Source organism: Cavia porcellus, unplaced genomic scaffold (genome assembly GCF_034190915.1).
Source record: "Cavia porcellus strain 051 isolate PalLab524CR breed Dunkin Hartley unplaced genomic scaffold, mCavPor4.1 scaffold_3, whole genome shotgun sequence".
Classification (NCBI taxonomy): Eukaryota; Metazoa; Chordata; class Mammalia; order Rodentia; family Caviidae; genus Cavia; species Cavia porcellus.
In genome coordinates, this window is record NW_026947486.1 from 59844983 (window position 1) to 60086955 (window position 241973).

The following is a 241973-nucleotide window of genomic DNA, read 5'->3' on the forward strand; positions in this document are numbered from 1 at the left end:
ATTCACACTTCCAAGAGAAGAAATACAAATGGCAAATAAATATATGAAAAATTTTCAGCATATCAGGAAATCAACCAATAAATGTTGGAGGGAAATTTTGTGGGAAAAGGAACTTTTTTCCATTGTTGGTGGGAAATCAAACTGGTGCCACTATTATGGAAATCAGTTTGAGATTTCTCAAATATCTAGGATTTGAGGTCTTATTTAACCCAGGTATAGCTATTTTGGTTTTTTTTTTCCCCTGAAGAATAAAAAATATCATACCATAGTGATATATGTCCACTCATGTTTATAGCAGTACAATTTGTAGTAGCTAAATCTTGGAAAAAAAACCTTAATTCTTATCAACCAAGGAATAGATTAAAATGTTGTGGTATTTTTATATAACGGAGTAAAAATCAGCTATAAGGACCAACTCGAGGCTTTTGTAAGTAAATGCATGCAACGAGAGACCATATTCAGAAGTGAAATAAATCAAATACAGGTGTGAACTCATTGTTTTGTCTCCCTAATAAGAAATTAAAAGAGTAATCAAGATAAAATATCTACAATAGATATTGAGAAAGGGAAAGAAACTCCTCACAAAAAAAGAACTAGGAAGGCAAAAAGAGGAAATGAAGGAGGAAAAGAAAAAAAATTTATGTATACAGGATAGCTAATTTAATTATACTACTAATTTCTTTTATTTCATCGAAAGGACTAATTGATGCTTATATTAATTGATTAATTTTATGCCTCTCCTTTGTAATCTGAACTACCCTGAAGACAACAGTATGCAATATATCAACCATCATGACTTTCTTATTATTCTGTTTTGAAACTCTGTATTTTTATTTTTGTTTACTTTTCCCTCTTTAAAATATAAAAGAAGATAGAGAAATGACTAAACAGTATATAAAAGAAGAACAATATCGCTAATCATCAGTTAATTGCAGTTAAAGCCACTATGACAATACTTTATACTGTTTACGTGGCTATTATCAAATAGTCAAGAGAGAACAAATGTTGGCTAGGGTATTCAGTAAAGAAAACCTTTGTCCAGTATGTACAGTATTGTCTCATATATATATATATATATATATATATATATATATATATACTCATTACAAAACAGTATGGAGATTTTAAGAAAGTTAAAGGTATGTCTACCATATGATCTTGCAACCCTACTATTGTGTATATAAGCAAATGAAATCAATATGTCTAAGGAACATCTGCATTCTCACTTTTACTGAAACACTATAATACCTGAGAAGTGCAAACAATTTAAGTGTCTGTCTTTGTTACTTTTCCCTGGTTATGACAATACCCAAAGTCAAAGGAGGAAATATTTACTGTATCTTATAGTTTGTAGATATTTCAGTTCATACTTGGCTGGTTTCTAGGCAGGGTGGCATAACAAAGGCACATGTCAGAGGAGAAGGAGTCCATAACAAGCAGAAAATAGCAAGACAGCAAAGGAGCAAAAGCAGCAGCAGACTGCCCCTTCCTTTTATCACTTCCAGGCTATCCACACTTTAGATGGTGCCACTCACACCCTGAGTGAGCCATCCCATTATCCACACCCAGATCTATGACTAACCAATCAGTGGACTAATTTAGTAATCATACATTTTTAATCCCAGTATTATATACTTAATCTGAGCACCACCAACCTTAGCTCCAGCCACCTATAAAAAGTCCCACTTACGATCATGTGATGCTTGGGGCAAACATCCAGAAACAAGCCACCACAGTGTCCATCAATGAATAAGTGAAGAAAAGATATATATTATTTAGTCTTTACAAAGAAGATCTTGCCACTTTCCACAACTTGAAAAGCTTTATAGTAAATGAAATGCTTAAACACAGGAAAAAGAATATTGCATGATCCAACTTAGATATATAGAATCTTTTTAAGAAGTCAAATATGCAGAGAGAATAAAACGCTGGTTACTAGAACCAGAATGTGTTAACAGAATGGAGAGGATATAGGTGAGAGTTATACAAAATGAATAAATCCAGAGGTTTATAATTAATAAAATTGTAACATTCAGGACTCCTGCTACGTAAGTAAATTTTAATTGGTCTTGACAAAAGAATAAAAATTAGTAACTTTGATATTACAGAAATATTAATTTGTTTGACTTTAGTATGTATCATGTAATATCATATGCTATACCTTAAACAGACAAAGTAAAAGTTATTTTAAAAAATAATGTATATTCATGTTGATTATAGCTTGGTCTTGGATAAATGCCTTAATGTTGTGACTCTCTGTTTTTTCTTATCAAATTGTCAATCTACTTACTCTTCTTGTGGATTATTTCAGGGATTAATAACACAAGTGAAAAGCACACAACACATAGTTGTCACTCCGTTAAATCTTCCTTCTTTAAATGGCATACTAAATGAGGTTTGAAAAGATAAATTAGGGTCTGCCATGTTCTGGTTCACATAAACTCCATAATAGTAAAGATCTTTATTTTTTTACTGATATTTACATTAGGACCTCAAAGAAGTTATGGGTAAAATAAACAATATTTGATGGAGATAACCTTATCCCTTCTATGAGTCTCATTCCTTCCCATTGTCCCAAAACGTCCAGGAAAAATTTAAAAATGAAGTAAAGGTTAGAGAAAGCTGTTTCTGGGGATTTAGCTCAGTGACACAAGCACTTACCTGGCAACCACAAGGTTATGAGTTCGACTCCTGATACAAAAAAGAAAAGAAAAGAGAGATGTTGTACATAACCATAATAAACACAGTTCATACATGTATGTGTTCTCTATATTTGAGAACAATCATGTTGATTGAAATCTTATACTAGCAGCATAGTACAATAAATTATTGATATTAAGTGTGGAAAACAGACAAATGCTGTAGAAGTTAATGAGGTAAGCCTTGTGCCAAAAGTGAGATTAGGCTTTTTTCTTAAAATAAGGGCAGAATTTCAAAGAAAGGCAGTATAATTTGCAGATGAGCAGTTTGGAAAGGGATCTTTAAGGTTAATTCACCTTCCCACACAACGCAGAAATTCTCTCCACTACACCCCTGACAGTTTGGCATCTCATTTCTGTTTAAACACTTTCAGAGACACAAAGATCATTATCTGAATAGTTAGCCCATCCTTTCTGAGAAGCTCTGATTGTGATGAATCTCTAATGCTAACCCAAGGTCAGCCTTTTTATTCCTTCTGATTAATAGCCTTAGATTTGCTCCCTGGAACTCAAAGTGATGTCTACTTACTTTTGCGTATAGTGAGCTCCAGATCTCAGAAGCCAAGTCTCCAGTCTTCCCAGATCAGGCTTCAGTAAGGAAGATATTCTTTCCTTACATTCATGTACAATATGCTCATACCCAGTAGACTCAGAAACATCCCTGTCCCGGTGCAAAGCAAACCATTCAAAAGATAAAGCATTTCTGCAAAAATAAAGATAGATAGAAGTCTGATGAAACATTCACTGCTTAAAAAAAAAAAAAAGTAACTTGCTGGACGACCTCCAATTCACAATAACAACCCGCCAACATACATGTGTTCAGGGGATGTATTGGGAAAATGAATCCATTTTCTTATCAGCAACTACTCTTCCAGAAATTGAATAATTTCTTACCCTATTTCATATTATGTACTAGTTATTCCCTGATGCTGAGGCCAATGGAGACTCTTTAATTAAAAAAAATTTAAGACAGCAAAATTCCCTCCCACCTATCACCTCATTTCCATTGCCTTGGAAGAGGGTTTATTTATTCTTCAAATCTAGGGAAAAATTGAAATGTCTTCAGACAGGATAAGATGTAAATATGTGTTTTCTTGAGACGACAAAGGGAATAATTGCACTTGCAGAATTTCACAGCAAATCCCAAGAAAATGTTGAGAATGTGAAGGATTTTACAAGAAATATTAACATTGTACAAAGTAGCAGAGTTTTGTGAAATCTTCCAAAATTCATCCACATATATCTCAGAAGAAAATTGGTCATAACCTCATGGAGCAGACTTTAATTTCTTACTCTATTTATGCAGCTTTCATTTAAAGTTTAACAGCTTTAATGTAGAGTTCATACTGCATGCCTTTCCCGAACAGACTCATTTTCTAGATGAATTTTAGCAATTATTTTTCTACATAAATCACCTGCAGCCTACTTTTCCAATTGTAGCTATCATTCTACTCTCTCAGATATTGGCCTACTGGCCATTTTCACAAAATATTCAGTGCCTGTCTTTTATGATTTTTGCCTCAGTGTTATTTTTGCTAGAGAAGTCTTATTCCCTTGTTTCACTACCCATATACCAAAATCCTGTTTCTCTCAAGGTCTGGTTTAAACTATTCTTCATCCACAAGCCTCCCATATTCTCCCTCTCCCACCTCCTCCTCTAAATTCTCAAAGTAATCTCTCTGTTAGACTAGTACTAAAGCCTACTTTAGTATTGGTGGGAGAGGGGAAAGATGGTGCTAAATCTAAACAGGGAGGAAAATTTAAACATCCAAACCAAACAAACAATCTAAATGGGGAGGAAAACTTAAACATCAAGACCACAACAAAATCTTGTAACAAACTTAAAACACTACAGTTATAATTAATTAATAGCATATATTTATTCAACAAGTATGTATAGCGTACTCAATTAGTGTCACATACATTGAGCAATACAGTAGTTCAGTATAAAAAAGGGAGGAGGACATGACACCCAAGCAAGTCAGAGATTAATCAAATAATCACATAAATATAGCCCACATACAGACCTTTTGCTTGAGCAACTAATTTCATACAGATGGTAGTGCTATTTCCTGAGATAAAGAAAACTTGGAGAGGTACAGGTTGGGGGAAGGCACTGGGGACTCAAGAGAAAAATCTGGGAAATATCCAATTAAAAAATTCATGCAGAAAAAATAAAAAAGTTCAAGCAGGCTATTGTTTAAATAAGTCAAAGACTCAAAACAGAAACCAGGTATAGAAATGAGAGGGAAAATGAAAATCAACAGCCAGGAAGTCAAGACAGAGTTGAAAGCAAGGGAAATTATAGCAACCTGCAACTTATTTTGTAAATGTTGAGAAATTCAAGCAAAGGTACTTCTTTCTATATTGATGACAGCCTTTGCCAGGTCAGGATAGGGCTCTTAAAAGAGTCAAGTTGTACTTTTATAAGATTTAGTTTTTCTTACATACTGTTATATATGGACTTGTCTTGTACCTCCTATTAGACAAATTGAATATGGTAAGGAGACCAAATAAATGATATTCCTGAGTCAGTTGCATAAAGGACAAAGTCAAACTAGTAGAAATATGTGATCTTTGTTAACCCAAAGCCTAGAAGTCATAGAACTAGCTTACATGTTTTCTTAATTATGAACTCTAGAATTTGGAAGACTTAACCACTAAGTCATAAGTGACTCTGGTGCCCAGCAGGCCACTCCTCACATAGTGGCCTGTACCTAAAAAACATAAGGCATTCAGGAAAAAAACCAGAATGTGTGTTTCCTTAAAAGCAGGTAGCTCTCAAATGGAAATAATAGGGCATAATGACCATCTCCTGCCAGTGACTTCTCTCAAACTTTCCAGTCAAGGAAATGATTGATTCTTCTTTAAGAGAAGGAGGCAAGAGTGTTATTTGGTGGGATGTTACTACGTAACAACAGGAGTGAGGAATAAGTGAACCTACTTAACAGACGTAAAGCTACTGAGAAAAGAAAATACTAGCCCTTTGCACCCCACTTAGCCCTCAATGAACCTTGCATATTGCTATGCTATGCACATACCAAGTAAATATTTATTGAATAAAAAATGGCACTACTTGTATGTGTTATTAAGCTCCTCCATTTTTAAACTTCTTTTTAGGGAAGCCTTTTCTTACTAACCTTTCCTTACTATGATTGTTTCTTCATTCTGGATTCCTACAGCCGCCTCCTTAATCTAGTTACTTACTGCATATTAACTTTTACTCATTGTGTACTGTTTTATTATTTTATATTATTTTAAGCTATTTGCTATCCCTAAAAATACTGTTGGTCACTATGTAATGCTCAGGTGTTTTGTCCTTTCCCCGTAACTGTGTGGCTAGAGAGTGGTGGGCACAAAATGTGAGCTGGGATAGTATTCTTCTTTTGGTTTGTTAATTGTTGAGGTTGTCAGACTCCCTTCCAGGAGCACAATGCAGTGATTTCTTAGATCAAAGAATTTTTGCCAAGGCTCTTCTATACCAGAAAAATTTCACAATGCCCTTCCGTCCTAGACTCTCAGAATAAGATTCCTTGCCTACTGTCTTTTTCTATCACAAAGGAGTTCATAAAAAATGACAGGCTCCAAACAGACTGAGCATCTTCCCGCCCCTTTATACTGGAGGAACACTCCACAGTGACAGGCTTTTAAAGAAGATGACAGAAAGAAGCTCCAAAGTGAAAGCTGATGATTTGGAGATTCCTTTGCATGCAATTGGTCTTACTGTAATTCTCTGTGAGTTGGGTTATAAAGTTATAACAGTACATACAAATTAATAATGCACTTGCTAAAGTACTAAAAAAAACACATGAAAAAAATTCTAGAATAGGATTTCTCTGTAATCTAATTCATAGAATAAGGAACTAGCCCAGTAGATCTTAAGTGAAATGACAATTTTAAAACTGTGAGACTTTTAGTTCCTAGTATAATCTGGACCTTACCTGCTACACAATGATTTGTCATACACAGTGGCAAACTAAAAATAATTTCCACAAAAAAGTAGAAGTTCAACACGAGCTCGACCTAAAAATATTTAGTGGGCTCAAAGTTCATGTCTTAGCTTGACTATGTGTCACACTGCCTGCACATGGTATGTGTGCATGTTAAATGAGATAATAGGGATAGTATTCAAGAGGAGATTTTATGATTATGAATAATTATCTTGGTTTGGAAATATAAAAATATGAGTGGTATAAAGCCCTTCAGCAAACATCAAGTTCAAAACCTTTATCCTAAAAACAAAGGACATAAATCAAGAAATGGAGTGTTTTAATTCTCAAACAGACCTTTGAGCCTTAATGTGTGTCTCTTGGTTTTCTGTAGAATGACAACTTTTAAAGGATTATGGTACATAACATAATAGCTCTCAGCTTTATCACATAAATTGTAGTAATGCTATCTTTTGAAAGATTGTACCTCCATGTGACTCTATGGCTGCTCTCTACCCTATTAGTTGTCATGGTGCTTAACACTAAACAGCAAGTTTCATCATGCCATTCTGCATGTGGTCCTGCTAGGGGATAGTCATACGCTATTTTCCAAATTCACAGAACTCATTTTAAGCTCCAGTATTCCACCCTTACTGCATAAGTTACTTAAAAAATTAAACTTTACGTCAAATTTTAAGTCAACAGTACTGTACCCCAAACATGATATGTGTTTTCTTCACACTATGTATTGAGTCATACAATTTCATTGCCTCTAAGCCTATCCACTCGCATCATGGTCTGACTGTCATTCACAGCACAAATCAAAACAGTATTACCTCTTCTATAATTCTGTCTCTTATGTTCAGCTTACAAAATGTGGACTTTCTTCTCTGAAGCTACAAAGCTCTTAAGTTTATACCTCCCTGAATGACAAGTCACATTCTCCATTTTATCATGGCCACATGTTGCAGCAAACACTGTTGGTCAGTGTTATGGCTTATGTCTAAATGTCCCATCAAAGCTTCATGCAGTCATAGGTTGCGATTTTCAGGACTGTCTGGATCTAGAGTGTGTAATACTCAGATTAAGAGTGTGATTACTAAATTAGTCACTGACTGCTTTGGCTTAGATCAGAGTATTAACAATTGGATAGGCCCACCCAGAGTGTGAGTGCTATCTCCTCTAAGGACATGTAACCTGGATAGACTCTTTTTTACTACTTCACTGCTTGCTGCTTTGCTGAATTTCTGCCTCACATGAACTCTTTCCCCTCTGTCATGCCATCTTGCCTCAGTGTGCTGTGATAAACCCTTCCTTTTTAACTTTGGGTGTCAGGAAGTTTGTCTCAACAATGAAAAAAGTAAGGCATTCACCTACTCAACAATTTCCTCCACTTGCTTGCTGAACCTTTGAACTTTGAACCAGAAACCTTGGTTGAAGGAGCAATATGCCTAGTCAAAGGGAATTAAAGTTTTTCTAAGTCAAATATGGTTATTTCATTTCCACTGCCCTGTAATCTCTATATCACATTCACTCACAGCTAGGGTAGATCATGGAAAAAGTATTTGGCCAATGAGACTGAAGAATTGTGAAGGGGCTGATATCTTACACGACTTGCAGGCTAACAAGTTAGATCTTCATCATGATACGGAAACTGGCACAACTCCAAGAACAAAAAAGCAGTGACCAAAGTTTCAGCAATTTTTAAGATGTTTACCAGTCCCTGCTTCTCATAGCTTGACACAAAGAGAGCCACATGATACCTGTCTGTCCAGTGGATTACAACACAGGAGAGGAACTCCGAGTATGCTGTGTGTTTTATGATGGAAATCCAAATTTTTGTACTAGACAATAAGCATTCCTATCGTAAAAGAAGACATTATCTCTATCTTCCAAGGCTATTTATTATAAATACATCCTTGAAAAAATAGTCCAACATAAAAGCATCATTGTCTCTGTTCACAAGACCTGTTGAAATACAAGTGATCACTGAAGGAGTTGTCTCTTAATGGAGACATAAGAAGAAATCGGCTATACAAGCTTTAGCTCTTACTATGGTGGCAGTAGTAACACTGAGAATTGAACCCAGAGCTTTACACATGCTAGGCAAGCACTTCGGTACTGAACTATATCCCCTGCCTTGCTATAAAGGGCTTTTTAGATTTTTCAACATAATAAAAAAATATTGCAAAATTAAAGCTGATCTCCTTCTTCCTGATTAGGATGTCTGCATGTAAGAACATGATATTTTATACTTCTTCAGCCATCTTGAAAATATGAGGTAAAGAGCAAAAAGTTCCAGGGACAGCTACTCAGTGCTCAGGGATCAAAGAGTTTTTAAAAATCATCTAGAATCACCTACTTCTGGGCTTATTAGTAAGTAACAATAGATTCACCTGGTGACATAAACCACTAAAGAGACAATTTTGGGACCTTCAAGCAAAAGTGTCATAGTATTCATATACTTACTGAAAGAAAGTAGCTGTGAAATGTAATAATTAGGATAGGCATTATTTTGTACTCTTAGTCCACTGCTGACAAGATGTACATTTTAGATTGTTACCTAACTTCCCTAAACCTGTTTACATGTTTTTAAAATGGGTACAATAACAGCATAATTTATCTCAAGGTATATTTGAGAGGATTAAATTAAATAACCATAACAAATTCTTTGCCAAATTCTCAGTATTTGGTAAGCACTAAATAAAAGAAAAATATTTTTCTTTCTTACATATTGGGCCTAGGATAGAGCCACATATAGAGTGGGGAAATATGGAAAACATGATGCCCAGGGTCACATTGACATAACTATTTCTCAATTCCCAGGAATAAAAAGGAATGGGAAGAAAATAGCTAAATTAAACCTTAATTTAATTAATTATCAAATTAATTTTTCAATATTTTCTAATTCTGATCACACTCTGCACTTAATAGTTCTAAATAAAATTTTGTAAATTATGAGTGTAGTGAATACTCAGTGTAGAAAATTTGAAAACTTTAAAATTCAGAAAAAATAGTCATAGAACCATCACCTAAACTCAACAAATTTTAGTATTCAGTGTTATTTCATTCCACCCTTTTTGCTCATACATACTTTAATCTGATTGTTTTTGCTTTCCATAAAGGCTTACAGTATTTTTCTTCAATAACATTACAATACAAATACTTTCCCATATAATTAAAAGTTTTGTAAATTCATTTTAATGACTGCCTAGTAATGTTTTATATGCATATGCCATAACGTACTTAAATGTATTCCCATACTCTCATATATACTGCTTTTCTCTGATATTTGCCTAAATGAACAGAATCACAATGAGTATATTTTTAATGTTTCTTAGTGGATACAATTCTGTGAAGATGTATAAATTACTAGAAGGTAAATTACCACATCAAAAGTTATCAACACTGCTAAATAATCTTTTCCAAAATGTTGCACCAAATTATAGTGCAACTACAAATATGAGTGTGAATATTTTATTATTCCTTCTTCAACTCTAAGTTTTTTTTTTCATTTTTCCTCTTTCACTGTTTGATAAAGGGAAAAACAATTCAATATTCTAATTCCATGTCTAATTATCAATAAAGCTAAAGATATTTTCCATACATTCCCACAAAACATGTTGACGAAAGACACTAACATGTTAGTTTAATGATTTATGCTTCCCTTATTTCTAGTTTGGAAGCAATTCTCAGAAAAAGGAGGATGCCCAAACATACCTAGGAAAAGCTTCAGAAGTACAAGCTTTCTCCTAAATAAGTTGATATAATTGTCCAAATAGTTGGCTAGAAGTTCTCCTTCTCACAGTGTTCCTTGCCTCCAGGTCTGTTTCCCATAAACATTCCAGTTACTGACTAAGCTGCATTTGAGATGCTAAAGAAGTAATGTATTTTCCCACAACCTGTGGGTTTTATAAACATAATCTATAAGTGGTTGATTAAAGAGCACATAAGAAATGCCTACCATGAAAACCTCAGCTTAGAAAATCTTGTGTAATAGACACTTAAATCAGTCATCATATTTGCTTTTAACTTTCTCTGCCATTAAGAGGCTTCTTGGTTTACAAAGAGTACAGGGCATTCTGTACGTCTTGTGCATCAAGATTTCACATATTTCTCACATTTGCCTCTCACTTCACCTTGCTCACACCCACACAGCTGTCAGTTGCATGTCCAGAGGTGTTATTTACATTGGCTCACCACTCAATGTGGAAATATCATGGGGGAAGGGAAAATATGAAATTTCTCTTGGGTGAGTGTCTGGGCCTTGAGAGCCAGGAAAAGGTACTGGATGATCTCTCCATCTGTTCCCATCTATATAGAATAAGAAATACCTTAGTGATTCATAAGAAGTTTTAGATGCATACTCGCCACATTTATCCCAGTGGCTGCCAGAACCAACCACACACTTTCTAGAATTAAAGAGATGACTTTGCCTCAGATGTCTCTTGCGTTATGGGGTGTCTGAATTCTGATAATCAGTTTGAGGGAAAAGAAGTCTTGATACATGCAAATTCACTTTTGCTTGGTCTGGAATCCTTTTGTTTGTGTTCTAATGTTTAATTGTGTCTAACAACCAGCTAACATTATTTTCGCAAGCAAGACCACTGTTGTGTTACTCAAATAACACAGTACATAACATGATAGGAAAAACCATCAAAGGTGTCTTAAGATTCTAGTCCATTTGCACTTACCCAATTAGACATAAAATTGCCTCTCTTTTAAAATATAATGGGCATTCTGTTAAGAATCTGAAGCTTGTAGGAATCTTCAGCCCACATCATTTTCAGAAATAAGTCCCTATAATAGAGACTTGCTCTGAGCCCAAATGTATCGCCATACTATCTTATTCTGAGTGCCATGTCCCCACCTACATCTCTCAGCAGCCCTCTTATCCACTGATGACATGTCAGACAAGGCAAAGCCAGTAAATTATACACTCACTCTCCTGGGAACATGTCATAGTTTGATTCAAACAGATGTTGAATTCCAACCAGAAATTCCTTTTTCATCCACAGTTGATAACCTTAACTGCTTTTTGTCTTTTTTTTTATTGTCTTTATATTTAAAAGTACCACTTTCTTGTATTGTAAGAGTAGAATAATTGCCTTGGGTGTCATTGTCATGTCACAGAAGTAGTACTCTTTTTGTTTAATGTACATACTTAACACCAGTTCTAATAGTCTGGCATTTCCTTAACAAACGAAAAATGTTGAACTGAGTTGAATTTAACTGAAACATGTGCAATAAAATGGAATTAAATAGAATTCAGTTGCTATTCAGTGAAATGGAATTAAATAGAATTCAGATAATATATAATTAATAAATCAAAACCAATTGATATATATCATATATATATATATATATATATATATCAATTTTCCAAATGTCCTTTTAAACTTTCTCAACTTGAGAATAATCAATACAATATAGGATGTATGAAAAAGAATGGTAGAACCAGAATTTTATCTTTATAATGATACCATGTAATTAAAAGAGAAGACTTATTATGTAGTTGACACAGAAAACCATGAGTCTAATGCAATGTTTGCTTTAAGAACACTATGAACAGGAAAATGCTTGTCTTCAAAACCACTGACTTCTCCATTGTAAGCTCTGTTCTGATCCTCTAACTTTCACAACTTCGCTAAGTTTCTGGTAACTTCAGAGATTCTCTTCTATATATTCCTCAAAAAAAATCCACTTTCAATAAAGGCTGAACTACAGAGACTAAAAAGTACATTATCAGAAATTATTGGAAGTATTAGACCTCACAGGGATGCCTGCATGTTATATGAAGATTTAAAATCTTCTGCTAAAAGTAATGAGGTTGTATACATCAGCAGTTAGAAGTTAGGGAGAAACATTGAGGCTCAAGCCCCAAATTCTACCATGCCAATGAGAAGTAATTCTCCCTCAGAATGTCACTTAATCTTATTACAAATTGGGAGGTTTTTATTTTTTGTTTTGTTTTCTGCTTTTTTATTAAGCCAATGGCTTAACCCTTGTTGTCTTCCACTTCTGTATAACAGAAGAAAAAAAGGAGCAAAAAGTCAAGTAACTATTCTTAGAGATTCTTCTAGTTAAGAATCAAAAACTCAGTCAAGCCATGCATGGTGGCACACATCTATAATGTAGCACTTGAGAAGCTGAAGCAGGAGGATCGCCAAGAATTTGAGGTAAGCCTGGAATACTATGGAAAACAAAATATCCTCCAACCAATATATACTCCAATTGCCTCATTTTCTTCCCCAAGGGAAAATCTAAAGTGTACTCTTGGAAATTCCTCACAGTAAACTGATTACTCTGACCAACCCCAAAAGGCTCTGGTTCCGTTCAGACTAGCTAGAATGAACACTTTGCATAACCAGTGTGGAAGTAGAAAAGTTTAGGATAACTGTACTCTTAAATAGAATGAGTAAAAAATGTGAAAAACATGAGAATTTTTTCATAAAATAAGTGTAAGAGAAAAATCAGTCTTTGGGTTTTTAAGGGTCACTATATAGATAAAGGAGAAAAGACAATCTCATATTTACAGAAGGATAAGCACATAGGTCTAGAGAATTAAGTAGACTCCAAGTAAATAAACATTTTAACTGATTTTTGACAAAAATACAAAAAGAAGTTAAAGGAGGAAGGATGGTCTTTCAATAAAGTGTTGTAGTGATTGTTGTAATAATTACATGAAGTTATATATGCTATATAGTTGCATAGAACTATACACATAGTAAGATCTATGAATGAGGGCATCTGAATAATCTCTGTGGACTTTGTACCAATGTCAATTTCATGGTTTTATTAATATATTATGGTTGTATAAGATGAAAACATTGGGGAAAAGGGGGTAAGTGGTGAATTGGATTTTCCTATACCTTTTTGGAAACTTCTTGTGATTCTATAATTGTTTCAAAATAAAAAAATACAAAATGAAATTTGAAACACAACTTGATGTACTACTGCTTTTCACTGTGGCCTCCTGCCTGCTATTATCTAGGAACAAGAGAGTTGACGATACAGGCATTACACAGGCAATTCACTTTGTAGAGATCTGACTTTGGAGTCTCCCTATCACTGGACCCTAGCAGCAGCAGCAATCTCTAGCCTTGAACTTCAAAATTGCCTCTGCTAATCCTTTGGATAAGGACCGGATGCAATCAAACAGATGGGCTTAGACTGATTCCGTTGGAGTCCTTTAAAAAGGCAATTGGCAGAGAAAGTCAAAAATAGTAGCTCTCCGAAGCTAACACAAGGGGTAAAAGACTGCACTGGAAATAGTTCTTGATGGAAGACATCAGGAAATTTCGCGGCAGAACACATTGACCCCTTTTTAATAGACCAGTCAAAATAAGAAAAGGAGAAGCTGCAGCCTATCTTACTAAATTTCTTCTAAACTGAAATTTTGTGTCTGGCTGTTCTACTTGCTACTTTCTGGTGCTGTAATGTGAAGAGAGAACCACTTTTTGCTTCACTGAAGATTCTAAGTTATGTCCTTAAGGTACTACATGTTAACGAAATGTTGACAAATTGGCCAACATTTTTAAGTGCTTCTTTTTATTTTGACTATGCTTTTAAAGCAGAAAATATTGCTAGCAGCACCTTCAATGTTCATTTCATCAAAGAACTCTCTAAACATCTTGTATATTTATTGCATCTTTGGGAGTAATAATTTTCTTCTCAGCTTTCAAATTCCTACATATTTGTTACTGCACCACTGAGGGAGGAGATCATTTGTTATTAGTTCCTTGTCTGATATGAAACATTTAATTTGAACTGTAACCACGGCACAAGAAAATAAACAGTGTATTTCATACTCAAAGTGTCTACTTCCATCACTGGGAGACAGTGGGAATCATTTTGAGCATATGGTGGGTGTTTATCACCAGATTACTCAGGAGAATCTCTGCTGCCTGTCTCCTTTTTCCCCCTTAGACCTGCATACTGGCTCTCTTTCAAAGAAGCCAGAGCTTGTAAATTCTGGAAGTTCAGCAGAGTTCTCTGAGGATTATTGATTTCAATACCAATACCCAGGCCACATCATTTTGTCAATGGAACGCTCTAATTAATGGGACAGTTTAATTAAATGATTATTTTCTTACAAAAACAGACTGTTTAGATATGATGCCCAGGTTTGTCTCTTAAGTATATCAATTAGGGTACAAGTTATTTAATATCTCTGAGCCTCATTTCTTTTAAATGCAAAAATGAGGATAATACCTAAATCAGAAGACTATGATGAGGACTCAGTATATAAAATATTAAAGCAAAGTTTGGGCATAGTACATACCCGATAACATCAACTATTATTGTTCTTTTCTCTCATAAGCCCCTTCCATTCTTAACATCGAATAAGAAAGTTAGATCAGTGACACATTGCTGATCAAGAGGCCCGAAAACAGCACAGCAGCTTTCCTCTAACAGCGGATTTTTCATAGAAAGAGAAGAGACAGAATGAGAGAAAGCCAGCGGTTATTCTCTGACCATTTCTAGCACACTGTTTTTCCTCAACCATTGCTGATTAAATCACATTTTGTGCATACACATATGCCCCACCCCAACACACACATACACACTCTACAAGCATGGGGGAAAGCCCAGACTAGTTTCAAAGCAGAATCAATAAAAAGTAGATTAGATTTAGATTCTGCTTGAAATCAAAAATGTCAAAAATGCTAGTAAAAATTATATATATATATATATATATATATATATATATATAATATCAAATTTCTGATGCATTCTGTTTGAAAATTTTTAATATTAAATACATACAGGTGAACAATGCCAAAATAATTCAATGTTCCAAATTTTATGTCTAAATATTTTTTACCATCGATATATTCCTAAAACATATGCAAAATTGAGGAATATCTATCATCCAAATGATTAAAACACATACTGCATTTTGGATTTCTTCTAGTCCTGATGTCTATTAGGTGAGTTAAATTCAAGGTAGTGCTACTACCTTTAAACAAATATATGCACTATTGCATGGCTCTCTAGAGTAAAATCTTCTCGCGTTAAGCAGCTCCTTTGGTATGTACTGGAATTTCAGATGAACTCATGTTGATGAATATCCAAAAATATAAAATGCAAAGAGGGTTGAGAAACAGGACTCTGGGATCTCTCGATTTAATAGTAAGTTTTGGTCTTTCCATGTCACTTAATACAGTTTTTGCATAGAGTAGATGGACAATCAAGATTTTTGTGATTGCTGAATATGTGCTGGATATCTCCAGGAGAATTTATACACATTTAAGGTTCAGTGTACAATACTACTGCCAATGACTTTCTTTTAATTGCTATTACTTAAAAATAAAATAAATCTGAAATCTCTGGAGAATCAAAATAGAGATTGATGAAGACTCTTTCAGTAACTTTTGGATTTCTTTTTGTTTATTCCTTAGTTTTTTCCTACCACTTGTATTTATCTTTTACTGATGCTTAACTACAAATCATAGTTCAAGGTTTATTATGTGTATTTCATAACCCTGAATGGAATATTATTTGATAAATATGCATAAATCACCAGCCACTCATATCTTAATCTAGCATGCCACATATGTCTCAGGTACATTAGCCCATCAACCATGGGTACTTAGCCAAACATATTTAATATATTGACTTTTCCTGTTAGAGATAAGAATGATACACTTCAGCACAAAGTATAAGAGCCCTCAAATTACATTTTTACTGCCTTTTTCCAAGCATAAATATATTGTGTTAAATTTAACCCTCAAAATACACCTACCAACCTTTGAGTCTCTTAGTAATTCTGGATTTATTGCTTGAATACACTGCTTTTCTTTTTCATTTCAGGCCACCATAGTTAATATCATCAAAAGTTACTAACACACTTAGTGTTAGCCTATCATATTACAATAAGATTTTACTTTTAGACCCTTTAACAATTGAGCATAGTATGATTTCATTATCTTATGAGAACCAGTGATGAAAAATAGATGGAAAGAAGAAAGAAAAGATATTGCAATCAGGAAGCAAATGACCTTATGTAGAAGGAAAATTTGCAAAGGCTCTTCCTTTACACTGAAACTGGCTAAAGGTCATATGGATTGTTGAGAGAACAATGCCTCCATAGTTAGGAAGAAGTAAATTAATTGGCCTGGTAGGTTCTTTCACTATCAGAGAGTCATCATTTTATCATTCAATTCATACTAATGTATCTACAGACAAATGGACTCTAATCTTTTCATGTACACAGGGCAGGGAAACATAAAACTCTCTGAGACCTGTTAATCTCAACATTAGTTTAATTTTGAAATTGACACCTAGACCTTTTTACTCAGACAATGTGTACCCACGTGGCATTTACAGGTATAAAGCTGCTAGACAAGAAGCTATCCAGGAAGCAATCTGGTAAAGTGACAAACTTCAGTCTCCAGTTCTCTGTGAATTTTTAGCCCATACCACTTACATCTGCTAAAAATATAGCAGCCTCAGTTATAGCCCTATACTCCATATTGAGAACAGATGTTCTCTCTGGAAATAGGTTTTTCTTTTAAAGATGAACCATCAGACTCCATTATAATCTTCTCTCCTGTCATTTGCTTTGTTACAATTTTTGTGCCAATAGATTGCGAGGCGCCAAACATTTTAAGTGAAGCTCTGTAAAATTGTTAACATACATAATAAAAATTAATACTCAAATGTTATATGATAACTACAGGTGAATGTATAATTGGTTAATGTTTGATAATAAGTGACAAATCATTGTTTAATTTCACTTCAACAAATGTGGTTAACAGTGTATCTGTATCACTAGGCTATATATGAAATATAATTTTATGTATAATTCTCTTATATAGCAATTTCTAAAGAAAAATTACAAAGAACTGATGACTAGAATATTTTAATATTGTAATCAATTGAGCTGATCAGACTGGCAATAGATTATGTCCATTCTTTTACATTCACAGGCCTGCACACACACACATACGTATAATGACACAGTTACACACACTACTTAATAAAATAAGTAGTTCACTTAATGTTTTTTCAATACAGAATTTCTAATTATCTAATACCCTTTAGAAAGTGTGGTTTTAGCTGTGGGTGTTGGTGCACACTTGTAATGTCAGCACTCTGGAAAGCTGAAGTATGAGGACCAAAAGTTCATGCTCAACCTGGGTAACTTAGCTGCTCTGTGAGGCTCTGCCTGAAAACAAAAAATGAAAAAGACCTGGGGATGTAACACAGTTCAAATGCCTTGGGTTCAAATCCTAGTTCCAATACTAGGCTGGGGGGGGGTCTCAGTGCTATGAAACTAAAGTTCAGAAGTTCAATTACTTACCAAAGATCACTCAGTTGAAAAGAATTAGCAGGCTAGATTTGAAATTTGAACTATGTAAGTCTAAAGATGACAAGTTTAGCCCTACTGCTTTTTTTTAACCTGTTACAGAGTACAATTTTTTAAAATGCCCTACAAAACATTACAAAGGCATCTTGTACCACCAGAACAAAGCAACTAGACCTAAATATTTCAAACTAGTAATATTTCTGAAAATTAGAAACTGATTTATGCAAATATTAATGGCTTCGCAGCAAAGCACAGAAATCAAATAGCACGGACACAGTACCAGATTCAGAAACAATGGGAGTAGCTTGGAAATAAGTGAAAATAAGGATTGTCCACGGGATATTATGACTTTGTTGCTCTGTGTAATGGCTTGAATCTACATGTCCCCTAAATCCTCATGTGGTCATAGATGGGGCCAGAGATGGCTACATCTAGAGTGTGCAATACTGGTATTAAGAGTGTGATGCTGGAGTCAGAGGTGTGTGATTACTAACTGATTGGTTTTGCATAGTTTTGGGAGTGAATAATGGAAATAACCTCCCTAGTTAGACCATAAAGAATAGAAAGAGTTCTCTGGGGTTGCTTGTTTCTTACTGATTGCTGCCTTGCTGTCTTCTATCTTCTGCCTGTGATGCCTCTCTCCATGTCACCTTGCCTTGGAGCCAGCCAACTATGAATTTAAAACTCAAAATATGAGTCAATTAAGACATTTCTTCCTTAACTTTGAATATAAATTATTTTTTCTCAGCAGTAAAAAATGTAACTCAGACAGTAAGATATACAATGTTTTCATGTATATGGTTAACATATTTTGAATACTTCTTTGAAAAGCACAACATGCAATGATTAAAGACATAGAATGTGGTATCCAACAGTTATTTCATCTGTAAAGGGGGGATTGTAATACAGTCTGTCCATTAGAGTTGTTAATAGGATGAAATGAAAGAAATCTTATCAAACTCCACATAATGACAGGAACTCAATAAGTGTGCAATTAGTGCCAGCTTCTGTTAATTTTTATTTTTTATAATGCTTGATTTCTTGCCCATCTCCATAAATATTCTGTGAGTCCATTGTGTGTAAAGACTGATTCTCTTTAACAGGCTGTAGTAGAACACAATGGTTAAACTATGTCTCTAGAAAATTTTGCCTAGGCTAAAGAATGGCTCTCTCATTTACCATTAGTGAGATCTTGTCACTTTGTCTTCATTTCCTCATCTACATAACTAATATAATGTTAGAACCTAACTCATAACTGCATTACAAAGAGTAGAGTATAAGCTTCATGAGGATGTGCTTTGTCTATTTTGTTCAACAATGCAATTCCAGTACCCATAGCATACCTGTCACACAAATGTTCCAAACAAACGTGCCAAATGTTTATACATAAAATATTTAGAAGAGATCTTAGTAAAATCTTAGCTATTTTGAAAAAGTTATATATTGTTATAATTTCTACCACTACAGTATAATGCTCAGCACAGTTTAGGTCTTCAAGAAATGAATGCATGAAAGTCTTTCCTTTAGTGTGAACTACCTCTCCCTCATGAAAAATTGTGAAGTTACTGAAGTTGATTCTATCATGCCTAGGATCTCCTTCATCAACATAAGATACTACATTAAATCCTTAGTAATTAAAACAATTTCTTTGTATTAACTGAAATACAATGACAGACATGTATAGAATCTTATAGATCCATAATTCAAACCTCTCCCATTTTGCTCTTTTACTATACATTCATTCAATAATTTTTATTCACCAGCTTCTGTAGGTTTAACTTTAGGATTAGTAGGGAAACATGCAATGGTAAGCAAAATGGTAATAATCCCTGATCTCATAAAGATATGGATCCTACAATAATCATTTCTCCTTTGTAAAGTTCACTTTCCTTACCTGTAAAACTAGACTAGAATGATCTCTAAAGTTCCTTGAAGCTTGAATTAAAAAAATAACATGACCAAAAATCATGGGTTTTTCCACACTGAGATTTCATCTCATTCAAGAAAGAATGGCCAGGATAAAGAAAACTACCACCAACAAATGCTGGAGAGGCTGTGGGGAAAAAGGAACTCTCCTGCACTGCTGGTGGGAGTGTAGACTAGTGCAACCACTGGGGAAACCAGTCTAAAGGTCCCTCAAAAAGCTGGGATTGGAAGTCCCGTTTGACCCAGTATTCCACTTCTGGGCATATTCATGGAAGAACTGAAAACATCATACCACAGTGATATATGTGCACCCATGTTTATAGAAGCACAATTTGTAATACCCAGATTTTGGAAACAAGCTAAATGTCCATCAACTAAGGAATGGATAAAAAAGATGTGATATTTTTATACAGTGGAGTACTACCCAGCTCTAAAGAATGATCACATTGAGATATTTATAAGTAAATGGATGTGACAAGATCGTACTCATAAGTGAAATAAGTCAAATCCACACGAGTAAAAGTTGTATTGTCTCCTTAGTGTAAGAAATGGTAGTAATACATAAGATACAAAATCCTCAACAAGTACAATGAAAGGGTAAGAATCTGCACAAAGGGGGAAAATAATCTCAGGGAAAAGGAGGAAAAAGAAAAATGGAGTGAAAACACAAAACAAATTTGTAAAATACATTTAGGATAGCTAAGATGATTGTGCTACAATTTTTATAAGTTCGTAGAACAAAGCAGTTAATATTCACAGGATTCGAACAATTTTACATGTTTGTGTCAGGTGACGTGAGGAACTCTTGAAGATCAGTATGTAAAATGTCGACCTTAGTTTTGTTCCTACCACTGTGTGTTGAAAGCGTGTATCGTCATTGTTTTGAGATCTTTGCTATTGTTATTTGTCTTTTTTGTTTCTTATTCTTCTAGTAATCTGTTTTTTGTTGTTGTTGTTTTCCCTCTAATGCAGAAAGGATAAGTATACATGTAAAGGCTTATACATGCCTAGACCTTCTGCTAAACAGTTTATGAGAATCGATTATATTATGCATGGAGAAATGAACAGCTACTTTGAAGAAAAGAGACACTATGGCATCCATTGCTGATTCTGTATCATCATGCTATGAAATCCAGAAATGCTTCTATTTTTGTTCAGAGTGTTTTTAGTCTGTTTTGTATTGTTTAATTTCAACATATATGAAAGTGTGAACTGTTATTTTAAAGAGAATATGCGACATTATGGAAGCCATTGTTGATTTTCCTATTGTCTGGTTTTGAAGGCCTGTAATGCCTTCATTACTCTGTTCTGATCAGCTTTATACTATTTCGTTTTGTGTGAATTCATTGAGTGTAAAGACAACTATTTAAAAGAAAACAAGAGATATTATGGTAATCATTATAGGTCCCCTGTTATCTTACTTTGAAATCTGTGTCACTTACATTCTTTTGTTTCTATCTGCTTTGTTCTGTTTTGTTATGTTTAGTTTTATTCTTTTTAAAATAAAAAAATATCATGGGTTTTTAAATCAGGCTCCTTATATTTGAATCCTATTTCTGTTAGTTTCCAGCTGTTGGAGACTGATTAAGTAAAAGTATCCAAACTTTACTTTCTTCTACAAAATTGAAGAAATGAAATAGCATCTTGCTATTACGCGATGTGGACTAATTTGGAATATGTATGTAGATATATACAAATGTATCACAGTTTGTATCTAGATATCCCACCAAAGCCTCATTAACTCATAGGATAGGCTTTGAAGATGTGATTGGATCATAGAGCTAAGAAACTCATCAGTGGATTAGTCTAGTTATGAGTTTATAGCTAAACAGGATGGTGGGTAATAAGATCTTGTAGGAGAAAGTGGTTCACTGGAGACATGGCCTAGCTCTATCTCTCCCTTCCTCCCCTGCTTGATCACTGTCTGCTTCCTGATACCATCCCATTTGCTATTTCCCTTCTGCCATGCTCTTCTACCTTGCTGCCGTGCCTTGGATCAAACCAACTATTGACTGGAAACTCTACAACCTTGAGCCAAAATAAACCATTCTTCTTAGGTTTGTGGTTGTTGAGTATTGGCTCAGTGACTAGAAAGTAATTTAGACAGATTTTAGTATTAGAGAAATGAGGTCATCACTGTGACACTACATGACTATGTGGTTTGGAAGTTTTTAGAACTGGGCTGCAGGAAGAGTTTGGCAAGGTTTAGAGATACTATCTGGAGAAGCAACACTACAAGGCTTAGAGTTGGGCCTGCTATGAAATTATAGTTGGGGCTCAGAAGATGCTGATGGTAATGTGTCCAGAAAAAGCGAAATTCAAGAGATTTCAGTTGAGAAAAAAGATTCCATGGCAGGTAGACTCCAAGCCACACATGTTAGTCTCTAGCATAAAGTTTGACTGCATTTTTCTTATGTCTACAGACATAATGGGAGGCTGAGATTAAGGATGGAACATTAATTAATCTGATGGAGGAAGTTTCAAAGCAGTCGCACATTCAAGCTGCAACTTGGGCACTACTGGGGTATTTTAGTCAATGCTACACTGAGAAGCAAGAACAAATGTCCCAGCTGAATAATTTTAAAAACTCTGAGTTTGAGCAGAAAGGAAGCTCTGATAATGTTGGGGCTAGCAAAATGGAACACAGGAGAGCTTGAATGCTGAAAAGATTAGCAATTAAAAAGAAGTCAACTACAGGACAATGGAAAAGAAAACTTGAGAGTATCACAGGCAGCAGGATTCCACTCTTCAAGGGCTCAAAATTGGGAAGGTGAAGCACTACTTTTAGAAGGGAGCCAGTGAAACGATTTCCCAGAATGTCAGCAATGTATGAAATGAGAATTGATTTTCCAGGATTCAGTTCACCAATCTCAATGATCTCGGCACGTAGAAGCTTCAGCAACCACCAGCAAGATACTAAGAAGTTACTGCTTACCAGATACTAAGCAGTTACCCAGTTACTGCTCCAGTTCATAATGGAATTTGGAACCATCCACATTGTGCTAGTTTAGGTGCATTCAAATGAAAGACTTATGAAGTCAGGGAGACTTCAATCCAAATTTCAGAAGAAGACCTGGGAGGCCAAGCAATGTGTTCGTGAGAGGTTGGTGTGTAAATTTGTGAATGGGAAATCATGAGTGTGAAGCCAAATATGCATTGGAGACTTCAGAAGGTTGGAGAAACCAGGAGCACAGATCATCTGAGGAAAACAAGAAGTGAGTAAAACTGGCTCAAGATGGAGACCATGAGGACTACAATCACCAACAATGCCACATGGCTAGGGTTCTCTAAGGGATGCTGTACATAAAATGAGATTTAATGTTTGCCTGATGGATTTTGGTTTTGCTCTGGTACCATTCCTTTTTATTCCCTATTTCTCACTTTAGGAATGGAAATATTTACTCTGTACTTTTGTATGTCATCAGTGTTTAAGTTTCTTTTAATTTTTGGCAGAGGCTCATAGCTAAGAGTTTGCCATAAATCTCTGAGACTTTGGACTTGGACTTTTCATTAATGTGGAAACTATTAGGACATTTGAAGCTTTTAGAGATGGGCTAAATGCATTTTTCGTAAAGGGATGCACACAAGTCTTCTGGAGCCTAGCATAAGAATATTTTGATCTGTATCTAAACGTACCCCCAAACCTCAGAGGTGGGACTTTAGGGAAGGGACTGGGTCATGGAGATGTAACGATTATCAGTGGGTTTTGTAGCTAAATATGATATTGGACAGTAAAGTCTTATGGGAAGAAGTAGATCACTAAGGCCTAGAAGGGTCCAACTCCATCACTCTTCCCTTGTTCTCTCTCTCTCTCTCTCTCTCTCTCTCTCTCTCTCTCTCTCTCTCTCTATTATTTCCACCATCCCATGACCTTCTTCCATGCCCTACTGTGTCATAGCCAGCCAACTGTGCAACTATGGTCTGAAACCTTTACAAACTGTGAGATGGAATAAATCTTTCCTCATTTAACTTGAGGATAATGGGTGTTTTGTCCCACCAATGAGAAAATAATCAAGACGGCATACATGCATGAGTGTTTGTGTGTGTGTGTGTGTGTGTGTGTGTGTGTGTGTGTGTGTGTATTTCACTTTGGGGATGCCTGGCACATAATATATGTTCAAAGCAATGGTTAATATTTAAGTCTTAGCATTTGCTTCTAGATTCAGGAGGTCAAGGGGCTAGAGGGTTACAGCTAGTGCATGTTATAATTTCATAAGGAGTAGCTGCCTCATTAATAGTATACAATAAGCATGTGACAAATTTACAATCATCCACCACCCAGGTTGTGCATTATCCTTGCATGTGCCCAGCTAATTGTCCCTACAAGCTCATTGCTAATAACAGTTAGTAGTCAACAGAATGGAAATATTTGTAGATATTCTCCCTTCTTACCCTCTTCAATAACCACTTAAATATCCTTCTTTCCTCATATACACACAACCACACTTAGTCATAGAGACACAGAGGCAAACATGCATGTAAACACATGCATACACAAACCCCTTATGTGTATCAGAGATAAGTGTAATGAAAATGGTGCAAAGCTAAATTTGACATCTATTTTATGAGGAAACAATGCAGAAAACTTGAAAGACTTTACATGTTTTAAGAAACATACAGTTTGAACTTTAAAAAGTCAATGCTGCAAAAAAGTGAGTAAAAGCAACTATTGCTGAAACAGATATCTCTTCTTGTGGATTTTAATGATGAAATATAACTCTGAATTAGTGTTTTCTCAAAAGGCAAAGAGAAATAGTCCCCTGTAGAATAAACTCAGGTGAAAACTTTGAGAAGAAAGAAGTTAGCTATGATATGCCAACTCTATAACCTCTGTGGCATTTTGCTTTACCAGCAGCTCAGTGTTCTACCCTGAGTAGAATTTGTTCAACCCTAAAATCTACCATTCCTCCTTCTGCATCCTCAAACACTCAATATGCAAAATTTGGAGTTATTTCTTATTTCTAGGCCACAATATACTCTGAGTTTTCTAATTGCAGAGAGTTCAAAGGTCCACTTCCCCTTTATTCTTTGTAAGTATTATCTGTACTTAAGGCTTTGTGATGGAAACATCAGATAATTGTATCACTTTCTCAAACAGATTTTATTTTCATTTTAATTGACATAATATTTGTGCATATTTATGAATACAGTGAAATTTTTATAATGAAATTAAACAGCTAAAAGTCCAAACTATTTCTAGATACTACTTACTTTGCTTCTAGTCTAACAGGAAGTAATTTTAAGTTGTCATCTACCAACAGATGTTCTTAAACCCCACAAGTGGTTACACATACTTGTTAATTGGCAAGCAAACAAGAGAGGGCATTTTACCTACATTCTGCTCAAGCAAAGAACAACACTCAAAAAAAAATGAATGGGGCTGTTCTGACCCATTAATTACTTTTCCCAAGACCAATTAGTATTTCCTTTTGCTTCAATTAGCTTGAAGTGTATGTACCGCTCTAACCTATACATATAAAAGAGAACAAGTGTAGCATTTCAGAAATCTAGAAATCAGTCATCTTACAAAGAATTAAACTAAAAAGCACTGTGATGGCCGACTCTATGTAATCCAAAACATTTGATGCTTGCAATGGGCTTAAAATCCCAGCTCATTTTTTTCTCTCCTACGTGGTCTTATTTTCATTTCCTTGAAAGTATTTTTCCTGCCCTTTCCATTACCTATTGTATTTTACACACTAGCACCTTAAACATCACCAGCATTTTATAATTTTTTATCATTTCTTTAGTCTTTATTTTCCTTTACTCTGTTTTTGGTTTTTAGGATTTGTTTGATTTTTTCTTTTAAAATAAAGTCTCATTATATTTCCCAGGCTAGTCTCAAACTTCTGGGCCCAAACAATCCTCCTATCTCAGGCTCCTGGATAGCTAGGACTATAAGCCCATGCCATCAAGCCTGGCATCCTATCTGTATCTTCTACTGTTATTAACATCAGCATTTGTAAACAGACAGTGAAAACATATCCACATTGGCAAACTTCCTGCCCTCTTCATAGGCACTGCCCACTATCCTTTTTAAACTGAATTATTGTAGTAGCCTCCTAAATGGTCTCTCTGATTCCTTCTTTAGTCAGATAACATTAAAATTTGTGTCAAAGTATATTGCTCTGCTCAAAACCTGTAGATACTCTTTAGTTCTAGGTCACATTCACACATGGTTACTACATCAGTTTCTTTATGTCCTCACTCAGAAATTGTCTTCTCAGTGAGGTCTTCTCTGAAACTCCTAACTTAAGTTTCAATAACCCTCTGAATAATTAATATTCACATTCAGTGCTTGCTTATTTTCTCTCCTTGACATTTATCACAATCTGACAAAATATATATTGCACTCATTTATCTTATTTATTGTCTGTCTTCCTAACTAAAATACAAAGAAGGGCAAAAATTTTGCTTATTTTGTTCATGATTTTATTATCAGCACAACTCACACTTCTTATCATATAGCAAGTGCTCAATTAATATTTTTGAATGAATCAATGAATCAGAAAACACAATAGCTATATATGTTGAGGTGTTAATGTGTGTGAATGCTCATGTGTGTGACAATTTGACAGCAAGTAAATGTTAAGATAGGAAATTGGAGGATGGCGATTTAGCTCAGCAGCACAAGCACCTGCCTTGCAAGCAGGCAGTCGTGAGTTTGATCCCCGGTACCAATAAAAAGATAAAAAAATAAGATAGGAAATTGAATTATAAGATCATTATGTTCTAATTAGATTATTATAAGTTGTTTCATTAACCAATCTTTTTATCTCTTTCTTCCTCCTTTTCCTCAAATTGCATCATGAAATCTATGAACTTTTCTTTCAACAACAGTGCCACTGTGCTAATTTAGATACTCACATATGTTGGAGAAAAAATTTTCCACTTCTTCTCCACAGTGTCCAGGTCACTTTCACATCCATTCTTCACAAAGTCTGACATTCAGCAAAATACCAGAAGTGAGGCTTTTCCAATCCCTTCAAAGCTCATGTCATATACAATGAGTCTTTTGCTGCATAGGTAAAGTTATAGGACATCAAGCTCAGAACAGGAGGCTGGGCAGTTAGAATTCTTGTGAGGGTCAGAGAGGGATTAATTCTTAAAGCTTGAAGAAAGTCAAGTTAAAGAATAAAGTAATCGGTCATATGTTGCAGACAAAATACTGCACATTCAAAAGAAAAAAAACAGGAAAGAAACTATAGACAAAAACTAGCTAAATGAAAAAATTCAAGCTGCAATATTCTCCCTTAGAATTAATAAAGTGTGGATAACATGAACTGAAAATTTCAAGTTAATATATGAAACAGGTATCGTTTTCCCTTCTTTAGACTTTTGAAAATATTAACTTGTGAAGCAAGGATATAAACTGAATTATTCCTAGTTGTATTTTGCTTATGTATATTTACTTATATACATACAAGTGAAAAGTACATATTTATAGAACAAAAGGAGTAAAACACAAGTTTGGTTATTCAATGATTTTTGTCCTCTTTAAGTGATAAGAAAAAATTTTTCCCAACTCAAGATTTCCTAATAAATACTAAATATGTCATTTAGACTTAAAGAGAAGGAAATATAGAAATCATATATTTACTATTTAAAGGGAATAGTAGTGTGGAATGATGCCAATCTGGTTTTGTAAGTAAGGCATTGTGTGATTCTGACACACTTCTAGGTTATTACATTTATTACCCAGGATGCAGGGTAAGATGCTTTATACTCTAACCCAAGGGTGTCTTCCTGAGATATATAAAAAGTCCCTGGGATTATCAAGGATTGTATCCGTGTGTGCTGCTTCAATGATGAAGTTTAGTATTTGCAACAGAAAGCATATATCCACAATTCTTAAAATATTTGCTATCTGGTCCTTTGCAGAAAAAGTTGATGCTTCACATTCAGAGTTCAGCCAAAAATCTCTGAATTCATTGCTTGTAAGCAGGAAAGTACCGTTAGTAAAATGTTTGTTTCAATTATCAAAATGTAATTCTGAACTGTGATGCAAAATGCATTTAGTACTACAGAAGGCAAACAGAAAAAAAAATGAAAATCATTCCTTAAGTCCATGTTAAAGAAATTAAATTTCATCTTAGTGAAAACAAGTGATAGGCTTTAAGCAAAGGTAATTTAATGGGAACAATATTCCAGCAAGATACTTTTGGCTACAGTGCAAAGAATGTGATTTTTAAAAAGCAAGGAGAATGAGCAGAGACAAGTTAGAAGAATATTTCAGTCATCTAAACAAAGGGTGCTGAGATATGGACGCTGCAGTACCAGTTGAAATGAATAAAGTTTATCAGACATTTTTGTAAAAGTTCATAAAACATAAATTACCTCTGAGGTCACCTCTGACACTATCTATATTTTTCTGCTAAAAGTAAATAAAAATAATTACAATAGCATTGCCAAAGTATTTCAGTGCTTAGCATTACATGTAACTCAGTTGTTCCAGTCAAAACTCAGAAACCTACATTCTAAACTGAGATAGGGTTGGGCCACCAATGCACACTGGATAAAAACACTTCAACACATGAATTTTAAAGTTTATTGATCTTTAATCTCTTTATATAATACATTTTGGAGAAGGCGTTCTATTCATTTCTAAAAACTTCATGCATGCCAGTGGAATCATTTCTTCCCCCTCCCACCCACTTGTCTTTGTCTAAACTCCATTCCTAATTTAGCTCCATGGCAGGGACCTTACTAACTTAAAAGAAAAGGCTCTTGCAGGCCTATAAACACATCTCTTCAACCCTACCTGAACTACAAGGCAGAATGGAAGGTAATTCCTAAGCCTCTGATGACCCAGTGCTCAACACTGATTCATGTATTTTACCCAGCTGATTCTTCCACTCCCTTATATCTTTCTTTGAAGAAATTTTACTTTATTTTTCAAAATGCTCCCCCTCCACACTCCTACTACCACCTTACTTTACCCTTCCCTCACCCTTAACCAACTTTCTACATCTGAAAAGGTACCCCAGGCCTGTTGTGAATATACACTGGGACTGATTCCAGCTGTGCTGACCTGTAACACACATGAATACACCCTTGACAGATTGCTTGAAACCCAGAGGGACAGATGAATATAGAGTTACCAGAATTTCATTTCAAGGGCTGTTGACTAGCGAGAGTGCATAGACTCTAAAAAGAACCACAGTCCTTCCATGCATGACTAATGCAACTTGAAAGGCTGCCACAGAGTAGACAAAGAGTAGGGAAATGTGTGGGAGACTTATCAAAAGCACCTGGCCTGAAAACCCTCAGCAGCAATCATTTCTTTGGGCCATGACATAGGGTCACCAAAGATTTCAGTTAAAATATCAATATGCTCTCCAAGATGAATAGATAGCTTATGACATTACCACCCACTACTTATATTTTAGCCAGGAAAAATTACAATACCTTAAAAAAATCTAAAAGAATAAAAGTTTCTAAGGAGACAGATATGAATTATGATCCTAGCTTTGCCTCATAGTAGTAATGTGACCTTAAGCAAGTTCCACTTAAGCACTCTAATTTTCAGTTTATCTGTGTATAAAATGGAGATGTTGTCATCTACTATATGAAGTTGCTATGAGAATAAATTGGCTTAATGATTACAAACTCCCTGCACATAGTAAACATTCAAGAAAAGTTGTGGTTCTCTCAACCCTAGCAGAAAAAAAAAAAAAACAGGAAGAGATGGGATATAGTTAAACCCTAGAGATATTTTAGAGTGAAAAGGGAAGTAGGGGAAATAGTTACAAGAGATGGGAGAGCCCTGGATGGAGAGAAAGGGCAAAAGTAGGGAACCTGTACAACTAAAGGAGGGAAAAGGGGCTTTAAACCTGAGTCAAGATGGGAGTCAAAATACTAAAACACAAAAAGAAAAGTAGGGAAGTATTTAGATCACTAACATATTTTTTCTGCTTTTCATTTTTAGACAGAAAAAAACAAATAAAGCTCTACTGACCCCTTACGGGACACTGATCACTGACAGGGAAGTGTTTACAGTTATAACTAGTGAGCCATGAATTGCAGGTTACTTGGAGAGCTTGTCTCAGGACTTCCATTCATCTTTTTTTTCTTCACACAAAAAAGTAGTACAAGGAAATGCCAGATATGTGCCAATGTATCAGAGGGGTAAGACTCTAAGAAACGACTGTCTCTATTCGCATCCTGGATAATTTTATTGCAAGACCCTATCTTCTTACAAACAGTGGCAAGGCATCCAAGACATACCTCTCTAAGTGGTGCCTGTATCTGTATTAGTAAGCTTTCTCTCGCTGAAACACAATACCCAATATCTATAGTTTAAAAGACAAGTTTAGGAACTGATTTTAATCTGGGGAACTGGGCTGCCAGAGGTGAGTTCCTGCAAACCAGCTAGGCCCTGGGAGAGTTTAACATCATTGCTCTCAGTGGTTAAGGACTCATCCAACTTCCAGCCACAGGAGACTGGGCTTTGCAGATTTTAGGGCCTGCCTGGGCCACGCCCAGTGAACTTCTCTCAATTCAGGGAACTGGGCTGCACAAGGTGAATTCCAGCATACCACCACAGGCCCTGAGAGAGTTTAAGATCATAAATCCCAGCAGGTAAGTGCCTGCCCAGCTTCCAGCCACACTAGACTAGGCTTGGGAGGTTTCGCAGCCTGACTAGACAATGCACAGTGATCTTCTTGAATCAGGGAGCTGAGGGCATGTGAAGTGAGTTCCAGCGCATTGGTTCTTGCCTGGGGGGAGCGTTGGACCATCACCCACAGTGGTTAGGTGCCTTCCCAGCTTCCTGAAACACTGGAGATGGCATGGGAGGTCCTATGGGCCTGACTGGACCATCCTTAGCAACCTCCACTCAGTCCCAGGAGCCAAGGACATAGGAAACGATTTCCAACACACCCAGGGGAAGCTTTGGAACATCACTTGAAACACAGAAATATAGGAAAATGACAAAATGAAACAGCAAAATGCAATCACAAACATCCAGACCATCCCAAGAAAGCGTAGGAGCCATGGACACAGAAGAAAATATATGACATACACCTGAAATACCTGAAATAATAGCAACTGAAATAAAGAAACAACTCTGGGAAGCTTTAAAGGAATTCAAATTAGAAATAATCTCCCAGGTAAAAGAAGAAATGATAAAAGTAATGAAAGAGATGCTGAACACATCTAAAGAAGACACAGTTAAAAAATTAGAGGAACAAAATAAAAAGATGCAATCACTGGGTGAACAACATATGAAACAAACAGAATACATGAAACAGATTCAAAGAGATATACAAGAAATCAAAAATTCCATTGAAAGTTGTAAAAACCACCTCAATGAAAGTGAAGATAGAATTTCAGGCCTTGAAGATAAGATTGCAGCCAGTGAACAGGAAAGGAAAGATCTTTTAAAAATAACAAGGAATCAGGAGATGACAATTCAAAAACTGCAAGATGATGCAAATGAAAGAAATATAGGATTGATAGGGATAGATAAAAAAGAAGGGGACAACACAAATGATATCGAGGCTACTTACTGAAATAAGAGCTGAAAAATTGCCAAACATGAGAATGGAAACTGACATCAGGATCACTGAAGCATATAGAACTCCAAATAGCCATAACCAAAATAAAACTATACCCAGACATATAATAATCACCATCACAGAAATCGAACAAAAGAATCGAATATTAAAAGCTGTTAGAGAGAAAAGACAGATCACCTATAAAGGAAAACCTATCAGAATCACAGCAGACTTCTCAACACAATGCAGTCAAGAAGAGCACAGAGTGAAGTATTTCAGATCCTAAAGGAAAATAACTTCCGATCTAGACTGATGAATCCTGCAAAACTGTCCTTCAAAATATATGGAGAAATAAGAACCTTTTGGAAAACTGGAATAGATGGTCTTTACCTCAGTATGATAAAGGTCATCTATGACAAACCAACAGCCAGCATTATATTTAATGTTCAAAAACTGAAGGCCTTTACCTTAAATCAGGCACAAGACAAGGATGTTTCTTATCACTGTTCCTATTCATCACAGTACTGGAAAAACTAGCCAGAACAATTAGACAAGAGAGAGAGAAATAAAAGGGGTAAAGATAGGAAAAGAGGAAGTTAAATTATCATTATTTGCAGATGACATGATACTCTATATAGAAGATCCCCAAAACTCCCTTGAAAGATTCCTAGATGTAATAAATAAATTGAGCAATGTAGCTGGATACAAAATCAATTCTCAAAAATCAATTGCATTCCTATACACTAACAACAAAATCACTGAGAGAGACATAAGAGAAGCCACACGTTTCACACTAGCATCCAAAAAAGTGAAATACTTAGAAATTAATCTCACGAAAGAAGTAAAAGAACTGTACATGGGAAATTATAATACACTGAAGATAGAATTTGAAGAGGATCTCAAAAAATGGAAAGATAACACTTGCTCATGGATAGGAAGAATAGCTATTGTGAAAATGGCCCTCTCTCAAAACTGTGATACAGATTCAACACAATCCCAATAAAAATACCATCAACATGCCTCATAGATCTACAGAAATCACTTCTAAAATTCATCTGGAACCAGAAGAGACCTAGAATAGCAAAGACAGTTCTAAGCAGCAAAGGCAAGGCAGGAGCCATCACAATCCCTGACTTGAAGTTATACTACAAAGCAACTGTGATAAAATCAACATGGTACTGGAATCAAAACAGATCTGAAGATCAATGGAATACATTAGAAGATACAATCACAACTACAAACACAGTAAACCACCTTATCTTTGATAAAAGGGCCAAAAATGTTAACTAGAAGAATGACAGTCTATTTACTAAATGGTGCTGGCTGCTGGGGATTTAGCTCAGTGGCAGAAGCACCTGCCTTATAAACAGGCAGTCCTGAGTTCGATCCCTAGTACCAATAAAAAGGAAAAAGACCAAAAACAAAAAATTAAAATAAATAAATAAATAAATAAATGGTGCTGGAAAAAGTGGCTCTCCATGTGCTGAAAACTAAAACTAGACCCATGCCTGTTACCACATACTAAATTAAAATCTAAACGGACCAAAGATCTGAATAGTAAAACAGAAACACTAAATCAGTTGGAAGACAAATTAGGTAAAAATTTTGAAGACATAGGGGTAAGTAGAGAGTTCATGAACAGGAATCAAACCGCACAGGAAATACTTCCCAGAATCAATAACTGGGATCACGTCTTATTTAAAAGATTTTGCATATGTCAAAAAAAAAAAATCTCCAGCATAGTGAAAAGAAAACTCACAGACTGGGAAAAAATCTTAGTGAACTTCCCCTCAGACAAAGGACTTCTGTCTAAAACATATAGTACAAAGCTACTACAGTAAAATCAATATGATACTGAAATAAAAATAGATCTGTTAAAAAATCAGACCCCCGAAACCCAAAGACCCAATCCAAGAATGGGCATCTGAGATGAATATACAGTTCTCAGACAAAGAAATACAAATGGCAAATACATACCTGAAAAAATGTTCATCATCATTAATCATTAGAGAAATGCAAATTAAAACCACACTGAGATTCCATCTCACTCCTGAAAGAATGGCCAGGATCAAGAAAACTACCAACAACAAATGCTGGAGAGGCTGTGGGGAAAAAGGAACTCTCTTACACTGTTGGTGGGAGTGTAGACTGGTGCAACCAGTGTGGAGGTCAGTCTGGAGATTTCTCAAAAGGCTGGGATTGGAAGTCCCATTTGATCCAGCTATTCCACTTCTGGGCATATTCCTGGAAGAACTGAAAGCATCATACCACAGTGATATATGTGCACCCATGTTTATTGCAGCACAATTTGTAATAGCCAGATCTTGGAAACAACCTAAGTGTCCATCAACTGAGGAATGGATAAAAAAGTTGTGGTCTTTTTATACAATGGAGTACTACTCAGCTATAAAGAATGATCACATTGAGATATTTATAAATGAATGGATGCAACTTGAGACCACACTCATAAGTGAAATAAATCAAACTCACATGTATAAATACCGTATCATCTCCCTAGTGTAAGAAATGGTAAGAGTACATAAGAGTTTATGGTAATCATGAATCCCCATTACATTGCTTTGAAGCCTTATAATGTTTTCATTCATTAGGTGGAATGGTTTTATCCTGGTTTGTTTTATTTTATTATCTGTGATGATATGATCAGCTATTTTGAAGAAAGCAAGACATTGTAATAGCCAGTGCTGATTTAATATCATCTTGCTTTGAAGTCCTACCATGCTTTGGTTCTACTGTTTCCATTGGTTTATTGTGTTATTGGATTTTATTATGTGTGATAGTATAAACAAATTTTTATGGAAAATGAGATTATTTAGTAGCCATTGTTCATTTTTGGTTATTTGGTTCTGAATGCCCTATAATACTTTCATTCTCTTGTATGATTTTGTACTATTTTGTGATGTTTGATACTATTGTATATGAAGCTATGCTCAACTATTTCAAAGAAAGAGACTTTATGGTAGCTACTATTATATAGGCTTTTCTTGTGGTGAAACTGTGTTGCTTAAATTGTTCTCCTCTGATCTGCTTTGTTATGTTCTCTTTTGTCTTAATCTCTTTTAAAAATTTTTAAAAGACAATTTTAATATCATTTATAGTTTCAGAGCGTTCAATTCATCCTCAACTGGCTCCAAAACAGAAACATCATGGTGGAAGGCCATGGAGGAGTAAAAATGCTATATTCCTCTTGGCCAAGAAGCAGAGCAGAACAAGCATGACAGCATGAAAAGAGCTAGGAACCATATATGGTACCCAAAATTCTGCCTCCCTGAACCACTCAGACATTCCAAGAAGGGTGCCTGGCTAATTCCCTAAGGTTAACCTCAATGTGTTTGTCTCTGGATAAACTGCCATGTGTTATGAGATAATATCCTCTTCTCTCCTTCTCCTTTCTTTTCTTTGTCTCTTTCTTTCTTTCTTTCTTTCTTTCTTTCTTTCTTTCTTTCTTTCCTTTTTTTTTTTTTGACAGAATCCAATTATGTAGTTCAACCTGGCCATGAACTCCCTGTGTAGTCCTGACTGGACTTGTATTCATCAATTCACAGCAATTTTTTTTTTTTTTTTGCCTCAGGCTTCTGGGTGTTAGTATGCCACACGTGTACCACCATATTCAGCTTCCCCACATGGTTTCATGACCCCACACATAACAAGCCAATGACAGACATGTAGTGTATCATAAGCTCTTTGTCACTAAAATGATATGGATATTTTTAGTAATATGCTTTGGCTGTTTTATAAGTTTGAGTATATTTGAATTTATGTGTATAATCTTGAGACTCTTCCACACTTACTCCCACTTACTGTTGATCTTGAATATGCCTCGGTTGCATATATGAATGCACTTCATGATATGGGAATAATTTCCTCTTGTTTGTTCTTGAAGGAAATTATTTTGTGAAGATGATACCATTGACTTTTTTTTTCTCCCAAATCTAGGGTAGATAGAAGAGGGTCAAAGAATGTATTTTCTTGATGTTTTTGTTATGGACTAACCCAGAAACACTTGCTTGTTTTTCTGTGGCTTAACTGACTCCACGCCAGTGACATACCAGCCTTCTTCCAATAAGACTTGAACATCTGTGAGATTCTGTGAACATCTGTACATACACTAGTGTATGTGATTGTGTGTGTCCCAGCAGATACGTTTGCATTATGAGGCAACATCTGTTAAGCTGCAGTACCAAATCATGGCTATTGTTGACCAAAATCACTGGCTATTGCTGAAGCCCTAGGGTTAATTCTGGTGAAGAAGATGTAATTTCAGTTTAATACAGTTGAGTAAGAATAACATGAAGTTGGAGATCTAGGGAGACAGTGGATATCCTTGACACCATTTTTAATTGTTTAGAGAGAATAGATCAAGCTAAATAATTTAGTCTTTACCCCCAAAGGCATTACTTAGAATAGTTTTCCATGTCCTCCTTTATTCTCTACTCTGATTTTTTTCATCCGCCATTTAAATTCAGAATGAATACTTATAGCCCAAATGCTAAGTCCCAGAGAATAACGGTTTACATAAAGAAAGTTATCAGAGCTTTATCTGCGGCTTTGTTATGTCCATAATGAGAGCCTTTCCCATTGCTTTGCTTTCATGCCTGAAGGCATCAAAGAGGCAGCCAGGTCACATTTGTTTTAAACTAACTTTTCCCCTATAACAGCTTCTACTATTTTCCACGTTTTAAAAGCAGTTCCATGTTGAAGTTGCCCCCAAAGTGATTTATTTTAAGGAATGATTTTTAACACTCTTGTTCAAAATTCCACCCTAGAAAGTCTTTGCCATTTTGAATGTGGATGAGACCCCCTCTTTCTCACACAAAGGTACCGATAGGAATGGCAGGGAGAGGGGGTACTCAGCAGTGACTGTGACTGGAGCCTGATTGGAGGAAGGGATTCCTCTCAGTTGGAGAGTGGGGAGTTGTGTGAAATGGAAAAGATCTGAACATCAATGACCACATCAAAGTCTGATTACCTTCTAGATCTAAGAATTATCCTTATTCCAAGCCAACAAATATGCTCTGAAACACACTTCACCAGACACTTGATAATTTTTCCATAATATCATTTAATATTAAAATGCATTAAATTTTGAAGCAGAGAAAACACATTTAAGGGGGAAACAGAGAACCACCAGATAAAAAGTAACAATGTGGCAGATAATACCATTTAAAACATAACTGTAATAATTTAATAAAGCTGCTTTATCATCTTCATAAAATAGAGCTGTGATTCTTTTTTGTCTTTTTTTACAATGATTCAATCACTGTGAAAATGTACATAAAATACAGATCAGCATATACAACAATTTCATCTTCATATAATCAGCAACAGAAACTGTTCAATGAAACATACTGTACTTGTATCCATCTAAATTTCCACCCTGGTTTGACAGGTAAACAATAATAGTATCATCAGACTCATTCCCCTCACTAGAAAAGTGAAGGTATAGTAAGCCTTTTGCAACTAATACCTTAGCATTCAGACGGCACAAGAGGTATTTGTTGCTGAATTTCTAGCTTAAGCTAGTCTGGCTCTTGGTCATTAAAGTCAGTATCCTAGCCTTCCTCAGCTGAACGCCAGCCAGTGCAAGTGAAAGTCTACCTAACCAGTGCTGTAATGTTGTTGGCTGGTTTGTTTACTAAAGGTCATAGCAACTTGCAGTTAGTAACAAGGTCATCTTTAATTGCCAACACAGCTGAAGCAACAGTCAGCATCATCTGTTTTCCCTAATGACCTAGAATGCTTTCCAATCAAGATCGGGTGTTTGTGGGTTGTTCTTTACCAAGAGCCTCTTGCAATGTATATCTCAGACAAGGTGGTTTATTTTCTTTGTTTTATGAAAGCAACATGATTGTTATTTGAAATTAATTCACTTTTGCACAACAAGTGACCCACAGGCCAATTCCAGCCTCACGAGAAAACAAAGAGAGCTGCAACAACTTCATTAGGACAATGTGTTTTGCTCTGGAATATTTCATTATCAATATAAAGCCACCCGGTCCCAGCCCCACCCCCACACATCCCCTTTGAATATTACTTTGTTACATACTTAAACTAAAGAACAATATCTCAATACACTTCAGTGTCAGCAGATACAATTTGACTCATGAAATGACATTCTTAAATGTAATTTTACCAAGAAGGCAAACACTAGAACTGTATACAATGGACTTAAGAGCTCATTTATGCCAGATTTTCAAAGTCCATAAGAGTCTTATTACCCTGGGTAAAGAGCCAAGTGGACCAGACTTGTTAGGATGCCGTGGGGAGCATTCAACACCAAAATGATCCCCATGAAGTGGAATGTTAGCCAGAACTACTATATACAATAATAATCATTTTTGTTGTTGTTTTTACTTTGGATACTCAAATGAGCTATCCTTTTTATCCCTGCCTTTCCCCAAACTGTCCTTTGTCTTTGCTGCTTCAAGTAAACAACATTTTTTGTTTGATTTTCATATGAAAGGGCACAGAAAAAGGTCAACCAAATTCCCCTCAATCAGTTAATCACATGCTGAAGTGAAACTTATTGGGAAGATATAGTCTGGGTGGTTCCAGATTTCAGAGGGTTGTGTTTTATATAATATTTTTCATTAATGATCAGTGAGTCACCATGTGAGAGAATTTGTTTAAATGGACAACTTGGGTACCACTAGTTCTATTAGGCAGGTTAATTCTGGAGTAGTGATACTCAAAGTGTGGTCCTATCAGAATCACTTGGGAAACTTTAGATATGCACAGAATCAGGCCAGACCATTTGAATCAGAAACTCTAAGGAAAGAGTCTACCAAATTGAGTTTTAATAAGCCCCAAAATTTTGCTGATATCTGATTTTACTGGATTGGTGGACTCCATCCGCAGGTTTTGATGCAGAGAATTAGTATTTCTAAGAAGTTCCCAAGTGATTTTCTTGTTTGTGCTCCAGGGACTGCATTTTGAGAACCACTGCTCTGCAGGATCTGCAGGATCCCTTAGCTCATTACCTATGTCAGTAATAAGATGGACCACAATTTAGTCTAACAGATTTAAGAGGTCAGAGGATGTTGTCATTGTGAACCAGTTCATAAACTATTATATGCAAAAGATAATTTGATTCTTTTTTTTGTTGTATCATATATTTCCACAGTGGGGAAAGCAATCCACCAATGCAAACTAAACTCCTAATATTGCATGGAAAAGTTTATCTGCCCCACAGAATTGCTGAAAACAATTGATAGCAAAGTATGTCATGCTTCAAAACTATGAAACATTAGAATAAAAGGATTTAGAAATTAAACTTGTTCCCTGTTGTTTAAATGTGTTACATGTTAGAAGGAGGAAAATAAATAATGTTTGGCCCTTTGGCCCTTGTGGCTTTTCACTAGGCATGCTTAAAAGAAAAGTAAAAACATGAGCCAAAAGAAGATTTAGGATCCTTGCAGAAAGTTCTGATTTGCAAGTACTGCCTGTTTTTAAGATCAGCTTGTAAAGCCTTTCTAGAATTCACTTGTGCTTCTGGAAGGATGCATATATCAGACAATTGTAGAGGAAAATAAGATGTTTTTAATGGGAGAAAATCACTGAACATGATCAGTAAAGTTTTGGAAGCAAAAACAAACAAACAATCAAAAATCTTTGACTGCTCAATGAGAGCAAAGTATTTGGCGAAGGGAAAAAAAGATGAATCTACAACCTGCAACTCAATTTGGGGGGAAAACTGAAGAAAACGCAGTCAAAAAGCAAAATTAATGCCGTTGCTACTTTATTTTAAACTTGGCTGGTAAGAGACATGGCAGCCAGTGGCTCTTCTGGCTCAACAGCCACATAGCATTTAATGTATCTACTTTCCACAATCTTTCCAGCTCCCTCATTCCTACTGAGCATAGAATGAAATATGCCTGTAGAAAACTGTCTAATGTAACTTCAAAGTGACCTTGGGATGGTACTAATGACATAATAACAGGATGGATAATGGGTAAACAATCTAAATTCTATTGGCAGCTATCATAACTTAAAGGAGATTTTTTGTTGTTTGTCATTATTGGGTTAACCAAATAGTCATTTGTAAAGGGAAATACATACCTATCGTAGAATCTACTACCAAAATGAAATAAATCAGAAGTGTAGAAAAAAGTATGAGAATAAAATGATGCAAAATAAAGCTGTTATGGAAGTGCATTTCTAATTGTGTCAGTTTCAGAGGGAAATTTGCAGCCATACCAATATTTTGTATGAGGTAGTATTCAGCACTGAATAAGAAGTAAAAGTGGATTTGTAGCTTCATCACAGGTTCTTTTTTTCAGAAATGTTCTTTCTTACTAACCCCACCCAACTGTCTTACCACCCTCCCTCCCTCAATGCCCTTTCCCCTTCCATAAAAGAAAATATTCCTAGTATATAGATAAAGCTAGGAACTCAAGCAAAAATAACTAAAACATTGACAACAGCTGACATTATCTACATAAACTTAAGAAAACAAATTCTTCTGTAGTTTAGTGCTCTAACCTCCAGACCTTCTTTCTGGCAACCTTGAATTTCAAAACATGAAATGATTATGAAGAAAAGCTCAAAACATGTTTCTCTAGAAACTCATTTAAGGCAAAGGTAGAGCACATATGACATATTTTTTTATTATTAAATAATCAACCCTTAAGCTGCAAGAATACTATGTTGGCCAGTGAATATTAACAGAAAAAATGATAAATTAGGAGTTAGAAAAGTGTTAAAACAACAACAAAAAGAATGTTCAATTTATTAATTTAAAAAAGGTACACACACATTTTATAAGAATTACCTAAATCTAAAGGATTTTTGTTTTAATAGTTTCTCGTTCACATTTTAATCAAAAATATTAGTCATAAAAAGACAAATTCAAGTGTCTGAGTGTCTCCATTTAGAAGGCACAGTAAGTGGATTAGTGATGCTATTACCTCTTATCTGTCTTTTGTTAAATATACAGTGGGTACTACTTACTCTATCCTTATTTTTAAGCCTAAGATACAGAGCAATTTGGAGTTCTCAATTCCAGTCCATGAAGTATTTTACAGTCTAATTCCAATCATAATTGAGAAACACTGAATCAGGAAATATGTGACAAAAAGACGCTAATTTAGATCTCAAAATAGAATCAGTCATTTTAGGTTTTAGATGTTTGGAGAAAGGGAATTTCTAAGCTTGAAACCTGATAACTTCAAGAACAACTTTCCTATTCAGGGATTGAGATAAAGAAAAATGGATCTCATAAAACTTTCAGCACAGTATTTCTGACAACTGCCAATTAGATAGCAGCATATCCAAAAATGACTTTCTGAAACTATCTATCACAGAACCAGGCAGAAGACTGAAAGGCAGGAAAAATACTTTCCAAGATGATAAGCAATCACTACATGGTTTGATAAACCTGAATATCATCTAAGTACTCAACTAGGTGTGGTGTTGCTTACTCAATTGCTGTCTCAGTTTTTTGCACTTTGTGTTTGTCTGTACTTTGTTTTTAAAGAAAAGAAAAACACCAATCCTTAAAAGCCTTTTGCCATCACCACACACATAGCAATTTGCAATATCAAAAACAACAATAGCACAGCTAGCAAAAGGGTTCTTAAAGCAGGGGTGTCCACAGCAAAATAGCGGCAATGGAAACTACTTGAGCGTCAGAAACAACCTGTTGGGGGCTCGATTTTACATCACTGAATCAATGAATAGTACACAATATATGACCATTAACTTGTCTACACTACAAAAACAGTAGCGAGCTTATTAAATGTGTCCAGAGCTTTTTTTGTTTGATTTTTGCCTTTTTAAATGTAATCATCCACAAACAATGATAATTTATAAATTTGACATAGAAAAATATATAAATTCAAACACTTAATACATAATACTTTTCACAACTGAATTTATCTCTGTTTCCCCAACATCAAGGCCCCATGAACAACTCAAATCAAAGCTAATTTGCTCCAACTGAACACCCCTGCTGCCTGTTGAAACGAGAGGGACTGTTGCAGGATAATAGTCATTTATAAACAACACACTTAGGGAAAGCTCTGAAATACAGCCACTCAAGAACCAACGTTGGTAAGTAATTAAAATGAGCAGCTTCTGCATTTTTGCTAGCCAGCATGGTTTCTTTCTCTTCTTTCCCAAGATCGATTTAAAGAACAATATCCTTCAGACGCTTCACACTGGGGGACTCTTTGTCACGACCCTCCTTCAGAATAGTGCTGACCTCATGAATAACTTTTTCCCTGTCAGCTCCACGGGGCTCAGCTTCAGAAGGACGAGAAGGGCCATTGTTGACATTACTGATGTACTGCTCCATATCACGGGTTGGAGGAGCTAGAGCAACCATGTAAGACACAGAAGGCTTGGTGGGCAGAGGACTCTTGAGATGGAGAGGAGAGGTGACTGGGCTAATAGCCTCACAACCATTGCCTGCCTCCCGGATAGCACTGTTGACCTTGGGACTGCAGATGGTCACATCAACAGTCCTCTTGCTTTTTAAGGTGGGCCTCTCCTCAGCCGGCTGATCATTGACATCTTTCCCAAAGGTTGCAAAAGTACGTTTGGTGGGGCCACAGTCATCATAAGCTTCAACATCAGCAGCAGTAGCTTCAATGGACAGCGCAATGATGTTCCTCACATGCTCAGGGGACTTGGAGCGGGTGGGCATGGGGTTCCGGGGCATCCAGCACCTGTCAGAGTGACCAAGAATCCGGCATTCTTCCCTGCAATGAAATCCTTCATTCTGATCTGTTTGGAGAAAAGAAAACATAATTTCATCAGCTTTTCCTGAGAATCACTGTTACTCTCCAGTGTTCTGGTTTCTTAGGAATCCACAGGTCTTTCTGGTGAAACAGTACTTTTAGATCATCCTAATTGCCTTTTAGGATAAATGTAAAAGGATTGGATTTTGAAAGGGGTATAGATCATCTCCTATATACTCCCTTTTAAACATTGTTTTTGCTGTTTCCACCGCTGATGAAACAAAAAACTTTAGGGGAAACATGTTGTGATGAAAAAATATATTTTAAAAAAGTTTATCCTAACTGTCAAGGTGCTGAGCATCAACATTTTTATCAACATTTCCCACTAAAAATCACTTGTGTTTGAAACTGGATTTAGCAGAAAAGGGAGTGGAGGCAGGACAGGGAAATCAATAGTCAATTCATCTAAGAAAATATGAACATTTTTTGAGAAGCAGCACTGCCAACTAATGTTCTACCTTACCTATAACCAATACAATATTGGTCTTTGAAAACTCAATCATTTCTTTTTGAGCAACAGTTCTACCAGCCAATCAGCTCACTATACCATTTCTATAACTGGATTTCCCATCAGAAGAAATATGCTGAAGCCTCTTTCTTCTAGTGAGCCCATAACTTCACTTTGTTCCTATGTACACACACTCGTATGTTGAGCATCACTTAATTAGCTCCAGTTAGCCATCATTTGCTGTCTTTCTCATCTGCAGTCATATGGAAAACAGTATGGAAGTTTTTGAAAACATAAAAAAATCAACCATATATTCCAGCTATAAAAGGAAATGAAAGGAAATGAAATTGGTATACCAAAGAGATAATCCATGTTCATGTTAATTCCATGTTCATTTCAGCTCTATTCACAATAGACATGATACAGAATCAGCCCAATTGCCTAATAATAAATGAACGGGTAAAGACAACTATACATATATCTGTATTATAAATATAGATATATACATATATCCATAAAGAAAATTTGAAAGCCTATCATTTGAAGTAAAATGAATGCAACTAGAGGACATTAGGCTAACTGAAATAATCTAGAAACAGAGACAAGTACCACATGTTATCTTTCATAGGTGAAGGATACAAAAGATCTCAAAACATAAGAGTAGACAGTCACTAGAAACTTAGAAGATTGAGTTGGAAGATAAGGGAAATTAGATGTACACTTAGATAGAAGGCATAATTTCTAATTTCTAGCAATAAGGTGATTACAGAAGACATAATCCATTTTATACTTGAGAAGAACTAGAATAGTGGAAACCAAAGGTCTAAACATAAAGAAATAATGAGATTTAAAAAAAGGTTAGTTACCATAGTTTTAACAGTACCTGTTGGGATATATGTATTTAAACATAACATTGTACCCTAGAAGTATTTACAATCCATTACATGTTAATTATAAATAAAAAATAGGAATGCTTCATGGACTACTTTAAATTTATCATAAAATATATCAATGGCTAGAATTCATAATTATTGACATGACAACCTTTTCTCTTTCCAGGTCAGGTTCATTAAAGATTAAGCCTTCCATCTGGCTGTCACAGGGTCTTTCTACACAGACTACTTCAAAGCATGAAACTATGATGAATTTCTGCTTGTGCATCTGAAAACTGTTAACTCCAATGGGCAATTTATAGCTATCATTTTCCACATCCATTTACATTTAAGTTACAATCTTGCAGGAAGGATGGTCCAATGAAAAATTTCATCGCATTACAAAATGCATCAAACTATGAACAACCTAACATTTATAGAAATTCTTGGGGCAGGACTGGGGGAAGTGAGACTAGTAGAAGAGGAAGTAATAATAAAAATATATGCATGTGAGTACTTAAATATATACATATACATATATATACATATATGTGTGTGTATATATGGAGAGAGAGAGAGAGAGAGAGAGGACAACCTCAAAAAACTTTGGAAATATATGCTAAGACTGCTTTTTACAGGGAGGGAGAAGACTGCAATTCAAAATCTTGCCTAAAATCAGTCTGTATGTGACACACCTGCCTGGTATACTTGTTTTTCTACTTCTAGCATTTTCCATTTACTTCTGAAATTGTTTTTACAAAGTAGAAAGCTATGAGAGCAAGACAATTCTCTGCTGCATTCACAAAAGGCTTTTTGGTGAAGGGAAGGGCACTAAAAATAGTTGAGTTTATTGTTTACCTCAACATTTAGAGAAAACAAATTAGAAACAGTTAACTGTGAAGGAACTAATCTGAACTGAGTCTAGATCTGAACACAACTCTGGACATGGTCCCTGTTCTTATTTAGGTTATTTTAAAAGTCAACTAAAGATAAGATCCCTTCTGTATACGTGGACACAATTTAGCTTTAAAATATAAATTTTATACCCCTTTTCAATGCTAGGGAATGAGACACTTACAATTTTCAGAGTTGGATCCTGATAATTAATTACCTTTATCCTCAAAATACCTTCTAGATTAAAACAACAATAATTCTGCAAACACTAGTGCAGTTTCACTGGAGGGCTATATGGCCACATCTGCGAAACAAAAGATTTGTAAAAGCCATTTCTCTGCCTCTTCCCTGCAAACTCTCAGTGCCACCATACAATATCCTATTAATTAAACAAACATACATATACCCCTAAAAGTCCTAAAATGTGAAAGTATGGGATACATGTTTGGATATACCTAAGGACTACGTACTTTTTGCAGGGCCAGATAATTCAAGAGCTGAACCACCCTCAATAAGTTTCATTTAAATTTAATTTCCTGCTAAGATTCTTCTTATGAAACTATTTATGATTTGATATTTTGCTAAATTAAATGTAAAATTATTGACAAATTTAAGTATAGTAAAATGTAAGATTCTAAAATTCATACATAGTTTTAGAAATTCAAACACAAAATACACAAATGAATGAATGTGTTTTAAATTCATAAATACAAACAAACAGAGTTGACTGATGAATTTAAAAACTGGTCTTTCCTGCTTATAAAATTGAAGCCAGGATTTGCAAAACATGAAAATATATATGAAAAAAGAGCATATATATCTAGAAAAAGACATAAATTTTGAGGTCAGAGAAATCTTCAGCTCAAAACAGATCTATTTATTTTAGATCATAGAAAAATACAGAGAAAAAATAAAGCTTCTTCAATCTAGAAATTAATCATAAGTATTTTTCAGGAAGTGGAGCAGAATTTGTGATTAGATATGTTGGTGAGAGAATTCTAAAACGGTTGGCAATAAATACATAAATAAATAAACCTTGTGTAAAATCTTAAAAACATCAGTCTTGTGAAGGCATGAAGGTATAAGAGGCAATGACAACTAAGTCAGGAAGTAATTCTAGAAAACAGTGATCACATCATCTCTGGATTTGCTAAAACTTTCTAATTCCTAATGGAAGAAAGGAGCTAAGAGGCTGTTTGTTTTGTATAGATATCCAGTCACAACAGACGTGTTCAATAATGGTAGAAGTTCTTTACTTTGGTTCAGATCTTTGGGGTATTAACCAAAAGATCCTAATGATCAGAGACCAAACACCAGCATTAAAATAGTTCAAGATTGCATGTATGAGAGCAATGTGTTCGGGGTGCAGGAAGAGAAAAGTGAGTGCCTCATGCTGGAACTGGAAGGAGACCACCAAGAAGCCAACTAGCCAGTCTTTCTGGTAAGCCATGCAAGCCATGTGGGATCCAAGAAGAAAAAAAGTAAATAGCATCTTCTGTGAGCCTACTAGCACGCAAGCTAAGAATCAAACATCACCCTCCACCACCCTCACCCCGTAAGCAACCGACTGGATCCAAAGACAGGCTGACTTGATATCAACTAAAGTACAAAAATCAACTAATGCTTGCATTGTTTGATTGCTTTTGCAGGCCTGGGGCTAGTGGTATGAGCATCTATTGGGAGGATGACAGTAAACAATGTAGCACATGTAAGGAATTCCCTTCTGTCTTTTCTTTGAAATCCAAAATTGTTCTCACTGTTTTGTTTTGTTCTGATTGTTTTGCTTTATTTAATGTCCTGTTTTGATTAGTTTTATTGTTTTTTGCTTTGATTTTGTTATGCCTGATGGAATGGACAGCTATTGTGAATATAACAAGATATACTATGGTAATTACTGTTGTTTTCCTAGTATCCTGCTTTGAAGTTCTGTAACAATATTACTACTTTGTTTTGATTGGCTTTGTTCTATTTTGTTTTGTTGGATTTTATTACCTTTAAAATTTTAAAAAAGAGCAATGTGTTACCTATTCAGAAGTTATCTGTAGGCAATAAAGTAGAAAGAAAGCGTTAAAGTGAATTCCATTTCCAGAAAGCTCAAGTAGTTTGCTATTTCTAAGTAGCAGCAGTAACACAACCTACAAGTGATGCATAAATCAGAAAATCTTCCTAGACTACACTCTTATGCATCCACTTAGCTTAATCTTCATTAGCACAAAACAAAACAAACTATGACCAAAACAGGGCTAATTTTTGTGAGAGAGAATGGAAGGTATTGTGACAAAGATTATGAAAAAATTAAGTGATAGCTAAGCATGGTGGTACATGCTTGTAATCCCAGTACACTAGCAGGCTGAGGCAGGAAGATTTCTAGTTGCAGGAAATTTAGCAATTAGAAAGCCAGTCTCGAAATTGAAAAAAAATTAAAATTAAAATTAAAAACTTAGTATGTAGGTCAATGTGGAAGCACTGAGTTGAATCCCCTAAAGTTTAAAAACAAAACAAAAATAAGTGTTTTTGTAATTAGGCACATGTGTCTAATTAAGAAAATATAATTGTTGAGAAATACTTCCCTTGAATTATATCCCATTCATCTGAAGAAGAAATAATTGCCTACCAAGTATCTTTATCTTTTTACATTATAAACATAGCTGTCTATTAGAAATGGGAATGTGCTGAGTCTTCAAAAACCTCTATTTCTTGGTCTTTTTTCCAGACACAGATGACCATGCAACTAAGACTGAATGATTATTATGAAGGAAAGATGTCAAGCAAACTCCTTTTTAAAAGGAAGCTTACTTAGTTAGGAGATTATTTTGTTTTCTTTCTTTCTGATTTTTCTAGTCTAGAATAGCCACAAGATACATTTTACTACCAGTGTGGCAATCCTGATTATGGAAGCCACATTCCTGGGTGGCTGAAATGAAAGATGTAAGAGCCACTGGATATTAATATATAGAACCACCTTACCAGATGTGAATTTCTTTTAGGCAAGGGCAAAAAATATACCTCCCTCCTGTTTACACAATTTATTTCTTTTCTTTAGTAGGAGACAGAGTTTTTAGTACCAAAAACAAAACACAATAGATGATGGATACATTATCATGGTAGTCCCAACTTTTTTTTCACTGCCTCAAGGAGCCCTTCCTTGATCTTTTTAAGGAGGATAGACCTCATAGCATCTCTATAGTAATCATGACACTTGTAACTACTTGTTTGAAGACTCGATCTTTTGCTAAATTTTAAACCCTAAATAAGCAAAGATTACATTTGTCTTATTTCTCCCCCTACCAACTGCACTAGGTTTCAAAGATTTTGCCAAAGAGTAAATAATAATATTTTAACTTAATTGAAAGAAAAAAGTGAAGATATAACAAAGAATCTTTAATCAATATGCCAGGCACAGTGGAAACTGGTAAATGCCTACATTTTAAAAAAATACATTACATTAAATGACACATTGGAATTAATCTTCCCTCAAATTACTCCTCTCATGGTGAATACATTTATTCTATCATTCTTATCACTTTCTGAGGCAGTTCTGGAGATCTTCCTTGGTGAATGTGACTGCCTCAGTGTCCTAAATCAATACAAAATAGTTACCCTTCCTGACCATTTTAGCTTTAGGGGACAGCTAGAAGTACTGTACCAGACTGGGTGAGTGAGATGGATGAGGACACATGGTAATGTTTTGATACACCTGCCGTTTTATTGGAAGGCATTGGGCAGAAACATTAACATACTTTTTTTTTTTAATCACACCTCCAAAGACACTAATGACAAGACTTCCACAATGGTTCAGAAAGTAGCAAAGGCTAGTCCTTCACTCCTTCTTCTCAGGCACTCTTCCTGTACTGTTTCCCAGTAGTCATGAATTAAGCTGCTTTGTTTTGCCATAAACTTCTGTAATAATATGTCTGCCTTGGAGCCAGCCGATCACAGACTGAAACCTATCATCGGTATTACTGCTGCTAGTGTTATCCTTTCTGAGTGGTACTAGAAATCAAGCCTGCAGAATAAGTTTGGATCGTAAGAGAATATTCAAATAACCAAACCCAAAAATACATCACAGAGATCCAGAATGTAACTAAAGGGTTCTGCACAGCAGTGACAAGAGTTTTTCTATCCTAATTGATCTTCAACCAGTAGTAGAAATACAACAGAAACCTTGAAAAGGTAAGACAAAAATATGCCTCTAAAAACATTAACTCCCCAAAAGCTAATCTCACAGGTAATGACGTAGAGAAAGTTGCAGGTAAAGAGCTAAAAAGCCAATAGGGGCTGGGGATTTAGCTCAGCATCATAAGCACCTGCCTTACAAGCAGGCAGTCGTGAGTTCAATCCCTGGTACCAATAAAAAGGAAAAACACAAAAAATAAAAAAATAAAAAGCCAATAGGTCAAAATGTTTGAAGAGATCAGAGAAGAAACATGTAAACCAATTAGTAATATGTTTTTCAAGCTTAAAGATTTAGAAAAACAAGTAAATTACAGAATTAATGAATATTCAGTGAGTTTCAAATGAAACAATGGTGTTGAGTAAGAAAACAGAATAATACAATATGACCAATCATCGAGATAAAAAATTAGAAATTATGGGAAGAAATCAAACAGAAACTTTGGAGATAAAAGTTCAATGGAATCATGAGTGATAGATTTTTCAAACATGAATACAGTGTCAGAAGTTAAAGGCAAAGCTGATGTAAGAGATCATGCACTCAGTGTTATTCTAAAAAGCAAGACACCATGGAAGCTGAACCAAAAGTTGTTACATGATTCAAAAATGCAACTTTATAATTATAAGAATAAAGAAAAACTAGAAGATGACTCAACAGGTACAAAAAAATAGTTAATGATACCATAGGAAAGTTTCCAAATTTAGGTAGATAACGTAATATATAGTAAATGAGACATAATTTTCAGTGATAACTCTCAATGTCTATGATCTTAACTCCTCAATCAACAAATAGATTAGATCAAAAAACAGAATTTGGCCAGATACTTTCTGCAAGAGATACACTTCTGCCATAAGCAAAACACAGACTGAAAGCAAGAGATTAGAAAATGATCCTCCCAGCAAGCAAACTCTGAAATCACCAGCAATACTGTTCAAAACAAAAAGTGAACTTAAGCCAAAATATACCAGAAAAGACAAAGAAGGTCATTACTTAGTGGTAAAGAGAACAATTCAGTATAAAGACTAACAACTGTAATATATGCATTTACCAAATGTGACTATGTCCAACTAAATAAAGCTAAGATTACCAGAAATATAGGGACGTTTAGGCACCAGTACAATCACAAAACTAGAATTCAATAACACATTCTTGAAAATAGGTCAAACATACAAAAAATAGTATCAGAGTTAAACAACACCATCAAAGGAACTTAACAGACATCTATAAAATTTTTCATCTAAAAAAAATAGAATCTATATTTCTCAGCACCACATGGAACTTTTTTAAAGATCAACCATGTCCTAGGCTGTAAAATATGTCTATAAATGTTGGAGGGTAGCTCAGTGGTAGAGTACTTGCTTAACCTGCAGCAGGTTCTGTGTTCAATCCCCAGCACTCCTCCACAAAACATGTCTATATAAAAGAAAATAACTAAAAGAATTCCTTGCATACTTGTAGATTATAGAGGAATGGAACTAGAAGTCAATTGCAAAAGAAGCCACAGAAACTATGCAAAACATAGAGATTCATATATTATTGAAAATGACTCACAGATGAAATTAGGGAATAAATAAAATACCTAGAACCAAATAACAATGGAAAAATAACATACCAAAACCTATGAGACACAATGAAAGCAGTCCTAAAAGGAAAGTTTATTAGCTGTGAATGCACACATTGAAAGAATAGAATGATCCCAAATGAAAAACCTATTGATGCATCACAAGGTCATAGAAAAGCAACAAAAGTAAAAATCCAAAACTACTACAAGAAATGAAATTATAAATATCACAGAAGAAATTAATGAAGTTGATAGAAAAACAATGTGAGGGAACAATGAGACAGAGTTGGTTCTTTGAAAGAATAAAAAAAGACCAATAAACCCTTAGCCTAACTTACCAAAATGCAAAGAAAAAATCTGTATCAAATTAAAAAGGTGAAATCAGAGTAGACATCACTGAAATCCAGAAGATTATAAGAAAATATTTTGAAAACTTATATTCCAATAAATTGGAAAAACTACTAGAAATGAAGAAATTCAAACATACATATGAATTACAAGAAGACATAAAATCATGAATAGACGAATAACAGGAAATTGATTGAACCAGTAACAAAACTCCTATCAATTAAGAAAAGCCCAAGACCTGATAAATTCACCATAAAATTCTATCTAACTTCAGGAAAGATCTAATGTCAATACTCCTCAAACTCTTCCATGAAACTGAAAGAGAACTAGCACTGCCAAACTCGTTCCTGGAAGCTGACATTAATACTAAAATCAGACAAGGACTTAAAAGAAGTAGGAGGAGAAGAAGGGGAGAAGAAAAGGAAGAAAACTAAAGGCCTATCACCTTAAAGACCATAGATGAAAAAATTCTCAACAAGATATTAATAAATATAGTGCAAGAAATTATTAAAAAGATCACACATCATGACAAAGTGGACGTTATCCCAACAATACAAGGATGATTCAACACATGTGAACCAATAATTGTAATACATTACATACACAGAAGCAAAGAAAACTCGCATGATCATCTCAATAGGTGGAGAAAAATTCTTTGACAAAATCCAACATCGTTTTGATAAAATAAAACCTGACAAATGGATATAAATGGTTTTTAAATTAAATGGATAAATGCCATTAATGACCAACTCCCAACATCATCCTTTATGAAGAAAACTTGAAAAAATTTGCTCTAAAATCGGGAATAAGATGAGGATGTCTTTCTCACTGCTCTTGTTCAATATAGTGTTCTAAACTTTAGGTGGAGTCGTCAGACAAGAGAAAAGAAAAAAAAAAAAAAAAAGGAATATGTGTGAGAAGAAAGAAGTCAAACGATCCTCAACTGCAAATGACATGGTCCTTTACATAGAAAACAAAAAAGCTCTGTGATTTCAGAATAAATAAACAAATTCAATAAAGTAGCAAGATATCAAATCAATACAGAAAAATCAATACTATTCTTATATACTAACAAAGGACGTATTGAAAATGAAATCAGCAAAACAATCTCATTCATAGTACCTTCAAAAAATTACATAAAATCTAATCAAGGAAATAAAGGACCTTTATAATGAAACTATAGTACTTTGGAAACAGATACAGATAAGAAAACTAGAAAATGGAAAAAATAAACTGGAAAAATGTATCTTGTTCCTAGATAGACACAATCAGAAATGTCAAAATGGCCTTTAGATTTAATGCAACCCAAAAACAAAATACCTACAGCAATCTTCATATAACTAGAAAAATCAATGCTAAAATTTACACAGAACCAAAAGAGATCCAGAAAAACCAAAGCCATACAGAAAGTTCAAGAGCAAAGTTGGAAGCATCGTTATATTAGAAAACTACACTGATAAAATATCACGGTACTATTACAAAAATAGCCACGTTGATTAGACTAGAGGAAGAGAATTAAAGATGGGAAGGGGTAGAAGTGGTGGCTGTGGTGGAGGACTGTTATGGTGGTATGGTCATGTTACTCCAGTATTACTTGAACAAGGAGAGAGATCACAAATACTCATGAAACCGAATCACCATCACGAAGCACTTGAAGGTGCTCCATATCCAGCAACCTTGCCCTGTCCTCTAATGGTTCTTTCTGTCTCTTGTCTTGACTGTCTCCTGCTGCCCTTCAGAGACTCCACAAACAGATGTCAATCCGTGATCCCAGAAGCCTGCTTACCATTGAGGGTCTTTTGGAATCCAGCCTCTTCTTTGCCTTTCATAATGTGTGATGTTGGCATCCCCATTAAAGGAAACATGTTTAACTTCAAAAACAATAAAATATGGAGGGACAATCCAGACAACTTCAGCCTACCATGGAGAAAAGACAGATGATAGGAAATAGGAGGTAGTCTCCATTGAGATGGTAAGAAGATAAGGGTAGTCTCCACCGAAATGGGAGGGAGGAGGTGAAGTTGTGTAGTACAAATAGTCAAATAGTATCAAGTTTGAGGGTATAGGCAACTACTTTGCAGGCAATAAGATTCACTAAGATGCCCATTCTGGTTTGACTATTGTCTCCTTTGGAAGTCCTGTAATGTTTACAATGCCTAGGTTTTATTGGTCTTGTTCTTTACTGTTTTGTCCAACTTTATAATATCTAATGAGATAGAAAATTCTTTTTAAGGAAACAAGAGACAACGTTGATAACCATTGTCGATAACCTTGTACTCTGTTCTACATCATGTGCTATGTCTATCCTTGGTTTTGACTGACAGCTTTGTTTTGCCATATTTGACTGTATTCTCTCCCCCCAAAAAAAGTAATAAGAACTAAGGAGTAATAAAATCCAAAATGTGTAAATTTTGTTGTAAAAAAGAGAGGGAAAAAAAGAGCTCTAACGGATATAACAGCAAGTGTGTTTAGGGGTGTCAAATAGCTGACTATATTAATGTTTTTGGATCAATGAACACAGCTGTTTGCAATCTCTCTGTTTGAATGTCCACTTTGTATTCTTTGACACTGTGATTTGAGCAACTATTTTCAAGATGATAATATGTAATCTATTAACAGGTGATTTCTTACTGTTATGTTTTTTTTTTGTAGTTCTGTATTACGTTTACCCTTACACCGCTTTGTTTTGTTTTGTGTTTTTCTCTTTTTCCTCTTAAATAAATTTTAAAAATAAATAAATAAATAAATAAATGTGAAATATATATGCACAAATTTCCTAAATCAATATATTCCTTATTTATTATAATTACACACTAAAAAACTGTAAAATAGCTAAATTTGGCAAGAAAAATTGGATGTGTGTTTAAAGCAACAGATTGTGTTTCTTTATGTGGATTAATGGTGATGTGTCATTTACTGTAATAATTTTTAAAAATTAAATATTCATCATATATTTTGATCGCTCCGTGTATATTATCTAGGAGAAACAGTATATTAAACTACAAAGTAAACTTTGTTACTTGTGTCTATATGTCTCCACAAAGTCTCATGTGCTCATAGGTGAGGCTTTTCAGAGGTGGCTAGATATAAGGTGCCTGGTATTAGGATCAAGGATGTGATGTCATTCATGGTTCAATTCTAAGATTAAGCCTAGATAGGCTATCAGGGACAAAAAGAGAGTCACTGCTTATTGCTTGTCACTTGTCACTTGCTTCTTGCTGCTTGCTATTGTCTGCCCTGCTTTGGCATGAACTGTCTCTCCTCTGTGATGTCCCTCTGCCATGCCACCCAGCCTGGAGCCAGCTGAATATGGGCTGAAACCTACACAAATTGTGAGCTACAATAAAATCTCTCCTTTTTAATTCTTGGTGTTGGGTTTTTTGCCTTGGCAGTGAGAAAAGTAACTAAGATAGTTGCTTTGACAGAGGCAATAAAATAAATGTAGAACTTAAAACAATAGTCAAGTGTCAAGTGCCTCAAGGTAATTTTCTGGGCACTATACGCAGATTTTTAAAATGATTTAGTATGACCTGATGTCCAGTTGGAAAGACATTTATTTCTACCTGGAAGTTCGATATCTTAACAATAGTTAACATGGCCTTATTGTGATAAATTAACAACAATAAACAGAAAAATCTAGTCGATAAAAATGAAATGTGCTTTTCAAATATCAAGCACTGTTTCTAGACACCAAAAAAGTTAATTCCTAGAAACTGTAATCTAGTATGTGACTTCTATTTAGCCTTTTAGACCCACTGCAGGTGCTTTTTCTGCAAAACTATTAAAATACAAGCGGCAATACTATTTCTGTAATCTAATACACTAGGGAATTGCAAAAGGAAAGAATTATCCAGGGTTGGTTACAGCATGACAAGTTTTGGCATCTGTCAAACGATGCTACTTAGGTACTTCAAATGTCTGTCAAAGTTCTGGCATCCTATCCCTCCTGCTTGTTGTAGCCAGTCTATGGTGAAAAGAACATTGCATATGATATTATAAACAGCTATATGTATCTTTTTCATTGCCTTCTTTCCTTTTTCTTAGAATTTTTTCCATTTTTCTTCCTCCCCAGTGCTTTCTTCATTTACCATTAATATTAGCTCATATGAATTGCACAAATTAATAGGTTTCACTGTGACATTTCCATACCTGCATATACTGTATGCTCTAATTGTATCTGATGTTCCCTAGGCTCCCAATCATGAAGCAGCCATTTCCATAGTGCTACACTCAAAGACAGCAAGCAGGAGGGGTAGGATGCCAGAACTTTGACAGACATTTGAAGTACCTATGCAGTTGTTTGGTAGACTCCAAAACTTGTGATGCTATAACCAGCCCTTATAATACACATAAACTCTATCTTTTCATTTGTCTATAATACATTAAGAAATGTCTACAAAAATAAGAGACTCAATTACTAAATTGAGATCATCAGATTTTTATTTGGTCATTTAGCAGAGTCCACAGTGAAATGGACACAAAAAGCACAGTTCTATAAGATATAAAAAACTAGATATGCCCAGTAGAATTTCACAGGAAGGGCAAGAGATGGAGAATGGGTGTGGAGACAAAGTTTCTAAAGCCAGCAAAGAGATATTGCCAAGACAGAGAGGACAGAGACAAAAAGCAAGCCTAAAAAACCATTGCTTGACATTTGCTGGGTGTTTGACTAAACAGCAGGAATTCATTACTATTTAGTTTAAATTTGCGATAGAAATTGTGACTGGAAAAACTGATGACTAAAAAACTGATGAACCTCCACTTTGTCCTAAACCATTTGATAGATCACCATTAGTTAGCAAGTGCCACCCAATATTTGGTTTCTCTCCTAATTCATAGTCCATACACTTGAAATTCACTTACTCTTGGTGCAACATAAAAATAGATATAAAGATGCCCCTTTCAGAATTCAAAGCAATTGAATTATCTTCATTGGGATCTTCAGTGCTGGGCTGGTTGGGACAAAAGTAAAATATATCAAAACACAGGTGCTTGAGAATTTAATATTTATAATAGATGATAGCATGGATTGTATAGTCATATAATTTAGGTTGCAATTTGATCAATCACAATATTTCCTGGAGTTTTCATTTTTGTACTATGAGCTTGATTCAATTCAATTCATAAAGAAGAGATTTCAAAATGGGCATACGTATAAATCATTTTTACTGTTATGTGGGAGCAAGGAAATGAAGCAAAAGGATGCCTGGAAAATTGAAACTGAAAAATAGGAATTGCTGAGGGTGACTGAGATAAGCAGAAATTGACTAGACAGGAAACTTGTATTTTGGCATCTGGGATGGAGAAAATCATGTGACAACGTGCTGCACTTCATTTAGATGCTTAGAAGTCATTTGGAAAAGCATCTTTATAAGTAAATTATAAGATGACACAGAAGACCATTGAACTATTTCCTAAAATGAGAGACGCTGAAATACTGCAACTCCTGAGCAACCTGAGACAGTTTTCAACAGCTGTATCCTAAGATCTTGACATAATTAAGTTCTTTAGCCTTTTCAGTCAGGCAGCTATAACACCTAGTCAACTCTCTGCAGAATTGGAACCAATTGTTTGACTTTGTGTAGATTAAAAACTGTCAGATCATTTCACGCATTCTATGCATAGTTATGCTACTAGGAAGACAGTTTTCTGGATCATGCATACAAGTAGCTCTGAATGTAAAGTTATCTGCAACTTGGTTTTACTCTTTCTTAGAAAATAAGCACTTCATTGGCTTGGGAAACAAACACATTTACGATGGCTTGGTGTCTGAGACAACACGTAGCAAGGGCAGTACATATGTTGGTACAGTGAACAAGAGTAGGTGAAAAATCTTCCCTCTTTAAATGAACATTTAATGTTGGAGAGAAAATGTGGTGATCTCCTTTATATGAACTAATACTTCCTGGACACTCAGTTTTGTAGAACAGCAAGACAATACATAAATCAATAAAAAAAAAAAACACTGCAACTGTAACTTTTAGATTTCTTAAAGCTCTTTGAATATCAGCTTGTTTGTAGAACTGATTGTGGAAGGTCAAAAATAGCATTAATGGGCTGGGGGTGTACTTCAGTGATATTGCACTTGCCTAGCATGCACAAGGACCTGAGTTTAATTCAAAGTATCGCAAAAAAGAAAATAAAAGGAGAGAAAACATCATTAATAATTCTCCAGTCAATTTTTCCTCATTTAAAAAATTAAATGTTGTATAAACATGTTGATTGCACCATATTTTTCCAATGATTCAAAGGGAAAGTGTGTTCTGTTTTCAGATGAAAAGTAATCACTAGAAACAGTCACTTGAAGCAAATGAGAATGTTAGGGGAATTAATATCTGTTAGCTACCTAAAAGAGGCTATTTGCCAATCACAGAAGCCTGGTAGAAAAGTCTTGATGTTTCAGTGTAACTTCAGCAACCATCTGGAATATTGCAGTATGATGACACTACTTCTGGGTACAGCAAATAGAATAATCATTTTTAAAAATCATTTCAAATATCTTCCTGCAAGAAAATGCATTTAACAGCAGTTTTAATTCTTCATTGCAACAAAGAAAAGCTTAGTTCTAGGCTAATTAAAACTAAATTGATTGCCTTAGAGCAATATATTCAAAGAAAAGCTATTCAAATATCACTTTTCCATGTTAATTTTTTTTTCAAGAGATAGATATATCTTGGATGGAAGCGCTGAATGGATGATGGAGATAAAGGTGATTGCTGCGGTTTAAATCTAAAACAACCCTCAAAAGTCTCATGTGTTTGGAGGTTGGGCTTTGTTGAAAGGGGAAGACCAATATAAAAGGCACCTGAAAGGGCATATTCTTGCCCTGCACTCCTCTTATGTGTCTCTGTTTCCTTCCTATGAGCAACTCTAGTCTTCATGTCTTTCCACCAAGCTGTGTGTCTCGGAATCAGCCAATTTTGGATAAGCCCACTGAAACCTGTGAGCATAATAAACCTCTCTTCTTTGAGTTGCAGGTACTGGGGATTCTGTCACAGCAATGGGAGAATGACTAATATGATAATGAAAGGTATACAAACTGGTAGGGAAAAGAATAGCTATAGCAATAGAAGAAGAGGAAAAGGCAGCCCAACTCATTAAATCCTTGTTTGCAAAGCCAGGTAGCAATCAACTTAAAGTAAAATGCAAATGTGTTACTAGGAATGCAGTTCTAACATTTGTCCCAGAATTTGTTAATAACAGTTGTGAATAATAAAGAGTAAAATTAAAGGAATCAAATGTCACCTTCTATATTTATCATTATATTTCATGGATAATATTATTTCTTTTTTTTTGCTCTTTTTATTAAAATACATAGAATTATTCTTTTTTAGTTGTTCATTTAAGATTCTAGGAGGGAATTCAGAAAAAAATCAATTAACCTATTCTTTGAAGAACCTTGATAATTTGAAGTCACCCTACATTTGTCCCAATGCACTTATTAGAAATAAATCGTCATTTGTAACATTAGCACATAGATGCTCCAGTATGATCTCTTGGCCTCCTACTTGTCTCATTCTTCTTTGATGGAGAAGACAGCTTCTGTGTGTGAAGTATCAGGGAATTCTTAGACACTAGTTGGGCCCAAAAGAGAAAGAATTTTCTGGGTTGGATTAAATGTGTGCCTATAGGAGTGACAGAAGTTTTTTCTGGTTAAAATGATCTGCATTAATCCACTGACACAGCTCTGGAAAAAATCTGTGTAAGATGCATGGTAAACATGGGTCATGGTCACAATACACATATTCATTCTCTGTCTGTCTGTCTGTCTGTCTCTGTCTCTGTCTGTCTGTCTCTGTCTGTCTCTGTCTCTCTCTCTCTGTCTCTCTGTCTCTCTCTGTCTCTCTCTCTGTCTCTGTCTCCCTCTGTCTCTCTCTCTCTCTCTCTCTCTCTCTCTCTCTCTCTCTCTCTCCCCCCTCTGTCTCTCATTACCACCACTACCATTAGCCCTTATCACCATTAACATTCATTTTATTAACAAATTAAAACAATGGAACAAATCAAAAGGTTACTCAAAATGGGGCAATAAAGGGAAATACTATGCCCATCTATAGAAAATGTATCTTTGGAATAACCTCTTTTTCCAAGACATTGCATCTCCTGAACTCTATTTTCATTGCATTTGCTTTTTCTGGTTAAAGTTTCAATTTTTTATGACTGGGTCTGTGAAATGCAGAGCAAATGAACAAATGCCATGCTGTGACAGAAGGCCTGAGAAATCTTGTTCTGTGTATGGAAAACAAGACAGCACAGAGTTTGAACATTAGAAGCTTCATGGAAGCCTGTGTGATTTTCATTCTCTGAGATTCCAATTTGGCAGCTACATGAAGGAGAATGCATACTTGTTTAATATTAGATGTTGAAGTCTATCATAAAAATAATACTTAAGAGTAAATTGAAATTATTAATTAAAGAAAAAGCTTCTTTGGCCCTGGACATTTTTATCCCCTTAATTCCACTTAGCAATCTCTTCTCATTGCTTTTATCAGTTAGTGAACAGCAAATAACCTCCTTATCCTAATGGCCCTGGGAGAGAGGAAAGAAAGGAAGAAAAATATTGGAATGAAGAGTGTAGGAAAGATGCAGAACATTTCAAAACCTCTTACCTAGTGTTCAAAGAGATCTCTGCTATTAATCACACTCATGCTGGAACACACACTTATACACACACACACACACACACACACACACACAGTCTCTATACAGAATTGTAATGCTGACATAGCTTCCTGAATGAAATGCTTATAGAATAGTAACAAAGACATTAAAAAATGGTTTTCTCCTCGTGGAGAATCTTTGTTCCTCTTCAGCCAGAGTTTTGCAAACTGAAAAGTTTATGCTTTTAACATCCTGTTGCCCATTCCAGTATAGGAGTTTGGTGGTATTTAAACAAAGAAAACACTAATGAGTAATGATTTTTACGGAAACAGGAGAGGAAAATGAACAGTTTGAAATGAATCTAATTCTTTGTGTGATAGCTAATTAAAAGAAGCATCTGAACACAGGGCTTGAGAAGCATTTTTGTACTGTTTAACAGACTGAAAGCTTTTTTCAGTGACAGCTTTTTATTTCTGGTGTGCATTACCATCAATAACAGCCTTCCCTCTGATCATGAGCGCTTTGAGAGGAAATAAAGGTTGATATAAGAGTTTCTGTTTCTCCTGTACCACTCAACTAAACACAGACTACCCAGACTAATTTTTTAGTACAAACAACTTTAACTTTAAAAAGTAAAACAAATCATAATCTTACAATATGACAGAAATTACTTAGGGATTTTGGGGGTTTTCTGTTTGTTTTGACATCGTGATTGGTTTATTTTTTTTTTATTTTAAAGAGATTAAAAGAAAAGAAGACATAACAAAGCAGATCAGATCAGAACAGTTCAAGTAACACAGCATTTTACCACAAGACAACTCATAATTAACAGTAACTACCATAATGTCTCTTTCTTTGAAATAGTTGAGCATAGCTTCATATACGATAGTGTCAAGCAAAACAAAACAGTATAAAACCATTCAAGAGAATGAAAGCATTACAGAGCATTCAGAACCAAATAGCAGAGAACGAACAAGGTAGAGCTCAAAAAGTAAAAGGGGATACTCACACTTCCCTTGTTTAAAAAAGCTCCTGAATTCTCCCCAGAGGAAATTTTCTACCTGTTGTATTTATTTTTTCTTGAGCATATCCTGAAATTTGTCCCGGGTTGGGGAACAGTGGATTGGTTATGTACTTGATAAAGTAATCCATGAACTGCCTGTTTTCAGCTCCTTCAGCATACTGAATTACCTTTACATAAGTCCAATTTATTCACAATGTTGCATAAAGAAGATTCCCCTGTTCAAGGTATGTTTTAACTAATTTATAATTAATAAGAAGTTTCATAAATTTGTTCACATTCCTCTTCTATTCTTGTCTCCCTTGTCTCCATTTCATAGCATTCAGCTCATCTCTACCACGATTAAAATACTCTTTCATCTTACTGTTCTGTATAGTCCTCTTCCTTCAGTTACGTAGGCTTTCTTTAACATAGAAAATCTTTCTATCTAGAAAGTTATACCTCCAAGGAAGACACAGAGAGGTAATCAAAGACAAAAACAATGACTGACTCCTAGGAAATCAACTGATATTTAAAAGGCCGGTTCTCTGGAGCATTTCTTCCTTCTTATCAAAAAAAAAAAAAAAAAAAAAAAAAAAACCTTTCCTAGTAAGCCTGTAAGTTCCATGTAGCTCCTCCTATTATTAGAAACAGCTGTGTCTGGAGTTTCCTTAGCAGTACACTTAGAAGAAAAGTTTGAGGAGAGGAATATTAACTGTGAAATGTATGAACTATAGGGTCATATATCTTATAAAATAGCTCACATTCACTATGAGGAGAGCAAATGTGTGACATGTACTGTCACATAAATTTTTAAATCTTAAAATTCTCTCAAATTCTAAAAAGTTGCCATAAATTTTGTATCTGCCACCCAAAAAACCCTAAAGTCTTCAGTATAACATTTAACTATTTGCTCAATGGAAACTCTAAGCCTAAGGTAACACTGATCCTCTCTTGTCCTTCATATCAAGATCATTGGGCCACTAGCCAATGTCTAGAAAAGTTAAGTTTCATCTTCATGAATTGTGGTCTCAAGTGTTAGATACAGTCAGCCTGACTAATGGGAAGCACAGTTCACCAAAATCAACACCCTCCTTGTCTGTTCTGCTCATCAAATAAGCTTATAAATATCATGACACAAGCCTAGTGGTTTACAGATCCCAATCAACTATCAATAACTTAAGTGTAAGTGATTATGGATGAAGTAATAGCCAAAAGTATTCCCTTCCCAATATTCTTATGGCATCGTTAATGTTCACACCCTATGATTCAGAAAAACATGCACAAACTATGTATACTTGGGTGCTCTGCACAAGTTACAATTACAAAATTAAGCATAACACAAATAGCCACAAGTATTGTCAATTTCCAGGGACACTGCATGGGAAACAATGACAGGGCCTGTCCGTCCTAGTTGAATATGTCCTGATAGCACTCTGAAAGCATATTTCTTCTTCTTCAGGCATCCACAGTTAGTGATAAAGAAATGCATGTAAACACATCATAGCATTGAATTCCTTAGAGAGTTTCATATCTCCATAACACCACAATATCGCATCAATGCTAATTTACTAAATTTTCTTGCTTTTTCTACCTTTGAATACTATTAATGTGATTCAAACTCAAATTAGCCTTTTTATCAATCCAGAGGAGACCATCTTACAAAAGAATATTGTGTCTCGGACTGATTTGAGATGAGATGCTCGGCACATAGTTTTTCAACAGCCAATTGTATTGGGAATGAATATCATCAACTGGAACATACCTAAATAAAGTAACACCTCAGTGTAATGAAAAAGTAATGCTTTGTTTTCTTCCTCAATCAGAACCATGTCCTGACATTCACATCTGGTGAAAAATCAACTGCCTTTATGTTAGCCATCAATTAACCTTCCACAAGTATAATCTGGACAATCTGGGCATCAAACAAAACTAACTGTCTTATCAGAAGTTACACAGTTTGGGGCCCAAGAATATTAATGTCCATGTCCCCTCTTAGATGACAAAACAATTTACAGATGCTAGACTACTAAACTGACAGGAGACAACTTTGTCCATTATTGTGGGTGGAGACCAATGGGATGATTCATACTTATTTGTATTAATTGCAAAGAAATCGTATTTATTTCCATAATAATAATAATCACATATTAGAAGTCTTTATCACTCTTTATTTGCTATTTAAACAAATCTCAAGAACTGAATCAAGATCTAATATAGAAAAATAATTTTTTCTAAACAACACACTAAGTCTTTGCTCTTATTTCGAGTGACCACAGAGAAAACTCAAATGAAGGATAATGCAGCTACAGTTTTAACAGACATTTTACTAGATATTTTCCTGTCATGCTTAAAATTTATGCTTCCCTTTTTTGTCCAATACCTTACATTTCTTTTCTTTTTACTACCATAACTGGAGGACTATTGAGGGTATGCTTTTACATTTTCTTAACCTTTGCTTAGTACTCTCCTTAATGATAAGAAGTTATAAAATAGTATAATTAAATCTAGCTGCTGCATCCTTCTGACTCTACAAGCTGAGCAAACCTACCCTACAGGGTGTGGATTTAAGTAGGTAGAAGAATGCATGACCCTATCCCAGCCATGATGTGCCTCTCCCAAATAGCAATCTTCCCCCACTAGATAACACCCAAGATCTACAATCATATTTACACAGCTGCAACTGTGAAAACCGTGAAAAGTATACTAAGAAGACTAAGACTTCTCCCTGCTTCATCCAAGTTTGATCTTATTTATTGAAAGAAGAGTAAATGAATGTATTAAATTATCAGTGCCAGGGTAAGGGCTATCATGAAACAGAGTAAATGCTCCCCTTCTAAACAGAATGTTCAAACCATTAAAGCTGCACACCTCAGGTGTGAAGCTTTCTGTCTGCTGGTAAATAAGCAGCATTCAATAAAGGCTCATTTTAGAAAGAAAAGCCGTAATATAGTAATATATGGTTTTCCACATTGCAAAACAATTTATTGTGTCACTACCTTAAAAATGGCTTATTTTAAAGATACATATACTACCCGAGCAATGTAAGGCTTCCAGTTGTTCTGGCCCTCAAGAGTGTGGCTGTGTTCTCCTCTTCTCAAAACCCTTGCCTTAAATCTGTTATATTTCTGCTCACCAAAACCAAGGAGAGCCTTTCCCATAGTCTGATCAGCTCCTAAAGTAAGGAAAAGATGAACTTAGATATAATATTTGGCAATCATCCCTACTATGTACCTAATACCATAGGGGCTGGCAGAAAAGGGTTCTAATATTAATAAGTTACTTTGGAGGTGCAAAAATGCTGCAGCTTGCATTCAAAAACAAGTTTCTGTCCTGAAACAATGAAGCATAAGGCAGATATAGTGGAACAATCCAGGACTGCATTTCCTCCTTACCAGGAACTTACTCTAATGTGACACATCTGCAAACAGTTCACCTCAGTAAATCACACCTGTGCATAGGGCAGTAGCCTTCTTGTAAAGGCAGTATAGCAAAAGCTCCAATACTTGGACTCTGGAGTGACAGACTGCCCTGTCTTATGAAAGTTACTCTCTGTTCCTTGTTGGTTTTATTTCCATCCATAGGATATGGCTAATAGCATTCACTGACCTCATGGGAAAGCTTGAATGATTAAAAGAGAAAACCATGTAAACCAAGCTAAAAAGTGCCTGAGAAATGAAGCATTCAGTCCATATTACATATTTTTTATTCATCAAATGGTTCTACCTCTTTAAGATAGATGGAATCCAACTTAGTATTATTCTTAGACCACACAGCCAACTACTGGCAGGATATGAAAGAAAGGATGCTGGAAAAGATCTCATCTTAAAGACACAATCCCATTAGGCTGTGCTGGTGACACAAATGACACTTCATTATTCTTCTGGATTAACATTACATTAAAATGCAAATTCTATTTGGAAATAGAGAACAGTATGTTTAATAAGTTCCTTGAAACAGGAACTTGGGGAAACAGAATATTTTTATGCAGAAAGTAGGAAACAAAGAAATTCTAGGAATGTGGGATTCTGAGCAGAAGGGCTAATAGCAAAGGAAACTAAGAAAACCCAAAGACAGCATTGGATGTCTGTGCCCCTCAATGGAGAGAAATTGCAGGCAAATAGAGATAGCACTGTATATACAGTTGCGCTAAGGGCTGACCCTTGCATTTAGGTTCTGAAAAGTTAGAAAGGTTATTTCATTCTTTATTTTCTTTTCCTTATACCCACATAGTTAAATTTTATTCTGTTACAGATCTTATCATTTAAGATGGAAACACACATGCACATATGTAGAATGTATTCACATTTTAAGACCTCAGGCAGGAAAAATGACAAGATGCCTAATATGCTAATTATGTGGAATTAAAGTGAATGTAGTACTTATTGCAGGGAAGCAAAAATAGCTAATACATTTGGAAAGGCAGTGCTAAACTGACAGTACAGACTGCTTTTGGTTGATTAACAGGAGTATAATGTGAAAGGAGAAATGAAATGAAGTAGCTTATATAGTAAATGTAACCTAGGGTATAGTATGAGAAAATCTCAAAAATTAGTAGTAGAAGTATAATCACAAAATTAGAGGGCTAAAGTCAAAGTCCCTAGATAAAAGAACAAAAATTGTTTTCTTAATCACAGATACATAAAACTAAAAACTGATAGATGAATAGGTGGGGGGCCTTTTACAGATCAAAGTGGAGAAATTGTGACAGATGAGGACCACTTAATTCAAGGACAAAACACATTTATTTAGGACTTCTCGTCCTCTATTTCTCCTCAAAACCATATCAGGAACACTAGACCAGGTTCTCGTCATAGACCAGCATCATGAAAGGCTGAACAATGGAATTAATGAAGATAATAAGCTTAAAAGGACTCTGACATACTGATAACTTCTACTCCTGAATTAGACCCACAGAAGTTTGAAAGGTCCAAAGGTAAATTGGAGCAATTCTGGCCATGCAATTTGTAGTTTGATCACAGGAAATGGGCTAGCAGTCCTGAACGAAAGTTCATGGAATAAATCAAAAAAAGAGTTGTGCTGAGTTGAATAGGATGACGAATCCTGACAGAGGAGGGCTGTTTCCTTGGTCACGGGTACATGAGTAGCTGTGCTCCCTTGTTGGAACATCAAGCAGGCACACAAAAGAAAGAGCTAACCATTCCATTTTAGGCAAGGTACAGGCAGCTGCGAGAGCAACAGAAAGGAAACAGCTGTGTTCTTCACTTATGGGAAAGACCTAATTAAGTTGAAAATTGCAAACTATTCAGAAATGGATGATTCAGAAAAGGAAAGAGAAGATGAGAACATGAATTGAGTGTACAAGAAAAAGAGGTCCATTTCCACATAATACACACATCTGAAAGCAGAGTTAAGTTAAATATATCCAAACGAAAACCAAAGAGGAAAAAGATTAAAATGTTTAATGCAAGCTAGATTCACAATTTTTTATTCACATTTCCCTTGCAATGATGTAAGGATTTTTACAATCAGAGTCTCATGGATTAGTATCAAACTTTCCACTCTGCTTTGTTCTTTACGAATACAGAGGAAAATTCAGCCAGAAAGTCTTCCATTTCTCCAGTAATCTTTCCATGGTAGTAGAGTAAAATGCCACTATAAATTACTCCAGTTCAATTTCCTCAATACAGATAAAGAAACTAGGACCCATAGAGGAGAAATTTCAGAACATAGAGTTAGTGACAGATTCAGAACTGCAATCCAGATGCTTGATCAGGGGACGACCTCTCCAAAAACAAGAAAAGTCACAGTAAAAACAAAGACAAAATGTCTTAGTTACACTTTCCTTGCTGAGACAAAATATCTAACACCCACAAGTTAAGGGAGGGAAGTTTTATTTATCTCACAATTTACAAAAATTTCAATCCATAATCAGCTGGCTCCAAGGCAGGGTAGCTTTGCAGAAACAGTTCATGTTGGGCAGAAGACAGCAAAAGCAACAAAGAAGGGGAAGACAAATCTCTTTCTGTCCCTTATATTTTATGCAGGCTACCTGGCCTAGAGTAGATGTATCATACATACCCTTAATCCTAGCAAGAACTATGTCAAACCAAGTGTGGACTGATTTATTATTCATACACCTTTGATCCCATCACTGCACACTGTAGATCCAGCCACTTCTGAAAAGCTCCACGTTTGACTGCATGAGATTTTGAGGGGACATTTAGACACAAGCCGTAACACAAAAGGAAACAAATTAATAACTACTTAGAAGTTAATGTTGATAACAGTGTATTTTAATAATGTGGAAAATATTTAAGGATTTGTTTTAGATTATCATTGTAAATAACCACCTCCAAAAACATACATGATGTACCACAAGAAAGTCAGTCTAGTATTGACTAGGTGTCAGCAAACTTGTAGCCCAATAAGTCAAAAAGAACGGAGCTATGTGATAAAATTTTGATATTTAATGAAAATAAGGGGATGAAGCTAAAGCACTGAATTTAATTAGGTTTTTTAAAACTAAAATGTTTAAACACCAACATGAATAAGAAATCAGTAAATTTAGAGAAGGACACGAGGACTCAAACTATGATTCAGCTGGCCTATTGTGGCCAACAGACATGCTAGTTACAGAGATAACAAAGCAGGTCAATTTAAAGTACAAAATGTAAGAAACAAAGTGAAAGAACAGTATATACACAGATGCCAATACTGTAGACACAATTGGTACTTGAATGAGACCTCTTGGGGGTAGTTAGGCACACCAGCAACTGCTTTCCATCTCACAGTAATGCTTCTGATCCCCTGATCTCTCTGGTTTCACTGCTATGTTCTGCTGCAGTTTCCCTAGGAAAAATCTCTTCCAAACTGGAGAAGGAAGCTCTGTCATAAAAACAATGAAAATTTTTTGTTTATCCTACAGTCAAGAAGAAAAATAAGAAAGCCCCAGTGTCATATAATATTTGGAGGAAACATAAACTTTCTTCTGATCTGTGCCCTGTCTTATAGTAAATTATGTCACTTGAAGCATCTGGAAAATGAAGTAGGTGAGATCTGCCCTGAGAACAAACATGAGTGGATGACATCTGTTGTTGATAGTGTGCAGAGAAATGAATTGATTGACAATTGTTCATTGAGGATCTCTTCTATTCATTGTAGTATGTTTTGAACTATGTGAAAAGAAGGAAAAAGTAGTAAATAAGGCAACTGAACCAAATAGAGAAAAGCCATAAAAATCTTAAATGAACATTCAACTACACTTGGGAGTGTTGCCTCTAACCTGTAATCCCACACTTTAGGAGGTTGAGGCTGTAAGATCATAACTTTGAGTCCAGCTAGGACAACTCAGCAGCTTAGCAAGACCATGTCTTAAAATTAAAAACAAAACTTTAGAGGCATGTAGCTCAATGAAATAGTCCTGAGTTCAAGTCCCAATAACACCAAAAAGACTAAACCATGACAACTAAACAAAAATGTTCATTCAATCTTATTGGAAAAATCTCTGTTCTCTATAAAAACATGACAGTGAATGAGTTTTCCCTAAAAGGAAAGATGGTATACATAAGCTTAGTTGAAAATAAAAGCATTGGAGGAAAAATTAAATAAAGATCATCAAGGAAAAAGTGTGTGCATGATAAGAAAGAGGAAAGAAGAGTTTAGTTAAAATTAGTAGTTCACAACTGGCCCTGTAGAACAAAGGATATTTGGTTTAGAGTTTTAGAGTTTAAGAACAAATGAACCGTGAGAGTTGTAATATGTCTACAAAGAAGGAAGAGACAGTTATCCACTAAGAACAGCTACACTGTTTAGGAAATGAGAAATGATCTGACAATTAAGCCCATTGTACTCTTAAAATTTGTTTGATCCTTAATACAAGTTTTGAAGTCCCTCCCTTGGTAGAACTTCACTAGTTCTTAGTCGTAACTCGATTTTTTAGATAGACAAGTAGCCTGCTATTTCAGCTTGATTTTCACTCCAAGTTTTATGGCATAGCCACTGAGCAGCTTCCAAGGAAAAAATGCCAAAGGGAGGAAATTAAGATGAAAGAGCAATTACCCCTCAAAGCAAGCACACCATACCATCTGTTAACTTGAATGCAGCAATCATTACAGATCCACTGGCAAATGGTTATGTGCTCAGGAATCTGAAAAGGTTGTACCCAGGACACAAACTCAGAACAAAGGAAGCTCTGAAGTTGAATGAATGGTCTTAGCAATTATCAGCTCCAACATTCCAAATTTTAAAAAATACAAAAAATAAAAATTATCATGACATAAACCCTATACATAGATGCAAAAGAATGTCTTGTAGGGATCAGGACAAACTAACAACCAAGAAAAAGTACTTATAGGACTTATATTTTACCCATGATTTTAAAGCTAGAAATAGACATGGATAGGTGAAGGTAGGAGAGAGAAAACAAAAAGAATTCATCAACATTGTGCCAATATCAACAGTGCTGACTATAGTATTGGTACTACAATGTTTTAAATCAATTTTCTCAATTAACACTTATAACCACTTTATAAAGCAACTACTATCAGTACCCTTCATTCTGCATTTGTGAAACCTAAAGACTCATTAGGCAAGTAACTAGTTTCTTGTCATATAGCTATTAATTCATGAAATGCAAAAAGAACCTGAAACCCCTGACTCTCAAGTCAGTGACCTTGGAGCTAAGCTAGATCATACTGAATGAATGTGCTCAGATCAATACGCTAAGGAAGAAAAGGACACCAGAAAAGCTACCTATCAGATTCACAATTATATGGTACTATTGAAAGGTACTATACACATACAAATATCACTTTGGTTGTCGATCCTGGCAACGTTGCACACAATTGCACCTATAAATATATGAGTTGAGATTTAAGAGGTTAGTGATTTAACCAAAACTCTATGGTGAACAAATGATAGTTAAAATGAAAATTCTTACTTCTCACTGTGCTACATGACACGGAATTGCACTAAGGATTAAAATGATTTCAGTATTTTACATATAGCATATAGAAATTCTAGATTTTAGGAAGGTAAAGCACTTCCAGTAACACTGAATGGAATGTTATGTTTGAACTGTGAAAAAAATAAGAAAATTTATTTTGTTGTGAACCTGCTTTTTTCAAAAACATAGTGCTATCTTGGGATTATAAATTCTTTTTGTATATCCCTAATGGCACACAGCTCTGTGTGTGTGCATGTCTAAACCTCCCTCCTCCTCATCTGGATATGGACAAACATAAACATGTAATAAGGTCCCTCACAAGCCAAAACATGTTATGCAACAAAACTACAGCCTTCTAGCTAGATTCAACACCTTTTAACCAGTGAAGGTGAAGTACCTAACTTACATTAATATAAGACCAACAACTATAAAAAGGCAAGGATAAAAAGTGCTTTCACTTGCCAGTTGTGTATCTGAATGGCTCTCTCCTCAGATTTATACAGAGAAAATTTTGTAAGATGATGTGGTTGAGGTTTTTATTATCATTAACAAATTCAGTTTCTCTATCACAAAAAAGCCAGAAATCCAAAAGCACATAAATTCCCATCATTTCTCAGATGACAATGTCCCCATAGATCTGTTGTGAACTCATTAATATGGCAAGGAGATATAACTTTTCAGGTAGGAGTTGGACATCTTTCAGTCTATTGTTAGCAGAAAAGAATAGAAAAGATCCTTTACAAGGTGACTTTTTGGAGTAAAACTGGAAATGAATAATGAGTCTCTTCATTTTTTAATGAAAGTCTAGGCATGAATTTGGAACAAAATAAAAGGATCAAAATTATTTGCCACCCATTAGCCACTTAAGAGTAGTGAGACAAGAGATAGATATTAGCAAAGACTAACAGGGACACTGTGGGCTGAGATGTGAATTTTTCACATGGGGAAAGCAAACCAGAGTCAACATCACCATTTAAAAAATAGAGTTTTGCTTTATTCACAAGTTCTCAAGAATGTATCTATGTTGTAATTGAGATAGGCACAGACTTTTCTTAAAACCTTTAGTGACTATCATAAAATTTCTTAAACTAAAATCTGTGCTAATTCAGAAATGTGATTTGACAGTGAAAGTATCCCTGTCACATTCAAACATTTCATACTGAGTAAATCAAACGATAATTGTCCATGCATGTTCCTTTGAAAATTGTTAGTCCTAGAAAAACTCCTTGACCTCCACTTTCTGTACACTTAACCCCACAAGACTACTAATCTTCAATATTGTAGAAATCATTTTTTATGGTTTATATGTGGATGTCCTAAGAGTCACAGACAGGGCTTTTGGAAAGTGATTGAATTATGAGGATGGTAAAGCTGACTTGCTATTAGGAAGTGGGGTCATGAGGACGTCACTTAGAAGAATATACTTCCCTACTGGGCCCCTCTGCGGTAGCTCATCATTTAGTGACCCACTGCTGTATTATTTCTTCTTTGGAGGCAGCTGCCCATGGATTGAATCATGAGCCAAAATACATCTCTTTTCCTTTGAATTGTGAGTTTCAAATATTGTGCCTCAGCAACAAGAAAGTGGCTAAGACATCATCCTCCCCAGACTGCCAAAATTGTACACAGTCTAATTTACAGTTTAATGTGTCTGAAAAATGTATTTCTTCCCCTCATGTTCTGCTTGAAGTTTGAACCATAATTATAAATCAAAATCCCTCACTTTAGGTTAAGGGAATTGCAAATAGCAGCAACTAGATGAAGGCCTTTGGTGGTAGGGACCTTGAAACCATACCAAATGTATATTTCAATGATTCAATCTACTTTCTATGTTTTAAACACTTAGCATGTTCCAGGAAGTGTATACGGTAAATTCTTTACCTGGGTTGTCTCACAAGTATCCTGTAAATAATTTATATTATTACTACCATTTTGCAAATGAGAAAATTGAGAGTTCAAAAAAAAGTACCTTGACTGAACACAATAGTAATTAAATTGCAAAAATAAGGCTGGAAATTAGATTTGTCTTATTCCAGAATCTATACTCTTGGCTACTGTGGTATTCTGCTTATCTCTGAGTTTACAGGAAAACTAGCAACGTCAATCTTGAATATAATGGAGTAGTGTGAAAGTAGTTGTACTGACTCAATAGAAGTGGCTCATATTCGTAGGCATGTGAATAGATAGAACATTATCTGTTAAATTCTAATGATAAACATAATTCTCAAGTTTGCTTACAAGGATTAGCTGCATAGTACATATTAAAGGTACTTTAAATTATACCTCTGTGCCCTGACAATCCTAATTTCAACAACAGGTGTTTATGTTTCATTTGTCTCTTATCACTTCATTATATATTTCTGAATATTTTTGATCTCCTAAGATTCTAACTTAATCCTCAGTTTATTTTTTTATTATTTTTATATTTTATTTAAAGAAAAAACAAAACAATAAAGGGTACAAGTAATACAGAATTTCAAAAAAATAAACAGTAAGAAATCACTAGTTAAGAGATTACATATTGTCATCTTAGAAATAATTGTTCAAATTACAAAATTAAAGCAAACAAAGTGGACATTCAAACAGTGAGACTGCAAACAGTTGTGTTCAATGATCCAACAGAAACTTAGTAATATGGTCATCTATCTTACACACCTAAACACACTTGCAGTTGTATCCTTTAGAGTACTTTCTTTTCCTCTCTTTTTTACAATAACATTTACACATTTTGGGTTTTATTACTCCCACACTTTTTAGTACTTTTTTTTGGAAGAGAATAAAACCAAATGTGACAAAACAAAGCAGTCAGTCAAAACAAAGGATTAAAAGCAGAATACAAGGTAATCAACAATGGTTACCATAATGCCTCTTGCTACCTTAAAAAGAACTGCCTCTATCTTCAGGTATAATAAAATTGAAGAAAACAGTGCAGAACAAAACTAATAAAACCTAAACATTGGAGACATTACAGGACTTCAAAAGAAGATAATATTCAAACTAGAATGGGCATCGTAGTGAATCTTATTGCCTTCAAAGTAGTTACCTATCCCCTCAAACTTGATACTATCAAACAGAACCTAGTAGAGTAAAATCAGTCAAAACAAGATAGTGAAAGTAATACAGGGCTTCAAATCAAGTTAATGGGAAATCAAAAAAGTTGCTAAAACATATCCTGCTAGCTTTTTAAATTTTCCCCTTAATTAAAAAATAATAAAAAATAAATTTTAAAAAAGGGGGAGATTGAGATAAAAGAGGACACAACAGCATAACAATAACACATGTTACCCATGACAGTTATTTCATGAACATTTAGGACTTAAACACTGTACACTGATGACAACAGAAATAAGATACAGAAGAGGTTATCTGTGATGCTGGAAGTAGAATACTAGGTTCTAGGTGTAAGCTCCTAACCATAGGTATTTTAATCTCTGAAGGATTCTAGTATTAAACTTCTAAAAGAAACATTTGTTTTCTAAATGAAATAATACAATCGTAGCTTTGCAAATCTCTTTATTTAATAGTCAGTTCCTCATTGAGAAATTCTGTCCTCTAGGATCACATAAATAATGTTAAGGAAATTTTTATTTAGAATAAATGAGAAAAAATAAAGTCCTAAAAGGTGCTATAGACAGATAAACAAAAGCACTGGATGAACACATGGATTCAAAATGCTCTGAAAACTTATAGTCTTCTCTGTGGAATAAAACATTTTGTCAGTGTAAAAGTATCAAATGGAGTATGATGGAAAACTACAGCATCAAACAATGTTGTTTGTTCACCGTCATCACGCATCAAATGTAATAGTTAAATATTGGATGAGCCAATTCAATAGTGTATCATTTTAAACTGAACAGCATCTCAGTTTAGAAGATATTTCCTCCTCCCCACAGTATAATATTCATTCCTTCTCTCATCTTCCTGCATAGAAAAAGAAAAACACATCTCACCTCTCCTTTTATCTCTTTGAGGCAGAGTCTCATTAGGTAGTTCATGGTGAATTCACTATGTAGCCCAGGCTGGTCTCAAAATGATGTTGTTACCGCAGCCTTTTGAGTGCTGGGATTACAGGCATGTGTTGCCATGCCTGGATCTCTATCCCCTCTTATGAGGGGATGAGTCTCAAGAGGACTTCAGTTCAGAGAAGGCAAATAGGCAATTTGGCCAACAGTGCTGAAGCCTGGGAATTGAGTATTTGAAGACCATCGATACATAATATTGGAAAATATCTGTCACTCATTCCGTAAGGCCAGAATCCAAAGAGCAGGATGAGTTACAGAAACTTCAGAAGCAACTTTCTCTGGTGTTGTAATTACTGTAGCAATATAGATTAATCATTGCAGGTTAACCATCTATTGCTTAATGGCAAATCAGTCATTTTCCTTCATGAGAGAAAATACTACATTAACAGAAGCCTTACTCTGTGCTTCTTTGAAAACTTGATTTTAAACCAAAGATCTAGGACAGATAGTTTTATGAGTTTGTAATTAGTATCATAAAGAAAACACCAAAAGTTTAATAAAAGATGATTAGTTTGGAACAATGGCTGCCGGTTGCAAGCTCCAGTGGCTCAGCCTGTTTGCAGACTTATTAACTGCAGAGATTATCAGCTGAATTCAGAATGTGCCTCAATTCCTGTACTAGCAGAAGGCTAATATGATTCAATATATACCAACTTTGCAACTAAACAGGGACCAACAATAAGGTAATGTTTTCTACCGTCAAAAAATGGAAAGTTTCAGAGCTGAGTGTGGTGGTACATGCCTGTAATCCCAGCATTTGGGAGGTTGAGACAGGAGGATTGTTGCAATCCAGACACGCTGGTCTACAAAGTGAGTTCAAGGCCAGCCGGAACTGCATAGTGACACCCTTTCTCAAAAAGACAAAAAAGAGGAAAGTTTCATGCCAGACATACAGGTTAGTAGCGTTATAGGCAGCTGAGTTATTTAGAAATATTATAGGCAAGTCAGACAGGGCTAGGCCCTTGAAGGAGTCAGTGTAGAAGACCAGACACCTTGCTACCTTGGAGGGCCAGATCTCAAGATAAAAAGAAAAACAAGCACAACCATACCCTAATAAACATCAGAGATTGATATTCTAAATAGGTATCAATCACCTTGAAGAAGCCAGCAGGAGCCATTAACCCCTTATCAGCAAAGACCCCATGCTGTATTCATGCCTGCTTGCTACATGACTGGCCTCCCCATTTGATTCTGATTTAATCAATTTTATCTGAGAGTTACCCTCATCATCTTATTGGTTTACCATAGTTCTGTCTCATCTCATGCCTACCTGCCTTGCTAGTTCCCATTTTTCACCATCATGGACATGCGTCACCTAGTGGTTTTGCTGAGTAAAAATCCCCGGAAAAGTCAGGATCCTCAGCAACCCAATGCTACTCCTTCTGTCTCTCTTTCAGACAGAAGCTTTCTTTCTCTTAAATATATTTTGCTCTTAACTTCCACAATCCCTAAAATCCATTCTTCAATTTTAGAGAACATGAACTCCTTTAGAACATATAGTAGGCTGGGAGTTTCTTCCCCTATATTAGTAGCACAGTGCCTGCCTGGCAAGTGCAAGGTCCTGAGTTCAATTTCCAGTATAATAGATAGATAAATAAATAAATAAATAAATAAATAGAAAGATTCTTTGGCCTTCAATTTCAGTTGACACCAATTATGAATCTGAAATGTTGGGTGATGCTCAGAAAAGGTATAATGAAACTTTCCAAGTTGACAACTGGCACAAAGATTTGACTCTACACACTTAAAATTCACTTTAAAATTCACTTTGTGCACATACACTTTATTTTTGAACTCTCATTTTACCACTAAGTAAAATCATCTGGTGTAAGAAAACTCAAAGTTGATAGAGTACACAAAAAAACTGCCAAGTTTTCTAAAATGCACAAATAGTCTGGTACATGTTGAGTCAAGTAAAAAAAAATTACACTTTAGCTTTAATCTGGATGTTGCCATCTATTTGTGTTCTGACATTAATAACATCTTTAATCATTTTATTCATCAATTTTCCTTTCAGAAGAAAGCGAAATGGATGTTTATGTGCAGTGTGTCTCTGGGTTACAATGGCTCTTTGGATTAAAAGGACTAAATTTTCTGGCTAGTGATTACAATAGAAGTTCCCCAGATTTAAAACAGCTTACTTTTGCATATGAATGATGGTTAAGCTTCTGCATCCAACTTGATTTGGTTTATCAGCAGTGTACAACCAGACTTTTACAAGATGGGGGCATTTCAATATGCTGATTTTTAAATTAAAACATTAAAATCAAAATCATTCTTTTGGTTCACCTCCCAGATTAGAGCAACTGACAGTCTCATTAATGATTAAAAACAGCAGGTGGTGATGCCTTGAACAGTCTGGCCAGTCTAAATATATTGGCACCCACATCATTCCACTTTCCACATACTGAAAGGAATGATTCTGTTATTCACACAGGTTGGTAACTCTATACTATACAGAAAGAAGTGAGAAGAAAGCAAATTACCCAATGTCTATAAGAAAATATAAGCTAAGAGATGGAGAAAATGGCCACATGGAAGTTGAAAAATATATCTCTGGCTTTGGGTTTGAATTTGCAAATTCAAACTTGGGAAGCTGCCTTGCTGCAATCAATTAAATTTAGCAGGCTTTTCTGGAGCAGTGCATGCTTATATGCATCTACTTTAAAAAGAAGCAACAATTTTATTCAAACCAGGTCACTACTGAGCACTTGCATGGTTAAAGTCTAGTTACTACACCAAAATTTAGAAAAGTCTTGGGGCTTTATTCACTGGGGTATGGACAAGTTAAACTTCTTAGGGTTCTAACTCCAGTCACAGTGAAAATCTTTCTATTAAACTAAGAAAAAAGCTAAAGAGTATCATTTGCCATTAAAGGTAATAACACTAAAGTTCTAAAAAAGCTAAATTTACAATAAAATAATGTGTCTACTATTTCATATATAATAGTTTATATATTTGTTGTGAAGGATAGCAGAATAGCACTATAATTCTTCATTACAGGGTCCCCTAAAAAACGAAGTATCACTTAAGAAGCCACTTCAACGTGGCAGTGGGTATGCAGTCACAAACAGCTCATTTTCGAATAAAAACTTCTTGGCCCTCCTACATTCTATGCCTTTCAAATCACCTCTGTTACATAGAATCTTGCACATAACTCCAATCACAAAGTAGCAATTTGATCTATATAGTTTTAGCAAATTTCAGTGTTCAACAAAAGACCTAAAATCTCATAATATCCTTTTCAGTTTGTTAAATGTGCACACATGTCTAGCTCTAAAACAATTGTAGAGATTATTTCATCTATAATCTTTTCATTTTAACTGTAACAAACTGCTTTTTATTCTCTGCACATGATTGGATTGGGTGACTCCACTCTCCCTAGGTGAAAAAGAGTCTGTTTTACCCATCCATCCTGAGTTCTAAAAGACCATCTAAGACCTAAGATTTGATTAAGTAAGACATTTTAAAATATCCTAGAAGAACCTAAGTGTAAACCCCCAAAAGCAAATTTTCTAATATCCCTAGAGGCCAGCTCAAACTCTTTTTGATCTAGTACTTAGTGTTTTTTTTTTTTTTCTGGGATGGAGTTTTTATTGAGGGCAAGTTTTGTAGAAAGAAATCTAAAACACTTCCTTGTGAAAAAATGAATGTATCTAATGAACTTTCCTTGGCCCGAAGTGTACTGACAATGAACTATCTGATAAACATAGATATTAAAATATCTGGGCCAAAATCTGGTTTGAAATGACAAAAAGAATGTCTGATAAGAGAAGAAAGTTATCTCACAAGTATTTTGCTCACATAATAAAGAAATAATGTATAATGTGGCATTCTTTAATTTGCTCCTTAAGCATGACTTAATTCTCCATACTTATTTCATAATAAAGAGACTAAAGTGTAAACAATCTGAATATATTCCCTAAATATTTAAATGTCATGTTCAGATTCAGGTTTTTCTATCCTGATGGTGTTTATTTATGGCTCTTAATCATCTTATGACAAGACAGAAATAATGTGACAGAGGAAAAAAATGACTCAAAATAGCAATCTTGATATGTCAATTGGATATTTAAGCATGAGTATTAATGCATATAAGATCTGGCCCCATAAAACAACTTGATTTCCTTCTCATCTGTTATTCTATTGGCAGTTACAATTTATCAAGGCCCAGAGACTTAGCTTTTACATGAAGTAACTTGGAAGCAGCCACCATATAGAACCCACACCAAGCATTATTTTATTTAGCATATCATGTGAAGACCTGGCTTCCACTGTCCCTCCAACATATTCCCATCACACCAAAGTATTCTTTTTAATGAATTTTGTTTTCCACCTCAAATAATCTTAATTTCCTCACTGAGCCTATGTAGCCTATTCTATACAGTTCTATTTGTGCAACTGGGACATAAACTTCTACTATACATTCTTTATATAACTTTGATATTCCAATTCTTTTCAAGTGCTTAGAAATGTAGAAACTGTTAAGTGTCAACTAGTCAAGGCAGTCTGTGGCACTTACTGTCTTACTGAATAATTTCCTTACCACAAGTAATAATTAATAATAGCAATGTTTTGTTTTTTGTTTGTTTGTTTGTCTTTTTGGGATAGGGTCTTGTTATGCAGTTCAGGCTGCTCTTGAGGACACTTTGTAGCCCAGGCTGGTCTCGAAATCGCAATGATCCTCCTGCCTCAGTCTCCTGACTGCTGGGATTACAGGCATGTGCCACCACACCCAGCTTAATAATAGTAAATTTTAGAATGATGCGAATATGAGACAACTAAAAGTTCCAAGTACATCAGAAAGATATGAGTGTGTGTGTGTGCATGTGTGTGTACACAATAGTATTTATACTTGAAAATAGGTGATATTATTCCTCATGTCCTTCATGGAGAAATAAGTGGTAAACTGTCCTAAAAGCATTCTCTAACCCAAAAAGTCTATAGCAAATTATGCTAGTGAAGAACTATTAACAGCATGGTTGTTTCCATTAGTTAAGAACAACTTTTTATTCCAGTGACTGTAGTAGACATAAAATGTATATATTGTCTTGGACAGAGTTCAATAATGTAGCTGAAGTAAACAGAAGTTTTACCTATAACCTCTCTTCCTACCAGTGCAACTATTCCTGAGTGAGAAATGATAGTTTCTGGTCATCAAGGAAGGAGGAGACTACACATCAAATATTACTTATTATCTCTAATCCACAAAAGTAACTGAAATTAGCCTACTATCCTATAGTCAAATTAATGAAGGTAAGCTGAAAATCCAAAATCAGAGTAGGAGGATTAAAAAAAGGAGTATTGATGGAATATCATTAAAGTGGAAGATCAAGCAGGATTTTTACAGTATTTTCATTGAAAATAAGATCTTAATTATAGTAGTCTTTACATATAAATTTCCCTTTATTAACACAATTTTAAAGCTTTTAATATCCTAATCTCTATTCTTATTTTCTTTAACTAGAAACAATTATTCATTTTATCTTGGAAATGAACTTGGTTATCACAGAAAACCCAGATAAGTCAAAGATAATAACTTCTATAATCACTCCAGCAATAATTGACACATTCAATTCCCAGAGCCACACACATAATGAGTCTTCAAAAATATTGTTGAATGAATGATGTGTATCTGTTATGTCCTATTCCTGCATGGTATTAGAACATTATAATACCTGAGAGGCAGGATGAAAGCAACTGACAGCTACTTACATAGAAACACTGTATATATGTTCCTGTGTTGAGGTGATTACACATTTCACTAGATAAATTTGCAAGTGGGTAAAGACATTTTAAAAGATTATATATTAATAAAACTGGGAAAGAAATGACCATATGAGTTTCAAAATAGTATATATAGCCTCAAAGATGCTAATTTCAATCCAGGATGATCTACAATTCTTGTAGAAGTAAAGACAAAACTTTTTGACAGCCAATGCCATTCTGATAAAAACATTTTGACAGCCAATGCTATTTTGATAAAATGCAATTTTTGATTGGTCCATGCTATCATTTTTGCAGCCCAGCAGCACACTACTTTATATAGTCACAAAATATTGACCATTGTGAACTTCCCATTTTGCCAAGAGATAGATTTAAATGAGTGTTTGGAAATTTAATGAGATAAGAAGTGAGTCAAGGACATAGAGAATGACGAAAGGGTTGTCCCATCACTGAGTCACAATTTCATAAAAATCCTAGATAAAATGAAATTGCAAATTGGTGGTAGAGTGTTAAAAGTTAAAACATTTTAACCCGCCTGTGGTTAACAACAGTAGACTATTAGTAGAATGCAGAGTAGAGAACATTTTCATCACTAACCTATAGTAGCAGTTGCAAGTTATTCAAATGCATATTTTACAGAGCAAAAATGTTGAAAGATATTTAGCTGATGAGACTAGTAAACAGGCAAGTTTAGTAAAGTTCAGAAGAACCTACTCTTCCAGAGATAAAATAATTATATTACATTTGAGTATATTTCAGTGTGGAAGATATATAAATGCTATTGCAAGTTTCTGTACATTGTTTCCAGTTGGTATCAATTAGGATGAGAGAATAACTAATTCAGTGTTGTAATGAATTCCAAATTGGGTGTATACTAGAGCAATCACAGTCATCTTTTCAGCTGATGAACTTATAATCACTAATTAATATAAGAAAGGAGACTGAGTGTGACTTGAGACGAACTAGTTGGGTTTGAGAAAAGTATACATTTGTAAGATATGATCCCCATAAACCTGAGTTTCATAACAAAATTGCACATTTAAGTAAGCTCAGTTGGATAGCAAATAGCTGTGCAAATAACTGAGGAGGATTCAGAAGTTTACTATCTCTAACTTTACTCAATGCAGAGATAACTTATAGAAAGAAATTCAAATCCAGGGAGACACCCAGTTGTGCAATAAGCCCATGAATCTCAGGTTTCTGACCACTCTGCTTGCCAATTGCTCTTCCTAGAGATTGCCAGAAGGAATTAGATATAGCAAACATTTATTCCTACCAAGAGGTGGTGCATTTACCAAATAGTTTCCAGGAGGGGATGCACTGGCTAAGAAATTTCACTGTGACTCCCAAACTCAGCACCAACTTTCCTCAGAAAACAAGTCAAGTAGTGAACATCAAAAATGAAGACACCTACTTCTTATCTAGGTATTATCAGAGCTCTTGAGAAATAACATACCAAAGAGTACAATTTGACTGTAAAAAGCCCAAGTTCAAGAGTTTTCCAAATGATTCCATCATGGCTGAGTAGAAGCAATGGTGTTCGTGGGCTTCTCAGAAGATGCACACTGGGAAGTGCAGGTACTCTGAAACAAGCTTGGGTTGAATACCCAAATGTATAGGAAAGCAACATCAAGGAGAAGCCCATCAGATTCCACATTGGGGATATTTAAAAAAAAATGTTGCGCCATCCCTCTGTCATAGCACTACTTACTTACATAATAGGTCCAATGAACAGTCTATCACACTTCTTGAGAGAAGAAGTAAAGAATGGCTTTGGCTGGGCTGCTGAAATTGGCATCTAGCTTAGTAACCATAGTAAGTGCCCATCTGTCCTAACTCAATTATCATGGGGAGAGGAAGTAAGTGGGATATTCACAGATTGGGATGCTAGAGAAACCGAAAGCCAAAGAGTCATTCAGATGTCTGTGACTAAGTAAGGATTCATGTGGCTATGAGAAAGAAAGAAACAAGGGCATGGTCTGAGTTAAGGACTGGAACCAGATTCTGAAAGAATCACGGTGCATTGAGTCACAAGGTGGGCAATGGAGCAACCAGTGCTCTTAGGGGAGGAGAAACAACAGTGCAGCAGTGTCCAAGAAGACACTTTTCCACCACTCCTCCAAACAGTGGCAAATACTCTGTCCATAGGATGTCTTGCCCTCTGGCTACCATTTAGATATAGCAGAACTAGATGTTTTTATGGGGACCCTAGTGCTGCTATCCAAAACTTGCTGAAATCTGTGATCACTAAATACCTTGAAAATTCATGAAAGAAGTAAAGACATTCCATGACGGAGATTCTAAAGTAATTGGTAATCACAAAACCAGCATTGCTGAAAGTACTCAAAAGAGTCCTGGACAGAAATGACAGATGTGAAAACAATCAGACACACGAATTAAAAAAAAAAAAAAAAAAACAGGGAAAAACTCAGAACCTCAGATTTGCCAGGCAGGCATCATGTGACTGAACTATATCTCTGGTCCCCTGACACACAAATTTTAATCTCACATTGTTTCTTTTGTGCTAGAAACCCAAAGTATAGATAAGATGCAAAATAGAGGATAGATTTTAATAAGTAGGAAGAATTTTTTTTTCAAATGGGAAAGGATGTAAAATATAGGGGAGGAGGGAAAAGAATGGGAAGAGTAATATAAAGGAAAAATAAATTGAAGAAAAAATGGAAACAGCTTTTGAAAATGGAGAAAGGAAGAGTTGGCAGGAAAGAAGGCAATGAGACAAAGAAACAATTAAGACATGTTATATACATGTACAAATTCCTTATGATGAATGTGAGCAGTATGTGCTACAAACATGTACTAATAATAAATAAATACATTCTCAAAAATGCAAAGGATCAATAAAGAGCTGATTCTTTGAAAGCATAAACAAAATTGATAAAATCTTAGTTATACTTATTAAAAAAGGAAAAATAAACTGTAAAAGAGAAAAGGTAAAATCACAAAGAATACTATCAAAACACAGAGGATTATAAGAAACTACACAGAAAAATTCTATTTTCATAAATTCAAAATTTTAGAGGAAATGATTAATTTCTTAGAAACATATTAATTACAAAAAAATCCCAAAGATTTAAAGACTCTAAATACATTAATATTAGGAAATGAAATTGAGGAAGAATTTTTTTAAAACCCTACCAACTGAGAAAGGCCCAAGAACCAATGGATTTACCTCTGAAGTTCATCAGAACTTCAGGGAAGAATTAATGCAAATATTACTCAAACTCTTCCATGAAATTAAAAGAGGAGGAACCCAGAAAAATTCATTCCTTCAAGCTAGCACTGTCCTAACACAAAAAACCAAACAAGGACTCAATGAGGGCCACCAATAACAAATGCTGGAAGGGCTATGGGAAAAAAAGAATCTTTCTCCATTGTTGGTAGCAGCGTAGACTTCTGTGGAAATCAGTGCAGAGATTCAAACAAAACAAAACAAAACAAAAACAGAATTAGAGGTTCCATTCAAATCGGCTAATTCTCTTCATGGTATTTTCCTGAAAGAATTAAAAGCATCATAACACTGTGATATATGCATACCCATGTTTGTAGAAGCACCATTTGTAATAGCTAAATCTTTGGAAATAGCCCAAATGACCATCAAACAATGAATAGGTAAAGATGATGTGAGGGTTTATTTAATGCAGTGTAGAACTACTCTGCCATATAGAAGGATAAACTGAGACATTTCTAGGTAAATAAATGCACCTGAGACCATACACTAATTCATTTTAATTTTAAAGGGAATAAAACACAGCAATGGAATGAATTACAACAGTGATAAGACAAGAAATCCACAATAGTTATTATTTAGATATTGTTGTCCTCTAAATAATTGCTTGATTTTAAACTTGCAAAGTCAATCAAACAATACACTTCCTCCAAATATGCTGGTTGCTCACGGTGGTGAGGGGCTGCTCTCCTCTCCCCAGCCCGCACTCTGGTTGGCTCACTGGCAAGGGCTTAGCTTCCTTCCTCTGAGACAATTCTCTTAAATGAAATGACTTGGACACACATGTTGAAATACTGCATGGTTTCTCTGGTATGAGAAACTGGAAAGGTAAATAAGGACCAAATGTATAAAAGATATTGTGAAATAGAAAGTAAACGTTCAAATGGGAAGGGGAATTAGGAGTGGGATGGGGTGAGAAAGGAAGGGAAAAGAAAAAACTGAAAAAAATAGAAACAAAGCTTTTGTAAATAAGGAGGGGGAGAGGAATTAAAGAGAGGGAAGGGAAATGAGAAAAAAGGAAGAAACAAGATATGTGCAGGTACAAATTCCCTATGATGAATGTGATCATTATCTATATCTAAAATGTACCAATAAAATTAAATGTTTAAAACAAAACAGAAAAAACAAAGGCCAATTTCCATAATGCATATGTGCAAAATTCCTCAGCAAGACACTTACAAAGAGAATTTAACAAATCATTAAAAAGATCGTAAATCATCACCAAGTCAGCTTTATTCTAGGCTAGGCAACATATGTAAATTATTTAAAGTACTATACCACATAAACAGAAATAAAATTCGAAATTACATGATTATTTCAATATACATAGAAAAGTTCTTTCAGTAACTACACAAGGGAGTCCATCCTCACCAATTCTGTTCTGCAGTTTTTCTAGAGAAATTAAGCAAGAGAAAGAAATAAAAGGGATATGTATAGGAAAGGGAGAAGTCAAATTATCAATATTTCCTAAATACCTAGAAATTAACCTAAACAAAGAAGTGAAGACCTGTATATTGAAAGCTGCAGTAGTCTTAAAAAGACTGAAGAAAATATTAGAACATGGAAAGACAGCCCTTGCTCTTAGATTGACAGAATCAATATTGTCAAAGTGGCCATATTACCAAAAATTATATATATATATATATATATATATATATATATATATATATAGTAATTTAAATCAAAAACCATAAAGATTTTTCAAAGAACTAGAAAAATCAATCTCAAAATTGGTATTTAACTAGAAGAGACTCAAAGAACTCAAAGCAATCCTTAACAATAAGGGCAAAGCAAGAGGTATTGTAATTCTATACTTCTGGTTGCACTGCAATGCAACATTAACAAAAACAGCATGTTGCTGTCACAAAACTGGTTATGTTGGCCCTGGCATAGAATAGAGGATGCAGAAACAATGTTGAGCACTGTCATTCATGGATATATGATGAGGAACCAAAAAACGTATGCTGGAGAGAAGATAGCTTCTTTAACAAATAATGGTGGGAAAATCAGTTATTCCCATGCAGAAGATGGAATCTAGACCTATGTCTCTCACCCTGTACCCAAATAAAGTCAAAATGGACTGAAGACCTAGATATAAAAACAGAAACATTGAAATTTTTCTCCACAGCCAGGAGAAAATCTGGTAAAACTCTTGACATAGGTAAGGACTTTTGGGGAAAAAAACCCAGCTGTACAAGATATAATACCAAGGATCCAAAAATGGGATTATACCAGAGTAAAAACACCTGTATAGCAAAGAAAGCAAAAAACAAATGAGACAGCCTTAAAAAATGAAAAATAAATGTTTGTCAGCTACTTCTCAAAAAAATGACTAATATCTGTATTATATAAAGAATTCAAAAAATAATAACACTAGCCTGGTGAGGCTGAAGCTGGAAAACTGCACAAGTTCAAGGCCAATCTGGGCTGAACAGTCAGTTCAAGGCCAGTCTGAACTGCAAAGTAAGATTGTTTCTCAAGACAATAAAAAGTTAGACTCAAAAATAAAGGAGCCAATAAAAAAATGGGAAACCAAACTGTGTACAAGCTTCTCAAAAGAAGTTTAAATTACCAAGTTCATTAAAAATGACTCTATAACTTTGGTTATTACAGAAAAGGAAATCAAAGCAACACAGAGAAACTAACTTACCCCAGTAAGAGTAGTTATGACCAAGGACCCAAAGCACAACAAATGCTGGTGAGGTTGTAGGGGAATAGTATTACTCAGGCACAGAGAAGGAAAATTTCATTTGTATAAAAATGAATAGATCTTGACCACATTATTAAATGAAATAAATCATACACAGAACATTAAATATCATATTTCTCTTATACCAAAAAACATCACATAAATAATTTAAAGAATGAAATAAAGGAGGTGGTAGGAAGAACTTAGGTAAATTCAGATGAGATGAGAAGAACATCTGAGGAATAGGGAGAGGAGAGGACAGGGTGGGGAGGGCAGGAAAATGATCAAGATGTGATATGCATACATACTACTTCCCCAAAATAAAGGTAATTATTACATACTGCAAACATGTACTAATAAACACACTTTTTCTTTCATCTTTTCTGGGAGGCCATGGCAAGAACCAAAGTACCAGGAATAATCTGAGGCATGTTAATTTGAAGGGACAGTGAGTGACAACTAAATTTCTAATTCAGTGGAGTGGCAATCAGGAATTTCAGTTCAACCAATTTGTCAACCTACTGATCTGGTTATATACATGGTAAGAGACATACCAGGATTAATACTGATCCAGAAAGCAGAGTCTTATTCCTTCACACTTCTACCTTGGCCCTGTTGCCCAGGGTGTTTGGTATGGAAATCAAAATGCAAATCAGCTGCATACAGTGGCCCAGGTCTGTAATTTCAGCATTCTGGGAGGCTGAGGCAGAAGGATTTCAAGTTGAAAGGTAGCTTGGGAAAATTAGTGAAACCAGACACTTCCAGGAAAACATGGCGGACAGATAGCAGCAGCTACGGAGGCTCTCTGAAAGACCCAGCTTAGAATTCAGGAATGGTGCGGAGTAAGGAATCATAAGCAAGAGGAGATATGCACCACTGACCCAAGAACGAACTGGGCTGAGAGAAACCAACTGGGAATGCAATCCTGGTGCTATAACAGGAAAAGAAAAGCCTCAGTGTGGAAGTTGGAGCCCGTGTCATTGGAAGCCGCAATTTGGGTTTCCCGCCGCCCCTGCTGCGTCTACATCGGCTTGGCAGGGAGAGAGACTCACGAAAGCTGAGAACGGGAATCAGTGAACGGAGTTGAAAGCAGGATGGGCAGGGAGCTGTGTATTGACCTGTGGTGAGTGAGAGAAACTGGGACTCTCCCACGGTCCAGGAGACTTCAACAGAGAACATTCTGGGACCGGGCAAACTTGCGGGAACAGGGCGCTGCAGTGACTTCAGTCACATATCCCCCTCTCAAGTGGGATTGGTGAGCAGTGCCTAGCCTATGCGATGCTGCTGGCTGAGACCCAGTAGGCTAGCACAACCCAGATCCCAGTGCCTGAAGGTGACTTGGAGGGGCGGGCCCCACATAGGCTGCCTGGTCTGCAACTTCCTGGTGCGCTGCGGTGGGCGGGAACACCTAGCTGGCGCAATTCAATCAGACTGTGGCTGACAGGGAAGGAAGCTGGGCCTCCTATATACACTTGCATATATAAGGAACAAAGAATATGGGAAGAGGCAGCAACAAGAAAGGCTCCTTGGCCCCCAATCCTGAGAAAGAGGCAATAGCAGACACAGCACCAATAGATATAAAGCACTATCTCCAGAGCCTCATAGACAAGTTCAGGAGTGAAGTTATTAATGACCTGAAGCTAGACATAAGCAGAATAGTTAGAGAAATGCTAAGCACCACCCAAGAAAAAACAGATGGTAGAATGGAAGAACAGAAAAAGAGGGGAGAATTGTTTAGTGGAGAAAACAGAGAAAGCATAAAATACGTGAAGCAGATTCAAAGAGATTACCAGGAAACTAAAAGCTATCGAAAACTGGCATAACAGCTTGAAAGAAACTAAGGATAGATTATCTGAACTGGAGGGCAGACTTGTACTATGGGAGCATGAAATGAAAAACTTCCTAAAAATAACAAAGAAACAAACAGCAATAATACAAAGACTAGAAGATGATAAGAGGATCTATAACTTAAGAATTAAGAACATAAAAGAAGATGTAGGGACACAAACAAATGAACTACAAAAGCTACTCACAGAAATAATCCAGGAGAATTTTCCTAATTTAGCAAAAGGTAAAGATACTCAGTTGTATGAAGCATACAGGACCCCAGCCACCTACAACCCAAACAGAGCAACACACAGGCACATAATAAAATTCCAGAAATCCAATACAAGAACAGAATATTAAAAGCCATCAGAGACAAGAAACAGATCACTTACAAGCGAACACCCATCAGAATTACAGCAGACTTCTCGGCACAAACCATCAAATCACGAAGAGTTGTGGGGGGAAATAATTCAAGCTTTGAAAGATAATAATGTCCAGCCAAGATTGATATATTCTGCACAACTATCCCTGGAAATTGATGGAAAAACAAAGTGCTTCCAGGATAAAGAGGAACTAGCAGAATTTGCAACCACCAATTCAACTCTACAGAGAATACTGCAGGATATTCTAAAAAAGAAAAATGTGAAGAATCCAGAAATAGTGGCAGAGAGACCACAATGAATGGAGCAGAAAACAAAATGAAGAAGACAAACTGACAACTAATGACAGAAAAAGAGCTCAACAGAAATGAGGCAGAGAAGATTGGATGATAGCAACAGCTATTTTGGAGAAAATGATGTCTTAAGAGGTAATATTGATTTAGTATCATCTTGTTTTGAAGTCTCATCAAGCTTTTGTTCTTCTGTCTCCATTGGTCTAAACAGGTTGTATCTTATTGGATTTTATTACATATGATAGTATAAGCAAAGCCTTTTATAGACAAGGAGATTATACAGAAACCATTGCTCATTTTCTGTTAGTTTTTTCTAAATACCCTGTAATACTGACATTCTCTTAAATGGTTTTACATTGTTTTGATATATTTGATGCTACAGTATACGAAGTTATACTCAAAGATTTCAAGGAAAGAGACAATATTGTAACTACTTTTATGTCGGGATTATCTTGTGGTGAAACACTATTTTGCTTAAATGGTTATGTTTTGATCTGCGCTATTTTGCTGTTATGCCCTCTTTTATATCAATCTCCATTTTATTATTTACTCTTTTATTTTTATCCTTTCAATTAAGGGAAACATAAATAAAAAATAGCAGGATATATTATAGTAACTCACTTTGACTTTCCATTATCTTGATTTAAAGCCCTGTATTGCTCTCACCATCTTGTTTTGACTGATGTAACTCTATTCTGTTTTGCTTGATAGTATAGGTTCAAAAGTTTAGGCAACAGCTGTGAAGATAGTGGGATTCGTTATGATGCCCATTCTGGTTGACTATTATCTACTTTTGAAGACCTATAATGTCTCCAATGTCTTGGTTTTGTTGGTTTTGTTCTTTACTGTTTTGTTTAATTTTATTATAACTGATGATATAGCCAATTCTATTAGAGATAGCGGGAGGCATCATGATAACCATTGTTGATCACTTTGTATTATGCTTTTACATTATCTATTATGTCCACCCTTTTGATTTGACTGACTCTGATCTGTTATGTCACATTTGGTTCTACTCTCTTCCAAAAAAGTAATAAGAACTGTGGGAGCAACAAAACCCAAAATGTGTAATTGTCATTGTACAAAAGAGAGGAAAAGAAAGTGCTCTAAATGATATAACTGCATGTATATTTAAGTGTATAAGATAGATAATGATATTACTGAGTTTTGTTGGATCATTGAACAGAACTGTTTGCAGTTTCACTGTTGGAATATCCACTTTATAAGCTTTAATTTTGTAACTTAAACAATTATTTCTAAGATGACAATATGTAATCCATTAACTAGTGATTTCCTACTGTTTATTTTTTTTCTGTAAACCTGTAAAACTTATACCCTTTCTCTGCTTTTTTCTCTTTTTCTCTTTAAATAAAATTTAAAAAAAAAAAAGAAAAAAAATAGCGAAACCATATCTCAAAATAAAATATAAAAATGGTTTGGGTACACATCTCAGTGCAAAGGCCCCTAAGTCAATACCTCATACTGGAAAAAAATCCAAATACTCTAGTTAAGGGACAAATGAGTTTTCCCCTGTATATTCTCCATTTTCACTGAATGTAGAGATTCTAAATTCTAATGCCTAGAACAGTTCTTGGAAAACACTTAATGAAAATTAAGATACTTGGCCTTTAGTCAAAATAGAAACCACACTTGAGCATTCGTCTGCCACAGCTGAGTTATAAAAACAAATCTCAAGGAAACTTTTGGCAGTTTGAAGAAGGACTGGCTAAGTGTCTCTCAGAAAGGAACTAGAAAAAAGTAGTTTGTACCTGTATTTCAAACACCGGTAGCACAGTACAAGGTCATTGAACAAAACATTCTTGCTCAGGGAAGCGATTAACTGATAGCTAAGATTATATTTATTATGAAATTTCTAAAATTTCCCCATCAATCATATGTTCACATATGTGCAAAGAAAAATATAACATTAATATGAAAATTAGCAATATTATAGGGAGAGCTAGACATGAAATGCGCAGTTATTCAAGCTTCTCAATGCAATCATATAAGATATACTCTTTTGCACAGAGCTGGCCAACACTGGACTGTTTCTCTCAGTACCAAAAAAAAAAAAATGAGAATCAGAGTTTACCTTACAAGTTGACTAATGGTCATGCCTAGTGGATTCACCCAATGACTTTCTTTCAACCACTGCGCTTTAGGATCACTTTTTATGAGGTCACTCTTTTTGTAAACACAGGTTTATAATAGTAAAAGCTATAAAATGTTTAATATCAAAATAGGATTTATTTTTGAAATTGTAATCAATCCAGGTTAATTGGTGACACTCTATGGGGCATACCTGGAGTTGAATTGGTACACACAAATTTACAAAAGCTTCAAAACTAGTGGGATATCACAAAGCAGAGAATGAGGTGTAAACAAGACCAAAATTCCCTTTATGTCTAAACTCTAGTAAATTTTTCAACTGGAAAACAACCAATACAAGGATTGGCTTAATATGTAGCTACTGTTGGAATAATGGGAAAAATGAAGATACATGGGTGCAAATTAAAAATGAAGAACAAAATGTAAAGTGTTGCTGAAATTGAATGCTGTTTCTGTCTGTTCATTTGGTATATATGTATGTGTATGTGAAATCATCATCCTAAATGTAGAATTGTCACATATTTGCTTTATAATATTCCCATTACAATGCAATCTACATAGCATATAATACATCTCATTTTAATAAACACTCCAAAAATCTAGCTACAGTCCACTGATACTGATTGCCTAGAGAAAATATTAAAACAGATATTCTTCTAGCCAGATATAAAGTGAAAATCAGGTATTATTTCCTTTTCTGAAGTTATTTTAGACAGCATCTAACTAAAATCTTCTCTAATATAAACTTAAAAACAATTCTTTGAGGCATACAACTAGTAAATAATACATATAATTCTCCATCCTGTAACATACTGCTAATCCTCTGAGAATTAAATTGCCTCTGTTTCAGTTATATAAATGTTTAATGCTTTTTATCCTTAGTCATAATTAGTTTCCCAGAAAGTATATTATCTCTGTAGATGTCACCACTCACCAATTAGAAAAGACAGCAGTAGACAATTGATAGTGGCCTCGGTATACTATAGACTTTGACACTTTGTTCGGTTGCGGAGGGAAATGATTAGACAATTTAACAGAATCTACAATGACTAATTTTTTCAATGGAAAACATTTTGCCTTGTGTATCATGCACTTTTGATTCATTTACAAAAAACAGACAAAACCACCTAATGATGTTTACACAGAGTGAAGTGAAAAATTGAAGACCAGGACATAATCATCATATTTGTTTTCTCATCATTAAAACTTTTAGCAGTAGGACTTCCAGCTGAGCTGGAGTCTAGCTTCTCTCAAGATACAAATATTCTGAAGCTTCACTGAGCCTACAGACCAAGTTGAACTCTTATTTCTTAATTGAAAAGAACAGGTTGTTGGTGTAGTATGTTTGCATCAGTGAAATATTGAAAGTGACATTTATTCCCAACTCCATCTCGACATTCTGTCTTAGCTGAATCCTATGTATGCTTTTATACTCTGGTTTATGCCTATCACACTTCTAAATAGTGCCTCTTGCTGAAACATTAAGGCTAACTACACAAAAATAGATTCTCCTTCATACTTGAGGATGCCACTTCTGATAGGCAATTTGAGATGTTGTTCATATTAACTGCATATTCAAGCTCCCACATGACCAATAGCATGGATTTGCATGGTAACTAGAGGGGATTGGCACAGACTTGCAGACATAGTGGGACGTCTGGTCCTTTGTATATTCAGTAAAGAATACACAAACTGTGGTCAGAGAACAAAGTCTCTCTAGGTAAAGCTAACCAGCCTGATGGAAAAATAAAAATCTATCCCTGTAGTCTGTTTGGAATTGCGGTCCATGTAACTCAGCTGATTTACTGTGTGTTCAGCATAGTTATTATTAAAAGGAATATATATATATGTGTATATATATATATATATATATATATATATATAATATGTATAAGCAATCACTTTGCAAAATGGCCATACCCTCTACAACCCTAAAGGATACACCTGAGGAGAGAGAAAAATCTGGCTGAGTGTTCTGACATCTGAAAAATCTCTTGCTGAAGTCTAAACAAAGTGGACACCTTCATAATACACCATGACAGTAAAATAGTGCAGTGTGCCTGCCAACTTTCTGCATTATTTGGAGTCTACTGTTGCAACTTGCAACAAGCCATCCCTTACCATGATCAGGCATCTGAGATCCCATGGAGGTTACACTGGTATTTAGCACATCGTTGACAGCAGTATCACAATACAGGCTCCTCTGAACGTCATGTTCACTGTCAGTCTGGTCACTCTCCTCATGTCCGCTATCTTTCAGGCTGTTTCCTTCTAGATCTTTGAAGGTAGAGCTGCTGAATTGAAAAAAAAAGTGTTAAAGCATAACCACAATAGATCCGATTTTTAAAACTTTGTTGGTGGGAACGTAAACCAGTACAACCATTACAGAATTCAGTGTGGAAATTTATCAGAGAACAAATAGTGGAAATTTCATTTTACCCAGCTATTCCACTTGTAGGTATTTTCCTCAAAAAATTAAAGACATCATATTATAGCAGTACACGCATGCCACCATTTACAGCAGCACAACTTATAACAGCTAAATCCTGGAAGCAGCATGTATATCTATCAAAAGATAAATGAATAAAGAGCATGTGGTATCTATGCATAATGAAATATTATTTGGCTATAAAGAAGGGTAAATGTGAGACATTTTGTAGGAAAATGGATATGCCTGGAAATAGCTGGCAAACAAGTAGTCTATCTAAGCCCAAACCCGGGTAGTCTAGATTTCCAGAAGCTAGATCCTTAACCACTATGCATATTACCTTTCTAAAGATATCTACTAATCAACACCAGAAAGCAAAACAGGCAGAAACTGAGGTAATACAACTAAAATAGAGAGGATATTCAGGGTTGGAAAACCCAGGTCAGTTTAACTGAAAAAAGCAGAGTAATGAATTCAAAAGAAAAAAAGACAGGTATGAGCTGAAAAAAGGGAGGTCTGATGTATGGAAGATGTGATAGCTAATTTTAACTGTCAACGGACTGGGTCACAGGATGCCCAGCTAGGCAGTGGAACATTATTTTGGGGGTGTATCTGTGAATATGTTCCCAAAACACATTAGTATTTGAACTGCAGGCTTGAATAAGACACCTGACTCTCCTCAGTGTAGGTAAATGTCATTTAATCTATTGAAAAATTAATTACAATAAAAATAAAGCAGAAAGTTAAATTTTGTCTCCACCAAATGCTGAGTTGAACCATCACTATTCTCCTGCATTCAGTGCCCCTGATATTTAGTCCTGTAGATCTAGAAAAGAATCTATACCACGGTTCTCTGGTTCCCATAACCAACTTTTCTCATCAACTGGCTTGCAGATGGCAGAGCACAGAACTTCTCAGCTTCTATAATTGCATGAACTACTATCTTATAATTAATCTATTACTATATAGAGAGAAATACCATGGTGGTACAAATACCTATGGTGCCTCTGACTAAGGCAGAATGTAAGGTGGAAGTGAGAGCCAGAGATACAAGCTTAAATATCAGATGATTTCTCTTATATGAGAAACTCAGAGTTAAAATAAAAAGCAAGATAAAAGACAATAGGAAGAAGGGAAATAGTTCGCTTCATGGGGAAAAGAATGAAGAAAAGGAGAATAGGAGAAGGAGGGAAAGGATAAAGGATTTTTAAAAAGAATTAAGATGTATTATGTACATGTACATGTACCAACACAAAAATTGCAAACATCATGTAGTGAAAACATGTACAAAAAGAGGGGTGGATCAAGAGATGGAAGGAGGGAAATGGAGGAAAGGGAAAAGGGATTTTAAAAGGAATTAAAATGTGTTATGTACATGTGCCAACTTCCAATAAGGAATGTAAACATTATGTACTACACACATGGATGAACAAATTAAGCTTTTTTAAAAAATTAGGAAGTGAGAGCCAGAGAATGAGCACTAAAATAAATGTTGCTATAATTATACTAAGAACATTGAAACATTCAGCTTAAGAGATTTATGAGTAAAATTTCCATATATTTATTAAACCAATCCACCACATAATGCACAAGAATATTACACAAGAACTCCACACCATTTCTCACAGAACAGAGAACAATACATAAGGTACACCTAATCAGTTACTACAAAAGTCTATATGTCTTGCCTGAATCTACAAATGTGCTACACCATGGATCACAAGTTATGCATCTGAAATATCTAATAGATGATGAAACCATTCCCTCATCGGTGAAATGGCAGCAAACCACACTCAAGAAAATGTGTTTTCTCAACAAGGGAGACTAGCACATTTTTGAATCAGAATAAGTCCAACAGACCTAAGTGCCTCTGCAAGGGAGCCTTCCAGAGATGATACTGGGAAGCTAAATGATCTGTTTAACCTTGAGCATTCATTGCTCAGATCTCTGAGATTTTGATAAAATCTTTCAATGCATATGATGAAGAACTATACTGTTGATACAATAAATAAAATGTCACTCTCTGCACTCGGTCAACAAGAATCATATTTTTAACATGTGACCAACCTAGATGTTGAAGGCATGCTGACTTGAATATATAAGGGAAATGTTCAGAAGAATAGTAACTGGAATGCCAAAATTATAAGAAAATGAAGAGTAGGATAAAGCATTGACCTGCTGGGTAATTATTTTCAGAAATAACAACTCAAGTCAAGCACGGTGGGCAGTTAAGGCAGGAGGACCACAAGTGTGGGCCCAGCCTGGGAAATTTAGCAATTTAATGAAAGCTTGTCTCAAAATTTTAAAAAACAATAAAGTACTAGGGATGTAGCTCAGCTTTGGATTCAGTAAAAGAAAATTTTAAAGATACCTGAGTATCCATTTTGATAAAACTAAAATTCCTCATTAGGCTAGTTAACTAAGCTCCTCCAAAATGTTACACAGCTAATCCAGTCCTATGAACCCACCAAGATGTATGGTCAGGAAGACTGATTGGACACACCTGATTTATAGTGCGTTACAATTTCAAGCTTTATGGTACAGATTCCAAAGCTTTCTGTAGATACAAATCCTATCATTTAAATAGATTCAGTTTTGCATTTTAGAAGGAAATGTAGTCTGCCTGCAAGCACTCATATACTCAGAAGAAAGGAAATGACCTAGATGAATGATATCTATGGTGGTTAATCCACAATTGCCAATTTGAGTGGGGAATACTCAGCTGAATTGAATCAGCATGGCTCTCCATGTGGAAGACCCACATAAAGAGGTTCATCAGGACAGTATAAAAGGAGAATGGGTAGGTAGGAATTCAGCTAATCTTCCTTGGAAGAGCTTCTTTGTCATTGCTATTCTTCAGAAGAGTTGGTAGTTTTTCTTCAAAGGAGCTTTGGCTGCTTTCTTTCTTCAGAGAGGATTCAGTCTTCGTCCTCGTCTTGGACATCCATCATCTCCCATCTTCCAATGTAGATGCCTCAGCCTTCTGGCTCAGAACCTTCCACCTTTTGGCACTGACAATGCAATTTCCAGCACTGGCCGTTGGGCCTTTCTGGCACAGATCCTTCAGTCTCCTGATGTGGACTTGCATGGGACATCGCCAGGCCCTTGACTAGATCCTTCAGGCCTCCAGAATGCAGGGAGACATCTTCTACTTTCCTACTTCTGACTTTACTAAGCATTGACTAATACAGTATCACAGCCTGCTCCAGCTTTATAACAGATATTATCTTTTCAACCTGTATTACATGTTATCTGAAACAAAATGAAAAATTCTCTAATCCTCAACACAAAACTGTCATCTTAAACTAGAGAATTCAACTCTAAATTGGCTGCATTTCACCAATTGCCAAAAATTTTGAGATATGTAATGATAAAGGATATAGTCTAAGGGCAGTGTAATTTAACCATTTCCTTAGATTAATGTTTCTTAACCTTGACACTAATGACAGTTTTGGTCACATAATTATGGTTGTCCTGTATGTGGGAGATGTTTAGCAATATCCTGTCCTTTACCCACTAGATAACAATAATCATCCCTCACTTAAAGGTAAAAGCCATTTTTTCTCCAGGGACACATTGGCATACGTCCTCCTGTTGAGAACAACTGCTCTGGCCCTTTAACTTTAATTCCTATAGCAGACAATACTAGAAAAAGCACTGAATTTAAAGTCATTAGAACAAGTTATAATCTGTACTCAACCATGTGATCTACATGACTCTTGGACTCATATCTAATATCTCTGAGTCTAGGTTTTCTTATCCATAAAATGCATTTGCTCAAATCTAGTTTACAAAAGGATTCTGAGATATTGTACATGAAGTGCCAGATACATATAAGTGCTCAATAAATGATTATTTAATTATACTTATTCTGTATGGTAAGGCCTTTATTGAATTACAATTAAACATTATATCCATGGACATTTTTAGGCTTGGTAAAAGAAATGTATTTGTTTCTGTCTTAGGAAAACTGATAATCAGATATTGTCCGTCAAACTATTTCTCCAAAAAATCAAAATCAGAAAAAAGTTCTCCTGTAAAGTATGTATCTTTCCTTTATTGAACAATGAGAACTATATGACTTGATGCATGTGTCTAGGGCCAGGGATATAGCTCAGTGGCATAAGTACCTGCCTGGCGAGCACAAGTTCTAGTCCCATACCAAAAATAAATAAATAAAATAAAATAGAAATGAAAGTGGTTGAATAAAAATGTTGATGCATTTATCTTTTTTCTTCATGTTCCAAATGCAACATGGAAAATGTAATATTTAATTGCAACAAGTTACCTCTCTGGATGCCAAGGATCTTTATCTTGCTTTTCCAGTTGGTTTTAGATCTGCCTTTCAAATTTTTTTCTTGTATTGTACATGTAGCTGAAAATGATAATCTACATGCAAAATTCTGAGTTTTTTTTAGGTAGAAAGGATAGAAACTGTAAATCATTAGCTACTAGGATCTAGAGATTAACTATATGAGCATGGGACATTGTGTATTCTTAGAAAAAATAAAATAAAATGTATAACTACTACTCCGTGAACCTTGGGACAGTTAATTCATTTAGAGGTCAGTTTGCTTATATGACAAATTGCCACTTGCTATGATCTTGTAAGGACATATAGTAGTTTAATGAATAGATTTGTGTAAGGTGGTTTAAGACCTAGTGTGCAAACTGTTACAAATTGTAAAACAGCCTGGCAAATGGCTACTCACCTAAAACAAATAACAATTTAATACAGGCATAAAAAATACTGATTAGGCTTGCATATCGCTTAGGAGATGAAACACTTGTAAAACAACTTTTGTGCAACAATGAATTAGAAGTGCCTGTTTGCCATGTTATTGTAAATGCAAATGCTTCTATTACTGCTTAGGGTGGCCAGTGATAAAACAGATACATTTGAAAACACCTAGAACAAGGTTCTGCACACAAGTTATTAAACAAATCATTGATAAATAAATATTATATAAATTCCAGCCTATATTTACCTTTTAATACATTAGAACTGTTTGCCAAAAAAAGCACAAGAATATGAAAGGTCATATCTCATCTATTGTGTGACACCACATACCCAGAGAATGTCATCTGAGACTAAGAACGTGAAGGAAGAAAAAGACAAAAGAGCACTGTAACCATATTTAATAAACCCCAGGAATATCATAGAGCTTTCTGTACCACCTGTATCACAATCACTTTGGGAATCTTTTAGAACTGCAGGTTCTCTAGGGATGGTGCTATAAACTTCATTTAACCAGTTCCTAATGTGATAGCAGTGAACATTAAAATTCACAAATCCCTGAATTTGAAGAGAATGCTAGTGCTAGATTTAGTGTAAAAATGCTGTTTCCTTGAACATCTTTCTTTTCGGCATCCAATAAACATACACCAAGAATTACATTATACAAAGCACCATACCAGAAACCCCAGGACAAATTTGATGATAAAATGAAGAACTGTGCATAAGAAAAGAAGGTAATGCAACAGGGGCAGACTACCACTGCTGGCTTTCCCTGATATGAAGAGAAAGTAAGAAAATGAACAGACATAGAATCATACAAATTACCAAAACTAGCCTGAGACATTTTTTCAAAAATCTGATAACAAGCAATAAAAGTGAAGTGATAATGAAAAACAAACTCAAAAAAGGTCAAGACCTAATGAATTCACTTCTAAATTCTACAAAATATTTAAGGACATTATATCATCAATACCCCTCAATATCTCCAGTGAAACTGAGTGAGAAGACATGCCTCTATACTCTTTTCTGGAAGCCGGCATCATTTTGATTCCAGAACTAGATGAAGGCCCAACTAGAAAAGAAAATGCAGGCCAATCACCTTAATGAAAGTAGATGCAAAAATCCTCAATGTGACACTGGCAAACAGAATTCAACATATAATTAAAGAGTCAAGAAACATGATCAAGTAAGGTTTCATCACAGTTTTGCAAAAAAAAGTTAAACATACGCAAATCAATAAACACATCACATATGCAAAAGAAAGAACAAAATCCACATGATCATACCAATAGATGAAGAAAAAGGTTTTCACAAAATCCAACACCACTTCGTGATAAAATCCCTAGGAGAGACTTCCAGGAAGATAGTGGAGTGGTAAGCAGCAGAGAAAACAGCCTCTCTGAGAGCTCAAAACATAGCATTGTGAGGAAGGCAAGAAGGAAAGAAGTGGGACCCCTGAACGCAGGAAGAATCTGAAGTGCAAATTGAAGCCCATAGAGAGAATTAAAAAAAAAAAAAACCTTCAAGGAAAAAAAGGCTATATCTTGTGGTGCCTTCACGATGAGACAGGATTCACTGTGGGAGAGGAGATGTTTGAACCTGAGGATTCCTGTCAAGGTGACAATGATGGCTGGTGACTTGGAGGGCTCTGCAGAGAGATGTGGTAGTGAAGGGGAGCTGTAGATGTGGAGGACTACACCGCCTGGTGGTAAGTGCAGAAGACTTAATCCTTCCACAGGGAGATAGCCATTAGCTGGAAATCATTTTGGAGATGGGCAAAATAAACCCAGAACTAAGTCGGGCGTGGTGGCTCACACCTGTAATCCCAGCACTCAGGAGGCTGAGGCAGGAGGATTGTTGCGAGTTCAAGACCAGCCTGGGCTACAAAGTGAACTCAAGGCCAGCCTGAGCTGCATAGCGAGACTCCATCTCAAAAAAGACCAAAAAAAAGGGTAAAGCCAGAACCCAGAACTGCCACTAGCTTCCTCTAGCAGATCCCAGTTGGGTGTGGGTGCAGACCTGCGGAAATTGCTTGAACTGCAGAAAGCCAAATAATTCTGGTCTCAGGGCAGCCCTGTTGAGGTTATTCACTACTTTGCCAAAAGCAACTCCTGACTTGCTGTGTAGATCAGCATGATTCCAGGACTCCGCCTACACAGTTTGTCTACTAACTGAACCCAGAGAAAATCCGGGAAGTGGATTGTTTGTTTTTCTTTTTCTTTTTCAGTTTTTTTTCTCTTTCTCCTTCATTGTTTTTTTATGAATGTGAAAGTGGTTCCTAGTCTCTTTGTGGGAGTTCTGTTCTGGTCTATTCTTCCTTTTATCACTTCTATTTCTCTTTTCCTTCAGTCCTTTATACCATTTTCCCTAAGTAGCCATGATCCCCCTTTGTCCTTCCTCCAACCTTTATTTTAATCTTTTTATCTTCTTCTAGGTCTCTATTTCTCCTCAATCCATTTTAAATTTTAATCCTTGAGGGCAAAATTGACGCATTATAGACTTACAGCATGTATAGATCATGTTGATCTATACAGCAAGTCAGCAGTTGCTTTTGGCAGAGTAGTGGATAACCTCAACAGGGCTGCCCTGAGACCAGAATTATTTGGCTTGCTGCAGTTCGAAGCAATTTCCACAGGTCTGCACCCAGCTAAGATCTGCTAGAGGAAGCTGGTGGCAGTTCTGAGTTCTGGGTTTATCTTGATCATCTCCAAAAAAAAAAGTATTCAAAGTATTCATGTTGCCTATAATTATCTGGTTTATTTTACATTATGTTATATAATCACAAATCTAGTTCATGTGTTTAGAAGTTGCAAACTAAGTTTTAAGCTCAGTTTATTGTTTTTCAGGCTATGTTTGATGCTATTGGTACCACAATAGCCAAAATTCACATAATTGTTCTAAACAGCTGTTGATCAGGATTTCAACATGACTGAATGTTCCATATTCCATGACTGATATTAACTAATGTTAATATTCCATGATATTAACTAATGTTATGATATTATGTTATGATATTATGATGTTATAATATTCTATGATATTAACTAACTGTTATTAACTAATGTTCAATATTCCATGACTGATATTAACTAAGAGTCCAGACAATATGGTGGTACAGTGCCACAGAACCAGGGGCTAGACAAAAGAAGTAACAACTTCTTATCTCCAACAAAATGAAGAGGTAAAATCTTCCAACATACTCAAAACTCCAAAACCAGGTTTACATGGAAGATACCTCAGAGAAGTAATCATCATCTAAGTGTCCTAAATATTAAAAATAAAGCAATCCACCATAGGCAACTTACAAACATCACCCCATGATTAAACTAAAAAAGAGAGAAAAGAAAATGAGAAAAAACTTAAGCAAAATGCAACCCCAGGCATACAATAATCAAAGGCAAATCAAGGGGCTAATGAGATGGTACAGTCTGAAAGTCACACATCAGGTCACTCTAAGGTGTAAACAACAAAGCAACTGAATGGGACTCTCGAAAAAATGAAATGAGAAAAAATGTCTCAGATAACCACAGAAATTACCAAAATACACACCATGCTCAGTGATATTACAGCAGACACAGACAGAAAATAGACAACCTTAAGTGAAGCTCAGCATAGGAAAGACAAGGAATCCATAAAGCAGATTCACACAGATATCCAGGAGAATAAAAACTTCACTGAAGGTATTCAAAGCATATTAGGCCAATGTGAGGACAGGATCTCAGATACTGAAGACAGGCTTGCAATTAACCAGGAAAAGAAAGATTTCTCAAAAATAGCAAGACACCATGAGAAATCCATCTGGCAGCTGCCAGATGAGACAAAAAAGGAATAATTTAAGACTACCGTTAATGAACAAATAGGAAATATCACAAATGACACTTAAGAATGTTGTCAGATATCCTGACAGAAGATTTTCTTGGTAGAGAAAAAGAATTTGACACATAAGGGAGGCATACAGAACTTCTGGATAGTAATGAACCACTCCCCCCAAAAAATTGACAGCCAGGCATATCATAATCAACATTCCAGAACTTCAACACAAGGCTAGAACACCAAAAGCTGTTAGAGAAAAGAAACAGATCACCTATAAAGGAAAGACCACTAAAATTGCAGCTGACTTCTCATCACATACTTTCAAGTCAAGGAGAGATTTAAGTGAAGTACTCCAACTTCTAAAGGAAAATAAGTTTTTCAACCCAAATTGATGTACCCCACAAAACTATCTTTCAAAAGTCATGGAAAAATAAGATACTTTCATGACAAAGAACATCTGAGGAAATTTATGACCACCAAACCAGCACTCCACAATGTTCTGAAGGGCATTCTAGAAAGAGATACTAAGGACTACAGCTCCATGAACCCCGACAGAAGGAATCAACCAGGGAAGGCAAACAGTTAGAGGAAGGGGGAAGAAAGGAGAGACCCATCAACAGGAAAATAACATAACAAAGATAAATCAGCACTTTCAGTTATAACCATCAATGTCAATGGTCTTAATTTACCAGTCAAAAGAAACATACTGACAGAATAGATCAAGAAGCAAGATCAAACAATATGCAGTTTAAGAAACACATTTAATCTAAAACGAAACTCATAGATGGAAAGTCAAAGGATGGAAAAAATACCCCATGTGACAGAAACCCAGAAAAAAGCAGAGGAAACTACTCTATTTGCAAACAAAATGAATTTCAAGCCAAGACTGATTAAGAGAGATAAAGATCATTATAGCCCTGTAAGGGGAGTAATACAAGCAGAACACATAACAATCACAAATATATCTGCAAAACATACCAGTGCTCAAAACTATAAAAAATTAATGATGGATATGAAAAAATCAAATAAGCAGTAATACAATTGTATTGGGAGGTCTCGATAAACCACTGTAACAAAAAAAAAAAAAAAAAAAAAAAAACAGATCAACTAGCCAAAAAAATCAATAATGAAATATTAGAACTAAATCAAACTTTTGAGCAAATGGACATTGGAGAAGTCTACAGAGCATTCCACCCCACAGCATCAGAATACACATTCTTCTTAGCTGCACATGGGACATTCTCCAAAATAGGCCACATACTGACTCATAGAACATGCTTAAGTAAATGCAAAGGAATTGAAATTATGCCATACATACTATCAAACCACAGTGCAATGAAACTGGAAATCTACGCCAATGGAAACCACTGAAACTTCATAAACACATGGAAATTAAAGAGCACCATACTGAACAACCAACAGGTCACAGATGAAATTAAAAAAGAAATTACGCAGTTTTTACAGTTCACTGATAATACAACATACTGGAACTTGTGAGACACAATGAAAACAGTTTTAAGAAAGAAATTTATGGCAGTAAGTACTCATATCAGGAAAACAGAGCAAGGGAGTTTAAATGACTTAATGTTGAAACTCTTCTTTTAGAAAAAGAAGATCATGCTAAGCCAAAAGCTCATACACGTGAGAAAATTACAAAGATTTCAGCAGAAATTAATGCACTGGAGATTAAAAACACATTCAAAGAATCAATGAATTGAAGAGTTGGTTCTTTGAGAGATTAAATAAAATTGACAAATCATTAGCAAACTTTATGAAAAACAGGAAAGAAAATATTCAAATCCACACAGTTACAAATGGAAAGGATGAAATCACAATAGATTCTTCAGAAACCCATAAAATCATCTATGTCTATTTTGCAAACTTGTATTCCAATAAAATGGAAAATACAGAATAAATAGACAGAGACCTAGAAAAATGTGAATTGCCAAAGCTAATAAAGACAATATAAATATCCTAAATAACCCAATATCAATCAATGAAATTGAAGTTATAATTAAATCCTATCAGCAAAGAAAAGCCCAGGCCTAGAAGAATTCACTGCTGAATTCCATAAGAAATTTAGAGATGATTAAACACCACTATTTCTAAAAAACTTTAATGAATTTGAATGGGAAGTAGACTTTTCATATTCATTCCTGGAAGCAAGTATTACCCTGATACCAAAACCAGAGAAGGAACTAACTGACAAAGAGAATTAAAGACCAATCTCTCTAATAAACATTGATGCAAAAAGCCTCAATAAGATATTGGAAAACAGACTGAAGCATACTTTCAAGAAGATTGTACCCCATGATCAAGTGAGATTCATCACAGGGAGGCAGGGATGGTTCAACATATATAAATCCATAAATGTAATATACTACATTAACAGAACAAGTAAAAATTCATATTATCGTCTAAATAGAGGCAGAAAAAGCTTTTAATCAAATCCAGCAAACTTTAATGATAAAAACCCTACAGAAAATTGGAATAGATGGCTTTTACCTCAATCTGATAAAATCCATCTATGACAAACTAGCAACCAACATAATAGTAAATGGACAAAAATGAAAGCTTTCACTCCAGAACAAGGAACAAGACAAGGATGTCCAAATTCCCAATAAACATATGAAAAATTTCAACATCTGTGGCCATTAGAAAAATGTAAATTAAAAAGCACTAAAATTACATCTTATATCACAAAGAATGACAGTCATCAAGAAATCAATAACAAATGTTGGCATGGCTGTGATGAAAAGGGAACACTTTTACATTGCTGTGAATGTAAACTAGCTAATGTTTTGTAGAAATCAGTATAGAGTTTTCTCAAAGTACTGGAAATAGAAATTATGTTTGAACTGGCCATTCTCTTTCTAGCTATTTTCTCAGAAGAACTAAACATAACATGTTACAGAAGAAATACATGCAAATCAATGTTCACAGCAGTATGGAAATATCAATGTTCACATCAGTAGTAAAATCCTGGAAACAATCTATATGCCCACCAAAATATGAATGAATAAAGAAAATGTGGTATCTATACATAATGGAATACTTGTTAGGTGTAGTGAAGGATAAATTTGACGTATTTGCAGAAAAATAGATTCATCTGGAGAGCATAATGATAAGTGAAGTAAACTGGACACATAAGTTTATGATTTCTCTGAAAAGTACAAATAAAGAGCAAAATACAAGACTGCAGAAAGAGAGACAGATCTTCTGCAAAGAGGAAAGAATCCTAGAAACCAATGATGAGGGGAAAGTTGAAGACAGAAACGAGATGTAAAAGATTCAAGATGTTGTCTCACACATGTACCAAATACACAATGAATGTAAAGATAAATGTCATAAGCATGATTTTAAAAAACAACAGAAAATTAACACAGTAATTATCTGGCTTATGAATGTGTTCCATTCCAGAAGAAATTTCATAAGTAATAATCGTTTCCAAGTCCAACAAAGTGAGTCTTACACACTTTTAGCATAAATATATAATATAAAGCATAAAAAAATTTCACATGTTCCTAGATCTTGTCCTTGTTCTTTAGAATTGTGTCAATGGTTGAACTACTCATGTTACAAGAAAGAAAAACATCATTATAGCTGCATCATTTTGGGGAATTGTTGCATATACATATCACATTTGAGCATTTTACTGTCCCTTACCCCAACTTTGCATATCTTTCTGATCCCTTTCCCAGATCACCTTTCCATCTCCACAAAATCTACTTCCCTGTTTCCTACCATCTGTCTTTTACTGTTGCATTTTAAATGATTTCTATTTGGGGTTTCTCATATTACAGAAACCATGTGACACTTAACCTTTGATGTCCAATTCATATCACTTAGCATATATTATGAAGATCCATGCATTTTCCTGCATATAACTCAAATTTGTCCTTTAGAGATCAATATTACCACACTGAGTATGTACTGTATACCATTCATTTATTCATGTCTGTCTCATCTATCTATCTATCTATCTATCTATCTATCTATCATCTATCTGCCTATACCAATTCTTATGTTGATGGGATTATATATCATTTTCATATTTTAATGATGTTGAATTATAGTCCTATAAATATACATAGGCATGTGATATTATGATGCTCTTAAATCTTTTTAGAATATATCAAGAAAAATGTGTAAGTGGATCAAATGGAATTTCACTTTTTGAGGAATCTCAATACTGATTTCCATAATGGTGGAACTAGTTTACATTGTCAACAAAATGTATAAGGGTTCTTTCTTCCTTGAACTTCACCCACATTTTTGCTTTTTCAAGCCCTTGAAGATAGCCATTCTTATTGACTTTTCTGTAATTCTGGAAGACAGAATTACAGTGTTGGTTAATTTTCATTTTGCTGAAGGCCAAAGAAACTGAACATTTTTTCATCAGCTTATTGGTCATTTTCTTTTGAAAAGTATTGATTCATTTCTTTACCCATTTTTATTAGGTCTTTTAATTCTGTGAATTTTTTGTTCTGTACATATTCTTAATATTAGTCATTTGTCCTAGGAGTAACTAACAATTTTTCTCATTCTGTAGATTGTTTCTTCATTCTGTTTGTGGTTTCTCTTACTGTGCAGAAGGCTTTTAATTCAAAATAATCACATTTGTTGATTCTTGTTATTATATATTATGTACAGGTACAAATTCCCTGTGATGAATGTGATCGTTATGTATGAAAATTTATACCAGTAAAACAAAACCTAAAAAGGTAAACCGCAACAAAAGTTTTGATATCAACATGAAAATTTTGTAATATTTTTAATATTTCTAAATAATAAAACTTTAATATAATATCAATGTTAATTTCCTCAAATATTTTTATGGAAAGGAATATGATATAATATCAAAAGTGAAAAAGTTCCAAAACTAATTACCTTTTAGTAGAGGAATAATCAGTAATGTTTATTATTTTTTATATTTTTTATGAATTTTCAAGATTTTCTACAATAAGCATACAAGTACTCACTTTAAAACCCAAAAAGGCATAGCTCTCAAAAATTTTAATCTTTTTTGCTTTTTTTTTAATGAAAAAGAATAAAAACAATGATACAAAATTTCAAAACAAAATAATAGATTAACACTGGTTAATGTATTGAATATTATTATCTTCAAGGTAGTTCAGATTACAAGTTAGAGGCATGAAAAAATGATCAAACAATTGAACAATGAAAGCACAAACTAATATTAGCTTGTGATATAAGCAAGCATCTGCCATACCTTTTGATTAAATGAGCTCGGCTGTTTACGTAGTTGGTGTCGAAAGAATAATTTTCAGTCTGTAATGATAAAAAGAAGGTTTAAAAGGTTACACAGATGATTCAGAAGAAGAGTTCAAGTGTCCCACTGTAAGAAAATACGCTTTTACTGGGCAGGAAGATATGAATGAATTTGAAAACAAAGCTATCCTGGGGCAGCAGACTAACGAATACTTTCTGTGCAACAACTTACAAAGAAGAGACAATATGACTCACGATCATTACAGAAATAAATTGCTTTCCATTACCCAGCGGAGACAATTCTATATCCTTCAAACTGACTAGAAATTCAAGTTATTTTTATCACTAGTAGATAATTAACATGTTAAAATATTTATTCCAAAGTTATAAAAATGCAGACAAGACAATCTCCCACTGTGGATTTCAACTCTGCATTTCCTTTTGTTTTCAGATATTTGCTCCACACAGGTTATGCAAGAAGGCCTTCGTTTTATCACAGATATAAAGGCCAACAAGTATGCATAAAGCAAAGTGAAGGGCAATCCACAAGGGGTTCCATAGCCTTTCATCAGCAACATAAAGCTTGCTAGCAAAGCTTTGTTTCATTTTCTGTCACAAAAACGTCACTGCATAATGTTAAAGTAAACTACAGAGTAACAGCTTTACACAAGAAAATGCACAATGCCTGTAAAACAGATGCAAAAATAGTTTACAAGCACTCAGAGGCTGGTTGCATAGGAGGGCACAGCCTAGGAAAGGGTGGAAGCCAGAGAAAAGTCTACACTGCAAGTCTGTGTCCTAGTGAAGTGTGTCACCCACCACTGACACACAACTCTGGTTGTGTAAACTGAAAAATAACACATCACCGCCCTCTTGCTACTCAACCAAAAATCCCCACCATTGCAATCATTCCCGGGGGCCTTCTGCAATCACGTCAACTCAAATTTCTTGGAAAAATAAACACAATATTTGTCTGTTGCCAAGAAGAGCATATTCCTTTCTGACCACTGCTTGTCAGACATTAACTGCACTAGGCTTTTAAATGCAGTCTTTGCTTTCACAGAATTCAGTTTGATAGAGAAAATGTGACACAGTATAGCATGTTCAACTACCACAAGAGCATTAAATAGGCCACAGTCAAGGTAAAAATCCTTAATAACAAGGCAGAATAGTTAAGAAGTGGACAACGCATGGGCAGAAAAAGGAGAAAATACTGAAAAGGCAACTGAAACACAACAGTAGCTGGTACTGAATCATGCAGGTCTACACCCTCCATATTCCTCATTTAAAGACACTCTTTGTAACAAATATATACTCACACTGCTTTTATTTCCAGGTTTGTGTCCCCTTTAATGTAAATCACAACTAATTTTTGGTGTTGTTGAAAGAAATAGTCTGGGAGAGTAAAAATCAAAAGAGTCAGACTATTTCTAATTTGTTCCCAAGAAACAGTGCTGAGCTTGTTATGAACATAATTACAGTAAGAGACAAACTTGAAGCTATATTGGGGGTACAATCAAAGTATTTACTGGAATAGGTTATTCATCATTCAACCAACAATCATTTTTGAGTTAATTCATAATAGGCAAAACATGACATTGGCTACATGTGCTCTTCTATGATAGTCAACATAATATATTATTTTGGAATAGAAGTCCCCCACTACCTAAAAATCATGCTACTCTTTTAAAACACAGAATTTATTGCCACTCAGCAGTTTACATATTTCATCAGGAAACATTGGACAAACTAATTTCTGAGTGCCTCAATTTTCTTTTCTCTAAAATACGGATAGTAGATTGTGAATCCAAAGCACAAATTCAACTACATTTATCATAACTCATAGTCGGAATCCCTATTCACTGCATTCTACAAAACTTGAAGTCCCAATGAGAATTAGGAATTTGACCTCATTTGGGCAATAAAACAACAGTATATGCATGTTCTCTCTCACCTTCCAAACTTACTAAATCAGTTTTGCAAGAAAGTTGGTAAGCAGGCATAATGATATAAAAAATCTAGAGGAGGTTAGCTTTTCCAGTAACATCCCTGCCATGTTTTAAAAAGCCGGTATTTGAAGGAAAATTTTATATAGCTTTGCATATGAACTGTGTTTCAAATATGCAACTCTAAACATCTGGCCTCCAGATACAGTACCAGTGCCACATATTTGAGCAAAGAAAAAAATCACACAAATATTATGTCTGATGATTGCACTTCTTGGTTCTTATGGAATAATTTATCTCCTCAGGATAATTGATACTTTCAGCAGATGATCTACAGGACTTGCTTACAATGATTTTCACAATTTTTCCTATCCCTCCGGAACACAAACTGGATAACCATGGGCAGATGTATCGGACATGATCTGCTACTGTAGGTAGAAGAGTGTCATTGAACTTTATCATATTCTTATCATTTTCATCATTTACTCTTAAAAAAGGCCCACTCTTATGAATCCTGTCCTTCAAGTACATATATTCTGTTCCTCAAATCATCACAAACCATAATGGTACAATGGCCTCTGCGTTATCCTAATGTAATTAGTGGCACTAGTCTATGATGCAATTTCCTAGAACCAACCTTCCCAGAATGAATCAAATTACACTGATTCACACACATTCTTTGTCTCCTTTACAATCAGTCTCAGCTTTCTTTATGAGACACCTTGGTTGCAGTTATGGGAACAACAAAAGCAATGGAATCACTCTAATTGGGCAGAATACACAAATTAGTAGTGCATCCTAAAAACTGAGTTACCTGGCTATATATATGGGTCTACAGAGTATTCTAATTCATTTGGTTCAAGATATGTGCTCAAGTCCAAATAGTGCGCACTGAAAGACTGAATTTTTTTTCACTTCTGATAGAGCAAAAATGAGACTCAGATCATTCTTCCAAAGGAAACTTACTTTAATGAATATTTTTTTTTTCATATTTTAGGCCAGTGGTTCTCAGCTCTAACTGCACATAAGGATGATCTCAGGAACTTTAAAAAAATATCGTCACTAAGGATTCCACTCCAAGCGATTCTGAGGTACGATAGCTAGTCGAAAGTTGGGCGCAGGTACTAGTAGTATATTTTGTAACTCCCCAGATAATTCTAGCTTAGCTCCATGGTAAAGAATAAACGTTGTGAACAAGAAATTAGCCACAGATTTTGATCTGATGTGCTGTTTTCTATGTCAAACCCAGTTATTTAGAAGATGAAAGTTTTTTTTTTTTTAATGAGATATTCTGCAAAGGTCATCTGCAAAGAAATACACTTTTTAAGAAATAACAAAAGAGCTTTTTTTCCTTTTCTTTTCCATGTATGGCTCCTGGTTGGACTTATTTAATCAAAATTTGCTTGATATTATTCCAATCCCATTTCTAAATGTTCTATTGGCAAGTAACGAAATATATGAGAGATGAATTTCTCTTTAAATGTCATGTTAATCTCACTAGGCTGTGTCTGTGTCTCTAATGAAACAGCCGGGTTAACACAAAGATACAGCACACAGAAGAACATTTGCTTTTGAAAAATCTAAATGTAACATTAAAAAGTGGATCAGGAGCAAACACTTATTTCCAGTTGTGATGGAAAATATAAATAATTTTTATCTCTTAATATACTCCTCCTATATCTATTATCTAATTAGAAATATATTTCCTAGGAAATCACTGTTCTTTTCTGACCTAAGTTTTAAAAATTTTTGATTTTCTAAAAACCACAAGGATAAATAATTCTGGATATCTCAGTTTTTCAGGTAGCTTAGACCTTTTCCCTTTAAAACCTGAAACTCTGATTTAAAACGTTAACCATTCTGCCTTAATTCTGAAATGTATCACAAAATTGCCTTCTTTAAAATGGAGTACAAAAAGCATAATTTAACCTCTTATTGGTTGCTTAAAAGAACCCTCTTAAGCATAAGTCATTGCATCATACAGGTTTTACCTGTAAACTCTATGATCCAAACACATTTTGTTTATTGAATTCTTGTCTTTAGATTTCAACACACTTGCCTCAGTCAAACTTTCAGTGTTGTAACTCCTCGGTGCTGTCAGCGTATCAAAAGCAACTCCTCTTACACTTCACATTTCATGCTTTTACTCCATTGTGTTCTTAGAAACTATATAATTGTATTTGCAAGGATAGCGTGGAAAATGAGTTGATAAGCTCTGAGTAGAAAGTTGTTAACTTTTCCTAAGAAGTTAATTATAAAATCTTAAATATGTGGACTTTCGTTAAATATTTTGGTTTTAGTTTGCTTGTCTTTTACCTGCTCTGGATTCTTACTTGTTTACTTCTTTCATTCTTAGCACATGTATAGATATTTAAGGGTTTTAGTGAGACTTTTGTGTGAGTAGTATGTTATTATCTTTCTACGTTAGTAAGTGTGGTGCATCATAAGTCAAATACTTTCACTTTGTCAAGTCCCCAAGATACCAGAGTCTGTCCTACTTTAATTGTCATTTTGTATTACTTTTACATTTCACTAAATTGTGCCCTGGTCTCTGGAAGAGAGACTTGCAGCTCTTAGTACATTTATCACCAGAACAGATTTAAACCCTAAGGAAAAAGACGCCCAATAAATGTAGATATCCAGGACTAGACTCTGCTTAGTGGCACAAATCCCCAGGTCACTATGCCAAGCTGAAATTGGTTTCAGTCTCGGGGATTAAAACAAAGATTTCTAAAACCATAAGATTTTAATTTGAATATGAACAATTCTTACTAAGTTGCACTTTAAAAATCTGATGCAGAAAAGCATCAGAATTTTGCTATTTGCTATTTTTAAATTTTTTTAATTTGAATTCTTTAACAATAAAATAGCAAAATTGGAATTTAAATCAGATGCACAGCAAAGTGATTTTAACATGTTGCTTATTTTTGAACTGTCAATTTCCAATAATGGTAAGTGTGGTTATCAATCTATTATGAAACACCCATAACCTTTTTCAAAATTAATTGCTGTATTAGGTCATCAAATGGCCTAAAAGAGTAATCTCACAAAAGGACTTTTTGAAATAAATTAACAAACAACTCTTTCCTACTTCTGCCCAACACATAAAAGTTAAAATATAAATTCTATATAAAGATAAAGCCAATATGCCTCCAGCTACAATGTATATTCAAAGACTCATCCAACCAGACACTAGCAACTGCGGTGGAAATTAGTGAAGGTTGAATGAAAAGCATCATTCCTAGTTACCATCACTAGAAAGCTCATATCTTCCCTGAACTGAAAAACAAGGTAAGTAAGCTTTTCCTAATAAGCCATCCCTAATTCACACATGCATGCATGCACACATGCATACATAGACAGACAGACAGACAGACAGACAGACACACACACACACACACACACACACACACACAGTTGGGCTACAGAGAGCAATGTGATACAGTAAGGAAACTTGACTTTTTCCCTTCTGATTATTAGTGGCTCACAGATGACCTTGGATAAATGATCTGTTGCAGGATGATAAACTATCAGTTGAGTCTAGGGAATGTCCAAGGCCAAATTTGTTCTTCCCTTTGAGCCAGATTGGAACATGGAAACTCCCTGTTATTTTCTGGTGACAGCTGGAAGCTCGAGCACTGGTGACTGCTGTGGTGCTCACAGGGCAAGATAAAACCTGCTGCAGATGATAAGGCACTTAGGGAAATTAGTCTTCTTCTTCCCTCCCTGTCTTGTCCTCCTCCTTGCAAGAGTGCTTTGTTCTTATTTAACCCACTATAGTCACCATCACTGTTCTCAAAAATAGTCCCCACCCTTCACTCATTGTCCTTGACTAGATGTAATCAATAAATATTAAGGTCTGGGAGCCAATGGCCTTTTGTTTTCCACAAACGACTGATCATCTCTGCTGCACCTCTATTTTGTCTCTTGCTCTTTGTTCCTGCCATGTGCTGTAACTTTGGATAGGAGACTGAGAACTCATTGCAGCAGGCCCCAATAACTGGTGCCTTGGAAAGGGTCTCCAATAATTTTCTTTTTGGGGACTAATTTATCTTTGTTTAAAGTGAGGAGAATAACCAAATGACCTCAGCGTTCTCCTTCAAACTCGAAAAATTTTAGGCGTCTAAAGTAAAGGGATTGTTATGCATTCACTCACTCATTTAATAAACAGGCACCAAGCACTGAGAATGAAAAGAAAATACAAAGGCTACACTCTCAAGGCATTCAGAAACTTATGTACCTCTTCCCAGGGATTGTTAAAATATCAGCCTTTTAAATAAATACATATATACACAGAGCTTGGCACATAGCTACCTACTGACTTATGCATATATTTGTACAAGGGTCACTAGAATGAAACTTAAAGAATTACACTGGCACTTTATAAAACTAAATAGCACCATATTGACTTGAAACAAGTAGATGACTAATATATGAGAAGCTGAGTTTTAAATGTTTTACATGTAAATACCCTATATCATGGGAAACATCCCTCTCCAATCAAATAGATTTTAATGTTGTCACAGTTCTTAGAAGCAGCTCATGCAGTTTCTTTCAGTTCCGTTTCCACAACTTCTTTTTCATTTTAAAAAGAATAAAATCAAGGAAAATAAATAGAATAAAGTCAAACAAACCAGTGTAAGTGTCACAGGACTTCAAAACAATATAAAATCAACAATGGTTATCATAATGCCTCTTGTTGTCTTCAAAATAGCTGCAGATACTTTCAGTCATAGTAAAAAAGCAAACAAAATAGAACAGAACCAATAAAAACAAGACAATGAATGCAATAAAGGACTTCAAAACAAGATAAGAGTAAATCCAAAATGGCTACCATAATATATCTTATCTTTGAAATAGCTGCCCATGCCATTGGATGTAATAAAATCAAACAAAACACAACAAAATAAAACCCAACCCAAAAAAGTAATGAAAATGATACAAGACTTCAAAACAAGATGATAAGAAATTAACAACGGCTATCACCTTCAGAAGTAGATCACCTATAGATGCTACATTGCATACGGTTATCCTTTGATTAGATGACCAGACTACTGGCTTTAGACCTACATAGTCAGTGAAACACTAAACACTACAAGCATTACATTTCATTTTACCTCAAAAGCTATCATCACAGCCTGTGTTTCTCTGGATCATCTGGTCACTTACAGAGGATGGGGGTGTTTGCGGTGGTAGTGAATGGATCTTCTTGTTTCCCAGCCCATGCATCAGAAGGAGCTGACATCTGTCTCTTTCCCCAGCAGGCCAAACATGGTGCTGACTTGCAGGCAAGCCTCCTTTCTTGTTGAATTCTTGTTCTCTTCCTCCATAGTCTGTGAGTGGCACTGACTCATGGGAAAAGGCTGAGGTCTGGCGTCCTCCCCCAACAATCCGTGCATGTGCCAATTTGCAGGTAGCACTTGCTTATTGGTGACTTCTTGTTCTCTTCTCCCTCAGTCTACAAAAGGAACTGACTCACAGGAAAAGAATGGCATCTGGTTGTTTTCCCAGTGGCCTGCACAAGGCGCCAACATGCAGAGTAGGCTTGCTTCTTGGTGACTTCTTGTTCTCTTCCCCTGAAGTTGGTGAACTGTGCTGACTCATGGGAAAAGGCTGATGTTTGGCTGTCTCACTCCCACAACTTCTATCCCTTCCATTTTTCCATCGTCTCCATTTCTCTTTGCTTCAGTCCATTCTCTAAAATGCTATTGTGATACACTTCTTTATCTGTTACTTTCATCACTGCTCCTTTCAAAACCTGTAGTGGGTCCTTCTGATTAGCATCACATCTAAATGGAATACTCAGCTAAGCAGTCATCCAAAACAAACTATTACTTTCTCGAACCTAATTTTTCTGTTGTGTAACTTATGTCCACCATTTACCATCCATTTCTCCAACACTTTGTATGTATAGCAAATATGAAATTTTGCATTTCTCACATTCTATTATTATCTCATATACAATATGTCAATTTATCTTCAAATCTTATTGGAAACTCTTTCAAGATCCCTATACCATCTGTCATAATCCTGTACCCTTAGCAAGTACTCCTGTAATGTGTCAATAAATTACCAGAGAAAAGATTAAAAGGGCTAAGAACAAAGTTACTTAACACATTTAAGGTAGATGATAAACCCTATTATGTCAAGGTGGTCCTATTTCTTCAAAAGCATCTGTCTTGCACACTGACTCTTGCAGAAAAAAATGGTTGCATCTTAACATACCTAACTATGACCTTAAAAGTACTCAACAGCCTGAATATAGCTGTCAGGGATAAAATAACACAGTGAAATGTTTTCTGACTGTCTAACTCATCAGTTCTTTCATGTTGCTAGCAATAGCAGTATAACGCATGGTAGTGTTTCCAAACCAGGATATATAAATATTTTGTGATTTGATAAATGTTCATTGTAATGTATACTTCTGACATAGCTATTGACAGAACAGCAAGTACTTTACTTTGTGGTAGAGAACTTTAGGATTCCAGTGGGTTTGGGGTCAGGGCTACCAATAGGAAACAGCCAGGAAATTACTCTGAAACAGAGTTCTCCTCTTGAAGGCTTTTTATTACCATTCCTGAATTTTTACTGGCACCATTGATGTGATAAGACAACCCAGAGGTTGCAATATGGCCTATGGAAAGTATTTTTCTCTGTTCTTGTATTTGGGTAGAAGCTATATCTTTGTAAGAGCAACCCAGTTGTAAATTTCACTATGAAGTCCTCCTTGAGAAATCTAACAGCTTTCTTCAGGAATCCAAGGAATTCAGAGGAAATAGTTTGCTGAAAGACAGTCTAACCTCTATACCATTAACAAACAAATACAAGCTTCTGAATAAGGCCCTTTGACCTTTTTCTAAATCTTTCCTAGGACATTCTGCATTCTAAATTAGTATTAAAAGAAGCTCACTAATTAATACGTATTGCATATACAAATGCAAACTCAGCAAAGCTTCAGTGAGTAAAATAGCTTCAGAGTAAATAAAATGTAGAAGTTAGTTAAGTACTCAAACTATATCATCCCACATAAACAAAATTCAGTCAAACTACTAAATAGGTATCAACCACATTTGTTGGTGGAACAAATCTTAGCGGCCAATTACCATCCTAAACTATTTAACTATGACTCATTGATGCTGTTTTGTATTGACTCATTAATTTTTGTCCCCAAATATCAAACCCTTTTACAAAGTAGTAACTGTTAGTCTCTTCTCCAAAAACCAAGAAACTAACACATAGGTTAAAAATTATACTCACATTACAGTTGTAGTAGAATATGCCAAACAAAAAGAATAGCAAAAAAAAAATCTAAAAGTACTTCTTTTGGCATTGCTTACTACTAAGTTGGAAAACAAATATAAGACAGTAAAATCAGGGAAGCGAACAGCCGGCTCCATACCTTTTTTTTTCTCAGAGTGACACCTTTGGATACTTTCAGTGAATAGGTCGAGGTAGTATACTGTAGCAGTTAGATAAAGTAAAACTTTTGATGCACACAATGTGTGGACATAGTTCTTCATATCTAGCTAAAGGACTTGTCAAAAAACCCCAATGGATCCAGTAATGAAAAGCCACTTATTTTCCTCTGGAACCTTGGTCACTATTTCATTTGTGATCTAAAGGCACATCTTAGGAGATGGACATAGATGACTAGTATTGATTTGTGAGATGGCTTCATTTCCAAAGGTATAATCTGATAAAGATAGTCCAGTTGACAATAAGAAATCCATGTAAGACACACCATAGTCAATGGGATTAAGAGATCCACAGTACCAGTTTCCTGGACCCTTGTCAACTGAAAATATTTCAAAATATTTGGAGTAAAAGCGACAGGTAGACCAGTGCCTGTGGACCAAAACAACACCCCAAATTCAGACCAACCACAATCCCATTGTATTACACACCATTTAAAATCCAGTTGCCACCACAAGTTTATTTAAGAGTAGAGTAACAGCTCTTGGCATATCAGTCCAAATTCATTTCCTTTGTACCAACTTGTTGCCCTAGCCTGTAATATGTGATCATATTGGCAAGAAAAACTGGAGTAGTACGCTCTCTTAGAAATAGCAAAGGTGACAGGCATGATGGCATATGCCCTCTAATTCCAGGACTCAGGAGCCTAAGGCAAGAGGATCACAAATTTCTAGGCCAGTGTGGGCTCTGTAGTGGGTTTAAGACCAACCTGAACAACAGTGAGACACCTTATCTCAAAAAAAAAAAAAATACAGAAATAGCAAAGGCATTGGCTTCTATATTAATGTGTCCTAATTCAATACAGTACAACAGACCATTTTCTTGTTTGTGGTTAATAAAATTCTCCATAGTCCTCTTTTGGTGCAGATATTTTGATTACTGCCATGCCAAACAGAAGGGTAGCTCAATACACTGGGATGAGTATAGTCAAGCTTATACACATAGCATCCATACATATTTACTATCACAAATTATAAAAAGATTATTTATTTCTGAGCTTTTAAGTACTAATTTCAAATGTAATGAGGTACAATAAACATTTCCCAAAATCAGGTTGCATAGTTGCCTAACATTGGTAACTCTCTAATTAGTACTATAGTTTAAATAAAGGGCAACTGATTCTGTAGAAATGATTAAGTACTGAAGGAAACAATGAAAAGCAGGAACAATACAAAATTTTCTATCAAAAATGCTCTCATAAATATACCACACTGTGTCAGACATCATACTCTTTTCAAACACTGTGGTTGATGTCTCTGTTTCTTTGTTGTCAGGGTCCTTATCCTTCCCGAGATCTTTCCTGGTTGGTTTTTATTTAAATAGAGTTAAAGACATCTTTAGCTCTGTTCCCTTTCATATGTACATAACTTCCTGTCCAAGTAAACTAATACACCATCTGACCCTTGGCTCAGTATTTGTGTCTGCTGGGAAATAAAAACATTTTCTTTAGGGCTAAACCAGATGTGATCAGACTTTTCTTAATTCACACATATATGCACATACACACACAACAACAACAAATTTTATATGGAAAAGAATGGTATATCTTCATGCTTAGATATTTAAAATTGCTTCTTCTTGGTATACCCAAATACCAAAAGTCACCCTCGTAATTGTCTTATTAGATAGCCATAAGATTAGCAAAGATCACAGAATAGTTAATAAAAATTCCACATAGATTCCAAACATAGAGGCTTAAAAATAAAAATGGAGAAATACTAGCATGTGATCTCGCAAACATCACAGTATCTCTCTGATTCTTCACAGACACACACACACACACACACACACACACACATATACATACATGAGAAAGAAAAAGAACTAAGTACAGGAGTGTTGAAATGGCCTCACAACATGTGAAATTGTGTGAAAGGCAAAATTTGAGGCATTTTAAAGCCCCTTATAAACTAATTTTAATTCACCCCATTTCCTTCCTTTGTTTGACTGAACTGTCACAGAACATGTTTTTAAAAACACTCTCATGTTAGGGTTAAGTAAAACACATTATCATGCATAATTCACAACTGTCAGCTGGAAATAAGCCATTCCGAAGCTAGTGTGATTGGTAGGTGGGAAAAGAGGATTAAGGGACTGTGGCAGTTGCAAACAAGTTGCACCCAAGCCTGCCTTTGAGCCTGACTGTGGGTCCACTCTATCATTCCTTTAGAGCTGTGTTGTCTAATACCGTAGATATTACACACAGGTAACAATTTACATTTAAAGTAGCAAAGGAAACATTAAATTAAAATGTTCCTGTGTCATAACAGCCATATTTCAAGTGCTCAATAGCAACATGTAGCTAATATCTATTATCCTAGATGATGCATACATAGACCTTTTTCTACATCATAGAAAGTTCAATTGGACAAAAGTGACTTAAAGGAAGACTGTGAGCCTATGACTCAATAATTTCCAGTTCTAAAGTGTGACATATTTAATGACTTAGGGAATATAAGGTAACATAAGGGGTATACATGGCTCATTCACATGACATAAGACATGATACTCCTTATTTATCTATATCCCTATCAATTCAGGCACTCCTTAAAATTAAAGACAATGTCTTTAGTATTTCTGGCACACAGTAAGGTGGTCACTTACATCTATTAAAATTTAGACCTGTTTATGATATAGAAATATTTGGTCTATGTCTTTCATAAATCAGAATGCAAATCTTGGTATTTTTTTTTTTTTATTTTACTTTTGCTACTGGGAGCCAAATTCAGTACCTCACACTTTCCATACAGGCACTGTGCCACTGATCTATATCCGTGGCTGATAAACTGTTTCAAAAGAGGCTGTTGTTACTCTAAGACTTGCATTTGCTGCATTTCTCAAGAATTTAGCCAGTAGGAGGCACTGGCTTAAATTAAAAACAAAAGAATTTTCTGTTTCCTCTTCCCAGGTCTTTCATTCATCTAACATATCATTTATAAGACTAAAAAACTCAAATTGCATGTTTACTGATATGGCAGTGTCATACACATCAAATTAAACATGATATAATCCATCAAAATGGGGTTTTGAAATTTAACACAGTGAGAAAATGCCTGGTGGGCATATCTGGTAATGATCCAATTTTAAAAATTATTCTCTCAACTGGCACCTAAATAAATCACTAGTATGGCAATTGTTTTATAGAGAATTTAAACCTTTGCTCTCTTGCAATAACTATAAATCTCAAGAAGTATCTAAACAAGTTATTGGGGTTTCTTCCATTTAAATTTTAAAAAGTTCAGGGAGTTTCTGAGTTTATGCTCAAATAATCAGTCTTTAGAAGAATCAGCAAAAACCTAAGACCCTTGCTTTTCAAATTGGGTGACTATCTACCTAGAGAAATTACAGATAGGAATAGAAGTTCAAAGGGTTCATTACCCCATTAGCTTTCAATCTCTAGTCCCTTTTGAAGTCTAGTCTTCAAAAAAAAATTAACTCTTTTACGCCTTATTATTTCTTCAGATCATGATAGAATCATAAGTTGTTTAAGTGTCAAATGTGGTAATTTGTAAAGTTTTCAGAATCATTCTGCACTCTGACAATGCTATGCTGTCTAGTTCGGACTTCGAAAAATTCTTTTTTGGGCCCATGGCCATTACTGAATAACATATCCACAGAGAAATACAATTCAATCTGACAGTAGAGGTCATAGAATTTCTGCTTGTGTCTCTGTCCATAGAATCTTCAGACCAACCCAAAGCAACACAGCTACTTGTTAGAAACCCATCTCTTCTACATCCAGTTTATATGTAACTCATCCCTTTCCATTTACCCAGATCCTTCCTGTTACTACTTCTAAGAAGTTCCAGAACAATAAAACCTAATGCTTCAAGTCCCATCAACTGAATTTCTTGTGGAAAATTTAGTGCAAATGATGTTTGTAAATAACTTTTGTCAATATCTCATTATTAATAAAAGTAATTGTTTCTAGGGATAATGTAGAGAGAGAATGCATGATTTATCCAAGGAAACACAGTGTCTTTAGTGGAGTAATGGGGAGAACATCAAATGGTAAAGCCTTGTCAAATATAGCCTCTTTATAGGAAATGGCTTTCTTTTTTGTCACATAAATTGTTCATTTATAATTGCAATCAAAATATATTACCTTCTATTAGTTTTACTCACTGTATATTGTTTAATCATGGCGAAATTATCCAAAAAGTAAGTTTTCTCATTTTGACTACCCCACCAGAAACTCTGACATTAGTCCACTGAGAGGGGCTGAAGTGATGGCAAATACGGATTTCTGGTGAGGAAGCAGCTCTTTTTTTCTCTAAATATTACTGTGAACTAACTCTAAACTTCTGTCTCTATGACTATCAACTAGGTAGGAAAGAAAATCTGTCTTGGCCACTTCCTAAAAGCATCTGTTTAAGGTTTACTTTTTTTGAGTCCAGATTATACTCACTCATCTTTGGTGATTGTTCAGATACTTAGGCTGCTATATCAATTCTTAAAAAGTTTTCCTGGGCAAATTATGGTGTAAATAAGATTACGAAAAAAGGGTTTAAACTATTTCAGAGAATAAATTTTAAGCACTTTAGAAGCAATTTACAAACAATAAATATGTTATTGCCCATCATTCTTATTTATTCATTAAAACAGGTCCAAGGATTTCTACTTGGCAAAACTTCATGGCAAGGATTTCATTAATCTACTTCTTACTATTTTATGAACTTGAAGTAATAAAATTTCATTTCTTTTCTAGCTATACTTATGACTGGTCTTCTCCCAATTTAGTCTCAATCACATTTGACTGTACTATATAAAGCCTGGGTAAAATAACAAAAGCAGCGTTGGCTTGAAAGATATAGAACCCACAGAAGTTCGTGCACTGGGTCTAAGATCTTTCTCTGTACAAGATGTAGCCAGTCGGTAGTATAAGATTGTACAGGGATACACTGAGAGAGATGGAAGAAAAGCTAGAAATGATCTTTCATTGTCTTCCCCACACTGTAAAAGATTTACCTCATGCTTCCTGGTTATCCTTGACTGTTTCAGAAAAAATAGCAGCTAGTTACAGTCTTGAGGGTGAAACAGTTTAATTCAATTCAGTGAATACTATTAAGTCTAGGTACAGGCTAAATGTTACAGTTTCAAACATGGAAACCCTTTTTTACTTCTTTTCTCAAAGAGCTCACATTTCTAGAATATGAGATGGTTAAGTGAAGAGACTATATTAGCTTTTTGTTTATGGGACCACATACTCAACATGTACACATCAAAAGAATAACAGTTTATTTTGGCTCCCAATTTTAGAAGATTCAGACCAAGGCTGCCTGACTCTAAGACAGGAAGATCATGGCAGAAGGGGCTGGTAAAGCAGAACTGCAAATTCATGGTAGCTAGGAAGCAAAGCATGAAAAGAGTACCAAAGAAGAAAAGACCAAGGACCAGTTATAGTCTCCAACGTCACACATCCATGATCACAGAGACACACATGAAAGAGTGCTTTATTAAAACCCTTAGGTGACTCTCAAGGTGACAATCCAGTTTAATTGTCACAATCATAATGACACAATCATAATGCAATGTTCAAACTGCTACTAATGTCTCAATCTTTTTGTACTGCTACAACAAATTACTTGAATTTGAATAATTTACAAAGAATATAAATTTATCTATCACAGTTCTAGAGGTCAGGGCATCCAAGATCAAAATGCCAGCAAATCTGTGAGTGGTGATAGAGGTTATTTCCAAAATCACACCTTCTTGTTGCATCCTTCAAAGAGGATAAATATGGTGCTTTCACATGGGAAAAACAGAAGGATGCAAAGGAATCAGCTAATCTCTTGAGCCCTTTTATGAGGGCAGTTATCCCATTCGTTAGAGCAGAGCCCTAGTGCTTTAAACTACCGCCTAAAGCCCCACTTGTTAATGATATCATATTAGGTTTTAGGATTAAACAAATGACTTGAGGATGGGGTACATACATTCCCACCACGGCAAGCAGTATATGCAGTGTGTCATGGAAACAGAGAGAACAAAGCAATAGAGAAGTCCTACTGGGTAACAAATGCTACCAGAATTGCCTTTAGATGCAGGCAGTCTGTGGAAAGATTGAACTAAGAAAAACCTTTGGTTTGGGAAAAAGTGTGCTTCTCTGTAGCTCTTAATTTGTGAGTTTGCAACGTACATATGAGTATTATTTTATAAACAACAGAAAGTTAATTTCTCACATGCCAGATGTTATAAAATCTATTCTTCCATAAAGAAAGATAAATTTGACTCATTTTAATGAAAACTGATATACCTTGAGACCATAATGTTAAGTGAAATAAAGTTTCAATAGCATAAGTTTTCTCTTATATGTGAAACCCAAAGTAAAAATAAAGAGCTACATAAAAGATATGGAAGGAAGGAAGAAGGAATGGAAGGAAAAGGGAATGGAAGGGAAGGGAAGGGAAGGGGAGGGGAGGGGAGGGAAGGGAAGGGAAGGGAAAGGGAAGGAAAAGGAAGGGAAGGGAAGGGAAGGGAAGGGAAGGGAAGGGAAGGGAAGGGAAGGGAAGGGCAAGGGAAGGGGAAGGGAAAGGGAAGGGGAAAAGGGAACATGGAATGGGGGAGAGAAGGCAGTGGAGGGCATAGAAGGGAAGGGGAAGAAAAAAGAATTAAGATGTGTTATATACATTCATGATCTCACAATGAAAGTAATCATTATGTGCTGAAAACATGTACAAAAAAATAGAAGGAAATCTAGAGATGGATAGGGGGAGAGGAGAAAGGCACTGGGTTAATTAAAGGAATTAAGATGTATCATGTATATATACTGACTTCTTACAAAGAATGTAAACATTATGTACTACACACACGTACTAATAAATAAATATGCATGCATGCACTGTAATATATGTTATCTAACATTTTCAGGAAGATAACTGGTAGAAAATAGCTGGAAAAATAAAATTTCTAATTTTAGTTTTTGAGGAATTTCCATACTGATTGCCATCACAGTTGCACCAGTTTGCATTCCACCCAACAGTGTAGAAGGGTTCTTTTCCCTGCAGTACTTCTACCATTTGTTATTAATTGATTTCCTGATGATAGCTACTCTTTCTGGAGACAAAATCTCAGTGTTGGCTTACTTTGCATTCTTCTAATTACCAGATATGTTGAACATTTCGTGTATTCATTGTTCATTTGTACTTCTTCACCAGAGAAGTGTCTACTCATTTTAGTTGCCCAGTTTTTTTACTCGATCTTTTAATTTGAAGGTTCTAACTATTTTGAGTCCTTTATATATTCTGGTTATTAATTCTGTTACTAACAAATAGCTGGCAAAAAATATTTCCAAATCTGTAGGGTGTCTCCCTCACTCTGATCATTATTTCTTTTGCTGCACAGAAGCTCTTTAATGTGCTATAACATTTGTTGAATCTTGTCATGTCTTGTGAAATTAGGGATTTGTTCAAAAAGTCCTTGTTTATGACTGTGCCTTCAAATGTTTGACATTCAGATCACTGATTCTTTTAGGTTAGTAGATGAAGAGATACATGGTTCCAGATTCAACCTTCTGCACGTGAATAGCATGTTTTCCTAGCACTATTTGCTGAAGAGGCTATCTTTATTCCAATGTATGTTTTTGGCCCTCTTGTCAAAAATGAGTGATCACATACAAATGGGGTTGTTTCTGAATCTTATATTCTGTTCTACTGATCCACATAATTTTTTTTGGTAACCATACCAGGCTATTTTTATCACTGTAGCTTTGAAATATAACATGAAGTCTGGGATTATGATTCCTCCTGCTTTGTTATTGCTACTCAGACTTACTTTTGCTATTCTGGATCTCTTCAGGTTCAGTATAAATTGTAGAATTGTTTCCTATAGTTCTGTGAGGAATACTGTTGTATTTTCAGTAAGATTGTGATAAATCTGTATATTAGTTTTGTACATGTGACCATTTTGACTACAATGAATCTTCCTATCCAGGAACCAAGGCATATCTTTCTACTTTCTGAGATCTTCAGTCTCGCTTTACAGTGTCCTAGTTTTTATTGTAGAAGTCTTTCACTTTCTTGGTCATGTTAATTCCTAAGTATTTAATATTTCTTGATATTATTATGAATGGTATAATTTTTATTTTTTTTCAACTTATATTTTTTTATTTAAAAGAGAAAAATGGTATAAGGGTACAAGTAATACAGAATTTGAGAAAAAACAGTATATTTTTCTGATTTGTTTCTTCTCAGTGAGAGTATTTTTGGTGTACAGAAAAAAACTGCTGATTTTTGTCTGCGGGTTCTGTGTCCTGAGACACTGCTAAATCTTGGTTATTAATTCTATGAGTCTTTTGGTTGAGAATTTTAAGTGTTCTGTACAAAGAACTCTAGCATTTAGCATTATCAAAGAATGATAATTTAACTTCTTCCTTTCCTATGCATATACTTTTTTTTCTTCTACTGCCCTGATTGTTTTGGTTAAGGTTTCACATACTGTGTTGAACAGAATGCTGGTAGTGGATATCTTTGTCTTGTTCCTGATTTTAGAGAACTTTTTTAACTATTTCCATTAAATATGATGTTGACCACAGGCTTGTCATAAGTAGCTTTTATCGCATTGTGATAGTCTTTTTATACCTATCTTCTTTAGGGTTTTATAACACTTGCATATTGAATTTTGTAAAAAAAAAAAATTTTTCTGCATCTATTTAGATGATCATGTGAATTTTGTCTCTGATTCAGTTTATGTGGCATATTATGCTTATGGATTTGCATATGTTGAACCATCTCTGTATCCCTGGAGTGAAGCGTACATGGTCAGGATGCATAATCTCTTTGATGATTTGTTGTATTCTGTTTGCTAACACATTATTGAGGATTTGTGCATCTATGTTCATTAAAGATATTGACTTATAGTTATTTTTGGTTGAGTCCTTGCCTGGCTTTAAAGGATGACCTTGGGACTACTTTTCCCTCTATTCCGTTAACAAGTTTGAGGAGTACTAGCTTTAGATCTTTCCTGAAATTCTTATAAAATTCAGTGGTAATCTATCAGGCCCTGGGCTTTTCTTAATTGGTAGGATTTTTTAAAATTATAGTTTCAATTTTGTTTCCTATAATTAGATTATTCAGGATTTCCTTGGTTCAATTTTGGTAATTCATATGTATCTAGGAATCTATGCATTTCTTCTGAGTTCTCCAATTTATTGAAGTATATGTCCTTTAAGTAGTTACTAATAATCTTCCATGTTTCAACAATTACAGTTGTGAATTTATATTTCTCATTTCTGATTGTCTTGTGTCTTTTCTCCCTTATTTTGGTAAGATTCACTAAGGCTTTATATTATTCGTGTATTGTTTCAAAGAACCAGCCCTTTTGATTGTACTGTCATTTTAGTCTAAATTTCATCAATTTCTGCTCTGATCTTTACAATTTACTTCCTTATATTATGTTTTCATTTGTACTGTTTTGTTTTTCTGGAATCTTGAGGGACATTGTTATTTTATTTATTTGGAATCATTCATTTTCTGATGTAGGCTTCACAGCTACAAACTTCCATTTTAGGACTGCTTTCATTGTATACCATGGATTATATTATATTTTACTGGCAATATCATCTGATTCTAGGAACTAATTTATTTCTTGGTAGCTTATTTGACCCACGAGTAGTTAAATGTATATTTAATTTTCATATATTTGCATAATTTCTATAGTTTCTTTTGCCATTAATTTCTATTTTCATCTTATTTTAATCTGATCATATGCATGGGGAGGTTTTGATTCTTTTCCTTTTACTTAGTCATGTTTTTTTATAGGCTAGTATATGGTCCATTTCTGAGAAAGTTCCATGTGCTGATGAGAAAATATTGTATTCTTTTTTTGTTGGGTGAACCCTTTGTAGATAGCTATTAAGTTCATTTGTTGCAAGGTTTGGTTTTACTCTTATTTGTCTTCCTTTTTTAAGAGAAAAAAAACAAAAATAACAATGAAACAGTTTCAAAACAGGTTAGAAGAGTTACAATAATTAATATATTGCATATTGTTATCTTTGTCGTGGTTATTCCTTTCTTGATTTTCTGTCTAGTTGTTTTGTGTATTTATGATAGTAGGGTATTGAGGTTTCGTACAAAAACTGTGTTGATGTTCATTCGATATTTTATATCCAGGAGTATTAGTTTTATGAAGTTAGATGTGTCAGTTTTCCATGCATATATGTTATAAACATCTTCCTTTAAATTGCTCCCTTGCCTAAAATGTAGTGACCTTCCTTACCTCTTCTGATCAGTTTGGCTGCAAGTTTACTTTGTTTGAAAATAGTACAGATACTCTTGTTTGTTTTTAGATTCCTATTGCATGAAACATAGTCTTCCATCCTTTGATTTTTTTCATCTTGAGTGTATTTTTTAATTAAATGCATTTCTGATATACTGCATATTGTTGGATTTTATTTTTTGATCTATTCTGCCAATCTGTTTCTTTTGGCTGGGGAATTGAGACCATTCACATTGATAGATACTACATAATAGTATTGCATTATTCCTGTCATTGCATAGTTTTCCTGTTGCTGATTCTCTTATTTTCCCCTTCTGATCAACTGTTTACCCTGCCTAGTTTATTCATTCTATTAAAACTTCTGGCCACTGTCAGCTTCTTTGTCTCTTTCTAGGATATCCTCAGGAATGTTTTGGGGGTTCTCGCATGGTAATCATGAATTTCTTGAGGTGCTATTTGTCTGGCAAAGACCTTATTTCTCCATCAAATTTGCGAGAGTTTGCAGTATATCTGTGTTTGAAGTTGTTTCCTTTTAGAGTTCAATACACTTCTGTCTAACCTCTTCTGTTCTTTAAGGTTTCTATGGAGAAGCCTGATGTAATTCAAATATATTTACCTTTATAAATGTTTCCTTGCTTTTTCTAATAGCTTTTAAGGTTCTGTTCTTGTGTTGGACTTCTGGGATTTTCACTATGATGTTTCATTGAAAGTTTCTTTTCTAATAATAGCTTCATAGGAATATATGTCTCACTCTATTTGTGTTAAATTCATTCCCCATATTTGCACATTTTTTGCTATTACTTTGGAAAACAGACTTTTTGTGCCACTTGTGATGTCTTCTGATTTTTCACTAATTCCAATTAGTCTTAAGTTAGCCTTCTTTGTGTCATTTAGCATATTTTTATCCATTTTTCATATTCTCTTGTTTCTAAGTTATCTCTGAATAACTGGTCACCAATATCAACACTGTCTTCTAGTTCTAATTCTATGTCCTCACATTGATCAATTTGCTTCCCATACTATTAATACAATTTTAATCTCTGCGATTTCTGTTTGGTACCTTTTTAAAAATAATAAACAAATGCACCACTTTCCAATACCACTGCACTGGGGATCAAGTTCCTAACTCATAAACTTTGGGAGATATGTACAACAGAGCAACTCTCAAGAAGATGGAAGACAACATAGCATCCACCTATGACCATTATTTCTTTCATTCCTTCTAGTATCTTTCTTCTGTTAGCATCAAGCACTTGATTTTAATGATGAGAAAATTAAATTTAGAGCACTTTACAAGAGGAATGGAAATCTCCCTGATTATCGAATGTCAAGCTTTGGTCTTATTCTGAGAACAGATTGGCCTTGATGACTATATGAAAGCTGTTGAGCCAGTCAGCCAATTAACTGCTCCTAGGCTCAAACAGAGTAAATATATGTAATCCATAATCAAATATTAAGAATAAGCATGTTTTATACTTTTGTGACGTTTTAATTTTGGTCTATTTTCACATATTTTTCCAAGGTAGACCGATGAGATTATTGGCTCCAGGAAACTGACTTTTGGTTCTACCATAATTAAGCAACATGAATTCTGTTCCACAATTATCTGGTCTCCAGGCACTTTAACAGTTTCTCACAGATCCTTGAAACTCTTTCTAGTCTGTCAGTATTCCACTTAAAAGAAAGCATACAAACTTCATCATAATTCTCCAGATATATTCATTTTAAGGAGCAAAGACTTCAGAGAGGCTAGTACCCACCATAATAACAAAACTACAGTTCATTAATAAGATGTAAGATGAAATTTGTTTTATCAAGCACTTTGACTTCTATTTGCTTTCCTTATCTATAATTCCCAAAGACTCCTTCCTTTTCAGTGTCAGCAGCTCCACCTCCACTCTGAGTTGGCACCAGGTTGGAATGTCCAAAGAGACCATCAGGCAGACAAACAGAACCACTGAAAGAATAAAAGTAGAACAAAGAACAGACTTCCCAAACACCCCAAAATAAATCTGCTGAAAAGGAAAAGAAGTAGGTCTTTAAATGGCACTACCAGTGCGCCCAGATTCCAACAGGTGAAAACTGCCAAATATTATGGAAGGAAGAACATCACAGCTGTACCTACTGAACTCTTCACTTATAAACAACCAATTATTGCTGCTCACCAAGGTAACACTGCATCACGGTAAAGACAGAAGTCAACAAAAATAACCAAAACTGTTATTTACTTTAAAATAAACAGCGAAAAATTTAGATGAACTGCATTACACAGCTGTCTTTTTGGTTGCCTTTCATGAAAGTCAGATTCCCTTACATATATTTTTGCCAGATCTAACCTATTTTTCTCCTTGTACTATTAAGAATTTGGTAAATATGCTCAGTTATTATTAAGGTTCCTAAACCCTCATTTCAACTGGTTTCACAGTTAATGTACCACAGCAAAGAAAGAATTTCTAGTACAATGAACTAAAAATATTAGTGTTTTAGAGACTTGTCTTCTTGAACTTTTTTGAGAGTCAAAGTAACTGTTTCAGGCTACTACCTTTTGGTTTGTAAGGGACTCATGTAATATATTTTCCTATCAAAATAGTTTCTCTTCACAACTTAAAATAGATGCATTTTCCTACAACTTTTCACTTTTAAAAAGTTTTGAAGATTTAGAGACACAAAGAATCGACAAAAACAAAAAAAAAAAATCCATCATCTTCATTAATGCATCTAATGCATCCTTTCTTGCTGTCAGTTTTCTAACTTACTTAGCTCCAAAATTCACCATATCAAAAGGCCACTGTTATGATTTATGTCTAGATGTTCCACCAAAGCTTCATGTGTTCATGGGTGACAACTGAATCTTTCAGATGCTATAGCTACATGTGATATTAGGAGATGGAGCCTATTCAGAAAAGGCAGGTCACTGGGGGCACGACTTGGAGGGGTGTATCTTCCTTCATGGTTTCTTTCTTTACTCTTTGATTCCTGGTTGCCATGAGATGAGAAACTTTTCCTTAGCTATGCCCTTCTGTTATGATAGTCTGCCTTGGAGACAGCCAACCAAGTATTGTAAACATGAGCCAAAATAAGCCTTTATTGCAGGTGTCAGGAGTTTTATCCCAGTAACGTGAAAGTGACTAAGGCCATTACTTGCTTTAAAAAATAAGCAAAAATAGTAATCATGTGTTTGTGTGTGCAGACGTGTTTAAAAACAAAGGACATTGGGGGAAGGAGGGAGAGGGAAGAGTGAAGTGGTGAAGGGGAAAAAACGGATCAAGATTTGATATGTGTATGTACTAATTCCCCAAGATGAATGTGATTATTATGTATCATAAACGTATGCTAATAAAAAATTTTAAGTCAAATAATACTTAGGTTAGAGGCCAAAGATTTCTATATGCAATTATGGTGATATAATAATTGAAATCTCAAATTCATAGATCCCCAGATACAATCTAGTCCACATGAGACTCGATGCTTTGTAATAATGTCACCATGGCATCTAGTGAGTCCAAATGTTTAGTGATCTGTCAGTGGCATTTTGACTAATAGAACTGGGAGCTGTGTGCTGGCCTCTATAAGTGGTACATGTTAGTACCTGTACTGCCTTTTAGCACATTTATCATGATTGCATATAATTAGCTCTGTAATCATTTTTAAATACTTGTCTCATGCACTGTTCTCCACACTCCAAAACTGTAAGAAAAATATCTGTATTGTCTGTAAAGGTGAATTCCATGCTTAGTAAGATACATAGGTAAGAAATCCAGGCAGAAATGGTCCTACAGGCCTGCCTGGAGAGGAAAGTCTGTGTGAAGTGTTAAGAAATAAATGTCATGGAAGCCTTACCCAACAATCCTCCATTCAAATTTATAATTATATTTTATATAAATATATTATATTTATATTGAAATTGAAATATTTATATTTTATATAAATATATTAAATTTATATTGAAATTATAATTTCAATAGTCGGTGTTATTCAATTCTACCTTACTATTCTCCATAGTACTTATCTTTTAAAATGTCATGTTTCACTTACTGATTTAATTATTATCTCTCTCATCCACTAGAATGTTAAATCTGTAATGTAAAGAATTTTTTATCTATTTAGTTCACAGCTGCTCTGAGAACCCTAAAACTACCTCTAGCATAAAGTAAGTATTCAATAAATATTTGTGGAGTGAATGAGTACTATTTATGGACTAGGAAAAAATTTTGGTAAAATAGTTTTAAGAAGTATATAAGAAATTTAGGAATGATGCATCAAGGAAATTAGCTTAGAATATCATCTTTGTCAAGTTTCACCTTCCTAAAGTATCACAATATGGTGCTGATCTCTGTCTTACTAAAACAGAGATATTTAGAGAGCCCTAACCACCTCTGTCTACCTTTTATTTGCCTTAGTATCCAAGCACATACCTACACTGTCCTCCCCTATAAGGCAACAGAATATAAAATAAAGAAGCTGCTTTTTCCTGATCATGAGACTCCAATATGACATTAGAAAAAGTACTGTGACCTTTTTCTAAGGCATTAGCCTAATACAGTTTGCTAAAATCTTTTTACCAGAATTGTCCTCAAACTTTAATTTTATGGGTCAGGCAGAATGCTAGCCCTTGACCTAGCAGTGTCAATTGCTGAAGAGGTAGACAAATAAGAATCAATGGGTATTTCTATTCAGGGATTATTTACCTTGCTAACAAAGTGATTGGAATTTGTAGTCCTAGAAGTCTATCATTTGGGGTGGGGGAAATTCTATTACAGCTAATGTGAACAAAGGGGCTCTGGATCACAAACTAGAATTCAAGTCATTATTGTCTATGAATTCAGAAAAAAATCCTTGATTGACATACAGTTTAGTTTTTTTTTTTTTTCATTTGTAAATTAGTATAATATTCCCAATCTTGTATGGCTATTCTGAGGATTAAATTAGCTGATACATTTAGCTCAGGAATTGACATAGATTAAATGATGAATCAGTGTCCTCAGTTCTATTTCATTTCTATATTACTTCTCCTTAGTTGTGCAAAAAAAACACAAAACAAACAAAAAATAGAAAATTAATTTGTTATCCAAAACCATTACAAAATGTCTCGAGTTTCTTTTGGGAACAAATATCCTTGAAAGGATGATCTAATTGGGGGAAAATAGTTTCTCTCTTCTTAGCACTAGAAGAAAAACAACATAATATGCTGAGACACAGAGAGAATAAACTTGGGCTTTACACTTTTTCTAAGAAATGAAAGTGTTATACTATTTTCCTTTCTTTAAAAAAAAGAGCAAAACCACCAGCAGGCAATGTTAGATGATCCCCATGGCATTAAATTTAAAAAGGCATCCAACAAAATTAACACTTGGAAAATCTCAGAGGGACAGACATGCAGGTGAGAAAATCTCACAACTTCCTTGAGAGAGAAAAATAAAAAAATAAAACATAAAATCAACAGGCTGTAAAGCAAGACAAGAAAGTTCTAGATGAGCAAAATACAAAGCACACCTCTGATAAAGGTGGAAGCAAGAGGGACTGTCCCTTGGGAGCTATCACAGGTGACTAAAACAAAGCAACAGCCTCAGGGAACTATTTAGCTCCTCTTATTAACTGCATTTTTTTCAATGTGGCTTATACTTGCTGACTCAGAAACATCCAAAAGTAAAATAAAGTTCCATAAAAATAAAAACTTCTCTGAGGAAGCCATCTTTGGAGGATGAGTAACTTCTACTGATTTCAAAAGTAGCTTCTTCAGATGAAAGATTCAAACTTTAGTTTAAACTTTAGCCCCTCCCCCGATAATGTTCAAGCAATACTCGGTTAAAGAAGCCAAATAATATTCATTAATTACTGTAATTAACTTATTTTATAAAACATATTTCTCTGACTGTCATGACAACTGATTTGACTAGCTTGCCAAAAATAGCTTAGCTATCCATTCAAATAAATCCCTAATAATTATCACTGTAGTTTACTGGGCTTCTGTGATAATAATTAATGCTCCTGTGCAAGAGGTTGTGCTAAACAATTTATGAATGATTCATTTTGCATAATGATTATGTGATTTACTGGCAATGTACAGAACACTCACCATTATGCTGTTAAGGTGTAAGAGAGTGGTTAGATTCAAGCAGTAACAGACTTTACTGATGATTTTATAACTAAAAAAAATAAGCAATAGGGAGAAAGTGTGAAATTTTACTGTGAAATAAGGCATATTCAAGGAAGAAGAGGTACACTCTAACTGAAAGTTTCTCTAAATTCATAAGTTATGATCACAAGTCTTGGGTTCAAAAGAAGACAAAATAGACATTTGAATTACAGAAGTACAGACTTTGGTAGGAATGTCTGGATACAGAAAGGTACAACATTACACATAAGTAGTTCAATGAAGGTTTGGCAACTGTTACGGAAAAATAAAATCTGTATCCACATGTGCATTTTAAACCCTATGCAATAGGCATAAGCCTCAAAAAAGAAAACTTTGTCTGCTGGTGATAACTGTGATTAAACAAATAAGTAACACATTTTGGTTTAAGATCAACATGTTATTCTAATGAAACTGATATAGTTCAAATGCTCTGAATAGTAACATACATTTGGAAAATGAGTTCTGCACATTAATAGAACATTTCTTTACTAGTAAAATCTTTTACACTACACAAGTAGATTAAGAAATATAGATATTATACTCCATGTTTTGGATATATCACACTTTTGAACAGTTAAAAATCTGAAGGGAGAGAAAAAGTATGAATCCTGTCATCACTTTGTATATTGTCTTAATTTTGATTCCCTTCTCTCTGGGAATGTTTTTAAGTGGCACAAAAATTTTCATCTTAAAAAAGATCTTGAACTAAAATCTGTGATCTTATTTTTTATATTAAATAATTTTGCTTATTAGCTAGGTCTTTTGCTAAAGCTCTCTTTAAATCACTATGTGAATTTTCACAATTCAGACTATGCTACTAGTCCTAGTCACATCAAATTAGAAATTTGGCATTAATGAAGCCCTTTGAGTTACAAAACATATCCATTTGTTGCCAGTAAACTTGGATTTTTTTTTAATTTACAGCAAATGCAGAGAAGGAAGGTTCATTTATGGCAAGTAATTACTGGGATCATATAGTAAAGTACCTGGAACAATGCCTGCCACATGCTAAGTATTAAAGGAATGCAAAGCAATACGAAGAAGAAATTTGGCAAAATTTACACTTTTTTTTTTTTTTTTTTTGTCTTTTTGAGACAAGGTCTCGCTATGCAGTTCAGGCTGGCCTTGAGCTCACTGGTCTTGAACTTGCAACTATCCTCCTGCCTTGGCCTCCTGAGTGCTGGGATTACTGGCATGAGCCACCACACCCAGCTTAAAATTTACACTATTATGAAACTTGAGATTGTGGCTTGGTCCCCGAGATGAGACTCAAGCATTAAGGTCACAACCAGTGATCTCTTGTCCATTTAATGTACTATGTATCTCTTTTCATCTCCTCTCTTTCAAAATTTTCTAAAATTGTACAGTATCTTGGTGTCCAAAACAATAGAGATAGCCTCTACATCAGTGATGGTTAACCTTTGATAACTTTCAGGGAAAACAGCCCACAGTGGCATGCATATCACAGGTTTGCCACTACCCCTGACAGTAACTAATGTCAAGGCACATTCTAGAATAGTGTACCTGTGACTTTTCATCTCTTAGAAGCATGGGATTTCTCATAGTGCCATAGATTTCTATGAAAGCAAGACTGTAAAGATAGTGCATTAGAGAACAAGGATCTTTACGATAACTGCCAATAATACCAGTGATACCAAGTAAAAGATTTCCTATACAATTGTGTTTCTTGACGTTTATTATTATACAATAGAAATGCACCATTACAAAAAACAAGTTACCTTCTAAAGTGCTATGTTCAAAACATCAAGCTGTTTCTAGGACAGGAAAAATCAAAATGTACTATTAATGCACATAGGGCTTCATCTTATACACTGCTCTGCCTGGCCCAATTCAAGGAACTACAAACTCATTGATAACAAAGATTGTTCAGCATTCAGTTTTGTAAATCCTCTGAACCTAGCACAGGCCTTAATACACAAATGTTCAATTCCATACAGCTAAAATAAACTGAATTTATGAGCACTAAAGTGTGAGGTCAGCACTTATAAAGAGCTGTGCATCAGAAAATGTGCAAGTAAATCTGCAAGTGTGTAATTAACAATCCAGTGACTGCTGAGGAGAACCAACCACAACTTAACAAGCAGTAACCCATGTAAGGGAACCTAATCCTCCACATATTGTGGAGAGGAAAATCCTACTAGGCAGTGAAGTGTAAGGGAATCTAATCTACTATGAATGGAAGGCAGCCTAATAAGGTCTGATGTGATTGAAAACTCTAATGTACTATAGTAGAAGGAAACCAAACACAGAGTAGTACTAAAGACAGAATGAGCTTTGGTGATTAGCCACACTGATCACTGGAAGTTTTCTTTTTTCTAAAAGCACAAAACCAAGCAGGATAAGCGCACAACCCAAGACTGCAAGTCTTTTGAGGAAGGGCAGAAATGATCTTGACTATAAAAACACTTTTCTCAAGTTGTTCATTTATACCATACAAACCAAACAGTAGCTCAGTTCCCACTCTCAGTCCTGCTCCAATTGCACAGAAGCCACACAACAAAGGGCAAGCTGGCAGCAACACTTGCTCCATAAGAAACAGTTAAATGTCCTTTGTGTTTAGAACATTAGTGTTTTTGGCACAAAACCCAAAAATGCATCTACTGAGTTCGCAAGTTAATATGCATTGTGTCTATGTGGATCTGCAAGATGAGAAGAGTACCCCAAATGGAAAAGCCGGAAAACATTTTAGTGGGAAATCATTTTTAAATTATTGTATTAAATAACCTGTTCTTTAATACATGCAACACTTTTTCAAGCTTGCTAACACTAAGGAAATGTACATGCAAAATGGCCTTTAAGTATCATCACTATTATTTATGAGGATCTATAACTGTACCTGATATTTGCAGTAGCCAGAATATGTTAAACTAAACCTTGAACATGGATAATAACCATTTTAAGACTAGTTGATCATAAAGCACACTATATTTGTATTAATCTGTTAGCCTATATAGTTACTGCCAGTCAGGCAATTCTTTATGGCACCTGATACATTTGAGTGAACTGGAACAAAAGTCAAGACACCAGAAGGAGATTGACAATAGGGGCAAATGAATGTGAGATGTGAAAGTTTATGTAAGAAGACTATACTAACCTGCGTACCTCCCTACTCCGTGGCTGGGCCTTGAAAGTCCTCTCTGATTACGTCATTGATATAAACAAGTATTTACTTTCATCAGCAGTACCATGCCAAGACCAGTTTGAAGGAGGCTGAAACTAGTTTTCCTCTGTCTCACATCATTCACAGAACTGTCAAAGACATATATGGATCATTCTCTGTGGCCAGTGATTTTTGAGGCAGATAAGTCACAGCTGGATTTTCTGACCTTGGGCAAAGTGAAGAGGGCATACAAAACAGAAAAGACAATCCTCTTTCGACTTCAGTAAGGGGTAGATTCAATGAAGAAATCAGATTAAGGAAGAACGCTGCATCTCCCCCTGGCTACATCATCCTCATTATTAGGATATGTCAGGAAGCAGGACAGCTGCTAGCAGGACAATAGCCTGGGGAAAGCAAAGAAAAAGAACCACAGACTGTCTGCTTTGCTACTGGGAAGATGAGCCCTTTCCAGATGAGCCATGTTTGGTACCAACAACTCTGAGATGTCAGACACACACGCGCACACACACACACACACACACACACACACACACACACATTTTCTCCCAGACCTAAGGAACACAATCATTTTCCATTATTATCTAGACAGTAGCTTTTACACACTTTTACAAAATAGGCAGGTAATTCCTGTCCTTGATGATAATATTTCAATAACAAAAAGCCTAGCATGCATCTCTGACTCTGAGCAATGTAAAGATAAGATAAAGAAAATGAAATTACTATGGCCTGAGGAAGAGACTTCGCTGTATTTTGATGCTTCCGTGCGCCCTCTGCTGACTCTACAAAGGAACTACACAAGAAGAAAAGAGCAGAAAAAAGGCGGGGGCGGGAAACTGGGATTGGAAGCAGGAAATAGGAAAGAAACATTTTCTCTGGGAACAGGTGTCTATATCCAAAGGGAAAATTAAGAAGAAGAATTCCTTGCATTCCTATAGATTTAAAGCAGTCAAGAAAAAGAATCATAAATATTACTTTCATCCCACTGATTCGACGTTTTGAATGTGACTAGTTGCACCTCACATGCCCTATGAGTACTGCCTTAAGGAGCAGCATTGTACACCACATTTGAATATTGTTAGGAAGGACACTGACAATAAAGGCCACCGAGCAGAAACTAAGCATGAATCTGAGCCACAAACCATCCACTTGTAGCTGACTGCAGGATGCTTCTTTCTTTACTTTAAAATCAATTTTTCCCATGGCTGCTTTTCTGAAGTGAATTTGCATTTTGAAAAATTCATGGTAAACTTAAGTGACCACCATCATTCTCCTACCTCAGCCCTTTTTCACTGTTTTAAGCACTAGCTGCATCTGGATTCAAGAATCCAGCACTCATATTCAGACCATCCTAGGGGAAAGAATGGCTTCTTGAGATTGGGCCAAGAATTTAATTCCAGATTCATATCTCAACAGTCACAATATCATTCTATTTCAACTCTAACACCTTCCTGTCACCACAATTTACAGCCTTAAAACTCCTGCTTACCCTTCAAGGATTAGCTCAAATATTACTTCTCTAATCTCCCAAACTAGATGGAATTTTCCCATTTTTCTTTCATAAGAATTCTTCTTTCATAAGAATTTCTAGCTTTGCACTATAATGTTATATTTGTGCTTTTCTCTCCACTCCATGAAAAGGGGGCTATGTCAGTTTTGCTGACCACTATTTAATCAGTATCTAAAAATAAGGTAGGCACTAAGGAAAAGATACAAAATTTTAAAAATGAATATATTCAAAACCAAAATAACTAATCAATATCAAAATGACTGTTGATATTGACATAATCTTAATAAAGCATTTAGAAACTTTCTCCCAGTCTGTGTCCTCTGTTTCTACTTCTTATTCCTCCCAAACATTCAGATATACTTAATCACTTTGAGAAATGCTGCCAGAAATCTTATACCACAGACTGCTTTCTGTTTCAATCACCTTTAATTTTGTTTCCAAATTCCAAAAAAATACTTTACCCTGCCATGACTTATCATTGGAAGTGTTTATGCTATGTTTAATTTTGCAAACCAAAGAATCAATAAAACATTATATTGATAATATAATTTCACTATACTGCAAACAGACCATCAGTTGATACTAAACCAATTAATATTGAATTTTATGTATTCTCATTTGATCTAACAGTCACATATGATATATATGAGGTCCACTATTCACCAACAAAAAGATTCAAATTGATTGATCTGTTTCTGACTATTTAGGTTGAAAGCAATCTTTTATTTTTCCCCATTTTGAAATACTATTTACAAGGCATCTGGCTAAACAGTACTCTGTAATATATAAGTCTAAGTTCAATCATGAATCTTATCTTTTTCAAATTTCTCTTCCTGCTAGTATAGATGAGTAAATAAATTATTTTATCTTGGTTGAAAATGTTTAATGTGAGTAAGAAAAAAGCCAAAAGGCCTTAACTTCCCAGAACTTCATATATCTGACTTAACAGTGAATACAATCCACCAATACAGACATTCAAAGTCATAAAAGACGGCATAATTTGACAAAATGAAACGCCAGGAAGACTAAGCCTCTTGTGGTCATGGAAGACAGATTTTTTTTCTCTGTTGCTCAAGACAGGGAAATTAAATTTCATTTGGGGTTAATATTTATTTGATTTTCTGTAGAGGACATTTTCTCTCTATGGCTCTTTTCTTGGACCAAGAGAAAGTAAATCTTACAGAATATTTTAAGTAGACAGTCAAGGCCACAAAGCACAACGTATATGAGCCACTTCTCTCTACTACATTGTTATGAGTCACTGATTACCTACTGTCTAAATAAGAAGGCAAGATCAAAGTGTGGGGATCTATTCAGTGCAAAAAAACAGCTTCTAAAATTACTTTAAAAGTAATTATACACCTGAAATGAATCATTAGATAAGCCTTGTATTTTGTGCATTTCACAATACTTAGGATGATGTAATATGGCCAATTACACACAAGCAACTAGAAAGTAGTTGTCAAAAATAGCTACAGTGCAGCTGAGGTTTTCTCTGCATCTGTGGTTTACAGCAAAGCAACAATCTTGTCTATGCACAACACCACTACAAATTCAAAGGAAACCTTGAGCTGCATTTGGATGTCATTTTAAAATATACATACCTAGATTACAATTCTATAAGCTAAAGAAGGAAAAAGATCAACCTGTACTTAAATGAACTGAAAAAGCTTTATAACTGCTGACTCTGTGAGGGAAAATATCCATTCATTTAAGAGAGCAAAATGGTGTATCAGGAATGGTGTATAAAATATTAGGAAATAGCTACAATCAGCTACCTATTATTGTGCTGGCAAAGATTCACTTACAATGAGAACATGTTTGCAGCTGTTCATATTTCATTCAGGTTAAATATTATAGTAGAGAATCAAGCTTTTGTTCGCTCCCCTTCCCCAAGCCTCCTGGCCCTTAGTTAAAGTCCTCCAAAAATATAAATTGGTTCCCAAGTGGCTAGAGTATAATTTGAGTCTCTGCTCTACACCATTATATTTCATCCCAAAACTGAGAACAGAGTGTAAAATTTCCCTAGACAAGGGGATAGTTTCTGAATCGACAAAGAATATGTCTGGCACAGAGTAGGCCTTGGAATATGAGCTCAAAAGTTTCTAACCAGAAACTGGCTATTTAAAATTCATTTGTTAGTCACTTACATAAAAGAAAAAGGAAAAACCATTTTCCCTTAAACAAAGCCCAGGTCTGTAGAAGCAATAGGTCAAAGAAGAAGAAAGGATTGGAGCAGTATTTATTAAAGTGCAGGTCACAACCCCAAGGCAGTGGTCCATGAAATTGCCATCTCCAGAACTTCCTAGCTAACGAAGATGCCCAACACAGAGCCATACAGGAGAAAAGTTGAAAAATACCAGATTAGGGCCTAAACTGATATTCACTGACTTTGTAAAAAGTACAAGGGGATAACAACAGGCGAAGAAAAGGCTTTGGGCTTGCTTACAAGCACATTCAGCTAACTCTGATTCATGTGGGACTTTCTGCAAATTCACAGTTAAACTGGAAATGAGTGTCATAGTGAAAAAAGACTTAAATAGCCACTACTGAAAAAAATAAATATTGTCAGTTTTAGAGGAGTCTGTGTAACTAAAAGTAGAATAGTATCCCAGGGTAAAATTTATTAGTACTAATGCAATGGAGACAAATGAAAAGTTTTCTTTATTTTCACAATTGGATTGTGTTGCCCTCTACAGTACATTGCTAGAGGTGTTAAGAATCATACTGCTTCCTTCTAGATACAGAGGTACAAATTAGACATCTCATTAGGCAAAAAAAAAAAAATGATGATAAAAATAACTAGTTAATACTTGCTGAAGACACTAGGTGCCAGGTACATGAAAACTCACACTGAATACTCACAACCATCAATGAGGTAGGTACTGTTGTTTTTGTTTTACAAATGAGGAACCTTTAGCACAGAAAGAAAGTGATTTCTCTAATGTCACTCAGCTACTGACTCTAACTTCTAAAAACAAAGATGCAATAAATAAAAATAACTATTATATGAGCACTCAAGTGAAAAGCCACATCTAAAAATAAGAAGGGCTTGGGTCAAAATATAGGTGCCAAATTTAAGAGCTCTCCTACATAATGTGTCAGTTTTATGATTAGAAAAATATAAGGGGGAAAACACATTGAAAGTAACTATAAAATTCCAGAAGAAAAATCTTAATAAGAAATGTAAAGAAAACTATACAAATGCACTGATATTATTAGTATTAAATGTGACTAAATGGAAAGAGGACTGTTTTCCTAGATAAAAAGGCAAGACATTATGTACAAGTTTATTCTTCCAAAATTAACATTTTGATACATCTCCAATAAAAATCCCAACATAATAATTCTGAAAATGAACATGATTTGAAAGTTGTTAAAGAAAAACTAAGAATGTTTAAAAGGCAGAAGAAAAAGCAGGCACAATGGCATGTACCTGTAATTTCAGAATCTCAGGACTGGAATTCCAGGTCAGTCTGGGCAACACAACAGAAGCCCATCTCAAAAAAGCAAAAAACAAGGAAAAAGGAGAAACTAGCCCTACAGTCTATCAAGATCTATAAGATATTAATAATTAAATCAGTGTCATAATTGGACGTGAGTAGACAAGTGGATCAGTGGAAAATACATTTATAGCCTAGAAAGTTCTTAAAACACATAAAAATTTAATATAACATTTTAAGACATATCAGAAAGTACTAGGAAAGGAAGATAAATAAATAAGAAATAGCACAAAGTAAACCAATTGACCAATTAGAAAAATATTTATAAATTATTTCCTCCAATCACATGCCAAAATAAAAGTTTAACTAGTTAAAATTCTAATAAAAAATAAATTAACAGAACACTGGGAAAATGTAGTTTATATAATCACTGGTTTAAAAGAAAGTTTGATATCTTAAAAGCATCAGAAAAGATTCCAGCTAAACAGATTGATAAATTTTTCTATATAATGACTCCAAACAATAAAGTCAAAAATAAAAATAAAGATAATTAAGAATCATACAACTGCCTAAAAAAGTGTTTGCCATAAGTAAAACAAGGGATTTACTTTAATGTGACACATACAGAAGATTCTTCATTGATATATTTGAAATATCAATAATCAAAGTATATTTGTTATTAATAAGTAAATTACAACTTGAATCTAAAATGCAATACACACATTCATCTATGAAATTGTTCTCCCACCTCCACGTTTTCTCATTTGTTCTTCTCCCAAAATGTATCCATTCAAATTAATTCCCTGTTTATTCATCCATATAATTCCATGTACATATAAAAGAATAAAATATACATTTTTTTCTTCCTTTTAACACAGAAATAATAGTATGGTATCCCCTACACATTTTTCTGAACTTTTACTTAGTTAACAATATAAAGATCTTTCAATATCAAAATTAGGTCACTGTTTTTGAAAACTTTTCTATTGCTAGACGTATATATTGTTTTCAATTTAACTATTCTAAAAATATGTCAATGAAGAAATATATATATCAAGCATGTTTGTATGGTGACGTCCCTAAAAGTGGATTAAAGTGTATTTGTAGCTTTGAGAGAGATTTTGAAATTACCCTCACTGGGAATTGTACCAATTTATACTCCCACCAAGAATGTATGAGAATCCCTGTTTTGCCACAGTTTTACCATACTGGCAGATTCTGCACTACATTCATTCCATCACTATATTAATAGATGTATCTTGAAAGATGCTCACCAACTCATTCAGGTTACTATTTGCTGCAAGGTTTTTTTTGTGTATATATAACTTCCTTTATAACTCAATGTTTCTCATATTGGCACAGGGAAATAAGAACATGTCAGCCATAATTCTGTTCTTGGGTCCTAGGCAACTGTAGCCATGGGGAGTGGAGGGTGGAGGATATTTCAACATCTTTAAGCCTATCCACAATCCACAAACAAAATCAGAATCAAGCCCTCATCACATCCTACACAGTAATATGCGTTTAGTAGGGCCTTCCCGGACCTAGTTCCAAACCCTTACTGACTGGCAAGTATAAATAAAATCAGAATTCAGTAAATGAATATCTTTTCTTTTGATCTATTACTTATTAAAGTTTTATATTCACTTTAGTGGTGATATAAATTTAGAGTACTACTTATTCGTTTTCAGCTGAAACACTACTTGACCATATAAGATTTTCCAAATTGTGTCTTAAAGTCAATGAAATATTTTAGTTTCCTGGAATTTCTTTTCTAATACAAACATTCTCATCTTCAAAGACATATAAATGAAAAATGTAAATCTTTTCTTAAATTGATTCATAACCAAATTTCAAACATTCTCAATATTTCTTTAAATGAGTACTTTCACAATAAGGAATTTAGAAAACCGGCAGGGAGGGATTTCCTTCTGTACCTGCATACAAAAATGCAATAAACAATTATTTTCATAAAATGTTTCATGTTAGAACATGAGCAAACTTATAAAATGAATCTAAAATCACTTAGTTAAGTGGTTGCACATAACAGAAATATATTCCTACTGGAGGCTCCATTTATCCAAGGATGGACTACAGAATAAGGTTGCAGATGTTTCTTGCTAGAAGGCAAATACATCACTCACCGATAGGCTGGTGTTCTAGAGTTCTCATCTATTAACAGTAGAGTGGGGGTATGGAATCTGTGTGTGTGTGTGTGTGTGTGTGTGTGTGTGTGTGTATGTGTGTGTGTGTGTGTGCGTGCGCGCATGAGAATTTTCTTTATGATATCTACATAGTTCTGACATGTAACTGTGTGGGGCCACTGAATTAAACATTTTGCACTTAAGTAGTACTTAGTATGTGAGAAAATTTTAAAATAAATATTAGAATGGATGCTGATGTTTACATTTAAGCTGGTCAAAACTATGCTGCTAAGTGGAAAAGCAGTCAAATTTCCCTTTCTTAAAAGAGCTGAACCCATTTCACTGAGTCGAAAAAAGGGGGAAAACGTAAATTTCTTCAAGGTTGATTTTGAAACTCTTAGTGTCTTAATGACCAGCAACTCATTGCCCATTGCTTTTTTGCTTGTTCCAAATCATGGAGGCCTATCATATTCAAGCACACAAATACCTCAGTACCTAGGGGTTCAAACAAAATGATGCAGACATAAACATCCCCATCACAGGAAAAATATTTTGCCAAAAATTGCTCTTGAATAAAGCTTGTTTCATTTTTGTAGTAAGAAAAATGCTGATAGGCTGTAGTTGATTGTTTTTCTTTTTAAAACTTTCATTCTAAAAATAAAATTTTGAACAAGATACCTAACACTGACATGATACTCTACGTAGAAGATTCTAAAGACTCCATCAAAATACTTCTAGATTTAATAACCAAATTTAGTAGCATAATAATACAGAAAGCCAACACTCAAAAATCAATAGCATTTATATACATGAATAACAAACTCATCGAGATAGAAATTAGGAAAATAACACCTTTCACAATAGCATCAAGAAAAATGAAATACTTAGGAATGAACCAATCTAATGAAGGAAGTAAAGGACTTTTGCAATGAAAAATAGAGTACTCTGAAAAAAGAGATCAGGAAGGTATCAAAAATGGAAAAATATTCCTTGTTCCTAGATAGGCAGAACCAACATAGTGAAAATGGCCATCCTTCTAAAACTATTATACAAATTAAATGCAATTATGATCAAAATACCAATAGCATGGCTCATAGCTGGAGAAAACATTACTAAGATTCATTTGGAACCAGAAGAGACTAGAATAGCAACAGAAATTCTCGACAACAAATGCAAGGCAGGGGACATCACAATCCTGGACTTTAAATTATACTATTAATCTACTATTATAAAAATGAAAAGTAAAGGAGAGAAAAAAGAAAGCAAAGAAGGAAAGCAAAGGAGAGGAGAGGAGAGGAGAGGAGAGGAGAGGAGAGGAGAGGAGAGGAGAGGAAAGGAAAGGAAAGGAAAGGAAAGGAAAGGAAAGGAAAGGAAAGGAAAGGAAAGGAAAGGAAAGGAAAACATGCTTGAGGGTTTTTGGAACAGAATGAAAGATGTGGAAACAATTCCAGGTATACACTTAGCTTATCTTCGACAAAATGGCCAAACCGCCCTCCTTGGAAGAAGATACCTTTTGCATAAATGGTCCTGGGCAGACTGACTTTCCACATGCTGAAGATTAAAACTAGATCCATATCTCCTACCATGCACTAATACTAAAATTAAAATGGATCAAAGATCTAAACATTAAAACAAAAATACTTAATCAGCTGAAAGATAAAATATATAAAACTCGAAGATATAGCTATAGGCAAAGACTTTATGAACAAAACGATTTGCACAGAAACTATTATAAAGAATCAACAACCTGGATCTCATGATATAAAAAAGGGTTTTCACAGTAAGAGAAACTACCACCAGAGTGAAGAGACAGCCCACAAAATGAGAAAAAAAAATTACTAGCTATTCTTCAAGCAAAGGACTAATATCTAGAATATAAAAAGAACTCGAAAAATCAGACCCACCCTCCAAAATTGAAAGACCCAATCCAAAAGTAGGCATCTGAAATGAATAGATATTTTTCAAATGATGAAGTACAAATAGCAATTTAAAATATGAAAAATGTACACCATCTCTGCTCACTTCACAAATGCAAATTAAAACAACACTGAATTTCCATCTCACTCAAAAAAAGAATGGCTATCACCAAGGAATCAATCAATAACAAATGCTGGCAAGGCTCTAAGGAAAAAGAATCTTTCTCCACTCTTATTGGGAGTGTAAATTGGTACAACTAATATAGCAATCAGTACAGAGATTCCTCAAAAAACTACAACTAGAGGTTCTATTTGATTCAGCTATTCCCCATCTTGATATCTTCCTAAAAGAGTTAAAAGCATCAAACCAGAGCATTATATGCACACCCATGTTTATATCAGCACAATTCGTATAGCTAAATCTTGCAAATAACTCAGATGTCCAGCAAAACATGAATGAATAAAAAAAATATGATTTTTGTATATAATGGAGTACTACTCCACCATAAAGAAGAATACAGTTAAGACAGATCTATTACAAGACTATACATATGAGCAAAACCAATGAAAAAGGAAATACATTTTATAACATTATTCATCACACTTTAAAGGTAAACTTTGGAACAAAATTTTTATAAAGTATGAACCTTAGAGGCTGGGGATTTAGCTCAGCGGCATAAGCGCCTATCTTGCAAGCAGGCAGTCCTGGGTTCCATCCCCAGTACTGATAAAAAGGAAAAAGACAAACAAAATTAGAATAAAGTATGAACCTTTATATCTATTATTGCCTGAGAAAGACCTCCTAAAACAACAAAAAAAAAAAAAAGGTAACAAGAAAAATGCTATAATCTGACTGAAAAATGAAAGGAACATAATTTATCCTCCCCTCCTCAAAACAACTTACATATTCTGCTTACACCATTTCTTTGGCCCTTAGAATTCACTCTATGAGGTGTGATAAAAATGTATGGTAATGTTTAAGTTTTAAAATTTTATTATAATAAAAGACACATTGACTCAAAATATTCCCTGTCACTTTGAACACGTTTATTCCATCATTCTTGCCATTTCCTGAGGCAGTTTTATAATCTTCTTTTATGGTGTGATCAAAAGGCAAATGTCAGCCAGGAGTGGTGGAGCAAGCCTGTAATCCCAGTACTCTGAGACTTATGTAGGAGGAGTGCTGCAAGTTTGAAACCAGCCTATTCTGCAAAGTGAGTTTAGAGCCAGCCTGAATTGCATAACAAGGCCCTGTCGCAAAAAGACCACCTATCCCCCCTACTCCCCACCCCCATCCCCCCCACCCACCCCCGCCCAGGGATGAGGATTTAGCTCAGCAGCACAAGTGCCTGACTGGTAAGTACCAAGTCATGAGTTCAATCTCTGGTACAAAAAAAAAAGGAAAAGAAAGACAAATGTTGCAGCCAAGTGTCATCCAAACAAAGGCCAGGCTAATAAAAACTTTGTAATACGTCCTCACCTTGTTCACTAGATCTAGCACAATGCACCTTCTGGCTCTTCCCCAGTCCAAATGACCACAAAAGCTAAATACTTTGAATGGATTCAGAACATGGAATCAGCCACAATAACACTGTCCAGGACCAGAATCTGTAATCAAGACGGGAGTCGGGGAGACTTGGGGGATCCAAGACCAGTGAGTGTTCTCCCCTGTAGGCTGAAAGGTATGCAGAAGCTTCATCACATGCCCCCAGGTCATGGCGGGAACTCACAGAACCCTCACAGAACACTGATGCTCACAGGGCAAGATTAAGGACCTGCTGAGGGTGACTACGATCTTAGGATAATGCAGTATTTCTAGTTTCGCTTCAGGAAAACACAAGGTTTTTTGTTTTTTGTTTTTTGTTTGCTTTTTTTTTTTTTTTTTACTAACCCTCTTATCATCCTTACAGGAATGTGTTGATCTCTTTAGTAACCCACAGCAATCACCACTACTGCCCTGGACTCACTACCCACTCCGAAAATGTGTGTAGGTGCCAAATAAATAGTGACAAGCTTAGCGGTTTTGTCTTTGTCCACCCTAAGGTCCTGGCCTCCCAGTCTCACCTTTATGCATTACTAAATTGTCTGCATCCCTTATTTCATCATTCACCGTACCCTTAATACAGGCAGTTGGGAATATTGGCCAAGACCCTGGCACAACACAACTAAAGACACTCATTAAAAAAAAAAAAAAAAAAACTTTTAGAACTGCTGCAGAAAGTGCCAAGAATGATGTATGTTCTGAGAAAGTAAAAATGTTTTGAGAATGATTAATGGCAATGTTTTTATTGTTATATTTATTAAAATTTAAACAACACTTAACTATTGTATAAGCAGTTGTTTTCTTGACCCCAAAAATAATGCATGTTCAATGTTGAAAAGTTGGAAAATTAAAAGTAAAATTTGAAAGTAAAAATCACCTGATTTTCTACAACCTGAAATAACATGCTTTGATAATTTTCCTTCTAGTTATTTTTCTGTGTTTGTGTATGCATTTTTGTAAACAACCTATATGAACCATTTTGTCTTCTGAACTTTTTAAATTAATGCATATTATGAACTGCTTCCTGTGTCATTAAATATTCCTGAAGATACTAATTTAATATCTTTGATTCTAGCATATTTATACAAAATATATGTAGTCACTCACATAATGATACTTAGATATTTTCAATTTCTTGTTTCTATAAACTACACTGAGATTAACATGCTTGTATATAAATTTTGATTTAGATCTAAAATGATTCCTTAGGGTAAATTCCAGAAGTAAAAATATTTGTTATTTTAGGGTTTTTAAAACTGCCACCAGAAAGTGTATATCAATTCGATCAGTTATTCTGAAAGAATGGCCAAGATTAAGAAAACCACCAACAACAAATGCTGGAGAGGCTGTGGAGAAAAAATAACTCTCCTGCACTGTTGGTCGGAGTGTAGACTAGTGCAGCCATTGTGGAGGTCAGTCTGGAGATTTCTCAGAAAACTGGGACTGAAAGCCCCATATGACCCAGCTATACCACTTCTAGGCATAATCCCAGAAGAACTGAAAGCATCATACCACAGTGATATATGTGCACCCATGTTTATAGCAGCACAATTTGTAATAGCCAGATCTTGTAAACAACTTAAGTGTCCATCGACTGAAGAAAGGATAAAAAATTTGTGGTATTTTTGTACAATGGAGTACTACTCAGCTATAAAGAATGACCGCTTTGAGACATTTATAAATAAATGGATGCAGCTTGAGACCATACTCATAAGTGAAATAAATCAAACTCACATGTATAAATACCGAATAGTTTCCCTAGTGTAAGAAATGATAAGGATACATAGAAGTATGTGGTAATCATGATTGCCAATCATATTGGTTTGAAGCCATATAATGTTTTCACTCATTAACTGCAATGGTTTTAACCTGGGTTGTTCAATTTTAGTATGTATGATAGCACGAATAGCTATTTTGAAGAAAGCAACACAACATAAAAGCTAGTGCTGATTTAATATCGTCTTTTTTTTTTTTTTTTTTGTCTTTTTCATTTTTATGGGTACCAGGGATCGAACTCACGACTGCCTGCTTGCAAGGCAGACGCTTGTGCCGCTGAGCTAAATCCCCAGCCCCTATATCGTCTTATTTTGAAGTCCCATCAAGCTGTAGTACATCTGTTTCCACTGGTTTTAATATGTTGTATCTTACTATATTTCACTATATGCTATAGTATAAGCGAAATTCTTTATAAGCAAAGAGATAATACAGAAACCATTGTTAATTTTCTATTAGCAGGTTCTAAATACCCTGTAATTCTTGCATTCTCTTGAAAGGCTTCACACTGTCTAGATATGCTTGATATTATATCATGCGAAGTTACACTCAAATAATTTAAGGAAACAGACAGTATGGCGACTACTATTATGTTAGATTATCTGGTGGTGAAACACAACGATGCTTGAATTGCTCAGTTCTGCCCTGCGTTGTTCTATTACAATGTCCTCTCTTATCTCAATCTCCCCCCCCCTTTTTTTTTTGGTGGTACCAGGGATTGAACTCACGACCTTGCACTTGCCAGGAAGGTGCTTATGCCGCTGAGCTAAATCCCCAGACCCCTCCCCCCCTTTTTTTAAATTAATCTATTTTCTCTCATTTTTTTTTAACTAAGGGAAAACTAAATTAAAAATAATGGGACATATTATAGTAACTTCTTTGTTGTCCTATTAACCTGACTTGAACCCCAGTATTGCTCTCCCCATTTTGTTCTGTCTGATTATTATATATTCTATTTTGTTTGATAGTATCAAGTTTGAGAGTATAGGCAATCACTTTGAAGGCAATGAGATATACTATGATGTCCAATATGGATTGACTATCATCCTTTTTTTTTTTTTTTTGAAGTCTTGTAAGGTCCTCAATGTAGGTTTTATTGGTTTTGTTCTGTACTGTTTTGATCAATTCTATTATACCTGATGATATAGACAATTCAATTTAAGAATAGCAAGAGGCACAATGATAACCACTTTTGATCACCTGGTATTCTATTTTTGTATCACGTGCTATGCCCACCCTTCTGTTCTGACTCTGTTTTGCTTAGTCACATTTGGTTTTATTCTCTTCAAAAAAGTTATAAGAACCGTGAGAGCAATAAAGCCTAAAAGTTGCATTGTTACTGTAAAAAAGAGAGGAAAGTAAGGTGGACTAAGGGATATAATCGCAGGTATGTTCGAATGTGTAGGATAGAAAACCATATTACTGAGTTTTTGTTGGATCATTGAATGGAACTGTCTCCAATTTCACTGTATGAATGTCCACTTTATATGCTTTAATTTAGTGATATGGACAACTGTTTCTGGGAAGATAATATGTAACCTATTAACTGGTGATTTCGTACTGTATATATTTTTTTCTCGAAATACTATATTATTTGTACCCTTTTACTGCATTGTTTTTTATATCCTTTCTTTTTTATCTTTTCTTCTCTCTTTAAATAAAAAAAATTCCATCAGTTATACTCTATAAACAGTGTAACACAATAATGTCAATTCCTTCCACTATTTTTTAAACTTTCTAATTTGATAAATTAAAAATAATATCTTGTATATCAAACTGTTGTCTGTGACTCCCTTGAGGTGAGGTGCTAGACTGGTGAGGATACATTTGTAGGGACTTTTAAATTCTATTTTACACAATTCTGCAATGTTTGAATTTTCAGTAATAAGTATGCTTAGTCTTTACAATTAAAAAATAATAATGGCAAATAATAATGGCATTCTCTTATCATTATTTGATGAACAGGGTTGAAATATTCTCATGTCTATTGATTAATTTTATTTCTTTGTGGATTAACCTATTTATAGTCATTTTATAGTTTTTTTTTATTGTGGCATTTGTGTTTTTATGGATTTGTGAGAGTTCCTTATATATATGTGTGTTGGTTAAATGTCCGCTTGTCTGAGATGCATTACGTGATCTTTCTAAGGCAATACTCATAACTGACAGACCATTCATACTTCACATTTTCTAATTTTTCCCATATTACTATCTAATTTCTTATACATGTAAACACTGAAAAACAGGGACTCTGTTTTGTTCATTATTATATCCCCAGGATCTTGAGTAGTAACTAGCATGTAATAAACACTCTGTAAATATTTGTAGAATTAATTTATACATTAATTGCATAGGTTCTTCATAGAATATGAATAGAGCAGCAGTTTCCAAGGGTTGTGGATAAAGGAAATGGGATGATACCAGTAAAAGGATACAAAGTTTCAGTTATACAAGATAAGATCTGAGGGACTAATATGCAGCATAGCTATTACAGCTAAAAAAATGCTCTTTTTTATTCCTGAAATTTGTGAAAAGCATAACTCTCATCATTTAGAAAATGGCAACCATATGTGATGTTGAATACATGCTAATAAGCTTGATTGTTTTACAATGGACACATCAAAGCAAGTTGTATACCTTAAATATATGCAATTCTATTTGCCAGATAACCTTAACACAGACAGTCAAACAAGCAAAACGAATAAATAGATTTTCTTTGACTGCTATGTACATTTAAAATAACTTCATAACTTTTTTTTTTAATTTAGCCTCTAATTTTGGAACATACAGACTGTCAGATCTATTGATATTTTTCTTTGTGTTCGTTTGTACTGTTTTTATGCTTCCTTCCAAAGCCCTTATCAAATTCAAACTGTGATGAGTGTTTGTTTTCTTTTAATAATTTTATCGTGTTGTCATCCTTAATTATTTAAACCAGATTAAATGTATTTGTCACAGAATGGAAAATATTTTTTCTAGTTGTAACCAATTACATTGCAGTGTTTTTAAATAGACCTTGTTTTCTACCCTAATATAAACAAAATATATTTAATCTTCCATCTCATTTCCTCAATGAAAATACAAGATATGGGAGTAACTACTTATACTTTCGCTATATTTCTCAAGTCTAAGTACAAGTATGGTCAATAAATGATGATCTACCAATATCTGCTGAACAGCTGAATGCATGGATCTTTTCAAACCAATGTTATTTTTTCTAAAAGAGCCTAACTATTAAACTGTAGAATCATTCTCTAAAATCTGGAACCAAATCATCATAGTGGGGGAGGTTTTATCTAGAATAAATGAACACCTTCTAAGAGTAGAGCACACTAACCACTACAAAGCTAAACTCATCAGTACAAAATGTTATTTAATGAATACCTTACAGTGTACAAAACGAATTGCATAGAGATGACTCAGCCCTACACAAAGTGTGGAAAATTATTATTGAGGCGGCTTCCATTAGAACAGAGCTTTCTAAGGTTGTGCTCACTGACTTTTCCTTCACTTGAAGTAGCAGGTTTCTCCCTGAAAGAAATAGACTGCTCTGTTGCAGACAATACTCTAAATCCTGCTGAGTGCAATCCACCAGTCTCCAACAAGCATTGGGTTTAATAATTCTTAAATCAAATCCAGTTTAAAAGAAAATCTACCTCATTTTTGTCGCTCAAGCAAAATCCTGAGAGTCTCATATTGATTCTGTAAAGCTCAGTTAGCCTCCTCCTATGGTCTGAAATTAAAAATAACAAGAAAAATACATTTTCTTTGAATTCTGTCTCTTTGCTGATAGACTATAGCAAACAACAAAATGAGCAAAGCCCTGCTGAAATGCTTCTTATGCCAACAAATATTACCAAGAAAATGACAATCACTGAAATATATTGTAAAGCACGAATTGTAGCTAAAATATTTGTCTCTCTTGCAAGGTATTAAAATGGGAACACATTCAAGTGGAAGCTTCAAGCAATTCCATTATAAGTTGCATAATTTGGTTAGACTGACTATAATGGAATAAAAAGCTGCTTATTTCCATAATGTTACACTTCAATGTTACAAAAGGTTAGATAATTTATCATGATACACAAAACAGTTCTTAAGAACATCAGACTTAAAATAAGATCTCAGTGACTTCTAGGTCTGTGGATTTTTAGGTAGTGTGATAATCAACATAATTTGTATGTAAGTGAATTTGTGTTCTCCTGAAAGGTCTAGTTTTCCAGGCAAAAGGAACATATCCCCTATTCATGCCTAGAAGTACATAATAACAAACAAGGTTAGCATGCTCATTGCTGCCATTATGAGAGACATTAGACACATTAGACAGGAAGACATTTGAATGAAGTTACTGAATTTTGAAATAGATACTGTGAATATTATACACAGAATTGGTTGCCTTCACTTGAAACCTCAACAGCTATCACCTATTGTGTCATCTGCCTTAGCTAAGTTTCTTTCCCTCAGTACCACCTACAGAGCAACCAGGTCACCTCATAGGTTCAAGCCTTAAAACAATCAGCTATACAAAGCCCTTCAAACAAATGCTCCAAAATTTCACAAAATTATTCTCAAAACTGGAAGAGTAACTAAAGAACACCTGATCCAACTTTTTCACATATTTTTTCAGGTTTGATTCAGTTTGACATGCTTGGATTTTTAAGAATTTTTCATGTCTTATATTCTGATTCCCTTAGTAATAATAATGGGTTTCAATAAACTAAAACACCTTTTTAACGAAGTTTTTAATTCTGTTTCATCTATTTTGTTAGTATCTTGCTCCAGAATTGCTGATTTCTACATTGTCATCTTTGGGAATATAATGACTCTGTGTCTTTCACACATTAGAGATAACTGCCCTGATGGAGTATGCTAGGCTCAAATAATGAAGAGAGCAAAGTATTGCCAGAATGTGTCACACATATTTTTTATCCCATTTCCCTAACATGCACAGCCACAAAACTTTGCAGTTCCAGATTTCTTCCTATATTCCATGACAGCACTATTTTCTTCTTGAAGGAACCTGACAATCCAGATGTGGAAAGACCATGTCTTCAGAGTATTCCACCAATGCCCAGTGTCATGGCTTTCATAGCTTACCAACTTTACACAATTTTGTTCTATCAACTTACTATACAGCCTACAGTTTGACATGCTTGGATTTTGTTTTCTTCCTATTTCAAACATTTACTGTATATTTTACTTACTGTATATTTTACTGCAACAAAGCTCACCTCTTCTTCCATTTTTAAAGAATTTCCAGTAGAAGCAAAATGAGAATGACCTGAACACGTACGGACACACATAAAATTCCCAAGCTCACAGCCATAAAGAAAATTGGTGCTTCATCTCTAACATTTGAGACTTATTCCTGAAGAGCCATAACTATCATATATTATTTTGTAATTTAAAAAGCATTCAAAATCTCACTATGAGAAAGCACTACTTAATATAATATCATCATGTTCTCTCCCCTAAGTTGATATTAATAAACATTACCATTTGTATACTCTATCACTCAAAAGTCTACATTTGAGAAAACAGAAATGCATCTACTAAAGAAATAAGCAGTTCAGCAAAATCACAGGCAATGTCAGGCATTTGAGTGTAGTGTGCCTACGTTTTCACCATGGCCTCTGTACCTGTAGCACAGAGGAAGATTTAGTTTTCCAACAAGCCATTTACTATCACCTGCATTCACTATCACTTGTAGCCCTATGCATTCCCAGAGCCCTGCCTCCCTCATGCAGGTCACATTTTACATATGAATGTTAGGTTGAAGACATTTTTAGTTATTTTTTTAAAAATCATAAAACTTAAACCATCCCCTCTGAATGCAGTCTGATGTAGTCTTGTTGCTCATGCATCTCACTTAGAAATGGTCTTAACAGCAAATGACCTACATATATAAGCAGACCATATCAGACTTCCACAAGCCAAGTGAATTAAAAAGAAAGAGGAGCCTTGAAACAAAATCAGATGCAAAAAAGATAAAAGGAGAAACTAAGCTTCTGAAATTAATTTCCAATAGTGAAGGATTAATTTCTTATAGTGAATTAAAAATAATCACTGTAAGATATTATTTAGCTAGGTTTTATACACAGCAATAATTATTTGGCTCTTTTCTACTCACAGCTCTCAATTAAAAACAGTCACAGGAAAACCTACCCTTGGGTTTCATCAAATCATCGTGCTCTGGCCTCACATTTGGAAAATTGTACTGGTTGTGATTAGGATTATGAACATTCGCACACAGAGATAAAAAGCAGTGTATCAAAGAATAGAGAAAGGCCGCTTAAGATATAAAATTATAGACATGTGTACAATCAACCCAGACTGTAAAGGTTCTGTCATAGAGGCAAATGAATGTGAGAAGCAGATCATGCTTTTCTCCTTTTCCCCTTCCATATGCATACTCCCCTAAAAGTGTTCTAACCTTTGAATTACAAACTTCCTGCATGTTTAGGCAGGAAATCCATTTTGTTGAGAAGAAAAAACTACACAATCTGAAAGGAGGTGCCCTTCATTCTCCAGTATTAAAATTTGGAGTGAACCTAATCCAAAAATCAGAGCCCGCCAAGGCCAGTGCTGGAGGCAGTGAGGGAGAGCAGCTTGCCACTGAACAGCGGCCAGATGGGGGCCCAGTGGGAGAAGCTGAAAACAGGCCACTCTGGCACTCAGAGACTTAATGGAGCATCAGAAGACTATGCACATGGAGACAACATTTAAGCATCTGACATTAAGAGGCCCCGGTGTTAGCCCATGAATGCTGTGCTCAAGGAGAACATGTGCTTGACTCAGAACTTCTTGCCTTATTCAGTATCAAATAGTCTGTTCAAAACTCTCAAGGTAGCTGCTCCTAACATCTGTCTGTCAATTTGTCTGTCTCACTCTCATTTTTTCCTGCAAAGTAATTTTCTCCACTCTCAAAGGCTGAATTTAAAGATTTCTTTACAGAGCACTTTGCTTTTTCCAAAGCAATTCTTATGTTCCATCCAATCCAGGAAACCTTCACTGACTTGGTGAGAATTCAGAACTTAAGACAGCAAAGTGGGTGCCAAAACTTTTCAGGAATGAGCTCAAGAAGAAAATACCAAAAGCACTGAAGAAATTTGTGGTGGTCTTTCCTTCTTTCAGACACAGGCTTACAAAGATTGGAGAATGAGAAATAGGGAGGGAGTAGTTGTAAATTTTATTTTTTAATATATGGAACAAATGTAAAATGTTAACTTTTGTTAAATCTGGAAGACATGAATCTGTCACTCCTGGATTCTGCCTATTTTAACTATTACATAATTGCAACTTTTTAAATTAAGTGAAATTCAACTAGTAATGAGCTAGTAAGAATTTAAGGACCAGGTATCAGTTATGGGAATAAAGAACTGGCCTACCTTTCAAAGGCTTTGTAAATGTTTTCCATGTAATGAATCTTATTTCAAGGAAACAAAATATGTGAAAAGCCAAAGAGACAAAGGAAAACATTCAAATTATGTAAAGACCTCTCCTTTGTGAAAGAATAGACCATAGTGTTTCGTTAAATATAAAACACCAGTGCTGTGGTTAACAGGAGGCCTAATTCCCAGCTCCACATCTTTCCAGGAAAATAGCTACCATCAAAGTATGTCTCCTGGGAGAGTCCAGTCAGGTTTTCTTTTCTGTAACTGTATGAATTTGGAGGCTACACCACAAGAATGACTGTCAAGCAACATATAATCTAGTTTGACCACAAATTGTATTCCTAGGCAAGTCATTTGCCTTTTCTGTAACTCCACTTTCATGACTGTAGAGTGCAAACACTGGTCCCTTGAGACAACTCTTGAAGCTCAGTGGCCCTTACCAACATTTTCAAGCAAAGAGCTAAAATAAAGTAAATGAGGTTTTCTGCATGTAAGCCCTGGCTTTCTGAACTGGCAGAGCATGGTCTTTGAAGTTGCAAAATTTTCCTTATCATTCCCTTGAATGGGGAACAGCTAGGCAGTATTAGCAGAATGAGTACATCTACTGGAAGCTGAGTGACCCTGCTCTGCAGCCCACACAATAAAACACTCCTAACTACACAACAGATGAAGAGGAAATGTAACTTGAATAGCATTTCCCTCTTCAAACAACTGATCCTTTGGGATTTTCACTTCAAACCTCCCAATTGTTCAAAGTAAATAAGGCTCACAGCAAAGGCCAACCAATCACACCTCAAGAAACAAGCCTCATCTCAGTGGGAAAAAAATGGCTGCTCCAGATTCAACCTCCCACCTCTTGGACAAACTGTTTTATTTATTCACAACTGCATCATTCTATCCAGCCAAGGTTGACCTTCCCTAAAGCACTGGAACCTGAGACTCAAATGTAGAGGGGTCGGTGCCTAAAACTCCAAGCAAACACCTTAGGTCCACTGCAGTACCGTAGAAGCGTAAATAAAAGATCTCAACTTTGCTAGGAGATGACTTCATCCTTTTCAGTCCTCTAATTCCTAACAAGTAATCCTCTGAATTCCCAACTCCAGTCTTTGGACACAATACACAGAGGCGGTAGCACACTGGGACAAGATTAGAAAGGAATAGGTCTGCAGCTGCTCCCACCTTATGTGACTGACAGAGAAAAACCAGTTAGGGCCACTGAGACTGAAAACAAGTGGTCTTCGGATAAGAAGAATTCCAGTGTCTCTGAGCCTTCTCTGGAAAATGTCCTGCCTCCAGTTCCCTAGAGAGAGAAATCTCAGGATCATTAGCAAGCAATGAGGCTGAACTCAACTTTAGTGAAGGTGTATAGGGAGATAGGTGATCTCTAAGGTAACCAGTTAATTGCCAATAAGGAATGATAATAATAAATTAGCAAATACTAATGTAAACTAACTCAGTTCTGCAACAGTTGCATGGAGACAACAGAACAGTTTACTCTGGAAGACATCTTGTAAGCTGATCTCCACTGAGAAACACATTGCCTCAGCTAGGTATGCAACAGGCTGATACATAATACAGGCAATGTGGTAGCTTTAGAATGTCTGCTGGCACAAATAGAAACCTTGATTTTTGAACAAAACTGGCGGAAGCGTGCTTGGAAAGATGTAGACTGCCTTGTTTTCCATTATTTCTTCCTGCAGCTTGATAGTTATTTTTGACCCTTAAGGATAAAATTTAAATGATTCCAAGATCTCATAATAGAAAACTAAAATTTTTGAAAAGCAATCTCACTAAATGGTTACTCAATTTGTTGTAATTGAAAATTATATTTTATATCATCTCTATGCTACTCAAATGAGTCTCCTGATATCCATTAATTTTCTAGTGCTTTTCCAACCTGACATCTGATAAGCTTGTTGCTCTCCCCAGCCCAGAGTTCCCTCGACTCACTGCTAGTCCTTAACTTTAAAGTTTAGAGTTTTAAAACTCTGTTTTAAGAACTGAAGCATATTGAGCTATTTCAGCCTCTTTTACTTTTTCTTCAAAGACTAACTGATGTTTTATTTTCATTATTTGAACTAAGATGAGCATGCATTTAAGCTTTTTTAGAAGATTATTGGATACATTCAGTTCAGTTTGCCACATATGACCTCGTTCTGCACACTCTTCCACTGCTTCCACTATCACTACTTATGAAGCTGATGTATGAGTGAGAACAGCAGAACACATACAGAAACAAACATGTGCTCATGCTCCCACACACACCTTTTAGGATGCCTTAGATCAGAGATGCTAAAGTGTGCTAGTGAAAGGCAGAAAAATAGAAAGAGAAAATTCAAGATTCAAGATTGAAGACAAAAACTAAATCCTTATGCAACAATGACTGGAATTCTAGAAGGTTTTGCTTACCACCATTGAATCCCTTAGACTGATCATCTCAGAAATATTCAACATCAGAGAACTAAAATATTTAAATGTCTCAAGAAAGAGACCAAATATTTGTAGAATTTCACTCCTCTTAATGGCAAGAAGAGAAGAAAACCAAGACTCCATTCCCAGTGGAAGAAATGAGCTGTATCTGCTACCTCTAACAATGGCTAGGATTGTCTGATGGCAAAAGGCTTGCCCTCATGCCATAAGATTAGAAGAAACATTATATACTGTACTACAGAGCTCTCAAAACAAATTGAAATGCTTTTTGAAATGTCTTACAAACTGATAAACCCTCTACATTCTCTACCTTTTTAACCAGCATTCCTTTCTTCATTTTTTCTCCCCCATACACACACACACACACACACACACACACACACACACACACACACATTCTCATTTAGGTCCAGATACTAAGCCTACAAACTAAGCAAACCAGGAAGCCCATAAATGAAAATTTCACCCTCTGACTTAAAACATTTGAAAGATATCTAGTATCACTAATTCTACAAGTCCTCTGTAAATAAGAATGGTTCCTCCCACTTCGCTTTCTCAAATTTGTGTACAAAACTAGATCCACATAGAGGATTTACCAACCAACACCAAGGAATAGATAAATAATGATGTATAATCCTATGCAACATTATCTCTACAATATGAAAAACTAAATTCCAGTTCTCTAAATAGTGCTCCATTCTCTTTACCTTATCTACCAAATTTTATTCAAAATTACATTCCCTTTAGTTTCTATAGCTAAGAATGTTTAAAAGAGGCTAGGTTTATACAATGATTCAAAAGTCACCTTTAGGGCTCCAGTCTTCAGGATAGAGCCTCAGCTCCAGAAAACCACAAAGCAACAAGAACAAAAAATTACCCACAATTTAGTACCACCAAAGCTTGTCAAATTATGTATAAATGATGGCAGAGTTGTGATGGAAGGACAAAGGAATACTAAGGAGCCAGAAAAGTAACTGGTCATTAGGAACTCTCTTCTATTGTTTGCCTGTGAAATCATGTAGGTGATCATAGCTTAGCTTCTCAACTAGAATGTAAACATTTAGATGGCAGAAGACACAGCTTATGTTTATTACGTATTCTCAAAGTATCTGCTACACAATTGAGTACAGTTGCGACTATGAGAATGTTTACTGATTTGATCTAAATCATGGTGCTAAACTTCAAAGTAGGATGAAGGAGAAGCAGCATGTAGTAGGCAAGTTTAGCATTTGTAACTTCACTCATCAAAACTGCCATTTCGAGTAAAGCCTATAACTGACTGCAGTTAGCAAAGGGAGTGAGTTTTTCACAAAAGGTAGCCTAGCAGAGTAATCTAAAATGTAGTGACCCTTGGTACCAACTTGAAAGATAAGAACTTAACTTATGCTTAACCAATAAATATTATCCTGAATCAAAATTATCTGTTTACTTGTTTGTTTCCTTGTAAGCTTCCTGGGACTAAAGTTCAAATGTTTTATTTTGTATCCCTGGCAAGCAATACATATAGTGTATGGCACATTCTACATGTTCAATTAATGTCAGTGAGTTGAATTAATGCGTAGGTGAAAAATGGTTCATTGAAATAATATACAAGCCAATGCAAATAATATAATATGGTTTATTAATTTTCATAGAATCACAAACTTATACTTCAGTGCTATAATCGCTTAATAAATATTTTTTCTTTGATGAACTACTTAACTAATATGAAAAATATAAAGAAATAATAGGAAATATATCAGGATATTATTATACTGGTAATCTCACTGTACCCTGTAGTAGTATTTAACATGCCATATTGCAAATCACCTATTCACATTTTTGTGTCCCTATTAGAATGTGCATACACTATGTTTTTCAGCACTACAATTCCAGAGGCTAAAGTAGTACCTTCCAAAAGCAGATACTTGACATATATCCACTGAATGGATAAGTGAATCATTCTTGCACTTCTATAGACTTCACTTGACCTAACTATTCTATGCAGTCCACTTTTAGAGGGTTCCAACATGGTGCAATAACAGAAAGTGTCATTTTTCCCATGCGGAATCTTGTAACAGATAAAGGTTAAATGGTCTGGTTTGTGCTCAGCAATGCCCTTTTTCTAAATGGGTTTGTTGACTGAGTTCTCCAAGATTGCATACTGGATATACATGCTTAATTTTACACTGTCTACTATATGGTATCTTGGATCTGTCAAGCCCTATATACCAGATCTGTATAACTTTGTTACATAGGAGAGCATTTGGCTTTGTGAATCAAGAAGATTATCAGAACTGAGACTTTAGCTTTTCTAAATAACTGAATCAGTCCTTTGTTCATTCTGCCAAAGGGGAAGTCTCAGGAAGTATATCAAGATCTTTGATAAATCATGTAATCATAGTCATATGTCCACCACCCCTCCAATTAATTTTGTAGATACTGGAGCTAACATTTGCCTTGTCTCTTAAACTGATTGCGTAAATAACTGTCTTGCCCTCAGGATTCAGTATTTTTGTCTATCTCCCCAAGCAGCAGCACTGTCAGCAATTAAACTCACAACCTTGATATCTTTCACTTCCAATGTCTAATGACCATAATGAATAGTCTGGCCACACCTTTTGGAAGTTTTATCTTTATGGAACCAGTCTAAATTTACCTTTGGTTTTAAGACAGGTGCCTAGCGAGACATACTCAGGTGAGCAGGCCATAATAGTGATTCCTCTACTCTTTAATAAAATGATCTATCATTTAGGGCACCTATAAATAATATATATATTACACAATGATATGTTCTTTGGAAAAAACGCTGCACAGCAGATGTACCTATTTAGTAGATGAGAAGAGAGATCAAGAAAAATTCCATAGAAAGAAGTAATTCTACTATAGAGCACTACATTTTTATCTCCTATGCTAAGTTATTGGTGGTCCACATGTAATATTCCAACTAGTCTACAGCTCGACATCCTAGCTATATTGAGGGATATTAATAATTATAATTGAACCTACCTGGTACAATATTAGACTTTCAGTATGCCATTATTTACAGAATTATAAACTTAAAATATTGGTGTTTTTGTTGCCAACAGAATATTGTCAGCTTTTTTGTCCCATTAATTCTGGTGGAAATTATATTTAAAGAACTAGGGAATCAATATAAAAATATCAGGCCATTTTAGGTATATGATAACCTGGGTAGATCAGGGTGAATTATTTCTGAGACAGGAATGTATCACTGAAATAGTAGTCACTGGGAAATACAGAACCTGGCGATATATTCTTCCCTTTTTGATGGTCTGTTCTGTGAGTCTCAACAACTCACTTAATATCTCTGGACTTCTCTTTCATAATTCACTAGGCAGTCTATCAAGGTATTTGATTAGGAGTATCAAGAAAATAGTTGTGAAGCTGTTTTGATAAATGTGGAAATATTCTCCAACTTTACAATATCCCTGTCATTTGTGTCCTAGAAGAGAACATACACTCTCAGTGTATCAAACTTCCAACCAAAGAGGTATTTAAGTAATTCAAATAAAAGGAAATCAACTTAAAAACTGGTATTTGGGGGCTGGGCAGGCAGCATAAGCGCCTGCCTTGCAAGCAGGCAGTTGTGAGTTTGATCCCCTGTACCGATAAAAAGGAAAAAGACCAAAAAAAAAAAAAAAAAAAAAAAAAAAAAAAAAAAAAAAAAAAACTGGTATTTGTAGCCTTCCACCCAGCCACCAACATTGCTTTATCTCTGTACCACCCTGAATATTTCAATAGCCATCAAACTTCTGACCACATTGTTGTTCTACAAGGATTCCATCTGAAAACATTCAATCATACTAAAGGGAAACAGAGTTAACTCAAATGCATAATTAATTCCTAAAATTTTCATATTAGTGACAGCAACCTCCTCAATCTCAAACATTATTAACATAACTGCTAAAAAATGGCAAAGTGACTTTTTAAAATATTGCTTGCCGCCCATTAACCCGCTCATCCATATTCTTGGTAAGATGCTAGCAAACAGGAAAATGGTGTTATGGAGGTAAAAAGCAAAGGTGTACTTTTGGAGATTGAACTGTCACATGACGACCCCCCCCCCACTCCAGCATGAGAGGGTTTCAACTTATTTTCAGTAACACTGGGTGACTTTGCTAAAACTACTTCCACTAGCATACTGTCAAGCATGCCATATTTGCAACAGCTGAACCAAGCTCAGACCCCTTGGGTTCCCATACCCCGCAAAAAGCCCTGTTAAAAATCTATACAAAAGAAACTATACATTGGGTTGGCCTCTTCCCCACAAGAAGCCCTGTTAAAAAAATCCTAAGTGTGGACATTGGCTTAGGCAGAAAAATTAATCAAACTTTGTGGGGATGTATCTGAGAAAGTCTCATAGAGCTATTTGTCTGCACTCACCTCAGGCAGAGGCACACCATTGATGATTAGATCTGGCTGCTGGGGGCCCTGGCTGTTGAAAGAGTGATGGTAGATGTGGTTTGCACTGGTATTTCGGGTATTCTGGTTCTCCACATTCAGGAAAGTGCTCTCAGAGCGGCGGCAGCCCAGAGGCAGAGTCTGCTGGTGATAGTCGAAGTAGTTGAGGGAAGAGGTCAGGGAGGAGCAACTGACAACATTCATTTTGTCTGTCTCTTCTACATCTCGGGGCACCAGGCGGATGTCATTCTTACTGATTTTTTTCTTCTTACTTGATTTCTTTTGATGCCCATAGGAGTACTCAGCGATTCTATATGATAGAAAAGGCAGCATCAATTCATAATATCCTTCTAAACCATACACTGATTAATAAACATTAAGCACCCTAGAGGATTGCACCCCATTTCTTCTCCAGCTTGTTATTCTGGTGCATTACATCATCAGATTTCTCCTCGTGCTTTTCGCATGAGAAAACAAGCTGAGAGACACCAAGTTTTCATATTAAACATAGTAACCTCCCACTGTCCCCAAAAAAAGTTCCTATACTTTGGCTTTGTGATTTTTCATTTTGGGTGGCTAATGAGAAGGGTGAGGGAATGGGGAAAGTTGAGCCTCCGAGAGAGAGAAAGCCTAAAAATGCTTAAATCTGGATCTTTACTGGAACCCAAAGGAACTCATAGGTGAAAAAGTCTCAGTTTAACAGAAAAGGAAATAAAGACAAAAAAAAAAAAAAAACCTTTCCCGTTCCTCTAAGCATAAGCTATGTGGAAGCATCCTGAATCTACTTCCTCTATTACTGATGCAATCAGTTTTGGACTGGGGCAGATTGGACCCTGTCCTTTGATATCTTCTCTGCAACTCTTCTCCTTATTCTCCTCAAAGCTCTAGCCCAGATCCCTTCAACTTTCCACTCCATCCCCTGCTCTCCTAGAGAAATCTGATAGCCAAACCCATTTGAATGGGGTGGGGTGCATAATGCTTTACCACCTTCTCCTAAGGCTCACTTTCTCTTCTGCCTTTTTGTCTAGGTCCTCACTAATGTGAGAAACCAACTTGCAAAGCAGACACATGCTGTTTTGTCCTTTGATAAAACAGCCAAGGAGACAATTGATGGTTAAACAATTACTGCAAAGAATGTAAAGGTTAGTGCATTCAGCATCCTTCTCCATTTAGGTGTACCTACGAGCAGCTGTGCTGCAACTGGAACATAAAAAGCTCAATTTAATTAACACTCACATAGACCCAGCTATGTGCCTTACAGAGACTAAGAATTAAAAGACTTGTCAAAAGAAATACATTAAAATGTAGCCAAATTCTCAGTGTCATTTTATTACTTTACACATAATGATTCCAGCTTACTTTTTGGAAATTCAATTTCTGGGCAAAAATCAGCAAAACAATAAGGTTAATAAATAATACAGGTTGATCTTTGCAAGGGAAAGACTGTGCCAGTATTTTCACTGACAAGGGTAATTGTCTGAATACAAAAATGGGAGCCCAATTTAAGCAGCAATTGCAGACCATCTTGCAAGTCTCATAAATGAAAGCATTTCAAAAAAAGTTCTATAGAAGTAAAAGAAATCTCTGCTTAATCAAATAGAAAAACACTCTCTTAAACTTTAGGTTTCTAAGAACTCTGAGCAGATGGGGAAATTGCATGCCCACGGAGGGAATTTGTTGCTCTGTCACCAGAATAGAACTAAGCAATTTTATCCTTTCTCTTGGTGCCCAGCGAGATTTGAAGCCAAGGTAAACTGATTCTACTCAATCCTGGAGCATATAATATCCCCCAAACCCCAGAAATAAGGTTTCTTTTGTTTTCTAATATTTTTGAAAAGTAAATGAGAAGTTCCAATCATTTTATTTATCACGATGGGTAAGTTTGGCAATGCTCCATCCAGTTATTCAACCAAGACATTCTTTGCACACCCCTTTTTGTATTGACTATTTAATTAAATTATACTTCATTAATTCCAAAACACCATAGAGAAAGGAGTGCTTTATACCATATACATTTGGACGAAGTTTGAGAGCACTAAGACTTGCAATCCCCCATTCAAATGTTTTCCTTGTTTAATGATCTCCCTGGCAAGCTCAGAGAAAGAGCTCTCACTTCTAGTCATACTACATCACTAAGAGGTGGCAAAGCCTTAACTATCTTTATTTGAAGCTTATTTCTTCTTCATCAAGAAATAGGACTTGTGCATTAACTTCATACTGAGAAAAGGGCTTTAAAAGTGTGCATTCTGTCATTATCTCCTTATAAACAAAATTTTATAGACCCTGCATTTTTCTTCCATAAAAATCACCACTGGCAGTCACAGGTTTCAAAGGTAAAAGCAATATTAATTTCCATTTCTCCCATATGAAATGACTCAGTGCTGAGGGAAAGAAAAGTCATGGCCATTTCACTAGTTACAGGATTAAAGCATTTATGAGGCATTGCAGCTGCTCTTTTATGGCATCTGATTGATATTCATGTGTGGTTAGCATTTGTCTACTAACTTGTGTAATGCAGAGAATAGTAAAAGGAAACAATAATTGCATGGCTGTTACATATTCAGGCACTCTGATTCACAGCAATGTACATTTCAGAAGGTGTCAAATATTAGTCTGACCTACAGAAACATATTTTGACTGATTAACATGCAAGCACAGATGGCAAAAATGACACACTATATGTGTAGGTGTGCTGAAAGCATACACACACATGTGCGCACATGCGCAAGAACATACACACACACCTCTTGGTTGGAAACAGAATATTCATTCATGTCCAGCAAAGAAACAACTTTTTTCAACCATTTTGATGAGATATTGCTGGAAAAAATTATGTGTGTTATTCTAAAGTGAATTTAAGATATTCTTAAGACTTATTTTTTTCTATCAAATCGTAAGGAAAAACCAGCAAGACCCTCTAATATGCTATTCAGGAACTTTTAAAAAACATTACATATCATTTGAGTTTCCCTATTTTTCTTCTCTACTCGTTTCTAGTCTCCTCTTACCCTTCCAACCGTATACATCCTGCACATCCTTGTAAGGAAATATAAATTCACAGTGATGTCCACTGGAAGAGACCAGATCTTAGTGCCACAGCACAGTTCCACACTAGAGGAAAGCAACAACTCCAGGAGACTGCTGTTTTTACTGAAATATTTGGAAGCAAAGTCTTGTTGCTCATTGGGATATTTGGTCTCCATATAGTAACCGAGCACACACTGGATCACATGCAGATGTCTGCCAGGATTTCATTTTATATATCCAGATGTTTGTGGGCTAGATACAAAGCAAGCCAAGAATAGACTTAAAAATCATTAATCCCTTAGTTCTCCATACATTCCAGTTCTCTACTCTCCCTGGTCTGTTTCCTATCTTGGACTCCCACTCCAAAGTTTCTTCCAGAGTTTATCTCTCCAAAAGAAAAGGGGAGCTACTAGCACTCCCTTTTCTTTCAGTACCTGTCCCCAAAATACTGAGACCCAGTTCTCTCTCTCTTGCTCTTTCTCTCTCTCTTGCTCTTTCTCTCTGCTGGCTCCCCCTCTGTCTCTCTCCCTTTAGCCCTTTCTCCCTCCCTCTCCTTTATCTAGTGATCTTTCTTTAATTTTTCTACCACAACTTAAAGAGACACGTGTGCAAATTTTAAAATGATAATTGCTTTGCTACTCATCATCATTAAGAGACAGAATCCATTCAAATAGCAAATTATTGTCTTCCAGCAAATTTTCCAATCAAAAGAATTGATCAACTTGTGCTGTCACAAACTTCACCCTCCACAAATAAGCACTCTGAATAGGATGCATGCATTTCTGTAGGTAACAATAGCACCAGGGTTTCAAGGCAAGACAGACACACCTTACTCATTGGAGACAAAGAAAAAAAAAAATGAAAGAAAAGTTGGCTTTACCTGCAGTTGTAGGTTCGAATCTCTTTGTTGTCTCGCTTGCATTTGATTGCCACGAAGATCATAGTAATAAAGAGTATGCCGGCAATGGAGCCCAGGGCGATAATGAAAATCAGAGATAGGTTCACTGAGCCCATTGATTCTTGGGCATCAAGAGCTGGGGACAGGTAGATTAGGATCAGTGCTGAGGCAGAAAGAGACATTTTGCCATGGTCGTGGGCCACCACAATAAGCTCATAGGAAGCCTTGGAACTTTCTCCAAAGGTTCGTGTGGTTCTGATTTCCCCATTGACCTGGTCTATTTCAAAAAAGCCACGGTCCCCCTCAGTTAAGTCATAGGTTACTCTGCCATTCTCTCCCTCATCATAGTCGTCTGCCTTGACAACCGTCACCAGGTAGCCTATGCCTGAGTTTCGGGGGATGTAGACCTCGGCAGTGCCATTTATCAGAGGTGGGGCGGTGATGACCGGCGTATTGTCATTGACGTCCAGGATAATAACCCGCACTGTGGCATTACTTTGCAGGGAAGGAAGGCCGCCATCCTTGGCCAGCACCTTGAATTCAAATGCCTTTGTCTGTTCGTGGTTGAAAGACCGAAGTGCATAGATATCGCCAGCGTTGGGATTGATGGAGACATATGTAAAAACAGGCATGTCCCGAACCTGAGATGGCACTATCTGGTAGGAGACACTGCCATTGAGACCAAGGTCCGGGTCACGGGCTGATACAGAGAGCAAGTACGCGCCAGGAGTATTGTTCTCCTGCACAATGACCTGGTAGTAGGGCTTAGAAAAGTGAGGGTGGTTGTCATTCTCATCAGTGATGCGCACAGTAAAGGACTTGGCACTTTGCAGCATGGGCACCCCACCATCGCGTGCCTGAATGGTAAGGTTGTACTGGTCATGCTGTTCTCTATCCAGCCGTCCATCCACCAGGATAGTAGAAAAACTTTCATACTCTTGCAGCCTAAAGGGTACATTGCCCAGCAAACGGCACTGCACACGTCCATTGAGACCTGAGTCGCGATCAGACACACGAACCAAAGCAATAACGTAGCCCGCGGGGGCGCTCTCACTCACCTCCACAAGCTCACTATTGACAGACAGCAGGTTGATAATCGGTGGGTTGTCATTGGTGTCTAGCACGTTGACCGTGACCTTGCAGTGTGCTGGTATAGAGTTGGGCCCCAGGTCCTTGGCCTGTACGTCCAGTTCATACACTCGACCCTCTTCATAGTCTAAGGCACCAGTGACAGTAACCAGGCCACTGTGTGGGTCAATCTGAAAGAGTTCACGCGTTCTGTCGTTGACATAGCCATAGAAAGAATAAACAACCTGGCCATTAGTGCCCTCGTCTGGGTCACTAGCATTGAGGCGGATGACTGGTGTATTGGGAGGCGAGTTCTCAGGCACACTCACCACATACGTGGACTCACCAAACACAGGGTTGTTGTCATTGGAGTCAGTCACCTTAATGCTGAGGCCAACGGTGCCCAGATGCGGTGGGTCACCGCCATCAAGAGCAGTGATACGAAAACTATAATGTGACTGTGTCTCGCGGTCCAGGCTTTTCTCCACCACTAGTTCAGCAAAGCGAGACCCGTCGCCCCGTGTCTTGATCTCTAGACCAAACAGCTCGTTGGGCGTGAGCTCATATGTCTGCACTCCAAAGCTTCCAGAGTCCGGATCATAAGCGCTGTCCAGTGGGATACGAGTGCCAGGGCTGGCCGCTTCTGAGATCTCTAGCTCAATCTGTGCTGCCGGAAAACTAGGTGCATTGTCATTCAGATCCTTGATCTCTACCTTAATCACACAGATCTCCATTGAACTGGACATGACCTCCAGAGAGATGATGCACTTTGGACTCTGGCGGCACAGCAAGTCTCTGTCGATCTTCTGCTTGGTGACCAGCAGCCCGGAGCTGGGATTGATGTCCACCAGATGTGGAGCCGAATTGGACACCACTCTGAAGGCAGAGGCCTGCCGGGGGTCCAGCGCGAAGCCCGCCTCCCGCGCGTCCTTTGCTACATTAGCTATGACTGTCCCGGCGCGCTGTTCCTCTTCTACTGAATACTTTAGGTTAATGAGGGCGGCAGCTTGCGTCCACAGTACCGCCAACAGCAGCAGCACAGGCAGCAGGAGAGACTCCATGGCTGCGCGAGGCTCTGCCTGGCCTCGCCTCTCCACACCCCTCCGAGACCGACGCCGCCGGCGCTCCAGCTTCCTGCCGTCTCGGGCCGCCTGTTGCGCGCGCCCCTTAGCCCCGGAGGCCGAGGGAAGAGTCCCGCCCAGGGCGGCCCGGCGGCGCGGGTGATATACCCGCGCCGGCTCCAAGGCTGAGATTTTGGTGGGCTTGTAGGGGGCTCGCTGGGGGCTCGGGGACTCCAAGGGGCCGAGGGAGCGCCGCGCGGCCCCGAGCCCCTTCCCTCCAGCCCGGCTACTCAGTTTTCCCCCTTCAAAGTTAGCCAGGCGCGACTGCCCGCAGCAGCGCAGGGCTGCAGATCAGGCGGCGTCTGCGCTGCGGAGACGACAAGCGGCTGAGTCAGGACAGCACTAAGAGAGAAGACACGGAGGACAGTAGGGGCGAAGCCTTTCAGGCACTGGTCGACCCACTGCAGAGCGCCCGCAACGGGACTGGCGAGTGCGTTGTCTGTGCACCTGGCATGCGCAAGGACCTCCCCCCAAAGCACTCCCGGCTCACTGCGGAGAGATGACCCGCCTGGACCGCACTCTGCGGGATCCGAGAGGGCCACACTGGCTTGTTCTAGGCCTATTGAGGAAAGAGGTTATAGCAGGCAGGAGTCTAAGTTGCTGGCAAGCGCCTTGGGAGCTCTGGGATCTGCCTGAGCTGGTTGGCAGTCCCGGGGCCGGCAGAAGAAGGGGGAGGGGAGAGAGGCTACCGCCGCAAGATCTCGCTTCCTCGTCCTGAGGTTGGCGTCGGAGGGCTGTGGGGCGAGTCTGTCCAGGGTCCGAGGTGCTCACGAATTCTCCCACGCACACCACACACACACACACACACACACACACACACACACACACACACACACACAGCGCGTGGTGGGTTGTGGGCGTTTTCGTCTCCAAAATTAAAGTTATCAGCACAGCCCAGAGCCACGTTAAGTTTCTGAAAACCGGGAAATGGCAATTTGTTCAGGAAAAATCAAAAGTCCGAATCTTTTCAACGGCCCAGCTGGGCAAGGGAAAAGGGGATGGGGAGAAGAGAAAGGGTAGGGACAACAGTACCGGCCAGGAGAGGCGGGGCTACAGCTGCGATTACCCAGGGCTTCTCCACCTCCCTCTTTTGAACTGGGGTGTAGCTCCAAGGGCCGCCACCGCTGCCGCCGCCACCGTAGGAAGCTCTCCTAGCTCAGTCGCTGGTCGTTGGGGTCCGCCTCAGCAGCTGCCACAGTCGACGGTTCTGTCGCCGTCAAAGTTTACTTGCGGGAGCGTCTTGATTCCATCCTTCCGGAGAGGTGCTGGCCGCGCTGGCTCGGGCTCCCTCCCTTGCCTGGCGTTTGAGCGCTGGGAAGGTCTGTGCTGCTCTCCGTGTCGCGCTGTGCGCGAACGTCTGAGAGAGGAAGAGTGAAAGTGCGGTGTGAGCAGTGTGAGTGTGGAGTATGAGCGAGTAGGAAGAGATGGGTTTTGGGTGGGAGGTTTCGAATCTCGGACGAAGCGGTTTAGCTGGAATGCTGCGGAGACAACGAACCAAAGGTCTGCGCTGGGTTAGGGACGCGATTGCTAGAGCCCCTCAGGCAAGCCAGGCATGGTGAGCGAGAGCTGTGCTGCCGTCTGCGCTAGCTCTTCGGTCTCCCCACTGCACCAACCGCCACTGCTGCTGATGCTGCTGCTCCTCCGGATGCCGCAAACTACTGGCTGTGGAGTCTGGAGAGCCGAAGAGAGCGGTAGCTGCCGAACCGGTCTACGCCAGGCGCTGGCCAATCAGCGTGCAGACCAGAGGACTCGGGTCTTGGGGAGGGACCAAAGCGCGTGGGGGGCGGAGAGGGGCGGGGTCAGACTGAAACTTACACACAAGCGGGACAGAGACTCACTCTGGTTTGCTGAGCCCAGCTGGAGTCTTCTGAGGCCGGACAGGCTGGACAGGCAGGGGAAAGAGGGCAGGGTGGAGCAGAGAGGGTACGTGCAGGCATTGCGGCTGAGCTTGCTCAGGAACTGCACGCCTCTACAGTTTGCAGCGATTGCGGGAAAGACAAGGATTTGATTCTCTTGGGGTGTTTATCTCCACCATATATCTTTGTATCTTGAATATAATATTGATATTCATTCTGCCCCCCTCCCTGCCCTGGATTTCTCTGTTTCTCATTTTCCTCTCTTCTCATCTTCTCATTATCTCCTTCTTGGGTAGTGGAAGGAAGAAAGGGAAGAAGAAAGCGCCTCTGACAGCGTTATTCATCCCGCCCTTGGCCCAAGCGTTTTCTCTTAAGCCTAGAGCTAAAGCTGCCATCCACTAAGACTGTCACTCCCATCCATCCATCCCTTGGCAGACGCTGTATTTCACCCTCATCCATCCATCCATCCCTAGGCAGAGTCTGTATTTCCCCGATCCTCACCAGCAGGGCCCCTGACCCAGCTGAGCTGGCTCTTCTGTTGCTCGTTAATCAAATGGGAACGTTGGCGCAAGGGCTGAGCCTCCAAGAGACCTGGACAGATTTTGTTGCCCTTTACCCCACCCTGTTTGATAATTTAGCTCCCTGCATACCACGTTTGAAAAAAGCCCGAGAAACGGAAACCGCCGCCGCGCTGCTCCAAGCCAAGCCAAAAAAGCCCGAGCTGGGCAGAAGCTGTGTGGTGGGCGCGACACCTACATAGATCCCTAGCAGCTGGGAGCCAGCGCTCATATGCAAGGCGTCCCAGCCTTCCCACGGGACGGTCTCAGAGGGCAGTCAGCCCGGCTTGAGTGGCGATGGCGGTGTTGTTGCACTATCTACCAATACTGGAAAGCCTAAGGTCGGCACAAGCTATTACATGGAGCCTAGCCTGCCATCTGGATAGAAGACTCCTTGAGGACAGAGGAAGACTTCTCTCCACCGTGTCCTGAGGCTCTTAATTAAGGTCGCTGGTGGAAAGAATCAAAAGCACCTCCGCGGAACGTTTCCTAAAATCATAGACAGGGTGAAAGACCAGCTTCTGAATTTACAATTCTTGGGAGAGTAAAACTCCCATCTGGGTGAGTGATCGCAGATATTTGGGAGTTTTGAGTGAGCAAACTCATAATTAGCCCAACAACACGGTCTCAAGCTTGTTGATGAAAAAACTAGACTTATTTTAGCAGGATAAAGAATAACTTTAAATAAGAAAAGACGGCATTTGAGCACATAATAAATTTTCACAAAACTGCCATCTTCCTGAGCAACAGAGCAACACAGCAGCGTTCAAAAATTTCTCCTTCCAAAGGGAGTTAGATTAGCAGACTTTACCTTAAACGGTGGGAAGGGAGAAAGATAGCTTTGTCATACAGAAAGGAATTATTTTACCGGAGAGATTGCGACTCTGTGAATGTGCAGCCAAGGCCAAAAAGAGAGAGCTTGGTGTCTGATCTGTTTTCCGCGTGGGGAGTCCTTTCATTCTTTCACATTAAAATGCAATTCAGCACAGAATATCAGGGAGAAAATCGAGACTTCTGCAATGAATATCCTTGAATTTTTATAATTAGGAACTGTGGATGGAAAGCAGAGGATGTGGCTCAGGGAACCCCGTGCCCTGCTGGGCTTTTGGCAAACACAATGGGGAAATGGGCAAGTAGTGGGGAAAATGACATGGCAGGCAGTGCCTGCACACTTCATGGGCACAATTTGATATATCGCAGTTATTTACCTTTGATGTCAAGAAATGGGAATGAAGTGCGTCTTGGTCTAATTAAAAAGGCCTAAAAAGCATTTGAAATGGGTTTGGTATCTAATCAAGGGATTTGAGTTCAGCGTTTGCCAGCTTTCTAAAATATTGCTTGGACTATTTAAACAGAACAATTAGCAGCATATTAAAATGTTTGTATGCTATGCTTAGAAGCTTTTAGCTATAAACTTTAAGACTCTCTGTTCCCCTTTAAGTTAAAAAAAAGGATGATGCTGCTTCCTTGTGGCAAAGGCTGTCAGGAACCCACTGATCAATAGAAATAAACTGGCGCCTCCACGGCTTGATTGAGCAGGAGCAAAGAGTCTGAGAAGTAGTCTCAGCCATTAACAATCCCCCAGGTAACGAGAAATGGAAGAATTACTCAGGTAAAATGATTAACATTGTCATGGCATCTGAAAAGATGCACACAACGATATAAGACTAAGGATGTCTTACCTTAGGGAGTGCTAATAGAATGTCTATATTCTGCCGTCTTTTAAAGATAAATAGGAGAATTCAATTCATGTAGAATGTCATTATCTTTGTAATGGCAATCACATTGTAAAGACGTGTTCTGCATTTGCAAAGACAAACGCTGTTCACTAAGGCGATGGCATCATTTTCCCTGCTTCCTGCTCACTGCTCACTCTCCATGTGTCCCTCTTTTTCAAGCAGAGAATCCAAGTACTTCCAGCTACCAAATCACTTTCTCAGAAGCCAGATGCTGAGTGAGGCCATGGTGCGTACATCAGCTTCCCTTCTTTCCCACTACCTCCTCCAACCTAAGCACGAAGTGACAGTCACACCCACAATACACATACAATAGTTCTTTCTTCTCCCATTCTATTTATACTGATAAACCAGCATGGTGTACTCTCATAATATTTTTTTCCGATAGACATACTCAATTATTGTATTGCAACAATGCTATTGGCTAAATGAGTGGTCAAAAACATCTTCATGATAAAGAATTCATTAACTAACAGAATAAAACAGTTCTGCATGTATATAATCAGCACCAAAAGAAACTTCCTTTATTTCAATCCTGAAGGGAGTTTGCCTCCTCAGCTTCTTTAGAGACGCAAGAGGGACATCTAGTGAGCATTCTCAGTATTTTTTACTCAAATACTATGGATGTACTAGGAGCTGAGTGTCTGCTATGGTGCTAACACTGCAGGCCTCAACTCTCCAGGATAAGGCAGTTCCTTGAGCCACTGAGGCTAGAATCAAAACTGGTGATGAGATCTTTTTTCTTTCAAATGTCATACATGCCACTAAAGTAGTACTGAAGTAGAAGAAAGCACTACCTTTAAATCAAAGCAATGTATAAGAGAACTCTTGCGGTTTAACATTGGTAAATGGATGTTTAATTCAGAAAGATTGAAATCAATGGCAGGAACTAAGATACTGAGATGTGAAAGACTGCAGCAATGATAAACTAAAGGGGGCCTTCTAAGATGTGTTCTTAGTGCTTGTTTCAACCTCCTAAGAGAACAATCTTTGAATAACTTCAATCTCCCCTTCTCCCTTTCTCCTCCTTTCTCTGCCTGTGCTATAGAAAATTGTATAATCTTCTAGTTTGCTTTTGGTTTCATAACTTAGGAATTCCATTACACCCAAATAATTTGACCAGTTGCCTGGGAACATTCTCTTAGAAAGAAAACTTTGTTTTAAAAACTAGCAAACGTCAATCCTATTTTTCCTGCCTACAAATCTGATCTCCTTACATAAGTTACAATATCTAGAGTACAGGAGAATTGAAGAATGAACAAAACTGAAAAGAGTCATTCTTAAAGCCATCATCTTATTTAATCTTTGTAATATCTTGGGAGGTAAAGATACTTTGCAGATGAAGAAGAAGAGTTGCAGAACAATTCACTGATTTGCCAAAATGACCTCATTACACAAAATTCAACTACTTCCCTTGTGAAATCAACAAGTGCTGGCTACGTGCCCAGCATTGTGTTATGGACAAAGAATTCTTAAGCATGGACGATGCCCTTGTGAAGATTAAAAACCAGTTAATACGTTTAATAACAGTATGTAATTCTATACCACATAAATATTCCTTGAGAAGGAACTATATGAAGTATGTTGTGTTGACAATTTCTTAAAATTCTAATCTCTTTTGCCCAAAAGAATTGCCCAGTTTCTAGTTACCTGCACACACACACACACACACACACACACACACACACACACACACACCTTCCTGTACTGCGGCAGGTAATGCAAGGAAGTCATCAAGAGCAGGAACATAGGTTTACTGTGCAGTGATGGAGCACAGTTTCCAACATCCAGGATGCTGTTTCTCACTCTCCTGAAACACCAGGAAGACTAGTAAACTCTTTGAGGTCTGTTGCAGTTTTTCTTCTGTCTTCCTGCCAAGCCCCACATGAATTCCCATCCTGTGACATAGGATAACTGTGATGGCATGGAGATTTGGCAGGAAGCAAAGTAGATAAAGTGTTGCTTAAAATTGTTCATTGTGGCCCTGTATGAGAGGTGGGGGTCTGTGGGGGCAAAGAAACTGAGAATGTTATTAATCCCTCCAAGTGGGTTTTACAAGGCAAGAATCCCTATACCAGTTATATCCAAAACACCAACATGCTTAACCTATTTTTAGGAATGCTACTTCCTGCAAGATCAAACCTCTGCTACTGCCAAACTCATAAATGTCATAAATAAACACACATCATGAGGGCCATTTAATTAGCAAAGGCTAAAATAGCAGATACATTTCAATAAATAACGCTGCACTCAACATCTTCTGTACTTCCCTGCAGAGATCATGTGTGATGTTTGACAGTACCATTTAGACTCAGCATTATTACTTCAGTCTTTACATGTGAATTCTTTACCAGTGGGTCCCAAACACCAGTTTCCTAGGTACAACTACATGTCTTACTTTCACTGTTCCCAGGACTACCACTTTTGAAAATAAGTAGTTAACCCTTCAAAGGCACTTCAAAGATTAACCAAATCTTGTCCAGCCCGCCCATTGCTCTGTCTCTCTCATCCCAAAGAGGGTAACAGTGACATTCCACAGCACCCATGAAAGTAAATGAGGAAATGCCTTTTTACAACTGGAAATAAAAATTCCTAAATTAAGAGACCTCAGAAGCCAATTGTAACATGGGCAGCAATGTTAAAAAATAGAAGATAATTGAAAATAAGCAATGTAAGGTTGCTTTTTTCAGACTAAGTTCATTTGTGTGTGTGTGTGTGTGTGTGTGTGTTTGTTTGTGTGTTTGTTTGTTTTGCCCTCAGTGCCCTCAATCACTAACATTTCTAATGCTGTAATCTACTTGGTGGATCCCAGGAACCCTGTGCCTTCTGTAACTCCCTTTAAACTAGTAACTCCCCTTAAACTAGTTCCTGGTGGCTGCTTGGCTTTTGATTCTCAGTTTAGATTTTTATCACAGTCTCTTCTGCTGCTTTTGCAATGGTTCAAGGAGGGCATTCTTATCACTGAGAAGCATGGTTGAGGATGTTGAAAGACCCCTAGCCAAAAGAAAAATAAAGCATTGGGATACAGCTCAGACAATGTATCTAAAAGAGTATCTTGACCTAGTACACTTGTATTACTTGTCTTATGTTTTCTTTGGTCCATTACTCTGGTTTTCAATCTGTATATATAATAATAATTAACTTTATAAGACATTTTAGGATAAATAAATGGATTTGATGCTGGAAAAATAAAAGGAGTCGGCAGGAAAGAGGAAAAATAATTTTAATGAGTTATGTACATGTACCAATTCCCTACAGTGAATATAATCATTAAGTACTTCAAACATGTACTAATAAGTCAAAACAAACCAAAGTCAACCATATAGGATGATTGCATGATCTTGCAGGAAGCGTAACTGTTTTTAGAAATTACCAAAAGTCAAGGAAAAACACAAATCATATCTTTTAAAATTGTGAGATGTGTGATGCTGGAGCCCAAGTGAGAGTGTGTTAAATCCACAGTATGGCACCTTGTGCCAGGCAGTTGGTGAGAAAAGTAACATGAAACTCAATTTGATGAAATCTGATAGGCCGATGACTTGTGCTTTTCTTAAGTACCATAGGCAAAAGATGATCTCAATGAGATACCAGGCCTACTTCATATTCTTTAATTCTAGGTGACCAGGTAGAGCCTCAATTTCTTGGTTCCTCCAAAGCTTCCACACCCAGAAGAAGCCTTATACTAGTTCCCTGGAAATGCCAGCTGTTCCATAAACTGATTTTTCACTGCACTAGGAAACTTACTACTTGGCTAATGCCAGTTTAAGAAGGGAAGAAAGAAAACTAATAAACATGAAGATCTGCAAGTTTGACAGCTACAGTTACATTACTGAGCTACAGTGTAAGTACCAAAGGCATGTCATGTATGCCATGTACAGTGCAACCCACAGTATCTGTTCAGGTTGACAAGCCCTGGGGCAATGGCGAGTAAACTGAAAGAGGGAGATCTCAGAAGGAGTCAGTGAGAGTGCCACAAAAGGGACAGATAGGGCAGAAGTGACAGAAAAATCATTTTAGCAGTAGGGAAATTATGCACTTTTTTTGAATGAGAAGAAAACAATGACTTGGCAGCTGGGAAAGCATCCTGATTTGGAGTCCAGGAGTTTGCATATGCACTGGACTTGGTGGAAAAGCATATTAATTTGCATCTGTTGCCAGCAGCTGGAGCCAAAAGGACCATAGAGGGCCAGTGGCCTTTCTTCTAAAAGCTGGGAGTTCAGAGGGGTAGGGAGAATGTCCTGTATCACAAAAGATACCAGCTGGGCTAAGCTTGCCTCTTACAGCAAACATGACAAAGCGCAATAACCTCAGTACCTGGCAATGTCTACTCAGAGATAGCAGCCTAGACAGCAATGAACAAATTAAGCCTCACACCTGATGATGGGTTGGGGAGTGGGCCTGGTTTGAAGCCCACTTCCATTTAGGAAGAAATAGCAAATTGGCTCTGCATGTTATCTGTCTTAGGAAATGGTGCAACTTCAGAAATCCTTGTTGTTTGGCTGTATAGTTTTATTTGAGGGGAACAAGCAATCATTTCTGGAAGGCTGACCAAAAGGAGTGGAAAGAATGGTAACACAAAATGAGATCCATCATTGGCTTTGTTACAACCCCAGCCAAAAAATCAAAAGCAAATAATCAATCTATAAAATCAATGTCTCATGAGATGATGAGCCAGCCAGTGGAGTTTACAGGGAGATGGTATGGCAAGGAGGTTGGAGAGGGAGGTAGAAAAATTCCCTCTTTTTTAGCCACCCACTAAAGCAAGCAGCTGCATTTTCAAGTAGATTTGGTCCCTAGCAAACTCAAAACTTCAGTGTCTTAGCAGAGCAAAACAAAGAAGCAAGGGGCAACACATTTTTGAAAACAGGAAGACATTTGGGCAACAATCACTAAAGGGCGGGTAAATCATTGTTCTCTTGGGATCCATCTGCTGAACTCCAGAACATCCTTCTCACACTCCACCCCCACAGCTTTCAGATTGCATGCCCAGGGTCAAGAGCAGGGTTATTTAGGAAAAAATGGTAAGGTGGAAAAGATAGACCAAGTCTGAGGATGAGAAGTGAAAAAGACACACTTGATTTCGTCCATCAGTGAAGGATGTGGAGAGAGAGACAGACAAGCTCTTCCAATTCATGAAGCCACTGGAGAGAGGGCAGCAAGAGTAGGCTTAATTAAATTAATAAAAAACATTTAAAAATTAAAATTAGTGTACAACTTCTAATCAGCCTAGAATTTGCTTCTGTGACAGATCACTGAAGGGAAAATCGTGACTATGCTTTTAAGGACCTGAATAATTTTATAGTTATTAATAATTTTATTAGTTATGCAATATAAGTGAATACTAGAAAGATAATCAAATTGCATGCTCCACAGAGGAGATAAGAGCATTCTGGAAAAATTTACAGTTTTTTAATGTAATGTATATGAAGACATCTTATCCAGACCTCTCTTCCTAATGTAGAGAGGATAAAAATTATGTCCTTTTATATATAACTATTCATGCATGTGTGTGTGTGCTTTTTATTTGTACTGGAGTAACACAGTTGATCTCATAGTCTGTGAAACCAGCAGATTAAAATCCTGGCAAAGGTAATAATCACCTACAAGAGTCAAAAGAGAACTTACAATGCTGAATTTCACAACTTTTCATATACATTTCAGAAGGCTCAGGCCTCCCTTCATTTATAACTTAGTCTACTCTGTTCCTTTATTACTTAGTGTATATTAACCTGTTTCAATATAGTATTACATTTTTCTAGCCAAGGAGAGTAAAATAAAGATGCTTAATTTAGCTTCCTTTTCCCTGAGAAATAAATAGCTGTCACACATCCAGAACAGCAGGGTTCAAGAACAGCTGTGGAACATAGAGATCAATGAAATCTGATCCTCTCTTGAGGAAAGAAGATTTTCATAGAGTTTAACCAAAGATTTCCTACCAGAGGCAGTTCCTGTTCATCAAGAAGTCTTTGAAGACCCTCCCAGGTTTCCTGCTCAGACTTGTTTGATCTCTGCAGTGGACATTAAAATTATTGTACAGCAGTTTTTTAAAAAGTAAATTATTCTCTAGATGCAAAATAACTATGTCCAGGTTAGGCAACAAATTCTTGAGTTCTAGAAATTTCCATAGATTGGTCTAAAATAGTTGGTAGGCATAAAAGGATAGTTAAACTTCTGGGGCATATTTATTTGTAAGGACCATGGTTATGATGATGAGTACCTATTTTTTCCCTTTTCCAAATTCTCACTTTGACATCTTATATTTACATGTAGAAGTACCTCTATGTTTTGATAATCTGTTTGTAAAATAAATAAATAAGCAGTTGTAATTATCCACAAATATAAATTTAATTTTTTATTTTCCATTTTGGGTCAGCACCATCAGGAAATATTAATGATTGCCTACATTTTCTATTTAACACTGTTAATACACAATGATGAGGGATATGAATCCTGCTTGCAAGTCCTTAGTGATTAAGTGTGGGTATCATGAAAGGAGAACTACAAATACAATGATGTATTTATTAGAGTGACTGATATACCCAAAGTTATAAGTTGATGATCTAGAGGCCCTGGGAAAATTTTCTCAATCAGAGAAACATTTTTTCATGAAGGCATATGTTTCAGTAAGTTGTGTTTTGGGGAAATAATGAAGAATATACTTTAGTTCAAGGATTTATTCTATAAATACTATTAAAGTGCTGTGGTGTATTCATTAAGGGCCTTTGCTAAAGGGCTAAACAGATTCGTAGTCATGTCTTGGTTCTTCCATTCCCTAGTGAATGATCTTGGGCAAATTAATACAGCATATATTCAGTAAAACTGTGGAGTTACATGAAATGATGACTCTAAAGTAAAAGGGTACATAAAGGATTTGTGTTTTACATGCTTATCTCAGAGAAAAGATAATATTTAGCAGCTATATTTAATTGAGCACCACAATGCAATGTGTGAGATATAGTAAAGCCATTAATAAAAAAGGGAAAGTCCATTCTCAAGGATCTCCCAGAAGGTTTTCATAGCAGGATAACATAAATTGAGATTACAAAAGTAAACAAAGGCTATTGTGCAGATCCTTGATTGATCAAATGAACAATTGGAACTTTATACTGAAGGCAATTAGAGTCATCAGTTCCCTCTTTGAGCCACCCACTTTTTTTTCCTTTTTTATACCAGGATGATCTTGCACTTGCCAGGGAGGTGCTTATTCTGCTGAGCTAAAGCCAAGCCACCCACTTTTGTGTTGAGAAATAACTATATATCATTTTACGATTTGTGGTTTACTTCAAAGTAAACCACTTCTTCTTCAAAGTAAACTTCTTCTTCAGACAAACTTAATATTTTATCCACATTTTAGGTTATCTCACTAATTCTTTCAGAGTCAAATTCTAGTATAACACATATCAAAGCAGCATACCTAGAGTGAAGTCAAGTGAAGTCAAATGCTGAGAATTGGTAGCAACACTGAGACTGGGGTGCTATAAGGTAGAGGAGACAACATAAGTAGTGGTAGTTGGACATCTGAGATATTGTATCCGAGGAATACATAAAGTCCTAAAATGTTTCATGGATGCAGAGGACAGAAAGGTTGGCAGAAGATTCTAGGTAACAACTGCAAGTGGAGTCCTGTACTGGTTGCAGAAGATCTGGCTGTCTGTGCCAGTACAGTGAAGCAGGATCTATGATTTGGAGACCACATAAACACCCATAGTTTATCTCTAACAAACTTTATGCTAGGCAAAGGAGTCTTTGCTATTTAAATAATACACTTAAGCTGCCTAATATCCCCATAGCTTTATAATTTGTATGATGTAATCTACATCTTCAGTCATTCTACCTTAGTTATGGCTTGCATGATTGCCTTAGGATCTGAGCCTGGACTAAGAGTTGGGCCACAATAGTAGACCTACATGGAAATAATTGGACAATGCAAAAGTAATAGTAAAAAGGGAAGTTTGATACAGAAGACTACCTGAAATGTGTTGTTCTAGAATGTTGTGTGTAGCAAATGTTCTTTGAAGTAAAATGATTCACTGAGATCTGGAAGCCTTTTTTGTCACAAAGGTATTTTAATGTAATGAGAGACTGGAGGAATTAGATTTTATGATATGTAAGTTGTTTAGGGAAATTTCCTTCAGTGATCATTCACTTACTTGGCAAGTATTTATTGAGCTCTTATTGTTGCTAACTACAAAGGAAAAAAGAATGAACATGAAAAATAGTTTTGTTTTGTAGTACAGGGGATCAAACCCAGAATTTTGTACCTGTTATAGCAAGTTGTTTGCCAGAAAGTTATACCTCTAACCTTGACAAACGGTTTCTGCCCTTATGAAATTTTCACAAAAGAGCAAAAAAGCCAAAAAAAAAAAAAAAAAAAAACAGACAAACTGGCACAAGCAACAAATTCAACTTATGAAAATTGGTATGAACAGCATAACCTGTGTTCATATCATGATGATGATGATGATGATAATGATGATAGTCAAAAACTGTTCCTACTGTTTTATACACTGTAACAACTCTTCACAACTCTTTGAAGTACATACTCTTATTGTATCTACTTGATGAATGAGGAAACTGAGATGTAGAGGAAGCCAAATAGATTGCCCTGAGTAATGCTAGAAGTGGAAGACAGCCAGGGAAAGAATGTCTGGCTCTAGAACATATATTCATAACTACTTAACAAAAAATAAGTTGGAGAAATAAATTTTAAGGCAGATGATCAGTAAAGACATCTTTATGGAAGTGACATTTAATATATTGTTATGAGGTCTAACGACCAGCTAAGAAAGTCTACATTGATAAAAACATTTTCCTGTCCAACTTGAGTTTTTTCAAGGTATTTACTAAAGATTAGACTAGGAAATTCTCCAGAAAAAAGATAAAAGTTTTTCCAAAAGATAATATAGTTTAAGGAAATGACCTGGAGGCAGAGGCAAGTATTAAATAAAAAAAACTGTTTCTGGAAACCTTAATTGTGTATCTGTAAAACTGTATTGTAATGATTTTCATATGCTTGGGGCCCAAAGGTCCTGGAACAGAATTCTCCTGTATACTCCCACAATTTCTACATCTGTCAGATTTTATGACTTTATCACAGGTATTGTATTTTCCAAGCCTATGACTTATCTCCCTTTAGGCCTTGCTTTGACATAATGAAAATGAAATATGCATCTAAGAGTAGCCAAATGATCAGTACTATCAACCAACCTTCTCTGTGTGAACCTAAAGTAAAGCTTTCACAGTGGAGCTAGAAAATGATACCTCTCTTGGTTCCATCTATGCACTCATAAACCTGATATGTGAACCAACTCCAAAATACACAGCATCATTCATTTCTATAAGACTATTACAGTTTGAATGTATGTATACTTCCATATTCATACAGTAGAATTTAAATTTCAAGGTGATAGTATTAAGATGTAGAGCCTTCAGGAAGTGATAAATTCATAATAGTAAAGCCCTTATGAATGGGATTAGCAACTTTATAAAATAGAAGGAAATAACTAGCTCTGTTCATTCATCCATTCATCCATTTTACTTTTCCATCCCTTCTACCTTCTGAGCCACAGTGTTCTTACTCTCTAGAGGCCTCAGTAATAAGGTATAATGTAGCAAGCAGAGAGCAGCGCTCACTAGACACTAAATGTATAGCACCTTTGTTTTGGAATGCTCGGATGCCAGAACTGAGCTATACATTTCTGTTCCCTTCAAGTTACACAGGCTTGGATATTTTGTTGTAGTAATACTGATGGACTACGGTGGCCCAAAATCAGGAACCAGGAGTATAACCAGGAATCAGAGAAGTACATAACAATGTTCTCAGTAGAGGTTGATGATGGTAAGCTAGATTATCCAAGTAGTCTTTCCTCACTTCTTGGTCTGACTGTGGATTCCTACTGCAATTAACAAGGAGGCTCTCAGTCTTTCTCTATAACTACATATTCTCAGGTGAGATGCTAACAAAAGAGCTGGAGTACATTTGGATCACAAATTAATCATGTCTGTACATGGTCAAACCTAGATTACTAATGTACTGTCTTATTAATAATATTAGTCATGGCTAGTAAGAGTACAAGAAGCCTGTTTAAAGATTCATTACTTCCAACCTTGTAAATTTACTCAGTAACCCAGAAACCAAACTCCACTTCAAAGAATTTTCCAACAAAAGCGTTTTCCCTAGACAAAAAATAAATTCAGCATTCGGTTTGTGGGCAACTGGCTTCTGAGAATAAGGTGAGGACAATTCCTGCTGTTACAATCCCAACTCCAAGTTGGGAAGACACAGCTCTGTTTCTAGAAGTCAAGGCTAGCTGCTAACTGTTAGATTAGCTTAACAGTTACAAATACCTGGGAACAGGGGAGAAATGGATACTCACAGTAGGTGACTAAGTCAAAGTTGGAGATGAAGATCCTTCAAGATTATTTCTGCTGTTGTTCAGTCACAACTCCACCAAAACCCTTGAATTCACTGATAATGAATGTTCTGGTTAACCACCTCACAACAGTTTCTGCATTAATGAGATCCCCAAACATTTCCATGCCACTGAGAAGGCCATAGGTGTATAAGTTCTGTCCTTTTGTAAGCTGTTGCTTTAAAAAGTACAGTTCAAGCGTGGATTCAGTGCTGCACATCTGAAATCCCATCACTCTGGAGGTTGAGTCAGAAGGATTGAAAGGTCAAGTCCAGCAAGAGTAACTTAGTGAAACCATATTTCAAAGTAAAATAATAAAATAAAATGGCTGGGTATAGTAGCTTTGTGCAAACCCTTGTGGTTCAAATGCCAGTAACACACGTAGTGTTCCCACTTTTGAGATTGGAAAACTGTGAAAGTCAAGAAATGTGTGATAGATGCAAGGATAGTATTCCTTCTCTTTGGATGGATTTAATGTTTCTACTCATAGTTGTCAGAAAAAAATGATGTATAGCATCCCAGAAAGATTTTAACATACTCAATGTGGTGAAGTGAAGTCGAACCTGCGGAAGACCTAGAATGCCATCTTATTTTCCTCTGAATCACCCAAATTCCTCATCACACAAAGATGTCTTATTCCAGGCATGACTAGAATGTGGGGACAAATAAATATCATTTTCTTACAAACTGACATATTCCTTCATCTTAGCATTAGAAAAGGGACATAGGTAAATAGAGGAGCACAAAAGGACTGCAGGCAAATCTGACACAAGAAAGAATTCAAAACTAAATTCAGTTCGTGAATATCATAAATGAATAACAATGATGTCTTTTATAGTACTATATTCCTAGAAAACATTTAAAAAAAATACTTCCACATCACTGTTGTATTTGAAACTTTCACCAACACTATGAAATAAGCCACAGAATGATCACTTTACAGAAGATGATACTGAATCTCGATGATAAAGAAACTCATCCATGGTGCCAATTAGAAAGAAAACTGAAACCAAAATTCAAATCCAGCTCTATCTGATTACAAATTTAGTTCTTTATATACTACCTATTGCTATTGCCTAAATGTTTTTCTCCCCTTAAAATGCGTATGCTAAACATTAAGCTCAATGTGACTATATTTAGATGTGGCAAATTTGGGAGGTAATTTAGAAAATGTGCGTGGAGCCCTTAATGGGACTCGCACCCTTATAAGAAGAAATAAAAGATTATGTTTCTCTCTACTGTGTAAGAGCACAGCAAGGCAGCCATCACCAAACCAAGTACAAGGCAACAAAACAAAACAAAATAATACCAAAAAGAAGGCTCAAGCCAGGCACCAAACCTTGTAACTTGAGCTCATTCTTTCTAGTCTTCAGAACTATGAGAAATAAACTTTCTTTGTTTGAACCACCCAGTCTGTTATTTTGTCACAACCATCAGAACGAAGATATTTATGATATTCAATCTTCATAAATATAAGGAACTCTTTCCAAGTCAAAACAGTTTAGACTCCCACAAAAGAGTGATTGTTCTTTCAGTAATCACAGATTTAACAAAATGAATGATAAGAATCCATTCTTAATTGAATAATGTATTTAAAGAAATGAATGTATAGGAATATTCAGATAACACAAATATTCATTTAATAAAATAAATTGAGTAAATTTTTTAGTTTACAGATAAAAGTATGCAGGATTGTGGTCTATTGGCCAAGGCAATCAGCTCAAGGAATTAACTGACCATGAAGTGCCAGCTCACACACTATGTTAGTACTGTGTAAATTCTATGACAGTGCAGATTAAGTTTGTATGTATTTTGAACAACTAACACCTTACACTGTAGGTGTATAATAAATGTTTATCAACAGTATTATCATTATTGTCTCATAGATTGCCAACAGAGATAGCTAATGCTCATTACAGCTCTGTTTCGAGACAATCTCAGTGGGGGAAACCAAAGAAGAGGGATGTATTCTCCACATGATATAGCTTGCCCAGTACAGCAAGTTTTGCCTCCAAACAGCATCTATGCCATTTTTATACTGTCAGCCCCTTAACATTCTAATCTGTCACCTACCTTCTTATAACTAAAGTACCCTAAAACACAAAATCACAGAAATCCAAAAAAGAAAGATTTTGCACTCTTTACTAGTAAAAGTGAAAATATTTGAAGTTAGGACACTCATAGAGAATCATCTAGGTGCACAAAGGTTCAGTAATGGGAAACATAAACCATGGACTATGCGTGAATCCCTGGTGTGTTAGCATACCAGGGCTTCTATGATAAATTACTGCAGAATCTGTGGCTTTAAAAAGAAATGCATTCTGTCACAATTCAGGAAGCTAGAAATCTAAAATCAAATTATCCAAAGAGCTATACTTTCTTTAAAGATTTTAAAGAAAAAAAATGCTCCATTGTTGCCTCTTATCTTGTGGTCTTTGTTGCCAGTCCTTGGTGTTTCTTAAGTTGTACAGGTATCACTTCAATCTGTGACTCCACCATCACATGAATTTCTTCCCATCACTTTGTATCTTTATGACAAAAACTCCTTTTTGCTTAAAAAGAGGCTAATTATTGGATTTAGGACTTATCCTTATCTGAGTTTATTTTAACTTGACAATGTCTGAAAAGATTTTATTTCTGAATGAAGTAAATTTTGTAGGTCTAGGTGGGTATAAGGTGAGGGTCTTTATTCAACACACTATATCACAGACCATCATTTAATCTGTCTATGCCTCAGTTTCCTTGGTAGTAAATTAGAAATCATATTTGTTTATATCTAGTAAGCAAATATGAGATTTTGCTTCTGGGAAAACAGTGTGTAATTGGTGAATTTTTCAACAAGAGTTACTATTCCAGAACCAGTTTGAAAGGTAAGAAATAAGTTCATTTTCCCCTTTGAAAATATAAGTCAAATTCACTGAAGGTATTTGTAGTTGGTTGCTGTCTGTAGGAGGAGAAGTTGAAAGGTAGCAAATGCATTGTATGCTACAAAATTGCAGCCTGAAATTCCATAAACAAATCCAACATATGCATTTCATCATTTAATATAAATAATATACGTTTCAAGTGTAATAATTTTGAAAAATAAAATGTGATGTTCTTTAAATAGAAATAAACCTATTTAAGCACAATAGAGAAACCAAATTAGGCATATTTTTCCAGAATAATAATTCATACAAACACCTCCTTCCTAGTCTACACAGACCTAAAGCCAACAGAAGGTCAAATGGCTTCCTATGTGTTCATGTTTCATTTAACCAGCTTGCCAGCTCAGTGTCACTGAATTGTACACAGCTAGTACACCAACAGGTTTATCATTATTTAGGGCCAATAAATAATGAGCTTTAACGTTAAGTTGAATAAATGGAATGTTACTGGTTATAACTTTCTCCTACTAGAGGTTTTGTTATCTTTCTACTTGCTTCACTGAATTTGGCTACTAGTGCTTCATGTGTCCATGTAGGAAGTAGTGTATTTCCCTCCCAAAGCGTATTTATTTCCACTAGAATGAAAAAAGAATGACACAGAACAATTCAAGAAATACCTCTTTGGGCTAATCTTTCAGTGATTTTCCTTGATCTCTCTATGTACTTAATGATGAATTACTCTGCCACACTACAGGACTGAGAAAATCCATCCTGTCTTTCAGTCCACACCAATTACACTTCAGTCAAGGCTTTGTTCAAAGAAAAGGGAGAATTGTTTCATATGAAAATTATGTAACCAAAAACAAAATTTTGATAGAAGTTCCCCAAACAATAGCTGGGTGTCAAGCCATGTTTTCAAGAAAAGATATAAATTTGATGACACTGAGATAACAGACGGTTCTTTGTGTTGATTAATCAAATAGGTTTTCCTGATTAAGCATTAAGAGAGAATCAATTAAAAATGGTGGATTGGTGAGTGACAATAATTTAATGTCTCTGAGACTTGGAATCCACATACCAGAAAATAACTTGGGAAGGAGAAAGCGGAAGACAAGATGTGTGCATACCAGTGAGAGAAAAGTCAGCATCTCCTGAGAATTGACCATGCTGCGACTTGGGGTACCAACCAAGAAATCAACTATCCATCCTTCCTGGTAACTGTGCAAGCCATGTGCATTCCAGGGAGAGAAAAGTCAGCACTTCCCATGAGTGTACCAATGTGTGGGCTGAAAACCAAACACCACTCATATTCCCCCACCCCGGGGGCCAGTGGGCTGAGCATCTCTTGAGAGGATAACAGTATGGAATATAGAAAATATGAGGGATTTACCTCTATCTTGCCTTTGAAGTCCAATATTGTTTTCACTGTTTTGATTTGTTCCTATTGTTTTGCTTCATTCAATATTCTATTTTGATTGGTTTTATAGTGTTTTGTTTTTGGTTTGATTTTGCTGTACCTGATGGAATGGACAACTATTGTGAAGATAACAAGATACAGTATGGTAGCTATTACTGTTTTCCTGATATCCTGTTTTGAAGTTCTGTGCCAATTTTGCTGCATTGTTCTGACTGGCTTTGTTCTGTCTTGTTTTGTTGGATCTTACTCTCTTTAACATAAAAAAATGAAAGAGAGAGAGAGAGACACATGGAGGGAGGGAGGGAGGGAGGGAGGGAGGGAGAGGGAGAGGGAGGGGGAGGGAGGAAGGAAGAGGGAGAGGGAGAGGGAGGGAGAGGGAGAGGGAGAGGGAGAGAGAGAGAGAGAGAAGCCCAAGAATCAAGAGGGAACTGACAGGAAAACTGAAAGTTACAGAGACATTAAAGACAGACCACAGTGCGGGGAAGGAAATGAAACTCTCTGGACTTTTCCCTGATGCTACTAAAGCAAGTTGAGCCCTACGGGTGTGGGGGAATCCTGGGAGAAAGAGTGGTGGGCTAGGCTAGTGGTTGTTGTGATCTACAGGAGCAGTACAAGAGTCCTTCCACAAATATCAGCTGGGGATTTAGCTCAGTGGCATAAGCAACGCCTTGCAAGCAAGCGGTCATGAGTTCAATCCCTGGTACCGATAAAAAAAAGAAAAAGACACTATATATATATATATCAGTGCAGGCACCCATCACATCCCTGGACAGAGTATGAGGTTAGTGCCATTCTTGGAAAATGGTTGAGTGTTTGAATTTAGGATTCAGAACATGTGTGGGACAGATGCATTCTAGGGCCCACTGTGTTATCTTCCCACAGCTACTGGATGAGAGACAACCACAAGGAGACAGCCTCAAATAGGTACTGAGCTGGAAAGAGACCCCCCTGAAAATAAACAGACCCTAGCCCTGACAACCAGGGGCCAGGGCTGGCTTCAGTTTTTCTGGATTTGAGAGTCCCAGAAGCTCTCAGCATATTTGCCACATCCAGCTTGAATCTGGATTCTCACAGTCTTCTTTGTCTACTGGCATGAGCAAGCTTGGACACTGTCATTGCCTGAATAAACAGAGGAGCCTCTGTAATGGGAGGTAAGGTTCCTCAAAAATCCATAGGCCTTAAAACTAGGTAGAAAAAGCTGTGAATTGTTAGACTCCAAAACTGTAGCTCCTTGAAGGAAAGCACTCATTCAAAAGCATATAGAAATATTTTGGACTCCCTTACTTTTTCTTCTTCACTGGTTTATTGGGGTTTTGAAAATTTTACTTCATCCCTTTTCCTTGTTTTACTTTTTTAAACCTTTTTCTTACTTTTTTTCTTTTCCCCCTTTTCTTTTCCTTTTTGTTATTATTTCCTTTAGCTTTTTGTACTTTTATTGTCCATATTCTTTTTTCTGTTATCTTTTATTTCTCATTTGTTTTTTTCCATTATCTTTACCTGATTTTATAATCATTTTATTCCCTAATAGGATACTTTGCCTCATATGTCTCTCCTCCTTCTAAGCTCCTATAGTTTAAGTTACCAAAGTTTTCTTCTTGCATTCTCCCATTCTCAACTTTCTACATCTTTAATAAAGTTTAACCCCTCTTCAAATTAGAAGCAGTTGTCCCCTTTGCACCTGACCATTTAACCCTGCACTTTAAATTCTGACTGTTCACAGGAGGAAGATGATGCCTGCATCAACCTAGCACAGATAACCATAATCCTGGAATTTTCAAAATTGTCTCCCCAGAGGTATGAGTGAAAGACTCAACTCTGGGCCTGCCCATCAACCGCACTACCTCACCACAATCCCCATTGCTCTCAGACAATGTCCTATGTCACAGGAAGCACACAGGCCAATAGCAATACTTCAAACACCTAAAGCGGTTCAAGATAGACTGTTAATCACTTTTCATTCTGCAGATCCCAACCCATATGCTCTTTTTTGGACAGTAACCTCCAGATTCCATCTGGATTACATATGTAGATTTAAAAGATACCTTTTTCTGCTTGTGGATCTCTCCCATAAGAAGATCCTCAGATAAAACAAAAAGGCCAGCTCACTGAGACTCAACTGTCACAAGGGGTTAAAAATTCTCATTATTTTCAAGGAGGCTCTGACAACAGATTTGATCAAGTTCTCAACACCTTCTCTCTGGGACAGTTTACTTCTCTGTCCCTTTCAGCTCTGTCATGTTCCCTCAAGCAAACAATATCCCATATCACGAGAGTCTAAGAATTCAGCCATACATCCAGAGGCCTCAAAACAGCAAAAGTTTTGTATGCTGACGAACTGCTAAAATGCTTGTAAAGAAACCAATGGGGAATCTCTGAGGTGTTAATGTTGGCTTGATCTTCTGCCACCCACACGCTGCAAGTACACCTGCCTACACCTAAAGAATACCTTCTGCTTTCAGTTAGCTTCTGTCAGCCAGGCCCTCTTCATCCTTAGATGCAAAGATTCCAGTATTGGATCCAAAATTCAACTGACCTGCACTCAACTTCCCAAAGGTTCAAAAACATCTTTTTTTGGAGAATCCCTCACGTATGACTTAGCTAGTTTCTCAGCACAAAACACCACTATATTTCTGGTTAATGACACCCAGTTTGCCTTCTGGAAAGACATAACTCTGAAATATCTGCTAGAAATTGTTTATTCGAAAGAAATCCTATAAATTTCTTGGAGCTGATGTCTTCTATAGAATCTGAATTCTTGAATTCACAAAAACAATGCAGACTGTCAGCTCCTGGGACACCCAGTGGCATACTGTGCAAATACATAGATCCAGTCACTAAGGGCTGCCTCCCCTCTGTGAGTTTGTGCTCTACTAGCCACCATCCTTCTAATCAAAAAAGAAATTGACAAACTTATTTTAGTCTGAGACTTAACTGTTCAGGTGCAACATTCTGTACTGGACCTCCTGAATAAACTATGCCTGCCATGTACCTGTCCACAAAGCTGGGCCCACCAGACCTGACTGAGGAACTGTTCCCAAGCCAAGAGCAGACTTAAAAATGAGCCACCTGACAGAATGCTAAAAACACCCTATTTATGGATGGAAGTATATCTTTTAGGAATAAAATCTGACAAACTAGTTATGTTGTGGTTACCTTGGCAAAGTTATTTTGGTCAATGCTCTCCTGCTATTGCTTTTTGCTGCAGATTGGAAACCTGCCTAAACAATGCCAAACTTGAATTCAAAATAACCCAGTCCAGGGGCCTAAGCCCCTTCTAGGATCCAATTGACTAACATACCAATCCCAGCCAAAAAAGCTTTACCCAGTGCTCACAGAAATCAGAGCCAGATCTGTCTCCACCAATTGTTCTACAAGCTCAAGCAGCAGTGCTGGCACCCATATCCATGCAGCCAGCTCAGGCTTCAACATCTGTGTCACTGGACTTGAGTCCATGCAATATAATGGACTCTCCTCATTTAAAGTTACACAAGTAGAATTCACAGAAATAAAATCTTACAGAGATTACAAATATTTGTTAGTATTCATCTGCATCTGGTCAGGTTGACCTCAAACATTTCCTACTGATAGTGAAGGGATAATAAAATTTTATAGGGTCCTACTGTGAAAAATCATCCCTAGCTATGGCCTACCCTTGACCATTGGCAGAATCAATGGGCCTGCATTTGTAGCAGAGATAACTAAGTAAAAATTACATACAGCATACAGGCCACAAAGCTCTAAAAAGTTTTAAAAAGTAAGAATATAGTCCTACAGAAAGAGCTTATAACAGTTAAAAGACAAGCTATATTTGTAGACATTCCTGCACATGCATATAACCCAGTGTATTAACTACCTCTACAAGTTTCAGAAATCCAGCCTTAGATCTACTGGAGGATTTACCTGGACAGCTCGTCTGGGGCTCACTCTGAATAGATGATGCACTCCAAGCCCTGTTCTAGTCACTCCAGGAACTGACCACCCCACACATGGCTGAAGCTGAGGACACTGTTAACACAATTAATCTACACTTATTTCCCTTGATTTGTGTGCCTTTTCAGTCTGCTTACCCCATTTCATGCTTCCAACCTACCTGCTATCTGAGTGGTTTTTGCCTTAAACTATGGACAGTAGCCCCAAGAGAATAGAACAATCAATCAAACATTTGACTAAGATTGGATGAGTATCCAAGGTACAATGGCCACTCTCCTAGGTCTGATTAAAACCCTCAGTATCTTATCAGAGTAATGTTATAGAACAGATAGGCCTAAATCATGTCTCTACCTAAAATAACTTAAGAGAAAATCTCTGTGGTATAACAATCCTGGGAACCTTAGCTAAAGCCAATCCTAGGATCACTGACAACCTCAATTTGCTGCTTCTACTTGGGCCTTGTCTCAGAAGATTACAGGTAGAATGTCCAGCAAAGACTTGCCAGGGAAACTAAAAGGGCTATTTGCTTGCTTTTGAAACCTAAGAGATAACATCAGAAATAAAAACCTACGTGAACTACAATGAAAATACCAATAAATTCTACAACAATAGTCTTCGCTTCAATTGCCACACCAAAGGCAGTCTTCACAGATAAAAACTGCATGTTCTGTGCACAGGTATCATTTATACTGATACCATGTATGTTTTGCATTCCTGTCCTTCCTTGTAAGGCACAGCTGAGATCTTTTGGGCTTTCCTATTGTTGTAATAGGTCTTGGGGATGCTGCACCTGCCTATTCACCTGTCAGCTTACCAGTGTGGTCCACAATATTTTTGCATAGTTCTCTGAGCAGAAACATTTTGTGTTTCCCCTGCTATAAATGATCTCTTATGAATTCCTGTCTCAATTACCTAAGAAAACTTCTCTGTGGTATTTTATAAACTATAAAATTATTGATGCCACACATGTTTAGGACTGAGTAAAACACAACCATTGATGAATGCTTTGTGTTTTAGTTGGCATTATATTTGTTGCATAACTCAACAACATCTACTTTGCCTTTGGTTTTGTTGTAGAAAGTTTCCATCTCAAGCTTCCATTTTGTTGTTTCCCTATCAATATTTCCACTATGGTGAAATGTTGACATCAGCACTATTAGTTTGTTTTTATTGGTCATATGAGGGCAATGAAAATCCAAAGATTGCACTAAACAATTCTGTTTTGAAATTGCAACACTTCATTTGGAAATTATGCTTTGTTCATGAATTTATTTCCTATGTTGGCCAACTTGTACTCAGTTATCAAATGTAACATCAATTGGAAACTGGAAAACCAATTGTCAAGTATCACATTTTAATTATTTTGGGAGATGGGAACTACAAGCCTTTTCTCAATATCATTCAGTTTAATCTGCTTAAAGAAAACATAGGTAAAATCCATGAATTCCCAAGGGTAAGCAAAGACTTTCTGAACAGAAACTGAGTTGTACAAGAAAAAAATCAAGTGGAATCATAAGGAATTAACAACTGTTATGGTTTCGGTTTGGATGGTGCCCCAGGCTTCATGCAGACATGGAAGTGGCTAAGTATAACATTTGTGATTGGCTGATTGGGTAGCACTGGGATTGGTGATGTCAGTGCTGCACCCCCTTATGGGTAGGTAGCTGGCATACAGTATAAAATAGGAAAGGAGGCATGATTTTCCTTTTTTATCTTGTTTTCCCTTGTCACCTGTGGCTATGATAAATGGTTGCCTCTTAGCCATGCCACTCTGCCTTGGTGCCAGCTGAATATGGGAAACCTCTTGTTATGGATTAAAAACTGGTGGCCAACTTAATGCCAGCTGAATTAAATCAGTATGTTGCTGAGCATAGATTGTCCACCTGAGGAAAGTTGCCAGCATAAATAGAGACATAGTGAATGACAATCTAGGCATTGTGCGTTTTTCTAAGCGTGGCTGTTTGAGCTGTTGGTTCTCCTGGAGGAGCTCATCATGATTAGCTTCCCCAGTGTGAGTTTGACCACTATCATTGGTCCTTGCTGGTGAGAGTGGCTGTGTTCACTTTGCGGGGGCTCTGGTCCTTATATGGAGCATCACTTCCTGGCGCCAGAGGGGAAAACATGTGCCATTTAATCTCCAGGACAAACTTGTCATGCTGGCTTTCTGGCATGTACTTGACTGTGCTTATTATCAGAGGAGCTCAGTACCTCTGTGTCACTGACGATGGCTGTGGTGGTTTTCAGGACAGCCCTGGACTTTGCTTTGCGTGTCTTTTCAGCTCCAGCATAGAACCCTCAACCTACCATCACAGCTTCCTCACCCTGCTTGCATAGGCTTTCTAGCTTCCACCACTGACTTTTGGGTCTTTCCAGCACGGATCCATAAAACAGACTGGTATGAGTCCTTCTTGTGGCCTCTAGACCTCCAGTTGGATTCATGGGAGGCATTGTCATGGACTCTAGGTTTTCAACTGGACTCGTGCAGGACATTGCTGTGAGATTCACGCCCTTGGCTAAATATTCTGAGTCTTTAGTGTTGTGGATATATTTCTTGCACTTTCTTGTGTTAAACTCTGGGTGACCATCATAAAATAATATTATAAATTCTGTGTCCTAATTCTAATTGTTCTCCATACAACACTGACTGTAACACCTCCAAAACTTGTAAGATGAATAAACGTTTCCTTTCTAATTTTGGGCATCTGGTATTTTGTCTCAACAATGAGAGAAAAGTAACAATATAGAATTTGGTACCAGTGGAGTGAGCTCATTCTTGTGACTATGACTGACTATGTGGTTCAGCAGCCTTTGGAAATGGCTTGTGAGAAGTTGGGAAAGATTCAGAGATGCCACCTGAAAGCATAGAGCTGGAACACCTTAGTCTGTTTAATATGGGAGATTCTGCTCAGAGATCAGAAGACCAGAAGGCTGATAGATATCCTGCTGGTACAGACCAGACTCAGGAGGTTTCTGCTGGAAAGAAGGACTGCATTGGTTGGTGGACTCCAGATAATGTGTGCTATGGCTTTGCAGAAAGTTCATCTGCATTTTGCTCATGTCCAGAAACTTTGCCTCAGACAGAGATTAAGGGCAATAGACTAATCAATCTGACAAAAGAAATTTCAAGGGAGTCTAATATTGAGATAGTAGCATGGCCTTTGTTGTGAGCTTTTGGCCAGACTGATGTTGCAAATCAAAACCAAAAAGCCCAGCAGGATGATTTAAAACATTGTGAGTTTGGCCAGAAAGGAAATTCCAGTAAAGCTTTAGACTATAAACATACAGCTGAGATCTCAATTGCTGAGAAGCAACAGAACAATTAAAAAAAAAGATGGCCTGCAGACATCACAGAAAGAGGCACCATGTCCCCATGCTTCACAGCCTCAAAACTGCAAAAGTGAGAGATTTTGCTTGTGGGAGAAAGTTACAGAGCATCGTACTTTAGAATGGAGGCAGAAGCCGCACAAGGTTTCAAAATGGCAGTGGCTGCACCAGGTTCCAGAATGACAGTGGCATACAAAATCTGTTCTTCACAATCAGATTGACTGATCAGTGATCCAGGCACACAACCCCTATGGCCAAGAGAGAGGAAAGCCTAGCTACTGCCCCAACTGGCAGCATACATTGTTAGCAGCCATATTATGCTGGTTTTAAGCACATTCAAAATGCACAAGTTCTGAGGTTTAAAAGGCTTCTACTTCAATTTCAGAAGGTACAGTGAAGCCCCCAAAGTTTGAAAAAACCAGGAAAATGGACTGTCTAAAGAAAGCTGCAGAGACAGAGCAGAATGAGTCTAATAGAGAAACCATGGGAGGTACAACCACCAAAAGTGTCATGAGATTGGAGTCACTCAGGCCTTTTGGAGCTCACAACCAGATTGCTTCAGATGCTGACCATGGATCTCCAGGACGTAATGTTTGCAATGCTGGATTTTGGACATGTTTTGGTTCCAATCCTCTATATCTCCTTGTTTGTACCTTTTTAAATGATAATGTTTATTTTATACCATTGTATACTGGAAATGATTAACTTTGTTTTCATTTGTACAGGGGCTTACAGCAACGAAATTGCCTTAGATGTTGGAAGAGACATGGACTTGTATTTTTCAACAGTGCTGAAACTGTTAGGCCTTTGGCAACTCTTGGAGATGGATGAAATGTCTTTTGCAAAAAGGATGTGCATGAATCTTTGAAGGGCCAAGGGTGGAATATTATAGTTTGTGTGTGGATGCCCCTCAAGTCTCATGCAGTCATGAAGGTGGCTGAGTCTAGCATTTGTGATTGGATCGTTGTCTACCACCGGGATTGGTGGTGTGAGTGCTGCACCTGCCCATGGATGGATATCTGGCAAGCAATATAAGGGAGAGAAGAAGGCATGCTTTTCCCTTTTAGCTTTGTTTGCTCTTGTCACTTGTGGCTACCATGAACGAGTGCCCCTTAGCCATGCCATTCTGCCTTGGAGTCAGCTGAGTATTGACTGAAACCTCCAAAACTTGTAAGCTAAATAAACCTCTCCTTCTCTAATTTTGGATATCAGGTATTGTGTCTCAGGATTAAGAGAAAAGCAACCAAGACAAAACCCTTCTGTACAGCAAAGGAAACAACCAACAGAGAGATGAGATAACCTACAGAATGGGAAAATTGTTTTACTTGCTATTCCTCAGAGAGAGGACTAATATCTAGTCTACACGAAGAACAAATTCAGAAAAAATAGACCCCTCAAAAAACCCAATCAAAAAATGGACAACTGAATTGAGAAGCATTTCTCTGAAGCATTACAAATCACCAATAAATATACAAAGAAATGTTCAAAATTTGTGGCCATTCAACAAATGTAATTTAAAGCAACACTGAAATTCTATTTAGCTCCAGAAAGAATGGCTATTTTCAAAAAATCAAGTAGTGGCAAATAGTGGAGAGGCTGCAGGGGAAAAATGTAAGCCTTTATTGTTGGTGGGAGAGTAAACTAGTGTAATCATTAAGGAAATCAGTATGGAGATTATTCAAAAAATTAAACTCTAATATTTCATTAACTATTCATCTCATAGATATCTTCCTGAGTTAAAGATATCATATTATCATGATGCATCTATATCCAAGTTCATAGCAACATAATTTACACAGACTGTATATATGAAAGTGAATGGATAAAGAAAACATAGTATTTATACACATTAAAGAAGATTAACTTGAGTGATTTGTAGAAAAGTGGAAGCACCTTGAGACCATAATATTCAATTAAATAAATCAGACAAACTTACATATCTCATGGTTTCTTTTGTGTGAGAAAACCAAAGTAAAAGATACACGATGGGAAATAGAGAGTGATATTTTGCATTGAGAAGGGAACAAAGAGATAGAAGGAGGAAGGAGAGAGGAGGGAAATCAGATTTTAAAAAGGAGGATGTGATATGTTGTTTACATATGCAAGTTCTTATGGTGAACATTATTATTATGTACTACAAGCATATATATATATATATACATATATATATATATATATATATATATATATATATAGAGAGAGAGAGAGAGAGAGAGAGAGAGAGAGACAGAGAGAGAGACAGAGAGAGAGAGAGAGATATGAAAGGGGATAAAAATAATCAAGATGTATCATGTAAATATACGAGTCAAATCCCCATGATGGATGTATTCATTATGTACTTCAAAATGTACCAGTTAAAAAAAGAGGGAAGCAAGTAGTTCAGTTAATTTGGATCTATTTTTGCTATTTGGATTTCTCTTGTTCTTTTCAAAAGAGAAACAACTAGTTTGAAAGATGACACAGGCTTACTGAGGTCAGACTGGCACACCTAGAAATTGTTTGCTTGATTTCTCTTCTACTCTTAATGTTGACAGCAGGTGACTCCTGGTAGTTCTGAAGCCCTATCTACTGGATATTTATTAGATCAGTCTGTAAAACATTTTGGAGAAGGAGAATGTGAACTTTGTTCAATAGTCTTTCAGGACAAGTAGCTTCTCAATGCTGATGATGTTATATGGTCAAGCTGGAGCTACAGCTAAATTATCTAAATCTTCCAAAATATTATTAAATCATTGCACACTTGCTACTAAAAATCAAACCACATATAACATTAAACTCATAATTTTGAGTTTTACATATTTATTTTAGTTTAGTATACCATTCATTCAATACATAAATGGAAAATCATATTTTCAGTGCTTAGAACCTCTAGCTATTATTCTGGCCACGACAGTTGCACATGATAAAAAGGTGTTAGAGACCACTGTTAAAATATGTTGAGTGAAAAGATATAAAATGTGGTTGTCTGGAATTGAATAATTCTTTCTATAAACAAATGCATTTTCATATTAATCTAATCAGAAGCCTTGGGGTTATCTGCAGCAAGTTTGTTAGGGAGGCTGAGGGGGGAATCTCAGACTAGTTTCCTGAGACTAGGTGATAGCTGGTGATCTTTGTTTACCAGGTCATGGAAATTCTATCAAGCAGAAATACCTTGTGGATAGACTGTGGGTTATAAACTCATGACTGTGGCTGTTCTTTAATGGTTGGCCCAGAACTAGCAGGCAAGCACCTTGTATAAGCATTTAGAGTAAAAGAGAAACCAAGGATATGTATATATCAATACATATCAATATGTATATTAATATATATCAATATGTATATTTCCACTTCATCCTAACAAGAATAACCATTTGGGGCATGTACCACTATTATCACCATTTACACAGGAAGAAAATAAGGCTCAAAGAAAACAAATAATTTTTTTAAGAACAAATAGCCAATTTTGATTCAATTGTAGATCCATTATACTCCAAAGCTTATGATTTTTCTACTCCCTCTCTTTTTATTTTTGCCAAGAAATATTTTATTGGTAAGTGTTTGCGCTAAATAATGATTACTATCACTGCGAGGAATTTATACATGCATATAACACATACTAATTCATTTTCCAACTCTTTCCCCAGACCACCCCCCATCCATCACTTATTTCATTTTACAAAAGATTTCTATCATTACCGTCAGGATTTTTTGTTAGACTTACTTGGTTGTCTTCTCCCATTTAAACTATGCCTTGAACATAGGCACCATGTTATTCTGATTCACTACTGCATCCTTCAGAATAAGCACGACCTCTAGTCTCTACTGGGTATTCAATACATCAAAATAATCACTGATTTAAATCTATTAAGGATTCACATACGTCAATTTTCCCCCAAGTCATATCATCACTGGGACACCAATGTTGTCCTACCAATTCACATAATATGAGGCTTGGTTTGAAATTACAAACTGAGAAGAATGTGTCAGGCACATTCTATTGATTATTTGTCTACTTTCTCTGTGATAGCACAGAATACATTTCAACGAAATTTTCTTTTTTTTTTCTTTTTTAACTTTAAAGAGATTAAGACAAAAGAGGACAGAACAAAGCAGATCAGAATAGAACAATGTAAGTAACACAGCGCTTCCAACAAGACAATCAGATATTAACAGTAGCTACCATAATGTCATTTTTTGAAATAATTGAGCATATGTTAATATACAATATTATCAAGCATAACAAAATAGTACAAAACCATTCAACAGAATGAAAGCATCACAGGACATTCAGAACCAAAATCATAAAATGAACAATGACTACTATATTATCTCATTTTCCGTAGAACATTTTTTTATACTATCATACATATTAAAATCCAGTAAGGCACAACATGATAGAACCAACAGAAATAGAAGAACAAAAGCATGGTAGGACATCAAAGCAAGATGATATTAAACCAACAATGGCTGTTATAACGTCTTTTTTTTCCTCAAAATAGTTGTTCATACCATCATACAAAACAAAACAAAGCAAAACAGAATAAAATGATTCCAACTAATGAATCAAAACTTTATAAGGCTTCAAAGAAATGTAATGGGGAATCATGATTACCATAAAATCTTATGTGCTCTTACCATTTCTTATACTAGGGAGAGTATACGGCATTTAAACATGTGAGTTTGATTTATTTTGCTGATGTGTATGGTCTCAAGTTCTGTCCATTTATTTATAAATATTTCAATGTGATTATTCTTTATAGCTGAGCAGTACTCCACTGTATAAAAATACCACAAATTTTTTACCATTCCTCAGTTGATGGATACTTAGGTTGTTTCCAAGATCTGTCCATTACAAACTGTGCTGCTATAAACATATGTGCATAAATATCACTGTGGTGTGATGTTTTCAGTTCTTCTAGGAATATGCCTAGGAGTGCAATAGCTGGTCAAATGGAACTTCGAATCCCAGGTTTTTGATGAATCTCCAGACTGACTTCCACAGTAATTGCACCAGTCTACATTCCCACCAACAGGGCAGGAGGAGAGTTCCTTTTTCCTCACAGCCCCTGCAGCATTTGTTGTTGGTAGATTTCTTGATCCCGGCCATTCTTTTTTTATTTTATTTCAAGGAGAAAATGAAAAAAAAACCAGAAAAAGGGTGCAAGTAATACAGAATTTAAAAAAAGAAACAGTAGGAAATCACTAGTTTATAGATTACATATTGTCAGCTTAGAAATAGTTGTTCAAGTTACATAATTAAAGCACATAAAGTGAACATTCAAACAGTGAAACTGCAAACAGTTGTGTTCAACGATCCAACAAAAACTTAGCAATACGGTTATATATCTTATACACTTAAATATACATGCAGTTATATCCTTTAGAGCACTTTCTTTTCCTCTCTTTTTCACTAGGACAATTACACACTTTGGGTTTTATTACTCCCACAGTTCTTATTACTTTTTTTGAAGAGAATAAAACCAAATGTGACATAACGAAATAGAATCAGTCAAACAAAAAGAATGGACGTAGTACATCATATAAAAACAGAATACAAAGTGATCAATAATGGTTATCATAATGCTTCTTGCTATCTTAAAAAGAATTGCTTATATCATCAATTATAATAAAATTGAACAAAATAGTAAAGAACAAAACCAATAAAACCAAAACACTGGAAACCTTACAGGACTTCAAAAGAAGATAATAGTCAAACCAGAATGGGCATCATAGTGAATCTTATTGTCTTCAAAGTTGTTGCCTATACTCTCAAACTTGGTACTATCAAGCAAAACAGAATAGAGTGAAATCAGTCAAAACAAGATAGTGAGAGCAATACAAGGTTTCAAATCAAGTTAATAGGAAATCAAAGTGGGTTACTATAATATAACCTGCTATTTTTATTTATTTTTCCCTTAGTTAAAAGGATAAAAATAAAAAATAAAAAAGGAGATTGAGATAAAAGAGAGCATAACAACAAAACAGCACAAGTCAGAACATAACAATTTAAGCAACATAGTGTTTACCAAAAGATATCCCGATATAAAAGTAGTTACCATAGTGTCTCTTTCCTTGAAATATTTGAGTGTAATTTCGTATAGAGTAGCATCAAACATATCAAGACAATGTAAAACCATTCAAGAGAATGATAGTATTACAGGGTATTTAGAATCAGCTAACACAAAATGAACAATGGTTTGTGCATTACATCCTTGTCTACAAAAGTTTTTGTTTATATTATCTTGGTTTTTTTGTCTTTTTCCTTTTTATCGGTACCGAGGATCGAAATCATGACTGTCTGCTTGCAAGGCAGGCGCTTATGCCGCTGAGCTAAATCAACAGCCCCTGTTTATATTATCACATATAATAAAACCCAATTACATACAACATGCTAAGACTGATGGAGACAGAAGAACAAAACCTTGATGGGACTTCACAACAAGATGATATTAAATTAGCATTAGCTATTACGATGTCTTGTTTTCTTCAAAATAGCTGTTCATACCATCTCAGACAATAAAATCAAACAGCCCAGAATGTAACCATTACAATTAATGAATTAAAACATTGTAAGGCTTCAAAGCAATATAATGGAGAATCATGATTACCACATACTTTTATGTACTGTTATCATTTTTTACACCAGGGAAACTATTTGGTATTTATACTTTTTGGTTTGATTTATTTCACTTATGAGTATGGTCTCAGGCTGTGCCCATTTATTTATAAATATCTCAATGTTGTCATTATTTATAGCTGAGGAGTGCTCCATTGTGTAAAAACACCACAACTTTTTTATCCATTCCTCAGTTGATGGACACTTCCCACTTGGTCGTGGTGTATAACTTTCTTGATGATTTGCTGCACCCTGTTTGCCAATATTTTATTGAGAATTTTTGCATCTATGTTCATTAGGGAGATTGGCCTGTAGTTTTCTTTTTTAGGTGGGTCTGTCTCAAGTTCTGATACTTGAGTAATATTTGCATCTAGGAATGACTTAGGAAGAATGATTTCCCTTTTGATTTCATTGAAGAGTTTGAGGAGTGTTGGCATTAAGTCTTCTTTGTATTTCTTGTAGAATTCCACAGTGAATCATTTTGGGCCACGGCTCTTCATTGTAAGTAAGTGCTTAATTACATTTTCAATTTTGTTAATATAAATTGGGTTATTAAGCAGTTTTACATCATCTTGACCCAGCTTTAGTACTTCATATGTTTCTAGGAATGTGTCCATTTCTTCTGTTATTGAACCAATGAGAGTAGAGGTTTTTGAACTATGTGTTGATGATCTTCTGTATTGGCACCATCTTTAGTGATTTCACCTTTTTCATTCCTTATTGCACACATCTGAGATTTTCTTTCCATTTTTTAAATAAGATTGGCTATGGGCCTATCAATTTTATTTATTCTTTTTTAAAATAATTTTATTTAAAGAGGAACAAAAGCAAAACAAAAAGGGTAGAAGTAATACAGAATTTCAAAAAAACAAATAGTAAGAAATCACTAGTTGATAGATTACATATTGTCATAATAGAAGTCGCTGTTCAAGTTACAAAATTAAAGCATACTAAGTGAACATTCAAACAGTGAGACTGCAAACACTTGTGTTCAATGATCCAACAAAAACTTAGTACCATGGTTATCTGTCTTACACAATTAAACATACATGCAATTATATCCTTTAGAGCACTTTCTTTTCCTCTGTTTTTATAATAACAATTACATATTTTACATTTTATTACTTGTACAGTTCTTATTACTTTGTTTAAAGAGAATAAAACCAAATGTGACAAAACAACATGGAGTCACTTAAAACAAGAATAGACATAGTATATGATGGAAAAACAAAAAACAAGTTGATCAACAATGGCTACTATAATGCCTCTTGCTATCTTCAAAAGAATTGCCCATATCTTAAAGAGGGTAAGATTAAAACAACAAAACAGAACAAAACAAATCTTAAGGCAACAATTTTAAGAATCACGGATTTCAAAGCAAGTCCACTGGAGATCTTCACTGTCTGTCTTATTGTCTCTAGTTTTCTTCCAAACAGTTGTCCCCATCTTCACATGCATTGAATGCATACTGAATATTATAGAACTAATCTAATTATAACAGGATGGTGAAGACTTTTTAGGTCTTCAAGACCTGACATTTGGGAAGTCAATAGTGACTGCCATAATGTTCCTCATTCTCTTCATAGTATCTGTCCTTATCTTTATGTATGCTAAAATTGAACATTAGACTAGACTAATATCATTCTGAACAGTGAATGAATTCTAGATTTATTTCATAATGCTACAGAATTAGCACTGGGTATCTTAGTGTTTCTTCTTCAGAGTGTCTGTTCATTACATCATGCATTATTTAATCTGTGCCTGTAAACTGTTTAGAAATGTGTGAATTTCTACATGCATATCTATCCTTTATGTATTACAGGGAAAAACAGACCATAAAAAGAGAAAAAAACAAATTCTTAGAAAAACATGGAATGAAAAAAACATATAAAATCACAATATTAGGTGATCTACAATAGTTACTATACGTTCTCTTGTTAGTTTCAACAGAGTTGTCCACTGTTGGGAGCCGCGGCCGACACCGGTCGCCTTACTTGGCGGACGTAGGGCCTGTGGGTGGGAGCGGAGCCTGAGCTAGATTGCCCCTCCCATCGAGTGAGCCAAGTTGGCGCCTGCTTCCTGCCCCCTGATTGCGCTGGCGACTTAAACAACCCGCTCTGTAAGATAGTCTGCCTAGCAACAGCTGATGTTAGCCAGTCAGCCCGCATCGCGCGCTTTGAACTGATTGGCTACTGTTGCCCTATAAAAGTGAATGCCTCTCCCGCCACGAGAGGAAGCACGAGAGAGATAGAGAAAGTCCACCGGCGAGAAAGGACTGGTGGCAGAGAGGAGGCCTCGCGGGGCCCACGCGGAGACAAATAAAGACAAGGTTGCACACCGCCAGACTTTGTCGTGTGTCTTTCCTGCCGGCCGGGAGCGACTCCGACAGTCCACATCATCAGACATATAATAATTGAACATAGATTACATAGCTATTTTAATAAAAACACAACTTTGGAGATATTGTAGGACTTCAAAAGCAGTTATTAATCAAACTGGAATGGGTATACTATTACAACTTGTCATCTTCAGAGTGGTTGCCTCTACTCTTAGGCTCATCACCATCAAGCATACCAAATTTGAATAAAATCAGTCAAGGCAAAACAGCAGTTTAACAAACCAGCTTCAAATAAGATCAGTCATAGTAAGACAATGTAAATAGTACAGGTCTTCAGTTTAAGTTAATAGGAAATTAAGGATAGTTACCTTGGTATAGCCTGCTATTTTGGGGATATCTATCCTATCTGTGCCCTCAAATCTACTATGAGTAGACTGACTTGAACCAAATAAAATCAAACTAAGTAGAGCGATAAGATTACTGTGGATTTTAAATCCTGATACACTATTAACAATGTCCTTTGCTTTCCCTTTTCAGGCAGTTCTTCACCTTTCCCTTTCTCAGGATGCTTTGTATATTTTGGGTCCCACTAACTCCTTTAGTTTTTAGGTTAGGGGGTCAACCCATTAGCTATCTGAATGTTGTTGAATGTTTTTACCCTGAGCTTGATCTTGAGCTGTACTCCTTTACTTACTAAAGCCACAAGGTTTTCTTTCCTTCTAGCTTTGTAGTTCTACACTGCACAAAAGTGTCATAACTTCCCAACCTATCTGTGGCTGCTGGGCAAGTTGTCCCTATTTCTCTCTAGTTCACTGTCACTTAGAGCTTTGTTTTCTCATCTTTGACTATCAGTTTATTAACCTTCTTTCAGGTTTATTTCTTGCCTCACTTGGGTAAGAATTTCAGTTTTAAGTTCATCTATGAATTCACAAATGTATTTCTTTATGTCTGATCATGTTGTGGCTAATATTGCATTATTTCTGGACTGGTTCTCTTCTGTATTTACCTCTCCTGGGCTTATTTTCCCAGGGTCAATTGCTGGAGGTTTTGTCTTTTCTTTTGCTCTTGTCATGTTTCTGGTTTCTTTCAGAGAGGTGTGTGGAGGAGGTCTCATGCCCTCTCTGTATTCCTTACAGTTTTTCTAAAGCATGCTGGCTGGGGCCTTGCTGCTCTCTCCAGTTTGCTGATATCTGAAGTGAGCACAGCAACACTGGGGGCTGGCCCATCCCCTCTGAGCCAGTCAATCTGTAAGTGCCTTCAGCAAGTTACACTGTGCTGTGGCGAATGTCACAGGGTTGGAACCATTTCACCCCTGGCTATTGGTTCCCAACCAGCAGAGTGGTTTCATCCCAAGCTTCTCCCACCAATCCTCTCTGGGCTAGGGGTGGTTGACAGCTGCCACCATTGTGTCAGGCTCTGCCCTACTCCAAGATGTCTTCCAGTCAGCTACCCATGCCATAGGGGCCCAATTTCCAGTACTCACCGAGAGCCAATAAAGCTCTCCACCTTGGCTTCACTCCACACTGCACCACGTCCTCCCGCCAAAGGCCTGAGACTTACCAACTCCCGTTATTGGCAGCCGTGGCTTCAGAGGGACCTTGGATTGTCCGACCTTGGATCCGCGCTCCCAGCACAGTGCAGAACTGGTCTCAGTGAGAGTGACAAGCTTCAGCCCTCCACCTGTGCTTTTCCTTCCTCTTCCTAATTTTATTTTTCCCTTCAGTTTCCTCCTGGATTAGTGAAAATCATTCTCCAATCTTCTGGCCCTCTCCAAGTGGTCAAATTCTAGCATCTGAGCTGTTTTCTCTGGGAGAAGTTCTCTATCCAGCTTCCTAGCAAGCCATCATTTTTTTCTCCTCCAATTTTATTTATTCTTTCAAAAAAAACAACTCTTTGATTCATTGATATTTTGGATTATTTTCTTAGTCTCTATTGCATTAATTTCTGCTCTGATTTTTATAATTTTCTCCCTTCTTTTGGCTTTGGGCTTAACTTGCTTTTCTTTTTCGTGGTTTTTGTGGTGTAGCATCAGGTTGTTTATTTGTTTTCATTCTGTTTTCCTGATGTGGGAACTTAGTGCAATAAATTTTCCTCTGAGGACTGCTTTCATTGCACCCCACAGATTCCAGTAAGTTGCATTTGTATTTTTGTTTGCCTGTAAGTATTGGTTAATTTCTTCTTTAATTTCCTCTATGACCCACTGTTGACTCAAGAGTGTATTATTCAACTTCCATGTGTTTGTGGGATTTTTGCAGTTTTTTATCATTAGTTTATAGTTTATGATGTTATGATCCGATAACATGCATGGGATATTTCAATTCTTTTGTATTTACTTAAATATGTTTTGTGGGCCAGTATATGGTCTATTTTAGAGAATGTCCCATGTACTACAGAGAAGAATGTATATTCTGATATTGTTGGATAGAACATTCTGTATACCTTCCACAAACCCATTTGTTCACAGGTGTGATTCAGTTCTTCTACTTCTTTGCTGATTTTCTGTCTGGTTATAACTGTTATATATTGATTTATTGTTGACATGTTATGTTTCTGCTGTTGTATCTTTATTTGTCCATTTTCTTTAATTGTCTCCCCTGCTTAGTGGTTTTTTCCTATGAGTATTCAACATGTCTTTCAGTATTTTTTGCAGGGTTGGTTTGGTGATCATGAGGGTCTTCAGCTATTCTTTGTCATGGAAGTATCTTCTTTCTCCATCCATTTTGAAGGACATTTTTCAGGGTACATCAGTCTAGGTTGGAAGTCCTTTTCCTTTAGGATATGAAACACTTCATTCCATGTTCTTCTTGACTTCAATGTTTTTGTTGAGAAATCTGCTGTGATTCTGATAGGTTTTCATTTATAGGTGATCTGTCTTTTCTCTCTACTTTTAATAGTCTATTCCTATGTTGGATTTATGGAATTATGTTTAGTGTATGTCTGGGTATAGTTTTGTTTGGGTTTTGGCTATTTGGAGTTCTATATGCTTCACTAATCCAAATGTCAGTTTCCATTCTCATGTTTAGAAAATTTTCAGTTATTTCTTCTGTAAATAGTCTTTTGATATCATTTCTGTTGTCCTTCTTTTTTTTTCACTTATTCCTATCAATCTTATGTTGTTTTTCTTTGAATCATCTTGCAGCTGTTGAATTGTTATTCCCTGATTCCTTGTTACTTTTAAAATATCTTTCCTTTCCTGTTCACTAGCTGAGGTCTTGTCTTCAAGGTCTGAAATTCTATCTTCACTTTCGTTGATGTGGCTTTGACTACTTTCAATGAAATTTTTGATTTCCTGTATATCTCTTTGAATCTGTTTCATGTATCATTTTTGTTTCTTATATTGCTCATCCAGGGATTATATTTTTTTGCATTGTTCCTCTAATTTTTTAACTATGTCTTCTTTATATGTGTTTAGCATTTGTTTCATTATTTTTAGCATTTATTCTTTTATCTGGGAGATTATTTCTAATTTGAATTTCTTTATAGCTTCCCAGAGTTGCTTTTTTATTTCACTTGCTATTATTTCAAGCATTTCAGTTGTATGGCTCATTTTGTTTTATATATATGGCTCCTATGCTTTCTTGGGATGAGCTGGAGGTTTGAGATTTCATTTTGGTTTTTCTTCTTGTCATTTTCCTATATTTTCATGTTTCAAGTGATGACTTAAAGCTTCCCCTGGGTGTATTGGAAATCGCTTCGACTGAATGGAGGTTGCTGAGAGTGTGGTTGTCACACCTGCTGGACCTCCTGTGCCACCTCCGGTGTTCCAGGAAGCAGGCTGGGCTCCTAACCACTGTAGAGGATGGTCCAAATCTCCTCCAAGGCTAATGCCAACATGCTGCAACTCACCTCACATGCCCTCAGCTCCCCTGATTGAAGGAAGGTATTTGAGCATGGTCTATTTGGGCCACAAAACCTCTCGAGCCTAGTCCAGTGTTTCTGGAAGCGGGGCAGGTACTTAAGCCACTGGGAGTGATTATCTTATACTCTCCATGGGCCTGCAGCGGTTCAGTGGAACTCACCTCATTGGGTTGAAAGAAGGTCATGGGAGGTGGTCCAGTTAGGCACAAGAGACCTTCTGAGCCTAGCTCAGTGTGTCTGGAACCTGGGCAGGCACTTAGTCAATGGGAACAATGATCTGAAACTCTCCCAGGGCCCACACTATTGTGCTGGAACTGACCTCGCATGGTCTCAGCTCCCCAGATTGAAAGAAGGTCTCACTCAAATTTTCTTGCCTTGTAATACTTTTTCTCAGTCATGACAGAATCAGGAATGTAGTTGAGATGGTAGGAATTCCATTAGCCAGAAAGATGGGACAAGGGATACAGAAAGACTTACTTCTCTATCTTTTCCAGCTTTAGAGTGCACTATATTATGCTCTTCTGAGCTAGTCAGAGCTCTGACACTTCAGATATTATACATTTTAATCAATATAACTTGACCAAAAATTATTCATTTTGTTTAATGATATAGCACAGGCTCTTGGTACTTGAACTTTAATAAGAACTGTAGAAGCATTTGGCAGCATAATATCTATTGAGAGGTTTTGACAACTAGAACACAAACAAAAGGATAATTTATGTGTAACTTCACATCCATTCCAGCTGTCATTCAACTGCCTACCTATGATCTGACAACAAATCAATAGCATTATGGTTCAGTGAAGTCAGATCAATGATTTCACAAAGTTTCAGCACAGCAATATTATAATAGCAAACTTCATGCCTCCTGTCTATTATTACAAAGAAAGTAATAACCTTCTGCTTTCTCTGAATGCTAAAGCCTTAGGACACTACTGTTTGAGAATTCTGTTATTCTAATTGAGTTGATGTTGAATACCATGCCATTTTCTCCTAACCCATCTCCTTACTATATCCTGTCTCTTTCTGGTACAGGAATTAGCTTGGAAAGCATTTCTCCCACTCCCAACAAAAGCCAAGAACAGAATATCTGACAGAAGCTCTCTGAGCAGGCACCACAGGAATGCAAATTTCCAGAGGAAAGCAGCCCTTTAAACACTTAGCTCAAGCTTGGAGGATTTCAAGTTTCTCTTGGTCTCTCTGTTACTCATGGATCCATGTTTGCCTGACCTTGTAACAGGATGAGAAGTTCAACTTTTCAACTAGTAGAAGCCCTTCCTAATACTCAGTTTCCATTTTTTTTTTTCATTTCTCTGTGACTCTAAATGTTAACACTTGAGAATGCCAATTTTCCAGAAGTTTGTATGGAGGAATTTAAACATTTGGAGAACTTAGCAAAGGTTACAAAAATATAAATCTCTCAAAATTAAGTGAAGAAAAAATCACAATTTTTAAATGATCACAGTATCCTGGAAAGGACCTATACAGGAATCTGATAAAGTTGAAAAAAATCCTTTTGTCATAGGCCAGAGCAGCATTGACAGTTTGGTCAGACAAGGGGTACATTGATTTCAGGCCTCAAATGAATTTCTTCCCATTCCAGAGCACCTATTGTACTCACCAATGTAGCCAAAGACTTATGCATCAATGAGAAAAGATGAATTATTCAAAAGCTTCTGTATAAAATGCTGCACTCTGCCGTTTCCTACAAATCAAATTATTGAAGAAGATATTTGATTGTAAACATATTTAGAAAATGATTTCATTGTCATAAGGTTAGTTTTGCTTGCTTCCCCCTCCCTTAAATTTCATTTAGATTAAAGTGCTACAAAGTTAAAAAGGTCACACAACCCACCCCCAACTAGAGCTTGCACAACAGCCACAAAAGGAAATAAATTCAATCAGCAAAAATGAAAACCTATTATAAGGAATAGAAAACCCTTTAAATCATGCCTAACATTCTTAAAACAGAATTGCTTCCTCCTCACCCCAGTCACTAACACATTGTTATCTAGAAAACAAATGACTTTTCTTTTCACACAGAGAGACACAAATTCTATCTATAGATTGTAAACTGCAGACTTAACAGGGGTAACCAGGTTGCACTGTTAGTTCAAGAAAGTTCTTGATTTCAGTTACAGCTTACTTTCAAAGCCTAATGATTCTGGGAGTGAAAGCATGACCCCACCCTGCTGGGCCTCCTGTAGGTTTTACCCACAGGTACAAAGCCCACTTGGCCAACACTGAGCAGATTGTGTTTCTGACTGCTTACGGAAGAACAGCCATCAGAAAATGGAACATCAGGTGACTCAGAGGTCAAACTGCTTCTGCTGAGAGACCTGCCTAATAGCATTCAACTAGGATGACACTGCCTAACGGAGCCTCTCAGTAATGCCTTTGGCTTTAAGCACTTAAAAAAACAAAGAAAAGTTGCAGATTTTAATACGTGATATATGGTAACAAGAAGAATCTAGGAAAAAGGGTGAAAGATTCATTAATTTAACATTTATTCTTTTTTTCTTTCAACAAGTATGTATTTAGTACCAGCTATATGCCAAATATTGAAATTAATCCAGAATCCTGAGGCCCTTGTAAAAATTTCCAGAACCATCAGACTCAGTCTTCAGTTGGAAGAATGGCATTAATACAGCACAAATAACTAAGATGTCAAGTAATTTGATCTGCAAGAAATGAACCTTTAGAAAAATAAACTGGTCATTGATTTAGCATGTATTTATTGATTGCTCACTTTGTACAAAAAAATTGAACTAAGCACAACAGCCAATGGAAACAAGGATAGGACAGGATCCAATAGCAAGGAAAGGAATGATTTCTCCCATCAGGGTAGTTAAGGTGATAGCAGGGATACTAGGGAAAAAAGAGTCAAAGTCTAGTATTAATTCATTTGGCTCTGTTTTGACTACAAAAAGTAGGATTATTTTATATTTTCCTTTATTCATTTGTTCATTTAATATTAATTGAACATCTGTGCACTTAGTACAATGTAAAGTAACCTAGAAAGGGAGAAATAATAGCTTATATGATAACTCTATTAATGGAGCATCTACTATATACAAGGCTCTGTCCTAAATGGATTCTTTTCAATAAAATTATTGAATCTCAAATGAACTGGTATGTGGTAATGTATGAAAGTCATCTTGGGCATTTAAAGGAATGTATTTATTGCTAACATTGCCTTATAAGCAACATAAATGCAGTGAATCACTTCCTGACAATTATGATCTTAGAAAAAAATTTACTATTTTACTGAAATTTATTATGATTATTTTATAATCTTTGTAATGTTGACAACTTCCATGATTTATTAGTATGTCACTATGCTAGTGATTTTTCTTTCTATGTATTATTGTCTTCATTTTTAGTTTAACTCTATATGGTTGGATATATATTTTACACAAAAGGAAAAAAAAAAAAAACTTGAGGCACCGGGTGTGAAGCAACTGTCCCAAGACTCCACAGTTACTAAGATAATCAGGACTGAAACTGATCTGGTTGTCTCTAGAGTTCTTTTTTTTTTTTTTATCCTGTTAATTTTTTTAAATTTTTCCTCTTAATTAAAACAAACATAAGAAATAACTAAATAATTTTTTTAAAGAATAAGAGAGAGATTGAGATAAAACAGGACATAACAATATAACAATACAGGTCAAAGCATGACTGTTTCAGCAACCTAGTGCTTCACCACCAAATAACCTGACTTAATAGTAGTTACCATAGTGTCTTTTTCCTTGAAATATTTGTATAAAACTTCATATTCTATAGCTTCAAATATTTACATATCAAGAAGCCCAGAATAAAGCATTTTCAATTAATAAGTGAAAACTTTATAAGGCTTCAAGGCCACATAATGGGGAATCATGATTACTACATATTTTTTTTTGATTACTACATATTTTTATATATTTGAATCATTACTTACATTAGGGAAACTATTCGGTATTGGAAAAACTGGCTCTCCATTTGCCGAAAACTAAAGCTAGACCCATGTCTATCACCATGTACTAAATTAAAATCTAAATGGGTCAAAGATCTGAATATTAAAACAGAAACACTAAATCTATTGGAAGACAAATTGGGTAGAAACCTTGGAGACATAGAAGTAGGTAGAGAATTCATGTACAGGACTCAAACCGCACGGGAAATACTTCGCAGAATCAATAACTGGGACCACTTCTTATTAAAAAGTTTCTGCATGTCAAAAGAAATCTCCAGCATAGTGAAAAGAAAACCCACAAACTGGGAAAAGATTTTAGTGAACTCTCTCTCTAGAGTTCTTTCCATCACCACCATTTTAAGGCCTCCAATATCCAATATTTCCATTCTGGGGAGGAAAATGGTATATACCCAATAACTAGGTTAAATATGTGATCATAACAAGCTATCTAACAACTCAGTTTATTCAGATAAAATAGTAGTATAAGAACTTTAAAATGCTGAGGAGTAAGATCACAGCTCAAACCCAGACTTGGCAACTTAGTGAGACCTTATCTCAAAATAAAAAGGGGTTGGTGTTATGGCTTGTATCTAGATGTTCCCCCAAATCTCATAGGTGAGATATTTTCAGAGGTGCCTGAATCTAGAGTGTATTTTTTTTCATAGAACAATGCCAGGATTAAAAGTGCTGAAATTAAGAGTGCATGCTTACTAATTCAGTCTACTGATTTGTTTGGTGCCACCGTAATTTCAGAAACCTGGATACAGTATAAGGAACAGAAAGAGGGTTACCTTATCCCTCTTTCTTGCATTGCTATCATTGGTTTTCCAAAACTGTTTCTCCTCTGTGATGACTGTCTGCCATGCTACCCTCCCTTGGAGCCAGCTGACAAAGAACTGAAACTTCTATAAACTGTGAGTCAAATAAACCTTTTCCCCTTTAACTTTGGTTGTTGGACATTTTGTCTCATCAATGAGAGAAAATTAACTAAGACACCTGGGGATGTAGGTCAATATATCTCCGTGTGTGGGGTGTGATGACACACATCTGTAAACCCACCACTCTGGTAGGCTAAGACAGGAGAATGGCAAGTTTAAGCCCAGCTTAAGTTATCAATTTAACAAGACTTTGTCTCAAAATCCAAAGGCCTTGGTTTTGATAATCAATAAAACATACAAAATACACATTCACACACAGACACACACACACACACACACACACATGCACACACAGCTTGTTTGACAGATCTGTATAATATTAAGTTAGAAAAATAACTGCAAACCTGTAATCAACCCCAGCACTTGGGAGACTAAGGCAAGAGGATCACAAGCTTGAGACTAATCTGCACAACTTAGTGAGCTCCTATCTCAACATTAAAAAAAGAAATTAAGAAGAGGCTAGAGACGCAACTTAGTGCAAAAGTACTGTGTTCAATTTCTGATACCACAAAAATGTCTGTCTAATGGCTGTGATAATAATGCATGACAATGAAAAGGCAGACATTACAAGGCTTTACTGTATGAGTAGACCTGAACTGGATAAGAACTAGAAAGTCAAAATAGAAAGTTATTAATGTGAGCTGAGATAAATGAGTAAAATATCAAATGGACATACACTTGAGTTCCTCCTTGAAGGAAAATGAATATTTGGATTGAGTGAAGGACAGGCAAGAGAGCAAGATGAATGGCATTAGGAGAGTGTAAATGTAGGAGTTACTATGGTGTGACCCAGGAACAGACAAAATCCCTGTCTAGTGAAGGGTGATGGAATACAAATTTGGAAATGTGCAAAGCTATGAGAATATCACAAAGACCTTTGAGCAACAAATTAAGAAGTTTGGTATTTAAGGGTTCCTATCATATGTTCTTTTTAATACAAACTCTACAAAGCACAAATCTGACTTTTGTTATCAACAACTGATTCATTTTAAATTCTAAAATCCTGTGGGTAGCCATGTGTTCTAGTATTGCTCACGTAACTTTTTATAAACTAGAAATGGCTTTCAAATTTCTGCCACAATGGAACAGAATAGAGGATTCAGAAACAGCTCAGCCCATTCAGTCATCTGATTTTTGACAAAAGAACCCATAATATATGCTTCAGGACGTATACCATTTTTAAACAAATGGTAGAAAAAAACAGATATACACATGCAGAAGCATGAAGCTATATTGCTATCTCTCACTCTGCAACAAAATAAAATCAAAATAGATCAAAGACCTAGATACAAGAACAAAAATACTGAATCTGCTGGATGGAAATACTGATTAAAATCTTGAAGACATACACATAAAAAAAAACTTCCTGAGCAGAACTCCAGTTGCAGCAGACATAAGACCAAGAATCACCAAATGGGTTTACATCAAATTTTAAAAGTTTTGCACAGCAATAGAAACAACAAAATCAAAAAACAACCTACAGAAAAGCAAAATAATTTTATCAGCTACTCCTCACACAGAGAGCTAATATCTAGAAAGTAAAAACTAAAAAAAGACAACTGAAAACCAAAAAATTCATCAAAATATAGGCAACTGAAATGAACTGACACTTCTCAGAAGAAGTAGAAATGGCCAATAAGTTAAAAATTAAAATTTTTCAACATTTTTGTCCATTGCAGAAATGCAAATCAAAGCAACACTGAGATTCTACCTTCCACCAGTACGAACAATTATTTTCAAGAACTCAAAAACAACAAATTCTGGTGAGTTTGTAGAGGGAAAGGAACACTTCTACATTATTGAAGAGAATAAAACTAGTAAAACTACTACAGAAGTCAATATGAAGAATCCTCAAAAAGCTAAAAACAGAAATCCCACTTGCACCATCTATACCTCTGCTAAGTATCTTCTTGGAGAGTTAATACCATCATGTTATGTTGATACATGTAAACCCATGTTTGTGGCAGCACAAATACAATTGCTAAATTTTGGACACAGTCTATATTCCCATCAATAGGTAAGTTGATAAAGAAAATGTCCTGCATTTACATAATATATACAATCATAAAAATAGATAAATTCTAGTTATTTATAGAAAAAGTGATGGATCTTGAAACCATGATGGTAACTGAAATAAATCAGACACTGAAGGTTAAATATCATATGGCTTCTGAGAGACCCATATTATAAATAATATGTAAAGAAAAATAAAAGAGGCTCTATGAAAGTGGAAGAAGATCTGAGAAAAGAGAGAAGATGGAAGAAAGGACAGTAAAAGTGATCAAGATGTACTACAAATATATACAAATAAAAAAATTAAAACTAAAAAATGAGTTTCTGTCACACAAAAAGCTATTCTGGTAAACTGTGTTTTTAGGAAATGCAATTTATCAAAAAATGATTCCAAGCAAATGTATACAAATGTTGAGGCCTCAATAACTACTACTCTAAATTTGAAGGCTATGCTTTCAGAAGTCACAAATTTGACCTAGAAACAATTTGACTATCTCACTACAATAGAAAAACAAGATATTCATTTATAAAAATTGGCTCAATCCTATGCAGGAGATTTAAAAAATCCTGGGTGCTATAATTTAAATATAAGAATAGTGTGTCCCCTAAGCATTCATGTGGAACATTTAAGAGACTGAATTTTGTGAGAGTTTGTTGACTCTTTAAGGGTGCTGTACTTGAGATGGGTTAATTTAGTTCTTATAAGACTTTGAGTTAGTTCTCAAATGAGTAAGTTATTACAAATGATCCTCTCTGTGCTCTTGACTCCCTGTATGACCATGAGCTCTCTCCAGACCCCTCTCTCCTGCACATTTTCCTGCTATTATGATGCAGTCCACCACAGGCTCTCATCAGAATTGAGCAGAGATCAATGCCAAGCTCTTAGATCTGTGTAACTGTGAGCCAAATAAGCCTCTTTTCAAGTTATTCAACCTCCAGTTTCCTCCTAGTAAGGGAAAATTGACAAATATACTGGACTATTTATATAAAGGAGGCTCAGTACTATTATCAGGTACTTTTGAGACAACTGACCATGCACTTATTTCCCTCTGCACTTGCATGAATAATGAAAATTGAACTACCCATACCATAAAAAGCTAAATTTTACTAATGCAGGTTTCAAGAGTTTTTATTATTGTAAAAATTGCATACATTACTTTTTACAACTTTAATGGCTGTACGACTTTAACAAAGAAAGCAACTGTCACCCCAAATAATGCTTTAGACTACCACTGATATACTTCAGCAGTAACCACTATTAACAATTGATTAGGTATCCTTCCAGAAATTTTCTTTAAATATATACATATGTGTAATAATTATATTTGATACAAATACATAATTTCAAACATTGATTTAAAACTTGATTTTCAACTTAGCATTTCCTGGATATCTTTCTCAGGAAAAGCATGTGCATAGAATTTCATATTTAACAACTGCACGGTATTCACAATCTAACGTACCATAATACATTTAGCTAGTTTTCAATTTATAAATACCTGATTGTTTCTAATTTTTGCAGTTATAAATGATCATCTGTGTATATGTTTCCTACTGTTATGGTGTAAGCTAATTTGTTCAGAGATGAAACTTTTGAAAATAGGTCCAAAGGCCTAATTTGTTCAGAGGTGGAGCTTTTGAAAAATGATTGGGTTATCAGGAATGGATTACTAAGAGCTATGGTTCAGTTGCTTTTAGGAGGTGGGTCTGGTTTGAGCTGGGTCACTGAAACATGATCTGGAAGTCATATTTCTCTCCCAAGTTTTTCATGCCACTCTCTACTTCATGGTCACCATCATGTAAGCAGTTTTCCTCTAATTAGGCTTTTTTACCGTGCTGTTTCAGCATTTGAAACTGATGGACACGGACTGAAACTTCTGGAATTGTGAGCCAAAATAAACCTCTCCTTCCTTTAAATGGTGGTCGTGGGCTATTTTACTCCAATAATAAAAAAGTGATTAAGAGATTAGTGTATATGTAAGAACTATTAGATGAAAGTTAACATGCAGGAATGCAGAATAGTGCAGCCATTTTGGAAAACACATTGGCATTTCCTCAAAAGCTTAATCACTAAATTACTATATGATTCAACAATTACACTTAGGTATAGACCCAAGAGAAAAATTATCATATTTTTAGGCAAATCTTGTACACAAATGCTTAGGCCAGCATTATCCATAATAGTCAAAAAGTGGAAACAACTGAAATATTCATCAATTAATAGAAAAACATATGTGATTTTAGCATATTTGTGATTTGATTACATATGAAATAAAATATTCCTTAACCATGAAAAGGAATGAACTCTTAATTCATACTAAATATGCATGAAACTTTAAAACATTCTAACTGAAGACTTATAAAAGCTCAGCTATTATGTGATTATATTTACGTGACATAATCAAATTGGGAAAATATATAGCAACAGAAAGTTAATTAATGGTTACCAGGAGCTGGTGAAAAGGGAAATCTAGAAGTGACTACAAATGGGTATGAATTTTCTTTTAGTATTCTGAAAATATTCTGGAATTAGATAGTGTTGATAGACACACACTTCTGTTAACCTACCAAAAAACTGACTTGTACACCTCACATGAGTGAATTTTATTGTATGTGATATCTCTCAAGAAATTTTTAAGAAAAAATGATATGAAGCTTTTGAAAGAAAGATCAGTATAAACATACATATTTACCACTAGTAATTTTATATTGAGATGTTCCCCAAATATCTCAGAAAAATCTTGTCTTTATGTAATTTCTCTCACCAGACACTTGAAAACTTTTTTATTTTTCAAAGAAAATGGCTTAAATCTGAAAAGAAAAAATGAAATCAAAGATTAATGTTCATAAATAAACTAAAATGTCCATTTAATTAGATTTTCTGTTGGTATAGTTTTTCAAACTATAAAAGTAGGCATGATCACTATATGAAATATGGAAAAGATGTAAAAGCCTACAAAAAGAAAATAAAGATTATCTGTCATCCTACTATCCAGAGACAACAGCTGTTAATATTTAAAAGTATTTTCTTCTGCTCTTTTAATATACAGTGCTTTTGTATACTCTGTATACTCATTGTCATATCTTACTTTCTCATTTTTAGGGTTTTCTTCACTTTTATTTGTATTAATACATGTTTCCAGTACATCTTTGTTTTCATTATGTGGAGTTGGTATATGTACAAAATATATCTTATTTTAATTGTGACAATTTTCTCATGTCAAAGTATGATTTTTTAATGGCTCCATAACTATTCTTTGTTTATACCATCATTTATTTAACTAGTTTCCAATTTGGGTGTATTTAGTTGCTCCCAATTTTTGCTGTTACAATTGTTTTTGTGGCTAAATCTTTTTACATATCATTATTTACTCAGCATAAATGTCTAACAGTGGAAATGACAGATCGAAAGATATATACATTTTAAAGCCTTTGGTACATGTTTTAAATTGGCCTTCAAAAAGATTAGATCAATTTACACTTCCACTAAAACCATATTACATGTCTTTTTCTGCCTTAATCTTGCCAACACTGGCTATAACCATTGTTTATTAAATTTTTAAGCCTTGTCAATATGTTTACACATTAATGGAGCACATGTGCATGTTGTTATTTTAAATTATGACTATTAATTCTTTATTCCATATTTTTGTCTTTTAATGTGTGTAAATGTTGTTTTAGCATTTTGTCCATTATTTGTATGATGCTTGTATTTTATTAATCTGTAAGAACTCTACATATTGGGAGCAATTAAGATCATCACTCCCAGTGGTCAAGGACCCACCCAGCTTCCAGCCACACTAGATTGGGCTCTTCAGGTTTTGGGCCTGCTTGGGCCATGCCAAGTGACCTTCTTTCAATCAAGGGAACTGGGCTGCTGGAGGAGGTGAGTTCCTGCACACCATCCTGAGCCCCAGGAGAGTTTAAGATCGCTGCTCCCAGTGGTCAAGAACCCTTCCAGCTTCTAGCCACACTAGATTAGGCTTGGGAGGTTTTGCAGCCAGACTATATTATGCCCAGCGACCTTCTTCAATCAGTGGAGTTGAGGGCATGTGAAGCGAGTTCCAGCAAATTGGTCCTTGCCAGGGGAGAGCTTTGGATCAACACCCACAATGGTTAGGTGTGCACCAAGCCTCCTGAATCACTGGAGGTGGCATGGGAGGTCCTGTGGGCCTGACTGGACCATGCTCAGCAACCTCCACTCAGTCCCAAGAGCCGAGGGAATAGGAGACAATTTCCAACATGCCCAGGGGAAGTCTTGGAACTACATTAAGCCTTGTCAATATGTTTAGGGAATAATGGAGCACATGTGTATGTTGTTATTTTAAATTATGTCTGTTGATTATTCCAATTTTTTGTCTTTTAATGTGTGTAAATGTTCTGTTTTAGTATTTTGTCCTTTATTTGTATGATGCTTGTATTTTATTAATCTGTAAGAACTCTAAATATTGGGAGAGTTCAAGATCATGGCTCCCAGTGGTTAAGGATCCACCCAGGTTATAGCCACACTAGATTGGGCTCTGCAGATTTCGGGCTTTAAACTTTTGAAACATGGAAATATAGGAAAATGACAAAACGAAAGACCAAAATGCAATTTCAAACCTCCAGCCCATCCCAAGAAAGCCTAGGAGCCATGAACATAGAAGAAAATATATGTCATATATCTGAAATACCTGAAATAATAGCAAATGAAATAAAGAAACAACTCTGGGAAGCTTTAAATAATTCAAATTAGAAATAATCTCCCAGGTAAAAGAAGAAATGGTAAAGGTAACAGAAGAGATGCTGAACACATCTAAAAAAGACACAGTTAAAATCTGAGGAACAAAACAAAAAGATACAATCCTTGGATTAAGTATATAAGAAACAAACAGAATACATGAAGCAAATTTAAAGAGATAACAGGAAATCAAAAATTCCATTGAAAGTTGTCAAAACCATCTCAAAGAAAGAGAAGATACAATTTGAGACCTCGAAGACAAGATTGCAGCTAGTGAACAGGAAAGGGAAGATCTTTTAAAAATAACAAGGAATCAGGAAATAACAATTCAACAGCTGCAAGAAGATTCAAAGAAAAACAACATAAGATTGATAGGGATAAATGAAAAAGAAGGGGACAACACAAAAGATATCAAGAGGATATTTAGAGAAGTAATAGCTGAAAATTTCCCAAACATGAGAATGGAAACTGACATATGGATCAGTGAACCACATAGAATTCAAAATAGCCATAACCAAAATAAAACTACACCCAGACACACACTAATCACAATCCCAGAAATCCAACACAAGAATAAAATATTAAAAGCTATTAGAGAGAAAAGACAGATCACCTATAAAGGAAAATCTATCAGAATCACAGCAGACTTCTCAACACAAACAATGAAGTCAAGAAGAGCACAGAGTGAAGTATTTCAGATCCTAAAGGAAAACAATCTCCAACCTAGAATGATGTACCCTGAAAAATGTCCTTCAAAATGAATAGCAAAATCAGATACTTCCATGACAAAGAAAAGCTGAAGAACTTCATGATCACCAAGTCAACCCTGTAAAGAATACTGAAAGACAGTTTAGATACACTTAGGAAAAAACCACTAAGCAAGGAAGCAATTAAACAGAATGGAAAAGTAAAGATACAATAGCAAAAGATAACACATCATCAATAAACTAATATGTAACAATTATAACCAATAATGTATATAGTCTCAATTCACCAATAGAAATAGACTGGCAGAATGGATCAAGAAACAACATTCAACCATATTCTGTCTGCAAGAAACAAATCTAACCCAAAAGGAAACTCATAGATTGAAAGTCAAAGGATGGAAAAAAATACTTCATGACACAGAAAACCAAAAAAATTAGGGGTAGCTATTTTGTCTTCAGACAATGTGAACTTCAAACCAAGAATGATCTGAAGAGATAAAGAAGGTTACTACATACTAGTTAGGGGAAAACTTCAAGAAGAAGACAAAACAGTCTTACAAATATATGCACCAAATTCCAGAGCACCCTTCTATACAAAGCAAGTATTAACAGAAATGAAAAATTCAATAAGCAATAACACAATTATAACAGGAGACTTTAACACACCACTGACACCAAGGGACAGTTCCACCAGACAGAAAATCAGTGAAGAAGTAACAGAACTGAATCACACCTGTGAATAAATAAATGTGATAAACATATAAAGAGTATTCCACACAACATCAGAATGTACACTTTCTTAGCAGTACATGGGCCATTCTCTATAACACACCAAATACTGGCACACTGAACACATTTAAGTAAATGCAAAAGAATTGAAAGTATCCCATGCATTTTATCAGATGATAGCACCATGAAGCTAGAAATTAATGATAAAAAACTGAAAAATGCCACAAACGCATGGAAATTTAATAATACACTTTTGTGCAATCAGTTGGTCACAGAAGAAATTGAAGAAGAAATTAAACAATACCTACAAGCAAACAAAAATACAAATACAACTTAATGGAATCTGTGGGATGCAATGAAAGCGGTTCTCACAGGAAAATTTACTGCACTAAGTTCCCACATCAGGAAAACAGGATGAACACAAATAAAAAAACCTGATACTACACCTCAAACAACTATAAAAAGAAGAGCAAGTCAAGCCCAAAGCCAAAAGAAGGGAGGAAATTATAAAAATCAGAACACAAATTAATGCAATAGAGGCAAAGAAAATAATCCAAAATATCAATGAATCAAAGAGTTGATTATTTGAAAGAATAAATAAAATTGATAAGCCCCTAGCCAACCTGATTTTAAAAAGGAAAGAAAAACTCAAATTCATGTAATAAGGAATGAAAAAGGTGAAATCACTACAGACTCTGTGGCAATACAGAAGATTATCAACATCTGTTTAGAAAACCTGTACTCTCATAGGTTCGATAACACAGAAGAAGTGGACAGATTCCTAGAAACATATGAACCACCAAAGCTGGATCAAGATGATGTAAAACTGCTGATTAAACCAATTTCTATTAATGAAATTAAAAATGTAACTAAGCCCTTACCTACAAAGAAGAGCCCAGGCTCAGAGGGATTCCCTGAGGAATTCTACAAGAAATACAAAAAAGACTTAACGCCAACACTCCTCAAACTCTTCAATGAAATTGAAAGGGAAGCAATTCTTCCTAAGACATTCTTTGAAGCAAATATTACTCTAGTACTAAAACCGGAGAACGATGCAAGTTAAAAATAGAACAACAGGCCAATATCCCTAAGGAACATAGAGGCAAAAATTCTCAATAAAATATTGGCAAACAGGATGCAGCAAATCACCAAGAATATTATACACACCACAACCAAGTGGAATTCATCCCAAGCATGCAGGGATAATTCAACCATTGTAAATCAATAAAGGGAATCCACCATATCAATACAGTCAAAAGTAAGAATCACTTGATCATTTCTACAGATACAAAAACAGATTTTGATAAAGTCCAACACTCATTCATGAAAAGAAACTTATGGAAAATTAGAATAGATAGCCTTTACCTCAATATGATGAAGGCCATCTATCACAAACCAACAACCAGCATCATATTAAATGGCCAAAACCTGAAAGCCTTTAACCTGAAATCAGGCCGAAGACAAGTATTTCCCTTATCAACCCCTCTTATCCAAAATAGTACTGGGAATACTAGCCAGAGCAGTTAGACAAGAGACAGAAATAAAAGGAGTAAAGATAGGAAAGAGGAAGTTAAATTATCATTATTTGCAGACAACATGATTTTGTACATAGAAGACCCCCAAAACTCCATTGAAAGACTCCTAGATATAATAAATTCACCAGTATAGCTGGATACAAAGTCAATACTTAAAAATTAACAGCATTCTTACACACCAACAATAAAATCACTGAAAGAAAAATAAGAGAAGCCACACACTTCACACAAGCATTCAAAAAAAAAGAAAGAAAGAAATACCTAGAAATTAGTCTCTGTGCTCGCTTCGGTTGCACATATACTAAAATTGGAATGATACAGAGAAGATTAGCATGGCCCCTGTGCAAGGATGACATGCAAAATTGTGAAGTGTTCCATATTTTTATGGGAAAAACTGCCCAGAATCAATAACTGGGATCACTTCTTATCAAAAAGTTTCTGCATGTCAAAAGAAATCTCCAGCAACTGAAAAGAAAACCCACAAACTGGAAAAAAATCTTAGTGAATTGTCCCTCAGACAAAGACCTTCTGTCTAAAGCATATAAAGAATTTTAAAAAATCAGACCCCCAAAATTCAAAGATCCGATCCAAAATTGGGTATCTTAGATGAATACACACTTCTCAGATGAAGAAATACAAATGGCAAATAAATACATGAAAAAAACGTTCATCATCATTAATCATTAGAAAAATACAAATTAAAACCACATTGAGATTCAATCTCACTCCTGAAAGAATGGCCAGGATCAAAAAAACCACCAACAACAAATGCTGGAGAGGCTGTGGGGAAAAGGGAACTCTCCTGCACTGTTGGTGGTAGTGCCGACTGGTACAACCATTGTGGAGGTCAGTTTGGAGATTTCTCAAAACGCTGGGATTGGAAGTCCCATTTGTTCCAGCTATTCCACTTCTAGGCATATTCCCAGAGAACTGAAAGCATCATACCACAGTGATATATGTGCACCTATGTTTATAGCAGCACAATTTGTAATTGCCCAATCTTGGAAACAACCTAAGTGCCCATCAACTGAGGAATGGATAAAAAATTGTAGTATTTTTATACAATGGAGTACTACTCAGCTATAAAGAAGGATCACATTGAGATATTTATAAATAAATGGGCACAGCTTGAGACCATACTCATAAGTGAAATAAATCAAACTCGCATGTATAAATACTGAATAGTTTCCCTAGTGTAAGAAATGATAACAATACATAAAAGTATGTAGTAATCATGATTCCCCATATTATATGGCTTTGAAGCATTATAAAGTTTTCACTCATTAATTGGAATGGTTTTATTCTGGGCTGTTTGATATTATTGTCTGTGATGATATCCACAGCTATTTTGAAGAAAAAAAGACATCATGATAGCTATTGCTGATTTAATATCATCTTGTTTTTAAGTCCCACCGAACTGTTGCTCTTCTGTCTCCATTGGTTTTATCATGTTGTATCTTACTGGATTTTATTATATGTGATAGTATAAACATAATTTTTATAGCAAAGAGATAATATAGAACCATTGTTCATTTCCTGTTAGGTGGTTCTGAATACCTTGTAATATTTCCATCCTCTTGAATGGTTTCACACTGTCTTGGTATGTTTGATGCTATAGTATATGAAGTTATACTCAAATATTTCAAGGAAAGAGACAATATTATAACTACTATTAAGTCAGGTTATCTTGAGGTGAAACACTATGTTGCTTAAATTGTTCCGTTCTGACCTGTATTGTTATGTTGTTGTGTCCTCTTTTACCTCAATCTCCCCCTTTTTTAAAAATTTATTTACTTTTTATTATTTTTTTAATTAAGGGAAAAGTTTTTTTAAATTAGCAAGATACATTACAGTAGCTATTTTGTTTTCCCATTAACTCGATTTGAAGCCCTGTATTGCTCTCACTATCTTGTTTTGACTGATTTCACTCTATTATATTCTGTTTGATATTATTAATTTTTAGGGTATAGGCAACTACTTTGAAGACAATATGATTCACTATGATGCCCAATATGGTTTGATTATTATCTTCTTTTGAAGACCTGTAATGTCTCCAATGTTTAGGGCTTATTGGTTTTGTTCTGTACTGTTTTGTTCAACGTTATTACACCTGATGATATAGGCAATTCTTTTTAAGGTAGCAAGAGGCATTATGTTAACCATTGTTGATGACCTTGTATTCTATTTATACATCATGTATGATGTCCATCCTTGGTTTTGACTAACAGCTTTGTTTGTTACATTTGGTTTTATTCTTTTCCAAAAAAAGTAAAAAGAACTGTGGGAGTGAAAAAATCCAAAATGGGTAAATGTTATTTTAACAAAGTGAGAAAAAGAAATTTCTCTAAAGGACACAACTGCAAGTATGTTTAGGTTCGCAAGATAGATGACCATATTACAAAGTTTTTGTTGGATCATTCAACACAACTGTTTGCAGTCTCAGTGTTTGAATGTCCACTTTGTATGCTTTAGTCCTGTAACTTGAACAACAATTCCTAAAATGACAATCTGTAATCTATTAGCTAGTGATTTCTTACTGTTTATTTTTTGAAACTCGGTATTACTTGTACCCTTTTACTATTTGGTTTTGTTTTTCTTTAAATAAAAAAGTCAAACAAAAGTAGAAATTAGTCTCACAAAAGAAGTAAAAGATCCATACATTGAAAATTATAATGCAATGAAAAAGATATTGATGAGGATCTCAGAAAATACAAAGACATCCTTGTTCATGGATAGAGAGAATAAATTTTGTGAAAATGGTCATTGTCCCAAAACTGGTGTATAGATTCAATGCAATCCCAATGAAAATACCATCAACATACCTAATATATCTAGAGAAATCACTCCTAAAATTCATCTGGAACTAGAGGAGAACTAGAATAGCAAAGGCATTTCTATTTTTTATAACTATATTTTTTATTTATTTAAAGAAAAGGAAACAAAAAATACATAGAGATTAAAAAAGGGTAGAAATAATACAAAATTACAGAAAAATAAAAGGTAAGATATCACTGGTTGATAAGTTACATATTGTCATCTTAGAAATAGCTGTTCAGGTTATAAAATTAAAGTATTTAAAATGACATTCAAAAAGTGACACTGCAAACAGTTCTGTTCAGTGATAGAACAAAAACTCAGTAATATGGTTACCAGTCCTATACACTTGTTTTACATCTCAAAGAGAGTAAGATTAAACATATCAAAACAGAACAAAACAGTTAAAAAAAAAACAACTTAAAGAAATACAGATTTCAAAGCAAGTCCACTGGAGATCTTCACTTTCTATCTAACCATCTCTAGTTTCTTACAAATTGTTGTCCCCATCTTCACCCACCTTATATACATATTGCATATTATAGAACTAATCAAATCATTACAGGATGATGAAGGCTTTTTAGGTCTTCAAGATCTAACATTGGGGAAGACAATAATAACTACCATCTCATCTCTCATTCTCTTCGTGGTAGCCATCCCCATCTTTAAATATGCTGAAATTGAACTTAAGAGACTAGACTAATATCATTCTGATCAGTGAATAATAAACAGTATTGCTAGAATTTATATCATAATGCTACAAAATTAGCATTGGGTTACTTAGTGTCTCTTCTTCAGAGTATCTGTTCATTACATCTTGCATTATTTAATCTGTTCCCGTAAATAATTTTTAAAACAAACTCATGTGTGAATTTCTACATATATATCTATCCTCTCTGTATTATAGAGAAAAACAAGTCATAACAAGACTGCAAAACAAATTCCTAGAAAAACATGCAATGGATAAGACATATAAGACCACAATATAGGTGATCTTCCCTAGTTACTATGTTTTCTCTTGTTATTTTCAATAGATTTGTCCACATCATCGGCTTAATATAGTTAACCATAGTATTATCTATTTTTATAAAAACACAACTTTGAAAGCATTGTAGGATTTGAGAGCTGTTAATAATTAATACCAGTATGGATATGCTTTACATCTTGTCATCTTCAGAGTAGTTGCCTCTACTTTTAGGGTTGATACTAACAAGCATACCAAATTCAAATAAAATCAGCCAAGGCAAACCCATGGTCTTATGAATCGGATTCAATTACTATCAGTCATAGTAAGACAATGTAAGTAATACAGGATTTCAGTTTAAGTTAATAGGAAAGTAAGGATAATTACCATGGTATAACTTGCTATTTTTGGGTCAGATGTCTGTGTCCTCAAATCTGACATGAGTGGACAGACCAGAACAAATTAAATTCAAACTAAATATGGTGATAAGACTACTGTGTCTTTTAAATCCTGATACACTATTAACAATGACCTCTGACTTTTTTAATAGTGTTTCAGAGCTGTCTATACTAAAGACTATAGCTTACCGTCTCTGCCTCATGTCTGCTACTCCACTTTTCTGCTATAATTTGTCCACCTTATTCCCTCATTCCACTGTCTGCCCTGTTCATTGAGGCCTCTCTGCCACTGTTGCTGGAATCCTGGTATCCCTTCCTGTCTCTCTCTGGAATGTCCTTCACACTCTTGTAGGGTTGGGTTGGTGGCCACAAACTCCCACAGTTCCTCCTTGTCTTGGAAGCATCTTATTTCTCCATTAATTTTGAGAGAGAGTTTTTACGGGTGTATGAGTCTTGGTTGCATATTACTTTCTTTCAGGACTTGGGATATTTTTCCCCATTCCCTTCTGGACTTAAGAGTTTGTGTTGATAAGTCTGTTGTTATTTTGATAATTTTCCCATTGTAGGTAATCTGCTTTTTTTCTCTGGCTGCTTTTAATATTCTGTTCTTTTGGTAGATTTCTGGAACCTTGATTATTATATGTCTAGGCATAGATCTGTTTTGGTTGTAGGTAGCTAGTGTTCTGTATGCCTTTTTTATCTGGATATCATTTCTTTTTCCTATACATGGGAAATTTTGCTTTAATATATCTGTGAATATTCTTTGTATTTCATTTTTGGTTGCTCCTGCTTCCTTACTCACATTCTTTCTTAAGTTATGTATCCTTTTGTCTTCTTCTAGCCTTTGAATTGTTACTTTCTGGTTCCTTGTTATTATTAAGAGGTTTTTTTCTTTCACAATCATATGTCATAAATCTCTCTTCACGTTTCAGAAGCCTGGCTTTAGTTTCTGTCAGGGTATTTTGCCAGTGCTCAATGGAGTTTTTAGTTTCCTGGTAATCTCTTTGGATCTGTTTCATGTATTCTAAGTGATGTTTATATTCTTCTTCAGAAGTTTCTCTTTATTTTCTGATTTCCTCAGTTCTTCCATCTGTGTTCTCTTGGGTGGGGCTTGTCCTTTCTTTAATTAATCTCTTTATATTTTGCCTCACTTGGATCAGGAGTACAGCTTTAAATTCACCTATGTGGTGATGGAGGTATTTTTTTAATTTTGGCTGATGCTGTGTCCAGTATTGGATGGTCACTATGCTTGTTTTCTTCAGTGTTTACTTCTGCTGGGCTTATTTTCCCATGTTGGGCAGCTGGAGATATTTTTTTATTTTTATCTCTTGTCATGTTTCTGATTTCTTTCAGACTGGAGTGTCCTGGGGGTCTCTCGCCCTCTCCGTATTGCTTAAGGCCTTTCAGAAGCATGTTGACTTGCGTTTTTGCTGTCTTCCCCAGTTTGCTGTTATCTGGGGTAGGCAGGGATGCTGGGACAGTGCAGGCTAGCCTCCAGCCTCTGTGCCAGTCAATCCATAAATTAGGCTGTACTTTCTGGATGTCACAGAGTTGCAACTATTTTGTGTCTGATTATTGGGCCCCAAGCGGAGGCTTGGTTCAGCCCCAGCAGATCCTGCCAGTTCTCTCTGTTCCAGAAGCAGCTGACTAATGTCACCGTGGCACAGGGTTCTGCCCAAATCCCAGCTGTTCTCTTCCAGACTTATCTGTGCCAAGAGCACCAGGACAGAGGGTCTGCCCAATTCCAAGATGTCTTCCACTAGTTCTCTATATGACACTGAAGCCAACACAGCACCAGGCTCTGCCCAATTTCAAGATGTCCTCCACCAGACCTCTCTACGCCTAGAGCGACTTGGTGATGTCACCAAGTCGCAGGTTCTGCACAACTCTAAGATGTATTCCACCAGACTTTCCGTGTTATTGATGTCGCCATGGTGGTGGGCTCTGCCCAGTTCCAAGATGTTTTCTGGCCAATCACAGCAGCCACAGGACCCAGTGCCCAGTACTCACCAGGGCTCAGTGCAGGTCCTCCTCTTGAGTCTACTGCTCACCACGCCGCTTGTCCTCACTGCACTCCTAGCACAGCACAGAATGGTCAGAAAACTGCACAGCGTTCAGCTTCAGAACTCCAGAGCCATTCACAATCTCCTCTGGTGCAGCCAGGCAGCCCTGGCTGCTTTGCGGGGATGCGGATCTCAATTTCCAGCAGTCACCAAAAGCCAACACAGCTTTTCCTGTTGGGTCCACTGGTCAGTTTGCCGCATTCAAGGCGCGGGATTTGTAGCCTCCTGTTATCAGCTTTCACAGTCTCAGAACGACTTTAAATCCTCCAGCCATGCTGTCTTGGTTAATAAGAATCATTATCCATTCGTCTGGCCCTCTCTATGTTGTCATATTCTAGCATCTAATATGATTTCTCCAGAGAGACCCTTCGCCCAATCCCCTAGCAAGCCGCCATTTTTGAAACCCCTTGCAAAGGCATTTCTTAAAAGCAAAGACAAGGCAGGATGCATCACAATCCCTGACTTGAAGTTATACTACAAAGCTACTGTAATAAAATCAACATGGTACTGGAATAAAAACAGATCTGAAGATCAATGGTACAGATTAGAAGATACAACCACAACTACAAACACACTTAACCACCTTACCTTTGATAAAGGGGCCAAACATGTTCACTGGAAGAACGTCAGTCTGTGTAATAAATAGTGCTGGAAAAACTGGCTCTCTATATGCTGAAAACCCAAACTAGACCCATGCCTATCACCATGTACTAAACTAAAATCTAAATGGATCAAAATCTGAATATCAAAACAGAAACCCTAAATCTGTTGGAAGCCTGGGTAAAACTCTTGAAGACAAAAGGGTAGGTAGAGAATTCAGGAACAGGAATCAAACTGCAAGGGAAATGCTTCTCAGAATCAATAACTGGTATCGTGTCTTATTACACATAAACTTATTAAAAAGTTTCTGCATGTCAAAAGAAATCTCCAGCATACTGAAAAGAAAACCCACAAACTGGGAAAAAATCTTAGTGAATTGTCTGTCAGACAAAGAATTTCTGTCTCAAACACAAAGAATTTTAAGAAATCAGACCACTGAAATTCAAAGACCCAATCCAAAAATGGGCATTTTAGATGAATACAGAGTTTTCAGATGAAGAATTACAAATTGAAAATAAATACATGAAAAAATGTTCACCATTATTTGTCACTAGAGAAATGCAAATTAAAAACACACTGAGATTCCATCTCACTCCTGAAACAACTCCAGGGTCAAGAAACTGCCAACAAAAATGTTGGAGAGGCTGTGCAGAAAAAGGAACTCTCCTGCACTGTTGGTGGGACTATAGACTGGTGCAACCATTGTGGAGGTCAGTCTGGTGATTTCAGAAAACTGGGATTGGAAGTCCCATTTGATATAGCTATTCTGCTTCCATGCATATTCTCAGAAGAACTGAAAGCATCATACCACAGTGATATATGTACACCCATGTTTATAGAAGCACAATTTGTAGAAGTCAGATCTAGGAAACAACCTAAGTGTCCAACAACTGAGGAATGGATAAAAAAAAAGTTGTGGTATTTTTATACAATGGAGTACTACTCAGCTATAAAAAATGATCACATTGAGATATTTATAAATAAATTGATGCAACTTGAGACCATACTCATAAGCAAAATAAATCAAACTCACATGTATAAATACCATATAGTCTCCCTAGTGTAAGAAATGGTAAGAGTACATAAAAGTTTATGGTAATCATGATTCCCCATTACATTGCTTTGAAGTCTTGTAATTTGTCCATTCATTATTTTGAATGGATTTATTCTGGGTTGTTTGATTTTATTGTCTGTGATGATATGAACAGCTATTTTGAAGAAAAGAAGACATTATAATAGCCAGTGCTATTTAATATCATCTTGTTTTGAAATCTTACCATATTTTTGTTCGTCTGTTTCCATTGATTCTGTCATGTTGTATCTTATTTGATTTTATTACATATGAACAAATGTTTTCCAGACAGTGAGATAATATAGGAGCCCCTGTGCATTTTTGTTATTTGGTTCTGAATGCTCTGTACTACATTCATTCTCTTTAATGGTTTTATACTATTTTGTTATGTTTGATACTATTGTATACCCAGGTCTATTTCAAAGAAAGGGACATTGTGGTAGCTACTGTTATATCAGATTGTCTTGTGGTGAAATACTGTGTTGTTCATATTGTTCTGTTCTGATCTGCTTTGTTATGTCCTCTTTTATCTTAATCTCTTTAAAATAAATTTTTTTTTAAAAAATGAACTTCATATATTAATAAAAAGGTAATATCAGTATTTGTCTATCACATATGCCTATCTTTTAAAGGACATTGCCATATTCACAGTGTTACTGTACTTTAGAGTCTTTGTCTTCATCAGGGCAAATGTTTTCAAAACCCAAAAATGAAAAAAAGGACAGAAATGTTATTCCTTTTTTTCACCACAAAATAGAAGATATAAGGAACCCACAAATAATCTTAAAAACAAATATACCATGTTATTGGAGAAATAATTAAATCTCCCCTATGCATTCATTAATAGACTAAGAACACCTTTTCTCAAGTCTCTCTGGGCACCTATTATTCATTCTAAATGAATAGCCCTAGAAGCTTAGGGCCTGCAGAGATTTTCCTTTTTCACCAACAATTCAAACTAAAACATTCCTTGTGGTCCCCAGCACTTTAACATTTGCTTGTACTTAAAAAGCAAACTGTAGAGAGTGTAATTACTAAGTCTAATTACCATAAAGGGAAATTTTCACTAAAAGAAAATACAAGTCAATTGAGCTTGTTGTCCTGATGACCTAATGATGTAGATCAATCTGTGTTTTCAAAACATGTCTTCTGAATTATGTCTATGAGTAAGAGGAAGGTCACAGAATATGTCAACTCTGAACCATGCATAGGTGTAGGGTAGAAGGACTTGGCTTACAGTATGGTTTTGGTGAAAAGTGAAGGCTTATGTTCAAATGATAATTTTATGACCGTCTATGATTCAAATTGAGTCCCTTCCCTTCCAATTCATACACTGAAATCCTCGCTCTCAATATAGTACTTCTGGAGATGTGAATTTTGGGAGATAACTAGATTCAGATGAGTTCAGGAGAATGAGGCCCTCATGAAGGTTTAGTGACTTATAAGAAGAAATATTGGGGCTATCTCTTCACCATGAGAGAACATGGTGAGATAGTGAGCATCTACAAGCCAACAAAGGAGCTTTGATCAGGAATCAGAGTGAATACCACTTTGATGTTGGGCTTTGAACCACTAAAACTGTGACAAAACAAATTTCTTATATAAAAGCCACACGATCTTCTGCATTTTGGTGAGGCAAGCTGAGTTAAGATATTCCTACTTAAAAATGTCTGAAAACCCACCATGAGTTTACACATGTAACTGCATAGAGGAAGTCTTTATGAGAGACATCACAGTGAAAGTAAGTGGTGTTTTACCAGTTGCACATGTATAGTTATAGATAAGTCATGGGAAAAGAAAGGAAGAAAAATTATAAAGGATGCCACAGAAGGATAGATTAAGAGGATACTAGCAGAAAACAGACTTGACCAGTTCACATATTTGCCCAAGTTCCACATCTACAAGGGATAGCTGCAAATACATCCCGCACTGTTGCTTCTATATGGTAAATACCAGCTCTTTTCTAGTAGGCAGTAATGTTACCATTCTCATGCTTCCTTTGATCTAGATAAATCTCTTCAGCCATTGAGCCAAAGAAGGTACAGAGTAGCTACACTTGTCTAATATCTTTATAAAGAGCTTTACTACATAGTGTTCTCCATGGACTAGGGAAGTTCTAAATGGCTTATATGTATTAACTTATTTATATTTCATTGTCACTTTATTATAGTAGTTATTATCATTACCTTTATTTTACAAAAAAAAGACAAGCTGAAATTTGAATCCACGTTTGAAAGGCCCCAAAATTCATATCACAATTCATGTTTGGAAGCCATTTTGTCCATTGTTAAAGAGATAGCATTCAAGTTATGAAATTACAGCAATGATATCTCATTTCTGCTATTGTGTTACAAACTAAGAATTCTTTTAGGAATTACTAAAATGGGCTTAAAGGATGCAGAAAAGCTTTCCAAGAAGTTTATAATATTTACAAACACAACTTTTGAAGCCATCTAAACTTGGAATCATGTCTCAACTCTGCTACATAATTACTGTGTGAATTTCAACAAGTTGCTTAACATCTCTGAGCTTCTGTTTCTTTGTCTGTAAAATGTATTTCATAGAAATAACTCTTATTTTGTGGAGTTGAAATTTATATAAGTTAATATGTGTAAAGATATTATTATAGTGTCTAATACCTAAAAGGACTCAATAAATATTACTTAAACATATTATAAAAGCCAGAGAAGACAGCTTTAGAGTTACTCAAAAGTTAAACCACAAATTAAAATTCTGAGTACCAAAAAAACACACAAACATCATAGGACAGAGACAAAGCAGTCACTCTTTCCCTTTCATTCTATCTGGCATACAAACCTTTTGGGTGGTGCCACCCACAACCAGAGTGGATCTTCCCCTTATTTGTACCCACAACTATTCCAATTCCAATAATTAAGCTAATTTATTACCACACACCCTTAATCCCAATATCACATGCCCTGTATCAAACCAGCTCTGAAAAGCCCCACATAAGAGTCCATGAGTTATTGGGAGATATAAATAGACACAAGTCATAATATTCACCAAGTGCACCACTGTCAAACAAGGGAAGCATATTCCTTTTTAAAATTTCTTTTTACTTTAAAAAGAATAAAACAAAAGAAAAGAGAAAAAAGCAAATCAGAATAGAAAAATGCAAGCAACACAGGAATGCACAACAGGATAGCAACAGTGGATATCATAATATCTCTTGCTTTCCTTGAAATAGTTGGGCATACCTTTAAAAACAATAATATCAAACATAACAAAATAGTATAAAACCAATCAAAAGAATTAAAGCTTTACAGGACTTCAAAACCAGATAACAGGAAATGAACAATGATTGCTATGACATCCCATTTTCTTCAAAAATGTTATCCATACTATCACACATAATAATATCAAATAAAACACAACAGAATAGAACCAATCAAAACAAATGAACAAAAGCATGATAGGACTTCAAAACAAGATGTCAAAAAATCAGCAATGGCTACCATAATGTCTCATTTTCTTCAAAATTGCTGTTTGTATCATACATGATAAAATAAAACATAACAAAAGAGAATAAAACCAATTAAACAAATGAATGACAGCATTATAAGACTCAAAAACAAGATAATGGGAAATCAACCATGATTACCATACACTCCATTATGTTCAAAATAGCTGCCCGTATCATCAAAGTAAAATCTATCAAAACAAGACAGAGCAAAGCCAAACCTAACAAAATTGTGAAAACAGTACAGGAGTTCAAGACAAGACAGTAAGAAATTAACAGCAGTTACCACATTTCCCTAGCAGGTGTTCCTTCCACTATCACTTTTACAATAACTATTTTTGCTTTTTGGATCTCACTAACTCCTTCTATTTTTATACTATGGTTCACTCATATGAATTCAAACTGTTTCACCTATGAACGTGATCTCCAGTTGCATACATTTAGCTACAAGAGCCTCAAGATTATTCTACGTTACAGCTCAGTAGCTTTACATTGTATGAAAATACCATATCTTTCTTATCTACTCTGTGGTTGATGGACAAGTTACTCTTGCTTTTTTTCTGGTCTCCTACGACATGGAAAAATTGTTTTCTCTCCTTTGATTTTTAGTCTATGAATTTCCTTTTGAATTAAGTGTGTTTCTTGTATGCAGTATATTGATGGACCTTGTTTCTTGACCCACTCTCCCTGTGTTTGTTTTTACTGCTGAACTGAGGCCATCTACCTTAAACAACCAGCATACATTGGTTTATCCCTGCCATGCTATCTTTTTGTTGTTGGTCCTCCACTTTTCCCATTCATTCAATTGCCTGTCTTGTTTGGCGATCATTTTGTGCTGCTATTCCTGGAGCCATGGTCATCTTTACCTCTCTCTAGAATATCCTTTAGCACTCTCTGTAGAGTTGCTTTGGTGGTCATGAATTCCTTCAGCTGTTGTTTATCATTAAAGTACCATATTTCTCCATCAATTTTGAAAGATAATTTTGCAGGTTACACCAATCTGGGTTGGAAGGTATTTTCTTTCAGGATTCAAAACACTTCAAACTCTTCTTGATTTGATGCTTTGTGTTGACAAGTCTGATTGGCTTCCTTTATAGGTAATCTGTTTATTTTGTCTAATAGCTTTTAATCTTCTGTTCTTGTGCTGCATTTCTGGGATCTTGATTATTATATGTCTCGGTGTAGATTTACTTTGGTTATATGTGGCTAGTTGTAGTTCTATATACTTCACTTATATTCATGTCAGATCCTTTCCCCATGTTTCAGAAGTGTTCTGCTATTACTTCTGTAAATAGCCTTTTAATTTCATTTGTAACCTCATGAGATTGTAAAAGCCATCAATCAAAATAATGTCTCAGATAAAAGGAGAAATCACAAACAACAAAATAATTCTTCAGCATATCTAAAAAACATAGATAGAACAGAGAAGCATAAGAAAATGATGGAAACCTTGAATGAGAAATGTAGAGAGAAATTACAATGTGAGATACAGATTCAAAGAGATATCCAGGAAATTAAAAATGTAATCAAAAGCTGGCAAAATGGCTTGAAAGAGACTGCAGATAGACTTTGGAACCTTGAAGATATGATTGCAGCTAGCAATTGTGAAAGAAAAGACCTCTTAAAAATAACAAGGAATCAGGAAATAACAAGTCAATGGCTGCAAGATAATGGAAAGCATATTATTGAGTGTGGAGGCTAGGCAAAAATGACCTACAGAGCTGGACTTAACAACTCATGGGTGCTGCCTCAACCAATAGCTCCATTTGTGTGCTGACTGGAGTTGGGAGTAGGACAGCACTACTAGATCCTTGCTTAGTCTTCTTTCTCACATCCAAGAAGTCTCTTCTTCAAAATCCAAGCACAAAGCTAAATTCATTTTCAGATTATCTTATTCACCAGAAGTTTTTTCATCAGCCTTAAGGAATTCAAAATACAAACCTTAGCCTCCTCATCTTCAAGGAATTTAAAGAAGATAAGCCAAATCATGTTTATATTCACAGGCAAAACATTCTAACTACAGTAATACCTCAGTTTACTAATGCTTCTGTACAGGAACAATTCAGTTGCCAAACAGAAGTGTTGGGCAAAATTTTGCTTCCATTAACAAATTCTGCATCAGGTGATGAGCACAACTGCAGTCATCTCCAGAATCCTGGAATGGATTACATTTGTGAACTGAGCAATCACTGTAATTCCTGGAGTTCAGTGTATTTTGGGGCAAGTAGTTGAACCTCCCTGAACGTTCCTTTCTATAAAATCAAGGTCCATAGAGATTACTGTAAATTGTAAATGAACATTGCAGTGAAATTATTTTGAAAACTCTAAGGGATATATAAATTGTGAGTATGCTAATACAGTCAAATATATGTAAATAAAAATACAAGAATTAATATTGCTGCAGGAATAGTTAAAAACCCTGACAAGGAAACCCCATTTAAATTATAAATTAGATATTACTCATTTATTATTATTATTATTATTATTATTATTACTGCAACCACTACGAATTCCAAGATTTTAGGAAAAACAAGTACAGTCTGAAGCAAGTGAAGATGAGACCTGTGGAGAAATTCTCAGCCAAACATATGGACAGTTTTTAAGAATTATAGATGGCAGTAGTTCTTCAGAATGCCTTATTTCTCTATGAAATGTTTGGGTTCCCTTTTTCTTCATTTTGGGTGGGAAAAAGAAGGTTCAGTATCACTTACAATGACGTGTTCCCCAAGACCCCAAAGAAAAATAAAGTGTATGTAGCAGTATTCTAAGCCTAAAAAGATGAATACTGCAGGCCATCCTGCTTTACCCAGACAAACCCCTCTTATTGCCCTGGATCCATTTACCCTAGCTGAGCCCAGGCAGGTAGGGCTGATGTGCTACCATGTTGCCACTAGGGGCACTCTTGATGTTTCCTAATTTTCATAGATAACATTGTAACCAAGTAACATTTCTCCTTAGCTCTTCTGAGACAGGTTACTTTGGAAATGTCTTCACAGACTAAGACATGGGAAAATGGACACAAATATTTTCCTAACAGGAAAAGAATTGACCTCACAGAGAAGCTAAAGAAAAGCAAACCTGAAATAGACAAGCAATCTGTGATTAGAGAGACAGTGAGTTCAAATAGCACCAGTTTGTCTCTACTTACAAAAACTCTAATTATATAACCCGGTATTTACTAAATTTTACATGAGTATATTCTTCAGCCAAGAAAGTCTATTTTCAAATTTCTGTCCAGAGAAAGTTTTGCACAAGAGTGCTAAGAGGCATTTATAAACTTTTTACTATGTCATTGCTTGTAACATCAATAGGAGAGGGAGAATGAAAAAGAACATTTTACATTAACTTGTTTTGTTTATCAAAAAATAGAATACAGTGTACTGTGAAGCCACGTAAAAGAAGATAGCTCTATACTCACACAGAAAAGGCTGTAACACATGTTAAAAATGGAAAAGTTTAACTGTAAAACAACATGTAAGAAGGATATTATTTATATAAAACCTCACAAAACCCAACAGTATTTCTCTGTATGTATATATATATATATATATATATATATATATATATATATTGAATTTATAGGAAAAAATAAGAATGCACAAAAAACACTTTCTCTCAGAATGAAGTGCTAATAAGAGGCACTGAGGTCCACCCTAGACAGTGACCTGGTAAATCTTACCAATTTAGGGCATAAGCTCTGATGTCAGAAAGCATGGGTTAGATTATCAGTTCTGCTATTTACTACCTATATAACTGTAAACCTTGGCTTGCAAATGCACAAAATTAGGTAATAATACCTACTTCTTTGGATAATCCTAAAGATCGGAATAGATATTGCATGGAGAATACTTAATATATAAATGCTCAGATTTATTTGCATAAAATCATTTCTTAGCATAAAAAAGTAGTATTCTTCAGGGTCTTGTTCTTGACCCACTCTTTGCACACAGGGAAATTTTATCAACTTTTGAGTTTCAAACACTGAAAAGATATCAATAATGCTTAGATATTCACTGCAGCCTAGAGCTATCTCTGGAATCTTAAGCAGTATTCCTACTATGAGATAAGAAGATTGTCCAGAATACTATAAATATGTGTATTATTTTGTTCCTGGAGAAATCTAGCTTAACTAGTTTACACAGTATAATAGTTGATTTGTAATTCAGCTTGTGCTCCTTAACTCATCATATACCAGTGTCTAAATATTTGTAGCTACACATTGTGTAGCAGATATTTCTAACTGAATATTCCACAAAAACTTGACCTCTCACCAGTGAAGAAAGGCCAGCTAAAGAGAGCATTTGTGTATCTAGTAATTTGTCTTTCTTACCCCTCATTGCAATGTACAGCCATGAGCCTAACACCAACACAGTGTGAATTTTGACAAGGTCTTCTACCAGCTGGAGCAGTAGCTAGGCTTTCTTATCTCATGGCTGTAGGGGTGGAGTGCCTGGATCACTGAGCACTCTGAACCTGATTTGGGGGAACAGATTCTCTACGTCATCATCATTCTGGAATTGGTGTGGCCTCTGCTGCCATTCTAGAGCATGGCACTCTGTGTCTTTCTCCTCCAAGCAAAATCTTTCATTTTTGTAATTTTGGGGCTGCAAAGCATGGGGACCCACTGCGCCATTCTAGAGCATGGCACTCTGTGTCTTTCTCCTCCAAGAAAAATCTTTCATTTTTGTAATTTTGGGACTGCAAAGCATGGGGACACATTGTTTCTCAGGATGCCCCCAGGCCATCTTTTTATTTCTCTGTTCCTTCTCAGCAATTGAAGCTCAGCTCTGTCTTTGTAGTCCACAGATTTTTGGCCAAACTTACAACATTTTAAATAATCTTTCTGGGCTCTTTGTTTTTGATTTTCAACAAAAATCTGGCAAAAATCCCCCAACAATATGCATGCCACCACCTCAACTTTTAACTGCCAAGAAACTTCTTTTGCCAGATTAATCAGTCCACCATTTTTAATCTTAGTCTTTTGCAATGTCTCTGGACATGAGAAAAATACAGACAAACTTTCTACCTATCCATAACACACGTAATTTGGAGTCCAACAACCAATGCACTCCATCTTTCCAGCAGAAACTTCCTGAGCTGGGTCTTTACCAACAAGTTTCCTATGAGCTTTCTGGTCTCCTGAGCTCTGACCAGAATCTCCCAGGCAGGACAGCTTGGCTGTTCTAGTGACACTCTTTTAGGTGGCATCTCTGAAACTTTCCAAACTCTTCCCACAAGCCATTCCCAAAGGCTCTTGATCCACATGGTCAGGTACAGTCACAGCAACAGCCCCATTCCCAGTCCCAAAATCTTCATTAGTCAGGGTTTTACTAGACAAAACAGATATAAAACTAGACATACAAATGTGTAAAAAATTACAAGATTGGCTTATGATGATCAGCTAGAGTCAGGTAAGAAAGCATACAGAGGATGTCTGTATGTTGGAGGCCAAAAGATTCTATCTCAGTTCTGTAGTTCACTCTAGTGTCCTGTGAAAATCTGATTTTGCCATCGATTTTGAATGATAGTTTTTCAGGGTACATCAGTCTAGGTTGGAAATCATTTTCCTTTAAGATCTGGAATACTTCACTCCATGCTCTTCTTGACTTTATTGTTTGTGCTGAGAAGGCTGCTGTGATTCTGATAGGTTTTCCTTTATAAGTGATCTGTCTTTTCTCTCTGACAGCTTTTAATAATCTATTCTTGTGTTAGATTTCTGGGATGGTGATTATTATATGTCTGGGTGTAGTTTTATTTTGGTTATGACTATTTGGAGTTCTATATGCTTTGCTGAACCTGATGTTGGCTTCTGATCTCATGCTTGGGAAATTTTCAGCCATTACTTCTCTAAATATCCTCTTGATGTCCTTTATGTTGTCCCTTTCTTTTTCATCAATCCCTGTGAATCTTATGTTGTTTTTCTTTGCGCCATGTTGCAGTTGTTGAATTGTTATTTCCTGATTCTTTATTATTTTTAAAAGATCTTTCCCTTCCTGTTCACTAGCTGCAATCCTGTCTTCAAGGTCTGAAATTCTATCTTCACTTTCACTGAGGCAGTTTTTACAGCTTTCAGTGAAGTTTTTGATTTCCTGTATATCTCTGCTTTATGTATTATTTGTTTCTTATATTGCTCATCTAGGAATTTTATCTTTTTGTTTAGTTCCTCCAACTTTTTAACTGCTTTCTTTAGATATGTTCAGCATCTCTTTCACTTCTTTTATCATTTCTTCTTTTACCTGGGAGATTATTTCAAGTTTGAATTCCTTTAAAGCTTCCTGGAGCTGCTTGTTTATTTCAGTTGCTATTATGCCCAATATTTGAGGTGTATGGCATATATTTTCTTCTATATACATCACTCCTAGCGTTTCTTGAGATGGGCTGGAGGTTTGAGGTTGTAATTTGGTCTTTCGTTTTGTTATTTTCCTATATTTCTGTGTTTCAAGTGTTATTCGATAGCTTCCTCAGGGTCTGTTGGAAATCCACTTCTATACTCCCAGCTCCTGGGACTCTGGCACCAGTTTCCCCAGGCCGCTGGGCCTCTGGAACCCATGGCACTGGCCCACTTGCTTAGAACTCCACAGTCCCAAACAAGCTGGGCTCCGGGGACATTCAGCGCCCGCCTGCTTGCTTAGAACTGCACAGTTCTCTGAGCGCAGCCAGAACGGAGAGGTGGATGTAGGCGCCTCAGACCCACCTAGCTGTTCCACTGTACCTGGAAGGCTCAAGGGTCCTGAACAAGCTGGGCTCAGGGAAGAGTGCATGGGGCACTTACGCCAGGACGCCAGGCCTATGGAATTGGTGATGCTCCCCTGTTTGCTTAGAAATCCACAGTCCTCCAGACACATGGGGAGGTGGATGCAGGTGCCACAGACCCACCTAGCTGTTCCACTGCACTCAGACGGTGTGACGGTCCCAAACAGGCTGGGCTCTGGGACAGTGTGCGCCCACCTGCTTGCTTAGAACTCCACCGAGGTACATAACTATTGTCAGAAATGAAATGCAGAAGAAGGAAGACAGCAGAAAAGAGTATCTTACCTCCCCTCTCCTGACTTTTAATCTCCTGCCAATAACATTGACTGAAAGAAGTAATAGGATTCAGGCAAAGGGTGGTTCAGCATTGGGAATCAAACAGAAAAAAAGTACGGTCCCCTCAGTCTTTCTGTGAGGATAGAGACTTTTTATCTGTTTTGTTCATCACTATATTTTCAGGACCAATAAGAATTCTTGTATATGTAGATGCTCAATAAATATTTGTGGAATTAATGAATGCTGGAAGACAAAAATATAACATATACTAGCTAGAAAATGTGTGGGTCAAGGGGCTGGGGATTTAGTTTAGTGGCCCTAAGTGCCTGCCTGGCAAGCATAAGGTTGTGAGTTTGATCCTTGGTACCAAAAGTAAAAGTTTGTGAGCCAATTATTTTATACTTAGAGGTATTGCTTTTCACATGTGAAAGTATGGAAAATTCTCAGATGTGCAAGAGTACAGGATGTCTATCTTTCAGGGATCCTTATCTAAAGACCCTATTGAAGACATTCAGGTTAGCTAAGAGGTGAATAAAAATAAGACAGTAAAAGTGAAGTAGTTATGATTTAAAAACAGTCATATATAGTCTCTTTATAAGAGTATATTCTAAAAATATACTGAAATGCCAGAGGATACTTATGCACAAAACCGTTTGTGGCCAAACATGCCTTCTCTCTCCCTGTTTTTTCTTCCTCCATAATAATAGATGTATCAGGCACATGGCTGCCAAGTTATGCTGCAGCTACAAGCTTCACTTGCTGACCATGAAATTCAAGAAAAAGTGTGAGCCACTTCTGCCCAGAGTTCCTAACAAGTAGACATATCTTCCTTACTTCTATTTATGAGCATGTAGAAGCCTGAATATTCCAATGACACAGTTTTCACCAAGGCTGGTAAAAAAAGAAAAATAACCACATTCTTGAATGAATGTATAAAGTAGAAGTGTGACCTGAGTTGTAATTTATTCTTTTATTTGAATGAAAAACATGTTTCTGACTGACTTTGGCCATTACAGCAGCCTATTTGTTGCAGCAGTTAGCACTGTCCCAAGAAATGCAATGCAAGTTACAGTATCATTGATATTAAGACAATAGGAAAACAATCTAACATTAGAAAACTTCCAAAAATGGAAAATGATACAGTTCTCATAATGTGTGTTTATAATAATTATTAAGTGCAAGAGAATAGTAAAATGCTTTTTACATAAGGCTAGTAAAACAAAAATACATAAACATACTTATATAGGAAGCATTCACTTACTTGCTTAAAGAAAAATAACATTGGTTCCAAAAAATGTAGACAGAAATAGATAAATACCTTTATAGTAGATGCAACTGAATAGTGAAATGACAAGTGGTCTTTTCTTGATTTATTTCTTCTGTACTTCCCAAACTTTGTACAATAATCATAACCTTATAATGAACATAATAGTCATAATTATATTAACATTACAATTATAATCAATTGAATAATCAATGGAAACTTTAAAAAACTAAAGATTAGGTTGTGATATAGACAATGTTTAGAACTCAATATTATGAGAAAAACTACAAATTTATGTTCATATTCTACCAAAACTATGCAAAAAGTATCACATATTTAGATGCAGACTTGAAAAGGAAATGGGAAAGTAAAAAAGGCTGCTGTTAGAGGGTAAGTGTTCTTTTTAATTTGAAAACTTTGCCTGCAATATAACATTAATTATTGTTTATTTCAATGAAAACATGACATATGTTAACTTAGCCTTCCCCAAGTGTTTATACTTCCTAGTGTTTATTAAATTACTTACTGTGACTTGAACCTCAGTTATTTGTAAAATATTTCAATTACCTCAAGTGCCCTCTCCAAAAATGGGCATCTGAGATGAGAACACAGTTCTTAAATATAGATATAAAAATAAATACATGAAGAAATGTTTACCATCACTGGTCATTCAAGAAATGCAAGTTAAAACAGAATTGAGATTTCATCTCATTCAGAAACAATAGCTGCCATCAAGAAATCAATGGATAACAAATGTTGGTGAGGCTGTGGGGAAAAAGGAACACTTCTCCACTGTTGGTGGGAGTATATACTGGCACAGCCACTATCGAAATCAGTATGGAGAATTCTCAGAAGACTAGGATTGGGAATCCCATTCAATACAGCTATTCCCCTCATGGTATTTTCCCAGAAAAACTGAAAAGGTCATATCACAGAGATATATGTGCACCCATGTTAATAACAGCACAATCTGTAATAGGTAAATCTTGGAAACAACCAAGATGCCCATCAACCACAGAGCAGATGAAAAAGATGTGGTATTTTTATACAGTGGGATATTACTCAGCTATAAAAAGAATGATCTTGAGTCTTTCATAGGTAAATGGAGACAACTTCAAACTATCCTCATAAGTGAAATAAATAAGAATCATATTTATAAATATCACATTGTGTCTCTAGTGTAAAAAGAAATAAGAACTGTAGGAGTAATTAAACCCAAAATGTGTAATTGCTGTTATAAAAATGAGAGGAAAAGGAAGTACTCTAAAGGATATAACTGCATGTATGTTTAAGTGTGTAGAATTGATAACCATCTTGGTAAGTTTCTGTTAGATGTTTGAGCAGAACTGTTTGCAGTCTCACTGTTTGAATGCTTTAATTGTATGCTTTAATTCTGTAAACTGAACAACTATTTCTAAGAAGACAATATGTAATTTATCAACTCGTGATTTCTTATTATCTTTTGACATTCTGTATTATTTCTATCTTTTTTCTGTTTTACTTTTTTCTCTTTAAATAAAATTTTTAAGAAAGAAAAACCTTACCATTAATTTGTGTGAATTTTCATAGAATTTCAAGTTTAATAGGGCTAGTGATCTTCACAAAATATAAAGTCAGACATTTGGCTTTCATATTTAAATTCCTCCTTTCTCATCCTTCAATGTTGAATTGCTACTTTAAGTAGGCAGTATCCTAATGCGTTATGAAAAATATGCTATGCAAAAGTATCTAACACCCATGGGTAACTGTGAACATGTTAAAAAGCTTAGGAGAGTCAAAATGATAAAATAAATG

At 35.9% G+C, this 241973-nt stretch overlaps 1 protein-coding gene and 1 non-coding gene across 3 annotated transcripts; one reads left to right on the plus strand and one right to left on the minus strand.

The window, feature by feature from the left end:
• Positions 1-36426: 36426 nt before the first annotated feature.
• On the minus strand, positions 36427-168687 carry Pcdh19 (protocadherin 19). Of its 2 annotated transcripts, none has more exons than XM_005004165.4 (5): positions 164802-168687; positions 160877-161204; positions 105433-105491; positions 91342-91511; positions 36427-42109 (listed from the first exon to the last, which is right to left on the minus strand). In XM_005004165.4, the coding sequence occupies exons 1-5, from the start codon at positions 166946-166948 to the stop codon at positions 41511-41513; spliced, it is 3303 nt and encodes a 1100-aa protein (XP_005004222.1). In that variant the 5' UTR covers positions 166949-168687; the 3' UTR covers positions 36427-41510. The 2 variants fall into 2 exon arrangements, with proteins under 2 accessions (XP_005004222.1, XP_003471009.2); XM_003470961.5 differs by having other exon boundaries at positions 91342-91514.
• Positions 168688-220774: 52087 nt separating this feature from the next.
• On the plus strand, positions 220775-220881 carry LOC111757152 (U6 spliceosomal RNA). Its single transcript, XR_002791521.1, has one exon. It is a non-coding gene; the product is annotated as a U6 spliceosomal RNA (small nuclear RNA).
• The last annotated feature ends 21092 nt before the right edge of the window (positions 220882-241973 follow it).

Bases quoted from the DNA above. Each gene is read 5' to 3' on its own strand.
- Pcdh19 (XM_003470961.5), bottom strand. From the start codon at position 166,948: ATGGAGTCTCTCCTGCTGCCTGTGCTGCTGCTGTTGGCGGTACTGTGG. The intron at 161,205-164,801 runs GTAAAGCCAACT...TCTATCATATAG, and splicing joins ATTCGAACCTACAACTGCAG to AATCGCTGAGTACTCCTATG. The intron at 91,515-105,432 runs GTATGGCAGATG...TTTTCAATTCAG, and splicing joins CGAGCTCATTTAATCAAAAG to CAGCTCTACCTTCAAAGATC.